Source organism: Sus scrofa, chromosome 14 (genome assembly GCF_000003025.6).
Source record: "Sus scrofa isolate TJ Tabasco breed Duroc chromosome 14, Sscrofa11.1, whole genome shotgun sequence".
Lineage (NCBI taxonomy): Eukaryota > Metazoa > Chordata > Mammalia > Artiodactyla > Suidae > Sus > Sus scrofa.
This window is the reverse complement of record NC_010456.5, coordinates 6,117,369-6,399,772: the sequence shown is the minus strand read 5'-3', so window position 1 is coordinate 6,399,772 and position 282,404 is coordinate 6,117,369. Positions and strand designations below refer to the sequence as shown.

The 282,404-nt window shown below is 49.0% G+C and overlaps 10 protein-coding genes across 31 annotated transcripts in view; 3 read left to right on the top strand and 7 right to left on the bottom strand.

Moving 5' to 3' along the window:
• Positions 1 to 12,873, top strand: part of HR (HR, lysine demethylase and nuclear receptor corepressor) — a gene marked incomplete at its 5' end in the record, with an annotated part of 18,069 nt that extends 5,196 nt beyond the window's left edge. The window contains 17 exon segments of the mRNA NM_001083930.1: positions 1,050 to 1,200; positions 1,282 to 1,463; positions 2,839 to 3,006; positions 3,892 to 3,981; positions 4,159 to 4,274; positions 6,434 to 6,515; positions 6,882 to 7,045; positions 7,153 to 7,389; positions 7,567 to 7,732; positions 7,927 to 7,996; positions 8,166 to 8,296; positions 8,414 to 8,533; positions 8,631 to 8,746; positions 11,370 to 11,486; positions 11,489 to 11,533; positions 11,913 to 12,041; positions 12,175 to 12,873. Of these exon segments, the coding sequence (NP_001077399.1) occupies positions 1,050 to 1,200; positions 1,282 to 1,463; positions 2,839 to 3,006; positions 3,892 to 3,981; positions 4,159 to 4,274; positions 6,434 to 6,515; positions 6,882 to 7,045; positions 7,153 to 7,389; positions 7,567 to 7,732; positions 7,927 to 7,996; positions 8,166 to 8,296; positions 8,414 to 8,533; positions 8,631 to 8,746; positions 11,370 to 11,486; positions 11,489 to 11,533; positions 11,913 to 12,041; positions 12,175 to 12,237 (2,147 nt within the window). The 3' untranslated portion in view covers positions 12,238 to 12,873.
• On the top strand, positions 18,061 to 20,786 carry NUDT18 (nudix hydrolase 18). The gene is made up of 3 exons (XM_001927480.4): positions 18,061 to 18,377; positions 19,299 to 19,512; positions 19,766 to 20,786. The coding sequence occupies exons 1-3, from the start codon at positions 18,216 to 18,218 to the stop codon at positions 20,356 to 20,358; spliced, it is 969 nt and encodes a 322-aa protein (XP_001927515.2). The 5' UTR covers positions 18,061 to 18,215; the 3' UTR covers positions 20,359 to 20,786.
• On the bottom strand, positions 22,832 to 39,440 carry FAM160B2 (family with sequence similarity 160 member B2). Of its 3 annotated transcripts, XM_003359029.5 has the most exons (17): positions 39,284 to 39,440; positions 33,482 to 33,560; positions 30,069 to 30,238; positions 29,409 to 29,513; positions 29,043 to 29,165; positions 28,654 to 28,881; positions 28,363 to 28,559; positions 27,944 to 28,052; positions 27,630 to 27,706; positions 27,076 to 27,265; positions 26,358 to 26,503; positions 26,112 to 26,240; positions 25,851 to 25,941; positions 25,526 to 25,669; positions 25,040 to 25,180; positions 24,714 to 24,814; positions 22,832 to 24,497 (listed from the first exon to the last, which is right to left on the bottom strand). In XM_003359029.5, exons 1-17 carry the CDS (start codon positions 39,326 to 39,328, stop codon positions 24,359 to 24,361), a joined length of 2,214 nt encoding a protein of 737 aa, XP_003359077.2. In that variant the 5' UTR covers positions 39,329 to 39,440; the 3' UTR covers positions 22,832 to 24,358. The 3 variants fall into 3 exon arrangements, 2 of the variants coding, with proteins under 2 accessions (XP_003359077.2, XP_020928181.1); XR_002338386.1 differs by having other exon boundaries at positions 22,847 to 24,497; positions 25,851 to 25,915; positions 29,043 to 29,513; positions 39,284 to 39,420; XM_021072522.1 differs by having other exon boundaries at positions 22,847 to 24,497; positions 29,043 to 29,513; positions 39,284 to 39,421.
• Positions 42,150 to 44,003, bottom strand: LOC110256690 (basic salivary proline-rich protein 3-like). Its single transcript, XM_021073004.1, has 3 exons — positions 43,627 to 44,003; positions 42,761 to 43,378; positions 42,150 to 42,178 (listed from the first exon to the last, which is right to left on the bottom strand). The coding sequence occupies exons 1-3, from the start codon at positions 43,676 to 43,678 to the stop codon at positions 42,150 to 42,152; spliced, it is 699 nt and encodes a 232-aa protein (XP_020928663.1). The 5' UTR covers positions 43,679 to 44,003.
• Positions 45,004 to 51,250, bottom strand: LOC110256689 (basic proline-rich protein-like). The gene is made up of 4 exons (XM_021073002.1): positions 50,102 to 51,250; positions 49,457 to 49,655; positions 48,563 to 49,208; positions 45,004 to 45,034 (listed from the first exon to the last, which is right to left on the bottom strand). Exons 1-4 carry the CDS (start codon positions 50,249 to 50,251, stop codon positions 45,004 to 45,006), a joined length of 1,026 nt encoding a protein of 341 aa, XP_020928661.1. The 5' UTR covers positions 50,252 to 51,250.
• DMTN (dematin actin binding protein) lies at positions 53,051 to 84,130 on the bottom strand. 12 transcript variants are annotated; one of them, XM_005657225.3, is made up of 16 exons: positions 83,891 to 84,130; positions 65,045 to 65,248; positions 64,747 to 64,821; positions 64,214 to 64,369; positions 63,301 to 63,345; positions 62,862 to 62,961; positions 62,456 to 62,512; positions 62,076 to 62,228; positions 60,927 to 61,051; positions 59,961 to 60,066; positions 55,393 to 55,457; positions 55,177 to 55,225; positions 54,994 to 55,001; positions 54,746 to 54,811; positions 54,385 to 54,465; positions 53,051 to 54,236 (listed from the first exon to the last, which is right to left on the bottom strand). In XM_005657225.3, exons 2-16 carry the CDS (start codon positions 65,060 to 65,062, stop codon positions 54,123 to 54,125), a joined length of 1,218 nt encoding a protein of 405 aa, XP_005657282.1. In that variant the 5' UTR covers positions 65,063 to 65,248; positions 83,891 to 84,130; the 3' UTR covers positions 53,051 to 54,122. The 12 variants fall into 12 exon arrangements, with proteins under 12 accessions (XP_005657282.1, XP_005657280.1, XP_005657281.1 ...); XM_005657223.3 differs by lacking the exon at positions 83,891 to 84,130 and adding an exon at positions 76,493 to 76,676; XM_005657224.3 differs by lacking the exon at positions 83,891 to 84,130 and adding an exon at positions 74,318 to 74,482.
• Positions 84,308 to 88,933, bottom strand: FGF17 (fibroblast growth factor 17). Its single transcript, XM_021072729.1, has 3 exons — positions 86,485 to 88,933; positions 86,130 to 86,236; positions 84,308 to 85,090 (listed from the first exon to the last, which is right to left on the bottom strand). Exons 1-3 carry the CDS (start codon positions 86,864 to 86,866, stop codon positions 84,797 to 84,799), a joined length of 783 nt encoding a protein of 260 aa, XP_020928388.1. The 5' UTR covers positions 86,867 to 88,933; the 3' UTR covers positions 84,308 to 84,796.
• NPM2 (nucleophosmin/nucleoplasmin 2) lies at positions 96,023 to 111,351 on the bottom strand. Of its 6 annotated transcripts, none has more exons than XM_005657216.3 (9): positions 110,386 to 111,351; positions 110,047 to 110,127; positions 109,831 to 109,916; positions 109,584 to 109,709; positions 99,246 to 99,339; positions 97,559 to 97,740; positions 97,376 to 97,407; positions 96,363 to 96,396; positions 96,023 to 96,251 (listed from the first exon to the last, which is right to left on the bottom strand). In XM_005657216.3, the coding sequence occupies exons 2-9, from the start codon at positions 110,102 to 110,104 to the stop codon at positions 96,207 to 96,209; spliced, it is 657 nt and encodes a 218-aa protein (XP_005657273.2). In that variant the 5' UTR covers positions 110,105 to 110,127; positions 110,386 to 111,351; the 3' UTR covers positions 96,023 to 96,206.
• On the bottom strand, positions 119,739 to 211,733 carry XPO7 (exportin 7). Of its 4 annotated transcripts, none has more exons than XM_021073572.1 (28): positions 211,621 to 211,733; positions 159,775 to 159,921; positions 156,781 to 156,874; positions 156,073 to 156,239; positions 154,213 to 154,278; positions 151,107 to 151,211; positions 149,146 to 149,311; positions 148,189 to 148,262; positions 146,297 to 146,416; positions 144,511 to 144,657; positions 143,637 to 143,809; positions 141,723 to 141,916; positions 141,161 to 141,266; positions 138,541 to 138,676; positions 137,814 to 137,887; positions 136,542 to 136,622; positions 135,588 to 135,651; positions 135,082 to 135,190; positions 134,041 to 134,147; positions 130,833 to 130,921; positions 129,987 to 130,094; positions 127,994 to 128,076; positions 127,585 to 127,799; positions 127,196 to 127,334; positions 125,079 to 125,239; positions 123,475 to 123,573; positions 122,209 to 122,336; positions 119,739 to 121,352 (listed from the first exon to the last, which is right to left on the bottom strand). In XM_021073572.1, the coding sequence occupies exons 1-28, from the start codon at positions 211,636 to 211,638 to the stop codon at positions 121,259 to 121,261; spliced, it is 3,264 nt and encodes a 1,087-aa protein (XP_020929231.1). In that variant the 5' UTR covers positions 211,639 to 211,733; the 3' UTR covers positions 119,739 to 121,258. The 4 variants fall into 4 exon arrangements, with proteins under 4 accessions (XP_020929231.1, XP_013845711.1, XP_013845712.1 ...); XM_013990257.2 differs by lacking the exon at positions 211,621 to 211,733 and adding an exon at positions 160,459 to 161,597 and having other exon boundaries at positions 120,676 to 121,352; positions 154,186 to 154,278; XM_013990258.2 differs by lacking the exon at positions 211,621 to 211,733 and adding an exon at positions 160,459 to 161,596 and having other exon boundaries at positions 120,676 to 121,352.
• Positions 218,878 to 223,286, top strand: DOK2 (docking protein 2). The gene is given in 6 exon segments (NM_001185102.1): positions 218,878 to 219,014; positions 220,009 to 220,290; positions 220,503 to 220,590; positions 221,457 to 221,641; positions 222,145 to 222,306; positions 222,309 to 223,286. Coding segments are annotated over 6 exon segments (1,233 nt in total). The 5' UTR covers positions 218,878 to 218,954; the 3' UTR covers positions 222,765 to 223,286.

Below are 282,404 nucleotides of genomic sequence, written 5' to 3'. Positions count from 1 at the left end.
TTTGTGATTATTTGTGCCACAAATCCCCTGTCTGGGGGAGGGGGGACTGCTTCTCCTGAAGGACCTCAGGAACGAACAGCAATTCGCTGGGCCGACTGGACCATGGAAACTCAGTTTGGACTCTGCCAGTGTTAGGACTTGGGCATGTCCTGGACCTCTGTCACGCTGTGTCCTTCACGGAAGTTTCTGGCACTGCCAGGCCCAGTCTCAGTTCTTCAGGATCATCTCAGTTTCTTGGCCTCCTGGATTGCTGGGCCTGGACCAGGCCCTTGCTGGCCTTGCCCAGGCACCCCTGCACCTGGCGTGGGTCTGTCTCTGCTCTCCCGGGCCTCTGCCTGCACCGGGAAGCTGTGGGTCCCTCCGCCTTCTTGGGTTACTGCACCTGTGGCCTGTGTTGAAACTCTCCGGCCTTCTCACCTTCCAGTGCCCTCCGTCCATGTCGGGATTGTCTCTTCACGCTGTCACTAAGCCAACAGTATCACTGAGCGCAAAGCAGAGCTAGCCCAAGTCTATACCAACTGGATCCTGCGCCCCAGCTGCCCCAACCTGAGGCCCAACATAGCAGAGTCCTCCTCTCGGCCCGTCAGTCCATGTCAGGGCATTCTCAGGCTCCTGTTCAGCCTTTGTGAAGTTTTGGGCTGCCTTTGGCTTGTTCCAAATCAGGCCTCAAAGACTGGGACCTAGGGGCTGGGTTGGCTCTGCCTGGGGACGAACTGGGTACTAAGGCAGGGCCTGGGCTACGCGGAAGCCCAGGAAGCCCAGACTTTTTTTTTTTTTTTTTTTTTTTTGCTTTTTAGGACCGTACCCAAGGCATATGGAGGTTCGCAGGCTAGGGGTCTATCAGAGCTGCAGCTGCCAGCCTACACCACAGCCACAGCCGTGTCTGTGACGTGTGCTACAGCTCGTAGCAACGCCAGATCCTTAACCCACCGAGCAAGGCCAGGGATTGAACCCGCATCTTCATGGATACTAGTTGGATTTGTAGCCCGCTGAGCCACGATGGGAACTCCCAAAGCCCAGACTCCTGACCAGCTGTGTTGTCCCTTCAGGACCCCGAGATGGCAGTGCCAGCCTCCAGGACCCTGGGCTTCAGGACACACCTGGCACAGCTCCCCCAGCAGGCGTCACCCAGTGCCAAAGCTGTGCCCGGGCAGTTGGTGAGGCAGGAGGGCTGTCCTGCCATGCCCAGCCTGTGCCCAGGTGAGCCACTGCCCCTGGATGGCTCCAGCATCATCCCCCCAGTGGGGGTCCCCCCCTCACCTTCCTCTGCCCTGCCTGCAGATTGCCTCCTGGGGGGGAGCCACAGCAGGACGAAGACGCCAGCTCTGCAGAGGGAGGAGGGTCTGGCCTGGAGGCCGGGCTCAGCGTGGGCCTCGCCAAGCACCTGCTCAGTGCTCTGGGAGACCGACTGTGCCGCCTGCTGCGGAGGGAGCGGGAGGCCCTGGCCTGGGCCCAGCGGGAAGGTGAGCAGGAGCCACCGGGCCTTCAGGACCCCAGAAGGGCCAGGCCTGTGTCCGTGCTTTCACAAGGAGCACGGGCCCTCCCACCGCCCTTAGTCCTGCCTCAGGCTTGCCAGCTCAGGAGAGCTGCTGCCCTGCTTTGTGCTTGTTCCCAGCTCAGGCTCTGAGTCAACTTGTATTCCGAAGTTTCTGGCCTGGGCGGGGGATGTTGTGAAGGTGTAAAACCTGGTCTGGCCCAACTCTCTAAGAGCTTTGGGCTTGTTAGGGAAACAAGACTGAGTGCCAGTGTGTCTGCAAGAGCAGCTGGAGGTGGGGGAGCTCCCGCCGGCTTTTGGAAGGCTTCTGGGGTGGCTGGCTCTCGGGCCCTGGGGGGCTGTTAGGATTGGGGCTGAGGTTAGAGGCCGATGGAGGCCAGGTGATCGGCTAGTCCATCTAGCTCCAGGCTCTCCCTCCTGTGTCCCTTCCTGAAAATGGTGGAAAACACACACCTGCGGTCCTATCCCTCCCTAGGTAGAGCCTGCTGGTGGCTCGCTCTTGTCCCAGAAAGTCCACCCCTTCCCTCTTCACAGCCAGCCCCTGTCCACTCTGCCACTCCCTCCGCCTGGATTCCCGGCGCACCGCATCACTGGCTCACTCGAGCTGCTCCACCCTCTTGGGCCTTGGCACCCTCTGTTCCCTCTGTCTGGAATGCCCTTCCCCTCCCTTCCTACCTGATGAATGAAAACTTACTCATCACTCAGGGCCCATTTGTGTGGCTGTCCCCACCCTCATCCTTCCATCCCACTCCAGCATCCACCCCGGGGATGCCCTGATCACCGCCATGCTTATGGGTCCATCTCCCCCCTTGCGATGTGAGTGCTGGGAGGGAAAGCATCAGGTCTTGAGCAGCTCTGAATCCTCAGCACCCAGCTTGGGAGGGACAAGTGTTTGTTGAATGAGTAAATGAGCGTGCGCTCACTGGCGTCCTCCCACTTACCAACCAGGCTTAGGGTGAGACTCGGGGAGGGAGCAGCCTGTTGAGGCTTCCACTTCTGAGATCCAGGGTTCCCTGAGGAAACACCACTTGGGAGGGAGGAAGGAAGGGAGGGAGTGGAAGGGAGGGAGTGGGTGAAGGGCTGTGTTGAGAGTGGATTGGGAAACCCTGGGGCAGGCTCTGGGGAGGTGCAGCCTGCATGGTCTTGGGAGGGTTGGCCAGAGATGAGGGCGCTGCAGGGCGGCTGACCAGGAAGTGGGGTGGCTATGAGGGGCCTGTCTCTTTTCTGGGGCAGCGCCCCCCTCAGTGGAAACCTCTCCTATTTCTGTCCATCCCAGCCTAGAGCCCTCCCACATGAGGCCACTGGCCTGAGGTCCCTCTGACCCTGTTCTCTCCCACGGTCAGCAGGCCAAGGGCCAGCCGGGACAGAGGACAACCCAGGTATCCTGCGCTGCTGCAGCCGCTGCCACCATGGACTCTTCAACACCCACTGGCGATGTCCCCGCTGCAGCCACCGTCTCTGTGTGGCCTGTGGTCGCGTGGCGGGTGCTGGGAAGGCCAGGGAGAAAGCAGGTAGGGAGAGAGCTGGGGCCCTCGGAAGGGCTGCTCTGAAGTTTATGGCCATTTCTTGGCTGCCTCTCCCCAAGAAAGCCTCCCTCCCCAGCCCTGGGTCAGCCACCACTGCTCACTGCCCCTTAGAGCAGGCCTTTCCCTCTCCCAGATCAGGGAGCCATGCCCTGTCTTGTCCACCCTTAGAAGAAGTCAGGTGCCTCCTCTCTGCTTCTCACTTTGCTCAGCTTGCACCTTTTTAAACCTTACAACATGGTGAGGTGGGTATTATTGCCTCCAATTGCTAAATACGGAAAACTCAGAGAAGTTAAGTGACTTGTCCAAGGTCATGCAGCCGGTAAATGTTGGGTCCGGGTTTAAAGTCAGGTCTGCTGGCTCATGATGCTATGGAACATCGTGAGTGTAATTAATGCCCCTGAATTATATATAAGATTAAAATGGCAAATTTGATGTTATGTTTATTTTACTACAACTTTTCAACATTAATAAAGTTATATATCAAAACCCCAAATAAATAAATAAATAAATAAAGTCAGGTCTTCCGATTCCAAGTCCTGCTCTTTTCATGGTTCTCAGCTTTCTCTCCCTTGGCTCAACTGCCATCTCAACACTTGAAATTTCCCGGTGTTCCCTGGTCAGAAACCTTTCGGAACACCGTATTCTGCATGATCATCTTGCATCTTGCAATGCACATCTGCAGATTAAAGGCTCCCTGTTCTATAAGCAAAGGATCCTGTGTCACTACTGAACCTGTTTCCTGGAAAGCCTGTGTTTTATAGATTGTCAAGGCCCCCGATTTAGATATCATGCCCTTGCTCTTCTTCCCTGACCTTAACCTTGGTTTACCTTGATTTCCTAACCTGCAGCTTCTCCCTTCCTATCCCACAGGCTCTCAGGAGCAGTCCACAGAGAAGTGTGCCCAGGAGGCTGGGCACAGTTCCTGCTCCCTGATGCTTACCCAGTTTGTCTCCAGCCAGGGTGAGCCCTCTTGCGGGGTGGGATGGACAGAGGGCAGGTCCCAGGGGAGACCAGCTTCCTATGTGGATGTCCCTCAGCCTGGTCCTATGCTGTCCTGGGCGGTGAGGCCAAGCAGCATAGGTGTGGCCTCCTGTCTGCTCTTACTGGCAAATTCCATCTCCCCTTCCCCCCTCACAGCTTTGGCAGAACTGAGCACGGCAATGCACCAGGTCTGGGTCAAGTTTGACATTCGAGGGCACTGTCCCTGCAAAGCTGAGGCCCGGGTATGGACCCCTGTGGATGGGGGCCAGCAGGTAAGAAGTGGGGCACGGGAGGGCTCACTAGCCAGTGGGCCCCAGGAGAGGGCAGTGTGACTGCAAATGACTGACCTTAGCAGGGTTTGGTCCTCTGCTTTGGTTTTTGTTTCTTTTGGGGGGCTGCCCGAGGCATATGGAGTTCCCAGGTCAGGGATCAGATCTGAGCTGTAGTTGCAACCTAAGCTGTAGGTGTGGCATCACTGGATACTTAGCCTATTGTGCCCAGCCGGGGATTGAACCTGCACCCCAGCTCTTCCAAGATGCCACTGATCTCATTGTACCATAGCGGGAACTTCTGTTCCTTTGCCTTTGATGGGAATGAAGAGGGACATGGAAGTTGGGTGAAACCAGGCTACTTTTTGCCTTCCCCTGGGGCTGAGGGTCCATGGAGTGAGCTCTAGCGTCTGCCCCACCTCTCCTCATCCTGCCCAGCAGAAGTTCTCACTCTGCCTGCCCAGAGCTCCCACCCTTTTTGTGCACATTCCAGCATCTTTTTTTTTTTTTTTTCTATTTTAGGGCCATACATGAGGCATATGGAAGTTCTTAGGCTAGGAGTCGAATCAGAGCGACAGCTGCTGACCTATGCCACAGCCACAGCAATGTGGGATCTGAGCCACGTCTTCGACCTACACAGCTCACCACAACGCTGGATCCTTAACCCACTGAGTGAGGCCAGAGATAGAACTCGCAACCTTATAGATCTTAGTCGGGTTTGTTAACTGCTGACCCACGGAGGGAGCTCCCATTCCAGCATCTTGCTAGAGCTGCTGGCTGGAAGTCATATCTCTCTACTCACCAGGCACTGATTCCTGCCCGCAAATTGTTGGCCCACATTCTCAGTATTCCCGCACCTGACGCAGAGCATGTGCTCAGTATGCATCTTACTAAGTTTTTTTTTTTTAATGAAGTTCATGCTTTTATGATAAAAAGCTTTTATTCAAGAAATTGTTTATTGACTGCCTTTCAAGTGTCAGACACTGTGAACTGTCCCACTGTGGAAAATTTGGAAAATACAGACAAGAATAAGGAAGAAAAGTGCTCCCTCATGGTGCAGTGGTTAAGGATCTAGTGTGGTCACTGCTGTGGCTCTGGTTATAGCTATGGCGAGGGTTCGAGCCCTGGCCCAGGAACTTCCACATGCCATGGGTGCTGCCAAAAAAATAATAAAAGAGTAAGGAAGAAAAACAGCAATGGCCTATAATGCCACCATTATCATTTTGACATATTTCTTTTATTTTTTACCTTTTCTAGGGCTGCACCCATGGCACATGGAGGTTCCCAGGCTAGGGGTCTAATCAGAGCTGTAGCTGCTGGCCTACGCCACAGCCGCAGCAATGCCAGATCCGAGCTGTTTCTTCAACCTACACCACAGTTCATGGTAATGCCGGATCCTTAACCCACTGAGTGAGGCCAGGGATCGAACCTACAACCTCATGGTTCCTGGTCGGATTTGTTAACCACTGAGCCACGATGGGAACTCCACATTTTGGCATATTTCTTTCCAGTCTTTTGCCTATATATTTATTGCAGTCCCCCCCCCTTTTTTTTTTTTTGTCTTTTTTTTTTTTGCTATTTCTTGGGCCACTCCGGCGGCATATGGAGGTTCCCAGGCTAGGGGTCTAATCAGAGCTGTAGCTGCTGGCCTAGGCCACAGCCGCAGCAATGCCATATCCAGCTGTTTCTTCAATCTACACCACAGCTCACAGCAATGCCGGATCGTTAACCCACTGAGCAAGGCAGGGACCGAACCCGCAACCTCGTGGTTCCTAGTCGGATTCGTTAACCACTGTGCCACGATGGGAACTCCTGCAGTCCCTTTTAAGTATACTTTATTTATTTATTTATTTGCCTTTTTAGAGCTGCAGCCGTGGCATATGGAGTTTCTCAGGCTAGGGGTCGAATCGGAGCTGTAGCCACTGGTTCCTAGTCAGATTTGTTTCCGTTGCACCACAACGGAAACTCCTAAGTATACTTCAGATCGTACTCTGTACATAAGGTCCATGGCCAATGTTTTTCCACGTAATGTGACATTTTGCTCCTTATAAACATGATTTTGGGACTTGCAAGAGTTCACTGTTAATACTTGTGGTTGAATTGTACTGAGTTGCACCTGCCATTTTTAAATTTCTGGTTGGATTGGGGGGTGTATTTAACAGAAGGAGCCGACAGAGAAAACTCCCCCAACTCCACAACCTTCCTGCAACGGGGATACCAACAGGACCAAGGACATCAAAGAAGGTGAGCAGCTCCCTGCCCCTCGCTCAGACTATGCGGGAGAGGCTGGGCCAGGTTGGGGTCCCCAGGAGAGACTGGAATTGCTTTAGCCACCCCCCAACTCATTCCAAAGAAAATAAATCTAAATAAAATCTAGGCCAAGCCTCCTAACCCTTCTCCAGGCAGCCCCCCGTTCTGAGCCCCTCCTTTGGAGATGTCCTGGAGAAGCTGGCAGCAAAGCCGATGGGAGGCGAGCATACCCAGAGCAGAGCTGAGATGGGCTATGCCAGTGAGGACAGAGCAGACTCAGCCAGGAGATGAGGGACGAGCACGTGGGCAACGGAGCCTCAGGAGAAAGGTGAAGCTCCTCACCGCTCTCCTCCCTAACAGAGACCCCGGACTCCACAGAGACCCCGGCAGAGGACCGTGCCGGCCGAGGGCCCTTGCCTTGTCCCTCTCTATGTGAACTGCTGGCCTCCACTGCTGTCAAACTCTGCTTGGGGCATGAACGGATACACATGGCCTTTGCCCCTGTCACTCCGGCCCTGCCCAGCGTGAGCAAAGGGAGGGTTGGGGTCTGGAGCGGAGGCTGGGCCAGCCTTCCCTGCAGGGTCAGATGGGTCCTGAGCCCTCCTGCCCCTCCCTCGCTCCCTCCCTGCAGGACGACCGCATCACCAACATCCTGGACAGCATCATCGCGCAGGTAGTGGAACGGAAGATACAGGAGAAAGCCCTGGGGCCGGGGCTGCGAGGGGGGCCGGGCCTGCGCAAGGGCCTGGGCCTGCCTCTCTCACCAGTGCGGCTCCGGCTGCCTCCTCCCGGGCCTTTGCTGTGGCTGCAGGAACCCAGGCCTCAGAGAGGCTTCCATCTCTTCCAGGAGCACTGGAGGCAGGGCCAGGTGAGACTCTTCTCCTCCGCGCTCCCGGGTCCCGTAGCCCAGGCAGACATGGTCTGTCCCTCAGAGGAAAAAACACGGCCTGTCCCTGCGCTGTCCTGGTGCCCCTACAACATGCTCCAGTCTGGCGGTGTTGGGTACCCCATCCATTCTCCTTGTGTCCCCCTTTCTCCATGACAGCCCGTGTTGGTGTCAGGGATTCAGAAGACACTGCAAAGCCACCTGTGGGAGACAGAAGCTCTTGGGGCACTTGGAGGCCAAGTGCACGCCCTCACTCCCCTCGGGCCTCCCCAGTCCACGAGCCTGGGCAGCACAGCATTCTGGGAGGGATTCTCCCGGCCTGAGAGTAAGCATCCCTGACGTGGATAGAGGAGGAGCTGGGAGCTGGAGCCGGGGGCAGTGGAGTCCCAGGGTGGCCCTGGGGCAGCTGGAAGCAGAGCCCAATGCAGAAGCTGGACTGGGTCACTGACAGAGGAGTAGGGGCCTCTGGACCAAGGTGGTTCCTCCCTGGGCCAATGGCCTTTCTGTCTCCTCCCCTAGCTCGCCCAAAGTCAGACGAGGGCTCGGTCTTGTTGCTGCACAGAGCTCTTGGGGACGAGGACGCCAGCAGGTGTGTGGTACCAAGGACAGTCCGGGCCCCCCTTCCTTGCCTCCTTGGTGCTGTGAGCCTCAATGCTCTGTGCTTGCCCGGGGGAGTTACCATAGTCTCAGGGGCTTTGACGGGGTCTCTGGTACCTGGGTTGAGCCTGCTGGGCTTGCCCCCTCCCCCACATACACAGGGTGGAGAACCTGGCTGCCAGCCTGCCACTCCCGGAGTACTGTGCCCACCATGGGAAACTCAACCTGGCTTCCTACCTCCCACCGGGCCCTGGCCTGCGCCCACTGGTGCCCCAGCTATGGGCAGCCTATGGTAAGTGTCCATTCTACTCTTACCCAGTGTCCACTCCCTCCCTGGCATCAGTATGTGTGCATCTGTGCCAAGGTCATGGGGCCCCTTCCCAGCTGTTCTTTCTCTACCTCCATGCAGGTGTGAGCCCACACTGTGGGCATCTGGGGACCAAGAACCTCTGTGTGGAGGTGACTGACCTGGTCAGTGTCCTGGTACGTGCTGAAGCCCCACTGCCCACCTGGCACCGGGCACAGAAAGGTGCGTCCTTGGCTGTAAGCAGGGGTGGGCATGAGCTCCAGACGCGAGGTGCTCTCTGTGGGCCCCCGGCCCTCCTGAGCCGTCTTTCTCCCTCCAGACTTCCTCTCAGGCCTGGATGGGGAGGGACTCTGGTCTCCAGGCAGCCAGGTCAGCACCGTGTGGCATGTGTTCCGGGCACAGGACACCCAGCGCATCCGCCGCTTTCTCCAGATGGTGAGGAGGGAGCTGGGAGCCCTCCCCTTCCCCTCCCAGCCCCAGAAGCTCTCCCTCTGTATGTGTGCCCCGTGTGCTCGCTCCCCGCCTCAGGTGAGCTGGACTCAACAGGTGCAGGGAAGGTCGACTGGGCCCTTGTGAGAAGCATGTGGTGGGGTGCATAGAAAGAGCAGAGTGTGGAGTTCCCATTGTGGCTCAGCAGGTTAAGAACCCGACTGGTATCCATGAGGATAAGTGTTTGATTCCTGGCCTCGCTCAGTGCATTAAAGATCTGGTGTTGCTGTGAGCTGTGGTGTAGGTCGCAGATGCAGCTCCGATTTGACCCCTAGTCTGGAAACTTCCATATGCTGCAGGTACGGCCCTGAAAAAAAAAAAAAAGAAGAAGAAGAAGAAGGGGAAAAAAAAGGAAAGAGCAGGGGGCCTAGGCAGACCTAGAGATGAAATAAGAATTGCCATAGGCTGGGCACTGTGCTGAGGGCCTTGGGTCCATTGTCCATGTTAATTGTCACAACTAGGCTGTGCAGTTGGTACTGCTGCTTTCCCATTTTGCAGATAAAAACACTGAGGCTGGGTGTTAAAGTTGGGACCTGAGCTTGTGGCTGTTCCCAGCCCGTGTGGCTTTACGTCTCCTGGGGGCAGGCAGCCTTCCCTTCATGGGCTCCTGTGGAGGGGGGGGGCGGGGGGGCGGGGGCTGGCAGGGGGCAACCAGAAGCTCACCTGAGAACCTCCTCTGGGCATCTGCACCTCACCTGGAGGTTCTCTTTGAGGTCCTAGCAAGTAAAAGCTGAGGGGGGCATCATGGTAGGTAGAGGGAGAGACAGCACAAGGAGGGGGCAGAGAAGGAGAAGAGGAGGGGTGAGCAGGAGTCAGGAAGCTCTGGAGCGGGGGAGGCGCCATGGTTCAAAGTCCAGCTGAGCCCTGGCTGTTCTTGGGGAGAGATGTCCACCAGGAGTCACCCCTGCTCAGGCACAGGAATGTGTGGGTGCCCAGGAGAGATGCAGATATGTGGACAGACTCACCCAGCTCTGCAGATGCCCACAGGTGCTGGGATGCTGACATACACAGATGGCCTTGTCTGGTCTGGGTGTGGTTGGCTGTGAGCAGTCCCAGATGGCCAAACCCAGTGATTCATGGGGAAACTCTGGGGGGCATATTCTTCTCCCTGGGTGGCCTGGGAAATACTGCTCCAGTTCCAGGTTGGGCATCCTTGGCACCTGCCTGAGGTTACCTAGGGTCCAACCTGATTCACTCGCCTCCTCTCTCCCCGTGGCACAATCTTGAGGCCTGAGCCCTAACACCAGGGGTAACCTGCTGAAAGGGTAGGTGGAGCTGGGAGCCAGCTGGAGCACAATGCAGGTGTCATCTGGGCCCTGGCCTCCACAAGTCCCCCATCTGCCCAAAGAGCTCCCTGTTCTGGGTGGGTTGGTAAAGGCTCCCAAAGCTGTGCCTGCTTTCGAGGCCTTGGCCTGGACTGTCAAGCCCATCCACCCCCCCAAATCAGAACTTCTGTGTGGCCGTGCCTTTCTTGGATCTGGGGTCTTTGAAGAATCTGTTGAATGCTTCGGATGTCTTCCCAGAGACACAAAGCTACCTACTCACCTACCATTTAGCACATAGTTCAGGGCATTCACAGGACTCCACAGGTTAAGAGCTCCTGGTGGGGAGTTCCCATCACGACTCAGCGGGTTAAGAACTAGTATCCATGAGGACACGGGTTCAGTCCCTGGCCTCACTCAGTGAGTTAAGGATCCAGCATTGCCATGAGCTGTGGTGTAGGTTGCAGATGCAGCTCGGATCACACGTTGCTGTGGCTGTGGTATAGGCCAGTAGCTACAGCTCTGATTTGACCCCTAGCCTGGAAACTTCCATATGCCACGGGTGCAGCCCTAAAAAAAAAAAAAAAAAAAAAAAAAAAAAATTAAAAAAGCTCCTGGTGGAGATGGTTTATGAGTTGGAATTATACAGACCTTGGACAAAGGGGTAGCTTTGAAGGAGGGAACAGAGGGCTCAGGTCGAGGGACACAGAAGCTATCAAGGCATCCAGCCCAGGGAGTTCCCACTGTGGCTCAGCGGAAACGAATCTGACTAGTATCCATGAGGATGCGGGTTTGATCCCTGGCCTCACTCAGTGGGTTAGGTATCCGGCATTGCCATGAGCTGTGGTATAGGTTGTAGACGCAGCTCAGATCTGGTGTTGGTGTGGCTGTGGTGTAGGCCAGCGGCTGTAACCCCGACCAGACCCTTAGCCTGGGAACTTCCATATGTCCCAGGTGCAGCCCTAAAAAGAAAAAAGAAAAAAAAAAAAAAAAGACCCCCCTCGCCCCCCCGCACCGTGGCATCCGGCCCAGAAAGAGCAGGGATTTAGACCCCCAGTCAGAGCCCTTAATCCTTTCCTCTAAGCTCCTTTCAGCCAAATCTCTGTTCTGCCAACCTGAGCAGCCCCCAGCCCCTTGCCACCCTGCCCCTTTCTCTCCCTATGGCCTCCCAGCCTGCCTGCCCTTGAGACTCGACCGCCCACCTCAGCTCTTTCCTGTGCTCTGGCCTTGGGGCAGCCGAGGCCACACCTTCCTGTACCCCTGCCCTAGCCCTCCCCCTTTGCTCATTCCCCCTTCTCTTCTTAAAGGTGTGCCCGGCTGGGGCAGGAAACTTGGAGCCTGGCACCCCGGGCAGCTGCTACCTGGATGCCAGGCTGCGGCGGCGCCTGCGGGAAGAGTGGGGCGTGAGCTGCTGGACTCTGCTGCAGCTCCTGGAGAGGCCGTGCTGGTGCCTGCCGGGGCTCCCCATCAGGTGCTTCCCCAGCGTGGGGCGGGGATCTGCAGAGCTCAGAATCTCAGAAGCCTTCCCGGGCCTGTTGTACTGCTGGGGAGGGCAGGCAGTCACATCTCCATTGTAGTGAAGAGAAACGGAGTGATCTTGAAGTCGTCAAGCCAGTTGGGCTTTGGGCTTTGTGCTGGTTCTGCCTGTATCTCTGGCATCCCCTGGGCTGGGTTTTGGCCACACACTTTGGGGTGCCTGGTGCTGGAATCAGGGCCTCTGCTCTCTGAGAGCTGGGCGGGGGTCATTATGGGAAACAGATCTCAGCGATGAGAGGGGCAGGCCATGTCATCCTGGGTCTCTGCTGACACAGAGACACCCCCCCCCACCCCGCGCCCCATCTCTGGCACAGGTGCAGGGCCTGGTAAGCACAGTGAGCATCACTCAGCACTTCCTGTCCCCCGAGACCTCTGCCCTCTCCACTCAGCTCTGCCACCAGGGTCCCAGCCTGCCCCCTGACTGCCGCCTGCTTTATGCCCAGGTGAGTGTGACCCTGGCTGGGAACCTGGATGTACTGCCTGAGTCCCCCCACAGGCCCAGGAAGGGTGTTCTTGGTGGGTGGGGGGAGACCAGGGATGTGACTGTAAACTCCTTGTTCTCTCTCTTTCTCCTAGATGGACTGGGCTGTGTTCCAAGCAGTGAAGGTGGCTGTGGGGACATTGCAGAACGCTAAATAGGGGGACCCCAGGTGTCCGGGGTAGGGGTGGGAGGCAGGCAGACCAGTGCACAGCTTCAGCAGAGAACGGCAACTAGGATCTTGGGGACTTTGGGTCAATGCCCCAAGTACCACTCTGGGCACAAGCAGGGCACCCCGTTCCCTGTCCCTGACCTAGGCCCTAATGCCAACGACCACAGTGCCACCGAAGCTTCACTGGCCCTTGCAGGCTGGCACCTGCTCTGCCCTAGAGTCCCTCTCCATGGTACCAGACCCGCACTGGGGGTAGTTGTCTCCCTCCAACCCCTGCCCCCCAACCCAGGAGACAAACAGACTTTCCTTGGGGGACCTCGGAAATCACTCTGGCTTAAGCAACACCTTCTTTTGCTGCCTCATCTCCTGCTGTCTCACCTGTGCCCGAGCTCTGCTTACACCATCCACATCCTCCCGGGCTCCGGGGCGGCCCTGCGCACTGCAGGCATGCTGGATGAGGGGCCACTGACATCTGGCCCTCTTGTCAGAGAGCTGTGAAGTATGCAGAGGGGGTGTCATCAGGACACTGCCCAGGCTTGGCTTGGGGGGATGACACAGGCAAGACCCTGTCCTGCTCCTTCCTCTCACCTCCTCTCAATTTCCATTAAAGTTTCTTGTTTTGTGATTGCTGCCATGATGCTGTGTGGTGGGCCCTGCTCCCACAGACCAAATAGATCGGGGAAGGTGGGACAGCGGGAGGGGGCTGAGGAGGTGGTGACAGGGACGTCAAACACCACTGCCTGCTCTTCTTAGGGGGGGAAGCTGAGTCCTCCCTCTCACTGAGGGCACTGTGCCCTTGAGGACTCTCCTGACAGTGACCACGGGCCAGGCAGAGGCTGGGTCACAGCAGCAAGGCGATCTCCCTGTGGGTGTGGCACCAAAGGCTCCCCGCAAACTCCAGGCTACCCCATCTCTTGTCTGACCTGACCTGGAACGCCGCGAGGCTGGCCTAGGCGAGCCCCTGCCCAGCCTTCTGCTCTCAGGCCCGTGGTGGCCCCAGATCCACTGCTTGGGACTGGCTGGTTGCCAGAGATAGTTGTTGGCCCCTCCCCACCCCCCAGGGCCCTCTGGTGTGGCTCTGCCCATGCCCCTGCCCTTGTCTCAGCCCCAACATGCTCCAACTCTTATACCTAATTGTTCCTGTGGTGATTTGGGAAGCATTGTTTTTTTTTATGAAATAAAAATTTTTATTATAAACAATATACTCAGAACATTTAGAAAATAAGAAGAAGAAACCTGTAAACCCACCTCCACTCACCTCCGATCCAGCCACAATTAGTATTTGGATGTATTTCTTCTAGTCTTTTCTCCAGGGATCTGTTTTACACATGGTTGAACTGGGGAGGTACTGCGATCATTTTCTGTGTCGCCATCTAACCTTTATTTATTTTTATTTATTTTGCTTTGTAAGGCCACACCCATGGCATGTGGAGGTTCCCAGGCAAGGGGTCAATCGGAGCTACAGCTGCCAGCCTCCCCCACAGCCACAGCAACGCAGGATCTGAGCCGTGTCTGCGACCCACACCACAGCTCGCAGCAAGGCCAGATCCTTAACCCACTGAGTGAGGCCAGGGATCAACCCACAACCTCATGATTCCTAGTCGGACTCGGTTCTGCTGCTCCACGATGGGAACTTGGTCATCTAACCTTTATTTTAAACGTTGCTCATATTCCCTTAAGTGGCTTTGCAGTGATTGATATAATCACCCCTCGTTCTTAAAACAATTAGGTTTCTTCATTGTTTGTGAAGCTAGGTTATTTTCATTTCTTTGCAGGATAGGAAAAAAAAGAAAAAAATTATGGAATTACTGCACTTTATGTGCCAGTATTTTCTTTTTTTCCTTTTTTCTTTTTTTGGCCGCCCCTTGGCCTATGGAAGTTCCCGGGCCAGGGATCAGATCCGAGCCACAGCTGTGACCTACACCGAAGCTGAGGCAACACTGGATCCTTAACCCACTGTGCTGGGCAGAGATTAAACCTGCATCCTGGCACTGCAGAGACACCACTCACTGATCCTGATTCCGTTTCGCCATATCGGGAACACCCAGTGTTTTGACGGATCTCACTTAATCCCTTATCATGACTTTGAGGTATATATTATTTCCACTTTACAGAAGAGGAAGCAGTCAGGCTGGGGTTAAGTGAGTTGCCCAAGGTCACACGGCAATATTCATGGCAGACTTGGGACTGGAACCAAACTTCCTGCCTCATTTACATTACAGCCTTAGTGCTTAATGGACTTTGCAGATGGGCTAGCTGTCCCCTCTGTCCTCTTCCTTCCAGCACAGGCACGTTGCAGCTGATCACATTCCAAGTGGCACAGAGCGACCCATCCTTACCTTTGCTTCACCATGTATAGCCGTGTCCTGACGTCACCCCAGATCCCCAAACACACACAGGGTCCTTGCTATGGAAAGATGGCAATGGCCTAGCCCCAGGGCCTCTCTCCCCTCAAGACATCTCCCCTCTCCATCCTTTTACGGCAGGTCACAGTCCCCTCCAGGGCATACTGGTTCTGCTCCTAGGGAACAGCAGGTGGACCAAATGTTCTAAAACTAGACATGGGAATGAAGCCAGTCCAGGTCGGGACTGACCTTGAGACAGCTTGAGGCACTCAGTGGCCCTCTTCCTCACAGTGGCTCAGCGGGCTCACCTGCCATCCAGCCCTGCCCTTTGGGCCTCTGCTTCCCCCAGCCTCCCACTGTCCATCGTCTACCCCAGCCCTGCTCACTGGCCCCGATATCAGAGGCGCAGCCCGCAGAACTGGAAGTGACCTTGGAGGGTGTACATCCAGTGCTGCCTTTTTTTTTTCTTATCCAGCACAATTTTTAGACTTTTTATTTTGAAATGATTTGAGGTTTCCAGGTGAGCCAGAGAGATGCAACAGGAAGTTCCCAATTACACAGGAGTTCCTGCTGTGGCTCAGCAGGTTGAGGACTCCACATTGTCTCCGTAAGGATGTAGGTTCAATCCCTGGCCTCACTCAGTGGTTGGGGATCCAGAATAGCCACAAGTTGTGGCATAGATTGGGGATGCGGCTTGGATCTGGTGTTGCTGTGGCTGTGGCATAGGCCCCAGCTGTGGCTCCAATTTGACCCCTGGCCCAGGAATTTCCATATGCCATGCAGCTGTAAAAAGAAAAAGAAAAGAAAGTTCCCAATTACTCTTCATCCACCTTCCTCTCATGTTAACATATACTCATGGCACAGTGATCAAAACTTAAGAAACTGACATTGATGCAAAACTATTAACTCAGCAACAGACTTTATTGAGATTTCACCAGTTTTCCACAGACGTTCCTTTTCTGTTTCGGGATCCACCCAGCCACCTTACAGATGTCTTAGAGGGTAATATGGCTCCCCCGAGGTCAGTCAGCAAGCGAGTGGCAGAGCACAGGCTGGAGCCAGACCTACTCCTCCCTGAACCCCGGGGCTACTGCCCCTCTCACCCTGCCTTTTGTCCAGGGCCAGGGTTGCTGCTCCCTAAACAGCTCTAGCTTCCAGACACCCTTGCCCCACCCTGCCTCCGTTTCCGAGGCTGCCTTCCTGCACACATGCTCACACACACACATGCGTGCCCACAGGCCCTGAAATGGCTGGTTCAGGCTTGGCTGCCGTGGGTGCTGGGAGCCCACAGGCCCAGCCACTTTTGTCCACCACTCTGTGAGGACAACAGCAGTCTTCCTTACGTGAGAATGGAGGACACAGAGCAAATCTGAAAGAGACCTACCTTTGTTTCAGGTTCTGGATGTTGCTATCTCAGCCCACCTCCCTCCCTTTGATTTTCCAGTTCTGTCTCTGGGTCTGTGCTCTCTGCCTCCCCACACCTTGAGAGAATCTGCTTTCTGTTGTCCCCTTCAGCACTATGTGAAGGCCTAGGTACACCCACCGCAAGAGTCCTCTGCCTGGGGGGCCCTTTCACAGTTTGCTACTGGCTTTCAAGTTCCTCCTGTGCTCCTCATTACTTCACAGGAGAGGGGTGCTCTTCCCACTGATGATGGGGGAGTGGAGCTTCGGCGTGCTGCGGCTTTACTCTTGCAGGCTGTTAGGCTGTCTGGTGTTTATCTTAGGCTGCCTGTGAGGCTCTCAGAGTCCTGCCCAGACATGACCTCACTCTCTCTCAAATCATCCCTGGGAGGCGGAGAAGAGTCAGGGACCCGTGCTCTCCCCACTTCACAGATGGGAAAACCAATATCTAAACACACATGTGCACACACACACACACACACACACACACACACACACACAAAGCTTGATAGAGCAAATTTGTTGACAATTTGCCCTGCAGTCCCAGGACTTTTCAGCCCTGTGAGTTCAGTTGATTGGATGTGAGAGTCTTGGATGCGGGTGGGGGCAGCAGTGTTCACCAAATGCCTCAAAAGACTGTGGGCCCCCCAGGGATATCCCACAGCCCAATCCAGCACTCCGCCTCCGGGGAATTTACAATCAGTTCAGTATGTGAGAAGGGGCTAAGGATTTGGTGTGGCTGGAATTCCTGAGAGTAACATCTAGTTCATGGCAGCTCTCTAGGCACATCTTGTGAAAGTGGGTCTTTGTGTGGTAGCAACAAGTGCTGTGGCCAGAAGGTTGGTGGGCTGCCTGTTGATGGTGACCCACACTTCGCAGTCTACCGGGCTCCTCTCACGACGTCTCACCTTCCCGACAGCCCTGGGAAGGAAGAGCTGTCAGGAGCTTACTGTACAGATGAGGGAACAGGCCCACAACTTACTCAGGGCACAGATCAGCCAGGGAGCAGTGGCTGGGCATCCAGCTCCAAGTCCAATGCTTTGTCTGCTCCACCAAGCAACTGTCACCCCAAAAGGGATGTGCCCAAAGCCAGCAGAAGGGAAATGGGAGATCTCACTGGGGCTGAGCAGCTCAGAAATGGCTGGTTTCAGTTTCATGCCAGCTGGCCCTGCCTCCCTGTCCTGAGAGGAGGTTAAAGACGCTCTGAGGAGGCAAGGTCAGGCCAGGGGAGAGGCAGGAGCTCCCCAAAAAACAACCCGCACCTGGCTGTCAATGGACCAGGCCCTGTGAAAGTGTTAGGGGTGTGTGTGTGCAACAATGACAAAAGGCAGAACCCCGCCCCTGGCGGGAGAGGGCCCTGAAACTGATGATTGGGAAATGTGGCCGCCGGAGGCGAGGGACCAGGGACACTGCTGAGGGCTGATCCCAGGCCCTTTCTCTGCATCAAATCCTCGCCTCCCAGCCTCCCACCGCCAGGCACACCTTGACCTTCCCAGCTCTGCTCCCTCCCTCCTCTGAGCGCCTGTAGCAATTCCTGCCCAAACCAGTCATTTAGCACTTGGCTTATTAAGTCCATTGACTTTCCATTATATAGCTATGGCCACCTCTCCAGCTGGATCGGAATCTCCTCCAAGGCAGGAGCTCTCGTCCTCCTTGCCCCGTGACATTCTAAGCGAAGAAAGGTTATTTGGGCAGTGTCATTTCAGGTAATGCAGTGGTATGTTTATGACAAAAGCTAGCCAGTGGGTCCAAGCCGTGGGCGGACCCGGTGACAGCATCGGGCTTGTGACGTCACCGTCGCTGGCGGCTGCGGCGCTCCGCAGCCTGCGGGCAGGGTGACGTCACCGTCGGAACCCGTTCAGACAAGTGCGCGCGGGAGGAATTAGCGAGGCTGGCGGCGGGAGACGCCGGGGAGAAAGGAGGGAGCCACCGAGCGTCAGAAGCCTGCCGGGGGCCGCAGAGCGGGGGCGCGGCGCCCAGCCCCTTATGGACTGGCTCCGCCTCACAGTGACGAACACGCTCTAGCCAATCCTAGCCGGCCGCGGTGACGCGTAGCCTATCAGCGGCCAGGGCCTGCCGGGTGCTTCCGCGTTCGCGAGCGCTCTCCGCCCGAGCCCGCAGGGGGAGGGGTTGGGGGCGACGAGTCCCTTGGTCACCCACGTCCACCCTACCCTTCTCGGCGGGTCTTCGGGGCCCTCCCCATCGCCTTTTAGGGGACCCGATGGCCTCGGAAGGCCTTGCGGGGGCGCTGGCGGCCGTTCTGGGGGGCCGGGGTCTGCGGGTACAGAGCTGCGATTCGAAACCGGCCGGGGAGCCGCTGGCGCCCGTGCGGCTGCGGAAGAATGTCTGCTACGTGGTGCTGGCCGTGTTCCTCAACGAGCAGGTGAGCGTCCGCCGGTCGGGCCCACCGCCCGGACCTCCGGAGCGCGCAGCCAGCCCCGGTGGGGACCGAGGACCTACCGGCAGCAGCCACCGCTTCCTGGTGTGTGGCTCTTCCCAGTTTTGCAAAGCACTCTTACACTTATATCTGAGCCTGGTGCGGCCGAGCCCTGCAATTGTCACGAAGTACAGAGGAGGAAACTGAGGCCCAGGAGCCGTCTGTCTCATCCCACTAGGCCTCAGTTTCTTGAGGAGAGGGCTGTCTCTTCCTCCTCTTTTCCCCAGAATCTAGCAAAGTGCCCGCCGCGACGTGGTTTTTTTTTTAAAAGATCTGTCCAGTTCTTCAGAGATTCCCCCCTTGGGTCCCATGGGCAGTAACTGCACAACCTGCGCTTACACTCTGACCTTCTGACTTCCTGTGTGATGCTCATTTTGGTGTAGATCCCTGCATAAGTGGCTTGTAAAAAGAGCTAGAAGGCGTCAGGGCCATAGGTAGGAGTTCAATGGGGCCATGGTTTGGGGTGTGTTTCAAAGCTGACAGCCCAGTGTGAAGACTGGCCACAAGCAGTTTATAAACCACGAGGGAGGTGGGAGAGATCATTGACTGGTGCAGACAGAAATCATGGCGGGGCACATGGTAACAACCCTCGCTGTGAGGCCTGTTCTCTGGCCCCTGAAGCAGCTCACAGGAATCTCAGCCCCCTTCTGAAATGGAAACTTGAATACAAAGTGGGATGAATTGCAGAGACAGCTGCAATCTACCAACACACAAGGGCCAGGCCCCTGGGGAGCTCAGCAATTTCAGGGTGTCCACTAGCAGCTGTACCTGAGCTTTGATCTCGGCAAGTGAAGGTTGCTGGCTGTCCCACTCCCCTGGAGCTCCCAGCCCAGCTGTGGTGGCTAAGAATCCTCTCTCTCCCCTCAGGATGAGGTGCTACTCGTCCAGGAAGCCAAGAAAGAGTGCCGTGGGTCGTGGTACCTACCCGCGGGGAGGATGGAGCCTGGGGAGACCATCGTGGAGGCGCTGCAGCGGGAGGTGAAGGAGGAGGCTGGGCTGCACTGTGAGCCTCTGACACTGCTGTCCTTGGAGGAGCGGGGCCCCTCCTGGATCCGCTTCGTGTTCCTTGCTCGCCCTACAGGTATGGCCCAGTGGGTGGCAGTGTGGGCAGGGGCAGTTGACACCATTTCCCCAGCTTGTTCTCAGGTGAGCTGAACCCCTGTTCTGGCTGGTTCAAGCCTGGCATCGCCAGATTCCAGTTTGAGACTTGACTCAGGGCCTCCTGTGCACCTGCTGGGTCAGAGCTCGATTCCTGGGTGGGCCTTTATTCTGCCAGGTCCAGCACTTCCCTCAACAGACTTTTTCCACGTCCTTTTCCCCCACATCTATCCCAGGTGGAATTCTTAAGACTTCCAAGGAAGCAGATGCAGAGTCCTTGCAGGCTGGCTGGTACCCACGAACCTCTCTGCCCACTCCACTTCGAGCCCATGACATTCTGCACTTGGTAGAGCTAGCCGTGCAGTATCGCCAGCAAGCCAGGCACCCTCTCATTCTGCCCCAAGAGCTTCCCTGCAGTTTGATCTGCCAGCGGCTTGTGGCCACCTTTACCAGTGTCCAGACAGTGTGGGTGCTGGTTGGCACTGTGGGGATGCCTCACTTGCCCATCACCGCCTGTGGCTTTGCTCCCATGGACCAGAGGGGTGGCATCAAGATGGCTGTCCTGAGGCTGCTACAGGAGTGCCTGACCCTGCACCATTTGGCAGTGGAGACCAAGGGGTTGCTTGGACTGCAGCACCTGGGCAGAGACCAAACGGATGGCATCTGCTTAAACGTGCTGGTGACGGTGGCTTTCCGGAATCCAGGTATCCAAAATGAGCCCCCAAAGGTTCGGGGTGAGAACTTCTTTTGGTGGAAGGTGGAGGAAGACCTACAAAGCCAGCTCTTACAGAGGCTTCAGGAATCATCTGTGGTCCCAATCAATAGATAGGAGGCTGCTGTCTGTGGGCCAGGACATGGGCATCTCTGCTTTAGAGGAGGCTTTGCCTCCTCTAAGGGGGACAGGGTTGGCAGTCAGGGATCTTGTCACATCAGAACCAGGACAGTTCTCCTGGCTCCGAGGGAGACTTCTGTCTCTCATCACCATGGACCAGGTTTCTGCATTGCACCAAAAGAGACAGTGCCTTCAATCAAGCAGAGCTCATAGACCCAGTTGCCCAAGGGGACAATGATGGCATGACTCCCTAAGGGGATGTGAGGACTTTCTGAACCAGGGGTGGCATCGCCTCATCATTTTCCAGGCCTGCCTCAGTGAAGGCTTCATCCGGATCCTTGGGCACTTGGAACAGGGAGGGGGCACTGAGGAAGGTCATTCCAAGGGAGTGGGTCCCTGGCTGAGTAAAGAGGTGTTGCTCACTTTGCCTTCTCACCTCATTGTCTCTGCGGGGAGGGAATGAGCAGGAAGGTGGTGGTGGGGCATTCCCACTGTGGCTCAGTGGTAACAAACTCAACTAGCATCTATCCATGAGGATGCAGGTTCAATCCCTGGCCTCGCTCAGTGGGTTTAGGATCCCTTGTTGCCGTGGCTGTGGTGTAGGCCAGCAGCTACAGCTCCGATTCGACTCCTAGCCTGGGAACTTCCATGTGCTGCAGGTGTGGCCCTAAAAAGACAGGAGGGGAAAAAAAAAAAAAAAGGAAAGGGAGGGTGTGTGCCATCAGGAGAAGCTCCTCCCCTGGTTCCACTGACATCAGCCAGACCTTCCCAGACAGCAGGCACACTGCAGGTGACCGGCTAGCAGACTTCCTTTGTCCACCACAGCCTGTCTCAGGCACAATGGGGCTCCTTCATCTGCCTGCTAGGCGGGATGTGACCACTTCCCCTCCAAGGTTCGAGCCGTGAGAAGGCCAGGAGAAGCTTCAGGTGGGTGAGGAGCCCGAGCACGGCCCCTCCTCTCTCTCTCCCCCCGAGTCTCTTCCTCCTCTGGCTTTTCCAGAGGATCCTCCCTTCCCCCCGTGTCGCTCTGCCCACCCCAGGCTCCTGGTCTGACTCCTGCCCAAACTTGACCAAAACCTTTTCTTCATTTCCCCTCAGCATGGCTGAATCAAGGCAGGAATTATTTTTTAAAAGATCTTGACCAAGGGAAAACTACAGGAAATGGGAACACGTCATGCTACTCACTGCTGTATGCGCATCACTAATGTGCAAATTTTTTTTTTTTTTCTCTTTCAGCTGCCCTGTGGCATATGGAGTTCCCAGGCCAGAGACTGACTTTGAGCCAGAGTTGTGACCTACACCGAAGCTTCGGCAACGCCAGATCCTTTAACCCACGGCTCCAGGCCGGAAATCAAATCGAAGTCCCTGCTGCTGTGGAGACACCCTTGATCCCGCTGTGCTATAGATGTGGTTTTGACAAGAGAGATCCTTGCCTGGGCTTCCCCTCTGAGGTAACTCTGCTCGGACACCAAAGGACCAGGGCCGCCTCAAAGACCCCCCTCCCTGCCTCTCTCGGCTCCCATCTGGTGTTCCTGGCCTCTGGGGCTGTGGTGGGAATCATCTTGTTCCCTCTAAAGACAAACATATTCCAAAGGATGGAACCAAACCCTTTCATTCTGGTTCATTTCTGTCAGTGTCTGAGGGACCAACCCGTCCGTATCCACAGCAAAGGACAGTGATCTTGACGTCCATGATTTAGCACATGGTAGCTCTCAACCCTGCGTGCACCTGGAGAGCTTTCAAAACAACCGTGGGCCTGCCCCCCAGAAATCTGATTAACTGCAGCTTGCCCTGGAGTGCTCTTGGTGTCCCCCTCTTCCCCCACTTAGAGGATCTCCACACATAGGTTTAGGGACAAGATCTTAAAAACCTCAGACCTACTGTTCACCACTAAAGCAGTCACATAACTCGCAACACAAACACTAAAAAACAGAAGCGCACCCACACCCCAGGTGGCCTGTTCCCTTGCTGCGTCTCCGGGGCTGCTGGCTCCCAGCTGTAGGCAGCCGAGCAGAAATAGTGCTACTTGGCCAAGAGAGGCTGGTTCCTGGTTCCTGGCAAGCGCCGGGAACATCAGATGTGCACTGTCAGCGCCTCCCCCAAACACATGCACATACTGCCTTTTTTTTTTTTTTTTTGTCTTTTTAGGGCTGCACTCGAAGCATATGGAGAGTCCCAGGCTAGGGGTCAAATTGGAGCTGTAGGTGCCAGCCTACACCACAGACATAGCCCACATGGGATCCGAGCCACGTCTGTGACCTACACCACAGCTCCCGGCAACGCCGGGTCCCAGACTCATTGAGCAAGACTGGGGACCGAACCCGAATCCTCATGGATACTCGTCAGATTCATTTCCGCTGCGCCTCAAAGGGAACTCCTGGGGAAGGAATTTAATTCGTCTTCTTTAGGGAGGAAGATGGACCCAAATTAGCAGTGGAGCCCTGGACAGAAGGATGCAAAGGGGGAGAAAAACAGGGCAGCGGTGTCCACGCAAACACCCCATTTATTTCGCTATTGTCTTGGGGGACCACGGGAGACCACCCCAGGGCATCAAGGAGGGAGTGCCTGTGACTCCCAGATGCTCCAACATTTTCTGAATTGAAAAGTCCAGGCCCAATTCACTGCTGAGCTCTGCTCTGCTGTCCCACAGCAAGGCCCCCAAGCGCGCAGGCGTGGAGGCACCTGCACGCCACCCTCTGGAGCAGCACTTAGATCCTCCCCAGCTTGGAGGAATGCAGGAGAGGTAGAGGTCAATGAGTTTGCTCCTCTTTCATGTCACCTCTTGGCAACCTGCGGCCAGCTTCTAGAAGCGGCATGGGCAGGAAAAGGAAGCGAAAGGGGCTCTGGCCTGCTCCTCCTTGCCCAGAAGCGAAGCCAGCAACTGCAGTTTGCTCTGAGGTAATGCCTGGCGCCGCCTGTGTGTTCCTGCAGGTCGAGACAGATTCAGGCCGGGTGGGGTGGCAGCCCCAGCCACAGAGGGCATGCAGGGAGAACAGCACCGCGACTAGCTGCCTGGGCCCCACCCCCTCCCGCCAGGACTTGGGGGCCAGCTGTCAGGTGGGCATCCAGGCCTCATCTGGACCCAGGGCGTCCAGCACCCCTGGGAGAGCAATCCCTTGAGAACACAGGCAGAATGCTGAGGGAGAGGCCTGGCCTCCCCTGGGCTCTGAGCCCCTCTGCCCAGGTGTTGTAGACCTGCCGAGACGGGTTCAGAAGGCGCCAGAGAGAAACCAGCTGGGGCTGGAGCCTGGCACCCCTCCCCCCAGCTCCCCAGGCCCTCTCCCGCCCTGGCTGCAGTTGCATCAAGCGTCTCATTAGCAGCTGCCCCCGCTTGGGCGCGGAGCATGCTTTGGGCATTTGCCATGAGGCGGCTGGGAATTTTGCAACAGTTTCCAGGAGGGCTGTGCGGGAACAGGGGCTTCCCCTGCTGACCACTGCCCCTTCCGCAGGGATGAAGCCAAGAAGGCAGGAGGAAAAAATGTCAAGTCTCTGCAGTGTCTATTACACGAGTGTGACAGAGACAGGGCCACACCCTCCTCTCTCCGGCCTGTGGTCCTGACCAGCCTGGGAGCTATCAGCTCCCTCCCACCAGTACCCCTGGAATTGAGTCTCAGGTCTTGGCTCTGGCCACAGAAGGTGACAGGTGATAGGCACAGAACGCATGAGGGTCTGAGTCTGGGGGCTCACCGCTATCACCCAGCTCCCCAGAGAAGGCCCTGAGGACACCACGCTGTCCAGGAAGCCATCTCTTTTGCTCCTTGGCTTCTGGTACCTCGGGGACCCACTCCTTGAAATCCAGTCTGGTGTGGCCAACGGGCCAAGGTCAACCTGGAAGTGGAGGCCCAGGCCTCCACACAGGGCAGGGGTCTCTGCGATGTCCAGGAGCTGGAGCCAAGCTCCCCACCCCAGAAGGAGAGTAGTGGTGGCAGTGCCAGGCAGGAGGCAGCTCTTGGGTGGAGGTCCAGACAGGAGTCTCCCTTCCCGTCGTGCTCCTGGCTCAGGCGTGCCCTTCTGGGGGTTCGGCGAGGTGCAGGTGAGGACCACGTGGGGGGAACTTGACAAAGGCAATGGCAGCCAGCTCCTTGCAGAACTCCTCAAGGACTACCACACCCTGGAGGAGGGTCTGGTGGTCCAGCCTGCGGAGACAGCCCAGGGGTCAGGGCTGGGAGGTGTGGGAAGCATGACATCCCAGTGTCTGCGAGCGATCACCCAGTGGCAGACACCTCTGAGTGAGGACAGGCCTCGGCAACGGGCCCTCTTCTGCTCCCAGCCTCACGCCTCCTCTACCCGGAAGCCCTCGCCTTCCCACCCCAGGGCTCTTCCTTGGGCACCCGCTTCCCTCGGTTACTTACTGCTCCCCGGGGACCTGGCCCATCAGCTGCCTGCGCACCAGGAGCAGCTTGCCTGGGAACTGGGGCACCCTCTGAATTCTCTGCATCAAGTCCCCAATCACCTACAGTGGGAATAGGAGGGGAATGAGGAGGAGACCTGTGCCATGGCTCAGGGTCCCTGCAGGGACCCTAACTCTGCTGCCCTGAGGGAGGAGTGTGGTATCTGTGCTTTCCCCTGGTACTGGCAAGGGTGCCCACTCCTGCCACCCCCAGCCCCCCATCCTATCCCTCTCCCTTCCTGCCACCCCCCGCCCCCGGCACGCTCCCACTGGCCCGGGCATCCTTACCCTGACGAGCACAGAGAACAGGCTCCTGCAGCCGGGGGCCAGGTTGATGTAGGGATCCAGGAGGTACTCATGGATAAGGGGGTGGGGGAAGAGGGCGAGCCGGGACAGGACTGAGGTCACTTGCAGGTTCAGGCTGTACGGCTGTGGAGAGCACAGTGGACCAGCGAGGGTTGGCAGGGGTGGAGAGCATTTTTGCACCCCCACCCCCACCCCCCGCAAGGCGCTTGGCCAGTGTGAACGTGTGCGGGGGTGGGAGATGCACGTGATGTGTGTGTGTCATGGACTCCCTGGGGCTGAGGGCTGGGATGTGTTAGGGCGTGTGGAGCAGAGGCAAGACGGGGCTTCCCGCCTGGGGAAAGGTGGGGGTTGAGGGGGGTCGTGGAGCCGGAAAATGGAAGACCACTAGACCCCTACAGCTGGGCCCTGCTCTCTTGGAGGTCACCAGAGGCCCTTGCCCTGTGGCTGGGGCCCAGCCCTGTCAGCTACCTGTTCTAAAATCCGGGACATGCGGTCAAACAGCATTCGGAGGAAGTGACCCTCGAAGAAAGGCCGTTCGGGCTCATGGGGGTCCAGTGGTGGGGGACCCAGGGGCCAGCCCCAGGGTGCCACTCGGGAGCTGCACTCCTGGAACTGAAACAGGCAGGAGAGTTGAGGCGGAGGGCCCAGTGGTCCGGGAGCTGCACAGGTGGGTGCGACTCGGGCGCCTGGCCAGTGCCAGGAGCACCTGGGCCAGGAGACCACCCAGGCGGAGTGTATTCGCCCCATGCTCCGAGGGGCGAGAACTGGGCACTGGCAGAGGCTGGACACTCACCAGTCCGTAAGCATCGTGGACGTATGTGTCGTATCCAGTCTCCTCCAGGAAAGCCGAGGTCTTGGCTTCCTCAGGAACGAGGCAGAGGAAACTGAGAGACAGGACCTGGGTTTGGGGCGCCCGCCAGGGCCGCCCTGCTCTCCCCTGGCTCTGTCTCCAGCCCTGAAGGAGCACTCCCTCTTGGGCTGGGCCCCCTCAGGGCTGTGGCCAGAGACAGAACAAAACTCAGGTGGCCCGGGCTTTCCCCTGACCCGCTCCTACCTGCTGACGATCTCGGTCACTGCTGTTTTGCCATCGGGGTTGGCGGCAGGGGCAGGGGGAGGCTTTGTGGGGCGTTGAAAGCCCGAGTCGAGGAAGCCGTCTGTGAAGTAGGGGTCTTCCTCCAGATCTCTGTGCCAAGGGGCACACAAGTGGGGCACTGGTCAACGCAGGAACCAGCGTCGGGGTGCTGGGGGCCAGGCTGGGTCTGGTGGCCTGAGGCCTCCCGAGGGGTTGTGTTTCACTTACAGGGTGTCCTCGTAGCTCTCCGGCTCCGGCGAGCCCCGAGCCACGTAAGGGCGGCCCTCGAGGTGGCACAGGACCAGGCTGTGGATGATTTGCTCGTGGGGCTTCTGGAGCAGCTCCTCAAACAGCCGCAGCGTGGCGATGCTGATCTGGGGCAAGAAGGGGTCAGCAGGACACTCCTTCCCCACCCTGGCTCCTAGAGGTGCCTGGGAACCGCTCACCCAGATAAGAAGAGTCCCCTCAGGAGAACCTCCTTGGACCTGGGGCTAGGGCAGCAGGTTTTGTGGGGAGCAGATGGGTGTTGGCTTGGGAACCGAGGTCTGGCTGGTCCCGGTTCCATTACTAATTTGAGGTGCGGCATCAGGCAAGCCAACTGGCTTCTCTGTGCCTCAGTTTCCATGTCTGAAAAATGGCATACCGGCCTCACCTACCTCACAGAGTGGCTGGCAGCCTCAAACAAGCCAAATACATATAAAAGCAGTTTGCAAAATAAAAAGTGCTCTCACGAGTACGTGATCACAGAAAATTACTGTGTGACAAAGGCAGTTTAGCTACCAATCACTGGGTCACTGCCTGTGGTTTTTTTTTGGGGGGGGGGCTGGGTTTCAATGCCTCAAAAAGAACCATCTAGTAAGCTAATGAAAATGGGAAAAAGCGCTCAGGAACTTGCTTGGGCAGGGGCAGGGTGGTACGAGTGGAGAAGAGGGCCCTCCCCCCTCACCTCATCTGAGAGGTGGTCACAGTGCTTGATGAGGTGGGCGCACAGGGTGTGGGGGCTGTCCTCGGGGGCTGCAGGCTGCTGGTCCTTGCCCAGGAGGAAGGCCACGGCCTCTCGCAGCAGGGCAGGGGAGCAGAGCTGGTGCAGCATGGCCGTGAACAGGGCGGTGGAGGTCAGGACACTCTGTTCAGACCTACAGGGAGAGCGCGCTGAGCCAGGCGGGGCAGGGGACACCAGAGTAGGAGCCGGGAGTGAAGGGAACGGGGTAGGGCAGAACCCTCTTCTCGTTTCCTTACATCTTCAGCTGGCATTTCTCTGATCACTCCCCATCCCTCCAGAGGTCCTGGAGTCCAAGGGCGGGAGGCCTTTGTTAGCCCACATGGCTCTGAGCCATGAGTATGTCAGGGGGAAGGCGTGGCAGACTTCAACCATAGGGCCCAGTGACTCCCAGGACTCTGGCCAAGGAGGCCGCTGGCCTCAGGCACAGGAAGGGGCTTGGTGGGGTAGGCGGATCGCCCAGCCCACAGCCACGCCCGAGAGAACTGGACAGAACTTACACGTGTAGGAGCTGGGGCTGCAGAATCTCCGCAAATAACTTCTCAGCCACAGCCTTTGCCAAGGCATCTGAAACCACCTGGGTGCCAAAGAGCATGTCTTATACACGTTTTACCTCCACTGACAATTTTCCACAGAGAAACAGCTATGTCCTTGCACAGCGCCTAACACAACAGGCAGAGGGTCCTTGCTGACCCGGGGCCCCACCCAGCTCCCAAGAGACCCCTTGGGTCCTCGAAGTAGAGACACAAACAGAGCAGCGTGAAACCTCGGACAAGCACAGAAAGAACCCTGTGGCTGCCCAGCCCTGGCTCACCGTGTGTGCCTCTCTGATGAGGTGGTCACAGTAATCGAACCAGCCCAAAAATGCAGCCAAGGCCTCCTTGCCAGGGAAGGAAGCCTCATCAGATGGGGCACTGGGTAACCTGAGAGAGGGTGAGGGAGTTTTGTGAGGCCGCCTTCAGGTATGTTTAGGAAGCTGGGCCCTTTTGCCCTCTGCCCTGGAAACTCTGTTGCTGGGGATCAGTTCTACCATGGACTCTGAGGGCAGAAGCCAAAGTGATGCTTTCCTGGAGGGCAAGAAGGCCCTGGGTCATGGGCTGTATTCAGGAAGAAGGTGGCCAGCAGGGGGCCCCAGCCCCCCTGGAAAACTAGAAGAGTCACTATCAGAAAGACGACAGGTAGGGCTTCTTGCCACTGAAGAGGCCACCCAGCCATCGCTGGCCCAGCGCCTACCTCCAGCTGATGCCCTCTAAAGCAGCAATGTCTGCAGGGTCCAGGAAGGTGGGCAGGGACTGGTACAGCTGGCAGAGGTGCTCGACGATGGCAGGGCAACAAGGGCTGCTCTGCACCAGGAAGGTGGCAGCTGCCTGGGAAGCCACACTCACTAGGAGCAGCAGGTTCTCCTGGGCCTTCAGGGCCACCCGCCCTTTCTAGAGGATAAGGGTACGACTTCAGAGACATGCCCCTGACCCCCCAAGTGCCCTCCCATCAACTCACCCTGCCCCATGTCTCAGCAGCCAGCACCTTGCTCTTGCACAAGCCAATCAGGGAGGTGATCAAGTTGCTCTCCCCAACCCCTCCGCCTGGCTCATCCATCTCAGCAGGCAGCTGGGTGTTCAAGGCCCGGGCCCCACAGGGACCCCTGTCGAGAGCCTTGTTGTGGGGGTGGTCCTTGTCCTTGCTGCTCGCCGCCTCTTTCGGCAGGACGGTGGCTTCTCTGGATGCCTTCTTCCTACTGACAGTCTTTTTACCCTGCAAGGGAGGTTGGGGGAGGCCAGGCCATGATGCAAACCACTCCCCATGACGCTCCCTGGGAATACAGGATGTGCTGGCTGCCAGGGCCTCAGCGTGGAGCCAGAGAGGCTTGCCCTGAGCTCTGGGCCCTCCTGCTCCTATTCCCCAGAGGCACTCACTTCCAGGATGTAGGTGAGCAGGGCTGGATCCTGCTGGATCTTGGAGCAGAGGACAGTGGTGAACTGCACCTCCTCCTTTTCTGTGAGGGATCCAGGAACTGTCCCACCAAGTCGGAGAAGTTTCTGGAAGGAAAAAAAAGAAGCCCCCCCCCGTCCCGCCAACCATGGGTTTAGACTCAAACCCACTGCACAGTGCCAAGGTCCCGACGGAGAAGATGGTTCTCTGGATCCCCTCCGAGGGATACAGGGTGCAGTGTCCTTGTAAAGAAACTTTTGGTGCTTTGAAACTGGTCTTGAGCACCACCTGGTTTTTCTTGAAAGCATAGCTGTCACCCCCAGACACCCCTTGGCTTGTGGGCCCCTCACCTGCACAGGTCTGTGGACGTTGAGGTAATGCAGGAGGGGATGCTGCACCTGGGCCAGAACCTTGCTGAAAAATTGGAGCACCTGCTGCCGCATGCCTGGTGGGTACTGCGGGTTGGGGACAAGGGGCTGTCAGTTAGGGGGCGAGGCCACGCCCCCGCCAGGACTGCCCCTCCCCTCCCCTCCCCGTGGGCCTCCCATCCCTGCGAGGCCCCCTTCTCCGCAGCTCCCTTCCCTCTTTGAAACTGCCTATCCCCCTTCCTGCTTAATTTTTTTCCATAACCTTATCTTTTTGAACATACTATACGGGGGCTCCTTTGATTATTCTGCCCCTCCCGGTCTAGAACATTCGTCCATTTTAATCACTGGCAGATGCTCCAAGCCTGGGATACAGCCTGGCATGTGGCTCGTTCAGTACGAGAATGAAGGCAGACTGAACCAAAGGGAGCACGTCCTCAACCGGGCGACACCCAGAACGTGCCACCAAAGCAAATAAGGGAGGGCCAGAAGCCTGGGGAGGTGGCGGGGTGTTCTAAGCGAGACAGCCGCCGTGCCCTGGCCCTCAGCTCATCCCTTTCTCCAGGGCAGGGGCTGGGAGGAGCACTGGTAGAAGGGCCAGCATCCAGGCGGAAGGTTCCAGAAGCATCCTGTGGTCCTGCCCACCTCGGCCTTGCCCAGCGTGCACAGGGTCTCCAGGATCTTGTGCTGCAGCAGGTACTCCAGACATGGCCCCGCCTCGCCGGCTGCCTGCTGCCGCTCCTCGTAGACTAGGATGTCCAGCATCTGCTTCAGCCGCCAGGGAATATCTGTCTTCTTCGCTGGGGTGTTTTCATCTAATTAGGATTCAGGAAACAAGGTGAATGAGATGAAGAGGGCACTCTGGCTTAATGGGGTCAAGCCCACAGGACCTGGGGGGCTGGGGGAGATGGAGAGCAACCTGGAAGGGACCTGGTTAAGTTTTCTTTAAAGACCAGAGGAGGAGTTCCCTGGTGGCTGGCAGTTAAAGATCTAGCAGTTGTCACTGCTGTGATGCAGGTTTCATCCCTGGCCCAGGAACTTCCACGTCATGGGCACAGCAAAAGAAAAAAAAAAAAAAAGAGCAGAGGAAATTGAAGTTTACTGCTGATGCCTCTCTAGCTAAAAATTCAGAAGGCCTGCCACATGAGGCCCAGGATACAGCCCTCTGATGGAGAATGTGGGCACACTCTAGCACCCTAGCAGAGGAAAGCAGCATCATTTTTTCTCTGAATCCTGGGGCCTACAGAAGGGCACCTGCCAGGGGCACAGGCCAGCTATGGGGTCAGGGATTTGTCATGTAATTTAGAGGCTGTCTTCCAGCAGCTTCCCAGCAGATAACCTCCTGGGGCCTGGTTATGTCTCTTACACTCGCCTACACCTTCAGAAAGCAATACTCTGGGTTTTTTTTTTTTTCCCCACACCCATGGCATATGGAAGTTCCAGGGCCAGGGATCAAACCCCATGCCACAACAGCGACCCAAGCTACTGCAGTGACAACACCAGATCCTTAACCCGCTGTACCACAGGAGAACGCCCAACACTCTATTTTTTTGCAAAGCAAAAAAACCCAACCAGGAGTTCCCATCGTGGCAAAGCAGAGATGAATCCGACTACAAACCATGAGGTTGTGGGTTCCATCTCTGGCCTCGCTCAGTGGGTTAAGGATCCGGTGTTGCCGTAAACTGTGGCGTAGGTCGCAGATGAGGCTCAGATCTGGCATTGCTGTGGCTGTGGCTGGCAACTACAGCTCTGACTGGACCACTAGCCTGGTAGCTTCCATATGCTGCAGGTACAGCCCTAAAAAGACAAAACAAAACAAAAAACAACAACAACACTGTATATATGTGTGTGGTGTGTGTGTGTGTGTGTGTGTGTGTGTATATATGTACATACTGTACTGTATTCGAAAGTTACTAACAATTTTAAAAGTTCTCATCATAAGAAAAAAAATTGTAGCTATGTGTGGTGACAGATGTTAACTAGATTTATTATGGTAATCATTTCGTAATATATTCTTATGTTAAATCAATATGTTGCACACCTGAAACTAACATGTTATCTGTCAATTATATCTCAGGTTAAAAAGAGATCTTCAGAAGTTCCTATGGTGGCTCAGCAGTAACGAACCTGACTAGTATCCATGAGGAGGCAGGTTCCATCCCTGACCTTGTTCATGGGGTTAAGGACGAACCTGGCATTGCTGTGTGCTGTGGTGTAGGCCAGCAGCCACAGCTCTGATTTGACCCCTAGCCTGGGAATCTCCATGTGCCGTGGGTGTAGCCCTAAAAAAGACACAACACACACACATGCACACACACAAAAAGACCTTCAGGAGTTCCTGCTGTGGCACAGTGGGCTAAGAATTCAACTGCAATGGCTTGGGTCGCTGCAGAGGTATAGGGCCAATCCCCGGCCCAGCGCAGTGGGTTAAAGGATCTGTGCAGCTGTTCTGTAGGTTTCATCTGTGGTTCAGATTCAATCCCTGGCCTGGGAACTTCCATATGCCACAAGTGCGGCTATAAAGTTTAAAAAGAGAGAGAGAGAGAGAGCTTCAGTCTAAAGCCAGTCATTCTCGACAAAATAAATAAATAAATAAATAAAAGGAGTTCCCGTCGTGGTGCAGTGGTTAACGAATCCGACTAGGAACCATGAGGTTGTGGGTTCGGCCCCTGCTCAGTGGGTTAAGGATCCGGCGTTGCCGTGAGCTGTGGTGTAGGTTGCAGACGCGGCTCGGATCCCGCGTTGCTGTGGCTCTGGCGTAGGCCAGTGGCTACAGCTCTGATTAGACCCCTAGCCTGGGAACCTCCATATGCCGCGGAAGCGGCCCGAAGAAATAGCAAAAAGACAAAAAAAAAAAAAAAAAAAAAAAAAGCCAGTCATTCTCGACAGGGGGTGATTTTGGCACTCCCACCTAGGATATTTGGCAATGGGTAACACAATGGGGGGTGCTACTAGCATCTAGTGGGGAGAAGCCAGAGTTGCTGCTAAACATACTACATGTACTCCCCAACAAAGAATGATACTGTCCAAATGTCACCAGTGCCAAGATTGAGGAACCTGATCTAACAAAATGCTCAGAGTCCCTCAGAGTATCCAAAGGACACCTTTTTAACTTCTTGGGCTGGCTCAGGCTGGAAATTACAGTCTTTAGGAAAGGTTAGGCTGGAACTGAACCCCAGTTTGAACCCAGGAGGTGGAGAGCTAGGGATGCAGGAAAGGTTACTTGGCAACCAGTGTGTCTCTGCCAATTCTAGCATACTGACTACAAAGCAGCCAATGAGATTCTTCCCCTCCCGAGGTGAGCGATCCTGAGGAGGCCAGGTGACCTAAGTCCTTGGCTTTCTAGAGTATAGGCTTGGGGAGAAGGACCAGGCACGTTATATGCTTTTTTGTCTGTCTGTTTGTTTGTTTAGGGCCACACCTGCAGCATACGAAAGTTCCCAGGCTAGGAGTAGAAATCAGAGCTGCAGCTGCTGCCTACACTACAACCACAGCAGCGCCAGATCCGAGCCACGTCTGCAACCCACACTGCAGCTCATGGCAACACTAGATCCTTAACCCACCGAGCAGGGCCAGGGATCAAACCCATGTCCTTATGGATACTAGTCGGGTTCTTAATCTGCTAAGCTACGATGGGAACACCTATGCTTTGGTTTTTGTTCTGCTCTTACTCCAGGTCTCTACAAGGGAAATGCCCTCTGAGTTGGCTCAGGGCAAAGAAGAATTTATTCCATTTCTCTTCTTTAATCAGTGAGCCGGGGGCACAGGCACTTGGGGACTTAAGGCCTGGATACCCTGCCCACCTTCCAGCTGGAAACAAAGTAGCATTCAACCTCTGTGTTATGGAGTCAGCGAGATGCCAGCCTCCTTGTCCCCACTCCTGCCCCAAACAGGTCCCCTCCCAGAAGGTCAGGGTAGGGCAGCCCCAATGTGAACTCCTGGGCCGCAAATGTCACTTCCCTAGGACACTTGCATCTCTGAGCTGCAAGGTGACCCTGCCCACATGTCCCTCCCTTCTCCATTCAGGGATCCTCAGGCCAGGGGAGACCAGGCCCCACCTGTGCTTTCGATGTAGTAGTTTGTGATGCCCTTCCAGTGCTCCACGAAGGCCTCCAGCAGGTCTATGCTTGGCTCCCGCTGTGGAGAAAGCAGACACAGACTAAGTGGCCACCATAGTCATCACCGGCTCTGTCGCGACGAGCATTCGTCAGAATGGACATTCCATGAGTTCCCATCGTGGAGGAGCGGAAATGAATCCGACTAGGAACCATGAGGTTGCAGGTTCGATCCCTGGCCTTGCTCAGTGGGTTAAGGATCTGGCATTGCCGTGACCTTGGTGTAGGTTGCAGATGCAGCTCGGATCTGGCATTGCTGTGGCTGTGGCTGGCAGCTACAGCTCCAATTAGACCCCTAGTCTGGGAACCTGCATATGCCGCGGGTGTGGCCCTAAAAAGACAAAAAAAAAAAAAAAAAAAAAAAAAAAAGGACATTCCACATCTACTAAGTGTTGGAAGGGTGCTGGGCCCTGGAGGAAGCACTGTGACCCTGGGTTCTCAAAGGGAAGAGTGACACATTTTCTCTAGGACACTTGGGCATTGTGTCCATATCTGCCAACCATCTCCTGGCACCTCTCCCAGACTCCCCTTCCTCCTGGAATTGCTCTGCTCCTGCTACGTGTCATGATTCCATAGTCCCTGTCCCAGAGCCACTAAGAATGTTGGTAGGGGAAAGAGACACAGATACAGATCATTTCCATTCAACATGGTTATGCTACAATAGAGGTACATAGAGAAGACAGGCGGGCACCCCAAAACAATAAAACCAAAAGGATACAGACAGAAAATGTGGCACAGACAAAGCTTTCAGGTTCCTCTCAGTCTGAGAGTCTGGAAAATCCATGTTGAAGTGGTTCTGCCAGATGGGTAATGTCAGTGACATACTAAGAAAGTGCCTGGGACGTCCTGTCATGGCTCAGCGGAAACAAATCTGACTTGTATCCATGAGGATGTAGGTTAGATCCCAGGCCTCACTCAGTGGGTTAAGGATCCGGTGTTGCCGTGAGCTGTGGTGTAGTTTGCAGACGCGGCTCGGATCCCATGTTGCCCTGGTTGTGGTGTAGGCCGCCAGCAGCTACAGCTCAGATTAGGCCCCTAGCCTGGGAACTTCCATATGCCATGTATGCAGCCCCAAAAAGAAAAAAAAAACCAACAGTTCCTTATTTATAATGTGCTCACAGCTTTTGTCCAAGGCCACAGGCCGTGCACCCTTAGCTCTGCTCCTGTCCATGTCTTTTCTGGCTCCTTCTATGGCCCAAGCCCAGTAAATCCTGATCAGCTGTGAGCAAGCCTGAACCTCCTCCTTTTCCTGAAGTGCTCTCTCCATTTCCATGCCTGGCTGGAACTAACCTTGAACTGGTAACAAGCACTTCTCCAAAAAAGGGCATTTCTTGTCTTTTCTTGCAGAGTAAATGTTGCAAGAGAAAAACACATAATTTAATAGTCCTTACCTTCAGGGCTCATTCCTACCTCTTGGCCTTTGCTCTGGCCGCTCCTCTGCCCAGGAGACCCCTTATCCCCTTATTGCTGGGTCCTAGCTGTCCCCTGTGAGGGCCAGCTCAGGGCTACCCCCTCCACAAAGCCATTTCCAGGGACCCTGGATGCACCTCTCTAGCCTCGTGCTAGAGAAGGCTGAATGCTGCCTCCTTCTTCCATAATGCCCTCGGGAGTTATCTGTTGAGGGCCTACCAGGGACAAGACACCAGGCTGGATGCTACAAGACTTATAAGACTAAGAGCCTGTCCTCCAGAAAGGTGCCGTGAAGAAGAGAGTTTAAAACCGCTCTGAGGAGTTCCCATCGTGGCTCAGCAGAAACGAATCTGACTAGCATCCATGAGGACACAGGTTCGATCCCTGGCCTCGCTCAGCGGGTTAAGGATCTGGCTTGACTGTGGGCTGTGGTGTAGGTGCAAACGCAGCTTGGATCTGGCATTGCTGTGGCTCTGGTGTAGGCCGGCAGCTGTAGCTCTGATTGGACCCCTAGCCTGGGAACCTCCATATGCCACGGGTGCGGCTCTGAAAAGACAGAAAAAAAAAAAAAGAAAAAAAACCTGCTCTGAGTAACTCAACTGTGAGAAGCAGTGTAAGAATACAGGAGAGGTGGAGAGTGACCTCCAGGCGAAGACAGGTCACTTTTAACAGGCTGGAAGGGAAAGGCTTTACCGAGGTCATGCCAGAACTAAAACCCAAAGAGCTGGGTCTGATTTCAACAGTGAGAGAGCGTTCCTGCTCAAGGAACTCTGCAAAGTGTGTCCAGGACGAGGATGTATTGATGGGGGGTGGGGGTGGGGGACGACTTGGACTTCTTGGCCAAATCAAGAAGTCAGATTTTTTTCCTTTTTTTGCAGGCAGTTGGATGACAGTGACATCTGAGCAGTGCTAGGAGTCTTCTCTTAGTTGTGTGGAGGAGACAAAGGCAGGATGAATGTCTAGAAGGCTATTATGATAAGAGGAGGAAGCAACAACAAGGAATCAGAGACCATGAAACATTCCCCCCCCCCGCCCCCCGCCTTGGCTGCCCAGGCAGTCTTGTCTTCTTTCAAAGCTGGCTGTGGGGGTCACGACCCTTATGGGACTGGCCCCTCCCACAGTTGTTCTAGACACACCATCCATATGGAGTGACTGCATCTTATTGTGTTCTACATGGTGCTATTATTGTCGGGTGAAGAGTCAGCTCTGCAGAAGACTGTGAGATCTCTGAGGGGCAGGGTTCTGGGTTTTATCTCTGCCTGCCCCTAAAGGGCTCTACATGGAGTGACTACTCTTTTTTTTTTTTTTTTTTTTTTTTTGGTCTTTTTAGGGCCACACCCACGGCATATGGAGGTGCCCAAGTGATGGCTTGAATTGGAGCTATAGCTGCTGGCCTATACCACAGCCATAGCAACTTGGGATCTGAGCCATATCTGTGACCTACAACATAGCACACAGCAACGCCAGATCGTTAACCCACTGGGTGAGGCCAGGAATCAAGCCTGCATCCTCATGGATACCAGTCAGATTTGTTTTTGCTAAGCCACAATGGGAACTCCCTGAAGTGACTACTCATTGATGTTTACTAAATATCTCAGCAAACTCCTTAAGCCCTTTCCATAGTGCCTTGTTTCTGGGAAAGCCCTCTGGCTCTTGATCACACTGCAGTTATCTCACAACCTTAAATGTAAATGGACTAAATGCTCCAACCAAAAGACACAGACTGGCTGAAAGGATACAAAAAGAAGACCCATATATATGCTGTCTACAAGAGACCCACCTCAGCTCTAAGGACACACACAAACTGAAAATGAGAGGATGGAAGAAAATACTCCATGCAAATGGAAATCAAAAGAAAGCCAGAGTAGCAATACTCATATCAGACAACATAGACCTTAAAATAAAGAATGTTATAAGAGGAGTTCCCATCGTGGCACAATGGAAAGGAACCACGAGGTTGCAGTTTCGATCCCTGGCCTTGCTCAGTGGGTTAAGGATCTGGCGTTGCCGTGAGCTGTGGTGTGGGTCATAGACACGGCTCAGATCCCATGTTGCTATGGCTGTGGCATAGGCCGGCGGCTGTAGCTCTGATTGGACCCCTAGCCTGGGAACCTCCATATGCCATGGGTGTGGCCCTAGAAAAGGCAAAAAGACAAAAAAAAAAAAAAAAAAGGGATAAATACAATCATTTCACAAGTCTTTGATGTGGTCTCACCTAGCATTAAAATTAATTTATAGTATCTGGGAGCTTTAAGCTGGAATTAAATTAAAAATATCCAGGAAGAAAAGAATAAACAGGAGAATAAAGGTTAGCCAAAACAGACCATGAAAGGAAAGAAAACAGGGGATGAGCTTTACCTGAATCTATTAGCTACTGAGACTCCAGACCAAAGACACTGCACTAAATGATTTTTTTTTCAAAGATAATATTACTTAAAAAAAAAATGTAGGAGTTCCCTTCATGGCTCAGCAGTTAACGAATCTGACTAGTATCCATGAGGACACGAGTTTGATCCCTGGCCTCACTCAGCGGGTTAAGGATCTTGTGTTGCTGTGAGCTATGGTGTAGGTTGCAGACACAGCTTGGATCCCAAGCTGCTGTAGCTGGGATGTAGACCAGAGGCTACATCTCCAATTTGACCCCTAGCCTGGGAACCTCCATATGCCTCAGGTGCAGCCCTAAAAAAACAAAAAAAATAAAAATAAAAATGAAATAAATAAAATAAAATAAATGTAGATTGCTATTTTATTTTGTCAGAAGACGGCAGGGGGAGCAGTCTTTCTCCTCAAGGAGTTAAACAACTTTGGTGCTTGGTGGTGGGGGCCAGGGTGGCGGTGGTTTAACTTGGTGGCCCAGCCCTGGGAAGACCTATGCCCAAGATGGGAGTGGGGTGGGAGAAGAGGGGTCCCCATCTCTCCTGATGGTTACACAGGGCCCACATTTTTAGGGCATCTTCTATATGTTGTATACTGAGGGGCCTAAGATCACCTGCCTAAAAATATCTCCCTTGACCACCAATACCTCCTCCAGCCACTGACTCGGAAATTCCCACACCGCCAGGGTCGTCTGTCCCATCAACCCACCTTGTGTACTGTGTACAGGAGCTTTCCCTAAAGGGTATGAAATGGCGTCAGATTACTTTCTAAGATGACAGCTATTTAGACTGGGGACAGGGAGGATGGGAGGAGAGGTCATTTGGGAACTGCCTCCTGAGGCAGGCTGGCCTGAGGCCCCTGGACATTAATTAGTAAGGGCAGGGCTGGGGCAGGTGGGAGCATAGAAAGAGCAGAAGCTTTTCACTTTCTTCACAGGTTTCCTTAAGGCTGAGACGGTTCTCCTTCATAACAAGCTCTGATTTGGGGTGTGCGTTGGGGAGGAAGAGGATGGAACCCAAGGTTGTTTCTCCTGAGAACATCTGATACACTAAACTGATCAATGAAGGGAGGATTTATACTATGGGCCAAAAGAATCATTAACTTTTAAGGCAGATTCCTGGCAGGGTTACTTTAACTGGAGGGCAACCTGGCTTGCCTATCAAAACCACCGCACTTTTATCTTGCTGAAGGCAGGGAACAGCCGTGGGCGCCTCTGACCTGCCTTCAACCCCTACAGAAAATGGCAGAAACACAGACTCCTCTTCCTCGGTGGCCGCCCCAGGCCCCACCACCGCTGGCCCCTCCTGACTCAAGGTCAGTCCCACTCCTGCTGTTGAGAAAACTGCGCAAATACCCTGCAGAAGGCTTTGCCTGGGTATGGGCGCCCCCCACCCCAGAACTGTCATCTGTACTCTCCCAGGGGACACGGCCAGCCGGGGCCCTGCACTACCCAGGTGCTGGGTGAGAGGGTAGACTGCGGCCGAACAAAATCATGAAGTCGTGGGGGGCTCAGAACCATGGGAAGGGGCTGCAATTTTTAAGGCCTGCTGACCAGGAAGGGAGGGGCGTAGGGGAGGAGGAAGGCATACCAGCTGGGGGAGGGGACTTTGGGGGAATTTTGGGAAGAAACTATTGGGTGCCAAGGGAGCACTCGGCCCAGAGGAGTTTGGGAATAGGGAGAGACTCGCGGAAAATAAACAGGAAGCAATCAGGGAGAGCGGTTCGGGGCTGGGGCGACCTGGAGGGGAGCTGGGAACTGGCGCGATCGGGAAAGAAGCCACTGGAAGCAGGGAGTGCTGCGCGGCTCGGGAGCAAGGAGGCCCCGGAAGGGACGCCACGGCCCGGGGTGCGGGTCCCTTCCCTGAGGCGGGAACGCGCCCTCCGCCCGCCAGGCCGCCAGCTCCTCCCCCGGCCCCGCGCCCGCTCTTCCGGCCCCGGCCCGGCGCGCCCCGGCCTCACCGCCCCCACGGCCTCCTGTAGCAGCGCCCCGAGCCGGCTCAGCATGACTGCGGCCCGACTCCCGGCTCCCTGTCCCCTGGCGGCAGCGGCGGCGGCGGCGGCGGCGGCGGCGGAGCTCCCGGGCTCAGGCTGCGACCAGGAGGCGCGGCGAGGGGGCGGGGCCCAGGCCGCCCCGCCCCGCAGCCCCCGCCAGGCCCAGCCCCGGGTCGGGCTAGAGGGCCGGCGCCGACGTGGCCGGGCGGAGCAGCGAGCGGGGGCTCCGGGGCAGGAGTCGCGGGCCACGGAGGGGCACGGTCAAATTCACAGGGAACCCTTTGGGGAGCCGGGAGTCCGCGAACGAACGACCCTTAGAGAAGAGCGAATGGAGACAGGCAGGTTTTTCCCATGAGGGATGAGAAGATTTACGGATTCTGGAAGTCTCTAGACTTCCTTCGCGGGACCCCTAAGGCCTTACCCTCCCATCATATGATGTTAGGGGTGAGCAGGAGTACATTCTGACAGCCCTGTGATCCGGGAAATGTCTTTCCATTCCTGAGGGGGGAGTGGAGAGAGATGGGGGGCGGGCTTTGAACTGCAGAGCTGGCTGCCCCAAGGCCCAAGCTTTGAACATTGTAGGAAACTCAACTCTGGTTGAGGATTCTGCCTGTGTGATTGGACACAATTTTCCCAGGTGTACCCCCCATGCCGGCCTTGGGACACCCACCTTCTGTGTCTTTCCTTGGTGCACCTTGGCCAGTTGTGACTTCCTCATCCCAGCACAGGAGGTCCTGGCCACTTGTGCTGATACCTGCTACTCTTAATTGAGATGTGCTGAAGACATTATGAAGGAAACAGTGTAAAATAGTCACTGATGATGTTTTATGTTGACTATGTGTTGAAATGTAATCTATTAGATAAATTGGGTTAACCAAAGTATATTATAAAAATTAAGTTCAGGAGTTCCTGTCGTGGCGCAGTGGTTAACAAATCCGACTAGGAACCATGAGGTTGCGGGTTCGGTCCCTGCCCTTGCTCAGCGGGTTAATGATCTGGTGTTGCCGTGAGCTGTAGTGTAGGTCGAAGATGCGGCTCGGATCCCGCGTTGCTGTGGTTCTAGCGTAGGCCAGCGGCTACAGCTCCGATTAGACCCCTAGCCTGGAAACCTCCATATGCCGCAGAAGCGGCCCAAAGAAATAACAAAAAGACAAAAAAAAAAAAAAATTAATTTCACTTGTTGCTTATTACTTTAAGTGGATACAGTGCTGGTCCAGAGATCCTGCACAGGAAGTCACACTGGCCCTTTTGTGCCCTTCTAGCCACACCAAGGAAAGAAATGGGTGACCTGTGCTGGGGGGAGCCCATGGGAAAATTACACCCAAGAATTACACAGGCAGAACCCTCAACTGGAGCAAGGTTCCCTGGAGTGTCCAAAACTGGGGCCTGAGGGAGGGCGCCTAAGAAGGCAACTGGCTCTGCCGGTTCAAAGCCCATTCCCCATCTCCCACCTCCACACCCCGCCCCCCGCCCACCCCAGGAGTGGAAAGATATTCTTCCTGAGGACACTGCTGATGTCAAAATGTGTTGTTGCTGACCTCTGACACCATATCGTGAGCAGGTTAGGCATTAGGGTTCCCTCGAGGGCAGGGGGTAGCCCTTGTTGCAGAACTGAGGACCTGGAGCTGTGGGATCACCAGGCGTCACTGCACCGGCCCTGCATTTTGGACCCCATTCACCAGTGGGACTGAGGCTCAGGAAGCAACGCCTGCCCGAGCTGGCCTTGTGCCTTAGAGCCTGCAGTCCACACGGAGTCCCCAGGAGGCCAGGGTTCGGCTGAGCCCTGGCTGAGCTAGTATTTGGATCTCAATTCTCTGGCAGCTGCTTGGGAAAAATAGATGTTTTCAAACAGTTCATCTGCAATGGAGCCCGAGTGAGTAGGCTTTTAAGCCAAAGACAAGGCTGTTTTGTGTGTCCAGAAACAATCTGGAGGCTAAACTAACAATGTTCTTCTCTGGACCTCATTCTGCATAGGTAAAGGAAGCAGTGTGGGTGGAAAAATCCACATTTATCCCCTCAACATGTGTCAGGGAAATGAAGGGTATAAGAGAAGTGTATAAAGAATTCATAAATGTTTATTTGGTTTAACATTTTTTTCTTTCATAACCACACCTGCAGAACATGGAAGTGCCAGGCAGGGGTTGAATCTAAGCTATAGATGCCAGCTAATGCCACAGCCACAGCAACCCAGGATCCCAGCTGCCTTTGCAACCTCCACCACAGCTCACGGCAACGCCACATCCTTAACCCACTGAGCAGGCTAGGGATGGAACTTGCATCCTCATGGATACCCAGTGGCTTCATTTCGGATGAGCCGCAACAGGAAAATCTTATTTGTTTTAAACTTCAAAACTTGACTTTAAATGCTCTAGTAAAAGCCAGTGCCCAAGCGTGTGTGTGTGTTCGAGTGCACGGATGGCTTGAACTTCTGCTGCCGGTTTTGCTCCCTGGGGAGGTGGATGAAGCGACCTCTCCTCCTGTCCGCATGAGGGCAGGTACGAGAGGGCTGCGGAAGAAACAGGTGGAGAGAGCAAGTCCCTCAGCCCCGAGGCTGAGAGCCGGGACGTCGATGGGGCCCCTCAGGCCGCGGAATGTGCCCGTTTGCTTTGGCGGGCTTTTTTAAACTGTGGCAATCTTGTCACCCCTCAGCTCTGCGAATCAGGAGGTTCTTGGCACTGTGCAGCCACATCCAAGAGTGAATGCGACCCTGCGCTTGGTGAAAGGGCAGCTGCTGTGCCCAAGTGCACAACCCCCCGCCCCCGCCGTCAATTCAGCTGACTTTGGACGGTCCTCCAATGGTCTCCTGGCTCTCGGAGTTCCCGTCGTGCGTGGCTCAGCGGTTCACGTGCCTGACGCACATCCCTGAGGAAGTGGGTTCGATCCCTGGCCTCACTCCGAGGGGAAAGGATCCGGCGGGGCCGTGAGCTGTGGTGTGGGCCCCAGACACGGCTTGGATCCCCTGTCGCTGTGGCTGTGCTGGAGGCCGGCAGCTCGGGCTCCGATGGACGACCACCCCCCCACCCCACCCACCGCCGCCCAGCCTGGGAACGTCCATGTGCTGCGGGGGGCGACCCTCAAAAGACAGAAGACAAAAGACAAAAAAAAAAAATCGTTTCTCTCTTCTCAGTGATCGGTGGATAATAATTCACTTTATTTATTAATTTTTGCTTTTTCTTATTTCCCTATCAATAACTACCTTATCTTTTCATTTTTACTTAGTTTCAACTTTCTAAACTTTCTAGGCTCTCAACATGAATTAAACTATGCCATAGATGATATGGAAGAGGAAGAGAAATTGGACACACATCCAAAGAGAAATCAGGAGAGGGGAAGGAGAGCCCATGTCAGGAGGGGGAGCAGGGGGATGGGGTTTGGGGGGAGCTGATGGGGAGGGCACTGGCAGGGGCGGAGGGGACCTTGGGGAAGGTGGTTTTGGAAACGGGCCGAGGGTTCCTGAAAGAGCCAGGCCAGGACCTGGTACAGGGGGTGCGGGAGCAGTCAGGGCAGGCGCTCCCAGAAGGGCTGCTGAATGCTCCTCGGGCCCTTTGTCCCCGGCGGAGGCCGGGGCAACGTTGCCATCCAGCACAGGGAAAGGCACATCAGTGTGTGGGGATGCGGCCGGAGCCGCGTTTTCATCCTGCCCGGCTGGTGAGTCCACCTGAGAGCCTCGTCCTCCTGTAGGAGGAGCAGGATTTTCATCACCTCCCTGCCCGGGAGGTGAGGTCTCCTGAGGCTCTGGTCCTCCATCCGGAGGAGCAGTAGGTTGAGCCTGCCCGTGGGCTGAGTCTTCCTGGGGGCCTGGTCCTCCTGCAGGAGGCGCCATGGTTCCACCCTGCCCGGGTGGTGACTCCTCAAGAGGAGCTGGGCCTCTTGGGAGAGGAGCAGAGGGTTCATCCTCCCCGGGGGGCGAGTCCCCACGAGGACGTGAGTGTCCCTCTGAAAGAGCTACATTTCCTCCCTGCCCGGGTGCTGAGTCCTCCTGTGGTTCTGGACCTCCTCTGGGGGCTGCTCCAGGGTCTTTCCGCTCGGCTGGCGTCTTGGCCTCTGGCTCCAGGTCTCCTGCTGGAGGTGTGAGAGAGGAAGAGCTTTGGTGCCTGCCCGCCTTGCCATGTGCTCTTCCAAGGAGAGCAGTCTTCCCAGAGCCTTCCCGACCGGTCCCGGCCAGCACCTTCTGGCTCTGCTGTCCTCCAGGCGGGTCGTGTGCCTTCGTCTTGGCTCCTGGCCCAACACCATCCTCTGGGGACTCCCCGCTGTGCGGCCCAGACCTCAGCTCCCCCCACACGCCCCGAGCCCTGGCCCCATCTTCTCACCTTCAGGCTGGGCCTCAGGGGGGGCCAGGCCTTCCAGGGTTGTCAGGCTCATGTGGACGGTGTCTTCATGGCCACAGCTGGCGGTGCCGCGCTCGCCACCAGCCCGGCAGAGGACCCCGGGGAGCGGCCTGCGAGGAGGTTCCTCGGGAGGCCTTCTGCCTTCCTCACCCAGCTCCTGGCGGGTCTCAGGTGGGGGACTCTGCAATGACAGTGAGCGTCAGAGGGCCCGGCCCCGAGGCGTCAGAGCCCTGCGGGGCTGTTGTCTTCTCGCTGCTTCTTCTGCCCCCTTGACCTTCTGCTCCCAGATCAGGGGAGGCCTTGCCTGCTCAGACACCGCACCCCCGCCACACGCCAGCGGCCCCCCGTGACCCGGGAGGAACGAGAGCCCCCTGGAGGGCTGGGGGTACCGCTTGCACACAGGGCTCGGCCCTGACTCCAACCACCCCCCGCCTCGGCCCCCCGCTTCTCCCCAGCCAGCTGTGTCCTGGGGTGTGGACAGGCCCTGCCCAGCAGGCCTCCAAGCCCGCGTCAGCCCGCTCTTGCTTGAGGCGGACCCACCCCTCACCACCCGCCTCTGCACACGGTCGTCCAGGGAGGGGACATGGGGCTACCGTGTGGGCTCAGAGAGGTCCCTGCCCTTGGCTGGAGCTCCCTCTCCCGGTGTTACCTCTGGGTCCCTGCGGGCAACGGCCCATAGGCGTCCGCCTCGCGTTCTCATCCAGGTTCTGCAGGCTTGGCAGAGGCCATCTCTGCCGTGACGACGCCTGCGGCCTCGGCCTCGGGCTCGGCCTCGGGAGAGCGGGATGCAGCAGAGCCAGTCCATCCCTCCTCCGTCCTCTCCTGGACTGGACCAGTAGGTGCCCGGCTCCCCAGGTTCCAAGTTCCGTTGGCCTCTGTCGCCGGGGAAGTGAGGTCACTTCCTGGGGTCCCCCCAACGGGCCTTCCTCCTTCCCCGTGTCTCCCCCAGGGTCCCTCTGGGCTGCTCCAGCTCCCCTCCCCCACCAACCCCATGGTCTCGTGCTGTGAACAGCGGTCTTGGGCATTTGACAGGGATGGCGGTGACTCTGCGGACTGCCTTGGGGAGCATGGTCCTTGGGATACTATAGGCTCTTGCAATCCAAGAGCAAGGTGTGTCTTGCCATCAGTTTGTGTCCTCTTGGATTGCTTGCATCAGCGTCTTGGGGGGTTCCCAGGACGGGCCTTGCGTCTCTCTAGGGAGGTCTCTTCCTCAGCCGTCTCTTCTTTGGGAGGTGACGGCAAATGGGATCGTTTCCCCGAGGTCTGTCTCCGAGCTCTCGTTCTCAGGGTGTAGAAAGGCAGTCGGTTTCTGTGCGTTCATGGTGCCTCCTGGGACTTGGCCCCATTCACTGAGGCGCTCTACCCGTTTTCTGGGAGCGTCTTGAGGGGTCTGCGGGGATAGGATCATGTCGTGTGCGGATAGGGATCCCTTGACTTCTTCCTTTCCCATGTGGACTCCTTTTGTGTCTTGTGCTTCTCTGAGGGCCCTGGCTAGCTAGGACTTCCAAAACTATGTCAACCAGCAATAGGACCCCTAGCACAGGACTCTCCACATGCCGAGGAAACATGGCCCTGAAACGTCAGACGACAAAAGACACACACACACACACACACACACACACGCGCACACACACGGAAAGTTTCGTTGTTCTCCATGATGGATTTCATAAGCATTAGCTTTCTTTATTTCTGTTTGCCTTTTAGCGCCACACCTGTGGCATAGGGGAAGCTCCCAGGCCGGGGTGGCGTCGGAGCTGCAGCTGCCGGCCTCCATCGCAGCCACAGCAACGCAGGATCCGAGCCTCGTCTGCGACCTACACCACAGCTCACGGCAATGCCGGATCCTTCACCCACAGAGCGAGGCCAGCCATCACACCTGTGTCCTCATGGCTACTAGGCAGGGTCCTTCCCACTGAGCCCCAACGGGAACCCCTCATAGCAATGAACTTTCCACCTCGACGTATGCACACATTCTCCTTCCTAATAGGAAGACCTACTTTCCAAAGAGATTGGCTGGACTTCCCACTGGGGCTCAGTGGGTTCGTGCTCCAGTCGTGTCTGTGGAGGCACCCGTTGGATCTCCAGCCCTGTGCGGTGGGGAAAGGATCGGGCATTTCGGCACCGGTGCTGTGGGTCGTAGGCGCGGCTCAGGTTCCATCCCTGGTCGGGAACTTCCATGTGCCACAGGTACCACTGAGAAAGAAGACAGTATATATACGTAGAAGAAACTAGGCAAAGATTGGTGGCGTGCCCGTGGTGGTGGGACGAGGCAAATGGGACGAGGCTGCGTGAGGATGCCCGCTGGATCCCTGGCCTCACTTCAGTGGGGGTCAGGGATCGGGCATTGCCGCGAGCTGTGGTGTGGGTCGCAGACGTGGCTCGGATCTCGCGTGGCTGTGGCTGTGGCTGTGGCTGTGGCTGTGGGGCAGGCCAGCAGCTGCAGCTCCAATTCCACCCCTTGCCTGGGACCCTCCCTGTGCCACGGGTGCGGCCCTCAACACACAAGCATCCGGTCAAATCCCATCCACATCATCCTTCCCTTCGGAGGGACTCGGACCCGCTTTGCTTTTGTTTCAATGCAAGGGGCGAGCCACCCTGGGGGCAGAAGCCAGGTCCAGCCTTGGGTTCCCGCTCGGGCCCCGCTCCAGCTCACCGGGTCCTTGGGATGACGGCAGCCCTCTTCGGGGGCCCAAACCCAGATGTGGGGCAGGCCAGAGGAGCCCGGCCCACCCCCAGCAGCACGCACCCCCAAAGGTCTCCTTCTGCCCTTCCGGGCCTGCCGGCACCCTCGCCACCCGCCTCAGCAGGCCTCTTCCAGGGCTGCTCCCCCCGGGGGGTCCTGCCAAGCTGCCCCCGCCCCCTCGGCCTCCATGGGACCCTGGCTCCTGCGGGATCTCGTCGAGCCCTTCTCCCTGCCTTCGTTGCCCCTGCCTGACCCTCCACACTCGGCTCAGCACCCGCTCGTCCGCTGGGGGCCTTGCCTGGCTGTTTGGCCTCCTCCCGGAGCCGTGAGTGTCACAGGCCCGGAAGGGTCCATCCTGTCAGCCGTGGATGAGCTGGACTGCCAAGGGGGAGCCCTGGGTCCTGGCTGGAGGACAGAGCCTGTATCAGGGTCCGGAAAGCCTCGCTGTCCCTCAGCCGTGCCACCACCCCACAGCCCCTGCCGGGGAGGAGGCACACAGGACCTGTTAGAGTGGCCCCGCTTTCCGGCCCAAGGTTTGGGGAGGGAGCGATCTGGGCCATCTCTCTCCCTCCTCCCATTTGGTTTTGGCGGCCTCGCTTGCTTGCTTGCTTGCTTGCTTGCTTGCTTGCTTGCTTGCTTGCTTTTTTGTCCGGTGTCACTTTCTGTCTTGCTGTCTGTCTTTTTAGGGCCACAGTGCAAGGCACGTAGAAGTTCCCAGGCTCGGGGGCTAATCAGCACTGGATCGTTTAGCCAGTGAGCAAGGCCAGGGTTGGAACGTGCATCCTCATGGATACCGGGTGGGTTCACTGCTGCCGAGCCGCAACAGGCTCTCCTTATCTTTCTTCTATTTCCCTCACTGTTTTGTATCTTTTCTCACTTTCGTTCGTTCTTTCTTTTTCTGTTTTGCTTTGGAGGGCCGCACCCGGGGCATATGGCGGTTCCCAGGCGAGGGGTCCAGTCGGAGCTACAGCTGCGGGCCAGAGCCAGAGCCAGAGCCAGAGCCACACAGGATCCAAACCTCCTCTGCAACCTCCACCACAGCTCACGGCAACGCCACATCCTTAACCCACTGAGCAGGCTAGGGATGGAACTTGCATCCTCATGGATACCCAGTGGCTTCATTTCGGATGAGCCGCAACAGGAAAATCTTATTTGTTTTAAACTTCAAAACTTGACTTTAAATGCTCTAGTAAAAGCCAGTGCCCAAGCGTGTGTGTGTGTTCGAGTGCACGGATGGCTTGAACTTCTGCTGCCGGTTTTGCTCCCTGGGGAGGTGGATGAAGCGACCTCTCCTCCTGTCCGCATGAGGGCAGGTACGAGAGGGCTGCGGAAGAAACAGGTGGAGAGAGCAAGTCCCTCAGCCCCGAGGCTGAGAGCCGGGACGTCGATGGGGCCCCTCAGGCCGGGGAATGTGCCCGTTTGCTTTGGCGGGCTTTTTTAAACTGTGGCAATCTTGTCACCCCTCAGCTCTGCGAATCGGGAGGTTCTTGACACTGTGCAACCACATCCAAGAATGAATGCGACCCTGCGCTTGGTGAAAGGGCAGCTGCTGTGCCCAAGTGCACAACCCCCCGCCCCCGCCGTCAATTCAGCTGACTTTGGACGGTCCTCCAATGGTCTCCTGGCTCTCGGAGTTCCCGTCGTGCGTGGCTCAGCGGTTCACGTGCCTGACGCACATCCCTGAGGAAGTGGGTTCGATCCCTGGCCTCACTCCGAGGGGAAAGGATCCGGCGGGGCCGTGAGCTGTGGTGTGGGCCCCAGACACGGCTTGGATCCCCTGTCGCTGTGGCTGTGCTGGAGGCCGGCAGCTCGGGCTCCGATGGACGACCACCCCCCCCCACCCCACCCACCGCCGCCCAGCCTGGGAACGTCCGTGTGCTGCGGGGGGCGGCCCTCAAAAGACAGAAGACAAAAGACAAAAAAAAAAATCGTTTCTCTCTTCTCAGTGATCGATGGATAATAATTCACTTTATTTATTAATTTTTGCTTTTTCTTATTTCCCTATCAATAACTACCTTATCTTTGCATTTTTACTTAGTTTCAACTTTCTAAACTTTCTAGGCTCTCAACATGAATTAAACTATGCCATAGATGATATGGAAGAGGAAGAGAAATTGGACACACATCCAAAGAGAAATCAGGAGAGGGGAAGGAGAGCCCATGTCAGGAGGGGGAGCAGGGGGATGGGGTTTGGGGGGAGCTGATGGGGAGGGCACTGGCAGGGGCAGAGGGGACCTTGGGGAAGGTGGTTTTGGAACTGGGCCCAGGGTTCCTGAAAGAGCCAGGCCAGGACCTGGTACAGGGGGTGCGGGAGCAGTCAGGGCAGGCGCTCCCAGAAGGGCTGCTGAGTGCTCCTCGGGCCCTTTGTCCCCGGCGGAGGCCGGGGCAACGTTGCCATCCAGCACAGGGAAAGGCACATCAGTGTGTGGGGATGCGGCCGGAGCCGCGTTTTCATCCTGCCCGGCTGGTGAGTCCACCTGAGAGCCTCGTCCTCCTGTAGGAGGAGCAGGATTTTCATCACCTCCCTGCCCGGGAGGTGAGGTCTCCTGAGGCTCTGGTCCTCCATCCGGAGGAGCAGCAGGTTGAGCCTGCCCGTGGGCTGAGTCTTCCTGGGGGCCTGGTCCTCCTGCAGGAGGCGCCATGGTTCCACCCTGCCCGGGTGGTGGCTCCTCAAGAGGAGCTGGGCCTCTTGGGAGAGGAGCAGAGGGTTCATCCTCCCCGGGGGGTGAGTCCCCATGAGGATGTGAGTGTCCCTCTGAAAGAGCCAGAGGTCCTCCCTGCCCGGGTGCTGAGTCCTCCTGTGGTTCTGGACCTCCTCTGGGGGCTGCTCCAGGGTCTTTCCGCTCGGCTGGCGTCTTGGCCTCTGGCTCCAGGTCTCCTGCTGGAGGTGTGAGAGAGGAAGAGCTTTGGTGCCTGCCCGCCTTGCCATGTGCTCTTCCAAGGAGAGCAGTCTTCCCAGAGCCTTCCCGACCGGTCCCGGCCAGCACCTGCTGGCTCTGCTCTCCTGCAGGTGGGGCGTGTGCCTTCGTCTTGGCTCCTGGCCCAACACCATCCTCTGGGGACTCCCCGCTGTGCGGCCCACACCTCAGCTCCCCCCACACGCCCCGAGCCCCGGCCCCCTCTTCTCACCTTCAGGCTGGGCCTCAGGGGGGGCCAGGCCTTCCAGGGTTGTCAGGCTCATGTGGACGGTGTCTTCATGGCCACAGCTGGCGGTGCCGCGCTCGCCACCAGCCCGGCAGAGGACCCCGGGGAGCGGCCTGCGAGGAGGTTCCTCGGGAGGCCTTCTGCCTTCCTCACCCAGCTCCTGGCGGGTCTCAGGTGGGGGACTCTGCAATGACAGTGAGCGTCAGAGGGCCCGGCCCCGAGGCGTCAGAGCCCTGCGGGGCTGTTGTCTTCTCGCTGCTTCTTCTGCCCCCTTGACCTTCTGCTCCCAGATCAGGGGAGGCCTTGCCTGCTCAGACACCGCACCCCCGCTACCGGGAGGAACGAGAGCCCCCTGGAGGGCCGGGGGTACCGCTTGCACACAGGGCTCAGCCCTGACTCCAACCACCCCCCGCCTCGGCCCCCCGCTTCTCCCCAGCCAGCTGTGTCCTGGGGTGTGGACAGGCCCTGCCCAGCAGGCCTCCAAGCCCGCGTCAGCCCGCTCTTGCTTGAGGCGGACCCACCCCTCACCACCGGCCTCTGCACACGGTCGTCCAGGGAGGGGACATGGGGCTCCCGTGTGGGCTCAGAGAGGTCCCTGCCCTTGGCTGGAGCTCCCTCTCCCTGTGTTACCTCTGGGTCCCTGCGGGCAACGGCCCATAGGCGTCCGCCTCGCGTTCTCATCCAGGTTCTGCAGGCCTGGCAGAGGCCATCTCTGCCGTGACGACGCCTGCGGCCTCGGCCTCGGCCTCGGGAGAGCGGGATGCAGCAGAGCCAGTCCATCCCTCCTCCGTCCTCTCCTGGACTGGACCAGTAGGTGCCCGGCTCCCCAGGTTCCAAGTTCCGTTGGCCTCTGTCGCCAGGGAAGTGAGGTCACTTCCTGGGGTCCCCCCAACGGGCCTTCCTCCTTCCCCATGTCTCCCCCAGGGTCCCTCTGGGCTGCTCCAGCTCCCCTCCCCCACCAACCCCATGGTCTCGTGCTGTGAACAGAGGTCTTGGGCATTTGACAGGGATGGCGGTGACTCTGCGGACTGCCTTGGGGAGCATGGTCCTTGGGATACTATGGGCTCTTGCAATCCAAGAGCAAGGTGTGTCTTGCCATCTGTTTGCGGCCTCTTGGATTGCTTGCATCAGCGTCTTGGGGGGTTCCCAGGACGGGCCTTGCGTCTCTCTAGGGAGGTCTCTTCCTCAGTCGTCTATTCTTTGGGAGGTGCCGGCAAATGGGATTGTTTTCCCGATGTCTCTCTGGGAACTCTCGTTCCCAGGGTATAGAAAGGCAGTTGATTTCTGTGCGTTCATGGTGCCTCCTGCGACTTGGCCCCATTCACTGAGGCGCTCTACCCGTTTTCTGGGAGCGTCTTGAGGGGTCTGCGGGGATAGGATCATGTCGTGTGCAGATAGGGATCCCTTGACTTCTTCCTTTCCCATGTGGACTCCTTTTGTGTCTTGTGCTTCTCTGAGGGCCCTGGCTAGCTAGGACTTCCAAAACTATGTCAACCAGCAATAGGACCCCTAGCACAGGACTCTCCACATGCCGAGGAAACATGGCCCTGAAACGTCAGACGACAAAAGACACACACACACACACACACACACACACGCGCGCGCACACACACGGAAAGTTTCGTTGTTCTCCATGATGGATTTCATAAGCATTAGCTTTCTTTATTTCTGTTTGCCTTTTAGCGCCACACCTGTGGCATAGGGGAAGCTCCCAGGCCGGGGTGGCGTCGGAGCTGCAGCTGCCGGCCTCCATCGCAGCCACAGCAACGCAGGATCCGAGCCTCCTCTGCGACCTACACCACAGCTCACGGCAATGCCGGATCCTTCACCCACGGAGCGAGGCCAGCCATCACACCTGTGTCCTCATGGCTACTAGGCAGGGTCCTTCCCACTGAGCCCCAACGGGAACCCCTCATAGCAATGAACTTTCCACCTCGACGTATGCACACATTCTCCTTCCTAATAGGAAGACCTACTTTCCAAAGAGATTGGCTGGACTTCCCACTGGGGCTCAGTGGGTTCGTGCTCCAGTCGTGTCTGTGGAGGCACCCGTTGGATCTCCAGCCCTGTGCGGTGGGGAAAGGATCGGGCATTTCGGCAACGGTGCTGTGGGTCGTAGGCGCGGCTCAGGTTCCATCCCTGGTCGGGAACTTCCATGTGCCACAGGTACCGCTGAGAAAGAAGACAGTATATATACGTAGAAGAAACTAGGCAAAGATTGGTGGCGTGCCCGTGGTGGTGGGACGAGGCAAATGGGACGAGGCTGCGTGAGGATGCCTGATCGATTTATCCCTGGCCTCACTTCAGTGGGGGTCGGGGATCGGGCATTGCCGCGAGCTGTGGTGTGGGTCGCAGACGTGGCTCGGATCCCGCGTGGCTGTGGCTGTGGCTGTGGCTGTGGCTGTGGCTGTGGCTGTGACTGTGGGCAGGCCAGCAGCTGCAGCTCCAATTCCACCCCTTGCCTGGGACCCTCCCTGTGCCACGGGTGCGGCCCTCAACACACAAGCATCCGGTCAAATCCCATCCACATCATCCTTCCCTTCGGAGGGACTCGGACCCGCTTTGCTTTTGTTTCAATGCAAGGGGCGAGCCACCCTGGGGGCAGAAGCCAGGTCCAGCCTTGGGTTCCCCTCGGGCCCCGCTCCAGCTCTCCGGGTCCTTGGGATGACGGCAGCCCTCTTCGGGGGCCCAAACCCAGATGTGGGGCAGACCAGAGGAGCCCGGCCCACCCCCAGCAGCACGCGCCCCCAAAGGTCTCCTTCTGCCCTTCCGGGCCTGCCGGCACCCTCGCCACCCGCCTCAGCAGGCCTCTTCCAGGGCTGCTCCCCCCGGGGGGTCCTGCCAAGCTGCCCCCGCCCCCTCGGCCTCCATGGGACCCTGGCTCCTGCGGGATCTCGTCAAGCCCTTCTCCATGCCTTCGTTGCCCCTGCCTGACCCTCCACACTCGGCTCAGCACCCGCTCGTCCGCTGGGGGCCTTGCCTGGCTGTTTGGCCTCCTCCCGGAGCCGTGAGTGTCACAGGCCCGGAAGGGTCCATCCTGTCAGCCGTGGATGAGCTGGACTGCCAAGGGGGAGCCCTGGGTCCTGGCTGGAGGACAGAGGCTGTATCAGGGTCCGGAAAGCCTCGCTGTCCCTCAGCGGTGCCACCACCCCACAGCCCCTGCCGGGGAGGAGGCACACAGGACCTAGTAGAGTGGCCCCGCTTTCGGGCCCAAGGTTTGGGGAGGGAGCGATCTGGGCCATCTCTCTCCCTCCTCCCATTTGGTTTTGGCGGCCTCGCTTGCTTGCTTGCTTTTTCTTTCGTTCTCATTTTGTCTTACTGTCTGTCTTTTTAGGGCCACAGTGCAAGGCACGTAGAAGTTCCCAGGCTCGGGGTCAAATTAACGGTGTATCGTTATCCCAGTGAGTGAGGCAAGGGATGGAACTTGCATCTTCATAAATATTAGTCGTGTTTTTCACCTACTGAGTCACAATGGGAATTCCCCTCTCCTCACATTGGAAACCTCACTCCTTGGCTTTTCTCAGCCTGGTATCTCCTGTTCCTCTGCCCGCATCTGGTGCCTCATAAAGAACAAATAGATTTGGGGCCCCAGTGCAACCTTTAATTTCAAGCGTAGTTCCCCCTTCCCCAGTATTATCACGTACCCACCCTGGAAAGGGACATCAGGGTCTGGGCAGGAACGAAACCCTGACCCTGGCAAAAATATATATAATTATATACACGTATGTATTTGCAGAGAAGAAAAGCTGAGAGCGTGGTAAAGGTAGGGTAGAGAGTGAGGTGGGGGAAGCAGCTGGGGTGCCCCAAGAAATTACATTCTTTCAAGAGCGTGGTGGGAGATGCACGGGCCTGGGCAAGACCCGGGGTCAGAACACAGCCCAGCTGTTGATCCCATTCAAGGGAGCCCAAAGGCCTGGGTTCTGTGCAGGGCCCGGGTCCTTAGAAGGTAGCATTCTCGATGACTTGGCCTGGAGGCTGCTGGTGGGCTGGGGTTCTGTATAGGCGACATCTCCACTCTAAGCCAAGGCTTCTGGGGAAGCCACGGGGCTGGAGCAAGAGGCTTCAAGGCTTGGGGGGTCGCAAGGAAGAGGAAAGGGTGGCCTCCCTGCTGGAGGCTGAGCGCTGCTCCTGCTGGAGTCAGAGGGGCGGGAGGCCCAGGTGCAGGGGACCTGTCTGAGGTCAGCTGCTGAGGAGTGCTTGGGTGCACACAGGGTCCTGGGGCTTCTCTGCCTTCCTGCCAGGCCCGAGGATCCCCCCATCCATTGGTCAGGATAGCACACAGGCCTGACCACTAAGTGCAGGTTCATTTCTCATCACTCTCTTCGGGGGACCTGGAGGTGGTGGGGGGGGGTGGGGGTGGGGCACGGAGAGGGTGCTGACATTAACTCTGTGTGTGCTGGAGTCCAGACTGGGTTTGTCCAGTGCAATGAGGACCTGGGATGTGAGAAGGGGAACCCCCCCAGAGCATTATGGGGAAGAGAGTCCCAACACTGCAGAGGTCTTGCTCCCCCTCAACCTGGGCATCAGAGCCAACCCCACCCTCACCCCACCTCCCTGCTGCCCAGAGCTGATGCTTTGGGGTCTAGGGACCCCAGCTGCAGAACCCTGATGCAGCAGGGGTGAGGGTCAGTTCCAGAGTGGGTGGGGGTCGTCAGAAGAGAGAGGCTTTTTTCTTGAGTTCATTTCGCTTCCACAGAGCCAGCTTGCCAAACTCTTCGGGAGACATGGAAAATACCCTGGAGAAGTCCTCTGCTGACAGATGCCTCTGTAAGGGGGACACACGGATGCAGTTCAGAGAGAGGAGGCACGGGGTGGAGCAGCAGAGGGAACTGGCTGAGGCTTCCCCCACCAGGCTGGGAGGCTGCCCACCGCCGGGTAGCCCCTCACTCACCCAGCACATTCTCCCTGCCTACCTCCAGCCTCATCCGATCCACACCCGGAGGCAGCTTGGTTCGCCCCTTGTTGGTCACCACCAGCATTTCATAAGGATAGATCTGGGTGGGTGGGCGGGCGGGACACAGCATTAGGTTTATAGAGGTCCCTGGCAGCCTAAACCCCTCAATACCCCAGGCCTCCTTGTCAGCCTCATGGGCCATGGGGGGTCATGCCATCTCGCCATCCAACTCCCCCCCTTCCCCGCTGCCCCTCCCATCATCAACAGGGAGGACCCCTTAGTGCATTCGCTTCTCTGGCTTCTCCCCAAGCTGACCCGCCCCCACTGGAGATGGTTCTGTCCCCTGCCCACCGCCCCCTGCCTCGGCCCCTGCCCCTCACCTTCTGCTCCAGCACACAGGGCAGGGAGGTCCCCCGGTCCATCCTCCCCCTCTGACCCTCTCCGTTCTGGGGAGACCAAAGCCGCAGTGAGCCAGAGTGGGGCAGGGAGACCTCCCCCGTCTTACCCTGGGCTTCTCATGTCTTCACCAGGCAACTCCACAGCCCCACCCCACCCCCCTCCCCAAACCCTGCTTGTCACCGGGTCGGGTCTTCTGGGCTCCATCTGTTCCCCTCCGGGAGGCACTCACCTGCAGGCCTGCGGGAGAGAAGAGTCATTGCTCAGGGGCAGCTCTAGGTCAGCAGCCCTCCAGACCTACCAGTTCAGGCTCCCCAACCTCCAGCCATGGAGGCCTGCCGGCATTGCAGACACGGGCTGCCCCAGGGGCCTGCTCGAGCCTCTTTCCCAGCATCAGGTCAGCCCTGCCTCTCACCTGGGCTTTCCGTCTCACTGCCAGATGGACTGAAGTCTGTGGACTGTAGCTGGCAAGGACAAGGAGGGGTCAGAGGAAGTCGGAGCATTCCGTGTCACCCCCATTCCCTGTAAGAAGGGTCAGCCCGCTCCCCCGGGTGCCCAAGGCACCCAGTCCCTCATAGGCCCCACATGCTCCCTCTTCCCACCCTCTGCAACCTCTGTCCTAGGACCTTACCCGACTCAGGGTGGTCCTGCCGTAGGCGGGGAGGGAAGAAGACTTAGATGTTCCTGCCTGCAGGGCTGCAAGGGAGCAGGGGACCCCGGTTCAGTGCCTCTGACCTCACAGTCATTCCTGAGAGTCCCACCCCCCAGCCTCCGCTGCCAGGGCCAGGGCAGTGGAGTTGGGGCTTGGGGGAACCCTGAGGGCCTCTGTCGGCTTCCAGCTCCTGCCCACTACCTTCAGCAGGTGACATGGTGCTGGCGGCTCTGAACTGTCTCTCACGCCTTCCCTCTAACAGAAGTGCATGAAATAGACATTTGAGCCCAATGCCCGAGTGTTCACACCGATAGTCGGCCAGCGAGAGTCAGGAGGTGAGGCTCCCCATCATAAAATGAGCCTCTGGAATACAGAAATACATCTAAAATTTAGGGAAAAGAATCGAATTACTACAGTTTCTTTTCTTTCTTTTTTTTGTTTAGTGTGCCCTCATGGCAAAGGAGACTCCCAGACTAGGGGTCGAATCGGAGCTACAGCTGCCGGCCTACACCACAGCCACAGCAACGCGAGATCCGATCCACGTCTGCAACCTAAAAAGCAAAAACAAACAAACAAACAAACAAATGCTCGATATGATGAAACAGAATCAGTAGTTTTCCCAGCACTGTCAGCTGCTGGATGGCCCTGCAGCCACTGGACTTCCCATTCGCAGGACTGGATGTCACTTTCAATGTGACACTTCATAATCTCACTAAACCTTGAAGCACTGCAGATGATAATCCAAGAGAGGTGGCTTTCTTTTTTTTCTTTTTTTTGCTTTCTTTTTTTTTGTCTTTTTGCTATTTCTTGGGCCGCTCCTGCGGCATATGGAGGTTCCCAGGCTAGGGGTCCAATCGGAGCTGTAGCCACCGGCCTACACCAGAGCCACAGCAACGCGGGATCCGAGCCGCGTCTGCAACCTACACCACAGCTCATGGCAACGCCGGATCGTTAACCCACTGAGCAAGGGCAGGGACCGAACCCGCAACCTCATGGTTCCTAGTCGGATTCGTTAACCACTGCGCCACGACGGGAACTCCAGAGGTGGCTTTCAATTACAGGTCTCAGTTTGGGCTCAGCTCAAAATTCCCTCATCTCCAATGATTGGAAATTGCTGGCATTCTAGAGCAATTGTTTGTTTGTATGTTTTTCTCCTGTACCCACAACATATAGAAGTTTTCCCAGGCCAGGGATCAAATCCCAGCTGTAGCTGCCACCTACACCACAGCTGCGGCAATGCTGGATCCTTAATCCTCTACACCACAGCCAGAACGCCCCCGCCAGCAATTGTTTGGACCAGTATTTTTCTTTTTTCTTTTTGGTTTTAAACATTTGTCTTTTTAGGGCCGTACACATGGCATATGAAAGTTCCCAGACCCTGGGTCAGATTGGAGCTGCAGCTGCCAGGCTGCACCACAGCCACAGCCACAGCAGATCCAAGCCACATCTTCAACCTGCAGCTTGCCACAACGCCGGATCCCTAACCCCCTGAGCCAGGCCAGGGAGTGAACTCCCATCCTCATGGATACTAGTTGGGTTCTTCACTGGCTGAGCCACAATAGGAACTCCCCAGACAACCTTGACTTCTTATGTGGCCTTCCCCGAGATCCAAGTCCCGGACCCTTTCAAGGCCAGCCTCCCACATGCTGAGGCACAGACTGGAGCTGGCTCTCCTTCCTGACCTCCTCCCAGCCTACCCTCCAAGGGGATGGCAGGGGGAGTGTGCATGCTTTCCAAGGCACAGCCTCGGCCCCCTGCCCTGCCCTGTCCTCTTCTGTCTCTACCCAATAGCGTTATTCTCATGGTCACACCACCCCATACAAGCTGAAGATTCTACCTGAGCCCTGACGCAGCCCTCAGGCTTGCAACACAGTCAGACTTGGCTCCTACCTCGAAACATATAAAACCCAACAGCCCCAAAAGGGGCTCTTCCTCTTTCCCCCAAAGCTGCCTCTTTCATGATCTCAGCTCAGGTTTGGCATCATCCAGCACCCAAGACAGCAATTCCAACTCCTCTTTCCCTCGCCTCCCAGGTCCAGTCAGCCACTAAGTCCAGTTGATTCCATGTCCTGTAACAGATCTTTTCTTTCTTTTTCTTTTTTCTTTCTTTCTTTTTTTTTTTTTTTTTTTTTTTTTTTTGCTTTTTAGGGCTGCACCCTCGGCATATGGAGGTTCCCAGGATAGGGGTATGATCAGAGCTGTTGCTGCTGGCCTACACCACAGCCACAGCAATGCCAGATCTGAGCTGCATCTGTGACCTACATGACAGCTCTTGGCAATGCCAGATCCTTAACCCACTGAGCGAGGCCAGGGATCGAACCCAAAACCTCATGGTTCCTAGTCAGATTCGTTTCTGCTGCGTCACCACAGGAACTCCAGATCTTCTCATGAGGCGGTCACGCACCGATAAACCCATTGTAAGTCAAAAAACATGTATTTAATACACTGAACCCTACCAGCCAGCAGAGCTCAGCCCAGCCTACCTTAAACACTGACATGAGCCTCTGGGTGGGCAAAGTCATCTAATACAAAGCCTGTTTTACAATAAAGTGTTGAATCCCCGGTGCAATTTATTTCCTACTCTACTGAAAGTGAACAACAGAATGGCTGTTGGCGCACAGGATGGTTGTTAAGTGTATGGGTTGTTTCCTGTCATGGTGGTGTGGCTGACTGGGAGCTGCAGGTCGCTGCCACTGCCCAGCATCTCAAGACAGCTTCATAGAGCATCGCAAGCCTGGGCAAAGGGCAAAATTCAAAACTGGGGGAGTTCCCTAGGGGCCAAGTGGGTTTAGGATCTGGTGTTGTCACTACTGTGGCTCGGGTGGCTGCTGTGCTGCAGGTTTGATCCCTGGCTCAGAAACTTTCTCGAGCCATGTCTGTGGTCCAAAAAAAAAAAAAAAAGAAAGAGAAAGAAAGAGGCGTTCCCATTGGGCTGCAGCAGAAAGGATTCTGACTAGGAGCCACGAGGATGCTGGTTTAATCCCTAGCCTCACTCAGTGGGTTAAGGATCCGGCATTGCCATGAGCTGTGGTGTAGGTAGCAGTCGCAGCTCAGATCCTCATTGCTGTGGCTGTGGTATAGGCCAGCAGCTGTAGCTTGGATTAGACCCCTAGCCTAGGAACCTCCATATGTCACCGATGTGGCCCTAAAAAGGCAAAAAAAAAGGAAAAAAAAGAGCAAAAAGAAAGAAAGAAATTAAAATTGGATGTACAACTTTACCGAATGCATATCAATTTTGCAACATCATGAAATAGAAAAATTCTAAATCCGGATCTATTTCTGTACAGAATTCGTCTATATATTTCTCAAACTCATTCCCTCTTCTATGAGTGTGTGTGTGTGTGTGTGTGTGTGTGTGTGGTTTTTTTTCCCCAAACTATTGGAAAACGTGGTCGATTATCTCCAAAGATGGCCCACAGCATCATCTCCCAGTCTGTGTGCCCTTGGGCCATTCCTCTCAGCAAGAAGCAGAATTTTTTTCCTCTCCCTTGTGTCTGGGTACCTGGAGAGCTGTTTTAACCAGTAGAAGGCAGTAGAAGGATGTCCCGTGGCCTTGGAGGCCAGGCTGGTAGCTTCCAGCGTGGTTCTCAGATCTGCCCCCTTCCCTCCAGCTGCCATGCTCCAAGCAGGCCAAGCTAGCCTCAGTGACCAGCAGCATGGCATCAAAGCCCCGGCCACCCCTGGACTTTCTCTCTGTGCTGGAACTGCAGCTCCTGGAGGCCCCTGCGCTGGCCAGGATGTTTGCTACTCCTTGCTTTGCTCCCACACTGCTCCAGAGGTCTGTGGTGCCCTTTTTCCCCATTCACTGTCTCATTCTTTTTCTTTTTTCTTTTCTTTTTTTTTTTTTTTTTGTCTTTTTAGGGCCACCCCCACAGCATATGGAGGTTCCCAGGCTATGGGTTGAATCCAAGCTGTAGGTGACGGCCAAAGACACAGCCACAGCAATGCGGGATCTGAGCCGCATCTGTGACCTACACCACAGCTCACGGCAATGCTGGATCCTTAACCCACTGAGTGAGGCCAGGGATAGAACCTGCACCCTCATGGTTCCTAGTCAGATTCGTTTCCACTGAGGCACGACAGGAACTCCCACTGTCTCATTTTTGAAGACTTAGTTTAATGCCTCCACACCTTGGATGCAGGCCCTGTCACCATCCTCTCTAAGCCCTTGAAGGGCACCTCTCATCCCTTGGCACCTGCTATGCTGTTATGAAACCCCAGTTTCCACGCCAGTTGTCCAGAGACTACTGGAAGACAGGACTATAGTGTTTTCCCCTTTATATCCCTGGGGCCCAGCATGTATGTTGAGATAAATGAAATGTGCTCATTCTGCTTTAGCTCATGCCATCTTTTGTCACCTTGTCTTGCTCTATGGCAGGTACGCTAGCCCTAAGGAGAGCATGAGCGCCTTTGAGCCAGCAGCCGAAACTTCTAGTCTCTTACACCCACAGTAGCACAGTGCTTGGCACATGACAAACTCAGCAGACTGTCTAATCCTGGCCTCAGGGTCTGGCCAGGGGATTCCGACGGCCCTTGGTGACACTCACAGGTATGGAAGGGTGTCCGGTCAGGCAGCGAGCGGGTTTTCCTCCGGATAGGCAATGACTTTTCCATCTCTTCTTTCAAGATCATCTTTCCCAAGTTGGAAGTAACCTGGGGAGAGAGAAAGGAAGACGGATCCAAGGCAATTTTCATCTCCAAAAAGGCTGGAGTCAGGTTTACTCCAAAAAGTAAATAAAAGGTAGAAAAAAAGTGGGGGGAGGAGGAGTGGGGACAGAGCTCCTGAGGGGCTGGAGCCCATGGAGCCTGTTTTTCTGGCCGGAAGCTCTGCCATCTTGGGTCTGGCCACTCTCAAGAGCCAGGCATCAGAGCTGCTCAGTGTAACTCTGCCCCAGGGGCCTCTGTAACCCAGGCCACAATGCCCAGGGCATAAGCCCATGTTGCCATCAGTCACCTTTTTCCATGACCCCTGCACCCTCCCTCCTCCCCTGCAGGCCAGCAGCCTGCTCCCTCCTTTCTCCTCCTCCCATGAACCACTCTGCTGCTGAAGCCTGGCACTGGCCGGGCCACCTTTTCCTGTGCTTTTGATTCTACTACTAAGTGGTGCTAAGCAGCATGAAACCCTGGTGTCCCTTCAAAAGCAGAAGCTTCACATCCTGGCAAAGAAGGGGCACTCTTAGAGTTCCCGCTGTGATGCAATGGGATTGACGGCATCTTTGCAGCCCCGGGACACAGGTTTGATCCCCAGCCTGGCACAGGGGGTTAAAAGGAAAGAGCATTGCTGTAGCTGCAGCTGCAGCCTAGGTCGCAATTGCGGCTGGGATCTGATCCCTGGCCGGGGAACTCCATATGCCACCAGGTGGCCAAAAAGGAAATGGGGAGGGGCGGGGGGGGTGGGCATTTTTCACATATTCTGACCAGGATGCTCCTCGGCTACAAACCCATTTAGATCAGAATGAAACTTTGGTCCCCAGGATGACGCAGGGAGGTGGGTGGGGGCAATAAGCCGCTACCTTACTGAGTTCCTCTCTCTGACGTTCCCTGAGCGCCTTCATCTCCTCCCCCGAGTCGTCATCCTCTTCCTCCTCCTCCTCCTCTGCCCCCCTCCTCGACGCCTTCCGCTTCCTCCACTCTGTCTCTGGAAGACACGGGCAAAAGCAGAAGCATTTGTCAATCAACCACGGCTCAACCAGCATCTGTCAGGGGCTGCTTTGTGCACTGCCCAGGGCTGCACCTTGAAGGGAACACTGCAAACGATTAAAATAAAATAAAAGCTGAGTTCCCCTTGTGGCGCAGTGGAAACAGATCCGACTAGTAACCATGAGGAAGCGGGTTCGATCCCTGGCCTCAATCAGTGGGTTAAGGATCTGGCGTTGCTGTGAGCTGTAGTGTAGGTCTCACACACTGCTGGGATCCCGAGTTGCTGTGGCTGTGGTGTAGGCCCGAAGCTGTAACTCTGATTCAGCCCCTAGCCTGAGAACTTCCATATGTTGCAGGTGCGGCCCTACAAAGCAAAATTAATTAATTAATTAATAGCAACATTTTCTAGCCTTGCAGTGAAGCTGGGTGGGCAACATGACGCTCACATGACTTAAAGTCATTGGAGATCTAGACCTTGTCTCATTTTCTCTTTCCAGAGCCTGGGACACAGCAGAAAATAAACAAATGTCTGCTGAGTCAGGAAGTGAATGAAAATCGGATGAATGACTGACAAGTAGGGCCAATGACACCAAGAGTGACGGGAGGAGTTCCCATTGCGGCTCAGCGGTAACAAACCCGACTAGTATCCATGAGGTTGCGGGTTCAATCCCTGGCCTCACTCAGTGGGTTAAGGATCCAGCATTGCCACAAGCTGTGGTGTAGGTCATAGTCGTGGCTCGGATCCATGTTGCTGTGGCTGTGGCACAGGTGGGAAGCTGCAGCTCCAATTGGACCCCTAGCCTGGGAACTTCCATATGCTACAGGTGCGGCCCTAAAAAGCAAAAAAAGAAAAAAAAGAAAAAGAAAAAGAAATCGATGGGAATGCAGGGGTAGGGGAGCGGGATGCGCAGGGTTCGTGAAGGTGGTAGGAGGGGTAAGGGCTCAACAGGCCCTGGGACTTCAGCAGGGCCTATGAGGTGGTGTCTGGGCCTCCCTCTCCCGTCTCCAGCAGCTTCTCCTACCCACAACGGCCAGCGACGGGGGGCACGGCCAGTAGTCGGTTTCAATCTTGGCTGGCTGGTTGGGATCAGGAGGCTGGGCGGCAGGGAACTTGGACGACTCGATGATGAGGTCCTCAATGAGGTGCTTGCTCTGAGGGCTGCCTCCCGTGGGCTCTGGGGGGGGTAGGTCAGGGTCAGCCCAGGCACATCCCCACCCGGAGTCACCTCCCACCCGGCCCCGACTGCCTCGCCTCTGCCCCTTCACACCTGTGAGATCATGGATGTAAAAGCAAAGCACTCAGGGGAAGAGCACAGCCTGCACACCATTACGAAGTCTTTTCTCCTATCGACCCCCTGCCCTCGGCACAGCCTCCCAGCACGCGGCGGGAAGGGACCCTCACCTCTCTGCTTGTAGATGGGTGGCTTCTTGTAGATGTTGGAATCTGGGCGGGTGGTCTCTGTGGCGAGGGAGCAAGAATGTCGGAGAAGGAGGCTATGATAATGGCTATGATGGAGAGGCTGGATCAGCGAAGGGACGGGAGACGAATGACAGAACTGGAGATCCTGCAACTGTCCCTCCGGGGTTGGGGACTTTTTTACCCTTTTCTGTTTGGGTGGAAGGGAAAAAGAAGCAGGGCCACCAGCCCCGGGAGCTCTGCCTGGAGTCCTAGCATCAGGGGGTCTGGTCAGTTCTGTGGTGAGGCTTTACCCCAGAGATGGGAGGCACTGAGAGTAAGGGGCTCGGGTTCCTGAAGGAAAAAAGAGGGCCTCGGGAAATGATGGGGTGATGCTGACAGTAAAACCTACCAGGATGGTGGAAATGGGGTAGGCTGGTCCGGGGGGTTCCAGTGGTTCTTGGGGCTGAAGCCTGAGGGAAGGTTCCAGGGGACCGGCTCTCCGCCCACACCTGCCAGCAGAAGTGCGGTTCACTGCAGCTCCCAGATCCCCCACCACAGCCCCTACACCATCTCCATCCTCCCACCCTGGCAGCCCACATGCTCCCAACCCCAGGGCAGACGAAGGCTCTCCAAGGACTCGACCTGCTGGTGGTGACTGACCCAGGAGAAAGGATTAAATGAGATCCTGGCTCAGACACAGATGGACCAGAGCTGGCTAGTGATGAGACAAGGTCCACTGATTCCATCACCCCCTGGGCTCTGCCAAGCCCAGTCTGGACATGTGTGGGCAGGGGGCTGAGCCCCATCAGAACAGAGCTGGGCAAGTATCAGGTGCTGGGCAGACTCACCTCTGGGGATGGTGGGGGGGATGTGGATTTGGGTGACAGCGAGCGCTGTGAATGGAGAGGAGGCTGGTCAGAGCCATAAGGGTGGGATTCAACCCACCGTCCCGAGGACCCCAGATGGGCCACTTCACCCCCCACCCAACTCTGCAATTGCCCAGCCAATTTCTGGGCCACCTCTTCTCTCTCCGTCCTTGCCAGCTCCCGGGGCTGGCCTTCCATCCTCTCTCTCCTGGGTAGGGTCCCAAGTCTTTCCGTAGGGCCCACAAAGAAGCCGTGGATCTTGGAGTGGTGTGTGTGTGCTCGGAGGGGACAGGACAAGACCCCCAGCATCCGGGACGGTGTCCAGTCTCCTTGCCGGGCATTTAATCCCCCCACGGCCTGTCCCCATCTCACTGTTCAGCTGTGAGACTGCTCCTTTTTCCAGTACAGCTTACAGAGCACCTGTCCTGCTTTATCTCATGCGCTTGACTACCTGGTGAGGTGAACGAATGAGAAGAGGTACTACCTCGATTTTACAGGAGGGGAAACAGATCACATCATTACACTGGTCACACTTAGTTAGGACTTGCAGCCTCTGAGTTCAGTGCTCCTGAGAGCTTTCCACAAATTTGCTCACTTTCTGCCTACTCCCCTCCTGTTCCTTCATGACCCCTCTGTGTGCTGCTACCATTCAAACATGACCTCCCCTGCTCTCCTCCTGGAGCTGGCCTTGGGCCTTCAGCTGCCAGCCCATCTCTGCCTGCTTGCCACACTCGGTTCATCCATTAACTGGTGATTCCCGTGCACAGTCCCTTTTCTGGTTTTGGAGTCTGGCCTCCAGGAAAGAAAGCATGAGATGGATTCTACCTCCCACCCGGTGTAGGCTGGCAGAGCCCTTTGCCCAAGTCCTGTCCCAGAGGAACCTCCCACCCTTTACCTCCCGGCTTCTGGGCAGCTCCACATGTTCCAGGAGAGAATAGGTAAAGTGGGGCTCGTAGATCATGAGGTCGGGCCTCTCGATGTCCAGGATGGCCTTGTCCTTGGGGATGGCGGCCAAGTCCTTGTAGCCCAGTACCTGATTGTCCATCTTCGCCTGGAGGAAAATGGTACAAGTGGAACAGAGGTGCCTAAGGCCTCATCTAGAACACTGGCCTTACAAGACAGACTTGCAATGTGTTAGGAAGAAAATGGGCAGCTGTTTTAGATGTCAGGTCTTATAAGCTAATATTTCTGTTATTTTCATTTTAAGGGTTTACAGTCCTTCACCTAGCTCTTCGGGTACAAGGAGACAGGACCAGACCAGCACAAGGGGGTGTGCACAACCTTCTCCGGATTTGAGGTTCTTTCTGCCAGCCAGCCCTGGCAGGACCATCATCAAGGAGGCTCTGAGGGAAGCTGCCCAGCAACCAGCCGGTCCCCCACCCCTCCCTCTTCCCAGCCTGAGGGGGCTGGCGGCCAAGAGGTACTCACCACGATGCTGGAGGGAGAGCCGGGAACACTGGAGCCTCGGGAGGAGCTGACGCTCCCAGGGGAGGTAAGTGGTTGCTGGGGAGAGCGAGAAGGCGGGCCGGTGGGCATGTGCGTGGGTGCCAGGGCCGGGCTGGAGGGAGGTGGCTGGGGCAGGGGAGGGCTTCCCTAGGCCTCTGGGCCCCAGGATGCGATGCCGCAGGTAACCACCAGGTGGCACCCTCGACTCCCAACCTGACCCTCTGCGGGGAGCCTGGCCCCCCGCACCCCACTGCCCCGGCGTGGGTGCAGCCCAGCGCACCTTCTGCAGCCGCTCCATGCAGCAGGGAGCTGGCCTGCTGGATCACTGGCAGAGTCCTGTGCGCAAGGGAGATGACAGGGCGTCAGGCTCTGCCTGGCTCCTGGGCGCTGCGCGCTGGGGACGCGAGAGCAGAAAAGGCGCTCCCCCGGGCTGTGGCGTCCTCATCCCTCGGTGACTCTCCAGGCTGCTGGCCGAGTGCAGGGCCTGAAACGGGAGGGAGAACGTGCCAGCGGGGGCCATCGGGCCTGCGATCTGGGAGGGCAGAGTGGGGGCAGACCCCTCTGATCTCGGGTGGCTCCAGGGAGCCGACATCAGGATCAGCTGCAGGGACAGAGAGCATGTGGCCAGTGAGGTGGGAAAGTGGACCGGCTGCACTTGTTTTTGAGCCATTGTTCTCTGGCTGGAAAGGAAATGACGGCAGGGGTCAGCCATTCTGGGGCAGCCTCCACATCCCTGCTTTGTCACACCTGCCCTGCCTGGGCCCCGGTCAGTTTCAGACCCAGGTTCTCACTCCCCTCAACCTCTGCTGTGCTCTTTCCCTGGCTCTGGTCTGGTGCCCTTGCCTCCCTTCTCCTCAATCGACTGTCACACTGCCCCTCCTGGCTCATAGCCCAGGAAGGTTTGACACAAAGGAACTTAGCAATACTATGAGGTGGCCAGATGGGAGGGGAGAAGAGAGCGAAGGCTTCTTGGTGGTCATTGGCTGGGGGCTGCCGCTCTGCCCTGGGTGGGACCCATCCCCAGTGGGGAGGGGAGAGAAGGCTGGAAGGAGCCCATTCCTGTATGCCTGTCCCCCTATAGCAGTCAACCTCCCGTGCAGGCATTTGGTAAAGCACCTCTGGGGCCATGGCCACATCCCAGCTCCCCACTGTCTTCTCAAAATGCCCTTGCTGAGGCTGCCCTCTGAAGAACTGCTTTGCTGCAAGTCAGGGCCCCCTGGTTCTGCACTAAGGCCTCTGAGCTGGCACTGCTCTGTCTTTGCTCCCAGGGAGGTGAGTCCTGTCTGCTGCAGTAGATTAGGAGTTCCCTGGGGCCACAGCCCAGATCTCCTTCCCCAGTGACTCCCTCAGCAATCCTCCCATCCTCCCTACACACCCATGGACTGGGCACATCGTAACCATTCAATAAATGCCTGGCTGAGTTTCCAATGTGATGGCGGCAGTGCAACTGTCTCCTCTCTGCTGGCAATAAGCCATAGAGGGAAGAGAGCTGATGGCTACAGACAGTCCAGGGAAGAGGCAGCAGTAACGTAGTGCTTAATAGCATGGACTGTGCACTGGAGTGCCTGGGGGAGAATAGACTCTGCTACTCAGAAGCGGTGTGGCCTTGGGCAAGTGACTTACCCTCTGTGGGCCTCATGTTTCTCATCTGTAAAATGGAGGCTAGTAATAGTACCTGCGTCATAGGGTTGCTCTGATTATTAGGTAAGTTTTAACTTGTGAAATGTTTAAAAATTCTATGTAGATTCTATGTAGACTGTGAACTATTATTATTTCTATCTCCCCAAAGACTGATGGATTTAGATGACTCTTCTCTTGCCATTCTTTGCTACAGAGGGTCATGAAAGGCAGAAGTCATTGGTATTCCCAATCTTATCACCTGCTACTTTGTATCAGGCTCTTCTGCCTACTGTCTCTTCACCAGCAAAACCACCTTCTAGCCCCAAGGGCAGCTCTCACTCCCACTCCCCCCTTTTGCACATGCCCTTGCCCTATTCTGTCATCTCCCAGATCCCACTCATCCCTTTATTTTATTTTTGCTTTTTAGGGCCACACCTGCAGCACATGGATGTTTCCAGGCTAGGGGTCGTATCGGAGCTGCAGCTGCCGGCCTCCTATGCCAGAGCCACAGCAACACGTGATCCAAGCCTCGTCTGTGAGCTACACCACAGCTCATGGCAATGCTGGATCCTTAGCCCACTAAGCAAGGCAAGGGGTCGAGCCGACATCCTCCTGGATACTACTCAGGTTCATAACCCTCTGAGCCACAACTCATCCTTTTGGGGCTGTCCTAAATCCTCCTCTTCTTGGAAGCCTCCCCTATTATTCTAGCCCTCACTGATAAACGCTTCTCTAAATTCCAGTGGGAATTAAAAAAGAGGATCATGTGGAGTTCCTGCTGTGGTGCAGTGGATTAAGAATCTGACTTTGCCACCAAGGCACTCCATAGTTATCATTTTTTTGAATGCTCATTCTGGGTACTTTGATAAGCACTTTACAAGGATTACTTTGTTGCATCCCCCCAATAACCCTACCAGGTAGACCCATTTTACAGACAAGAAAACCAAGGCTCAGAGAGGTTCAAAACTTGTCCAGAGTTGAGGAGGTAAAAATGACTGCCTTCCGCATTGGTATGATTCACAGTGCCTGCCAGGTACTGTCAGGACTATGAAGAGGGATTAGCATTTGCCACATTTCTCAAGTCTTTTTGGAGTTCTAGGGCAGAGGATTTTCCAAGACAAGACTCTGGCCATTAGAACCACACTACGTATTTGGTGTCCCTGAAAAGGCTCCATTCCAGAGCTTCATCCTTTCATTCTTCTCTTGCTTTATTTTTATTTTTATTTATTTATTTATTTTTGCTTTTTAGGGCAGCACCTGCAGCAAATAGAATTTCCCAGGCTAGGGGGTCAAATAGGAGCTACAGCTGCAGGCCTACACCACACCAACAGCAATGCAGGGATCTGAGCTGCGTCTGTGACCTATACCACAGCTCATGGCCATGCCAGATCCCCAACCCACTGGGCGAGGCCAGGGATTGAACCCCCACCCTCACGGATGCTAGTTGGATTGTTTCTGCTGTGCCACAACAGAAACTCCTCTTCTCTTGCTTTCTTAACACTCACTTTGTAGCCAGGTGTTTCAGGATCTGTAATCATATTCAAAGAGCTGTCAGCTCCTTCTTACTCCTCTTTCATCTTTACTTTGTTAACAGACATTGTCAAACTAGCTACTCACGTGGCTTAGCCCTGGGGGCAAACACTTATCCACCCATCCATCCATCCACCTATCCACCCACCTACCAACCCATTCATCCATATGTACATACATCTACCCACCCATCCAATCCCCAACAACTTCCTAAGCAGTGCAATGACCAGAGAACATCACTCTGTCCTAAGTCTTATGGAGAAAGAAAGCTGAGTCAAAAGAGCTAAGCTGCCCCTCCAGAAATAAGGCCATGTGTAGAGATAATGCTCATGCAAAGCAGAAAATTACATGTGCCAGATAAGATAGGATAAGGGCCCGTGAGAAGTCACGGGAGAGAGGGACCACTCTTGCTTGGGTAGCAAAAGGGGAAAACGTTTAAAAAACTTTTCTTAGAGGAGGAAGTATTTGGGGTAGGCCTTGAAAGATGCCCAGTTTGAGATCATGCAAACACTGAAAAAGGGATCCTTGAAAGAGACAGTGACAGAAGGGAGAGTAGAGACATGGGAAGGCCTGAGTCTGTCCAGGACGGCAAATACCGCTGAATTGGGGAGCGCATGAGGTTGAGACAAGTTGGGAGCAGGAGGTTGGAGGCCAGATTGTAGACACCTTGGACTCAGACTAAGGGGTTCTGAATGTATTCTATGGGCAACTAGGGCTATGGAATGCTTAAAAAGTTTTTTTTTTCCCTTTTCTTTTTAGGGCCACACCCACAGCATATGGAAGTTCCCAGGGTAGGGGTTGAATCAGAGCTATAGTTGCCAGCCACAGCCAGAGCAACGCCAGATCCAAGCCGTGTCTGCAATCTACACCACAGTTCATGGCAACACGGGATCCTTAACCCACTGAGTGAGGCCAGGGATTGAACCTGCGTCCTCATGGATACTAGTCAGGTTCATTTTCATTGAGCCACAATGGGAACTCCTTCTAGAAACTTTTTTAAAACGAAGAAGTGATGGAACCAAGCAGTGCTTTTGGAGAATGAACCTGGCCGCTGCCTGAGAGATGGACTGGACAGGAAGAAGCGGTCCACAGAGAGACCAGCCAGGAAATTACAGCAGTAGTTCAGGTAAGGGACTGTGAGGGCCTAGACTTGGGCATGGGGCTGAATGGAAAGCACCAAGTGGGAGAAATCCTAGAGGCATAATGTGCAAAAGAGGACTTGATCTGGAGACACCCTCCCCCCCGGGGGGGGTGTGTGTGTGTGAAATGACAGAAGGCAAAGCAATGGGTTCATTTTTTGCCAGGTTGAGGTTGAGGTGGGTGCAGCAGGTGACCAGGAGGCAGGCTGGAAATTGAAATATGGGAGCCATTTGAACAAGAGGTGGTAGTCTGCCCATGAGATTGTCAACAGAGAAAGAAAGGCAAAAATAGCATCCTGGGAAACACCTAGGGGGCTAGGAGAAAAAAATAGCTAGAGATGGCAATGAAAGGGAGGAGATGGCCAGCTCCATGGGGGCATAGGCAGCTGGGAGTGTATCTAGTGATTCTTTCTATTTTCAGCAAAGGACCTAATACATACTAAGTGTACAATAATATTTTTTTTGTCTTTTTAGGGCTGCACCTGCAGCATATAGAAGTTCCCAGGCTCGGGGTCGAATCGGAGCTACAGCTGCCGGCCTACACCACAGCCACCCCAACATGTGAGCCGAGCCAGGGATCATAGCTTGACAGCTTACAGCTTAACCCACTGAGCAAGGCCAGGGATCCTAGACATGTTCTTTACCACTAAACCACATTGGAACTCCCAGTGTACAATAAATATTGAGGAAATGATTGAGTGGAGGGAAAGGGGAGCTGAGAAAGAATGTTGAAAAGCCAAAAGTCCACTGCCCAGAGAAGGCCAGATGCGCCAAAATGAGTGACAGCTCTCCGGTTTGACTGTCAAGGCCTCGTGGCTTCTGAGAGCATCTGCAGAGGAATACTGAGGCCTCCTTGCTAAGGACTGGGGACCCCAGAGAGTTGGCGGGGGGGATGCAAGGCAGGGGGGATAGGGCACTTCTTGATAAGGGAAGCGTGATAGCAGGGCAGGAAGGGGCCGGGAAGGACCTTTGGAGGAGGTGAGCTTGGCTGAAAGTTTTTCAGGAAAGGGAAGACTTGAACAAGTTTGTAGGCAATGGGGAGGGAAGAGCAGGAAGGGAGGGATTGGGGGAGGGCAGGGGTGAGAGGCAAGGTCCCAGCAGGGAAGAGGGGATGGGTGCAGGCCCACGTGGAGACTGCCTTTGGAAAGAAAGCACGCACTTCTCTGAAAGGAGAGAAAAGGGAAGAGTTGGGAAACTGCCCTCGGGGCATTGAGAGGCTTCTATTTTCGCAGGCAAAGTGAGAGATAAGGTCGCACAGAGATCCTACAGGGGGGTTAGGCAGAGGCTGAAGAGCGTAGAAAGTCTGGAAGGGTTCCAGTGAGGAGCGTGGACAGCTGAGCGGATGGGGAGAATGGAGAGTGGCCACCTGTCCTGGAGCCTCGGACCGAAGCTGGAGGTGGCCCAGGCGCCCTCACCTTGAACACAGTTGTGCGTGGATAGCAAGTGAGGCAATGACTGCCTGTCGGAGCGGTCACTGCCCAGGGAGCCAGGCGAAGGGGGCCAAGATGAGCGGGATCACAGATTTCGAGGTCCTGGCCTGAGACCCCCTACTCACACGCGCAGGCACACTGTCCCTCAGGTGCAGCCACTCAGAAGGACGATTCAGAATAACCATGTCTCCTTTCTGTCCCCAGGCCCCTCTTTCTCTGCTGTCCAGAGCCCCCTGCCCATCCCCGGGGGCTGAGTCTCCTCGCCTTCTGCCCTGAGCCGCATTCCTTCAGAAACTGGCCCACCAGTGCCTGGTGTATTAGAAGGCTCGCTGAGGAAGTCGTTAATGTCTTACCTTTCGGGGACATGGCGTTTTAATTTGGGGCAAACCTTAAGCAGGGAAGGTCTTACTGGTGAAATATTAAGCCAGGAAGGAAAACGTTTGGGGGTGGAGTAGGGGTGTGTGTGTGAGAGAGAGAGAGAGACAGACGGGCAGAGGAGGGGAGGAGGCGAGGGGGGGGAGGCGAGGAGGGAGGGGGGAGGCGTGGAGGGAGGGGAGGAGGCGAGGAGGGAGGGAGGGGTTTTTTTTGGCTTCTCCCAAATCACATCACGCCCACCTCAGCTTACTCCACCCACGCGTGGCCCCTCCCCCAGAGCCAATTTCCTCGCCAGTCTGCACCCACTCCCCTGCTCACACCGCGCCCACTCGAGCCCTGACCCCACTCCCACCCGTGCACAACGCTGGTCTGCGCACGTGCGCTCCCAGGTCCCGGCCGCCTCCACGGACAGACCGAGAGGGCAGGCTGCAGCAGGAAGGGAGGGCGCAATGAGAGGAAAGGGAAAGAGCCGCGGAGGAAGGCCAGCCCAGGTGGCGGAAGGGCCGTCTTGGCTGCCCGACGCGGCTCGGGGTCCTACCATCTCCGCCCCACCCTCCCCCAGCTGTGCAGCCTCGCCTTATCAGAGCCCCCAGCCCGGCCCCGCCTCACCCCGCCCGCCCCGAATCCATGGCAACCAGAGCCGCTGGGCCCCGCCCGGGGCCGGGTGATAAGGCCCGCCCACCCTTCCCCACCAGCGCCTGCTCCAGGTAGGGGCTGAGCCGGCTGCGTCGCCCTGGGCTGGTAGCGCTGAAGACTCCACCGGCAACACCGCAGGTTGGGGTTCTCTAGTCCAGCTTCCTCTCCCAATCTAGCTAACCACCATTTGCCCTGGGCCAGGGACTTTGACGCATCCTCTCCAGCTTGACACAAGCCCATGTCTTCCCCTTTTAGAGATGGGAAAAATGTGGCTGAGAGATTGACTTGCCAGAGCCGTCCCCCCCGCCCCCACCCCCACCAAGCTGGAGTTCCTACCCAGACCTGTCGCAGGTCAAAGCCAATGAATGCTCTTTTCAATAGATTCCCCAAAGACCCCACTTTAATCTGAATTTAGGACTTGGGGGTCCCACGTGCTAACCTTCTATGGTGAAGCCGCCAGAATCCTGCTCGCTGGCCTGGCCTGTGGACTAGGAGCAGAGAGGCTGGGGGACATGGGCTCTGTGCCCCAGGGCAGGGTCAAGGCAGGCTGGACGCCAGTGGTGCCGACGTAAACTAGTTACGAAATGGGCGAGCTGTCCCCATGGGCAGAGATTCGGCCCCTCTTCCTTTCCTAGTTTTATAAAATGTGCCTGCCTGCCTTGCCCCCCTGGGGATCCCATCTCGCTCTTTCTGCCTTCTAGTCCCCTTTTCTTTCCTTTCTTCATCTTTCTTCCCTTGGCTATATTTCCCTTTCACCCTCTCCCCCTCCCGGCCCCACCCCCGCAGTTACTGTGGCAACAACTCAATGCCAGAAATAAAGGCAGGATCCAGCTAGGTCAACAGTTCCCAAAACAGCATCCCAGGGTGGAGAGGGGAAGGGCAGGTGGGAGCGGACCAGCCCAACAGGGGAGGCCCTGAGGGTGGGGTCTGTGTCTGAGTGTGCTAGGGAGGGGCACCCACAATCGTCCCCCAAAGTACCCTGCTCTTTGCCTGTGGCTCCTCTGAGCATCCCTTACCTCTGCCAAGCCTGTGCGCCTACGCCTTTTCTAAGACCGGTGAAGCCCCCACTCTCCTCTCATTTTGTCCTTCTCCCCCACCTCCATCTTTAAGCCCTGCTCTGCTAGGACTGGGGCTGAGGTTCCTCTAATGCCAGCCCCAAGCAGTACCCTCTCACACTCCAGTGAAACATTCAGGCAGGGGCAGGTGGCCCAGATTCTGGGTCCTTCCTGCTTGGGAACCCACCTGCTCAAAGCCCTTCTCCCCTTTGCTTCTGATGACAGCAGACCTGGTACAGGCACACGCCCCCTTCCTCCCCACCCCTCACAAATATGCATCTCTTCATCTGGTTTCTCTAGATGTCTTGCTTATTCTCGCTCAACATCCCATGACCACCATAAGAGGCCCCCGCCTTTCTGTGTCCTCCCCCCACCCCGCCCCCAGCCAGCCCCCCAGGCTTTCGTGGTCCTCAGCTTGTTCCTACTCTGGCCTCTATTTATAGCTGATCCTTTTGGCGGCTGGTGGTGTCACTTGTACAAGCTGGACTGATAGGGCTGGGGCAGATGCGAGAAAGTCTGCCTCTCAAATTTGGCTTTCTGAGTCCTGGGGGCATCCCTAGTCTGGTCTTTACACACACACACATACACACGCACACGCACATGCACACGCACAGCATGAGCTCTGAACAAGGAGTTCCTCAGACCTGCACCCCCAAGTGGACAGCCTGGCCAGGTGTTGGACTCGTGGCCGTGGCAGAGCCAGGGGCACTGAGACAAGACTCACCGGTGGCACAGGCACTTCACCCACACAGGCAGCCCCTGCTGAAACACAGTTGCAGTACGCATGCACCCTGCTTGCAAGATCACGCCCCCACTCTCCCAGCGAGGCCCCCACACGCTGACGCGCTGTGCCTTTGACACCTACTCACACCATCCACCGATCTTCCCCTTGGATCCTGTTCTCCAGGCTCACAGCCACCGGCCCCACGTGCTGACACCCCCTCCCCAAGCAGTACACGTGTAAGGCAACATGCACACAGAGCCCCCGTTTACCCAGCCCGCGGGGGCTTTCCGTAGCCCCCACTTCTCAAAGCCAGTCTGCCTGCCTTCTCCTACACCTGTCCCTGCTCCCTTGATTCTTGCACCCTGGCAACCCAGTCCCCTGGGAGGGCAATATCAGATGCGTCTACTCTGCCCGGAAAGAGCCCTTGGCCTGTCAGGTCCCCAGAGGGGCAGGGCTAGCAAGGGGGCGCCTCTGTTCCTTGGGGGCCTGTGTGTCTTCTCAGCCCCCAGCCTCTTCAAGCAGTCCAACCACCAGCACCAGGACAGCACCATGGTCAGGCCTGCGGCCACGCCCTGCCATACCACCCAGCCTCATTCTGCATTTGGTTCCCACACCAGCCTGGCCAGCTGAGGGCTAGAAGGGGGCTCCTCAGGCCCCTCCCCCAAACGAGCAGACCCCACACCAACAGCATTCAGGCCTCTGAATGAACCGCTCCCCACTCCAAAGCATCTGTGTCCTGGTGGCCGCGGGAGACCCTCCCCTTCCCCTCTTGTCATTCAGCCAAGAGAGAAAACAGCTCCCCAGCCTACCCAGCGGAACAGCTGGGGAAGGGGATACTAAGCATCACCACAGAGCGCCCCAGCCCCTCTTCCCAAATCAAAAGGAAGTTGGAGCAAATCAAACCCAGCTAGTCCCAGGGTCTGGCCCTTTCTCCCACTGAACAAGGGGCCATAGCTAACCCCTTCCCTGAGGATCCCTGCCAGGCAGGTGCGGTGGTCAAGGTGCCCACAGAGGGGAAGAAAGGCTGGAGACCCTGCCACCTACCTCTTCCCAGACAGTGTGGCCCAGATGCTCTGAGGCCTCAGCGCCAGGACAGGGGCAGACGCAGATCCCTGGGCTGTGGCTTTTCCTCAGAGCCCAGGTAATAGGCGGCTCTTCCAGGAACCCAGCATGCTTTCCCAGAGCATAAATAAAAGGAAAAAAGCCGGCTTGGGGTGGGTGAGTGGGTGGGTGGGTGGGGAGCCGACGAAGGAGGGGACTTACCCTTCTGGGCCCCCACTCCCTCGCCCCCACCCTGCTTCTCTGTAAGCCTGGCGCTGGATCCCGGGCTGGGCCGGGGCGTGTGCGCTGGTGGGCAGGCCAGGCGGAAGGCGGGCGGGCGGGCCGCCGGCTCCCCCCCCTGCGCCCTCCCCACCTCCAGCTGATAGCGTGTGGCCGCTGGCCTGCGGGTGTGTGTTTGTGTGTCTGCTCTTCCATCTCGCTCACTGCAGCTCAATCCATTCCAAACAAGAGGAGCATTAACCAGGCATCATGACGAAGCAGAATCGGAAGCAGACTCAGCCAGCCGCTGGCCTTTTTCCCTTTCCCACACCCACCCCCAACCCCGCAACATTTGTGCTCACACACACAGCTCCTCCAGCTTCCTAAATAGCCAGAGTTTGAGTTGGGGGGAGGGGGCTCTAGAGATAACAGAGGGGTGACAACATCTGGTTTCTCCAAGCACCTGTATCTCCCACTCATCACCTACCAGCAGCCACAGAGGCCTCTGGGGTCCCTGCCTCCCTGGGGAGCTAAAGCACATAGACGGTGAGGGGCAGGCCTGTGGGCTGGATGCCAGAATTGGTTACCCAAGGATTAACCCTCTCCTAGGGCAGACGGAATGGGAAGATTCGAGAAACCAGGTCCTCAGCACAAGAGACTGGGGACTGGCTCTTTGGGAACCCAAGACCTGGGGAACAGAGCACAGCAATGGAAGGTGGCAAGGGAGGAAGACCTCATCTCTCTTCAAAGGAGAACTTCCTGCCAGCTGATGCCCAGGTCTCAGCACAGAAGTACAAAGTAGGGGGGTGTGCCTCCCCATCTCTGAGAAAACCTCCACCACCCCAGGCCCCTTTCATTGGCCTTTTGGTTCCCTCTGGGCTCAGAGCAGGGCCTGATTCATTTGTGATGCCTGCCCAGGAGCAGGAGAGGGAGCCCAGCCAGCTGACCCTGGCCCCAGCCTGGCCTCCTCACCACCTCCATGCAGACTTGCCTACCTAGGCAGCTCTTGCTGTTGCCCTGGTAACTGCTGCCCACAGCCTGCCCCTGTCGGCTGATGGTATCAGCTGTCCTTGGGGCAATCTAGAATCTGGGGAGGGGGCTCTGGGGTCTCTGAACTGAAAAACCACAAGAGGGAGGGTCTTGAGGGGACAGGTGAGAGTATGCTCTGCGACCTCTTTCTCAAAGAGAAGAGGACAAGGAGGGGACGTAGAGACAGGAAGGAAGGGATGAATCAGGATTAGTGGACAACAGATAAGAATGAATCCGGAAAGATGGACTCCAGAAAAAAAAAGGAGAAATGAAGAAGGCAGGTAGCTGGGTGCTGAGGAAGAGTGGAGGCTTGGCTGCAGGATGTGAGCGGCAGGAGGAAAGGGCCCTGTGGAAAGGTACTGGAAAGCATGGGCAGGGGAGACACAGGAGCCACTGGCCCATGAAAAAGAGGCCAGGACATGATGTAGGAGCGGGTGCACCTCTGAGGTGGCAGGAGTGGGCCACAGCCCGAGGGAGGGGAACCAGGCCTTTCTGGACTGCCAGCCTGGCCTCTCAGCTTTCGGTCCCTTCCTCCCCAGCCCTGGTGTCCTGGCCTCGCCCTGGTTCTGCACAGCCTCCCTCCCCCACTGCAAGAGACCCAGTGCCAGGTAGCCCTTCAGAATTCCTGAGGTCTCCCACCACCTGACCTGCCCCCCCCTACCTGCCGCTTTCCTGTGCCCCTCCCCCACAGACCCCTCCCAGGAGATTTGCCTTCCTGTGCAAGGGTCCCCAGAGGTAGGGCTGGAATGAGCTGGTGCCAGAAAAGACAGCTGTGTTCAGGGGCCTGGACCGAGGTGGCTCAGGAGGAATGGGTGGGAGTCACGACGCCGGAAGGAGGGGAGCTTTCTCCTCAGGGAAGCAAGCACAGTGGAGAGAGGGGGGAGCTGGGGGAAAGGGCAGGGGAAGGAGGAGAGGTGGGGTCTCCAGTACCTTCAAGGGCCCGGGGCGTGGGGCAGGAGCTCAGCCGCTTCCTCGGTGACACACACCTCCATCCCTCGGCGCATCTCCTCTCCGCCTCCCGTTGCCAAGACAACCTGCCGGCTCAGCCGAGGAGGCAGCAGCAGCAGCAGGGAGGGGGGAGGAGGCGGCTATAACTCCTACTGCCTCTTCTTCAGTGATGGAGGGAGGGGGCCTCAGTGCTGGGGTTGGGGCTGGGGAGCCTCAGGATCTGGGGGCCCCCACTGAGCCCCACCACACTCCTCTCTCCTTCCTTAAGGCTCTGGGATTGGCTCCTGGGGTGACCTCAGGAGAACCCTCATTCAGGGCCAGATAGCAGGCTGCTCTTGGGGAGGGAGGCGGCACTGGGCAATATCCCCCATTCCAGAAAGGTCAGCATGGAGCTGGGAAGAGCTGGGAGGGGTGCCTTATGTTGAGGGGTCACAGGGTGGTTTCTGGAAGGAAGGATAGGCCCTGGGTGTGGCTGGGGTTGGCACGAAGTCTCCCCACCCCCCACCTCTGTTGTCTCTGAGCACCTCCTCCAGTGCCAAACCCTCTCATTCCCTGACCCAGAGGAAGGTCAGAGCCTGGGACAGTGTTCTTCCAGTTCCCCAAGGCCCTTTCCCACTGCCCCTCATTCCAGGGGCAGCCAGCACCTTGGGCAGAAGGTCTCCTGCGAGCCAGCCCTAGGACTAGGGGACTGCAGAGTTAGGGCTCCCTCTGTCGACCTGAGGCTTTGTAGCTGTCAAGGTCATACCTTGCTGAGGGATCCTGGTGTGTGTGTGTGTGTGTGTGTGTGTGTGTGTGTGTGTGTGTGTGTGTGTGTGTGTGTGTGTGTGTGTGTGTGTGTGTGTGTGTGTGTGTGTGTGTGTGTGTGTGTGTGTGTGTGTGTGTGTGTGTGTGTGTGTGTGTGTGTGTGTGTGTGTGTGTGTGTGTGTGTGTGTGTGTGTGTGTGTGTGTGTGTGTGTGGTACAGCCAGGCCAGAAGACCCTTCCCTCGCCTGCCAGGCTCCCCCTCATCTCTAGCCTGCCCTCCCTATAGGGAGCCTTGCTCTGCCACCAGCTCCCTCCTCCTGGAAGGCCCCAGACTTCTCAAGATAGGCTGAATGGTCTCTCTTCCCTCACTGCTTGCTTGCCTCCCCATCAGGCCAGGAGGAGAGGGGAGGTAAAAACTAAGTCCTCCACCCCCCCAAAAAGGAGTTCCCACTGTGGCACATTGGGTGAAGAATCAGACTGCAGCAGCTTGCCGCGCTGTGGAGGTTCAGGTTTGATCCCCGGTCCAGCGCAGTAGGTTAAAGGATCTGGCGTTGCTGTAGCTGTGGCACAGGTCACAGCTGTGACTCACATTTAGTCCCTGGCCCAGGAACTTCCATATGCCAAGGGTGTGGGCATTAAAAAAAAAAAAAGCGCCCCCCCCTTCCCCCGACCAAGAAGCAGGCAACACTGAACACTGGTGTTTGGTGCCTGTGAGCCCAGGTGGGCTTCCCAGCAGGCTGCTCTCAGGACTAGCGTACCTTTAGGCCCAGGCGTGCCCTGGGGCTTTGAGGGTGGGCACTTGCTTCCACAACAGAGGGCTGGGGCTCCTTCCCCTCTGACGTAGGTGGTCCCAGGCCCAGGGCACCTAGTTCTTGGCTCCTTTCCCAGCAAGGTCACTTGTGCCAGGTGTCCTGACCAGATGCTGGCCCTGCCACCCGCCCCCTCCCCAGGGCCTGTGCAGCAGGTTTTTCTGTCCGCGCTCCAGTGCCCCTTGCTCCGCCCCCTGCACCGACCTGCCCAGAGAGGTCTAAACATTAACTCCTGGAGAGGCTGGGGGGCACCGAAAAAGGACAGTGGTGGAGAACTGGGCCAGCGGGTCAAGAGGAAGGATAAGGGCCTCCAAGTGACCCTTTCTCATCAGCTTGGAAGACACATCCACGTGCCTCCAAGCACTGGACTCTCTGACCCCGGGCCCTGGAGCCTCAGCCCCCGGAAGCTGCACTGGACCAGCCTCTCCTCCAGACCCAGATCTGATCCCACGATTGCATTTGGTCCCTCCCCTTCCTGAAGCCCCTCACTGTCTCCTCCCTGCCACAGCAGAGACCCAAGTCTCCATAATGTGACCCAATCATTTCCTGACACTTTTCCACGCAAACTTTCAGTGCCAGCCAGACACCTCCACTGCTTACCACCCCTGCCCCAACAAACCTCATGCTTTCCTTTTTTTCTTTTTTCTTTCTTTCCTTTTTTTTTTTTTTTTTTTTTTTTTTTTTTTTTTTTTTTTGCTTTTTAGAGCCGCATCTGCAGCATGTGGAGGTTCCCAGGCTAGGGGTCTAATCAGACGTACAGCTGCCAGCCTACACCAGAGCCACAGCAATGCCAGATCCGAGCCATGTCTGCGAACTACACCACTGTTCATGGCAACACCGGATCCTTGACCCACTGAGCAAGGCCAGGGATCAAACCTGCAACCTCATCGTTCCTAGTTGGATTCATTTCCGCTGTGCTACGACGGGAACTCCATCTTTTTTTTCTTTTTTTTTTTGCTTCTTAGGGTTGCAGCCATGGCATAGGGAAGTTCCCAGGCTAGGGGTCAAATCAGAGCTGCCACTGCCCACCTACACCACAGCTTGTGTCAACTCTAGATCCTTAATGCACTGAGCAAGGCCAGGGATCGAACCTGCGTCCTTGTGGATACTAGTTGGGTTCATAACTCACGGAGCCACAATGAGAACTACAAACCTTACACTTTCTTGGCTCAAAGCCCTTCTTCCCATGTTTTTACTTTCAGTATCTGCTCCCCCCGCCCTGGGTTTTTGTAGACAGAAATCCTACTCATTCTTCAAGATCATGCCAATGCCAACCCTCCCCAGGGCCCCTGCCCCATGTCCATCCTGGAACCCACCATGGCCAAGGCATGGAGAACATCCCACTCGAGGTGCTGAAGACAATCTGGGCTGTGGTAACATCGGAGTCTGAGCCTGCCCACACATGACACGGGAATAATCCCACCCCCTCATTCAGGGGTTCCATGTGAACACGCCTTGCAGGCTGCCTGGCACAGCTCTGGAGCTCAGTACACACCAGTGTCCTCATTTAAATAGCTCTTATCTCCTCTTTCACTCTTTGGGGATGAACCAGATGCTGCTTTGCTATCTTAGGGGTAAGAGAGAGATTTCCAAAAGTCCACAAAAGAACTGTCTTTTTTTTTTTTTTTTTTTTTTTGCTTTTCAGGGCCACACATGAGGCAAATGGAAGTTCCCAGGCTGGGGTTGAATTGGAGCTGCAGTCGCTGGCCTACACCACAGCTACAGCAATACCAGATCTGAGCCGCATCTGCAGCCTACGCCACTGAGTGTGGCCAGGGATCGAACCCAAGTCCTCATGGATCCTGGTTGGGTTTGTTACTACCGAGTCACAGTGGGAACTCCCCAAAGAACTATCTTTTTATGGGTGTACTCCCCTGATTAAATTTCAAGTGTCTTGAGAGTTTGATAGAGGGCGCCTTACTATCTTGTCCATCTTATTATTATTACTATTATTATTTATTTATTTTTTTTTTTTTTTGTCTTTTTGCCATTTCTTGGGCCGCTCCCGCGGCATATGGAGGTTCCCAGGCTAGGGGTGGAATCGGAGCTGTAGCTGCCGGCCTACACCACAGCCACAACAATGCGGGATCTGAGTGGCGTCTGCAATCTGCGCCACAGCTCAAGGCAACGCTGGATCCTTAACCCACTGAGCAAGGTCAGGGATCGAATCTGCAACCTCATGGTTCCTAGTCGGATTCATTAGCCCCTGAGCCATGACGGGAACTCCTTTTCTTTTTCTTTCTTTTTTTTTTTTTTTGCCTCCACCTGCAGCATGTAGAAGTTCCTGGGCCAGGGACAGAATGTGAATGACAACTGTGAGACTTACATCACAGCTGCAGCAAAACTGGATCCTTAACTCACTGCGTCAGGCCAGCGATTGAACAGCACTGCCGCAGAGACAAACTGGATCATTAACCCACTGAACCACAGTGGCAGCTCTTTGTCCATCTTTTTTATTAACTGAAGGGCTAGCACAGTGGTCATATATTGTAGAGAATACAGAAATATTTGAATTAACTGTTTAGGACTCCTCCTGCCTAAGTCCATCTAAGGATGGAGCATGAGAGGATTCTGGCTTCTCATTCTTTTTTTTTTTTTTTTTTGTCTTTTCTAGGGCCGCTCCCGCGGCATATAGAGGTTCCCAGGCTAGGGGTCGAATCGGAACTTTAGCCACCGGCCTACACCAGAGGCGCAGCAACACTGGATCCGAGCCTCGCCTGCGACCCACACACAGCTCATGGCAACACCAGATCCTTAACCCACTGAGTGAGGCTAGGGATCAAACCCACAACCTCATGGTTCCTAGTCGGATTCGTTAACCACTGCACCACGACAGGAACTCCCAGGCTTCTCATTCTTGCCTCCACCTTAAGGGACCATAAGCTGCTGGGCCAATGGCCAATGACTTCTTTCTGGGTCTTCAATTGGTTTATTTCCTCAAGAAATTCTTCCTCTATGGGTACTCTGGGGGAGGCAAAGACTGACAGGCACTTGCAGTCCAGCAGAACCATGACAAGGGCATAAAGAAGTACAGTTCTGCCCAAGCTGTGATACATGCCCTAAGGCAAGAGCAAGTCAATGGCTGGAGAGACTGGAGGTAGCAGAGATGGCCACTGGCCCTGGGAGAGTGAGGAGCATCTTTGGAGCAGATGGGGCAGCTGCAGTCTGGACGTGCCAGCGTCCTGGAGGAGGGCATGCTAGGCAGTGGGAACTCCTTGAACAAACATGGGCGAAGCGTACGTACTTGGATGACAAGGGTTGCAGTTTTGCCAGTGTTCAGCTGGAGGGATAGGGCTGAGATGTGGGCCTGAGCAGGATTGGGCAGAGCCTTGAAAGCCATGCTGAGTCTGCTCGTGATAGGGTGACACAGGGCCAAGCTGCGGTTTCCAGTAAGGTAAGGTGAACTGAACAGACTCTGTGTGTGTGTGTGTGTGTGTGTGTGTGTAGGCAGAGACCATTTAGAAAGCTACTGCAGTCACTGAGACGGATCCCGGTGAAGTCTGGCCACGGTGCAGGAGTCCAGAGTTTGGAGGAGAAAGCCATCATGTGCAACGGGATGATAGCTGAGATGTTGCTTTGCTTAGAAAGAAACAGCACAAAGGACAGGGAGAGAAGAGAGTGGCAGAAATTTCAGGAAAGAGAAGCATCTAAGTGGGAAAGAAGGAAAGAACAGCCTAGGGGAAGGTGAGAAGGGACAGAGCTTCAAGGACAGGTGGATCTCCGAGGTGTCCAGGGCTGCCAGGCTGAAGCTGGGGACTGGGAAGTCACTGGCAGCAGGGTCCGAGGGACAGGGTTGAATGGAGTGAAGGCAGCTCTCGAGAGTTAAGGTGTGAGTGGGTTCCCCCCAGCCCAGCTTCCTGCTTTGGCTCCCCTCTGCCTCATGGGGCTGCTTGGAGGACAGGACAAAGAAGGGGAGATCGATGCGCAGGCTATTCTTAGCTAGTGCTCTTGGTAATCCTAAACAGACGTAGGATTTGAGGCACCTGCTGCCACTGCCCTCCACTGGTCCCCGAGATGGGTGTGTTCGCCTCAGCCCGAGTCTTCTCCCACTGTGTCTAGCCCCACCCACACACTTGCTTAGAGCCCCAGGGCACCCAGGAGCCACCAGGGTTGCCGCAGCAGCTGCCGCCAGCATCTTGAGGTCCACAGGAAGCGTCATTCCCACCACAGGCAGGGATACTTTAAATCCCTCTGCGGTCCCATTAGGATAGACCCATTCCTTTGCCTTCTGCCTTTTAGCATCTTGGAAATCACCACCAGGTAGGAGGGAATGAGACTTGCCCAGAGCGAGAAGAGGCGCCTGGGTATGGAGGCACTAGAAACTGGGGTGAGACAGCTCAGCTCGGAGGGCCAAGCCAGGGACCCAAGGCCACAAGCAGGCGGCAGACCCGCCAGGCTCAGGCTGGCTTGGGCTGGCTCTGGCTCAGGCTGGGGGCAAGGGCGCTCTCTTAGGTGGCACAGGCCTCCAGCACTGCCTTCCTCCCTCACCCTGTCCTGTTCTCTGCCCCTCCCTGCCAGGTCTCACCTCCAAAAGCAAGAAAGGAAACAGTGAGGGCTTTCTGGAGCCGGCCCCCAGAGGCCTGTCTGTGCTGGGGAGGTCACAGAGCCGGAGGGAGGGGCTGGAGAAAGGCCGAGAAGAAAGCAGAGGCCAGACAAAGGGCCCCCGTCCACCTTTGAAGCTGTCTCTAACCCGAGCCAGGGAGGGGTGGGGGTGGGCCCGAGAGCCTGGCTGAGGGGGAAGCGGTCTAGAGTTTTAAAGCATGTCTCAAATTCCTGCGGAAATCAGAGGGATTGTAAGAGCTCCCCTCCCCGGTGCGCCTCCTCCCCAGCCCCCCGAGTCCAGTCCTCCACACCTGGGGGCCCCAACCCTTTGTCCTCAGGTAATTGCTGGGCGTTGCCCCTGTGTGGAAAATCCCATTGAACTCGCCAGTTATCAGCTGTGGCTCCAGACCACCCTCCCTAACCCCCCCCCCAGAAAACGACCCCCAACACATTTTCCCCAGTCTTCACCAGGATTAAGACTCTTTGTGACCGGGGAGGGGCGGGGTGGGGGGTGGCGGTGGCGAGGAAAAAGCAACCTGATGAAAAGCAATTATGACAAGCCGGAGGGAGAATGGCCGGGGGCCGGGGACCTCCCTCTTGGCTGCTGGCGTCTAAATTGCCCTGAGTTGGGGGTGTCAGACTGGGCTCCAGGGCTCCCCCAAGGAGCGGTGAGTGCCCCCCCAACCCCAGCTCCATCAGCTTGGACTCGCTTCACTGTGGACTAAACCAGGCTTCTGCCTTGCAACTTCCTGCCCTTTCCTTCCTTTTAGGTCACCGTTGGAAGAAATGGAGAAAAGGGATGTCTTTCCTCCTTTTGCTTCTCTCTAGACTCCTCCTCCCCAATATTTTCTCAGAAAGGGGAGGGAGGGGAAACTGAAGTTGGGGGTCCCTCCGAGGAAGAGAGGCTCAGTGACGTGTTCCCGGGAGGAGCCGAGGAGGCGGCGCTGCTAGGAAGGGCCTCCCGCCTTGACAAGATTAAAAGCCGTAGCAAAGGAGGAAGAGGCCGGCGGGTTTTATGGCCTTAGTTCCACTCCCCAAATGCACACCTGGAGGCGTCTGGGAAGCCCACCCGAGGAGCTCCGGGCGGGGAAAGCGGGGGGACGAGGACCGCCCCTCGCCCCCCTCCCGTCCCCCGCCCCCGGGGCCGCCGCCTTTAGTCGCCATCCCCCCCCCTCCAGGTGTAGCCCCCGCCCCGCCCCCCGCGGGGATCAGGGCGCGAGGGACGCGGTCTTGCCCTCCCTCCCCTTCCGCCCGTCCGCGCCTCCTCCCCCACCCGACCTTCTCACCGGAAAGAAGCAATCTGGCTCCCGGCGAGGAGGCTGCAGCGCCCGCGGCCTGCCCACCGGCCCGAGGGTTGCGATTTCTGCAGCCGGACAGGTAGCACGGGACGCGCGGTGCCAGCCAGGAAACCCGAGCCCCGAGGAGGAGGGGCGCGCCCTGGGCCGCCAGCCTCCCGCGGGGCGGAGGTGCGGGGCCCAGCGGGGCCACCCCTCCCCTGGCTGCCCCGTCCCTTGTCCCCTGCCCCTGCGGGGACGTTGTGGCCCGGCCCGGCCTGGATTCCACCTGCCGCGCCACGCTCGGGCCTGCGCGCTGGTCTCCTCTCAGAGGACCAAGGTTGTCCCCAGCTCGGTTTTGCGCTTGGCACCCGCCCCCTCCAGCTTCAGATAACCCGTTTGCAGGAAAATGGTTTTATTCTGGGGCTGGGAGTTGGGGGTGGGGGTGCAGGCCTAGTGGAATGTGAGGAATGGCCAGCCCTCTTTTTCTCCCTCTTTCTTTTTTCCTGAAACCCAAACAAAAGTCCCTTCCCGTGGTCTGGCCAGGAGGAATTTGGAGGCTGGGGGCAGACTGAGGGAGACTTGGGGAGCAGAAGTGAAGGAGAGCTACCTCCAGACCCTGTCTGCAGAGCCTTGAATCCGCTGACTTTCCCACCTGTTTCCGGAAGCCTGGGTCCCCTCCAGGGGGCCTGCCCCATCCCAGGGGGGCCACTCCAGGGTGGGGCCCTGAGCACCATCCTGATTAATGGCCCCCCCTGCCCCTTTCCAGCCCGGGGGTGGGGGCTCTGATGCTCCGTGGTCCTCAGCATCCTCCTTGGGGGCTCTGGCTCCCCTGCCTCCACCCCAGCCCAGTCTTTGGATTAGGAAGGGAAGGGAGTGGGAAGGCCAGTGAGGGGCGACTGCCCCCGGGGTCCCTGACTACGTCAGGGGCTGAGGCCTCCGAGTGCGCTTGGTCCGGCGGGTGGGGGCTGAGCCCACAAACTCGAACTGCTTCTGCCTCTCCGCGTGGTTGGGGAAGGGCAGCTGGCCCTGGTAGAGGCGCTTGATGAAGTGAGCCTCTCGCTGGTTCTGGCGGCTACGGGAGGCCTGGCGGGGCCGGCCCTGACGCGTGAACGCCATGAACCAGCCCTCGTGCCGGGCATTCTGGAAGGCCGTGTAGTTGTTCTCCAGGACGATCTCTGTGAACACGCAGTCTTTGCTCTTCCCACTGGGCTGAGGGGGAAGGAAGGAGAGGAGGGGAGTTTGTCTGCCCACCTTCGCTGGCTTGTCTGCCCCATGAGCCTGCGTTGCAGGACCGAGGAGGGGAGCCCAAGGATGTCTGCCTGGTGAGGTGGGGGCCCTTGCTTGCTGGAGAGGCAGAGGTGGGAAGAAGGAGCGAGCATTGTTGGAATCAGATCTGAACTTAAATACAGCCTTGTGTGGAAGCTGTACACCTTGAGCAAGGTATTTAGTCAGGCTGAGCCTCAGTTTACCCAGATGTGGCATAAAGATCAAGGTAACCATGCAGTTCAGTGCATATGCAGAACATTCCTCAGTCTGGGTGAATGGTGTTGCTGGGTGGAGGGAAAGGAGGCAACAGTCTGATGGAAAGAAGGGGCAAATATTTATAGGACACCGGCTGTGTCAAGAGCCAGGCAGCCACCCATCTGGCTCTGTAGATAACCCTGATATGATGCCCATTTTACAGACGAGGAGGCTGAGGCTTGACAAAAAAATCAGCAAATATTTGGTGAGCACGGCCAGAATCGGAAGCCAGGGTTGGCCGATGACAAAGGAGATAGAATTCTTCCTGTACAACAGCTCTGGACCCACCGCTGCAGAGAGTGGAACCAGTGGGTTACACTAGTAGGTGGTTAGCTTGCATCATGCTCCTTGGAGCCCGTGGATCCCACTGACCTGGGGTGGGGTGTTCTGGCCTTGTATGAATGTCCCACTCTCAACCCTAATCAGCCCTTAGCCCTCAGTGCAGAGGCTGAGACATGATGTAGGAGCTAAAATTCTTCCTCATTGATCCTGGAAAAATACCCCATAAAGCAGAGCCAAAGATCCTTATGGATTGGCCAGTGTCATCAGAGGACTTCTAGACCCCCAGGGACTGGAGAGACCAGAGAGGGGCTGAGTGGTGGGGTGAGAGTAGAAGAAGTCCTGGTCCTGGGGGCAGCAGGGGGCAGTGGGGTGCTGCTGGGGCCCTGTAGGGCCCCTACCCTGGGAATGCTGCTCCTTTCATTGCTCCCTGCCCCCCAGGCCTCACCTTGCCGATGAGCTTGCCCCTCTTGTTCATGCAGATGTATTTCTCGCTCTCGGCCCCCTTGATGCGCACCCGGCTTCCAAACGTGTCCGTCTCCACTATGAGCTTGGCTGTGGGGGAGGGGGAGAAAGACCTCCGTCTGTCCGGGCTGCCGGTCCAGGGGTGTGGCAAGGAACCACCACAAGCCTGACCTCTGAATTCCAGTGGAGGGTGCATTGGGAAGTCCTGGGGGGCTCTCCCCCTAAAGGCTTCTCCCTGCTCTCCCATGGCAGGTCTCCACCCTGCCCTATCTGGGGATGGACCAGGTGAGGAGGCCCAGCAGCGGTGTGGGTGGCCTCCGCTGAGGGCTGGGTCTCACCAAACTTGTTGCCGTCCTCTGCGGTGGCGGAGATGCGACGCCCGGTGACCTGCACGTGCTTGCCGCTGGTCCTGCTGTAGAGCTGGTACTCGCGGATCTGCCGTCGGCTCAGCTGGTCGGTCATGGCGCCCTGGTCCCTCACGTACTGGTTAAAATTAGGAGACGGGTGATTCTCCCCCTTTGCGGTTACCAAGGGAAAAATAGTGTCAATTTGCTTTGGGTGACACCACTGCAGGTCCATCCAGGGGAGGGGTGCGGAAGCGAGTGTGGTCGGGCAGGTCATTTGCCCTGTGAAGTAGAGGTGCAGGGGGCAGGGGGCGTCTGGCCGTGACCTTCCCAGGCCACTGGCTGAGCCAGTCATCATGAATTCTTGGATCCTCATCTGCCCTGGAGCAGAGGGCTAGTAGCTGCCCAGGCTCGGGAGCCACTTGGTGATATGGCTCAGGCCAGGGATCATGACTCTGGGAGCTGGAAAGAACCTTCAGGGTGCTGGTAGCCCATCCCCCATGGTCTACGGAGGAGGTGCACAGGCCCCTACAGCTAATTAGTGACAGACCCCTGTCCTGCTGCTAGGATGGGAGCTTGTCCCCTGTCCAAAACTCCAGGGCCTTGGCTCCATTAACCAGGGTGACCAGATGTCTTCCCCATCCTCTGCACCCAGCATGTGTGCACATACACATGTGCATGCACACTCGTGCACACACAGCAGCTGGACTGTTCGAGTCCCTGGAGACCGTTCTGGGGGCTCTCAGACACTTCTCTTTAGGCTCTTGCTAAGCCCCTGTAAGCATCTCCTTCTAACGCTAAGCAAGGACTCCTGAGCTCACGCCCACCTCCCCTGCCCCTCCCCCTGGGTGCTCAGGGCCCTCCAAGAAGCCAGCTTCCCTGTGGTGTTCCTCCCTTTTCTAGGGGTGAGGCACCTCCTTAGCAGAGGTGCCATGAGCAGCGGCCCAGTGGCTCTCCTGTGAAGCCACCTGCTTGTGCCACAGTGCCACAGTGTAGCAGAGATGCTAGTGCCCGGTGCTTCCCCGGGAGGGGAGAGGGGCTGTTTCTACCCCGTGCACCGTACAAAGCCAGGCACCTTCTCCAGGCCTCATCTTGCCCTACCCACCTGCATCGCTGAGTGGGAGAGAAGCAGACCACTTCCTGCCCCCTCTCTCCAGCAAGGTGCAAAGTGGGATGACATTTCCCAGCTGCTGGTGACAGCCTCAGCTCCAGCACTGAGATGTTTCTCTCTCCACCTGGATCCTGTTGGCCTGTGCTGGGAGAGCCTCGCCCTGCCCCAAATCCCTAAGTCCACCTTTATCCCAGGCCCCATCGAAACCATCTGGACAGCGCTAGACCCAGACCAGCATCTGTGGGGGGGTCTCTGTCTCCCCGAGGGAGGGGTGGGAAGCGGCAGCTTCGGGAAGGGGGAGGTGAAGGAGCAGCTCTTGGCGACAGTGTTAACCCTTCACACATGTCACTCTTCCTTTCCAACGCCAGCTCGCCCACCAGCCAGGAGTGTCACCAGGCCCAGCCTATGAGAGCGGGGTCTGCCCCCCCTACACCCTGCCCTGGGAAAACCCCAACCCTGAGGCCAGCATTTGGGGTGGGGGACATGCCTCCCTGCAGGGGGAGGGGTGGGGCCTGGCTGGCCCAGGACCCAGGACCAGGATGGAGTGCGGCCTGTCCCCAGCCCCGAGCCTCCTGGCCCAGGTTCAGGCCCTCCGCCCCTCTTGGCGGGCAGCCTCCTTCTGGCTGTCTCTTCCAGGTCAGGAGCCCCCCGAAGCCCCCTCCTCTCCTTGTCCCCCTTCAAGCCCTGCACAAAAGCAGCCCCACGCCCCCCCACAGCCCACAGCCCACAAGTCGCTCTCCCCGCGGGACCTGGCCTGTCCCTTTCATGTCCCCGCTGCGGGGGCACCTCCCCTTCCACCGCCGCAGACAGCTGCTTGTCAGACGGCCCCTCAAGCATGGCTGTGGTCCGGCCTGCTGGCCCCCCCTCCAAGGGGGGCAAGGGGGCACTTCAAGGGGGAAAGGACAGCTTTGCCACCTTCCCTGAGTCCTGAATGGGGCCTCAGCCAGGCCATAAACGCCCGGCCGGCGCAGCATTGTGCTAATTCCCCTCCAGAACAGGTCGGCCCACCCCCAGCCCCCTCCCGGCTGGCCTGGGGGCTTTCTTCTTGCTTTCCCTGGATGTGTGAAGCAAAAGGCCTGGAACGGAGGCTAGAGGAAAAGGGGGGGGGGTTGTCTCTCTCTCTCTCCCACCCCCCCACTGCTTCAAAGGCAGCCCCTTTCCCTCTCCCAGAGAAAAGGCATTTACCTTCAAAAAAAGTCCCCACTGGATATGAAGAGAAGCGGCCTCTGGCCTGGGAAAGCCAAGCGATCTCTCCCCAGAGCGGTTCTGGACCAGTGCATTTTAATAGCTGCACTTTTATGGAGGATCACAAAAAGGGACCAAGCCCCGCTCAGGGGGCTGAGGCTGGGGGGGTGGGGAGGTGTGCATTGGGGGGTGGGCTGCCTTGGGGTGGGGGGCTGTGGAGAAACCAACCCTGAATCTTGTCCCATACAAACCTCTTTGGGCTTGACCTCCCTGTCCTGTAGGTAGAGTTGGCCGCCCTGGCTGGGCCTTCTGACTGCCCACGCCACCCCGCAGGGCAGCGGCCCGCAGGACGTCCGTGTTGGTGGGAGTGGGCTTGTGCATAGAACACACAGGTGGTTTTGCATGGAGATCCGTCCTTTCAGGGACTTGCAAGTACAAGCTTCACCTGAGCCCATCACCTCCACCCTCTTCCGACCCCTCCTGGGCTCCATCCCCCGGGGATGGAGTGTGCTTAGCCTTGGGGGGCACCCAGTAGAGGGGTGGAGTGACAGTCCGAGGCCCCAGGGGAACTCGGGAGGGGCATCCGAGGGAGGGCTGAAATAAACCCTCTCTCAGCCCCCAAATCTGCCACGGCCCCTTCTTCCACCCCATCCCACCCCCTCCAAACCTCAGTCTTCCGGACTCAAGGAGAGGCGGGCATCTGCCCCAAAAGGAGACTGCCCCCCCCACAGTGGTAAGGTGGGAGAGGTGCGGAGAAGATAATGGGGGTGCCCGCCTACCTGAGTTTGACAGCAGAGAATCAGCAGCTGCAGACACCTGTGTGGGAGACAAGGTGGACCCGGGTGTGGGTGCCAGCAGCCAGCCCAGGGGCACACCGGGCACCCAGCCCTGCCCCCCCCACCCCCTCCCAGCTCTGGCCCATCCCGCTGGTCCGTGTGGGAGCCCCTGAGAAGATTAGGTCTGCTCCCGAGGCTGGAAATGGCAAGGAGACGGCAGGCAGTCAGAGAGGCAGCGCACTTACAGAGTGAGGGTGGACAGACGGGCGGCTCCCATCGCCGGAGAGATTTCTTGGGGCCGTTGCCCTCCTGCCCCCAGAGTCAGGAGCAGATGTGGGCAGTCCCCGGGGGCAGAGAATCAAGGTCTCTTCAAGCCACAGGTTTTCAGTGGGGAGAGGAGGAGAGAGAGGGGAGGAGGAGGAGAGAGAGAAGAGGGGGAGGAGGAGGAGGGGGAGGAGGGCGTAATTGGGAGACTGAGGTGTGAGGAGTCCACCTTCCTGACCAGTAAGACTGCAAAGCAGCCACTGGTGGGGGCTGCCAGCCTCTGGCAGGGCTACCCAAGCACAGAGGATGGAGCTGCTGGAGCCTTCTGGACCGGGAGGCTGGCTCCCGCGTTATTCCTGACCCTCGGGGACCCCGACAGCAGGGCCCTCCTGCGGTCCCAGGGCCAGCTTCTCCCACCCCACCTCCCTAAGGGTGAGCCGCAGGTATCAATCCCAGCCTGGGGTCACTGGGTCTGGCTCCAGGAGTGGAAATGCCCAGAAGCAGCCTTTAAAGGAGGAGCCTCCCTCCAGGGGGCAGGAGGTGGGCTTGGCTGGGAGCGGTTGCTTCCACTGCCTCTGTCACCCCTTCCTCCCCCATCTGCTGTCTGGCCACTGGGAAGGAGGGGTTAAGGCTGTCCTGACCGGCAGCCAACAGTGGGTACCACAGCTTGGGGGCCAGGAGTGGGAAGGAAGATGCAGCTGGGGCTGTGGAAGGACCCCAAGGAGTCTTGAAAACTGGCGAGAGGTGGAGTCAAGGAGAGCCAGGGCCCTGATGGTCTGCTCTGAGAGATGGGCACAGCAATGCCTCAGGATGTTGGGGGACCGAATGAGACAGGGGCACTTAAGCAGAAGTCAGAGGTCTCACTTGTCACCCCTGCAGGGCAGCAGCCATGCTTAGAGCTGGGGGGAGCTCAGCATCTCTTCCCCCGTTCCCTGGGTCCCCTAGCAGCTGCCTGGAATCAAGTGCCCAGCAGCCTCTTCATCTGACCTCTGGCCCTGCACTGCCCTGCACCGTGCCAGGTAGCACCCCATTCTGCAGACAGGAAACTGAGGCCCACTGTTTAGGTCATTTGCTCAGGGTCACCGAGCTAGTGAATGGCGTAGTGGCCAGGTTTCCAAAGTCCATGCTCTTTCTCTCCACACCCTCTGGGCCAGCACAGTGCCCACCTGCGACATCCCACTATCCCAGGTCCCCAAGCTATGGTTCCTGCCCTGCAGAAGGGGACTAGTATGGGGGGGGGGTGTTGTCTCTGAGGGAAGCTCACACCTCAGCTCTGCCTCCCTGGGGGTCTCAGTGCCCCCAGGATGGGAAGAGAAGGGGAAATGCTGGATGTGGATTTATTTACCTAAAGAGATGAGTGGGAGGTCGAGAAACTCTCACCTCCAGACCTGCTTCTCACCTTCCTGAGCCGGATCAATCCACAAAGGTGTCTGCCACCCCTGCCCACACACAGTGGAGCACCTCCCACACCCTGTCCAGCTCAGCCCTGGACTCCCAGCTCCACCCAGGCGTCCTGCTGGGGGCTTGAGGGTGAGCTGGGCCTGAGCTGGCCTGGGGAGGGCACTGTTGGCCCTGGCCCCGACCTTCAGGGGCTTCGTAACGAGGGGTGTCCGGAGTTGAACCCAACGGGAAAGAATGTCAAAACTGGAGGGACCTTGGAGTTTCTTCATCTGGTCCAGCCTCCTCACTCACCAGTGAGGCCCAGAAAGGGCCGCACAGCTAGTTAGCAGCACAGCTGGGACAAGGCGCCGGGTGCCCAGACTCTGACTTCAGTGCTCGCTTGTCTCCAACCCCTCCTCCCAGCTGTCCCTCCTCCGCTTTGACCCGGGCCCATCCTCCTGATCATTTCCGTTTTCCACATCTGTGCCCACATTTGGGGTCCAATTTATGTATTTATTTTAATTATTATTATTATTATTTTTGCTTTTTCTAGGGCCGCTCCCGTGGCATATGGAGATTCCCAGGCTAGGGGTCCAGTCGGAGCTGTAGCCGCTGGCCACAGCCACAGCCACAGCAACGCGGGATCCCAGCCGCGTCTGCGACCTCCACCACAGTTCACGGCAACGCCAGAGCCTTAACCCCTGAGCAAGGCCAGGGATCGAACCCGCAACCTCATAGTTCCTAGTCAGATTCGTTAACCACTGAGCCATGACGGGAACTCCTTCTCTTTTTAAGGCTGCACCTGCAGCATATGGAGGTTCCCAGACTAGGGGTCAAATTGGAGCTGCAGCTGCCTGCCTACGCCACAGCCACAGCAACTTGGGATCTGAGTGGCATCTGTGACCTACACCACAGCTCACAGCAACGCCAGATCCTTAACCCACTGAGCAAGGCCGGGGATTGAACTCGAATCCTCATGGATCCTAGGTGGGTTTGTAACAACAGAAACTACTGGGGCCCAATTTAAACCTCCTCGAATTTACCTCTCCACTTCGACTGGCCCTAGCCTGTCTCTGTGCTCTGGGAAGCCTTTGCCCTCAGGCCTGCATCCTCACCAGCTCCCCTGCCAGGGATTAAAGGGTATCTCCTCCCAACCTCGATTAAGGAGAGGCAGGTACAAGCAGAGAGGCATGGAAGAGACAGCTCAGGCTCAGGGTTCGGGACTGGCGGGCTCAGTTGGGGGACGGAAGGCAGTGAGGGGAGGCAGGTGTGGGGAGTTCCACCTAGTGCCATCTGGGCCCAAGGTCTCTGAGCCCAAGGGCCTGGTCCCTATCAGTGGGGGAAGGGCTGCTGTCACTGGCCAGCCCCCAGCCCAGCCTGGGTCTCCATGGTAACAGATGCCTGCAGTCAAGCTTGGCCTTGGGGCTCAGCCAGAGGGCTGGTGCCAGGGGACACCCTGTTGCACGGTGCCACATCTTCCACTCCTTATCCCTTCCCACTCCAGACCCGTGGGCCTGGCTTTCGGACTCTGTCTGCTCCTTTACCCCCATGGGAAGGCTGGTGATGGGCCCCAAGTGGAAAATCCCAAGCCTGGGAATCTTGTCCCCATTCCCTGGCCCAGGCCCGTAGAGGCTGTGTGACCTGTGGCAAGTCCCTTCACCTCTCTGGTCCCAGCTTCCTAATTTATCAGCACTACTGATGCTGTCAAAACTGCCATCATGTCGACTGAAAGGAAGGACCCTTTCTGAAAAGTGTCGAGTGCCATAAGAATGAGGGAGAGGGGCAGAGACCCTCTTAGGTGGTCCAGCCTCAGTTTACCTGGACAGTGACTTTCTCTCTGGACTAGAGGGAGCTGGGAGCAGGGTAGGTTTCATGAACATTTATTGAGGGGGGGCGGTGGCAGGAGGTGATAAGGGAAGTGAGAAGTAGCCTGGACCCTGGTGGTTAATCCCACCCCCTAGTGCCAAGTTCAACACCCCCCAACTGGGGCGTCTCACGCCTGTTCCTGGCAACCAGGCTTGTGCAGACACAGAGCCCACCTGCAGCCCTGCCACTTGTCACCACCTGCCTTGACCCAAGCACATCCTTTTCCTGTTGAAAAACAGAAGGGCTGGGGCTGGGGAAGGGTTAAGGGCAGAGGGCACTGGAGCAGTGCAGGCAGACGCCACACCCCCACCGCCCCATCTGGGCTGTTTGATCCCCACCGCCTGCCGGCACGTGGAAATCACATTGTCAGCAGTCTAGGTATTGAGCTCCCTTCTGTGGAGACCCGCCCTGAGCCAGAGAACTGGGGCGCTCGCCTGGGTCTGGTGAGGATGGAAGTAGCTGTGGGAACTGCCATCATGTCGACTGAGAGGAAGGACCCTTTGCTGTAACCGGGCTCTGGAGCTGCCTCTCCTGAGCTCCTTAGAAGCTGGGCTCAATTCTAACTCCCTCTCTCAGTTTCTGAGGCTTCCTAGCGCTCTGGCTGTGGTCTCTCGCTCTCAGTCACAGAGTGGTTAAAAACAAGGGCTCGGGGGCCAAGCTACCTGGCCACAAAACCTGGCTGTGTGACCTTGTGGGAAAACTGTTTAACTTCTTTGTGCCTCACTTTCCACATCTGAGAAATGGGGCTAATAACACCCACCTCAAGGCATGGTTGAGAGGATTAAAGGAGTGAGGCCACAAAGGCCTGGAACAGCGCCCAGTCCCGTTATCACTGTGATTCTATCAGTCTTCTTTCCGCCCAAACCTCCACGCTTGTTCTTCCTCAGGCCCTCCGCATTCTCTGATCCTGCTCCTAGGAGGGTCCTTCCACCAGCTCCACACCACTCTCTCTCCCCTAAGGGACCTTCTCACATCTAACTGAACAGCACTTCCCCACTGTGGAAATTAGCCTGTTTTACTTCTTCCAAAGCTCTTGACAGCAATTGAAATGATGTTGTTGGCTCTTGCGTTCCTTTCTACTAGTCTACAGGCGACTTGAAGGGAGGGAATTTATCTTGCCCTGTATCGTGGTGGCATGAAGCCATGGTAAGTGCCAGCTGCCTTCCTGGAGCCAGACCTGAACTGATGGCCCTTGTCACTCTGGGTGATTGAAGTCAGTAGCTTGTTCTCATTTGTTAGAAGGTGAGACAAAGCCCACATCTGTCTCATGAGGTGTAGGCAGCAGCAGCAAGAAGGCTAGCTCTGGAGTTCCCTGGTGGCACAGTGGGTTAAGGATCCAGAGTTGTCACTGCTATTGTTCAGTTTTGGTTTTTGGTTTTTTGTTTTTTTGTCTTTTTGCCATTTCTTGGGCCGCTGCCGTGGCATATGGAGGTTTCCAGGCTAGGGGTCAAATCGGAGCTGTAGCCGCTGGCCTACGCCACAGCCACAGCAACGCGGGATCCCAACCACATCTGCGACCTATACCACAGTTCACGGCAACGCTGGATCCTTAACCCACTGAGCAAGGCCAGGGATTGAACCTGCAACCTCATCGCTCCTAGTCGGATTCATTAACCACTGAGCCACGACGGGAACTCCTGGCCCAGGGACTTCTGCATGTCATGAGCACAGTCGAAAAAAAAAAAAAAAGAATGCCGGCTCTGTCTTCCTCTGCCTCTTCTGGTATCAAGAGAAGCTGAGCGGGGAGACTCAGGCCTGCTTGACCTTTCCACATAGGTGTTCAGAGACCTCCAACCTCTGGGACCCATATCTGGGGTCAGGACCAGTTTCCCATTGGCCCACTTCTGACCTGGACTGTGGTGGTGCTGGGGAGGCCTAGGGAGAAACCTCCCCAGAGTCCTTGCAAGTAAACCCCGAGGGGCTGGCCATCTGTGTGTTACCATGGGTGAATCCATCTTTAGAGTGGGTCTGCAGGCTGGGAGGGGACAGAAGTCCAGAGCCATGCAATGGGCTGCTCACCCCCACTTCCAATCCTCCGTTGACCTTCCCCTAACAATTTACAGAGCCCTCTTCCTGTGGCTCTGACTATTGCGCTGGGGGAATGCTAGCCCAGGGGGCTAAAAGTGTTCACCCACCCAGCTCCTGGAAGAGATATTTTTTTTTGTCTTCTTAGGGCCGCACCTGCAGCACATGGAGGTTCCCAGGCCAGGAGCTGAATCAGAGCTACAGCTGCCGGCCTATGCCACAGCCACGCAGGATCCGAGCTGCATCTATACCACAGCTCATGGCAACATGGGATCCTTAAATCGCTGAGCGAGGCCAGGGATCAAAACTGCATCCTCATGGATTCCTTTCTGCTGAGCCACGATGGGAACTCCCCTGAGAGAGATCTTTAGAGCCTCCACGAAGCCTGCCTATCTCTCCTCTCAGGAGGTTTCCTTGAAGGTGCAGGCCTCTGCGCTCCTGCCCGAAACACATCTTCACACCAGTGAGGCCCCTGTGAGCAAGAGCTCATCCTGAACAGGATGTGTGAGGCTAGGAGAGCAGGACTAGGCTGGGCTCTTGAGAGGCAGACCTTTAGGCTGGTCCCTTCCTGGTAGGGGCTGTGGGCAGCTGTCACCCTTTATTTTAGGTCTGTATCTGGAAGCCCAGTCCCTGCTAGAAGGGAGTATGGACACAGGAGGACTCACAGCAGCTCTGGCCCCCTCCCTCAGCCCCGAGGGCAAAGGTTGAAGCTGGGAAAGGGGCTGAGACACTTGGTTCTTCCCCTAAAGCTGGTCGCTGGGGTTGGGGAGTTGTGTGTGTGTTGGGGGTGGGGGTGCCAGGGGAAGAGAGGGAGATTAAGACAGACAACAGCTGGGAGGCTGGCACATGGCCGCCCTCTGCCGGGCGCACAGGCTCACTGCAGCCGGCCAGGACAGCTGGGGAGAGACAGACAGCTGAGACAAAGTCGCAGCAAAGCAAACTTTATTGTGCTCTTGAGGTTGGGGCTCTTCCCTTCAGGTCCTGATGAAACCGAGAGTTGGGGTTAGGGTCTCTTGTATTGCCTCCCAACACATCCATCACATTCGGACTCAGCATGGTGGTCTCACGGGCCCTCCCTCGGTCACTGTGGCCAGGCCACTCTTGGCTCCTCATTTCTTGGATCCCAGCTTTTTCGGTTTGAGTGTGACTCTGGCCTATGAGAGAAGTGGGGGAGGGCTCCAGTGTCCCACCCCTCCCCATCCTAGCACCTTCCCAGGGTCTACCCCCTCCCCCCGAAGGAACCAGCCCCTTCTATCAGTACTTACCTTTTCCACAGGGCTCTTGCCTTTAAGACTGTGTCTAGAATTGGGGGCGGGGTGGGGGGAGGTTGGCAAGCAGTGGGGGCGTGGGTGGAAGAGAGCGAGTTCAGCCTGCGGCCAGTGCCCCGGGCCCTCCTAGCACCCCCCCCTCTACACACACACACACACACACACTTCCAGTTTCCAGGAAGCAGGGGACTGTGACCTGGAGAGTTTTGCTTCTCCACCTGTCACCTGCCAAGGACCACCCTCCCTCTCTTTTCAAACAAAATGTTTTTTCTTCTTAAGCTTCCATCTGCTTTCCTTTATTTGTATATAAGCCACAAAATGCCTTTCTCATTATAAAAGTAATGTTAACCACATTGCACAAAATATAGCAAATAAATTGCCTCTAATTTTCTTAGCCTCCTACCAATATCAACATTTCGTTTGTTCTAAAAATACATGAAATAAAATGAAAAAAAATAATATCCTGCTCTTCAAATTCTGGAAATACTTCCCAGGTTGCTATATAATACTTGGTGGGCATTATGTCACATTCCATTGAGAAGATGTGACATAGTTTAAGCAACTATCAATGGACATTAATGCTTCCATTTTAGACTATTACTTGAATAATGCAGTGACACATTTCTTAGTGTATGTAAGTTCCCCCATATTTTGGATGGGATTCTTTGGAAGGAACTACCATAAGTGGAATGAAGTCAGAAGATAAGAACTGTTAAACACTTTTGAAAAGGGCTGTGCCAGGGGAGTTCCCTGTGGGCTAGTGGTCAGGACTCAGTGCTTTCACTGCCGTGGCCCAGGTTCAATCCCTGGTCTGGGAACTGAGATTCCCCCATTAAGCTGCTGCATGCAGCGCCAAAAGAAAAAAAGGTTCAAAAAGGCTGTGCCACCGACAGTGGCAGCATACCTGGGCACCTGGGCACCACGCCTGCACACGCACACCAGTGCATCACTCTCTTTCAAGTGCTAAGTACCTCCACCAGCTTAAAGGTTTTGGCTAAGTTAACAGTTACCTCACTGCCTCTTCTTTTTCCACCTTTTTCTTCTAGAAACCAAACACAAGCATTATGGGGCGTGTGGGTGAGGCTCGGGGCCAGAGCGGGCTCCCGCTGGGCACCCGGCAGGTCTGGCCCTGGTCTCAGGGCACTCAACTCGGGAGGCCTGGCCCAGGGTGGGGGGTGGTGCTCCTCCCTCACCTTAGCTGCACTTGTCTGCTTCTGGGGCGCCAGCCTCTTGACCTGTTTGACAGGGGTCTCCTTCTCCAGGGACACATCTATATCATCGTCGTCGTCGTCGTCGTCATCATCTTCCTCCTCCTCTTCTTCCTCCGGGCCTTCCTCCTCCTCTTCGTCCTCCTCCCAGGAGAGGTCTGAAGGGTCTGCGATGGCACAGGAGGGGCAGAGCCCTGAGCCATGGGGTCTCTGCCCCAAGGGGGAGCGGGGAGGACTCTTCACCCGAAGAAGTGAGGGAGTGGGGCTTGGGTGGGGGAGGGTGCTGGGACAGCTCCAGGGGGCTGAGGTGGTGGAGGGCAGGTGGAGGCAGGGCTGAGGTGGTGGTAGGAGGGCAGGGGAAAGGCAGCTCTGGGGGTGGGTAGGGGGGAGTCACCCTGGGAAGGAGAGTGTGAGGGGAGGGGGGGGAAACGGCAGCTAAGGAATTCAGACCTTAACCTGTGGGAAGTGGAACCTGCCAGATTGGAGCAGGAGAGAACCTCATAAGAGGCACCACTGGACAGAGCAGAGGGCAGTTAAAGGCACGTCAACAGAGTCAACAGCTCAGTGACTTGCCAAGGTCCATGTTACTACCACAGCTATGAGCGTCATAGCAGGTAATGCCTTTTTTTTTTTTTTAGGCCCAGGCTAGGGGTCAAATCAGGAATCAGAACTACAGCTGCCAGCCTACACCACAGCCATAGCCACGCCAGATCCCAGCCGTATCTGTGACCTACACCACCGCTCATGGCAACACCAGATTCCCGACCCACTGATCAAGGCCAGGGATCGAACATGCATCTTCATGGATACTAGACGGCTTCATAACTGATGAGCCACCAGGGGAAATCCAGCAGGTAAGTTTTTTTTTTTTTTTTTTTTTTTTTTGTCTTTTTGTATTTTCTAGGACCGCACCTGCAGCATGTGGAGGTTCCCAGGCCAGGGGTCTAATCAGAGCTGTAGCTGCCAGCCTTCTCCAGAGCCACAGCAACACAGGATCCGAGCCATGTCTGTGACCCACACCACAGCTCACGGCCATGCCGGATCCTTAACCCACGGAACGAGGCCAGGGATCCAACCTGCAACCTCAAGGTTCCTAGTCAGATTCGTTAACCACTGAGCCACGATGGGAACTCCTTTTTTTTTTTTTTTTTTTCCTTTTTAGAGCCACACCTGCGGCATATGGAAGTTCCCGGCTAGGGGTCGAATTGGAGCTACAGCTGCCAGGCTACGCCACAGGCATGGCAATGCAGGATCTGAGCCCTGTCTGCAACCTACACCACAGTTCATGGCAATGCCAGATGCCCGACCCACTAAATGAGACCAGGGATCAAACCCACATCCTCATGGATACTAGACAGATTCATTTCCATGGCACCACAATGGGAACTCCCATAACTAGTCTCTTAAGATGAAACCAAGTATACCTCCACCCTTGCGTTACAGCTGAGGGGGCTGTGGCCCATCGAGGATGGGGGAGAAGTAAAGGAGAACTGGGTTAGGACCCATGCCCATGGCCTTCCGGTCCAGGCTGCTGGTGATTCTGTTGCCTTTGGGAATCTTCTATAATAAGTTTAGACTCCCTTGGGTGTTTGAGTACCTGCTACATCTTGGCCCTGTACCCTGAGTGGGCACTGTACCATCAGACCTTTCTCGGGTCCGAACGCAGACTTACCATAATATTCCTGGCCACTGAGGAACACAGGTCCAGAGCCAGCCCGGAGCTGGAACGTGACAGGAGGAGAAAGCTCCAGTCCCACCAGGACAACCTGTAGGGGGAGGTGAGTTGGGAGCAAAGTCGGGCTTGGCACCTGGTGGGGGGCTGGTCTCAGGCAGAAATACTTTGTTTATTCCCTCCTCTCAACCACACATGCTTTCTGGGTTCCCTGGCCCTCTCTGCACTCTCAGCCCCCTGGACCTTCCTGCTGAGGTGGCCTGTGTCAGGGAAGAATGTGGATCTGATCACCTCCTTCTTGCCAAGATCACAGATGGGCTTGCAAGCTGAGGGGCAGCTGTTAAATAGAGATGTCTGATAGCCATGGACCGACTGAACTGTGTCCCCGCCGTCCCAGATTCTTACATCGAAGCCCTGGCCCCCAGCGTGATGGTATCTGGGAAGGAGGCCTTTGGGAGGTAATTAGGGTTAGAGGAGGGCATGAGAGTGGGGCCCTCAGGATGGGGTTAGTGCCCTTAGAAGACCAGTCCGGAGAGCCTGCTCTCTCCAGACCACGTGAGGACACAAAAAGAAGGCAGCCACCTGCAAGCCAGGAGGAGGGTCCTTACCAAAACCCGACCATGCTGGCACCATAATCTCAGACCTCTAGCTTCTAGAACTGTGAGAAACAAATATCTGTGTAAAACAATCACTCCATGGTATTTTGTTATGGCAGCCTGAGCCGACTGAGGCACCAATCAATCAAATGAGAAAAGCAGGCACAAAGTTGCATGACAGTCTTACTTTTTTTTTTGCTTTTTTTTTTTTTTTTTTTGCTTTTTAGGGCTGAACCCTCGGCATATGGAGGTTCCCAGGCTAGGGGTCGAGTGTGAGCTGCAGCTGCCGGCCTACACCACAGCCACAGCAATGCCAGATCCGAGCTGCACAGAGAGAGATGAACCACAGCTCATGGCAATGCTGGATCCTTTAACCCACTGAGCAGGGCCAGGGATCAAACCCGTGTCCTCCTGGATACCAGTCAGGCTCGTTTCTGCTGAGCCACAATAGGAACTCCCCCAGCCTTACTATTGACTTGTAAGTACTGTGTGACTATTCATAGGAATCAAGGTTAGAAGTAGTGCTAACCAAAATTTTCAGAGGAGAGTAGAGCATTTATTTTCTTTCTACTTTTCCAAACTTTGCAAACTTTTGGAATGATGATGATGCTTATGCTTCTTGAGTTCCTACATGTGCCAGGCCCCATGCTAAACATCTTACTTGCTTTATCTCATTTAAATCTTCATAAGAAGCTCACATAGGGGGGTATTATTTTACAGAAGAGGAAAACTGAGGCTTAGAGAGATTAATTTAGAGCTTCTGGTTCAGACAGGAGGCAGAAAAGCCAATTGAAACTCTGCAGCCACAAACACTTGGAAATGCTGGATAAAATGTAGTCCAGTGTTTTTACCTCATGGCTGGATAGTAAGAAAGGGGACTCCCTGTGCTGCCTCAGAAAGACGAGCAGCCTGTACAGGGGCTTATTTCGCAGCAGCTGAAAGGAGGACATCCTTGAAAATGTCCTTAGGTTGTAACACTCACATGGACAGGCCTGGGGCTCGAAAGGGGAGCCATAACAGAGCCCACCCTGTGAAGGCTGGGACCCTCAAAGGGCTACCTCTCAGTAAAAAGCCCCAGGGTGAGGGTTGAGGAGAGGGGATTGAAGGATCCTAAACCATCCAACTAGAAGCAACCCACCATCAAAGGAAGGAAACGAGGACCCACGGGTGAATAACACAGTCTCCTATGAGAAGCTAAAAGCCGTGGTCATACCTCTCACTTATACCAAGTCCGAATTCACTCAGAGGGGCCTGCCAAGCCAAGAGATCTGTATAAAATCCCAGGCTTGTGATACTCCTGGGCAAACAGCAGACACAAAGACAAAACCAGTCTCTAGGGACACTCTGAATTCTTTGCACACAGAATTCTTTCAGACAACAGAACCAAACCCAACCGGAAGATGAGCTCACCATCTAAAATTACAAAACCCAAGAAACAACCCCGTTAGAGACAGCAGAAGGAACACAGTGATGCGGCCCAGTACAACCAAGAACCTGAGACACGAGAGTGACAACCTAAACAGCATGAAATAAGTTTGATGAAAACCTCGTAAACATAAAATAGGAATCTGAAGCATAAGAACAAGATATTACGAAAAATAAAGAGAACCAAAGGCAGCTTCTCGACATCAGAAACAGAAACACTGAAGTAAAATGAACAAATGGTTAAAAAGCAGAGTGAATCAGCTGAGGGGAGAATCAGTACATTGGAGAAATGCTGGGAAGAAACGACCCAGCATGCAACACATAGAGAGAGGAACAAAATATGAGAGAGGAGCTGGATGTGGAGACAGGTGAGAGATCCCGCATGCATCCAGTCAGAGTTAGGGACCGGAAAGGATGGAGTCAGTGCTCAAAGTGATAACCACCAAGAGTTCTCCAGACACCATCCAAGACACAGATCCTCACGTGAATAAAAATAAATCTACACCTGAACATAACCACGGCGCAATGGCAGCTAGCCAGAACAAAGACATGATCTTAAAGTTAACTAGAGAGGACAGAGTTTCAAAAAAGGGGCAATAACCACGCAGACTGAGGATTTCAACAGCAACATCAGAACCCAGAACAGAATAACGTGATCAACATTTTGAGGGAAACAACCTCTTACCTACACGTTGATAAACAGCTAAACTATCGTGAAGGAATGAGGGCAAAATAAACATATTTCTGAGCAAAGTCCAAGTGAGTTTACTACTCTCAGACCTACTAAAGGATTTTTCAAAAAGATGGTGATTAAACTGAGAAGGAAGATGTGGGCACAAGAAGCGGTACTGAGCAAACAAACTGGTAAACAAAGGAAAACCTAAGTAAGCATCGCGGTAAAATAGCATTTGTCATGACTAGTGTTAAGGGGGTTTAAAACAAGTTGGAGCTAAAATGTGACATGATAACAATATTAAAAGTTAAGAAGAGGGTAATTAGAATTTGGCAGAAATAAAACTTTTTTTTTTTTTTTTTTTTTTTTTTGCTTTTTAGGGCTGCACTTATGGTATATGCAGGTTCCCAGGCTAGGGGTCAAATCAGAACTGTGGCTGCCAGCCAACTATGCCACAGCCACAGCAATGTGGGATCTGAGCCACGTCTGCGACCTACACCACAGCTCATGGCAGCCTCAGATCCCCAACCCACTGAGCGGGGCCAGGGATTGAACTCACATCCTCATGGATCCTAGTCGGGCTTGTTAACCGCTGAGCCACGAAGGGAACTCCCGCAATAAAACATTTAATTTTAAACTCTGATCATGCGTAATTGTTAAAAAATTAAGGGGACCCAATAAAAATTAGAATGAGATTCTATAGCCTTCAAACCAGGAAAAGAGAAAAGGGGAAAAGAAATTTTCCTCAGTCTAATAAAAGACAGAAAAAGGAGACAAAAGAAACAAACAAACAAAAAATTTAAAGGCAAGGAAAGGAGAAGCACAAGGTACATGCTACAAGTAAATCCAAGTATATTAGCAAATCATTAATAAATATAAACAGACTATACTAGCCAAAGTCTAGCTACAGTATTATAAGATACAAAGTTAAGGAGTTCTGGTTGTGGCTCAGCAGTTAAGGAATCAGACTAGCATCGATGAAGATGCAGCTTCAATCCCTGGCCTCATTCGGGGGTTAAGGATCCGGCATTGCCTTGAGCTGTGGTTCAGGTTGGAGACACAACTCGGATTTGGCACTGCTTGGATTCGACCCCTACCTGGGAACCTCCATATGTCGTGGGTATTGCCCTAAAAAGCCAAAAAAAAAAAAAAAAAAAAAAGATACGAACCTAAAACAAAAGGACAGAGAAATGCTGAAGTAAAGAAATGGAAACATAAATACCAGACGTGCGGTGCCCTGATATTATTCAAATATCGTACCTGCCAAAGATTACATTCCCCATTTTCCTTTGCAGTTAGTTTGACGATGTTACTAATTTCTGGACCAAAGAGTTGTAAGCAGAATTTGGTAGGTGGTACTTGTGTGAGTACTTCTTTTTCTTCTTCTTCTTCTTTTTTATCCCCCCATATGGAAGTTTGGACCAGGGATAGAATTTGAACCACATTTGTGACCCACACCACAGCCGTGGCAACACCGGATCCTTGGATCCTTAATCTACTGTGCTAGGCTAGAGATTGAACTGGCAACACCACAGAGACAAGCTGGATCATAAATCCACTGTGACATAGCGGGAATTCCTTTTTTAAAAATAAATGGTGGTTTGATGTGATAAATTCATTTGAGTGATTAAAGAAATAAATAAAGAGTTGGTGCTTTTGAAAAAATAAATAAATAAAAATAAAATAAAATAAATGATGGTTTTTGGCCACATGCACGGCATGTGGAAATTCCTGGGCCAGGGATTAAACCTGAGCCATAGCAGTGACCCAAGCTGTTGCAGTGACAGTGCTAGATCCTTAACCTGCTGCACCAAATGGGAAATCCAGTATGAAGCCTTGTTAAAGGTGGACTGGGAACCAATACATACGTTAATCTCACTTTCAGTAGCACCTCAAATCATGAAATGTGTACGGGTGAATTTTACGAAGTACCCTGAAAACTACAAAACATTACTGGGAAAAGCTAAAGACTTCAACAAATGGAGAAATACATCATGTTCAATTTTTTTTTTTTTTTTCTTTTTAGGGCTGCAACTGCGGCATATGGAAGTTCCCAGGCTAGGAGTCAAACTGGAGCTATAGCTGCCGACCTATGTCGCAGCCACAGCAACTCAGGATCCAAGCCATGTCTGTAACCACAGCTCATGGCAATGCCAGATCCATAACCCACTAACTGAGGCCAGGGATTGAACCCGCATCCTCATGGATCTTGGATTCATTAACTGCTGAGCCATGAAGGGAACTCCATCAAGTTCAATTATTGACGACTCAAAATTTTTAAGATGGCAATTCCCCAAAGTAACCTACAGATTCAATACGATCTCAGTCAAAATCCCAGCAGACTGAATTTTTTTTTTTTTTTTTTGTGCCAAACCCATGGCATGTGAAAGCTCCTGGGCCAGGGATTGAACCCATGCCACAGCAGTGACCCAAGCTACTGCAGTGATAATATCAGATCCTTAACCTACCATGCCACAAGAGAACTCTCCAGTAGACTGCTTTTTAAAGAAGGCTGATTCTGGAGTTCTCGTTGTGACTCAGCAGAAACGAATTGGACTAGGAACCATGAGGTTGCAGGTTCGATCCCTGGCCTCGCTCAGTGGGTTAAGGTTAAGGATCTGGCGTTGCCATGGCTACAGGCTGGCGGCTACAGTTCTGATTAGACCCCTAGCCTGGGAACCTCCATATGCTGTGGGTGTGGCCCTAAAAAGCAAGCCAAAAAAAAAGGGTTGATTCTGAAATTTATATGGAAATGCTAATGACTTAGACTTGTCAATTCGGTTTGGGAAGAGAATAACAAAATTGGAGGACTCACAATAATTTTTTTCTTTTTTTGATTTTTAGGGGGGCACCGGCAGCATATGGAGTTTCCCAGGCTAGGGGGAACCCGCAACCTCATGGTTACTGGTTGGATTCATTTCCACTGCACCACAACGGGAACTCCTACAATAATTTTTAAGACTTACTGGAGTTTCCCTTGTGGCTCAGTGGAAACAAACCCAACTAGTATTCATGAAGATACGGGTTTGATCCCCGGCCCCACTTAGTGGGTTAAGGATCTGGCATTGCCGTGAGCTGTATTATAGGTCTCAGATGCAGCTCAGATCTGGCGTTGCTGTGGCTGTGGCATAAGCCAGCAGTTACAGCTCCAATTCGACCCCTAGCCTGGTACCATATGTCACACCTGTGGCCCTTAAAAAAAAAAAAAAAGAAAGACTTTTATAATAATAAAAGTACAACGATCAAGTCAGCCTGGTATTAGAATATGGGTAAAAATAAATCAGTGAAACAGAATATTATAGAAATACACACATATATGATCAGCTGATTTCTGGCAAATGCCAAAGTAATTGTATTAGTGAACGGTCTTTTCAAAAAATGGTACTGGAGAACTGAATATCAATTTGGAAAAAAATGTTCCTCAGAGTTCCCTGGTGACCCAGGGGTTAAGGACTTGGCCTTGTCACTCCTGTGGTTCAGGAACTTAAGCATGCCACAGGTGCTGTATATATGTGTGTGTGTGTGTGTGTGTATTCCTACAAGTCAGTAAAAATAACTCAATTATTTTAAAATGGACAAAACATCCAACTGGGCATTTAGCAAAAGAAAATATACAAAAGAACAAAAACCAAATCAGAAGATAGTCAACATCACCAGCCATCAAGGAAGAATAAAAAACCACAATGAGATGCCACTATATATGTAGTAGATTGGCTACAATTAAGAAGACTGACAATGCCAAGTGTTGGTGAGGATGTGGAGCAACTGGAAGTCTCATACATTGCTGGTAGAAATGCAGACTGGTACATTAATTTGGAAAATAGCAGTTTGGTATAAAGTTTAACATATCCTTACTATATGACCCAGCAATTTCACTGCTAGCTATTGACCCAAAAGAAAACACATCTATAGAAATACATCCACTCATAAACAAATTACATACATATAGTGAGAGAGGGTGGCATGTTATTCAGATATAAAAAAGGAACATATATTACTATTTCATCAACTGTATGGATAAACCTCAAAAGCATTATTCTAAGTGAAAAAAGCCAGTACAAGACACTACATATTGTATCATTCCATTTAAATTAAATTATTAAAAAGGCAAAACTGTAGCGACAGAAGGCAAATTGATGGTTGCCAGAGGCAGTGGTAGGCGGAAGGTAACGACTGCAAGGAGGCAGGAGAAAATATTGAGGCAGGTGATGGATATTCTCTGCCTTGATTTTGGTGGCTGCTGCATAATTTGTCAAATGCATGGAGTTGTAACTTAACACTAGGGAATCCTATTGTATATAAATTATATCTCCATAGAGCTGATTTAAAAAAAAACTGACTCAAAGACATAGAAACATCTGAGTAGATCTAAAACTATTAAATAAATTGCAGTAGTCCAAAAACCAAACCTGCCTCACATAGTTTGGTTATTTACTTGCTTGTTCATTATATATTGAGTTCCTACAATATACCAGACACTAGTAAATGGGCAGTATGGATAATGCAGCAAGCCAGGCAAAATCATTGCTCTCTTGAAGATTATATTCTGGTTGGGAGGAAAGACAGAGCATAAGTGCAAACTGATGTCAGTGATGGGTCCTAGAGGAAAAAGCGATTAGGGGTGGGGTCGAAATTGGGGATTCTGTTTGTTGTCAGGGGAGACCTCTTCAACAAGACAGGATTTGAACAAAGACCAGATTGAAGAACGGGGGAGGGGTGTGTGTGTCCCCAGCATGAGGAAGAGTAAATGTGAAGACTTCTAAGGAAGGGGTAAGTCTGGAATTTAGAGGGTGCAATCAAGGAAGCCATTGTGGTTTGAGCCCAATGCGGGGACTAGCAAAGGATGAGCTCAGAGAGGTTGCTGAGGATCAGCATATAGAACATAAAGGATCCTGAATCTCATTTTAATGAGGTGGGAAGCCATGGATCTAAGTGTTCTAGCAGATAATCAACAGGAGCTGACCTTGGCTTAAAAGGATCTTTCCAGGGGCTGTGTATAGAATCGACCAGAGGTCTGAGGGAAATTTTTTGGTAAAGGGTTCGATGGCAGATATTTTAGGCTTGTAAAACATATGGTCTCTGTGGAGACCGACCACTGAACTCTGCTGTGAAAGCAACCACGGATAATTTGTAAATGAAGGAGTGTGTCTGAGTTTCAATAAAACTGATCATGACAACAGGCAGTGGGCTGGACTTAATCCTGTAGTTTGCCACCCCCTGGAATCAACTAGAGGGGACCAAGGATGAAGGCGGGGAGACCAGTTAGGAGGCCTTGCAATAAAACTGAGCAAGAGGTGCTGGTCACCTGGACCAAGGTGCTGGTCGGGGATGTGGTGAGATGTGGCCAGGCTGGGGTATAAGTAGAGCCAACAGGATTTGCTGATGGATCAGATATAGGGTGTTCAGAGAAAGAGGGTTTGTCCTAACTAATTTGGAGAAATAGCTATTTACTGGGAGATGGGTTTGGGAAGGGGGAAGAGATTATAGATAAAAATCAAAAATTTGGATTTAGACATGCTAAGGTTGGAATATCTATTAGGCATCTGTTAAATGTATTGAATTGGACAGAGGATCTGGAGCACAAGAGAGAGGCTGGGTTTACAGAATGAATTTCAGAGTCTTCAAATTATAGGTGGTCCTTAAAACTAGGGGAATGGATGAGATCTAGGGAGATCTCGTAGAGTGAGAGGAAAAAAAAAAAATAGGTTTGAGGGCAGAGAAGAAAATAGATTTGATGGAGTTCCTGTCATGGCGCAGTGGTTAACGAATCTGACTAGGAACCATGAGGTCCAGGTTCGGTCCCTGCCCTTGCTCAGTGGGTTAACGATCTGGCGTTGCCGTGAGCTGTGGTGTAGGTTGCAGACGTGGCTCAGATCCTGCGTTGCTGCGGCTCTGGCGTAGGCTGGTTCGACCCCTAGCCTGGGAACCTCCATATGCCGTGGGAGCTGCCCAAGAAATAGCAAAAAAAAAAAAAAAAAAGAAAATAGATTTGAGGGCAGTTTTACAGACCAGCCTCCCAGCTCTTTAAGGGCAGATAATCCTGGTCTTACGACATTAACTCTGCCCCCACCGCCTGCACAGGAGCAAACACTCTGCATCTCAGTTCTCAGGCTGGTTGCCTTGACATCCAAATAAGGACTTTAGAGGCCAACCTCACTTATGAATATATACTTTTTAAAAGAGCCTTATTGACTGATTCACTTTGCTGGACACCTGAAACTAATACAGCATTGTAAAGCAACTATACTCCAATAAAATTAAATGTCTTACTAACAAAGCCGATTTAGAAATTTATAACACAGGCAAGTAACAATTATCTCAGGAATGCAAACTTGGTTACTATTCTATTACTATCACATAGGACATGAATAGATTAAAGAAGAGAGAGCCCATGATCAAATGAACAGAAACACATTTGATAACCAATTGTGATGAAGAAGAAGAAAATTCAATTTTTCAAAGAGTGGATTTGACAGGGACTTTCTTAACCTGATGAAGGGTATCTACCAAACACTTCATACTTAAAGGAGAAACATTAGAAGCATTCCTTCTTAAAAAAGAAAAAAAAAATCAGGACTGAAACAAGAACACCTACCATTACCATTTTATCCAGTATTATACTAGAGGTCCTAGCCAGTGTACTAAGATTTAAAAGAGAAAAAAACAAAAAACGAAAAACACACAAGACAGGAGTTCCCCGTCATGCCTCAGTGGTTAACGAATCCGACTAGGAACCATGAGGATGTAGGTTTGATCCCTGGCCTCGCTCAGTGGGTTAAGGATCCGGCATTGCCATGAGCTGTGGTGTAGGTTGCAGACGCAGCTTGGATCTGGCATTGCTGTGCTTGTGGTGTAGGCCTGAGGCTACAGCTTCAATTAGACCCCTAGCCTGGGAACCTACATATGCTGAGGGAGCGGCCCTAGAAAAGGCAAAAAGACAAAACAAAAACAAAAAAACCCAAACCCACAAGACAAAAACTGCCCTAGAAAACTCGGAAAGAGAATAAGAATTGAGGTTTGCATTAAAACTCAGAATAAATTATTAGCAGTGAGAGTTTCTGGATACACAAACAGTATGTTAATCATCACCACTGCCACTGCCTGGTTCCATAAACAGTTGAAAATGTGATTGGAAGAGAGGTTATTTAGCTTGCCCAGAGTCGCACAGCTACTAAAGAGTGGACTAGGATGGAAGGGGGCTCATTGCCTACTGTGGCCAGGCTTTTGGTCGTGTACTAGATGCCTTCTCAAACAGGGTTGTATTTTTTTTTTTTTTTTTTTTCTTTTTATAGCTGCACCCAGAGGCACATGGATGTTCCCAGGCTATGGGTCAGATTGGAGTTAGAGCTGCTGCCTACACCCCAGCCACAGCAATGCGAGATCCAAGCCCCAGTCTGCTACCTACACCAAGCTCACAGCAATGCCTGATCCCCAGCCCACTAAGTGAGGCTAGGGATGGAACCCGAAACCTCATGGATACCAGGCCGATTCGTTTTGGCTGAGCCACAAGGGGAACTCCATAGCCGGCTGTACTTCTGCAGGATGCCTCTACCCCATTTGGCGTCCATGCCCACGCAGAGAGTGAAGCCTGAGTAGGGCCTCTGCGGGCGGGAGCCCGGGATTCCTCGGCCTGCTGGGACTCACCATGGGGAGGACGGAGGCCCTAAGCGAGGCCAGCGTGATGGCCTTTCTCTTCCTGTTGTCCTGGCCTGCAGGGGGCAGGATCTCCACGAGGTTCATCTCCTCTCTGGCTTTCTCCCCCAGGCAAATCTGCGAGGGGTGGAAAACAAGCAAGGCACCTCCTCAAGCCCAGGGCTCCCACCTGCTCCTCTGTAGCCCTCTAAGTCCCTCCCCGCTCCAGCCTACCCCCCCTCCTGGGAGGGGCACCCACCGTGCTAAGCAAGAGCTTACAGTCCTGCTTCCCCTCCTTCTGGGGTCTGAAGGTGCAGGTCGGCTTCTCCTGGTTTAGCTCACAGCCTGCAAGGGAGACAGAAGGCAGGGAGGCTCTCGGGCAACGCTCCCTCCAGACCTAAGCCCCAGGGTGACGCACCCCCCTCCCCGCCCCATGACCCCGGGTGCTCTGAGAACAGCCTGGGGCCTCACTCACCCCAGAGCAAGGCTACCGTGGCCTTTTCCGAGGTGCTGCTGGTGCGGCTGCGATTCATGATGCGGGGTTGGGGCCGAGCAGCTGCGAGGAAGGGCCTGTTACCACCCCAGGCCGGTGGGAGACAAGAGCCCTCCCACACCCCGAGGTGCAGCCCCGGGCAGCCGGGGGAAAGGCGGGTGCGGCCCGGTCCCAGGTTCAGCTGGCTCGGGGGTCCCGGCCCTCTCGCACCCCCTCCTCCACCTCACCGTCCCTACTCCGCGGGCGCGGCTCTCGCCATCCGCTCCTGCTCGGATTACTTCCCTCCCGGGCTCCCTCACTCCAGGCTCACGCCGGCCTCACCTGGGGGCCGGCCGCCCACAGCGGACCGTTATGAAGCCCGGGAAGGGGCAGTGGGAGGTGTCTAATCAGCCCCACTCCGTTCTTCCCCCTTTCCTCCTCTTTGCGCCCCAGAAACACCTGGAGAACTTGTTCAACAGGAAGCGCTTAGTCCCACCTCCGCCGTTTCCCTTAGAGGAAGTCTGGGTGAGACCCAGAGAATTTGCATTTCTAACGGGTTCCCAGGTGAAGTGGATGGTGCTGGTCCAGGACCACGCCCTCAGAGCCGCGGTCCTGACCAGTGCGGATTGACTGAAGGCCTGCGGTAGTTGGCCCGCCCAGCGCGGGGACGCCTCCCCACCTGGTAGGAAGCGGCGGCGTTATTGCCTTTCCCGTTCGTTGCCTTCCCCTAAGTGTGGGCCTTTTCCCTGACCCAGAGAGCCTGACCTCCAGGACTGTGGTCCCCAGAAAGGAGGAGACCTGTTTCCAAAAGGATGACTTTCCCAAGGCCGGGAAGGGGTGGGGAGAGGCAGCTGCAGCAGCTGGTAAGGACTCCGCCAATGACTTTACCAGGGCCAGTCATTTAACAAACAGCAGTTCACAGGGTACAATGATGCACTTAAATGTTTGGGTGGGGTGGTGAAGAGGAGGTGGGTTTTCAGTTGATGATCCCCACCTAGTCCTCCTTCAAGTGACACCTCTGTTTGGGAGCCACAAATAACCAGGAATTTCTCTCATGCTTTCTCCCCCAACCCCAGAACTGGGGTGCAGTGGCTTGATTCGGGATCTCATCTCCCAGACCAGGGACTGAACCTTGGCCACAGTGGTGAAAGCCCCGAATCCTAACCACTAGACTACCAGGTAACTGCGTTTCATTCTTACCCGTCACTCCCATCCCAGAAATTTCTCACCTACATATAATGTTCATTGATTTTCAACAAAGGTGTCTTTTTGGAGTTCCCGTTGTGGCTCAGCGATAACAAACCTGACTAGTATTCATGAGGATGTGGGTTTGATCCCTAGCCTCACTCAGTGGGTTAAGGATCCGTCATTGCCAAGAGAGCAGCAGTATAGGTCACAGATGCGGCTTGGATTTGGCGTGGCTGTGGCTGTGGCCTAGACTGGTAGCTGCAGCTCCACTTGACCCCTAGTCTTGGAATCTAGTCTGTAGTGTGCCCACTAAAAAAAAAAAGTTGTCTTCTAAATGACAGGATAGTCTTTTATTGCTCTGGAATCCTGACTGGAGCTTTGGTTGTGCAGGAATTAGCTTTTTTCTTTTTTTTTTTAAATGTCAACTTTGAGAAATAATTTTTATACAAAGATACACTCATTTAAAGAGTATACTTTGAATTTTGACAGATTTTATACTTCCATGTAACCATCACTACAGTCAAGTTATAATTTCTGTCACTCCCCCAAATTTTGTTTCCCTTTGCAGTCAATATCCTCTCCTTACTGTCTAATTGGCATTAGACAAACACTCGGTCTGCTTTCTGACACTGTAGATAAGTATTGCCTGTTGAAACATTTAAGAATGATCATACAGGGTCTTTACCATATTTTGCTGAACAGAACGTGTTTGCGGTTCATTTGTTGTTGCTGTATCAGTAGTTTGTTTATTGTTGAGTAGTACTCTGCAATTTGTATATCCAGACACCTGCTGGTCAGTTTTATGTGTGAATTTGGCTAAGCTATTGCATCCAAATCAAACTGAGGGTGTAGCTGACACCTTCTATTTGGCAGTTTCTTTGAAGGTATTTTGTAGATGTGTAAATTGCTGTTTCTGTCAAGATTTCCTTCAAGGAGTTCCCTTTGTGGCTCAGTGATTAACAAATCCGACCAGGATCCATGAGGATGTGGGTTCCATCCCTGGCCTCGTTTAGTGGGTTGGGCATATGGCGTTGCCGTGAGCTGTGAGGTAAGTCGCAGACACAACTCAGATCCCATGTTACTGTGGCTGTGGTGTAGGCTGGCAGCTGCAGCTCTTATTAGACCCCTAGCCTGGGAACTTCCACATGCCAAAGGTGCGGCCCTAAAAAGCAAAGCAAAAAACAAACAAAAAAATATTACCCTCAAAACTATGGTACTATGGATGGGCCTGATCCAATCAGTTGAAAGGCTTACGAGCAGAACTGAGACTTCCCTGAAGATGTTTTGCCTGTGGACTGCAGCTTCAGTTCCTGCCTGAGAGCTTCCAGCCTGCTCTTCCTGACAACTTGCCCTATGGATTTCAGCCTTGCCTAGCTGACCTTGTGATTGCATTAGCCAATTCTGTGTGATATATCCCTGAGTGAAACACCCATTGATGATTTGGGTAGTTTCCAGTTTTACACTCTTATGAGTAAAAATGCTATGAACATTTGAGAGCAAGTCTTTACATGGATATGTTTTAGTTTTTCTAGGATAAATACCTAGGAGCAGAATTGCTGGGTCATTTACTATGCTTATATTAGACTTTATGTAAAATAATTTCCAAAATTTCTGCACCATTTTGCATTTCTCTCAGAAATGAAAATTCCAATTGCTCATCTTAGTCAGCACTTGGCATCGTCACTCCTCTTAATTGTATCCATTCCAGTGATTGTATCTAGTGACATCCCTTGTGTTTTTGTTTTCTTTCCTTTTTTCTTTTTTTTTTTTGGTAATTCTTTGATGACAAATGATGCTGAGTATTTTTCAATTGTTTATTGGTCACTCGTGTATCTTTTCCAAAATACCTGTTTACATATTTTGTTCATTTTAAAATTGGGTTATTTTGGGTTGTTCTTATTTGTGTCAAGTATATGTATTTCAAGGATTTTTCATTCCTGTCTATGGCTTGTGTTTTCATTTTTTAAAATGGTATCCTTTGAAGAGCAGAAATTTAAAAATTTGATGAAGGATCATGTTTTTGATATTTTAAGAGATCTTTAAACCAAGCGTGTGAAAAATGTCTCCTGTTTCCTTCTAGAACTCTTGTAGTATAGATTTTACATCTGCGAGGCATTTGAAGTTGAATTTTGCGCATAGTGTTAGGTAAGGATAGAGGTTCATTACCCCCCACCCCAAGTGGATATTTAATTCCTCTAGGACCATTTTTGGAAAAGGCTATTCTTTTTCTCTATTGAATTACCTTGGCATTTCTGTCAAAAGTCAGTTAACCATATATATTGGTCTGTTTCTGCATTTTATTTTTATTATTATTTTTTTGTCTTTTTGCCTTTTCTAGCGCCACATCTGCAGCATATGGAGGTTCCCAGGCTAGGGGTCTAATTGGAGCTGTAGCCACTGCCCTACGCCAGAGCCACAGCAACTCGGGATCCGAGCCGCGTCTGCAACCTACACCACATCTCACTGCAACGCCAGATCCTTAACCCACTGAGCAAGGCCACGGATCAAACCTGCAACCTCATGGTTCCTAGTCGGATTCGTTAACCACTGCGCCACGACGGGAACTCCGGTGGTAGGGTTTTCATAGATGTCCTTTAATGGGCTAGGCCCATTTCTTTCTAATCCTAGAATGCTGAAAATCTTTTTTTTTTTTTTTTTTTTTTTTTGCCATTTTTTGGGCCGCTCCTGCAGCATATGGAGATTCCCAGGCTAGGGGCCTACGCCAGAGCCACAGCAACGTGGGATCCGAGCCTCATCTGCGACCTACACCACAGTTCACGGCGACGCCGGATCGTTAACCACTGAGCAAGGGCAGGGACCGAACCTGCAACCTCATGGTTCCTAGTTGGATTTGTAAACCACTGCGCCACGACGGGAACTCCTGCCTTTTTTTTTTGTTTTTCCTAGAATGCTGAAAATCTTAATCTTGAATTATATTTTGTCACATGCTTTTTCTTTATCCATTGAGATGACCAGCTTTTTCGCCTTTGTTTATATGGTGAATTACATTTATTGATTTTTGTTGTTGTTGTTGTTGTTGTTGTTGCTATTTCTTGGACCGCTTCCGCGGCATATGGAGGTTCCCAGGCTAGGGGTCGAATCGGAGCTGTAGCCACTGGCCTACGCCAGAGCCACAGCAACACAGGATCCGAGCCGAGTCTGCAACCTACACCACAGCTCACGGCAATGCCGGATCGTTAACCCACTGAGCAAGGGCAGGGACCGAACCCGCAACCTCATGGTTCCTAGTCGATTCGTTAACCACTGCGCCACGACGGGAACTCCTGATTTTTTTTTTAATGTTTTAAATCAACGTTGCATTTCCATGAACAGTCCCATTTGGTCATGACATTTTATGCTTTCTTATATATTCCTGGATTTGATTTGTTCATATTTTATTAAGTATTTTTGCATTCATGTTTGTGAGGGCTATGTCCAAAGGTTTTCTGTCTTCTTTAATGTCTTTGGTTTTGGTATCAGGAAAGGCTTGTTTCATAAAATTATCTGGACATGTTCCCTCCGCTTCTATTTTCCGATTGTTTCGTGCAATTCCAGGGCTCTGCTTGCAAGAGCATGGAAGTCGCCTTGGATCACAGTTCCATTCAGGCTCACCAAGTACTCTGACCTCTTCCCCATGATTCCTCCACTTTGACTCAGTTGCTACTCTATTCTGGATCCCACGAATGGTACTAAAATCCACTTTCCTTTACCCTTACACAGAGTCCTGTTGATTCCACCCCTCATTCCCAGTATTGCTCAACTCTTTCCCCACAGCCCTTGCCTTCGTTCAAATCCTTATTAATCACTAGTTGGTAAATTAAATAATTAGGATTGGTCACTAGGCTACCTTGAGACTTAATGGTTTTTAGGATCAAATCCCAGCCTCCTGTGCTCCACAGACACATAGGGGACTGCACTCCCTCTTTGGTCATGCTATATTTGCAGCTCCTGGGAAGGTACAAGACGTTTCCCCCTCAGTGCTTCGCGCTGAGTGTTCTTCCCCGCCTTCTTCCAACCCGGTTAGGTCAGTTTGGGCTCCTCTGGGAGGCTCCTCCTTCGTATCTCGAACAGAGCTCCCAAAAGCCTTCTTTTTCGGTCTGTTTTGCCCACTCCACTGGTTTTCTTCCCAGCCAGAGGCCAAGTCCTTGAACAGTGCCACTGTGAATACCTCCACCGGGCGCATGGTTCAACTCTGACCTTCCCCCAAATGAAAGCTCCCGAAACTACAACCCGCACAGACCCCACTTGAATCTGCCATCGCAGCGCACGTAGCGGAGGAAGGAGTCGTGACTGCGCCTGCGCAGTGCGGCAGCGGTGGGGGCGCGGCGAAGCTGAGAGGACACGCCTCGGACGCGGGGCTGTCTGCGCAGGTGCGGCGGGGACGGAAGCACCGCGCTGAACCTTCTCCGGTGCGCGGAGGCTTGTTGGGGAAGCCCTGCCGGGTCAGGGGTGAATCCTTTCCCGATTTCCTTGGCAGGGCTGGGAGGCTACTGTCAGAGGCCTCTGCAAACAGTGTGAGTTTTAACGCGCTCAACGCAGGCAGTCGAGGTCTCTTTCTGTAGGGCCTTCACCCAAATGAGGTCCAACTACTCTCCACCTACCATCTCCTGCAGCTCCTCCCACGTCCCATATACACATCCTTTACATTCATCTTTTTCTTCGGTCCTAGCTCGCAGGAGCACGTTTTGGTTGCTGGGACAGGGAGCTAGTGAGGTTAGAAATAGCTCAGTTAAACGGGTGAGTACGCCCTAAGACTTAGGGACAGGACGGGGAGTCTGCAGATACGAAGGCTCTCTCCATTCTGATCATCTGGTGTCCCACCCTCTGGCAGCTTGTTTAGTGACTCCTCGATCCCGAAATACACCCTCTCTCAGTTTGAAAAGATGGGCAAAGGGCACAAGGTAGGGTGTAGAGGCAGAGATGGAAGTGCCAACAGTCTAATTGAATGGAAGGGTTCTCTTGCAGTTTGTAGCTTGGTTGGTAGTTTATGACTTGGTTTGCCTTGTGACACGTCTCAAACTCCAAGGTGTTAAAAGGTGGGGAAATGGTTTCCAGATAAATAGAAATGATAATGGCTGGTTATATTCTTTAACTGAAAAGTGGTTTCATTTCCATTAGTTTTCCAATTGAACTAATTTAGCCTTGAGAGGATGGTTTACCAATGCAGTGTTGTCATCAGTCTATAAGAGCTGAGGGTGGATGGCTTGGGTCTGATTTCAAAGATACTGATCTTAGGTTTGTCCACCCTTCTATTAAATGCTGAAGAGTGGCTCCTCTGAGCTTTACATAAGACCAAACTTACTATCCACTTAATCGGTTCTTATCCTGAGTTTGTTCTCTAGAGCTTGAATCCAGATATGCATCTACTTTCTTAATTTGTTATCCAACAGCAGGGGTTAGGAGATTCCTCACTTGTCATCATTTTTTTTTTTTTCCTTTTCCACACCCACGGCATGTGGGGGTTCCCAGGCTAGGGGTCCAGAGGTACAGCTGCCAGCCTACACCACAGCCACAGCCACGTCAGATCCAAGCTATGTCTGCGGCCTATACTACAGCTCACGGCAACGCCAGATCCTTTAACCCACTGAGCAGGGCCAGGAATTGAACTTGAAACCTCATGGTTCCTAGTTGGATTTGTTTCCATTGCGCCACGAGGGGAACTCTTTTCTTTGTGACCCATTAATGGGATGGTTTGGGCCATTTAGGTGATGCTGTTGTGCTTATGTTTTATAAGTCGTCTGTCGTCGTGGTTCTCAAACAGAATTAAAATATAACTGTGTATGACGCTTGTGTAAGTATTGTTCACTACCCTATTCTGGAGTCACTTTGTACTGTTGGGGGATTTTACAGAGAAGAGTGACAGTGCATTTCCCTTGTAAATTATGTTTTTTGCTCTTCTTTTTAGTTTCCTTCTGTTGTTGACTCTAAAAAGTATATGGCTTATAGTGGATGCTGACGAATGAATAGACAGCAGTCAGGCAATCCTAGGAACCAAAACCAAGCTTAATTTCATCCTCATCCCTTTTTTTTCTTTTCTTTTTTTGCTGTGCCTGTGCCATGCAGATGTTCTGGGGCCAGGGATTGAACCTGCACCACATCAGCAACAATGTCAGATCCCCAATTTCCTGGGCTACTGGGGAACTCCTCACCCTCTATTCAGATCATCTGATGTCCCATTGTCTGGCAGCAGATTTGTTCAATGAAACTCATTGATCCTGAAACACACCAAAGTGGCTGAGCAGTGAATTCCAGAGTATTTAAGAAACATAAGATATAATACTCAGGAGACCAGCTACAGAGGCAAGAACCCTTAGACATTATCTAGCACCTAACTTTGGTTGCTGTAGTAATTATGACTGGTGAGTAAATTCTCATCTTTTTGGAGTTCCTGTCTTGGCTCAGTGGTTAATGAACCCAACTAGCATCCATGAGGATGTGGGTTTGATCCCTGACATTGGGTTAAGGATCTGGTGTTGCCTTGAGCTGTGGCATAGGTCGCAGACGGCTCAGATCCCACATTGCGTGGCTCTGGCATAGGCTGGTGGCAATGACCTCTAGCCTGGGAACCTCCACATGCCATGGGCATGGCCCTAAAAAGACCAAAAAAAAAAAAAAAAAAAACAAAACCAAAAAAACAAGTTTTAAGAACTAGGACTTTTAAAATAGTTATTATTTACATTTTCCCAGGTCTTGTTATCAGAGCTATGGCTTTTGCAGGTACCTTGTAATTATCTTTGTAGATCTAGGTTTATTTGTAGATGTAGCTTAAAATTTTGGGTGGAAAGAGGACTGGCCAGTGGTAGTAGACAGGATGCAGAGAGGTGTTTTGGCACTCTAGTCAGTTCATCTTACCCTATGACCACAGGTGTTTTGAAAAGTGGCCTGTTTCCACACTTGGTTGAAACTTCACACGGAATTAGAACATTTTCCCACTTGGGGGAAGAAAATAAGTTTTTAATAAGTTTGTGTTTGCAGAATATAAAACTATTATTTCTTAGTAGGTTGTTACTTGTCATTAGAAAATTGGTATGTGGCTGAAAGCCCTTACTTCTTAAAATCTAGAAACCTAAAATTTAATCCTTGGCCAAATCTCTTCTTCCTTTGTCTGATTTATACTTTAGAGGGAATAGATAACCCTATTTATTGGTCAACAAAACAAATACATACATATACACATAATACAGTTTAGTAATCTGCAATAAAGACTCAAGGTGTTTTATTAACGTCAGGGTAGTTTGTGTCAGGAAACACTGTCCAAAGATGCCTGACTTGATGCCCAGGATAGCTTAGAAAGTAATAACCTCATGCTTCAACTAAATAAAGCCGCCATGAGATTTCTTGAGGAACCAAAGTTTAAAGATAAACATTGTTAGGCTGAAGCGTGTGAAACTGCTTATACTTGATCACAAAAAAAGAGGCTATTTTGGGGGTGTTCAAGAAAGCAGCTTTACTGTTTAAAAGTTTGATATGTTTGGTAAGATTTTAACTGTGTCGTGATGGACAGTGCTTAGGGCTGCACTGAGGAGATAGCATCTCTGCTAAATTTTTTGCCTTTGAAATTGCTTTTGTGGAAGGAAAGGTGGGGTTTGGGATTTTGCTGATAAAACTGTAGCTCAGGATAGTTGGGGACAGGGAGGATTTCTCTTTCAGGTACCTGTGAGAAAGTTGTATTTTATCTTATTTACTACAAAATTAGAATTCCAGGTCACTGGAGCATGTGACTGCAGCATTCTGCATATGAATGAAGCCTGGCTGTGTTCAATTTTTGTTAGGCTTAGATAGAGACTTGGCTAAGATGAATCAATTCTATTTGTCTTCTAGCTATTAGAATATACTTTTTTTTGGGGGGGGGTGTCACTGAAATAACTTTGGACCAGAGACCAAATAGACAAAAAGTAGCTAAATCTAGTGGACAGGAGTGGCCCTCTACAGCTGTGATTACTGAATATAAATCTGCATTAAGGTACAGGTAGGTATTGTAGTACCTTAATACTTTTCAATGTTCCTGGCAACCAAGTTCTTTTATACCTAAGTACTTCATAGCATGGGCATGAGAAATACTCTGTTAACTATAGTGTTCTTCACTTGGTAATTATGGCTCATGAGGTCTGTGCAGTGTTTTAAGGGATAACATTTATCTTTAAACATGTCAGGGTCTAATGAGTGAAGCCCAGTCCACATTAGAGGAGCAGACATCTGAACATTAACTTAACTGGGTTTCTGCAATTCTTACCTCTCTCCTGGTTACCATGTTATGCCTGGAAGCTCATAAAGAGGTAGAGTGGCTTCACTTTTATAGCTATGGACCCAGCATATTTTCTATATACAGATAGATAAAAGACACTGAGTCAGACTTAGTCAAAGGAGCAACAAGCTAATGTCAGAAGGTTAGCTTGAACGGTCCCTGTCACCCACTGGCTTTTAGGAATGCACGTTTCAAACACCGTCATGTGTTCAGAGTGAGACATGTCCCTGTAGACACACTAGACTTGATTGCTGAAACCATGTCAGTAGAAACCATTGAAGTTTATTGGCGGTCACAATGCTTACACTGTATGCAGCAAACACCCTTACAAGTCTATCCGCAACCTGATCACGCAAGAAAGGATTCACCACACAGTCGCCAGAGGAGAAGGAAAAAAAAAAAAAAAAAAAAAATCAACAGGCTTGTTTCTGGGGGTAGAGGAGAGAAATAAAAATAAAACCTAATTGATGAGTGTCCCATGGGCAAGAGCTGAACTAGAGATGCGTACAACTAGCAGCAACAATTGTGGAAAAAGTACAAGGCAAATAGCTTTCTCCATTAATTTTCCTCTGTAGGTTAATTTTTTTTAATATTCAAAACATTTATTATGGTTTTCATTTTATAAAAATGTATATTTTTAAAGGAGTGGGAGAATGTTAAATACTTCATGCTAGGCAGACCTTGTTATTAAGAACCCCTCCACTGTAGTAACTTCCTCCAGTTCATACATTCACGAGTGCAGGGTACATATATAAATATCCACACGCACACATCCACACACACTGCCTCGACGGCTGGGGAAGACTGAAAGTTATTGGCCACACGCCACTGGGCCTCTGGTGGACTCATCCAGACTGCTCAAAGGGAGAGCAGCTGGCTCAGTTCCTTCTCTCTGGTCTCCACCTTTGCAGAGACTAGGAACCCTAAAACACAGGGTCGCATCTGACTTTTAAAAGCAAGAGGCATCTGTCTGAGGATGAGGGTAAGCAGAGTGGGAAAGAGGATGAAGCTAAGAACACCGAACACTTTTAGCTGGAGTTGTCTTTCACTGCAAGAGGCCAAGGGACCCAGGGCAGCGTTTCTGGCTGAGGGGGAGGGATGGTGCTCTGCATGGCTTAGAGTTCCTAATAACAAGGGTAATATAGTAACAGGAAGTGAGAATTTGGGGGCAGGGAAAGGGCGATAAGAAAAAATATACATTTGGAATTTTTACTTTTTTTTTTTTTTGCCTCTCTACACTGTGTCACTAAATATATCTCTGCACGTTCACACATCCTCGTCCAGTAAAGCTTCAGGCCACCAGAATACACATTTTTTTTTCCTCACTCGCATACACAACCCCTCACATCAGCATTGGTGCACTAGACTCTGTAAAAATTTTTCAGTCACACTTTGTTTTTAAACTTGAGTCAATATAAACCTTGTTCAAAATGTTATGAAAAAATGTACATGTTTATACAAGGCAGGTTGTGGCAGGACACTGGGGGTTCTTTCCCCTTGGGTGGCCCCAGGAGGAGGAGGCTGGAGTCTCACACATTTGTGTCTCTGTCTCCTCCCACCACCCTTCCCACCCAGTCCCCCAGGAACCAGCAGCGCCCTGCCCCCCAGTGAGTGCACTCACACCCCTATTCCCTGGGGAAGAAGCTAGTTGACCTTTGCCATTTTCCCCACACCCCTGGAGGAGGGGGCCAGGATCAGCCAGGCCCTCTCCTTTGTAATTGTTTGCCCCTCTGGGCCAGACCAAAGGGACGCTGCTCTGTACACGTAGAGTCCAAGGAGGTGTCAGCTCATCATATCATTGCTATTCACGCCATAAGTGGAATTCTTCATCGAATCGTTGACTTCTCGACGGAATGCTGACAGGTTCTGGGTGAACCTACAGAGAGGATGCATGTAGGTTGGGGGAGTGGGGTGGAAGCGGAAAGTCTGCCTAGAATGTCTTGAGCAGACTAGTGGCTACCAAGAGCAGAACTGCATGAATCAATGGATTCTATTTCTAAGGTCAGTTTACCTCCGTCTTAAGACCTCAAGGGAAAGTTGAGCTAGTTTAAGGCCCTCTTCTACCTGACAGCTTCAGGGCAGGCTTGAGATCTGGTCAAATCTAGGGCTTGGAGGATCACCTTGGGCTCATGGCAGCACAAAAGGAATCTCACTGACAGAGATGGAAGGTTACTCTCACAAAGTGAGGGCTGGAAGAGAATGAAGCTGTCTCATTTCTGAATGCCAACAGAGCTGTGTTGTCCAGTATGGTAGCCATCCGCCACATGTGGCTGTTGAGCATGTGAAATGTGCTCAGTGTAACTAAGGAACTGAATCTAATTAAAAGACATTTAAAATCCAGGTGTTCAACTGCACCTTAATGAACTTTAAATACCATATTTTAAATTAATTAAAATTAAAGACAATTTAAGTGTAAAATACAAAGGATCCTGATGACTTAGTACAATAAAAAGAATGTTAAAATTCTCCATTTAAAAATACCAATTACAAAATGATACGGTAATATTTTGACTACATGAGTTAAAAATATATTAAATTGAATGCTGCTTTTTTTTTTTAAACAACCCCTTTTAGATGTGGCAACTAGAAAATTTAAAATTACTTGTATGGCTTGATATTCTATTGGGCAGTACTGCTTGAGATGGCTCTAAGACTTTTAAGGGGTCTCCCTCATTTCAATGATTTGAAAAACGAGTTGCCTAGGATTTCTTGGCAGAGCCCTCTACACTCACCTGTCCCTGTTTTTCGTTAGAAGATTTCGCTCAATGCCTTCCATCAGGTTTTCAAAACACAGATGCATAGCCTGCTGTTTCTCTGGTGGCTGGCTGTTCACGATACTGTTCCTTAGGTCAGAAAAATACTATAGGAGAAAAAAATGGGGAAGGCTGATGAGCTTTCCATCACCTGCAGAAATGGAAGGTGTGTTCTCCAAGAAGAAACATACTTTTTTTTTTTTTTTTTTTTAAGTTCAAGCAAGTTTAAGCAAGTACCTGTAGGACAATATATTTTTATCCTACTTAAAAATCAAGACTTTAAAATTTATAAGTGCTGTGAGGGTCATATGATCCAGATTCTTCTTCTTTTTTTTTTGTCTTTTTTTTTTTTTTTTTTTTTAATTATTATTTTCCCACTGTACAGCAAGGGGGTCAGGTTTTTTTTTTGTCTTTTTGTCTTTTTGTTGTTGTTGTTGTTGCTATTTCTTGGGCCGCTCCCGCGGCATATGGAGGTTCCCAGGCTAGGGGTTGAATCGGAGCTGTAGCCGCCGGCCTACGCCACAGCCACAGCAACGCAGGATCCGAGCCGCGTCTGCAACCTACACCACAGCTCACGGCAACGCCGGATCGTTAACCCACTGAGCAAGGGCAGGGACCGAACCCGCAACCTCATGGTTCCTCGTCGGATTCGTTAACCACTGCGCCACGACGGGAACTCCCCAGATTCTTCTTTTATAGGAATCTCTAGACTTAATTTTTTGTCTTTTTAGGACCACACCCATGGCATATAGGTGGAATTGGAGCTGCAGCTGCCAGCCTACGCCACAGCCTATGCCACAGCAACATGGGATCCGAGCATCGTCTGCGACCTATAGTGCAGCTCATGGCAACTCAGGATTCTTAACCCACTGAGCGAGGCCAGAGAGCGAACCCACGTCCTCATGGATACTAATCAGGTTTGTTACCACTGAGCCACAATGGAGCTCCATCTCTAGACTTACTTATGTTTATAGCAGAGCTGAAACTAGAATGTAGGTCTTAGGTGCTCTGGTCTCCAGGTAATTCTCTTCTAACACTTCCTCATCCTTGACCTTTTGTCTGTACTACCAGTTGCTGACTTCTAACCATTAAGTGACTATGTGTTGTTGAGAGCGTGAATAGGACATGCTCAGAAAGTAGGCCATTTTCCCTCTTTCACCACAAAAACCAGGGTGTTTCTGTTTCTCACGGTGCCCTGGACAGTGACAGCCAGATGCGTGCCTACCCCGGCTCTGGCTCTCTTACCTTTTCATTGAGTAGTATCAAGCCAAGCAGGGGTCGGGACATAGACCACTGGTTCCTACAGTCTTCAAAGATGATGATGTTCAGCACCGTTGACAGCATCTGGGAATGGAGAGTCAGAGGCAGTGACCTCGTGTGTGGCTACCCAAGGCAGAATTATGGATTCTAAATATAGGAGTTCATTAGGATGAAGGACTTTTCTGTCTAGAGTAGACCAGATAAATATTTCATGAAGAATCACTTTCATCTTCTGTTATAAGGTAAGTTTTGTTTCTAAGGTATTTCCTTCCCTGCTCTTTAAATTGCTTTGGTAATTCATTTAAAAATGGACCTTCCGGAGTTCCCGTCGTGGCGCAGTGGTTAACGAATCCGACGAGGAACCACGAGGTTGTGGGTTCGATCCGTGGCCTTGCTCAGTGGGTTAAGGATCTGGCGCTGCCGTGAGCTGTGGTGTAGGTGGCAGACGCGGCTTGGATCCCGCGTTGCTGTGGCTGTGGTGTAGGCCGGCGGCTACAGCTCTGATTTGACTCCTAGCCTGGGAACCTGCATATGCCACGGGAGCGGCCCAAGAAATGACAAAAAGACACACAAAAAAGGACCTTCCCAGTTAACCCTGATTTTTCTGGGAATGGGATGGGTCAAGTAAATGATTCTAACAAGGCAAAACCACCTTGCACTCTAGTTCCCAGTATAGCTCCCAAGAACTTTTCTTAGAAGAGCTTTATAACATTTTGGGGATGTTCACTACTTCTCTTTTTTTTTTTTCCTTTCTTTCTGGTCTTTTTAGGGCCATACCCATGGCATATGGAAGTTCCCAGGCAAGTGGTGGAATCAGCTATAGTTGCCAGACTACACCACAGCCACAGCAACGTGGGATTTGAGCTGCAACCTACACCACAGCTCACAGCAACTCCGGATCCTTAACCCACTAAGTGATGCCAGGGATCAAACCCGCATCCTCATGGATATTAATCAGATTCGTTACCACTGAGTCACGAGGGGAACTCCCCACTACTCATTTTGAAGACAAAATGAGATTGGTTAAACTACCGTTGGCTAAAAATCTAAATAATTCCATTGATTCCTTTTCCTTATCTATTTTTTTCTGGTATATTTCTACATATCTTATTTTTGAAACAATGTTGCAAACAAATAAAATAATGGCAGGCATATGGTTTGATCTCCTTGTCTTCAGTTATCTCCTTTTGTCCTGCATTCTTGTTTCTATTTTGCAAGTGGCAGTATACATTTTACAGCTAAGTACTGCCAAGTCATGCTCCATTTATGGCAATGGAAGAGCAAAGTCATTGTCAGGGAAGGAGGATAGTGCTCATAGGACAGGCCCAAGGCATGGAGGTTAGTGTGACACTGAGAACAACTCAGAACCTGATTTTTTTTTTTTTTCTGATTTTCTATATCCATATCCAGTGATTACTCAGCAAACTCAAACTCTATTGCAATTTAAGACTTAAACTTCGCCTTGGCAGCATCAACCAGGTAAGATGTTAGTCAGACACCGCATCTTGCTTGGCCTCCCCTCCCTCTCGCAGAGAGGTTCTTCCACTGTGGAACACCCCACACTGCCTCCCGCCCCTCACGTTCCTCACCTGCTGGATCATCTCTGGATGCTGCTGCATGATATGCAGAAAGCGGTCACTTTCCTGGTTCAGGGGCGTCGTCCTCTTCTTGGTGCTGCGTGACAGCTGCTTGAAGAGGTATGTCACGATGTGGTCCAGGCAGGAGCAGCAGCCTGTGCATACCATGGTGTCTGGAAGAAAGGGCAGAGGTGGAAGAGAGCTGCTCGTGGTGATTTGGGCAAATGTCAGATGCCCTTAGCTGAGATCCCAAAGAGGTACCCAGGCCAACTGGGAACTGTGGCCAGTTCAGCCAAGACCATGGCTTAGGATGCTGCCTATTAACCTCTCACCCTCGCCGTCCACCAAGGTCCCATTCTAAGTTTGAAAGCAAGTGTGTCATAAAAGCTACCAATATAAAGAAATAATACTGAAATTACTGACTCAGTGTGATGTGGATTTATGTCTTCTGCTTCATAAAAAAAATAACAAAAAGCTTGTACTATATATAGCAAGTACGTTTATTGCCACATATTGTGCTATTGTTGTGCATAAAAGAAGTTAGTATCTCTATTCTTTTGAGAACTCCAGGAGGCAGGTATTCCATTTTATAAATGAGAAAAACTAAGTTTGGAGAGGTAGTTGTCTTCCCTCCAGATCACACTGCTAGTGGTTAGAATCTAAGTCTGAGATGTGAGCCTGTACTACTCACATCTGTTCTCTGGGTCACTAAACGCAGCTTCACAAAGCCTGTCAGTATCTATAGTTTGTTAGAGTGGGGCACTCTATTATTTACCTATGGCATCTCCGGGGGAAGGTGTGGCAGGAAGCTGCAGACACTACAGCCCAGGCTGCAGACAGAGCTAGCTGGGTGAGACGAGGCCAGGGGACTAAGGGATGAATCCCTTCAAGAGTAAACTGTCCCGTTTCCACTCATGCAGAAGTTCCTCTATTTTTTTATTTTTTTGCTTTTTAGGGTCGCACTCATGGCATGCTACTGGCCTACGCCACAGCCACGGCAACATGGGATCCAAGCCACATCTGCAACTTACATCACAGCTCACGGCAACACTGGATCCTTAAACCCACTGAGTGACGCCAGGGATCGAACCTGCAGCCTCACGGTTACTAGTCGGATTCATTTCTACTGTACCACAGTGGTTCCTCTATTTTTTAAGAAGCTGTAAAGCAGCCTTCAAAGCAGGGTCTGATACCCTGGCTAGACTGTTCTAGATATGGCTCTGCACCCTGCTGGAAGTTAAATGCCTATCAAAGAAGTGACAAAGAAGTATGGCTGACTCACCACAGTAGACAATCCAAGTCATTCTCTGTGCATTTGCTCAGCCTAATATAACAATGTATTTTATTCTCTCAACACATACACACCTACTAAGATTGCTGGAAGGCAGCGTGGTCGACAAGATGGTTGACTAGACCCAGGTGGAGTAGGACGGACAAACATATAGAGCTGGCTGTGTAAACCCTTCCACTGCTTCCACTGCCCTAAGGATAGACTCCAAGCACCTGACCTGACTGAAGAGCACCCTTGGTGATCTCTAGATCTGCCCCTCCAGCTTCTCTTGCTTCCTCTCTCCTCCTGTGCAAAGGTGCCAGCCATGTGGATTTCCTGGCTCTCGCTGGCCTCTAGGGGCTGGTACTGGCTGTTCCTGATACTAGGAAGCATCCTCCCCGACTAGCGTGAAAACGCCTGCTGCTCAGCCTTTAGCTTTATGTATGCTTTGACACCCATCCTTTAGGCCAGCCTTGCAGGACCCTAGCTCCTTAAACCCAGGAGGTTAAGGATTCTTCTCCAGCTCTCCCACAGCACCTGGTACTCACCCCTACTACTGTGTGCAAGTAGGTTAAATGTGGTAAACAGGCAGTTGTCTTTTTACATGTCTGTTTTATCTTCCAGATAAAAAGCCCCTAAAGCCTAGCTCCTAAAGCTCCTGCCTCGCATGCACAGTGCCTGGTCCTTAGGAGGGGATCAGTGAGTTTTTGCTGGATGAGAATGTGCCCATGAGTTATATACTCTGTTTAGGCCAACTCCCCGAAGCAGTAATCCTTTGGGATACTGGGGCAAGATTCTCTCCTTTCTGCTTAGTTAAATGGTAAAAACCAACCAGCCAACCAACCAACCCAGTGCTTACCAAGTGCAGTAAGTCCTTCGGAAATGGAAGAGAGAATATACATGATGACATGAGGTTCCAGGCTTGCAATAAAGTTCATGTGGTCCTGGGTCAGGACTTCCAGTAGTGAGTAGTAAGACTGGCTGAGCTTGGGGTAATCCTGTGGGAGAAGGACGACGAAAATCAGCCTAGGTGCTGTGTAGCTCAGCACACATGAAGCAAGATCTTTAAATCAAATAGTTCCCTTCAGACAGGAAGACAGAAGACCTAGCTGGAACTGGCTTCTAGTTCAACAGTCACTCATGGTCTCAGGGGAAAAAAAAAAAGGAAAAACAAACGAACAAAAAAACCAGACTAAACATGACACATGATGAGGGGCTCAGATCCCGTCAATGAGGCTTTGGGCTTACCAGGAGGTCGCTGTGGGGAATAGAGAGGAGCAGCTTGATGAAGGTCTGTAGAGCATTGTCCAGGGCATCGTCCCCATAGAGACGGAAGACTCCAAAATTGACGTAACTCCCACTGAGAGCAGCCTTCAGCATGGAGAAGCAGATGGAGATGCCCTTGAGCTTCAGTGCATAGACCTGGTCCTTTGGGACCTCTCCTAGTGTCAGGATGCGATTGCCTGAGGAGACGCAAGATACATGCTGATTCAACCACATGGTAACCGACAGTTTGCTGCCCACTCAGCCCTCTTAACTCTGGCCACCGAAGGTGCTGTCGCACAAGGGTATGAGCAGCACAGCCCGAGACCCACCCTGCAGTGTGGCGACTGAGCTGGAATTCACTCCCAGGGGTCTGCTCCTCTGAAGCACTTACCATACATTGTTATCATCTTGCTGGTTTCTCTGAAGAGCAAGATGCCATTGGGGGAAGAGACATCAAACTGCAGCCTCTGGGATCTGAGCAAAGAACAGAGGGAAGTCAGAGGCATGCTGCTGGAAGACATGCTCCTGGCTCTCACCTGAGTACTTAGGTGATTCTTTTTGCATGAAAGATGCAGGCTACCTGTACTAATGTGAAATAATCAAATTAATCCAAGAACTTAACCAGTCATTACAGCCTCTCTCTTGAAGACAAGCTCTACTGCTCCGATTGAAAAGATTTTTAAGAAACAAAGAAAATGAGGCAGTATGCAAATTTGTTCTCTTCAACTTCTCAATGTGGTTTAAGTATAGCTTCTACCACAGTCACTTCTTGGTATTACTAACTCACAGCCCTTCAGATATTAATCCACATTTATCCTATAGTTTAGTGGCAACTGAGGGGGGGGGTACAAGCCTCTTTATAAGAAAAGATGTAAAGGGACTGGGAATGCTACAGGGCAGTGAGGCAGGGAGGGCAAACGATGTCAGCACCCTGAGTGCTGGGTTCCTCACTGTCCCCCGAACCAGCATCCTCCTCCTTGCTTTGCTCCCCTAGACTTAATGAGCGCCACCGACCCTCCCTGCGAGGTCTCAAATCCAGAAGTCCCCTTGATTCTCGTCGAGGTCCAGCTCTACAACATGCTCTGAACCCATCTGCCCATATGGTCCTTCTGCTTCCACTCTTGTCCCTACAGTCTCATTCTCCTAGTAGAGCTGGAATGACACTTTAAATGACGTCAGTGAGACCATTTTAATCCCTTGGTTGAAACACTCCAGCAGCTCCCCATGTAATGAGGCTACATGCCGTTCTTCAGCCACCGATTAACTAAGTGGCCACCCACCACAGCCTGCCCTCACTCAGCAGGCTCTGGCCAGTGGCACTCTGCTGTCTCAAGTCCCAGCAAGCCTGCCCATCTCAGGACCTCTGCACTTGTTTCCTCTGCTTAGAATGCCCTTCCTGTCGTCTTTGCAGGGCTACCAGAATCTTTCTGGCCGTTACTCACATGACCTTCTCTGAGGGGCTTTCTCTGACTCCTCTCCATCAATTAACTCCCTTCTGTTTTATTACCTTATTTTATTTTTTCATAGCATATACCACTGTCTGAAATGATCTTCCACACTTGCTTTACTGTCTGTTGTACCCCTACAACCTAACATCTAAGTGGGCAGAGATTTTATCTGGCACAATAGATACTCTTTTTATTTATTTTTTTAGGGCCGCACCACGGCATATGGAGGTTCCCAGGCTAGGGGTCAAATCACAGCTACAGCTGCCGGCCTACGCCACAGCCACAGCCACACCAGATCCGAGCCGCATTTTCGACCTATACCACAGCTCACTGCAACACTGGATCCTTAACCCACTGAGGCAGGCCAGGGATGAAACCCACGTCCTCATGGATCCTAGTCAGGTTCATTTACTGCTGAGCTGCGATAGGAACTCCCTCTTTAGACTTTTTCATCTTTTGTCTTTTTAGGGCCACACCCGTGGCATGTGGAGGTTCCCAGGCTAGGGGTCCAATCAGAGCTGTAGCCGCTGGCCTACGCCACAGCCACAGCAACACGGGATCTGAGCCGTGTCTGTGACCTACACCACAGCTCTCGGCAATGCTGTCCCTAACCCACTGAGGGAGGCCAGGGATCGAACCCGAAACTTCATGGTTCCTAATCGGATTCGTTTCCGCTGCACCACGACAGGAACTCCCCTCTTGAGACTCTTTTTAAAAGTGACTTATTTCCTGCAAGCAGCTATGGCTTTGTGTGGCTGGGGATGCTGTTCTCTCAAACAAATAAAAAATATATAATATTTTAGAGGTTTTCAAGTTTTGACAGTAGTGAACTCAATTATCTTCTATAATCTGCTGAAAATGCTAGGTAAAGGTAAATTATCTCAGGGATTTCTTGGATAAAAGGGCATCGTGCCCTTTGAAAATCTCTCCACTTACCTATTATGAACCAATTCAGCCATCAGCTTGAGCACAGGTGTGGTACAGGCTGGATCATGGTACCACAGCTCAATTGCCCGCTGGAGAATTGGCATGTAGGATGGATAGCTGCAGATGAAAAGCTAAGGAGGAATTCTGCATCCAGAAGGTACAGATTTGAAAGTAATTTCTCACTACTGGTCAAGCACAAATTGCCAAATTACAGTTCTCTAGTTTCCTGTCTCTTGCTTGCTAATCTTAGAGTTTTTCTAACCAGAAGGTGCTAAAGTGAATATGTATCCAATATGTATCCTTTAACTGTAAGAGGCATCTAATGACACACTGTAATTGACATAATGTCTTTCTCCTAAGAAGCACAATGTATTCTATAGTTATTTTTCCTCTTACCACTTATGAGAGGCTATCAGCTCTTTCCTTTACGCCACTATTTGAGAAACAGAGGTGCTTAGATTGGAAGTGATTTGTTCAAGATTATGAAGTTTTAAGGTTAGTTCTAATTCCTAGTGAGCTGCCTTTTTCTTTTTAAAAAAGTAGATTGAAAAGTCTGTTTTTCCTAAGTATGGCAAAATTCACACGTAACATTTATAATGGGACCCTAAAAGAGAAACTGAAAAGCTGCCTCACCCATTTCCCAATCTCAGAGCCCAGAGCAGGCAGCATTACGCCATTGGAGCATCGTAGACCACTATGGAATGACAGCTTACAGGACATACGGCAGGACTTCTGAGCAACCCTTCACCTTCCTTGCCTCACAATTCCTTTCCCCTCCTTCCCTGATGACTCCACCACCCCTACGCACTCCAGTTAAGGCTTGCTGTGGTATGCCCCTAGTATGAGTTAGGATACATCCATTCGAACAGCATCATGAAGCTGGTCTTGGCATTGAAGGCGAAAGCTATCCCTCTCAGGTCTCTCACTAGGCCAACTAGAGTTCTCTGTAGTAGAAGGCAAAAAATAAAGTTAAAAATAGAAGGAAAATCAAACCTATAAACACCTGATGGGGGCTGCACCTATCTGTAATCAAATGCTTCCTCCCCTCAATCAACAAATATGCCTTCTCAAATATTCTGAACTGATTTCTTCCATTAAAATCTTTTCACTTGGATAATTAGTTTTGGAAGCTTATTATGCCAAGAAAAAGAGGTGGTTCCTGGCCCATCACAGCAAAAATAGAGGCTAAAATTTTCAGACATTAATGTGATAAATCATATTTAAAAAGCAGAAAAGCAAAGAAGCTTATTCAAGAGGGGGAGCACAACAACAGCAACAAAAAGGCAAAAAACATCCACACAAGGGGAGGGAGAGAGCCATACTCCTAAAGGTCTGGTACCACATCTCATTACAAAGGTGCCAGCACCAAAGGAACTCAAGTGCAGACCCTGCCAGGAGGAGGCTGAGAGTCTACAAGGTACCTGCCCTCTGGCTGAAGTGTAGCGAAATAAGACTGAAGGGTCCGATCTTGGAAGTGTAAAGTACTAATACCACACTCTTACAGAAAAAGAGCCTGCCGCCCAATGAGCTCAAATAACTTGCCGACACTCGTGCTGGTAGGTAACAAGAGGGCCAGCATTAGGACTTATAATACCAAGACTCCAAATCCAATGCTTTCTTTTTTTTTTGTCTTTTTTTTGCCTTTTCCAGGGCCGCTCCCGTGGCATATGGAGGTTCCCAGGTTAGGGGTCTAATCGGAGCTGTAGCCCTGGCCTACGCCAGAGCCAGAGCAACGGGATCCGAGCCGCATCTGCGACCTACTCCACAGCTCATGGCAACGCCGAATCCTTAACCCACTGAGCAAGGCCAGGGATCAAACCTGCAACCTCATGGTTCCTAGTCAGGTTCATTAACCACTGCGCCACAATGGGAACTCCCAAATCCAATGCTTTCTTAAGTGGGCTCTGAATAGTCAATTTTTAAAGCATTAAGTCACCAGCAGGCTCAAGGAGGTAGCACATTTGAACATTCTGATTCATTTGTCAAAAACTCTACATTTCTGCCACTAGCCAGTTTTAAACAAATAGTTTTATTCCTAAACTCAATTTTAAGTAAGATGTGGGCAATCTAAAAACTTGTTATATGAGGCACGACAAAGATATGGTAACACTGTTGTTCATGGCCAAGCTGGTTCTTGTCATTAACTTTACTTGCTTTGTATGGAAGTAACGTGATGGGGGAAATTCACTGAGAGCCCTCAGCAATCCTCCATAGTGGTTGATACTCCAGCCTGTTACTGATGTTCCACATTAACCTTAGCTTTGAGTGGTACTCATCTCAGATTGCAGAACACTGGGGTAGAGAGAAGAGAGTTGTGGGAGTTCCCTTGTCTAGTGGTTAGGTTATTGGGCACTTCCACTGCTGTGGCCAAAAAAAAAAGAGGGGGGAGAGTTGGACAAATGGTGTTGCTTTCTAACTTCTTTGCTAATTTGGAGAGAAAACTAGAAGCTTTTTAAGGATGAAAAAGAACTTCAGAATGTCAGGTAAAGCCTGGCATTGGGGTGGGGGAGGGGCAATACCCCAGGCTATTTGGTGGCTCTAAAATTCAGTGTCAGTGTCATTTATGAACACTGTAAAAAAGTCCTATAAATATTAATAGCCTAGTGTTTTCTGGTTTTGGTTCAGAGATATATAGAGATAAGGAGAGCAGGTGTGCATAAAGTAAAAAGATGAGGAAAGCAAAAACAAAGCAATGATAATTCTGAGCCAGAAATCAATAACTAAAGGTAACTTAAAAATTCCATATATATGGAAATTCATAAACCCATTAAATGACTCAAAGGTCAAAGAAGAAATCTTAATGGAAATTAGAAAATACAAAATCTGAACGATAACGAAAATGTTACATAATAAACGTGTGGATTCTGGAGATTTGTTTCACAACAATGTGAATATACTTAATGCTGCTAAACTGCTCACTTAACAATGCCTAAGACTGGGGGTTTGGGGTTAGCAGATGCATCTGTTATACACGAGATGAATAACAAGGTCTTACTGTCTAACACAGGGATGTATATTCAGTATCCTGTGATAAACCATATGGGAAAAAAAATGAAAAACTGAATCATAGCAACATAATTTTTGAATGGAATCAACTACAATACATTCTGAATCAACTACAAAAAATTTTTTAAAAATGGCTAAGATGGTTAAGTTCTATTTTATTTATTTATTTTTGCCTTTTTGCCTTTTCTAGGGCCGCTCCCGTGGTATATGGAGGTTCCCAGGCTAGGGGTCTAATTGAAGCTGTAGCTGCCAAGCCTATGTCACAGCCACAGCAACGCAGGATCCGAGCTGCGTCTGCAACCTACACCACAGCTCACAGCAATGCTGGATCCTTAACCTGCTGAGCAAGGCTAGGGATCAAACCTGCAACCTCATGGTTCCTAGTCGGACTTATTAACCACTGTGCCACGACGGGGACTCCTGTTTTTTACCCTAATTTAAACAAACCAACCACCGCTCGTGGAATAATACACTTGAGGAACACTGTTAAATGATTACATATTAGAAAAGAAAGGCTGAAAAGTTAAGTTACAACAACAGAATAACCCCAAGGAGAATGTATGACAATAAAGATTAAGAGAAGAAATGAATCAAACAGAAAATACAGATAAAAAATGAGCCCAAGACAAAAGAGGAAAAAAAAAAAAAGAGAGAAAAAAAATTTTTTGGTGGGGCAAAGATTATTACGAGAAAACAGGTCTGATCTAGAAAAAAAAGAGAGCACTAAAAGCAGTATTAAAAATGAAAAAGGGACATAAGTAAATGTACCATAGTGATTAAAAAGCAATGAGAAAACAAAAAACTTTATGTTAATACATTTGAAAACTTAAGACAAAAAATCCTCAAGGCTGTTTAAGAACATACTTTAACATAAAAATAGTTTGTAAACCTACATTGGTTCTTCTCCTTCAAAATCCCTGGAGTCCAAGAGATTGAATAAAAAGCTAAATCACTGGAAACTTACGGCCAAGTGCTATTTTCTGCAGTGACACCCAGTTTAGTCTCTCAGGGACCGCCCTCAACCAGAAACTGATAGGTCAGTGGGTAAAGGACTCACCTTTGCCTCTTGCTCGTTGAAACTATTAGTGCTGAACATCTGGGCCACAGCCTCAAACGCTGCTGTGAGTGGCAGCATGAACTGCTCATACTGGTCTTCATCCTCTCCTGTAAAGAAAACAACCCAGGGTGTGACCCCAATATAAAAAAACGCAAGGTTACGTATGCATGGAAAACAAGATGGTATGAAAGATGTGCAGACCTGAGGATAATTCAGAAGGGTCCCTTCATTATCCCAATAGGTATTAATTGTAATTTCAGAATAAAATGGGCATATAGAAACAACTTTTAAATTAGAAAAATCACAACAGAAATTATCTAGTCAGGGATGCCCTTATTTTTTCTGACATTGAGCTTCAACATCAGAGATTCTCATGTGTACAAGGTACTCTGTTACTTATTTATTTTTCCTTAGTGAGAATTGTAGTCAGTTGAGAAAGGACTGAGTCTGGTGAGACTGGATGAGACTCATACTTGAATCAGGTGCTTGTGGAGGCTTTTCTTTTTTCCTTTTGGTAATCTTCCATAAATATAGGTTTTATAATATAATTTTAGTGGGGTTAAATTTAAATAGCTAAAAATTATGACACTATTAAGCTTCAGGTTATAAACTGATCCCAAACTGCTAACATCACAGCCACAGCTAGAACGGTGCTAAGCTCTCCTGGTTCACATGTGCCAGTGCTGGCCATCTGTCTCTGGTGGGTTGCACCTCAATGCAGGAGGAGGGGTTACCTGGCCAACAAGAGGCATTTAGGAATCTTACTCTTCAATTCCTTTATTTTACAGATGAGATTTATGAATAGAATTTCAAAACCACTACACATCAGATGAAAACTTCAGATGCATACTGTTACTCTCTTCCAGCAACAGGGACCCCGAAAACATGATGTGTGCTTGGTGAAAGCAGACTGCTATTTCAGAGTTTTGTTACTGTTGATACAACATCAAAGACCTCCCCCACATCTAGTTTTCTATCCTCAAGTAAAAATTTAGAACAGTGCCAGATTACTTTAGAAGCCTCTAGGATTTGTTGCAGTACCTAAATCCACCATGAGGAGACGCCCAAGTGCTGTGTAGAAGGTAGTTCGACAACGCATGTCTGTCAGGTTGGACTGATTGTTAATACCCAAAAATGAAAAGTGCTCGCTCTATTGAAAAAAAGAAAACAAGTTTAAACGATAAAAACATGGTTAAAGGCAGAATGCAAGCCAGTAATTTTAGAATTTCCGAGCCCTTTCAAGCTAATGGCTATATCATCATTCTTTAAGGGTATGAGGGATATTAAAAAAAAATTTTTTTTTAATTATCGTTATTGTTACCTAATAATTTATCTTAGTATGAATAATAGTAGGCGACTTTACCATAATTCAGTGATTTATCTGGATCCCAAAGAACAGCTCTGACAGAGAGTGTAACCTGGCAGTGATGGGAGTCTTGGGTGGCAACAGCACCAAGGAACTCAATGTAAACATCTCCTTTATGTGCTGAGGTGGCATGTGGGGCTGTCTGGGGAGCAGAGCCAGGACGAGGGGCTCAATCACTCACCGTGTGATTGTTCAGCATGAACTGCACTGCACTCAGCTTCACTAGTTTCCTTACACTACTGTATGTAAAGGCAAAGGAAGAAGGTCAAGGAAAATGTGATGCCAACTAGGGATCTTTACTGCAGGATGAGAATCTTCTAGGACAAAGGACAATTCCTTTATCTACTGAGTTCCATACCCCAATAATGTATTTTTCTTAACCATTTGAGGACGGCACTGCCAAATGGGAAAAAACTGTGTTCTCTTCTAAACAGTATTTAACTGATCAATGAGATACCCATACCAAACTCCCATGTGTAAGAAAATAGATAATACTCAGCAGTTCCCAAGAATCATGATGATGCTAGAAGAGCTTTTCTCAATGAGGCTTCGAAGAGAAAATTCGGCCCCAAAGCCTGCCTAAGGCTCCACCGTGTGGGGAATTAACCTCTCTCCTATGCATTTAGATGGAATGAGCTATGTACCTTTGGGAGAGTTAAGAAAAAAGTCACTTGAATAATCTTTATAGGGCTTATTTCTCTTGCAGACTTCTGGTTGCCAAAGGCTGTCTTAGAACAACTCAACCTTTACAGCAGATCAACTCGAAAGGAAGTGTAGTGACTACTTTTATTGCAAAGCTTGTAATCAGGCTGTTTCTACCAAAAGGCTGATAGACAATCCAGATGGACTTTGGTGCCACCTATGCTATCAGACGGACCTACTGGGTATTTCTGGATCTTAAGAGACTGCCAGGAATAAATCTGTGGTAGACTATTAGACTATTAGCTATTGGCTCATTTTTAGGGTCTGGAATTCTATGTGGGTATTGCCTTTGGTTCCCTAGGAGAACAGGAGATACTTAAGTGTACATAAAGCTAAATTAAAGTGGAAACGGCAGGAGGCCATGATTTCTGTGGCACCCCAGGTCCACTCCCCAGTTCCTGCTCTGCCCAGAAGCCGGCTTGGAAAAGGATATCCAATGGAGAGGTCATTAAGAAGCTGTAGTGTCTTGGAGGTGATTGGTTCACAGCGGCCCCAGTACTTCAGGTTGGTGATGCTGGAGAACAAAAAGAAAAAAAAAAAGCAGGAGACGCTTTTGATATGCCTGGTGTCCTTGAGGGTTGGGAGAAGAAGAAAATCATCCATCAAGAATCACCACACATCTGCATCACCAATTCACAGACATCACAACCACAAAAAATGGGTATAAAATCTCTGTACTTACATTTGGTTGACTAGAAAAATTATCCTTCAGATAATCTTCACTACTTGGTTCCAAAGCTACACTGGCCCATACCCAGGCCCTTGGAATTCTGGGGCACTCCAGGGCTGATTTCTGCAGCAAGGGTAAGAGATTTCTGCGGCAGTGATAACATGCAGACGTATGCAATTCTGCACCTGCACCATCCACTGTCAGCTGCAGAATTCTAGTAGCCCTTGCTTCTGGATTCTTGGCTGGCAGAGTCCTTTAGACCCCCTTTGCTTTTGTCATCTTAAATTATTAACCAGCTCATGAGTGTTTAGGTTTGGGACGGTTGGATGAGGGCAAAACGTCACACTGCACATAGCCCTGGGTAATATATCGGGCTTCTTGGGTGTGCTTTGATAAAGTGAGCTCCTAAAAAGGGGGACATGTAAACAAAGGGGTATAACTTTTTTTAAAAAAAAAAGAAAGAAAGAAAAGAAAAGAAAAGAAAAAAAAAAAAAAAAAAAAGAACCAAAAAAGGGCCAATGAGGAGCTCCAACTTTGATGACAATTCAAATAATAGCACCAGATTTTGGAAATTCAAGACTCTCCAAGGGTGTGATGCTGTTGGAGAGGCGTAAGCTCATGTTCAAGTGGGGCTTTCCTCCTGGGGGGCACACCTAGCGGACATCAGCACCAGAAAGTGAATGCCCCCTCTGGGCATCCTGGCAGCAGGGTGATCTGGTGGGAGCCTGAGCACTGATCACTGGGGAGGAAGGTCCGTTGTGCTAATGCCACCACAGGGCTTCACCTGTGATTCCAAAGGCTGCAGATGAGATTCCGCAGGAACAAAATCAAATCCTTGCCTGTACAAGCCTGGAATGCTCTGGGGCCGGGCCATATCTCTAAGCACAGCTTGTCACACACTCAAATGCACAATTTTCTGACGCAAACGATCAATGCTGGAATACCAAGGCACTGGTAGCACAATGCCAAGATCACATTTTACAGTTGCAACAGGACTGCAAGGGACTCTTGCTGATGGCAAGCCCAAACACTTACATTTTTCCGATGAAGACGCTGAGGACCATGGTCTCGTCATTCAGGCCAAGAACTTCTGAGAGGCGCCGGTACAGCTGGTGGTGTGTTTAGGGAAGAGAAAGTAACCAGAAAATATGGATTAGAAAAATCACATCCCAACACTGTCTTTGTCCTCATTCAGGAGGGCAGACGCAAGAAGAAAATGGACAAGATGCCGGGGCAAGTTGTTACAGAAGGAATGAACTAGAGCTAGTTTCTAAGTATCACTAAACACTTGAGAGATGCTGAGCTATCTTACTGGTCCCCCTTCAACCCTGAAATTACAAAAAGACTGTCAAAACCTGCCATTCTGCATATCAATTCATGTAGAGAGACTGAGAATTGCCGATTTGGGGGAGATCAACAGACGTTTTTATTTTTTATTTTTTTGGCTATGCCTGTGGCACACAAAATTTCCCAGGCCAGGGACTGAACCTGAGCCACTGCCGTGACGAGGCCGCTAGGTTACCAGGGAACTCCAAGCAACAAATATTTTGACTGGCTGTTTATTAAGCACATAAAGTCCTATAAAAATGGACCCAATTCTTTGACATGTCTCCCCTGATTCTACAGACTAAGAGGAAACATTTGGATTATCCTGATACATAAAGTCTGGAGATTGTATCCAAACTGTTATCAGCCATTTCTCTTAATTAGAAACTCCACAAGCAGGAATAAGAACTAAATGGAGCAGTGGAGAGTCTATTACCTTAGAGGATTTCTGCACCTGGTCCCCAATGTAGATCTTACGAAACTGTTCAAAGAAGCTCAGCATAGCCAGTTCTAGTTTCTCATTACCCGCCTGAGCCAAGCGCGAGTCTGTTAGGTTCATCAGCTGGAGCACCCTAGAGGAAGAAGAGCAACGATTCTCTCAACAGCAAGATATCCCGGTCGGTACAGAAAATCAATCTACCCTGAAACAGTCCCATGGTGCCCTCCTCACCCACCCCGTTGGAAAAGCGGGCTCTGCTCTGCTGAGAAAACAAATTCTCCATTTCTGCCCCACAGGAGTCACAGAATATGAGTGACTAGCTGGATGTCTAAAACGTCCAGTCTCCTGAGACTGTAGATGAAGGCAGAACCTGTAACTGCTTTAAAATAGTGGAAAAAACACTAGTACAGGCAATAACCGTCATCTTTGAAACTTCTGTGAGAACTTGAGTAAAGCAATTTATTTATTTCCTCAGCCCCAGTTCCTCATCTGTAGAATGAGGGAGACTGACTAAGCCAGTGGTTCTCAATCTTTTTTTCCTCATGGAACCAGAAGAGGAAAGGAGACACGTGAAGGATGATGTTCCCAGGCAGGTAACACTTCCAGGGACCAAGAGCAGATATGCTACCTGTGACTTCATCCCCTTTCCTTGCGCCCATCCCCCCAAAAGAAAGCACACTGGAATGCAAGTGAGTGAATGCTGAATGAACAAGAGTGACATTACTAAAGTGAGTCATGTGAGATTCTGACAGTGTGAAAGTATTTAACAAACTATTTGTGACATCTTGATTGAATTAGACTCAGTCTCTGTGTTGTAACACACAAGCTGAGAACCAGTACACAAGACACTGTCTAAATTCAAGTTACATTACGACACACACAGTATCACACCAGACTACAGAATCAGAAAGGTAATAGACTTCATCCTTATCAAACCTTTGTTCAACTCTTCAAGACGTCTGTCAATATTAAAGCACCTAAGTGCAGATGGGCATCAGATAAATAAAGTGGGGGTAGAAACAGACAAATAGGGACTTTCAGAATTAGAATAAAAATTCTGGACCGAAATGTCTGGGGACCAATACATTCTAAGGCATCACGTTAAAATGTGTTTATCTCTAAAGAGAGCATCTAAAAGTTTAGAACCCTTTAGGGTAGCAGTGCTCTGCAAGGTCACAAAACCATTTTCATAAAAATACTAAAACATTATTTGCTCTTTCATCTGAATTCTCCCATAATGGGGCAGTGGGGTTTTTCAGAGGATACAAGGAGTATATCATCACAGACTGACTCAGAAGCAGAGAAGAGAATAATCCAGCTGACTACTACTACGGCAGATATGAAAACAAAGCCATTTTTCTCATTAATTTCTTCTGAAAAAATAGTTATTAAAAACAACATCATATAAGTTGACATGGAATGGGCTTATTGTTTTTGTTTTTTGCTTTTTAGGGCTGTCCCTGTGGCATATGGAAATGCCCAGGCTAAGAGTCAAATCGGATATGCAGCTGCCGGCCTACACCACAGACATAGCAACACAGGATCTGTGACCTATGCTGCAGCTTTCAGCAATGCCCCATCTTTAACCCACCGAGAGAGGCCAGAGATCACACCTGTATCATCATGGATACCAGTCGGGGTCATAACCTGCTGAGTCACAACGGGAACTCCCGGGCTTATTGTTATTTTTAAATGAATTAGCAAATATTTTAAAACGTCTCAGTTTTACATTTTAACAAAAAATATCAATAGATACTCATATAAACAGAAGCTCTTTGAGGGCCTCAATTTTATTTATTTATTTATTTATGCTTTTAAGGGCTGCACCTGAGGCATATGGAAGTTCCCAGGGTAGGGGCTGAATTGGAGCTGTAGCTGTCAGCTTACAGCACAGCTTACAGCAACAGCAACACTGGATCCTTAACCCACTGAGCGAGGCCAGGGATTGAACCCACATCCTCATGGATACTAGTCAGATTTGTTTCCGCTGCGCCACGACAGGAACTCCTGGCCTCAATCCTTTTAAAGAAAGTAAAGAGTCCTGAAGAAAAGGTTTGAGAACCTCTGTGCCAGGCTATTAAAAAAATCCTGCCTTTTTATTTTTCTGTTAGGTAAAGTTTTAGAAATCACAGATTTTTAGTAAGATGAGAATCACACAGACACAAAATAACCTGAAATCCTGTAGGTAGAAAAGTGTATGGTTAAGAGCTTTGAAAGGCTGAAGAAATTCTGTAATTTCATCTTGGGGATACTTGAAGACCCACAATTTCCTTTAGACTTACTCTAGTAAGGCAAAAGCAGTCCATATTTCATTAACTTTGAGATACTGCACTTAAAGAGAACTAAAAGCTACTCTCCACTCTGTATCCTAATACTCCTAATTCTGTATCCATCATTTCCTTGCTGAATTACTGCAAATGGTCTTCTAGGAAGGATTGCAGGCAAAGTCCTTGCTGCTCAGCCCCTTATTTTCACAGGCCATCAGCTTCGTAAGACTATATTCCATAAATGGGGAGAAAAGCACTAACAGAAGCATGCCCTGTTCCCATGGTCTCAGAACCCCAAAGTGGGTGGAGGGTTGAAGCGGTGAAACAGGAAGCCTCTGTGGGGCACTTACCGACAGACAAGCTCGCCATCCATGGCATCTTGCTCATCAGTGCTGGCAAAAGAGACCCGGCCCCCGATTACTGCCCCGATGATGTACACCAGCCACGTCAGCCTTCCTGCAACAGGAAGAAGACCCCTCAGTGTCACCTCCAGCAATCATTTCATCAAGAAATTCTTCACCGTGAAGTTCATTTCTTACTATGAACTTCCTTAATCTAAGAACACTGAAAAAGCCATGAAGTCTGACTGCTGTCCCAGAGTACGGCTACTCCTCTGCTCTGTTGAGGGTGACGCCAAGGGGAAACTTCATTAGACAACCAAGGTGCCCCTCTGAGACGGGGTCATCATTTTTAGTGCAGCACTTTCTGAAAGTTAAACACACCCACTGCAGATATGATTTCAGCTGCTCTTCCCTAGTTCTCTGTGGCTTGTGTTATCAAAGTCTCTATGTATGTGGCACTAACTGATGATGGCAGAAATCTTCTTGTGGGGGGAAGGGGAAAAAGAGAGGTGGCAACAAGTGAAAGGGTGCTTCGAGTACCCTCTTCCAGGCGGCATCCGTGTCCACTCACCCTCCTGCACCGCGATGTCCATGGGGCTCGCGCTGGCGCTCTGGAGCAGCTCCTGATAGGACTGGGCAGACTGGTCAAACAGCTGCACAAGCAGCGCACACGTCTTCTCGTACTCACAGCGCCCGATTGTGGACAGCTGGTCCAACTGCTGCTGGACCAGCCCTGTATCCTCCAGGGGGTCTTCCAGTCCATCTCTACTCCCAAGAGAAGAGGGAAGAAGCACTCTCAAAATACGCCTCCTGACTCCCCATCACAGTGGCTCCCCTTCTCCATTTAGCCACCCCATCTAATCGTGGAGGCCCACATACCAGCATGTCTTCTTACCAAGGGAGGGAGGTAAAAGCAGCTGGAAGGCAGAGGTCTCGACCCAGCATGAGCATCCCGCAGGTGTGCTCTACCTGCTGGTGTCCGATCTTTCCAGTCCCAGTCCCTTAATATTCGTCTACTGTGATCCTCTCAGGCCTATGCTGCTCACCCCTAAAAGCTCTTGGTCTCAGCCTTCCATTTGTTCCTGACTACAGTAAACTTTGGGGCTACAAGTATCCCATCCCCTGTGTGAGGCCATTTTGACCAGATATGTTTTAGAATTCAGAAATCTTCAGATTTTAGGGAGGCGCTATGTAATGTGAACACTCTATGGGCTGTAGCATGTCAAATACAGTATTCCTGCAGCAAAATGTACAAATATTATGAGTAGTCATACTAAATAAAATTAAAAAAAAACCAACTATCAATGGTCTAACATCAGCACATCAAGTTTTACCACCAAATGAGTTTTGTGTCAAGCTCATGAGAAAATTTAAGATTCGTGTCTTAGATTTCAGAACTACAAATGGATCTAACCAGGTCTTGCCTCATCTATTGGCTCCTAGACTTAAAATCACCATATTGTAAGCTCTCTAACTACTGTAACATTATAGTATGACAACCCAACTGCAGCATAACCACTACAACCAAGAGAACTGTTGTATGTTTACCATGGTCCACACACTAGGCCAAGACATAGTAACTCAATCCTCATTATAACCTTTCCCAAGGGTACACAGCTGTTAACTGGCTATCTGGGTCCGGAGCCCACACATGTAACCACTGCCCAACATGGCCTCATGGAAGCCAGTTATTAACCTTCCTAAGCCAGGAATAGAAACTATGCCACTAACACAGTAATGCCTTCCAGTGGGCTTCACTCTGATTTTGAAATGATCCAAGCCATAAACAGTTGAGACTATAACTCTTCTGACAATTAAATGTACTTCACTCTAAACAAATTAAGAAACTCCAGATTTTCAGAGTCCAAGTAAACTCCCTTGAGAAATAGTCAATGAAAAAATATACAAGAAAGGTCCTTATACAAAGCATTACTTCATTTTACATAGGCCATTTCTGAAAAGGTCTGACATTTCTTTAGTTACAGTAGGTTTCTGGTCCAGTTAGCAGTCAAGGAAGATAGAAACCATGTGTCAATGTAATGCAGTCAGTGATCAGCTGCCTGGACTTCTCATATCTTTAGCAAGCTCTTGATTGCATAGCTTATTTATCCATTTTTTTCTTTAGAAGTTCACATTAAGCACCTATATTTTATACATTATAAAACTGTGGTCAGCTATAGCTTATAATGTTCCTTTCCTCTTTAAAGGAAATCAGTGGCAAGGATAAACACTATCCTGATGTAGTTTGTATTCAAAGATGCTGCTGTGGCTGGAGAAGAAGGGGCACAAACAGGATGTCAAACAGAAAGACTCTGACCTCATGCTCTCATCAGCTACCGTGCTGGCATGAAAAAAAGGCCATTACGGTATAAGCTCCAATAAGACTCATATCTAGAACTCCTTCGCCAACTGGGTGTCTGACCTCTGGCAAGTCAGACTCTAGGTCACTTGTGGCGACAGACGGAGGCTGCCCCAGTTTCCTTACCTCAGTATGATGTGCACAGATTCCAAACGGGATGTGATGTAGGCTTTGGTGACCTCAGGAGTATAAGTTTCCAGCATGTGGGGCTCTGTGGCTTTCACGTATGGCACAGAGGCTGCCAGCCGCTGCCACAAGCTCAGGAGATAGTGCACACTGTTTGGGGCAAATTCCCAGTGCTACAGAAAACCAAAAGAGCAGGAAACATAGTTCTCATTTTTGTACACAATACACTAGTCCCACACCACTTGACACAAAGGACAGAGACTTTAAAAAAAAAAAAAAAAAGGATAAACTTTGTTCTGTACATGGCAACTACTCTAATGTGTTCACTGGTATTTCAGAGATTAGACACCCAATGAGTGTCTGAGCTGGATGCATAAGCAGCTTTCAAACATTAGTATGCATTTGAAACCTTGTGGAAAGCTCATTAGAAATAGAGACGCTGAGGCTTCACCTTGGACCAAGTGACCCAGAATTTATGGGGGTAGGACAAAGCTCCCCAGAAGATTTTATGTAAGCCATAAACTTTGAGAACCACTGCCCTACACATGACTAAGAAAAAGAGGACTCTGACTCTTCATTCTTCTGTCTAGTTCCCTGTTCCAATCTTGCCTTTTTCGGGGACTATGAGGGAATCCTCCCTGCCTTGAATCTAAATATTACTCTAACAATTCCCTCACGTTCCTCTAAACATACTCCTTGAATTTTTGTAAGGCAAATGAGCAGGCTGCAATGGTAACCATTCTTGCAAAGTTACCCTATACTTATATTCACTTTTGCCAAGGGAAAAAAATTCTTAGACAGTTAAATAAAACCAGTGAGCAAGAGAAGAGGGGCCAATGTTTAGGAAGAAAGAGACAAGCAACCAAAGACAAACCTGTAGGCTGGTCACTGTGAAGTTAGCTATCAATCGGATGACCTCAGGGTAGTTTTCCACCTTTACTAATTCTCCCAGTTGATAGTTACTCTTCAATCGGGCCAGTAGTCTGCAAAACTCATGGTAATTGTTTGGGTCTAATAAACTCTGGTGACAACACAGGGAGGAAAATAAAATGTAAAATGTGACTCGCTATACTTCTTCCTGAATGACATCTGGAATGGCGTGAGAGGGGGATCTGCTTGAACTTCTGAGCTGCAGGACATCATTCAGAACCACACGTTTGTACAAAAGTTGCTTTTAAAAGGAAAGGTCACGTCTACAATCTCATCTGCCTATAACATCATCCTGGGAGATGGGATTATTAGCTGAAACCGCAAGAGTCTGAAACAAGGCCAGAAGGATCACACTGCTTTGCCAGGGTTGTAAAGTTGATCAATGGCAGAAAAGGAGCACGATCTAAGATGTGACTGGTCTGTGTGCTTCCCACTGATCAAATGAAAAGCAAAGAAATTTTCATTCTCACATCTGTCCGATTTACCATTGTAGTGGCAAAGTCACACAAGTATTTCACATATTTTATTAAATATAATAACTTTATTCTTATATTAGCATAGGTATTTTATTATATACTTCTATCAAACACTTCTGAACTGTTTGCATGACACCAGCACATTTGTTTCCTTACACATGTCCTCTTCTATCAGAGAAGGAGGGCAGATTTAGTTTTGGCCACCATTGAATCCCTGGCACATGGTAGGTGGCTCCACATAATTTGTTGACAGAACAAACAAATTTTCAGAAAGAGGGACAGAACTGAGTATATTAAGTGAACTGCTTTTATGACATTTCCTAGTATGGAGAAGTAACACTTTAAAAAAGCAGGTAGTAACTAAATCTTTGGGCCTGAAAAAGACAAAAAGGGCAACTGAGTTATGGAATTAATATCTGATGAGAAATACCTCCCTTCCCACCTAAAATTAGCCTTATACACTTAGGTAAATAATGTATAGTCAAAAAATGAAAACAAAAACCAAACTTCAGATTCTTTTTTTTTTCGTTTGCTTTTTAGGGCTGCAACCTTGGCATATGTTCCCAGGCTAGGGGTCTTATCGGAGCTGTAGCCACTGGCCTACGCCACAGCCACAGACACGCAGGATCCGAGGCTACACTACACTACAGCTACACCGATGGGATCATATCAGAGCTGTAGCCACTGGCCTACGCCACAGCCACAGCCACAAAGGATCTGAGGCAACCTACACTACAGCTCACGGCAACACCGGATCCTTAACCCACTGAGTGAGGCCAGGGATCAAACCTTTGTCCTCTTGGATGCTAGTCAGATTCGTTAACCGCTGCATCATGACGGGAACTCCAAACTTCACATTCTTAATTTATTTGGGAAAAATAACTAGCTCTCTCCTGATTTTCCTTCAAAGTGTTTCCTTCCCACAACTCCTATATTCCTGAAACTAGAGACACAGGCTCCTCTTTTGGGTGACCACTATCTAGTAATATAGATTCACTTTAATCTTTTTGGTTTTTAATTTTAAATTATAGTTGATTCATAATGTTCCATCAATTTCTGCTGTATAAATCTTCTGAAAGATGGCATGATGACCTGTTTTCTAGGATTTCTGCTGAGTACGATCCCTAGATGGATTTTCTTCTGAATCGTAACAGATAGGCATACACTAATCTCATTCTCTCTCTCTCTCTCTCTCTCTCTCTCTCTCTCTGACACACACACAAACACACACAAATAAATTCTCAAAAACCTCACCTGTGGATTTTCCAGTATTCGTTTAACACCATCAACAAGGTGAGAGAGAAACTTGGCCCTCTCTGCATTGTTGAACAAGGATCTTCTAACTGAGGCAATCTGTACTAAGCAGGATAATACCTAAAGCAGGGCACCACCCAAACACAAATGATTAAAAAGATAGTACAGCTCTTTTCATTACCCTTTCCCCTGCTACAAATATTCTTTACGTATGACACTAATTCTGTTCTTTCAAACCCTGCTACTGTTATTATGATGTAAAAAAGATTAAGGAGGGTTGTAACTTAGGATATCTGAAACAGCTAAAAGAAAAATAAAAGAGCATTAGCTCCAGGTTGATGATAACAACTAGTTAACTGTGCCCTGAAGAAAACAGGCTTTATAATGAAGATATTTCCCCCCTTCCCCACTGTGCTAGATATTTATATCCTGCTTCCCCCTTCAGATCTATTTTCTGCCCATCTTCACTCTGATGTTCCCTAGGAACCTAACCTCTGTTGACTAACAGCCACGATCCCTTGCCTTCTTGCCTCCTGTTGGCTCTGCCCACTGGAAAATACCAGCAGGAGACCAAGCGCAGGGGTACCCCCGGCAGAGCCATGGCTGGCAGCTTCTCTATCTCGTTGGATAGCCCTCCCTAAAGCCATAGCTGTGCCTCCCTCTAGGGTGTCCCTCCCTTGTTCCCTGAGCTCCCCATGACTGCCAGCCCAAGGGGTGTATGTCACCACCCCTTGTTGGAGTCCATTCATTTTGCCTACCCCTTTGCAAATCATCCTTTCACTGATACCCCTCTTGAGTGTGCTACCTTTTCCTGAGGTAAACTTAATGATGCAAACAACACGAATTCATTTTTCTGCTAAAGTGATGGTCTACATTAATTTGGAAAAGTACTACAATGACCAGGAAAGTAGTCTACTCCAGAAACACCATGCAGAGCATCCATTTATTTCACTGCATTTTCTTTGTTTTTTAAATTTTTAAAAATTTTTGCTTTTAGGGCCCATAGGTGTGGCATATGGAAATTCCCGGCTAGGGGTTGAATTGGAGCTGCAGCTGCCAGCCTACACCACAGCCACAGCATAATATGTTTTGTACAACAGTATTTTACACCAAAATCTGAAATACCAGATCAATGTCTTTTAGGACCTGAATGAATGTTGAGATTTAAGGAGGTTAATTATTGCTTTAAGGAGAAATGCAGCATTCCTGAGAGCTTTCAAAAGCTATCCAGATAAAAAAGTATGCAAATTTGCCTTCCCAATGTAGCTTCCATTTATCACTTATGTAACATATGCCTGAGGAATTTTCAGAAATTTTCTTAGTTTTGACAGACTTCAACTAGATCATATAGGGTGAATTCCCCACACTGTAGCTTGTGGTAATCTGAGATAGAGAATAAAGTCAGATACAAGAGGAGACCAAAAGAGCTTGACATCTGCAGCAATTTGTCATTAGATAGGAACAATTTAAAAGGAACTAAGACTCACTGTGAGTACCTTTAGGCAACAAGCTTTACCTCAAAAAACTAGATAACCTACCCTCGTATTTCTTTTTTCTGGCGGGGGTGGGGGTTTTAAGGCCACACCCGTGGCATATGGAGGTTCCCAGGCCTGGGGTTGAATCAAAGCTGCAGCTGCTAGCCTACGCCACAGCCACAGCAAGTTACAATCTGAGATGCATCTGTGATCTTCACCACAGGTCACGGCAATGCCAGATCCCTAACCCACTGAGTGAGGCCAGGGACCAAACCAGCATCCTCATGAATACTGGTCGGATTCGTTTCCACTGCACACAACAGAAACTCCTCTTCTATGATTTTGTGCAACAAAATGAATATAAGACTCATTCACCATTGCTACCGTCTAGAAATAGAAACTGTAGTCCTGACTTACCAGAGGTGAAAATGAAGGAGGGATGGAATGATACAGGTCAAAAAACAGCTGCAGAGTTGAAGAATCTAAGAATGCTGGAAAGACAAAAGAGCACTTTACTGAGTATGTCTGCACCACGCAACTGGCATATCTCAGTGCTGTGCATTCATCAAGGAGCGTTATCTTCCTACTTTCTTATCTTTTTTTTTTCTCTTTTTGCCATTTCTTGGGCCGCTCCCATGGCATATGGAGGTTCCCAGGCTAGGGGTCTAATTGGAGCTGTAGCTTCCAGCCTACGCCAGAGCCACAGCAACAGCAACGTGGGATCTGATCAGCGTCTGCGACCTACACCACAGCTCACGGCAACGCCGGATTGTCAACCCACTGAGCAAGGCCAGGGATCGAACCAGCAACCTCATGGTTCCTAGTAGGATTCGTTAACCACTGCGCCATGACGGGAACTCCCCTACTTTCTTATCTTATAGAATGTTTATTTCCTTTGAAGTGATAAGCTAATATGGGCTTTTTACTTTCCTTTTTTTTTAATTAGAAAAGCACTAGTTTTTAGCTCCAACAAACATTTGCATTCTTCTGATTCTCAAACAATTTAAGGCAATCAGGACTCTTTTCACAGTAAGAATTTTTATCCTTAGGAACACAAAAGCAAGTACAAGTTTCTTTTATTTGATTTTGTTTTTTTAAAGCTAGAAATTCCCTCAAATGAGTAAGATATCAGAGGTCTCTAGGTGATCAATGCAAGGTCAAACTCACATTTGTCAGAAGCCCAGAGTTCTACCCATAAGGGGATCTGTAAGATTCCTCCCAGTTTCTCCCTGACTTTGTAAAGACCCATAGCGACATTCTAAGTTTTCTCTAAGGGCAACCAAGGGAATTGCTAGAGGTTCCTTGGACCGCCTGCAGATGCCAAGTAGAGTGGAGCAATGGTCTGGTCTGCTTCAGACGGTGCCACCGCATTACCTGATCTCCAGCTGGTGGGAATCTGTACCGTGCACAGGTCATCCGAGGACTCATCAGTAGAAGTGCCGATGAAATCAAAGTTTAGGCAGTTATGAGTGAGTTTAAGCAGTTGCATCAGCAAGCCATGCTGACTTTCATCATTCAAGTTCAGATTCTTTCCTGAAGCCTGTAAAAAATGACCACATAATGAACGCCAACCACTCCTCTCTTCCAAGCTTGCTACTGGACTCACAGGAAAGCTGCTCAGCCAGAAAAGGAAGACGATATTTCAACATAGTCAAGAGATGATTCTCTCCTGAAAGACGCTGCACTTCCACCATCTTAATGTCATGATGAAAATCCTAGCTCCTTTTTTACTATTAAAACATTTCTACTATAAAAACAGGAAGCTGGTATTTAAAGAAATGCCCCTTTGACACTTACTCTTCACACACTGTCGACATTGTGGCCATATATGGTTACTTCATTTGCATGGAGATCCTTTTTTAACTTTTTAAAGGGCTGCACCAGTGGCACATGGAGGTTTCCAGGTTAGGGGTTGAATCAGAGCTACAGCTGCCAGCCTACACCACAGCCACAGCCACACTGTATTGGAGCTACATCTGAGACCTACACCACGGCTCACAGCAAGGCTGGATCCTGACCCACTGAGCGAGGCCAGGGATAGAACCCACATCCCCACGGATACGGATCAGATTCATTTCCACTGCGCCACAATGGGAACTCCTGGAGACCCTTGTTGTTTCTAGACAGGGACAGGACTAAACTCTGGAGGGAGTTCTAGTATACCCTGCCCTATCTTCCTTCCTCTTTTTAACATTACTATTTCCAGCATCAACAAAAATTTTTCAAACTAAAATTAAAACAAAATCACCACTGAATTGTACTTATTCATCAGCAGTATCTCTGCCTATAGCTCAATGGTAGTCTAGAGCTATGGTGTCTATCAAAGTCAAATTTATACCAGCGGTGACCTCAGTGACTGGCTGGTTAATTGTTTTTGATAGAATCACAGAATTCAATCCTGTTTTCTCAAAAGCTTTTTCCCTCTAGGGGGTACAACAGCTTTTGCGAGGCAGCTTGCCAAAACTGAGGACTTTTGGGGAATTCTGAAGTAAAACTACATAGCTGAGGGAAAAGATGGACATCATTAACCAGGACAAAAGAAAAATCCAAACTTGCTTCTAACACTAAAATTGAGACATACTGGAAAATGAGAACAAGAACAAGAAAACAACAATTAAAAAACCCCAAATGAACAAAAAGCCAGAGGCTAATTCCATTTGCCTTTCTATAGGGACAAAGCATCCAAACATTCTTATAAATGTGTCAAACTCACTGGTTAACATGTCTCAGTTCAGGTCTATCCATAAATGAATCAAAACACCAACTTTCTATTTTAAAACAGGCAATTTCCTTATGCGATAGTGTCTCCTCCTTCAGGTTATGAAATCTAAACGGATGTTAAAAACTCAAAATCTACTTATCCTTACAGATGTTGCTTGTTTATTTGCTGCCTGTAACTCAGCAGGGGACAGGGAAGCCGGCCTAGTTTTAGTACACTAACAATGCAGTCTCAGCCTGCTTTCAGAGCACTGAGAATCCAAACACCGTAAAACTAAGATGCTTTTACTCCATATAGGAAGATTTTATGTGAATATAAAAAAAGTCAACAACAAAAATCTCAAACTTTGTTCCTTTAAGACAAGAGCATGAGCTAAGTGTTCACTTACTGCTCTTTACGTAGGGGAACAGAAGTGAAATGGGGAAATCTCAATTCTTTCTCTTTGTTGGCAAGTTTCTTCAACATCTTGGACAGAGGTATTACTTGATGATGAGGATTAAGGAGGTGGTGCATAACTTCTCATGGGGGTCAGTGAAGAGCTGACAGCTAACAGGTCCCCACTTATTCTCATCCTTTCACAAGGAACTTGGAGGGAGAACCCAACTTACAATCTCACCTGTTTTAGTAAATTGCAGGAAAGTGTGAAGATATCAAATAATGATGAATCTCGGAAAGAAGAGGCTATTTTTCTGTGCTTGGTTAAAGGATGGGTGGTGTCTGCCTGTGCAGAAAAAGAAACCAGTGCAAGTTTTAGAATTAATTGCAAAGAAAAATTTTTTTCATGTAGAATGCAAATAAACAAGATTTTCAATAAAACTAACACAAATACCAAAATACATTTTATTTATTTATTTATTTATTTTAGTCTTTTTGTCTTTTAGGGCCTCACACACGGCATACAGAGGTTCCAGGCTAGGGGTCCAATCAGAGCTATAGTTGCCAGCCAATGGCAGAACCACAGCAACTCAGGATCTGAGCCGCGTCTGCGACCTACACCACAGCTCACGGCAACGCCAGATCCTTAACCCACTGAGTGAGGCCAGGGGCCAAACCCGCTTCCTCACGATAGGAACTCTCCCAAAATAGATGTTAAAAATTTATATTATATAATAATATTTAGTGAGAGAATGCAAGTGATAATAAGTTGCAAACAGCTAGCCAGGATATCATGTTTTTTCAATACACAGAGGGAAGACAGAAGGAGGGGTGAGTACTTCCACCGGCAAGTTTTAATTTTCCCTGCACTTAGGAAGGTAAAATGGAACGAATTGTTGGAAAACACTGCTAATAATTACTATCATGTTGTACTGTGGCTTAGTCTCAAAACCAGACAGTAGCAAGGCCGCAGTTTTGGAAAACAACCCAGTCAGAGCTGAAGTTACCACCAATCTTCTACCAAAACAGTCATTAACTAAATGGCAACGGCCGGTAATACTCTCTTCCTTCTCTAACCTATTTCGACATGTACTCCATGCTACAGAAGTGAGCACGTCAACTGAGTGGTGGTGACTGAAAGCTTAAATCTCTTCTACACACTGGTCAATTCAACCAGGAGGGAGTTCATTTGGCTTTCGGTACAGTAACAAAAAATGCAGCAAGGTTTCTGATAGACAACTAAGTTATGGGACCCATCCCACCACCACCCTGCTGATTTTATTTCCTAAGTTCAAATAGAAATTGGTAACAGAAACATGCTTTCTTTTTTTTTTTTTGCTTTTTAGGGCTGCATATGGAGGTTCCCAGGCCAGGGGTCAAATTGGAGCTGTAGATGGCAGCCTACGCCAGAACCACAGCAATGAGGGATCCAAGCCGTGTCTGCAACCTACACCACAGCTCACAGCAACGCTGGATCCTTAACCCACTGATCGAGGCCAGGGATTGAACCTGCAACCTCATGGTTCCTAGTCGGATTTGTTTCTGCTGAGCCACGACGGGAACTCCAGAAACATGCTTTCTGATTTGAATCTGATAGGCCAACACAAAACAATGGAAAATTAAGTTATACAGAAGTTCAAAATATTCTGATTTTAGCTTCAGTGTCACTGTGTTATCATAAATATCTTAGATAATAAAGTAATACTAGATTATATACCAGATGCTATATATAATCCGTTATGCTGATCATAATACAGAGACTAATTACATCTTAAATATGTCGGACACATTTCTACTATTCCTTAAGACTATTCCTTAAGACAAATAAAATTTTGAAAAGATTTTAAAAAATACCAATATTGATGGATTCTGTAGAGCCAAGTTTCAAAGAGGAGAGTATTAACTCCGTAATTTCTGTACTTAGTTAATTTGTGCTCTCCTACTACAAAGGTAATAGTGGTTAAATAATAAATTAGTTATTAAGTGCATAGGCTCTGGGATAAGACTGCGTGGGTTTGAATTCATATACTGTTGTCTGGTAACTGTGATATTGCAGGCAAATTATTTCACCTTTATCTGCCTCAGTTTCCTTGACTAGAAAATGGAATAACCACAGTTCCTACCTCACAGGACTATTGTGAGGCTAAAATTAGTTAATCTAAGTAAAATGCTTAGAATGGTGCCTGTCATACAGAAATATCTCAAAACTGTAGGCTATTATTATTCTGATAATTACCAACCACAATGGGGACTGCATGTGACAGAACAAAATATAGACTCCAGACTTTAAAAGGCTATAAGCTAATGCATTTAAGATAGTATCAAGTCATGGTTAAAAATTTTCAGAGTTAATAAAAATGTCTGCATAAATATGAGCCATAGCAACAGTGATGCCATGTAATTAATAGCTGACAACTGAAGGGCGAGGTGTTACAATTAGTGTTAATAGTGGCCTGTTTAATAATCATAACATTTTAGCTGGATACAAAAGTAAACGACTAAAAAATAATAGCCAGAGCAAAAGAAAGCCACTGGTGTTTCCTCTGTAGTAATCTGTGACATCAATTTTTGGTTTAAAAAACTATTTGGTATTTAGCAGAATATTACATGCATTCTGAAAAGATTATCAACAAAATCTTTAATAATGGCACACAGGAATTGATTTCTAAATGATTATAAAAACACATTAAATTACAATAAGAAAGAAGGGGTGGTTCCTGTTGTGGCTCAGCAGTTAACGAACCTGATTAGCATCCATGAGGACGCAGGTTCAATCCCTGGCCTCGCTCAGTGGGTTAAGGATCCGGCATTACCGTGGGCTGTGATGCAGGTCGCAGATGCGGCTCGGATCCCATGTTGCTGTGGCCGTGGCGTAGGCCGGTGGCTTCAGCTCCGATTCGACCCCTAGCCTGGGAACCTACATATGTCTTGGGTGCGGCCCTAAAATAGACAAAAAGAAAAAAAGAAAAAAGGGGGAGAGAAGGGGCACACCAATGATGCTGGTTTCATGTCGCCTTACTCTTCCATCAACAAAGTTACCTGTTTCATTAAAGTTCTGACTTAGGACCACTGCTCTCATTGCTAACAATGAACATTAATACCACTGAGGAAAGCTGAAATGAGAGGATAAAATATTCTGAAGACAGGAGTGGATCAGGACAAAAAGAGTGAGGTAGACTGCACTTACAGAGGAAAAATCAATGGAACTATTTTGTCTCAAAAGTGCATTAATGACTTACCGCAGAAGCACACAACTGCCAAAAAAGATCATCCCACACACAGCAGAAAACACCAATACTAAGAAAAAATATGGCACTTACTTCAATGAGGAAGGCTGTAGCACTTACTTGATTAATTTCATTGGTTAGCTGAGATAAAATTGTGACGCCAATGATGCAGTATTCAACACTATCCTGGTTCAAACAAAACAAAGCAAAACAAAACATAAGGCAAAAAGAGTTGGCCTGTGCAGCTTGATTTCAGCATTCAGAATGTAAGTTATACTTTTGAAATAACAGAGTCCTGTGTTGCTATTAAAACCGCCTAGGAATTCCCGTCGTGGCTCAGTGGTTAACGAATCCGACTAGGAACCATGAGGTTGCGGGTTCGGTCCCTGCCCTTGCTCAGTGGGTTAAGGATCCGGCGTTGCCATGAGCTGTTAGGTCGCAGATGCGGCTCGGATCCTGCGTTGCTGTGGCTCTGGCAGAGGCCGGTGGCTACAGCTCTGATTGGACCCCTAGCCTGGGAACTTCCATATGCCGCAGGAGCGGCCCTAGAAAAGGCAAAAAAAAAAAAAAAAAAGGCAAAACAAAACCAAAAAACAAAAAAACCTGCCTAAGCAAGGTAGCAAGAAATCATAGTTTAAAATTGTTGCTTTGCAGGATATAAAACCTAACTGCTGTCAAAGAAGACTCCTAAAGCTGACTTCATCAAAATTGAGACCTTTTGTACTTTAAAAAATACCCGCAAGTTAGAGTTCAAGGTTGCGGTTCAGTGGTAACAAAACTGACTAGCATCCATGAGGATTCGGGATTGATCCCTGGCCTCACTCAGTGGGTTAAGGATCTGGTGTTGCTGTGAGCTGAAGTATAGGTCACAGACGCAGCTCAGATCCCACCTTGCTGTGGCTGTGGTGTAGGCTGGTGGATACAGCTGATTTGACCCCTAGCCTGGGAACTTGCATATGCTGCAGGTAAGGCCCTAAAAAGACCAAATAAATAAATAAATAAAACCAAAACCCAAAACCCCCATAAGCATTATACCATACATATTGCAGAAAGAGAAACTGGCAAATCACATTTAAGATAAGGGACAAATGAACATGTAACATAATTTACAGAGAGACTGTATACAAGAAAAAGGCAGAGAATCTGATAAATGCACCAAAGACATAAATAGAAAGTTCACACAAAAACAAGAAGTAAATTAGCATATGAAAATTTGTTCCATCTCATTCATAACTCAAATGCTAGGATACTAATTTTTTTAAACTATGAAATTGGAAAAATAAAAAAGCTGAGCTCCCAGGGTATAGGTACAGGGAAATGGACATTCTTTTAATTGTTGAGGGGAGCCACTTTTTTTAGGGTAACTTGGAAATATCCTTGTAAACCAAAAATACACACATCCCCCTGACTGAATAATTCAAAGGCTAAGAGGAGTTCCCATTGTGGCTCAGTGGGTTAAGAACCTGACGCAGTTGTCATGAGGATGCTATAAGCCTTACTCAGTGGGTTTAGGGTCCACTGTTGCCTTGGCTGTGGTGTAGGCCTGCAGCTACAGCTCCAATTCGACACCTAGCCTGGGAACTTCCACACACTGCAGGCACAACCCTAAAAAGAAAAACAAAACAAAACAACCCCCCCACATGCAAAAAACCAAAAGCTAGGAATTTACCTCACAGACACATTTAACTCAAAGTAGGACAAGATGTATACACACAGACACAGACAAGGATATTCATTGTGGTATTTAGCTAACAGTCAAAATATAGAAACTAACTACATTCCACCTATAAGAGTTAAACTGGAATAGTATGTAAGCATTAGAAAGAACGAAGTAGGGTTTGTGCTGACCTGTAAAGCCAAGACATGTTAAGAATTTGGTACATAAGAGAATAAAATGTACCAAATAATTCCACATATTAAAATGTAAGTAAACATATATTGCTTCACCTATTTTTATTCCATTAAGTGTATACATCATACCTGTAAAAACCTTGTGACATCTGTGATTGCATTTCTGAAGACATAGTCATCCTTCTGACAGTCAAACCAGCCCAGTTTTGTGATTCTGGCATATAACTGAATAAGGGCTTGTGTCACAAAAGTAGCCAACTTTGGCCGAGTGGCAAGGTAGTTGAGCACATAGTTCCCTATAAAACAGAAATAATCTACATCATGGAAGGTTCTGCCGCAGAACGGTGTACATCTCTAAAGGTGCGACATGTCCAAGAAGTGGTAAAGTTGAACTATTTACCTTATACTCCCTTAAATCTTCATACTACTGAGAAATGGGACTTTCAATTTAAGATCTGTAGGCTTTCCAACTCAGCATTTTATACTTGTCACAATGAAGAATCTGAAGTAAGGCAGCCTTGAATCTACCCCCAGATAGTTAAATAACATGGTCTGCAGAGAACTCAAAATCCTTAACAGTGTTCCTCTGAGTTATTAGTGACAGTAAAGACTGAAGGAAAGAAACCTTCTGACAACAAAAGGGATGACTCAGGCTTTACCTAGAAGCAATTATACCTCTTTACAAGTCCCAAATCTGGATAGAAACTGGATTCTAGATATTTTGTATGCTTAGCAATTTCAGAACATTATCAAACAAGCAACCTAAGTTTAATGATTACTAGCACACCCCTAAACAAACTAATTTCTCTATGAGAGAAAAGACAACTCTCTACTTACGAATATCTATTCGTTGTTCCAATGGTAGAGGGTTATTTGTGCGCGATACAAGCTTTGTAAGGCATGTAGCTGCCAGTAACTGGGAGTAAGATGACTGTGAAAAGAGGGGGGGAAAGGGATTCAATTTCATTGAGTTACTCAGTCATTAAGTTTTGAACTTGGTGATATGTGCTCAGATTCAAGCAAAATTAATCGGTTTTGTTATATTTGATCCTCTGGATTTTAAAGGGTCTATCACACCAAAGAACAATGAACCCCATGTAGCATCTATGCTCATTTAGCTGATTTCAATCATGAACAAGGGGCAGGTAAAGTGAATGCCTGATCAACCTGAATCTAACACAGGGATCTGTTATCACTTTGAGGGGTAAGAAATTAGAGGGGGTCTTTTCAGAAAGATATTAAGGTCTTTAGAAGAAAAAGCTTTCATTTAACCCAAGAAATCGTCTCCCTCCAATAGCCTTGTTATAACGATGTTTCAAAAAGTTTCACCTCATCATATTCTTATAGTATGGCATTAGAAAGAGGGGGAAAAAAAAAGAAAGTATTAGAAGGAACCACAACATTATGCTGTATAGTTAATCTCCAAATTGCATCTTCTCATCAGCACAATTATCAATCAGCTATAGCTTTGGGGAATATATGTGCTAGTTTTAAAGTAAATTCCTAACAGTTATTTATGAGAAAGAAAAATTATGCCCACAGCAATGGAATAGCATTATCATATTCTCAGTGTGAATTTAAAATTTAATGAATTTTCCTTATGGAGAATCAGAGTATTCTATCTGATAGAAGGAGCCATGTGCAAATTCCTCCATGTGGCTATACTATATAATATCATATAACAGGGACAGACTCTGAATCATCAAAATATTACTATTATTTTTTCTTTTTGCTGTACTCACGGCACATGAAGTTCCCAGGGTGAAAGATCAAACCCTCAAGTCACAGCAGTGATAACACCAGATCTTCAACCTGCTGTGCCTCAAGGGAACCCCATCATCCGAATAATTTAATCAGGAGTTACTGTTGTGGCTCAACAGTTAATGAACCTGACTAGTATCCATGAGGTCACAGGTTCGATCCCTGGCCTTGCTCAGTGGGTTAATGACCTGGTGTTGCTGTGAACTGTGGCGTAGGTCACAGACGCAGCTCAGATCCCATTTGCTGTGGCTGTGGCTATGGCTGTGGCCAGTGACTTCAGCTCCGCTTGGACCCCTAGCCTGGGAACCTCCATATGCCTCAGGTGTGGCCTTAAAAAGACAAAATAATAATAAAAACAACAATAGTGATAATTTAATCAAGGGCCAGACATAATTTTCCATGAAACTAAAATTCCTTAAGACACTAGGCTATCCATAGGCATTACCTAATGCCATCAGTTATAAAAATAACTTAAGCTTATAGAAAAAAAAAATCTATGAAAGTGACTTTGATATATGATTTTTATTCAACACCCCTGAACATGGTGTTTAGAACACAGTGATTAGAGTGGGAGTATCAAATCACTAATAATGCCAAGAGGCTACTACAACTATAGAAATAGTGCATAAAACTACACACTATATATAACATGTAACTGGTTTCTGCACATAATTCCAATAAATCTCCTAAATCACTAAGAAGTCAACAGAGATTAAAAATGGAAGAATCCACTATAACCGTTTCTAGTACTATGCCAACCCTGTTTTATTCCAGTCTGTTGACTGTCAACATGAGAAACTGGAGTTAATAGTGTCAGGGATGATGCCATGGGGTTCTAGCAGGAGTCAAATGGAAGCTAGCTGTGTATATCCCACAGTACAAATATAAGTTGATCAATCCTAGAATCAAGTGACTGAAAAGAAAATACAAAATATAGGAGATCCCATTGTGGCTCAGTGGGTTAAGAAACCTTCTGTGAGGAGGTGAATACAGTGTTGCCGTGAGCTGTGGTGTAGGTCACCAGTGCGGCTCGGATTCAGTATTCTGTGGCTGTGGCATAGGATGGGAGCTGCAGCCCGATTTGACCCCTAGCCTAGGAACTTTCATATGTCACAGGTGCAGCCATAAAAAAGAAGAGGAAGAAGAAAAAAAAAAAAAAAAAAAAAAAAACCTACATGTGGAACAGAATGGATTATGATACAATCTCTAACTGTGACTCTGTAACCTTTAGACACTTGCAAAGAGCTAGCTCCCTCGGCTACTAAAGGATGTTGTTTAGCCAACTGTAATTTGTTCTATTTACTGCATAGACTCTCTAATACTACCATTACAAATTAAAAAATGAAGTCATCTGGAATTGCACGCTCTCAACAAATTCACTGCTTTCACTCTCTTCACACTTCCTTCCCATCTCCAGTAAAGTGCTGCCGGTCTAAACAGGTTCTAACTCTCTTGATGCCCCTTAAGGACACACTGGCTGGATTCCTACCCTTCCTAAAACTTCCATTTTGCCCAAATATATTAACTTAATCAAATCGCTGCTCACTGAAAAGGATTACTTTGATCACTGCATGCCATTTTTACCCTGGAAGAGGTGCTAATTCCATTCTAAACTATAACTTCCTATAATTTTCACTGTCAAGATCATTCTTGCCCTTTACTTTTAAGACATTAAGAAGCAGCTGTGGTACAGGGGAGTACAAACTTAGAAGACGAAGTATCATATAAGGCAACACGGACTTCATGGATAAGAAAGGTCATTTATATATAGCCGTGTCTTCTTTGTAGTGGTACTTAAGTGTAAAAAACAGTAAAGGAGTTCCAGAAATTTGATTCAAGATGAAAAATCACAGGACAAAAATAAACACTCAATGAGATTTTTCTGATGTGGCTGTAAAGCCTTTCCCCCCCAACCTGGTAGGTATGATGCACTTTAAAAGTGAAATTAAGAAGGCAGAGGTATGGAGGAAAACTGAGGAACAGAAGTTATGTCAATCCACCTCTAAACTTAGAACCAGAACGTATTTTCCTGAACCTTACACCCTTGAGGATTTTTCAAATCTTACGTACACTTCCTCTTTCGAGGAGTAGCTGGCACTTGCTCAGGCAATCAGGGCTGTTGGTGAATTCAACCAAGGCTTTCTCTGCCTGGAGTCGAGTGGTTGTATCTGTAGTTTCATACAACTGTTTGCACAGATTCTCTAGTTGGGCCAGGCTCTGGAAAAGATCAGTCAAAAAAGAAATCAGTCTAGCCTACTATATATATACAAAGTACTGTGCTTAAAATTACTGCATAAAGATAAATAATAATGAAAGAAGAGAGATTTGCTTCTTGACTTGGAGGAGAATCTGGGTGACCTTTACCTACTAATAACCATTTACAGCTCTCTTTATTTGATGCTTTAGAGATGCATCAAAATGATAACATGCCTGAAGTATCTATATACTTTTTTCGGTCATCCCCTTAAAGATCAATCACAAATGATACACTTTTCTCTGCAAATACCCATCCTAAGCTCTTCCAAAAGGCCTTCAAATAAAAATTCAGAATTTACTTGTTCTGCCATCAATCTCAAAATTATAAATACGAGAGTCATCGCCATAAAATTAAGCACATAAACACACAATATAAAATCACACAGACCTTCATAGGTTTAAATATTCTCCCTTTGCTAGTAGTTACCAGCTTACAATTATGTGTTCGCACAAAGATGGCCAATCTCTATGAGAAAGCTTCAAAACGCAAGTACGCACCTTCCTCCCCGGATCCCTCATGTCTAAAGCTCAGCAGACTCTCTTCTGCTATACTTTAAACTCTTGCTTTGGTTCTAAATTTAAAAGGCAAGGTCAAAATAAATTCAACCCTAGCATGTGCTCAGACAGAGATAAGAGATGGGGAACGCCTCCAAACAAACCCTTCTCACCAAATCTTGAACCAGTTCCAGGGAGGCAGGAAGGGGATGGGCGTGTGCTTCAGTCAAAACCCCAAAGGGATGCAAATCTACTTCCACTTAATGGGGTGGCATTTAAAAGCAGAGGAAAGGAATGAGTAACTGTTGCCTTTCACTGACTGGAGAGGAGGGCAAACATCTGTTAGTTTTTAAAGGAGCAGTTTGGATTTCTAAGAAGAAATTCTGAGCCTATTTCCTACAGTAGCAAGCAAGATCTGGCTTAAATAGTTTGAGGGATCCTATTACTAGAAACAACAGTCTGGACAAGAACAAAAAATAATAATTAGACAAACCAACCTATATAGCCTAAAATATATTATACAGCCAGTCTGCCCAAGGCTTTTCATTATCACTTTATTTCATTATGCTGTGACTTTATAAATCACAGCTTTTCCACTAAGCAGGAAAGCCCTTAGGCCAGGATACATTATTTTACTCATTTTGATTAATAAATTTCGAACACTAACCTAAAGGCAACAAGAAAGACAAATATTGACACTCTAAGATCAGTCCCACTTCAGAGAGCTCACCAAAGAACAAACCAACCCACCTCCGCTCCAAAACAAAACCAAAAAACCATCCTTCAAAATATCTTGGGACTCTGATTAGGCTCATGTTCAATCTGTTCCCCTCTGACTTCCAGGGGTCCTACTTAACACCTTCTTCAATTCAAAAGCATGGAGAAAACTGTACTTGCAAAGCCCTCTCTCAAGGAATGAAAGTTCTAGAAGCAAGATTTGATTTTTTTCATATAGCTTACAAACACAAGGAATAGAGGATAAGGCTAATTAATTACATATAGTCCATAAAATACATATGAAAGTCGGTGTCATGACTGACGGCACTGGCCTTAACACCCTACTGATAAATAAATCAGTTTAATTATAAATCCCCACATTCCCAAGCAAGGATTAAATCTTCACAAGGTTTTGTTTCAACCCAGCAGGCTGTTTACCCCCTTCCTATGAAATGATTAACTTAAAAGGGAACAAATTTAAAAAAAAAAAAGGTAACACAGAGGAGAGCGATAGAAAGACACCCTAACTAAAACTAAAAGACAGCTGTAAAATCTGGTCTATCAGGCAGCTGCAGCAGCAGCCTCATAACCTCCACAGTTAGCGAGCTATGAGCTTTCCAATACCTTTGACAATCCTTAAATAGGCTGCTTAAGGTATAATGACTCTCCTTAAAGTCTGATCAATCAGTTCCCGGCAGTTCCCCCAGTGCAACTCTTGTTTACGTCTATTACAGCAAGTTGGGATGACAATGGCTAAGCATCTGTCACTGTGAGTTCCTTACTGCTCAAAACCTACATGCAGGTTACAGCGGCCTTTTGGCTGTTTGTTTTGATTTGCTTTAATTTAGCAGACAACATCATACCGCGGGGTAAGTCAGGAAACGAGATGGTTTAAAAAACAAAAAAGTAATCTGATCATAGTTTGAAGAACTATAGCTCTATTTCTTGGTTTCCAGAAGAACAAAATGGAAACAATTTCATTTTCCCAAACAATTAGCAGAAACATCTACAAAGCACAGGGTTAATAGTCATTTTATTTGGGTTGCCCATACTACCCATGGAAGGAGAGGGAATGAGACACTTACTCTCTTGGATCCTAATGTTTTGAAAGCAAACCTAATAGATTATTTTGTTGTGAGCCACACGGGAAGTCCTCTAATAGATTATTTTGAATCACCTTTTTGGGAGAACCCAGAATAAAACGAGCTATCCTACAATTAACTGATTAGCTATTAAAACTAGTTATTTCCCATTTAGCAGCAAACACAGCGCCCCATTCCCCCCACCTTGGCATATTCCCTTCTCCTACTCAACTGGTTCTTATTAAGGACATCTATTACACTATGCCAGTCCAGTCACAGAAAAGCCTCCAGAGAAGAATGACTATTTTCTATTCCTGAGACTGCCAAACCCATAATCCACAGAGAAACTTCCATCTGGTCTCATTGGAACGTAAAAGGATGTTTGGGTGAAATACTGCACAAAACTGGAAGGCAATCTTCTACTAGCAAAGCTACTTTAGCCCGAGATATTCAAGACAGTCAAACTCCCAAACCTAAACCATACCATTATCACCAACAACAGTTACAATAAAGGTATTTTAAAAAAATGTATTTCCTTTAATATGAAAGGTTATTTTATACAGTCTTTTAAACCTGGATTGAGAAAAATGTAGCTCAATTATTCTCATTTTAGTATAAAGTGCAACCAGTTGAGACTACAGATCTCAGAATTTAATGATTTATCTGAAGAGCTACCTGTAGGTTACAGGAAAATGAAGATTCTGTTTGTGCATTAGATGCTGTACTAATCCACAAAGCAGAATACCTTGGAATTTATTTCAACTTGTAATATATTGCTTTTTAAAAAGCCTAACTGTATATACTTTTTAATTAGCCTCTGCTTAAAAACAAAAAACAAACCAAAAAACCCTCTTGGAGATTTCCAATCAGAAACCAGGATACTCGCTCTTAGGAAGGATTTGATGACATCCCCAGTAATGCTGAACAGTGAGCTAGAAAACAAGCATAACTCTTAGATGACTGGTCAGATCTGTAGGCTCTCTACAAAGCACATCCTTGGTCTGAGTCAGCTGCCCAAACCACTTGAATGACTAGAAGCATCACCCTACTGCAAAGTGCGAAGTACAGGCTCAATCCAGAGACGTTCTCATGAAGACTATATAGTTAGAATGACCACATTTGGTAGCTGAGTTTTCATGATTAGAATGCCTGAAATATAAAAAGCCACTTTCAACCTGTTCATAAGCTCCATTAATTTAGATCTTCCTTAGTTGGAATTTTTCTATCTATTAGGAAAACACTGTGCTGGGTAAATTAAAAGATGCAGACTGAACCTGCCTCAAAATGAAAGATTTTAAAGGTATAAAAGTAAGGCTAAAAAAATTAATACTAACTACATTTTAATTTTTATGTATTCAATAAGACATTCTATTGTCAATGAGTATACAGTTATCATACATATTTTTAACATCTAAAAATTCAAGAATTACTGTTAGTATAAAAAAGCAAGTGCCAAAACAGTACAGAACAGTGTATGGTGATATACATTAGCAAATTCATAGAAGAAAATCTGGATGAAGACATACCAACAATTACCTCTGGAAGGTGAGACTATGGGAGACTTTTAATTTCCGTTACTTATTTCCATAGCTTCTGAATTTCTGACCACAACCAGATACTACTTGTAAACAGGGGAAAAAACCCCAACAACTGTACAGATAAACTTTTTTTTGGTCTCTTTTTTTAGGGCTGTACGGCAGGCATGTGCAAGTTCCAGTCTAGGGGTTGAATCGGAACGATAGCTGCCGGCCTACACCACAGCCACGCAGGATCTGAGCCACGTGTGCTACCTACACCACAGCTTACGGCAACGCCAGATTCTTAACCCACTGAGTGAAGGCCAGGGATCGAACCTGCGTCCTCACGGATACTAGTCCTGTTTGTTACCAATGAGCCATGATGGGAACTCTGATAAAAGAAAAATTTAAGCTACCTTCTTTTTCTAAATTAATTCCTCTAAATAGGAACATGTTACTAATTAATAGCTGATCCCATTTCCAATCAGAATTCATAAAGCAAATTCACAAAACCAAAAAGGCAAAAAGCTACTCCCAAGACTGAAGTTTTAAAAAGTGTATCTGTTTGGGAGTTCCTGTTGTTGCGCAGTGGAAACAAATTAGACTAGGATCCATGAGGATGCGGGTTCGATCTTTGGCCTTGCTCAGTGGGTTAAAGATCTGGTGTTACTGTGAGCTGTGGTGTAGGTCACAGACACAGCTTGTATCTGGTGTTGCTGTGGCTGTGGTGTAGGCCAGCAGCTACAGCTCAGACTGGACCCCCTAGCCTGGGAAGCTCCATATGCTGTGGGTGCAAAAAAAAAAAAAAAGCAAAAAACAAACAAAAAAAGGCAAAAAAAAAAGCAGAACAAAAACAAAAACAAAACCAAACATAAAAAAAAAGCACGTCTGTTTATTACTACTTCTATTTTGTTGTTTCTTACCAATAATAGATATTTACAGTTTAAATGGGCTGAAAAGAACATTCTATGCTAGGTTTCCTCTTGTTTATAAGAACTAGAAGGCAATCTTGTGGATCAAAGCCATTTTGGTTTTATATACGTATCAGCAGATCTATTATTAAGTGCGGTGGAGTTAATTGGGGGCAGGAGGGAGAAAGTAGCTAGTTCTTTGAATGAAATGTTTTTATATGCAAATTGTCTATTTTTGAAAATTTCAAAGTTTAAAAGCCAGTGCAAAAGAATTAAATCTGTACTTTACAAGAGAAAATCCAAAGGACTAATGGCAAGTGAGAGGTCCCCAATCTCAGTGTCATCAGGAAACATAAATCCAAACCACAACGAGATACCCATTGGAATGACTAAAATGACAAAGCGAAGGTCCAACACTGGTTAGGATGCTGAAACTGACAAATGTTGCTAGCAGAGTCTCAACTGGTGCAAACTCATTTTAAAACTGGCAGGATCGATTAAAGCTAAACATATGAATATACCTTACAACCCAGCTATTCCATACCCAACAGAGATACATGCTAATAAGTTCACCAAAACACTTGCACAAGAATGTTCATGGCAGCACTAAAAGTAATAGTTCCCTAATGTGAAAGCCAAATGTTCGTAGCAGTAGTATGGATACATATTTCATTCCTTAACCTGGGTGCTGATTACAAAGGCACACTCATTTGAGAAAACCCATTGAGTTGTACATTTATAACGCGTATTCTTCTGTATGTATGTTATACTTCAATAAGAAGCTTTAACAAAAGACGGATTGAGTAATTCCCTTGTGACACAGTGCGTTAAGGATCCGGAGTTGACACTGCTGTGGCACAGGTTCGATTCCTGGACCGGGAACTTCCACATGCTGCGGGCTGAGGCAAAAAAAAAGGGGGCGGGGGGAGAAAAGACAAAAAGAATGAATCACACAGTTCTCCCGAAATTCTTCAGTTATTTACACTCTTCTATTACTTTCAGATACTAATGGAAAAGAAGTTCATCAATAACTAACAAGCACACATTAGATTGAGAATGCTTTAGTTTTACTTCAATTCCTGCTTTTAGAATGGAAACTCCATTATTTGCTCAGGAAATAAATAAGATTTTTGGATGCATGTGGAGACATTCTATTTCTGAGAGTACTGAGAAGGTGAGTAAAGCTTTTTGGTTGCAGATGCTGTGTAATGTCCACTGCCATAAAACAAGATAAAATACATATTTCCAGTAGGTGATAATGCAGCGCCAGAGCCTTGCATGCATTAGATAAGGGCAGCAAGTCTGCTAACATATGAGTCTGCAAAATTCTACACTGAACTTCAAAGTATGAATCAATCCTAACTTGTAATAAACACGTATGATGTTTGCACACAGCCAGAACACATATAAACAAATTATTTCATGAGGTAAACAGCCAGACTCACTGTGCCCGGCTTATTGACTTATACATTTAACTCAAGAGTTTTCACTTAACTTGTCGCTACAAAGTGGTTTTGGTTCCTTCTTATAGTCACTGACAGTGCAGAGGAATGAAAGCTGCAGTGTAAGCAGAATCCTCCTGAGTATGGGTTTCAAAGTGGTAGCCTCAAACTGGACCACAGACATTTTTGGTTTTTATCTTACAGTGTAGCTTTCAAGTTGGACGCAGCTGCCATGATAATATCTGGTTTTTTAGCCTTCCATGAAAAATTGGAAGATATAATTACACTAGACCGGCATTTTCAAGTGTCAACTAATCAAAGGACAGTAGTGTCTCGTGGGGGCAGGCTATTAGGTTCACTACAGTTCCTAAGAGCCTGGCCCCTGCAGGACAACTGAGTTTTCTCCACCTGCTTTAATGTCATTTTGTCTCATGTCAGTGGTTTACTCCCAGATGTCAGAGTTAAAAAGTAGTAAACATATAGCATAACAATAGACTCTGACCTGACTTTGGGTGCTAATTCTGCCAAATTTGACTAAAACAATCTTTTGAGTACAAGCAGCTACACAAAACTTAGAAAAAGGAATCAGGAGTTCCCGTCATGGCTCAGTGGTTAACGAATCTGACTAGGAACCATGAGGTTGTGGGTTTGATCCCTGGCCTCACTCAGTGGGTTAAGGATCTGGCATTGCTGTGAGCTGAGGTGTAGGTCGCAGACTCGGCTCGGATCACATATTGCTGTGGCTGTGGCGTCAGCCAGTGGCTACAGCTCCGATTAAACCCCCAGCCTGGGAACCTCCATATGCCGCTGGTGTGGCCCTAGAAAAGACCAAAAAAAAAAAAAAAAGAAAAAGGAGTCAGATTGAGAGTTAAGCAATTTGGATATTGGTCTTGGTAACAGTGTAATTTTGGGCCAGTTTTATTTCCTGGAGCTTCAGTTTTCTCAAGTGTAAAATAAGTGGATTTTACTATATTATTTAACAAAGATAATCCTAGTTCTAAAGTTTGATGCTTTTAATTATAAGTAAATCAGATTTAAAAATAAGCAAATATTAACATTAAAAAGATCACTAAAATAAAAGGGCAAATTTTTTAAAAGAGAGAACTATAGACACACACAAAAACCCAGGTTAACTTTTCCAACTCACAAACATCTGCTGATCCAGCAGCAGGACCACGAGTCTTTTGGAGCTGGAGGTTCAGTGTGATGTAGTAAAGACATCAGATGTCAAGCAAATCCCCACTCCCCTACTTACTAGCTGCAAGAGTGTGAATAAGTTACTCAAATCTTTCAAACTAGTTTTCATCTCTTTTAAGTTGAAATGTCTATTTCAAAAGATGGTAAAAGTCAATGAGGTAACTATGTAAATGGTTAATTACTGAGTTTATCACTTGCTATTAATGGAGTACATTGGCTACAAAAAAAAACTGGAGAACAACAGCTTTTTTAAACATATGCATAAATGCACAGAAAATGTGCAGTTTTTCTTACAGTGGTTTATAAATGCCTGTTCCTGCAGGGCTAGGGGGCAGGATATACAATTGAGCCTCATTGTTCCTGGGTCCCCTATTTGCAAATTTACTTACTTGTTAAAATTTATTTGTAACGCCAAAATAAAAACTTGCAGCGATTTTGCAGTCATTTCTGGACATGCACAGAATGGTGAACATTTTGAGTGGCTGACACACAGGTTCCTAGCTGAGGTTGAACAAGATAAGGATGCCATGTGCTCTTGCTTCAGCTCTCACACTGTAAACAAGTATCATTTCTGCAGTTTATTGAATGCCATGTTTTTAGCAGTTATGTGCTTTTTGTTGCTGATTTTACTATTTAAAATGGCCCCATAGCATAATGCTGAAGTGCTGTCTAATGTTCCTAAGCTTAAGAAGGCTGTGTGAAAAAAACATGTGTTAGATAAAGCTTCACTCAGGTGTGTTAAGAACATGCCTTTAAACAGAAATACAAACAGAACAAGGTTACAGGTTGGCTGATTGGTGAAAATGTGACCAGAGGTCGGCAGGAACCTAATCCTATTTATCCTACAGGAGAAATGGCTCAGTGTTCGCTAACTCAGTGTTCTCAGAGACTTTAAAGAACAATCTACCATAAAGAATGAGGATCAGTTGTATTTCTACCCATTTCCAGTACCGGGTGGGTATTCAGCACATATTTCCCCGTAGCAACAGAACTATATTGCCATTCTTGAAAGGATTTCTTCAAAGAGGGGTGTTTATTAACTTACATAACTGTAACACTCAAATTCTTGCACAGTGGACTCAAATGTCTGTTTAAATGGCCATTTGTACTAATTATTTATGTACTGTGACTTCAGTAAATGAACTAATATACACACTGTCCAGAAAGAACAAGCGCATGCCTCAGTGTCTGGCACACAATAGGAGTTTTATAAAAATGTCTTGCATAAGTGGATGTCTAATTCTTAAAAAGCTTCTAAAGGATTCTGGGTTAAAAGGCAGACTGACCACATATCTAAATCTTGTTCTTTCCCCAAACCCAATTAAAACAACACTAAAGGGATTTTTTAAAAAAATCATAATCCCACAAGAATTATGACAGAAGACAAGGGTAGGGGACAAGAGCTGCAAAATTGTAGAATGCAGAAAAATCAGCAGACACTGGCTTAACTGACTCAACAAAGCCAAATGTCTCACCAGCCAGAAATGATTTACACTTTTTTACTTATTTTGTGTCTTTGTAGGGCCACACCTGAGGCACATGCAGGTTCCCAGGCTAGGGGTTGAATCAGAGCTGCCGGCATATACCACAGCCACACCAACGCTGGATCCAAGCCGTGTCTGCAACCTACACCACAGCTCATTGCAATGCTGGATCCTTAACCCACTGATCGAGGCCAGGGATCAAACCTGCAACCTCATGGATGCTAATCAGATTTGTTTCCGCTAAGCCACAATGGGGAACTCCAATTTACAGTCTTGAAAGCCAACCTGATTTACACTCCATGCTCAGATGTTAAGGCAAAGTGGGGTGGCCAAAGCAAGGAGGAACAGGTAAAAGTATATTTGAGAAGACAGATTCCCTTGCTCCATGCCTCTGAATGACCCCCTCCTCTCTCCTGGGAGTCACCACGCCAGTCCAAACACTGCTCTGAGGGTAAGGGCCCCAGAGAGCTAACAGGCCAGCTGAGTGGCTACACTTACAGCAAATGCTGCTGAGCCTTCCCTCGCTGGGCACCTTCTACCCAGAAATGCCAGCGTCCTGACTGCACTCTCTCCGCAGGAGTTTAGAAGATTCCCCCTGAGAATCACAAAGGAAATCCCTGAGATACACAGATATGGGAGTTACCCAACAAATGGCACAGCTGGACTCCTGAACTGTGGTGCCTCAAGCATGGGAGCCTCACCTCACACTTAGAGCTAACCATCAGCTCTGCTATCTCTCAATTGATTATTTCTCAAGGAAATATTCAAGGATTACCAGAACTCTGAAGAAAACCCTTTAACATTGAAGATAGTTGTTAAAAAGCTGGAAATTAATTATAGTTTCGGCTCTCCCAGAAATGGAATCTTAAACTAGTCAATCAGGAATTGCCTGATTAGCACCAGTGAGGCAATCTGCCTGACAGACCCTTGCCATCCCCTAAAGCAAACTGCAGTAACTAAGCTACTTTCTTGCTTGGTATGACTTTCTTGTTCCCGCTCCCTTCCCACCTGAAGTCTTTCATTGTGTACAGCATCTCAGAGCACCTTTCTATCTGCTAGACTGGATGTTGCCTGATTGGAATTGATTTTTGCTCAAATAACGCTTAAAATTTTTAATATGCCTCAGTTTATCTTTTAACAATCACAATCCAAACAGACACACAAAGAGCAACCTGGAACAAACAGAAACTGTACAAGGGGAAGGAAAGTTGAAAAAAGAAAAAAAAAAAAAAAAAAAAAAAAAAGCGGTAAAGGGTGGGGGGATAATATTATTAAGCTCACCAAAGAGATTAAGAAAAATATATTGCAACTGTGGAGTAAGAACAGGATGCTCTAAAAAAGAAACATTCAAGGAACATTAAAAAAGAGACTTTAGAAATTAAAAATATGATAGCAGAGACAAAATAATCTATCAGAGGGGTGGAAAATAAAGTCTCCCAGAAACTAGAGCAAAAGGACTGAGATGGGAAATAAGAGAGCAAAGATAAAATCAGAGGCCTGGTTCTAGAGGTCCAATGTGTAATTAACAGGAGTTCCAGAGAGAGAGAACAGAGAATAAAGGAGAGGAAATTATCAACAAAATAATTCAAGAAAAATTCCCAGAGCTGAAGAACATCAGTTGCTACAAGAAAAAGGTGTCTACCAAAGCCAAGCATAATAAACAAAATTCAAACCATACCTAAGGTACATCACTGTGAAACCTGAAAAACCTGAGGACAAAACAAAAAAACAAGATTCTCTAAGTTGCTCAGGGAGTAGGGAGGTGGGAACAAAACCCCAAAACAACACCCAAGCCTGGTAACACATAAATGATCAGGAATCAGATGGCTGTGGGGATCTCCAAAGCAACACTGGTGATAAGACAAGAACAGTGTCTACAAGATTCTTAAGGGAAATGATCAACACAGAATGCTATATCCAGGTAAACGAGTAATCAAGGGCCAGGGTGGAACAAAGCTATTTTAGGCAAGCAAGGCCTCGAGAATTTATCACCCATGCCACTATTTAAGAAAGTGCTTCACTTCAAGATATGAGTAATTCCATAAAAAGGTTAAGCATAAACTGCAGGAAATGGGAATCCAACACAGGAGAGTGGCATCAAGGAAATTCTGGAAAGATGGTGAGGGGAGATCCTGGGATGACAACTGTGGGCTAGCGCAGGAGGGCAAGTTGTTACCAAGATCCTTGCTGCCATCAAGGACAGAACTCTCATGCAAACAAGGGTTCACCTAAATCCATGCTAAAGTTTAGTTCACAGAAGAGCCCTTAACTGATAATGTAATCCCTCTCCATTAAACTTTGGAAAGTTTTTCGACAGAGCTGTGTAATCATTTTAAACTAACATTCCAAGGACAAAGGCAGTTGTGCAACATAGAAGATAGCTTTGAAATTAATACTGCATGATATGGTTACTTACAGTATTTAAAGCTTTAGGGGAGTTCCCGTTGTGGCTCAGTGGGACCCCTCACTGCTGTGGCTGTGGCGTAGGTCATACGTCGGCAGCTACAGCTCTGATTCAACCCCTAGCCTGGGAACCTCCATATGCGGTTCCTAAATAGTCAAAAGACCAAAAACAAAAAAAAAACAAAAAAAACACAAAACAAAACAAGAAACCTTTAGGCATAAAAAATTTGCACACTAAGATTTATCAATGGAGTTCCAATAAGGAAAAAAGTACACTTGGTTTTTGCCACCTTCACTTCCTTAAAAAAGATTGTTTCAAATGCCTTTTATGGAACTTGATTCTGCCTTACCAACAGTGTTAAGACCAAAACAATGTATGCTGCTATGACAATGGCTGAGTAAGCGAGGAGATTATGAACCAAGCAGATCATCTTAGGAAAGGAAGCCCACACCAGCCATTTAGGAACCCAAATTTGTAGTCTGAAAATCACACTGGTAAATAAAATTTTCTGCTACATTATCATCTCCCTAAAACCTCATTTTTAAAAGCAGGTTTACGCAGGGAGAAAGATCCTAAAATAGTTCAATACTCTTATTAAGAGTGTTAAACCACATCTCTAACAACTTAAAATTGGAATGATAAACTGTTCGCTGACATTATCATACTTTTCCTTACAAATTCAATGTTTTTTGTACTACATAGCAAGTATGGTCAAACAAGTGACTTCCAAAGGTCAGAAAGTGATAGCCTATTGGTTAAGTGTTAAAAGGAGGTGAAATGTGAAAGCTGTATAGCCTTTCACTTCACTTAGTCCTCATTTCCAAGAGCTACTGAATTACCATTTAAGCCACCCTGTAGAGGGATACCATACCAGTGTACATTTATTATTTGATGTTATTAATACCAATATGGTACAAGATCCAACCTTTATAGAGGTACTGGGTTGCAGAACCAAACTGAAATATTAAAAGTGTACATAACAGAACAAAGGAAGTGATCAGACACAAAATCATCAATTATCTGAAGCCACCAATCATCAAGCTTCATTACTGTTTTACAATGACTAAATAAAAAGAATTTCAGGTTCAAGCACTCTACTTGTTTTATTAAGAGGTCAGTCAAATAAACGCAGCTGGCTTGGTGAGTATTCAAGCAACTTCAGGAATCTCAGGGTTTCCCGCCCCCCTTCTTATAATGTTACTAGTTCCTTCCATTTCCATGGCTGGTAGGAACTGCAGTTACAAAGACAATCTAATTTGCTTCAGAGAATGAAAAGACCAGCCACAGACTGGGAGAAAATCTTTGCAAAACATGTATCTGAGAAAAGACTGGTATCCAAAATATACAAAGAACTCTTAAAACTCTACAGTAACAATCCAATTAAAAATCTGGCAAGAGGTATGAACAGACACCTCACCAAAGAAGATACACAGATGGCAAATAAGCATATGAAAAGATGTTTAACAGTGTGAGTTATGGGGGAAATGCAAATTAAGACAAAAGTGAGATACTACACACCTATTCCAATGGCTAAAAAACAAAACACTGTAAACACTAATTGCTGGCAAGGATGTGGAGCAAAAGGAACTCTCAACTCACTGCTGATGGGAATGCAAAATGGCAGAGCCATTTTGGTTGACAGTTTGGCAATTTCTTACAGACAAAACTAAACATACTCTTACCATACTGTCCAGCAACTGTGCTGCTTGGTATTTACCCAAATGAGTTGAAAACGTCTACACAAAAACCTGCTCATGTGTCTTCAAAGCAATTTTATTCGGAACTGCCAACACTAGGAAGCAACCAAGATGTCCTTCAATAGGTGCGTGGGAAAACAAACTGTGGTACATCCAGAAAAAGGGCTATTTATTATTCACTGCTAAAAAGAAATAAGCTATCAAGCCACAAAAAAAAACATGAAGGAAGCTTACATGCATATTACTAAGTGAAAGAAGCCAATCTGAAAAGGCCACATTCCCACTGTGTGACATTCTGGAAAAGGCAAAACTATAGAAACAATAAAAAGAACAGTGGTTGCCAAGAGTTTGGGGGTGGGGGTGGGGGAGGAATGGATAAAGAATAGACAGAGCCCAGGGAATGTTTAGGGCAGTGAAACTGTTCTGTATGACAGATACATGTAATGATAGATACATGGCATCAGATATTTGTCAAAACCCAAAGAACAAAGAACACAGAGTGTATTTAACAGTAAAGTATCAATACTGGCTCATCAACTGTGATACAGCACAGATGTTAGTAATAGCGGAAACTGTATGTGAGGATAAGGAGGTACATGGGGACTCTGTACTTTTCACTCACATTTTCCGTCAACTTAAAACTGCTCTAAAAAATAAGAGATATTAGAGGAGTTCCTGTTGGGGTTTGGTGGCAATGAACCTGACTAGTATCCATGAGGATGTGGGTTTGATCCCTGGCCTCACTCAGTGGGTTAAGGATCCGATGTTGCCATGAGCTGTGGTGTAGGCCCGCAGCTACAGCTCCAATTTAGCCCTAGCCTGGCAACTTCCTATTTATTTATTTATTTTTCTTTTAGGGCCACACCTGTGGTATAGGGAAGTTCAGAGGCTAGGGGACAAATCAGAGTTGCAGCTGCTGGCCTATACCACCATTCACAGCAATGCTGGATCCTTAACGCACTGAGTGAGGCCAAGGATCAAATCCTGTCCTCATGGATACCAGCTGGGTTCTTAACCAGCTGAGCCACAATGGGAACTCTCAAAAGTCCTACTCTTCTTCCCAAAATCTTATCTTAATATTGTCTAGATTCCTAACCAGTGTTCTATGATAAAACATGCCACTTCATATTCTAGTTTTCACCCCAATGGTCTACTTGGCAGGGCAAAAAATGGGTAAAATTCTGTAGTTTAATATAGACATTATAACAGTCAGTCATATTTAAAGATGATGTTAATTGACATCGAAACTGGAAACCATACTGTATCTATCTGGTATAAAATATTCTTCTAATAGAGGATGTATATGGGAAAAATCTTTGTTAGATTTATAAGGTCATTTCAAAGTAATGCTCATGTTTAAATAACTCACTGTTACTCTTCTAAATCATCTCTTACCACCCAAATACAAGTCTGAATGGAAAAGGTCATCAATATATAACTTGGTTTGCTTTATGGGTCTTCTATATTTTTATATAGCTTCTCTCTGGTGTTGTGCTCCCCTTTTAAAAACTTTGAATGCAATTCTGGCACATGCTGACAATCGAAAATATCTTCTCTGTAAGTTCCTGCAGCTTAATCATGCATTTGTCTCCATTTTAAAAAAAAGCACAACACCCACTTCACCTGAAGAACACAGTTTATAGCAAATTTTAGCAGTTTGGTTGCCACATACGCAACTAAGAAAATGTGTAACAACAACAACACAACAATGTAGGGTGTGCAATGTACCCAAAAAAACCCTATTTTTAAACAGCCCTTTCTTCATTCACAAACTTGTAGGAAATGACTACAGTATTTTACCATGTCTCACATCCTAAACTGCTATTTTTTTGAGCTAAATTCTTAAAAAAGAAATAGGCCAAATGCACTTGATATTCTAGAGGAGAAGTGACAGCTGCTAAACAGGTCGCTAATACCAAGGAGGAACTTTCTAACAATGTGGGCGTGGTACTGGATGATCTTCATTTAAATCTGTTGAGACTGGGTTGGGTTACGGATAATCATTCTTATCTTGATGAACCAGCAGGGCTCCATTTCCCCTAGGGATACCCACTGTTTAAACAGCACAAGGATCTGCCCTTTCACAATCAATATAACCATAGGACTCATATTTTTTTTTTTTTTCCTTCTTTTTGTCTTTTTTTTTGTTGTTGTTGTTGCTATTCCTTGGGCCTCCCGCGGCATATGGAGGTTCCCAGGCTAGGGGTCAAATCGGAGCTGTAGCCACCGGCCTACGCCAGAGCCACAGCAACGCGGGATCCGAGCCGCGTCTGCGACCTACACCACAGCTCACGGCAACGCCGGATCGTTAACCCACTGAGCAACGCCAGGGACCGAACCCGCAACCTCATGGTTCCTAGTCGGATTCGTTAACCACTGCGCCACGACGGGAACTCCAGGACTCATATTTAACCACATACTTTTACATACTCATCGTTAACACACAACTTTACTAGTACTATAAATACCATACTCTTTAAAATGTAATTTCCCCAAAAATACAAGGCTCTGAAAAAACACTAGTAGTAGTTGGAGACCCTCAATAAAAAACAGCTGACAACATACTGTGAACCGGAGTTTGGCATTTGTCATCAGCCTCTACAAGGAGTAAAACACGAGCCACTGTGGCTGCCAATCTGCAGCATCACCTGAGCAGAGCTCAGGGTGGAGACCAGGAGTGAGGCACTCTGCTCTGGGAAAACGGGAAGTACAGGTCTTCAGATAGTTAGATATTTTTAGGAGATATGATGAGCCCAGTTCTTGCACCTCCTCATAGCTAGAAAAACACTAAAATCCTTCAGTGATGACTGGTGTTCGCGACTAGCAGTAACCTTCCCAAGACCAGCAGCAGACTCCTCCTGTAAAACGTGTTTCTGGCTGCGTGCACCTCCCCCTTCACCTTTAGGACTTAGAGCTTGATACTCGCCCTTTCCTCTTTCCTCTGTCAGAAATACTGCCTCCTGGGCTGTACTTAGTGGACAGAACAGAAGATGTCGAGGTCATCTGTGAGAACAGCCACTCTCAAGGGTGGCCAGTGAGTCCTGAGGGAACTCAGGAAAGAAACAAAGACTGGCCCACAGCTGAGGAGAACACCAAAGGAGTGATTCCAGTAAGCCCAGACCTTTACATCTTCCTATAGAAACAGGTTCTCTGTAAATCCAGTTATCTGTAAACCTTTTGTTCCTACAACTACCTTCCCTTTGTTGCAAAACCCCATATATCCTAGCTTCCCCTCTCACCTCCTGGGTGCAGTTTCTCAGGGTTACATGAGATGCTGTCTCCTGGGCTTAAGTCCTAATTTCGCCTCAAATAAAACCTAACTTTCAGGTTGTGCATTTTTTTAGTCGACAATACCTATATGGCTGTTTTCTCCAAGTATGACCAAAAACTGACAGGCAATATTTCAACTAAATAGACAGAACAGCAGACTAATGAAAAGAACATCAGGAAAGGAAGCTCCTAACTGGTGAGTACGTGTGCGCACGTCTGCATGCACCTTGGCATATTAAGATATGAATAATTGCATTTCTATTTTCTTTTTAAATTTTATTTATTTACTTAGGCTGCCTCTCGGCATATGGAGTTCCCAGGCCAGGCATCAGACCCAAGGGCATTTGCAACATGTGGGCAGCTGCGGCAATGTCAGATCCTTAACCCACTGTGCTGGGCCAAGATGCCTCGGATCTCATTGCACCACAGTAGGAACTCCAATAACTGGGTTTTCTTGGATTAGTTTCCACCCATCATTGTATAGTTGATTCCTTTTACTCATTTTGCCATTCCCAACCCATCTTCCCCTCTAGTAACCACTATTCTGTTCACTGTATCTACACTGACCTGATGGCTTTATGTGCAGCTCTGCTTTAGACTATTTATGTGACACTGGAAGTTCGCTAACACTTGAATGTCTCTATTCCATCATACAGGAAACAGGGGCATTCATTTACCAACAAATATTTCAACGTCTATTATATGCCGTACAGCATTCTAAATGTTTGAGAAGTATCAATGAACAAAAAAAATGACACAAGCCTGTTTGGAATGCTATAACGTCTATCAAGAGGAAGGACAAATCATAATAAACAGAATGAATGAATTATAGGGTGTTAGAAGGTGATAAATACTATGGGAAAAAATAGAGCAAAGAGAGCAGTAAGAGTATATGTGGGGGAGTTCCCGTTGTGGCTCAGTGGTTAATGAATCTGACTAGGAACCAGGAGGTTGTGGGTTCGATCCCTGGCTTTGCTTAGCGGGTTAAGGATCTGGTGTTGCCGTGAGCCGTGGTGTAGGTTGCAGACGCGGCTCAGATCCTGTGTTGCTGTGGCTCTGGCATAGGCCGGCGGCTACAGCTCCGATTTGACCCCTAGCCTGGGAACCTCTATATGTGGTGGGTGCGGCCCAAGAAATAGCAAAAAGACAAAAAAAAAAAAAAAAAAGAGTGTATGTGGGGATCAGGGGTAGGAAGAAGCGCAGGACGCAGCATTCAATAGGGTAGTTAAGGCAGGCCTCATGGGGAGGTGAAAAAACGAATCAACATACTTATAAAGTGAGGGAGTTAACCAGTGGGGTAAACACATCTACTTATGACTCCTAACAAGGACTCTCTATGAATAAGACAATATATGTGAAGTCCTCAAAAGGGAAAGACAATACCATTTTGCTGGGTACCAACTGTATTAATCCCTGTACTATACACTAATACATGTGTCATTTTCTATACAAATGTAAGACAGAATATTAAAATCGCATTGGAAGCCAATCTCATTTTTAAGAAAGTAAAAGAGTTCCTTTGTGGCACAGTGCTTAGGTTAAGGATCCAGCCTTGTCACTACAGTGGTCTGGGTCACTGCTGTGGCTCAGGTTTGATTCTTGGCGCGGGAATTTTTGTATGCCACATGTGCAGGCCACAAAGAAAAAAAGGTAATCTGTATACAAGTTAAAGAAAACTACTGGAAAATAGGGATAAATGTGTATGTACTATATGTAATATATTTAACTCATCATTCTAATGCTGCTTTTGAAATTAACAAGTCTATTTGCAAGATATTTAAATGAGAATTCAGCCAAATTTCTTTGCAACATTTGCGAACTCATAAAAATAACATGAACTAAACTGACAATCTAGCGGCTGAAATGAAAACAATAGTAATAATCCCAGAAATAGATATGATGTAACCTAAACTTCTCAACATGACTTCACTAACAAATTTTACTTATTCGATTAGGAGGACAGTTTACTCTTCTCTTTAGGAGAACAAAAATCAGTTCCTATAGTTGCTGACTGCCTTCAACAAATGCTACTAATGCTAATGAAATCTTCAGGCAAGTGTTTCTTTGAAAATGTCCTAAAAGCCTGTGAAATGAATAATATTAAAGAAACTATTTCTAAGGAAATGAAATAATTTTAGACCCATTCGGCCTTGGATTCTGAAATACCAAACTTACCTACCTAATGTTTGCTTTAAAAAAAAAAAAAAAAAAAAAAAACCTCAAACCAAACCTATACCCGAGTAAGAATGACCTTAAAAATATATCCTAGGAGTTCCTGTCGTGGCGCAGCAGAAATGAATCCAACTAGGAACCATGAGGTTGCAGGTTCCATCCCTGGCCTCGCTCAGTGGGTTAAGGATCTGGCATTGTCGTGAGCTGTGGCATAGGTCAGGGGCAACAGCTCCGACTGGACCCCTAGCCTGGGAACCTCCATATGCTTCGGGTTCGGCCCTAAAAAGACAAAAGACACTAAATAAATAAATATACATATGTGTGTGTGTGTATATGTGCATATATATTCTAGAACTTAAATCTCTGTTGCTACTTTGGTAATTAGGTTAAAAGCAAAGTGCTCATAACTATGTTTCTTCAGAAATTTAAGACTTTCCATACTGTAATAAACATGTTCTATCTGCATTTCTTTACCAAAAATAATCAACAGTGCTCAGTAAAATTTAGAACTGAACAATAAACGAGAGTAAGACTTGAAGACGCCAAGGTAAAATTGTTTTTAAAAAGGCTGCCCTTTGCATGGCTAAACTTTACCTGACCCCAGTTAAAGCAGCAGCTGGAGCACCTCGGTTGTTGCAAGGCTGAAAGAAAAGTCTGGAAGCATTTAGTCTTCAGAACTACAGGGAACACTACCTTTTCATCACTCTGCTCCTCCCCCCTCTTCACCACCCTCATCACACTGCATTGGAACAATTGTGGCACAATTAGTGCATATAAATAACTTTCATTTGAGTGATGATGATAGGAGAAATATCGCCACACAGTAAGAACCTAAGTTACTTGGTATTCATGTTATTCAATAATGTATGTAGGCTTGGGAGAAAGGCAGCTATGCTAGCTATGCCTCTGGGCAGGCAAGGAGCCTTTGATGGCTGCTGGAGCAACACTCAAATCCCAAAGAGTAAATGTTGATTAAGCTGGGAAGATTTGTGCTACAAAAAGAACAAAAGTCACTTAATGATAAAAATATGGAAATTAAACCTTGCAGGGTGAGAATAAGAAACCAATTTTGTCTATAACATTAACTTTTGGAACTACTGTGTCAGGCTATAAGACGTTCTGAAAAGTGTAATTCAACAGTGAAATAGAATTCAGAAAGAGGGCACAGGGATTTTGGAAGAGAGATTAACAAACCTTTAGGAAATTATTTAGAGTTAGGGAACTTTCATCTGTTTTTATCTCAGGACCTCTTATTTGCTATAGAAAGCCCCCAGACCCAGACAAGTATTTTTCCTGGTGATGACTCAAACTACGGATAAAATCACAATTCAGAAAGAAAAAAAAAAAAAATCACAATTCAGTACCTATATGCTTTAGGGTACTAACTGGCTTTTTTTTTTGTCCTTTTTATGGCCACACCTGCGGCACATGAAGTTCCTGGGCTAGGGGTTAAATCTGAGCCGGCCTATACAGCAAAGCAGGATCCGAGCTGCAGCTGGAACCCATGCTGATGCTTGCAGCAATGCTGGTTTCTCAACCCACTGAACAAGGCCAGGGATTGAACCCGGATCTCCACGGACACTATGTCGGGTTCTTAACTGCTGAGCCATGATGGGAACTCCCTAAAAGTTTTCTCAAAGGATCCTTGGAGGAGCCAAACAGTTTCTTTGAAATAACCCTCCATCTACATCTGTCTGAGAATGTGCCATCACCAAAGCCTATGACATCTTCTGGTGTGTAAAATACCAAATCTAGTTAGATTTTTGGCAGTTGTTTTTGATAGGATGTTGAATTCTGGCCTACTTGTCTTTCTGGAGGAGGTGAATAAATTAAAAAACAAAACCACAAAAGCTAAATTCCTCCTTTTGTGTTCTGTTGGGCCATATGAAAATGCCAAAATAACTAAACATTCCTGTCCTACAAAAATAAGGCAATAATTAAATAAGGCAAACTCTTTTAAAGTATTTTGGAATTTCTGTTCTGCTTCTAATTAAGGGTAAGATTTCATTTTTAGACCAATATATTAGGGTGAGACCTATTACAAAGTTGGCCAACTATCTGAATTCAAACCCACCTATTATAAATCTACTTCCCATTACTCTTCAATGCAAACCTTTTGGTCTCCAGCTTTCGATCCTTCACTATTCCTGCTTCTGAGCTTACAGCACCTGCTTAACCACTTCAGTTTTTTGTCCATTTCTGTAGTTGTCCCATGGGTGCTTGAGAAGAATGTACTGTCCATCAAATCCAAACTGTTAACTTGCATTCAAATCTTCTATGGTTTTATTCTTTTTGGCTCCTTGTGCAAATCAATGACTGATTCTTCTAACAATTTTATGGAAGTATAGTTGACTTACAATGTTCTAAATCAAATTTCTGCTGCACAGCAAAGTGGTTCAGTTATACACGTGTATTCTTTTCCATTTTGATTTATCACATGATACTGAATATAGTTCCCCATGCTATACAGTAGGTCCCTGTTGTTTACCCATCCTATATATTCTAGTTTGCACCTGCTAATCCCACACTCCTAATCCCTCCCTCCCCCATGCAACCAGTTGTTTCTGTTCCATAGATAAATTCGTTTGTGTCTTATTTTAGATTCCACATATAAGTAATTTCATATGGTATTTGTCTTCCTCTTGCTGGCTTCACTTAGTATGATAATCTCTAGGTCCATTCATGTTGCTACAATTGGCATTATTTCATTCTTTTTTATGGTTGAGTATTCCATTGTGAATATATACCACATCTCGATCCATTCATCTGTTGATGGTCATTTAGGTGGCTTCCATGTTCTGGCTACTGTAAATAGCACAGCTATGAACGTAGGGGTGGACATATCTTTTCAAATTATGCGTTTGTCTGAGCATATGCCCATGACTGGGATTGCTGGATCATATGGAAACTCTATTTTTAGTTTTTTGAGGACCCTCCATACTGCTTCTCATAATGGCTGCACCAATTTACATTCCCATGTTAAGAGGGTTCCCTTTTCTCCACATCCTCTCCAACATTTCTATCTGTAGACTTTTTTTTTTTTTTTGGTCTTTTCAGGTCTGCACCTGAGGCATATATTTAAGTTCCCAGGCTAGGGGTCAAGTTGGAGCTACAGCTGCCGGCCTACACCTCAGCCACAGCAACACCGGATCCTTAACCCACTGAGCCAGGCCAGGGATGGAACCCGCAACCTCATGGTTCCTAGTCGGATTCGTTAACCACTGCGCCACGACGGGAACTCCTATGTTAGTTATTTTTGAGAGCATGTTGGAATATATAACTCACAGGAGATTATTCAATAAGTGCATAGTGAATAAATATACTTATCGATGTTGCTGATAACAATATTGAATAGTAGCTCATGGTCAGAACTCTGAAACATTATAGAGACTCTGTTCCTGTCAGTGATTCATTGATTAACACACTTGGGCATGGCCAGTCAACTAGTTATTCAATGATGCAACAAACTTGAGATTACCATTAAATTTTACATTTCATTATGACACTGTGTTAATCCAGCCTATTGAGTTTTTACAGAAAAATGGAGCATGCGATATTCACGTACAAGAACTGCTTATCACCCAAACCTTAGTTACCTGAATTGTTCTGGGATTATTTGTAAAAGATAAAACTCAGAGATTAAGGAGAAGTGAGAATTCTAATAAATAAATAAATAAAAACTTACATTTCAGCCAATTACCTAATGTCTATGAGGAAATTCTGAAAGACTTTATCCCATGCTTCACTGAAAGACAGGTATATTCTGTCTACAGCATTTCCCTTTTGTACTAGCCTTACTGACTCATCTAAAATCTTTCATGAAGACATTCTAAATATTCAGATAATCCTGATCTCTTGAACACAACTTTGAACTCAGCAACACACATTTTTACACTTTAAGTGTATGCTGCCTATTGGACTGTTCAATGAGTTAACTTATATTCCTATATTTAACACAGTGTTGAACATACAGCAAATTATCAATACATAACTGCTTTATTATAGCAGAATGCCTTTTAAATGTGATATGTGGGGAGAAATGAGAACGCTCATCTCTAGTTCCACCCTTACTGGAGGAAAAAAGGAAGGAAAGAAACAGGATTTTGTACTGCATGACCCTGAAGTGAAGGAAATAAAGACTGCTATATGTGTTTAATAAAATTATCCTTTAATACTATCAAAATATACTTTTTTATCCTTAAAATCTTATTTCTTCAAATAGCAGAGCAATAAACACTTCCCAAAGAATGAAGGGGCCTATACATTTTGCAGATGATGTGAAACAGAGTATTTTGAAACATACTGTCAATCACTGCAGCATACTAACACTCCAGTCCTAAATATTTTATTCAACTGATGACACCCACAAGGAACTTCCATAAATCATCAAGTACTTAATTCTTGACAAGCCTGGGAAAGCCACATTATGTGCCAATTCTTGAAAGACACAAATTATTTTCATTCTTTTTAAAAAAATAACAAAGACAAGTGCTGAATTTAATAGCCAGTGAAAATCCACAAAGTTTTCTAGTTCAGTAGTTCTCAAACTATGACTCATGGACCTCTGGGGGTTACTGAGACCCTCAGGAGTACTCTAAGATCCAAGTTATTCTCATAATAATAATAGGACATTATTCACCTTTTCCACTGTATTGACATTTGCACAAATGGTACACAAAGACAATGATGGATAAAACTGCTGGTGCCTTAGTACAAACTAAGGCAGTGGCATCGGATTTTGCTAGCAGTCATTGTATTCTTCACAGCGACAGAATTATTTAAAAAAAAAGTTTCACTTAAGAACGTCTTTGATGGAGGAAGCAGAAAAATTATAATTTTTATGAAACCTCAACATTGAGAGCACTTTAAAAAATATTCTATGTGACAAATGGGAAGTATGCATAAAACATTTCTGCTGTATAACAATGGGTTTTCATTTAGAAGTAAGGAAAAGTTCAGACATGGTTTCATATTCCACACTGCAACTAATCGTCATGAAACTACTACTTGTCAAAGAAGTATCCAAAAAGGATATCCATAATTATCTGAAATGGTTATTAAATTTTCATCCCCTTTCCAACTACTTATATGTGTGAGGCTGGATTTTGTTTATATATTTCAAACAAAACAATGTATGGTAACAGATTGAATGCATAAGTAAAATAAGAGAATCCAGCTGCACTCTATTAGCCAAAACATTAAGGAGATTTATTTTTTAAAAATACAGAACAATGCTACTTTACTAAATTTCTGCGTTTTGGGACATTTTTTCATAAAAATGTTTATAGCACACAACTCAATAGCAACAAACCAAACAACCCAATTTTAAAACGGGCAAGGATCTGAATGGACATTTTTCCAAAGACATACAGGTGGCCAACAGATATGCGAAAAGATGCTCAGTATCACTATTCATCAGGGTAATGGAAAACAAAACCACACCTATTAGAATGGCTTTATAAAAAAGAGAAGAAAATAGCAAGTGAGGTTGTGGAGTGGATGAGAAAGGGGAATCCTTGCACACCATTGATAAGGATGTAAATTGGTACAACCACTGTGGATAACAGTATGGAAGCTCCTTAAAAAATTAAAAACAAAACTACCATATGATCCAGCAATGTCACTTCTGGGTATTTATCTGAAGAGAACAAAAACACTAATCTGAAAAAATACATGCACCCACCCTCATGTTCACTGTAGCACCATTTACAAAGTGTTATACAAACACACATGCAGGAATACTACTCAACTATAAAAAAAGAATGAAATCTTGCCATTTGTGATGACATGGATGGACCCTGAGGACACTATGTTGGGTGAAAACAAGTCAGACAGAGAAAGACAAATACCTTATGATCTCAGTTTATGTGAAATCTAAAACAAAGAAAGAAAAACCAAAAAATGTGAAGCCCACAGATGCAGAGAACATGTTGGTGGTTGCCAGAGGCATGGATGGATGAAATGGGTTGGAAGGAGTCAAAATGTACAAACTTCAGTTATAAAATAACAAAGTCATTAGTTCCCGTTGTGGCGCAGTGGTTAACGAATCCGACAAGGAACCATGATGTTGTGGGTTCGGTCCCTGCCCTTGCTCAGTGGGTTAAGAATCCAGCATTGCTGTGAGCTGTGGTGTAGGTTGCAGACGCGGCTCGGATCCCGCGTTGCTGTGGCTCTGGTGTAGGCCGGCGGCTACAGCTCCGATTCGACCCCTAGCCTGGGAACCTCCATATGCTGTGGGAGTGGCCCAAAGAAATAGCAAAAAGACAATAAATAAATAAATAAATAAAATAAAATAACAAAGTCAGGAGAATGTAATGTATGCCATGATGACTACAGTTAATAATTACTGCATACTTTAAAGTTGCTAAGAAAAATCTTAAAAGTTCTCATCACGAGAAAAAAAATTCTGTAGCTGGATATGGTGACAGACGTTAATCACACGTATTGTGGTTAACATTTCACAATATAAGACAATATTATCATTATGTTGTGTACATGAAACTAATACATGTCAATTAAACCTTAAAAAATTAAATGTTTATAAGAAGTTTATTAAAATAAATGAATTAAATGCACATTATAAAAATTTCGCTTTAATTTCTAATCTGGTAAAAACTATAGCTATAAGTCACACAAATAAAAGCTCGTCATAATCCTCAGTAATCTTAGTGTAAAGGGGTCCTCAGATGAAAATGTTTGGCAACTGCTCCTACAGTTGAAAAGCATCGCTTTAGGGAGAAGGCCCATTCCTCTTTACACACAAGACGTGCAAACTCCCTCATTTATCTTATTATCAAGAAATACTTAGGACATATATTGCAATGTTGGAGAAGATGTACAAGTAGCAAATAACAGTCCTACTGACTACTACTGAGTATCAGTCAAGTTCAGAAGAGAGCTTTGCCAACCATCCAGAAGCCCCATCCTGATCAACTTCCTTCTCCTGCTGTATGTAACCATTATCCTGCTTCTGTTTTAATCATTCCTTTGCCATTTTCCTTTTATTGTGTGTTTCCCTAGACACTACAGTTACTTTTGTCTGTTTAAAAAAAACTGGTGTCTTTTAGGTCTCTTTTAATCTGCAGGGTTCTTTAGCATTCCTTTAACATATAATCTGTCTATGGAAGAACCCCAGGCTGTTCTATGGAACAGGAACCTATAGAGTTGCCCAGGTTTGGGTTTTGCCGACTGCATATTGTTGGTGCAATTCGGCATACTCCTGTTCCTTGGTATTGCCTAAAAATCGATGGATGGATCCAGAGATTGGGTTGGATTCAGGTTCTTTCTCCCTCTGGCAAGATGATAGGAGGCAAAGAACGCCTTAACTGTCTCTCTTTTGTGATGCTGGGAGCCACGGGTACTTACTGCCACTGTCAGTGGGGACTGTAAAATAGCAATAATTTAATTCTATAATTTTTTATTAGTTGGAACACATTTATAAAGCAATTCTACCCCTCATCTACTATTTGGCTATTAGTTCAGTTCACTTAGAAAAGGCAGGGATAATACTTGATTCTTTTCGTTTTCAAGGATTGGTTTCTTATCACCCCCCCCCCGGAAGGCGATCATTGTTTTTATTATTACTTTTAAAATATCATAAGAATTAATATATTTAAACATATTTGATTAACTTCGCTGCTGAATTTTCAAACATCATATTTTGGTCACCAGACTAGATTTTTTTTTTTTTGACGGGGGGTGGGGGGAGGCTCTGCTTGAAGGCCCCACACATGCAGCATATGGAGGTTCCCAGGCTAGGGGTTGAATTAGAGCTGTAGCTGCTGGCCTACACCACAGCTACAGGAACACCAAATCCGAGCTTCATCTTCCGCCTACACCACAGCTCATGGCAACACCAGATCCTTAACCCACTGAGCAAGGCCAGGGATAGAACCTACATCTTTATGGATACTAGTCGGGTTTGTTACCGCTAGCCACAACAGGAATTCCCACCAGGCTAGATTTAATTATAGATTTAGCTGTGTAAAGTCAGTTTCATGCCCAAAAAGGTCCATCTCCATAAGCAAAGACATTTTAGTTATGGAAAAGGCTGATAACTAATTAGCCTACAAATATATGACAAATCGGGGTGAATTTAAAAATATTTTTCTTAACCCATATGCTGAAATAATAAGTTGTGATAAAAATTAAAAGACTAGGAAATGTTTTCTAATTATATACATATGTTTTTTTTTTCGGCTGAGCTAGTGGCATGCGGAAGTACTGAGGCCAGGGATCGAACCTGTGCCATAGTAACGACCTGAGCCATTGCAGTGACAATGCTGGATACTTAACCCACTGTGCCACCAGGAGAACCCTGCTAATTGTATTTTTAAAAATTCTTCAATGACTCCTTGGTTTTCAAAATGAAATTAAATCTCATTGGCTCGGTTCATAAGGCACATCATGATTTAGTCTCTTTGGTCTCATCTTTTGCCACCTTGTCACACTTACCCTCCTAACATTTTTGGGTAGCATAAATTAAAACAAACAACAAAAAACAAAACTTGTCTGTTTTGGTGATGTTGTTTTCCTGATACAATATTAAAAAAACTGGAGTTCCCATCATGGCTCAGTGGTTAATGAATCCGACTAGGAACCATGAAGTTGAGGGTTCGATCCCTGGCCTTGCTCAGTGGGTTAAGGATTCGGTGTTGCGGTGAGCTGTGGTGTAGGTTGCAGATGCGGCTTGGATCTTGTGTTGCTATGGCTCTGGCATAGGCCAGCAGCTATATCTCTGATTAGACCCTAGCCTGGGAATCTCCATATACTTTGGGTGCGGCCCTAGAAAAGACAAACAAACAAAAAACTCCCACTTATTCATAACTATCTAGAGACAGTTCGTGTTATAATTATTTTATGGGAATCTGACCCAATTAACTCTGGCATAAAAATATAACTCGAGTTTTGGAAGTAATTTCTCTTTTGTCTTTCTGTCTTTTCTAGGGCCACACCCACGGCATGTGGAGGTTCCCAGGCTAGGGGTCTAACTGGAGCTGCAGCTACTGGCCTAGGCCACAGCCACAGCAATGCCAGATCTGACCCGAGTCTGCGACCTATGCCAAAGCTCAGGGCAACACCGGGTCCTTAACCCACCGAGTAAGGCCAGGGATCGAACCTGCAACCTCATGGTTCCTAGTCAGATTCGTTAACCACTGAGCCATTACGGCAACTCCTTTTTTTTTCTTTCTTTTTTTTTGGGGAAGTAATTTCTCTAAAGCAGCCCTAAAAAGACAAGGAAAAAAAAAAAAGAGAGAGAGAGAAGGATTTAAAGCATAGGCCATCGGTATTAGAGACATCATTACCTAGCGTGATAGATATATGTTGACAATTTGAATGTAACTGGTTTTAAGGTTTGTTTTAAATGAAAATTGGAGAGTTCCCCTCCTGGTACCGGAAACAAATCTGACCATTATCCATGAGGATGCGGGTTCGATACCTGGCCTCGCTAGATCTGGGGATCTAGAATTGCTGTTGCTGTGGTATAGGGTGGTAGCTACAGTTCTGATTCGACCCCTAGCCTGGAACCTCCATATGCCACAGGCGCGGGCCTAAAAAGGTAAATAAATAAATAATTGTAAAATTGTTCAGAGTTGCCTAAGAATGACAACCTATGAAAGTTATGTCTAATTTAATGCTTATTAATCTCATATTAAAACTAAAATATTCTAAATCAATACTGGGAATCTGTGAGACAACATTTGCTTTTTTAAAAAGGGTTTTAAGAAAGTTTTAGAAAAACTGACATGTACGACTCATAAATATTATCCATACCTTATTTCTCTAAAGCTTTAGTAATAAAACAGTTTAATAAAATGGGAATACAAACTTTCTATCTTTATAATGCAAATTTTCTACTTCTTTAGTAAGTTACTCCAAACTCCTTTCAAAATTCTCATTTATCCAGGTAAAATTTCTACTTGTAAAAACTGAATACTAATTTGAACATAGTACCTGCTCAACAAATAATATTGCTTTAAAAAAGTAGGAACAGGAGTTCCCGTCATGGCGCGGTGGTTAACGAATCCGACTAGGAACCATGAGGTTGCGGGTTCAGTCCCTGCCCTTACTCAGTGGGTTAATGATCCGGCGTTGCCGTGAGCTGTGGTGTAGGTCGCGGATGCGGCTCGGATCCCGCGTTGCTGTGGCTCTGGCGAAGGCCAGTGGCTACAGCTCTGATTAGACCCCGAGCCCGGGAACCTCCATATGCTGCGGGGAGCGGCCCAAAGAAATAGCAAAAAGACAAAAAAAAAAAAAGTAGGAACAAAGACACCAACAATCAGGCACTGAGAAACAGAAATGCAGGTGGTCCATGTTGGTCCAGGTAATATCAGTTTTGCTCGATCCTCTACAATTAAACAGAGTTACTAGTCAATAACTTTCAGTGATTTTAGTGAGCCTTTTAGTAATTAGTAAATTCAAAAAAGAAGTACCTTCCCTGTTCTGACAACTGGTAGGTTATTTTAGATAGGGACCCTGCAGTGAAAGAATAGTGATGGGAACAGGAAGGAAACAGCTAAGAGCTACTTCAGAACTCTAAGGAACTAGATCAGCACAGCTTGAAAATATACTAAGCTCAGCTCCTGCGGAGTCAGGCAGCAAAACAGCAGTACAAGTCTTTCCTATCATATGAGTACTAAGAGGTTTAATCACGGTAGTAGAGAGATCAAAAGTACTTTTGCCTGAAACAGCAGATCAAGATGTTTTAAAAAGCAAATACCAAAAAAAAAGAAAGAAAGAAAAGAAAGAGCAAATACTTTAATGACTAAAGTATATTCAGGAAATACATTTAATAAACCCAAATAATATTCATTCATTCATTCAACCAATATGAATTAGCATAAGCTTTATGGTGGTAACTTATATATAGATTGAAATTTGTCTAACTATATGTTTGAAATTTTTTGAGCCCTTATTGTGCTAGGCATTTAAAAACAGAGCACATGGAGTTCCTGTCGTGGCACAGTGGTTAACCAATCTGACTAGGAACCATGAAGTTGCAGGTTCGATCCCTGGCCTTACTCAGTGGATTAAGGATCTGGCGTTGCTGTGAGCTGTGGTGTAGGTCGCAGATGTGGCTCGGATCCCGTGTTGCTGTGGCTCTGGCGTAGGCCGGTGGCTACAGCTCTGATTAGACCCTAGCCTGGGAACCTCCATATGCCATGGGAGTGGCCCTAGAAAAGACAAAATAAATAAATAAATAAAAACAGAGCACAATTTTTAAACTCATGGATTTTTTTTTTAAGAAGAGTCCCCCTTTTTTAAAATTTTTATTTATTTATTTATTTATTTTTGTCTTTTTGCTATTTCTTGGGCCGCTCCCACAGCATATGGAGGTTCCCAGGCTAGGGGTTCATTCGGAGCTGTAGCTGCCGGCCTACGCCAGAGCCACAGCAACACGGAATCCGAGCCACATCTGCAACCTACACCACAGCTCACGGCAACACTGGATTGTTAACCCACTGAGCAAGGGCAGGGATCGAACCCGCAACCTCATGGTTCCTAGTCGGATTCGTTAACCACTGCGCCACGACGGGAACTCCATGGATTGTTTTAAAATAGGAAAATACATTTTGTTTTTTAACCTTCCTTTCTTTTCTTTGCTTTTGCTTTTTAGGGCCCCACCCATGGCATATGGAGGTTCCCAGGCTAGGGGTCAAGTCAGAGCTACAACTGCTGGCCTACTGCACAGCCACAGCAATGCAGGATCCGAGCCACCTCTGCGACCTACACCACAGCTCAAGGCAATGCCAGATCCTTAACCCTCTGAGCAAGGTCAGGGATCGAACCTGCAACCTCATGGTTCCTAGGCGGATTTGTTTCTGCTCACCACGATGGGCACTCTGGAAAATACATTTTAAATGCTACATTGATTCTAATTTTATGTATTAAAAAAACGAAAAAAAGTACAATAAATTGTTAACAGTGTTTATATCTAGATTGTGGGACTATAGATAACCTAAAATTTTTCTTTTTTATACTTTTTTGGCTTTTCACATTACCTCAAAATTAGAAAATTTATTTTTTTCTTAAAAAAATTCCTTTGCTTTTAAAAAATATTATTTAAAAAACGGAAGTATATTAACTTATAAGATTATGTTAATTTTTGGTGTACAGTATAGTGATTCAGTATGTTTGCAGATTATATTCCACTACAGGCTATTCTAAGTTAAAGGCTAGAATTCCCTGTGCTATACAGTACACCTTTATTGCTTTTCTGTTTGACATAGAGTAGTTTGTATCTGTTAACCCCATACCCATGATTGTCTCTCCTCCCTCCCCTCTGGTAACCACAAGTTTGTTTTCTGTATCTGTAAGTCTCTTTCTGTTTTACATATACATTTATTTGTATTATATTTTAGATTCCACATATAAGTGATATCATACGGTATTTGCATTTCTCTGACTTACTTCTCTAAGCAAAATAATCTCTAGGTCTACCCATGTTGCTACAAGTGGCAATATATCATTCTTTTTTATGGGTGGAAAATCACAGATTTTATTATTCAAAGCCTGAGTCTACTAAGAGTGACCGAAAGGTTAATGACAGAGTAAGTTTTCTGTTTTGCTGAGGCTGGTATTTAGTAGCAAGACACTGACACAGGTAGTGAGTAGCCTAGTTAACCACAGGACATTTATCTCTTAAATCTCATTTCATCCTCAAAACCACCCAGTATGAAGTGGATATTATTCCCCCCTTTCAAAGGAAAAACAGAAAATTGTACCTATAGAGCAGTGAGTGTTTCACACTGGCTACTAAAAGAATTACACGAATAAAAGACATTCCAGTTCGTAAGCTGTCAATTAAAGCAAAAAAAAAAAAAAATTAACTGAATAACTTATAAGAGTCCTTCAGTATGGAAATGCACACCATGAATTTCTAAGAGAAAAATATAATATGTAAGTTTCCCAACTTCTAAGACTACATAATCTTTGTGTGTGTAAGCAGGTGATAGACCAGTAAGCCATGAAATATTTAAGAAATGCTGCTACTCTGGTCTCAAAAAATTGAAGATTCATGGAAGTTTGGGAATTACTCTTTTGAGAACTATCACAGAATATGTATGATTCAACTGTTATAGTATCATTGGTTTGGACAGGCATCACTCATAATCATTCTGTACAGAGCAGAATCTAGTGACCTGGATGTTATGAAGGACTGTAGGTTCTGAGATTCAAATTGCCTCTGTGAAACAAAGGGGCAAAAATTATTCTGTTGATTATATTCTGGGCACAGAGAGTCATGGTGGAAGAAATAATTACTAGTAATCCCTAAATGACTGCTAATCAGAATCACTGGGGACACTATTAAAGAAACGAAGCTGCCACAATTAAGATTTTGATTCAATAGGTTGGGTTGGGGTCCCAGACGATTCTGATAAAGGTAGGGTTAGCAGACAAGAGGGAAGAGACTGAAGAGCTTGGCTTTCAAGAAGATAAGACAGAAGGATAGATGCCTCCAGCTGCCATCTAGGAAGGAGATGAGGGAACATTAGGACATGGACCATGACCATTAGACCTTGGTAACCTTTGAGCTTTAGAGTGCAGTGGATACTGCAGGATTGTATATTGGAATAGTTGAGATTTGGATTTAAATTCCAACTCCATAACCTAATAATTGTGTGAAACTGGGCAAGTTATTTAACCTCTCTGTGCCTGTTTCCTCATCTATAAAATGAAAATAACAACATATACCTGACTGTGCTGTTGTGAGCTTTGAAAGAGATAACATATAAAAGCACTTAGCAAAGTACCTGATGTGTGATAAGAGCTCAATACATACTACTATGATTGTCCATAAAAATGTTTGGGAAAAGAAAGCCGCAATGGACAGAAAAGATAGAGACAACAAGCAAACAAACATGAAAATGAAATAACAAAAATGAAAGCAGACCGAGTTCCTGGAGTTTGCAGAAATTAGAGAAAGAAAGATGCTGTCATCCATACTCCTCATAGGGACTGCAAGGCCATGAGAGGGGCCCCAAATTCAACTTGGAGGAAGTACCAATACCCCAGACAGCAGCTACATATAAGAAAACTAAAGCTCTGACATGAGAGTTATTTACCCAAGGTTACACTGCCATTAAATAAATTAAGGTGTTACTTCAACTCCACTGCTCTTTCCACTAAACCATATTGCCTGAAAAAGTAAATCCCTTTTAAAATTCTATCTATGAGAAAGAAGCAGAAGGCCAAGTCTTAACCCTAGTGAAAACAAATGTACATACCAATAAATACATGAGTTTCCACTATCTGAATTTATGGAATTTATGGCAGGAGACCTAGACTTGGAGTTTAATACTAAGAGTTTGTTTTAATCCTGACTCTCACTGATTGTGATTTAGGGCAAAAAGCTCAATTTCCAATTATTTTGTTTGCCCGGAGGAAACTCACATCTTGATATAAATATCAAAAGAAACAGTGCATTTGAAAATACTTTGTAAATGAGGTTCCCACTTCTAGTTCTGGCAATATAGCAGCAAACTAGTTAGCTTTAAACCTTCCTGACACAAATATCTAGAGTTGCTATTTAAATAAGACAAAAATCTTTTTAAATGCATGGCTATGGTAACTAAACAGCAAGGGGAATCAACTGGCGCCAAAAACTAAGAGAACTAAACGCCAGTGAAATAAGCATGAAAGAGAACCTGTGACTGCCCTGGTGCAGATGGGAGAGTGTTGGTTTTTGGTCTTGGTAATCTAGGGGCTTACATTTTGACATCTTGTGCAGGGACAAGAGTTGCTTTGGGCCTGCACTGGGTGGGGGCTGGGGGGGAGCTCCCAAGGAGTCTTGATTCATACTAGTAAATAAAATATCTCAAAAAGAAGGTAAACTAAAAAAAAATAATAATAACATTACAAAATATAAGCTTAAAATTGCCCCACCATATAGGGAGACCATAAGGAAGCGCATAAAGGTAAAAAAACCTCCCAAGAATTTGCAACCAAGGACTGGTCAAACTCTGGTTCAGGAAATTGCAGGTCAAGAAACTAACATATAAATCGCCCAAAAGTGAATGACACTTCCGTGCTAAGTGGAATTAAATGCAAAACCTGTCCAGTAGAGGGCACCTCCAATCCAGACCACACAAGATTTCCAGACAAATTTCTATTCTGGTTTATTTATAATCTAAGGCTGAAAACACAAGAAGAGAGCAAGAATCAGCAGACCAACAGAATTAAACCTCTAAGAAATTCACATAAGATAATAAGACAGAGATGAGTACAGATGTTGAAATAATCAAAACCTTAAGAGAACAAGACACTGAATGAAAAGAATAGGCAGATTTGAATAAAGATAAAATAAAACTTTGTAAAGTGGAAAATATAAGCCAATTAAATCAAGAGCTTTAGCAGATGAGTTAAACGGCCAAATAATCACAGTTGAAGAATGAGTTAGTAAACTAAAAGAGTATCTGTGGAAATTACACAGACTAGAAAAGAAATAAAGACAAGATATATGAGTGGTTAAAACATACAGGAAAAAACAAGATCCAACCTATGTCTAAAAAGGTTTCCAGGAGTTCCCGTAGTGGCTCAGTGGTTAACGAACCGGACTAGTAACCATGAGGTTTCGGGTTCAATCCCTTGCCTCACTCGGTCGGTTAAGGATCCAGTGGCAGCGCTGCCATGAGCTGTAGTTGTAGGTCGAAGACGTGGCTTGGATCCCACATTGCTGTGGCTGTGGCTGTAGCCGTGGCCGGCAGCAACAGCTCCAATTAGAGCCCTAGCCTGGGAACCTCCATATGCTGCGGGTGCGGCCCTAAAAAGACAAAAGACAAAAAACAAAAACAAAACTACCAAAGGTTTCCAGAAAGGAAGAAAAAGAATGCAAAAGGAAACAACCAAAGGTTTCCAGAAAGGAAGAAAGAGAATGCAAAAGGCAATTTAGAGGATTTTCCAGAACTGATAATAAATCCCTAACTCTTCAGGAACCATGACAAACAGAATCAATCAAAATCAACCCACCCCTGTGAGTAGTAAAACAAAGAGAAGATCTTAGAGTGACAACATAACTTATTTTCCAAACCGGGACACTTTTTTTCTGAGAGAAATGTTAAACTAGATGGGGCCCCAAGACAACAGGAGTAAAAAATTCCGACTGTTTCAGACTATATGTCCCAGTCAAGACATATAGTAATTTTACTAAAGAAATGATAACAAGACAGAGTAGAATTCCTGACAATTAAAAAAAAGACAACGGAATAACCTGTCCAATGGGTGAGAAAGTGACAGTATTATATATGTTCCTATATTCAACTACACTATCTTTCAAAAGTGAAGCTAAATAAAAATATTCTCAGACAAAAGCAGAGTGAGTTTTTCTTTCTTTCTTTCTTTTTCTTTTTGGTCTTTTTGCATTTTCTAGGGCCCCTCCCATGGTACATGGAGGTTCCCAGGCTAGGGGTCTAAATGGAGCTGTAGCCACTGGCCTACACCAGAGCCACAGCCACACCAGATCCGAGCCGCATCTGCGACCTACACCACAGCTCAGGGCAACTAGGGATCCTTACCCCACTGAGCAAGGCTGGGGCTCCAACCCACAACCCCATGGTTCTTAGTCGGATTCGTTAACCACTGAGCCACAAGAGGAACTCCCAGAGTGAGTTTCTTATTCAAACTCCTGAAACAATTCCTAAAGGATGCACATATCAGAAAAAAAGGAAATTCATTTAGCACAGAATTTAAAGAAATCACAATTCTAAGGATACTGTGTCAATTAATTAGAAAACTTTGATAAAATGAAAAAATTTAGAAGATTATAACCAACCACACGACTTAATAAAGAAAACAAAAAACAAAAAACCTGCAAAGATCTACTGCCCCACTTCTGAAAACATACTAGATGGTTTTATGGTAAATGCTACCAAACACTTAAGTGCTAAGACCGATCTTATTTAAATTGCTTAACAAAAGAAAGAAAGGGAGGGAGGGAGGGAGAGAGGGAGGAAAGGAGAATAGGAAAGCTCCTTATGGACTCTAAGGTTAATACAATCTTGATTTACCAAAACCAGACAAGGGGAGAGTGAAGTATGACGCAAGAAAATTACAGGCCAATTTTCATTTATGAACAGTTACAAAAATCCTAAATATTAGCAAACCAAATACAATATAACATATTTGACCAGCTGATCCTAAAAATCACATGGAAGAGAAAAAGGGTCAAGAATAATGAAGATCATTGAGAACTATGTCTAGATACTCATGTCGCAACAGAAGAAAGGGTGGGGGAAAAACTGTAACTGCAATGTATACATCTAAGGATGACCTGACCCCCTTGCTGTACAGTGGGAAAATAAAAAAAAAAAAAAAAAAAAAAAAAAAGAATAATGAAGATCATTTTGAATAAGAACAAGTTTGGGAGCACTCACCTTACCAAAAGCCCAAATTTATCATAAAGCTACACTGATTAGGACAGTATGGTAACAGACAGAGGGACAGAGAAATAGGCCAAAGGAACAGACTGAGAACCCAAAAGAAACTTGTTACACCACAGCCATGGCAATACAGATCACTGGAAAAAGGCTGAGTGGACTACACAATAAACAAGGTTGAAAAAATGCACCTGGGAAAAAGTGAAATTAGGTTTCTACCCCAAAATGAATTTCAAAAGACAAAATGGGAAGTATGATAAAAATGTAAGTTTTTACCTTTCTTATGTAAAATCACAATATATTCAGAACAGAATGATTTAACCAAAGGACAATTAAATATTGGCGAAAACAGTATGATTTTTGATTATCTTACATATTTATTTACATAATAAATGTAATTCCAGTTAGTTGGAACTAAATTTACAAGGTTATGTATGTATAACACAATAAGGCATACATACATACATACACCCGACACAGCAAAACACAACTTTAAATGTATATACAGCTATTATGGTCTTTAGAGATAAATTATCTTGGGGAAAAGGGTATTTTATTCAAAACAGAGTCCCCATTTACTAATGCACATGTCCTTATTTTAGTCATATCATTTCTCTTAACTCTAACAAACAGCCAAACTGAAAACATAAGGAAAAAAAAAAAAAATCACACAGATAATCATTATTTCCTCTGTGGTGTGCTTCCTTCTTCTTGCTATTAGAACCTCCACCTGTGCAACTGAAAATTAGAATCATATCACACAGTTTCACTCTTTGCCTTTTCCATTTAATTTATGGGATGAGCATTTTTAATAAATCATTGAAATCTCTGAAAATCTGGTTTGAATGCCTGTAAAGCAATCCATCATATGCTAGGGTTTGCTAATCTGCATAGCCTCATCTCCCTTGGTTCACTAAGCCTCTGCCAGGAGGGTCTCTTCAGCTCTGGGAGGGGAGGTCTTCCTGACCTCAAGGCCTTTAGACATGCCATTTCCTTTTGTCTGATACACTGTCCTATTCCTTTCCTTAATACCCACCCAATAATAAAAATAAGAACTCACATTCTTAAAAGATTTCAATACACTCCTTTTTCCCATCACAAACTGTAAATATATACTAATTAGCACAATTTCTGTATCTCTGAGCAAGTACCACACCTATTTTCTTCTGTTTTATCTCTAGTGGTTAGTACAATGTCTGCCCCACTGAAATGAAATACACAATTAAAAAACCCATTTCCGGAGTTCCCGTCGTGGCGCAGTGGTTAACGAATCCGACTAGGAACCATGAGGTCGCGGGTTCGATCCCTGCCCTTGCTCAGTGGGTTAACGATCCGGCGTTGCCGTGAGCTGTGGTGTAGGTTGCAGACGCGGCTCGGATCCTGCCTTGCTGTGGCTCTGGCGTAGGCCGGTGGCTATAGCTCCGATTCAACCCCTAGCCTGGGAACCTCCATATGCCGCGGGAGCGGCCCAAGAAATAGCAACAACAACAACAACAACAACAAAAGACAAAAAAAAAAGACAAAAAGACAAAAAAAAAAAAAAAACCCATTTCCTTGTCTAAACATATTCTTGTCTAATAAACCTTCCTTAAGCATATTTATTTGCAATTCTTCTTTAATTGTGCCAATTGTATAACCAAATTAAAATTTTAATGGTGGGAATAGTTAAAATTCTTACATTATCTCTAAAAACCAATAATATACAGCTAGCCATCCTCTGAAAAGAGGGTATATGAATTAAAAAAATTTTTTATAATGATTTTTATTTTTCCATTATAGCTGATTAATTTTAAAAAATTTTATCATCACACTCTAAGATTCTTTTTAATTAAAAATTATGTGATTCTAATCCCATTTCATTAACCTGGTTCCAGTATTATTCTGATTACCATGGACATGCAATATAATTATTGCATTAAAAAATGAAACATTATAAATACTCAGTTGGTAAACAAAAAGAGTACACTGACGGAGACATGTTAATTGGCTTTAAAACACTTTCTTAAAAATACAGCCACATAAATAAAATGTAACATTAACTAGGAAGCAAACTAGTGTTATATATCATTAAAATAGCTGTCTATTTAGGAGTTCCCCATGTGGTGCAGCAGAAACGAATCTGACCAGTATCCAGGTTCCATCCCTGGCCTTACTCAGTGGATTTGGAATTGGCATTGTGAACTGTGGTGTAGGTCACAGACACGGCTCAGATCTGGTGTTGTCGTGGCTGTGGTGTAGGCTGTAGCTCCATTCAACCCCTAGCCTGGGAACTTCCACGTGCGTGAATGCGGCCCTAAAAAGCAAAAAAAAAAAAAAAAAAAAAAAAAAAGTTGTCTATTTAAAAACAGGAGTCAGGATGACATTCCAATCTTCAACAAACTTGGGGAACTCATGATTTCCATAGCCCTGAACCCCTGAATTAGAAGAATTTTCAAACGGTATCACATCATCTATTAAACAACAGTAGCAATCATTCATAAGACATCTCGATAGTTTTCTAAAACCTCAGAATGTCATGCTCTATAACCAGAGCAGTAAAGTAGTACAGCACATCATAATGCCAATTAATACTTTCTTGCCCTATCGAAATGCATCTCTGGTTCTCTAAAAGAACTGTATTAAATACACATTACAGCCAACTTTCCCTGAATGTCCCCGTTTTGTATGCTATTTCTTTATACTTGTATATCACAGGTATCAAGAAGGAACAGCCTGTAATTTCTGAGACTTGCTGAGATTTAATATTTTGAAATATTAAGACAGCATCTACTCTGGCCTATTGACTAGCAGTCTAACTATTATTAATAAACACTGAAAAGATTGTTAGTAAGAATGAAAGAAGATTTAAGAAATAAAGGCATAAAGCGAACAGAGTTTTTATTGGCCTAAAAATTCAGAAGAAAGCTCTCCTTATCGCTCTTTGCAGAAGAAAACCCCAAACACTGTATGTACTTCTTTAAAAGACTCAACAAAAAGGCCTAAGAAGCTCAAAACAGAACATTAAAGGAAAAAAGATAAAGGTAATCACAAATACTTAATCTTGGAACTCTGAACTTTGATTCAGAGAAGCAAGAATTTAGAGTTCCAGATTTACCCTCTGACAAAAAAGTAAAGAAGAGTTTTAAGTAAATGTTTCTTAAGAAGTTTTAGCATACATGCCCTAGACATGCCAGTCTTCGGATTCTCTGAAATTCTAAATAATTTTCCCCCTAATAGTCTGTAAAATATCCATTTGCCTTTTAAATTCATACTGTTACATGATCTATGAAAAATATTTCCTAAGAATTCATCAAAGTCAACAAATAAGGAAGACAAGGCAGTTGTGAAACAGAAGATTTAGAAAAATCCTCCAATAGAAGAAATAGGAGTTTTTAACAAGAAGACTTTTCTGGATACCCCTCAAACACCAGTTATGATGGGGGATAAAGAAAAACTAATCTGGTTTTCCAAAAGTTAAAAATGGGATGGGGAGACAAGACAGACCGAGGGCTGTAGATTGAGTTTAAGATAAAGCAGATTTAGTTTTGGGTTTTTTTTTTTTGGTCTTTTTAGGGCCACACCCACAGCATACGGAAGTTCCCAGGCTAGGGGCCAAATAGAAGCTATAGCCTCTGGCCTATGTCACAGCCACAGCCACGCCAGATCCAAGCCGTGTCTGTGACCTACACCAGAGCTCATGGCATCGCCGGATCCTTAACCTACTGAGCGAGGCCAGGAATCGAACCTGCATCCCCATGGATACTAGTCAGATTTGTTTTCCGCTGAGCCACGACAGGAACTTCAGATTTAGTTTTAACTGCCTTAACAATAAAGAAGCCTTTAAGAGGTATTGATGGCCAGAGCTGTCAACATTATAAGGATGACTCAAACTTCTTTGACTATGACCTCTTTTTTTTATTTACATGCATGCCGATTTCATTGCTGATTGTCAAAAATGTTTCACTTCTGCAGCTGCAGTTTGTTTCAGCAAACAAACTAGAATAAAATATCAAAGTTTCACTCAAGTTTTACAGTTGTGATAAGACTTAATAAGAAATCGATAGGTGTACATTGTGAGCAGCTAACATTTTACATATTTAAAACATCTGAAAGCTACTGAAACAGGCTTTCGCTATGAAAATGTGAGTTCCAACCCAAGTTGATAACAGGCAAACAAATGCCTACCTGGTATCTCCACTCAAGTGTTTACCAGAACCTCAAAATCTGTATGTTCAAGACTGACCTTACATCTTTTTCAACATCCTGTTCATTCACTCACTCTCAACTTAGCTGCCCAGAAATATGGGAGCCTGTCTTCTCACTGTACACCTCCAACTGCCAACCAAACTCCACAGTGTAACCTCCTTAACATCGATCTCCTATTCTCTATCCTCACAGCTAAATTACCTTAGCTCAAGTCTCAATTATTTCTTGCATACAATTCTGCTTCATCTCCTACTTTGTCTACATCCAATCAATTTTCTATACCATTACCACAGTGACGTAATTATTCTGTCACTTCTAAGAACCACACATCTACCATACAAATTCCTTATTAAAACATAAGAGTCTCATTTCTCATCTTGCTCCTCTTCATTTCCTACACAGCAGCAATATTCACTGCTTTCACTTTCCTGGAATGTTCCATGAACATATACAGCTTTGCTTATGCTATTCTCTCTGCCTGCTATGCTCTTATTAACCTGGAGAACACCGTGACTTTTTGGGACCAGACTTAAGCATTCACCACTTTAAGAAGCCTTTCCTGGCTCTCCAAGGGAGGATGGACATCTACTACATCTCCTTATGTTCTATGTTATGTTCTATGCATACATGTGTCACATCACCTGTATCACTCTATAGTTCTTTTGGTATTCATTTCTAGCTCTTCAGGTCCTCGGGCATTGATGCTGCACTCACTCGTTATACATTTCTTTATCTCTACATACAAGAACATCACGAGAACGCCCACATGCTACTTTCTCAGTGTTAGCTGGTGCATTTGTTTTCTTACTTCAGCCAAACATTTATTTCTAGGATGGATTATACTGACATGACTAATCAGTCACTGAAAACTTATAAACACTTCTATTTAAGAACAAGATAATTCATCCATGATAATAATTACATATATATGTATATATATATATATTTTTTTTTTTGCCAAAGAAGAGGATGACTATTTAACAATATATTTATCGACCACCACTTTATTATTTAGAATTGGTCTGCCTGCCCCCAAGAGTTGAATCGCAGAAGAAGTTTCCACTGATGTGCAGGAAAGCCTTTAAATACTATCAAAAATAGGCCATCTCAACCATTTTAATTTAGAATATTTCTGGGTTATTTTTTAAAGCTAATGCTACAGTTACAAAAAACTTTAAGGTCAATAACATTTTAAAATTAGCAGCCAAAGGAAACCAGAATTGTTAGCATATTAAGACTTAGCACCTTGAATAATTGTGTAATGGCTTAATACCTTCCTCAATATTCTCCCTCTACCTTATCTGGAAGATGGTTACAAACACATGGGAATTTTAGGAGGTTTGGTTTTGCAAAGTGCTTTGGTAGAGAATACATTTAGGGTACTTGAAAAAAAAGCCCCTAAAACACTACTTTCTATCAGTAAAACTCTGAATTTCTTTTAGGTTGTTTCCTCTCACTCAATTGGCTAATAGAACAAACACATCACAGGCTCAAAGCATGAACAGTAAGTAATCTTAAATAAATTATTGAATATATCCATTTGCATTTACAGACCTGGAAGAATGAGGATTTAAGCTTATTTTTATAGGCACCCAGGAAAGCAATCCTATAACCTATGTTCCACTGCTGCATCCAATTCCTTTGGTCCTGCGGCTAGTTTTTCTCAGAGTAGCACTGTCCAAGAGAAATTTCCATGATAATGAAAAGATATTATATCTGCATTGCGCAATACGGTGGTCACTGTATTGACTGAAGAACTTAAATTTTAATTTAATTATTATTATTATGTTTTGCTTTTTAGGGCCGCACCCATGGCATATGGAGGTTCCCAGGCTAGGGGGTCAAGTTGGAGCAACAGCTGCCAGCCACAGTCATGCAGGATCCGAGCCACATCTGCAACCTACACCACAGCTCACGCCAATACCAGATCCTTAATGCACTGAGCGAGGCCAGGGATCTCGAGTCCAGGGATCGAACCCGCAACCTCATGGTTCCTAGTTGGATTTGTTTCTGCTGTGCCACAACAAGAACTCCTAATTTAAATTAATTTTAAATAGCAACATGTGGCTGGTGGTTACCATTTTGGACAGTGTAATAGAAATGCCGCAGTCAACAAAATGTATTAAGTCTGATCTGTTTCCTGTCAAATTGGGCTTGGGTTAGAATCATACTGGGCTGGCTCTCTCCCCACCCAGAATTCAGGCAATAGATTTGAGGGGACTTGCCTCCAGGAGTCTGCAAACTTTTTCTGCAGAAAGTCAGATAGGAAATATGTTAGGCTTTGTGGGCCAGTAGGCCAGGCAGTCTCTGCTGCAGCTATTCAACTCTGCCATTGCAGAACAGAAACAGCCATACACAGATGTAAAGGCGCTCCTGTGGCTGTGGTCCAATAAAACTTTTATTCATGAACACTGAAATTAGAATTCCATATAATTATCATGTGCCATGGAACATTATTCTCTTTTAGATTTTTTCCCTATTATTTTAAAATACACTCTGTTCTTAGTTTCCAGGCCACACCAAACAGGTTGTGGGGCCAAACCCCAGCCTGGACTGCAAACCTCTGAGATACAAAAAAGGTCAGTGAACACAGGAAGAGATACTCAACAGTTATCGTCAAGGAAATGCCACCTAAAATCACACTAAGATCCCACAAAAATGGCAATACCAAAGATTGAAGATATGGAGCCCTTGGAACTATTAGACATTGTTGGTGAGAAAGTAAAATGGTAGTCACTTTGGAAAAATGAGTTTCTTTGAAAAGTTAGACATACCATAGGACCTATCCATTCTACTCCCAAGTGCTTAACTGAAGAGAAAAGAAAGTATCTGCCCAAAGACTTCCATGAACATTTATAATTCCTTATTTACAGGGGCTAAAAGCTGGAAACAACCCAAGTATCCCCCAAGGGGTAAATGAATGCATGTTATATTCACACCATGGAGTATTAGTCAGTAGTAAAAAGTAACCAACTGCTGACACCATGCAACAACCTGAATAAATCCCAATACTTTTTTCACTGTGCTGAGTGAAAGAAGTCCATGACAAGAGTACACAGTAATTGCGTAAAATTCCAGGAAACAGAAACTAATTTATAGCAAGAGAAAGCACATCAGGGTTGTCTGGGGCTGAGGGTTGAGGGAGGAGTAGACAGAAGTAAGGAGGAAACGTTCTGTATTTGGATTGTGGTGAAGAAATCATGGGTATATATCTGTCGAATTGCACACTTTAAAATGGATGCTGTTTATTATACACATAAAGATTTAAAGAAAGTCTTGATCTCACTGGCATCAGACTTATACTAATCTCTGTAAACTGATATATTTTTGTAAGTGCTGTTTCAATCTGAGGAGATAGGTAAGGGAGGGATAGATAAATTGATCTGAAGCCTCAAGTCACTGCTGACAGGACCTGTAGGGCACATTAATAGTAATCCATATCAAAGAGCTTCGAATGGATGGGTTTTAGGAATTCTGTGAATTGAAAACTTTTCCTGTTCACAACGTTCTTAATCTCCCTGTTCGGAACATGTATTTTAAATTAGACTAAAAAGTAGGATTCCAGGAATTAGTAAATACAAGTTTCCATTTGTATCAACTTTGGGATACTGTCCTTATTTAAAAAACAAAAAATTCCTACCACTCAGATTCAATTTGTTTTAAAAACATTTGCTATAGGCCCTATGAAGGCCTGAAGAAATATGCTCAACTCTGGAACATTATCAACTCAAAATATTGAGAGGAAAGAAAACAAGGTCCCATTTTCTAGTAAGTTTTATTTGTTCTTTTAAATTCTAGACTAGTTTTTGACAAGACTTTATAGGGACTTCTCAGATGGGTCAATGACAAGTTAATGATTAAAAAATCACATACTAACACAAAATACATAATATTTAAAACAATTTGCGTTTATATATTGGGAAAAATTGGGATGATTTTTGTTTTCTTCTGAGTACTGATATGTGGAATACACACATGGTTTCCCAGGTTCTTTTCAGAGCAAACGATGTTACAGGTTTTGAGAGTAAAATTAAATGTCATGCTTGACTTTAGACCATGTCCTTTAGGAGGACAGAAATAAAATACCAAAATTCAGGAGTCAGTAGAGGTGTTGGAGGTGACTCGGTTAAAAAAAAAAACAAATTTTGAAATGATTTGCCAAACTTATGACATATGCTTTCAAAACTCTGCAAACAATACTAGATAGACTTGGATAATCTTTTAAAAAAACCCCGTTTTTTCCATTTCTGGCCTTAAATATCCCCCTTTTAATTATATAACTGATTCGAATTTTAGGGCACATGTCTAGCATGACTCTCAATTCTTTCTGAGTCTATACACTTCCAATATTATAATTTTTTATCATACAAAACAGAAATGAGATCAGCATTGTGTCTAACATAATACACTTAAAAGGCTACCATAGCTATAGGATCACAACTTCTTGATGTACTATAAGGACTATTTTATTGTTTTCAGAGGTATTTGCTGGAAAGCATTGATTGCTTTTCATCTGTTTTTCTGAGAGCCTTAAACCCAGGGACTTTTAAGTAAGAATCATTTTTCATTCTACAAGCATCAACATCTGACTAATAATGTCAATTTCTTGTCTCATAGAAAATGTTTCTCACTGCCTACTGTCCAACTCTGTACTTAGCTCTTTTCTTATTATTTGGGGTACAACAGAGCTTACTGTGAGAAGTGCTACAGACTATTACTTTCTAAAAACAAAATAAAACAAAACTAAAACAAACCCCCCGAAAAAACAAAAAAACTCTGGGAGTTAAGAAATTGGGAGAAGGCTAGAGGAAGCCATATTTAAATAGATGAAATGGAAATATTAGTATGAACATAAATATTTTAGGAAAACTTATAAGGTACATATAAATTGAGAACATGATGGTTTACGTGGGAGAGAATGGTAAGGATGACATGTGGAAGTCCTAGCCAGAATGGCTTTTTTTGTTTGTTTTTTTAGGGCCACACCCACAGCATATGGAGGTTCCCAGGCTAGGGGTCTAATCAGAGCTGTAGCTGCTGGCCTATGCCAGAGCCACAGCAAGGAGGGATCCAAGCCGAGTCTGTGACCCACACCACAGCTCACGGCAAAGCTAGATCCTTAATCCACTGAGTGAGGCCAGGGATCGAACCCACAACCTCATGGTTCCTAGTCAGGTTTGTTAACCACTGTGCCATGACGGGAACTCCCAGAATGTTGAAAGTGTAAGAGACTTAACAGATCACCTAATCCAGGTTCAAGGAGACTAAATGAGCTGCCCAATTAAATGGCTCAGCATGGTACTTGGCACCTAACAGATGTCCCATAAATACTGGTATCTTCCTCTTGCCTATCCCTAGCCAAAGTCTTACACCAGGAAGGTGTACAATAACTATCACCACCATCGTCACCTCTTCCAACAGCCTTCTAGTCTTCCAGAGACACAGGTCCCTTCATAAGCCTATTTCATAACTATTATCTCCCTAACACCTACCTTACAGAGTTGGTGAGAGCATTAATTGAGGTCATGTAAAATGGCCAGCAGCTAAAAGTCTAATAAATGCTAGCGTCAAGTTTCAATGCTGCCCTCTCTCAAACAGATCCTTGCCATTTATGGTAGTAGGAGCATGTGCGTGTTCATGTGCACAAACGTGTATGACGAGTGAAGATACAGGGATGCAAATATCAGACATGCTTCAGACTCAATTTTTGACAATTCCCCTCCTTTTCCCAAGATTCTGATGTGACTCCTGGGTACCAATTTCATTCCACTGAGAATTCCCTTCCATGGTGAGTCACTATGAGGTGTGAATTCAGATGTACTGGAATGGGGGAAAAGGTAATGGGAGCAATAGCTCCTACATTCAGGGACATGCTGACAAAACCAGTGTCTCATTACAAACTCACAACTCAACCCAGACTCATTATTTCTCCAATTGACATGCAAGACCCCTGAAAAAAAGACATCATATCTTGTACTTTCCTTCTATGTGCCTGAGAACAGGATATTAGATACCCCAGTAGTCATTAATTGTTTTTAAATCATCCTTCAGAATTCAGAATTTTAAAATTCAGCCTGCATGTAACGCTCCAGGAACACATATTACGGACTCTGAGCTAGCCTTTCACTTAGGTCAAAAGAGAAAGACCTGTAAATCAGTTTCTCAATAAAATGTGGTAAGCATTTCACCTAAAAAGGAATACATCTTTAAACTCTTAAGTTCATGAATGGCTTGAAACTGTAGTCAAGTTTCTATGCAGGTATGCTGTTCCTCCCTAGAGAGCACACGGCTTCCATTACATTCTAAAAAAATTAAAAAACAAACCAACTCCTCCAAAAGCTGAAGAACCACTGCTTCTACTGCTCTTCCCTCTCTGGCTCTGAAGTCAAGATCTCATGGATAGGCTTTACTCAGCTCCTAAAAGTGTGTTTAGAAATCAAATGACAGGATAGTAGTTACCTTTAGGAGGAAGGATGTATGGGTACTTGTTGAGGGGGGCATCAGAGGGACTTTTGAGGCACTGAAAATATTATGGATTTTGTGTTCTGGTTACAAGAGTGTTTCACTTTATGAAAATTCATCAAGCTAAAGTTATGATTTTTGTACCTGTCTAAAGATATTTTTCAAAAGGGGTTTTAAAAAAACAACCACTAATACATAGCAGACATCACTACATAATGTAAAAAAGAAATCCTTAAAAAACAATTATGTACTAGGAAGGGTCCTTGTGGTGAAGAGTGGATTTCTCCAGACAATGGCCAGTGGGGCACTGTGGCCCCTAGCCCAACTGCCCACAAGTAACTAACTAACGCCTGCCAATGAGCATGAGGCTGAGCCTGGAAACAGGTTCTCCATCCTCACTCAAGCCTTGAGATGCACCACTGTCCCAGCTGACAGTTTGGCGGCAAACAAAGACCCTGAACTAGAATCATCCAGTTAAGCCACTCTCAGATTCCTGACACTGAGAAAATCTGTGAGATAATGTTCAGTGATTTTTTAAAAAACTGATGCAATATCTAAACTATCTCCTTTACATATATTAAAGTCAGCAAAGTAGCCTTGGTGGTTGTACCTACAGAGACAGCAGCTTATCGGTTTAAACTGGGCCTTACACACAATCTTAGAGTATTATTTACTGGGCTCTTCACTATGACTTTGTAATAATAGAAAATACATTTTTCAAGTAGTCATATTTGTTTAAATATTGACCACCAGTGTAACTCTAGGGAGTCATGAAGGGCAACTTGCCCTTCTCAAAAGGCTGTGTGGTACAATATTGCTTTAGAAACCCAAACAAAAAAAAAAGAAAACACAGCTGGTGGTTATGAACATCAATTTCATAAGTTAATTTATCTGTAAGATACAGAACAGGGATCTTCTTAATGCTCCTTTCTCCTACCTCCATCTAAATTAGAGATTCCATTATAGTAATAAATTTTGTTTTCTTGCCTAATTCTTTGAATGATACCGTATATGTGTATATAACTTAATTTTTCTGAAGGCTTTTCTCAGAAAAGTAAATAACTAAATCAGAATTACCAACTTTAAGACACATGCATCCGCATGTTCATTGCAGCACTATTCACAATAGCCAGGACATGGAAACAACCCAAATGTCCATCAACATAGGATTGGATTCGAAAGAGGTGGTATATATACACAATGGAATACTACTCAGCCATAAAAAAGAATGACATCATGCCATTTGCAGCAACATGGATGGAACTAGAGAATCTCATCCTGAGGGAAATGAGCCAGAAAGACAAAGACAAATACCATATGATATCACTTATAACTGGAATCTAATATCCAGCACAAATGAACATCTCCTCAGAAAAGAAAATCATGGACTTGGAGAAAAGACTTGTGGCTGCCTGATGGGAGGGGGAGGGAGTGGGAGGGATCTGGGAGCTTGGGCTTATCAGACACAACTTACAATAGATTTACAAGGAGATCCTGCTGAGTAGCATTGAGAACTTTGTCTAGATACTCTTGTTGCAACAGAACAAAGGGTGGGGAAAAAAAAAGTAATTGTAATGTATACATGTAAGGATAACTTGATCCCCTTGCTGTACAGTGGGAAAATAAAAAAAAAAAAAAAGAAAGAAAGAAATTAAAAAAAAAAAGAATTACCAACTTTACATAAATAAGCTCTTTTTTTTTTTTTAAATAATCTTTTAAAATACAGACATATTATTTGTAGAAGAGGGAGCTGGGGGGCGTGAGGGGATGCAGCTATTCTGATATCATCCAACACAAATATCACATGTTTTGAAATCAGTGTATTAGTTCTTGTATCTGTTTGTACTTCTGAAGCCTGCCTGAGAGCTTCAGAATTTGACACTTCAGCAGCCTGGCTCCAGTACCTTGCTCAGCGCTGAATCCTCTTCAGTGCCCAGCAGAGCAAAGGGCCTCACACACATTAAGCATTATGGTATTAGCTTAACTGAAAAAAAAAATTTACAAAAAGTAACTTTTTTTCCATTTAAAATTCTCAAAAGTTGTACCAAATACTCTTCTCAAAATGAACTACCAGTAGGTAGGTCCTCTCATGTTTCCCCGTATATTTTTAAAAACTAAATGACAACAATCTTTTGCTATAATCAGGCTAAACTTTTGCACTCTGTTAAAATTTAACCTACCAGTTTTTAATGATTCTTCATGACTCCCTAGAGTTACACTGGTGGTCAATATTTAAACAAATACGACTACTTGAAAAGAGTATTTTCTGTTATTACAAAGTCATAGTGAAGAACCCAGTAAATAATACTGTAAGACTGTGTATAAGGCTGAGCCTAACAACATAATAAAGCCAACAAAATGCTAGAATTATCCTTCATTTAATATATTTACATATATTTTAAATAACATACATTGTATAATTATATTATGTGTTTTTTCCTTTCTCTCTCAAGATCCTGAATATCAGCTAGCACTATTAAAGCTAACATCTGATCTTTCAGAATTTTTTATTACCACTGTACACCAAGTCATCTTGTTTCTTTGCAATAACTAGCCAGCAAGTGAAAATACTGATTATTCTCATCTAACTTAGATTTTTTTTTAAAAAAAGGACAGCATTTATTTTTATGAAGATAAATACAAATGAGTTTGATTTTTTTTTTCCTAAGTCAATCACTGCCTCCATGGTGGGCGATAGATAACGTCGTCTAAGACCAAGAAAAAGAAACTCACCACAAGGGGTTTCTTATAAGCCTCTCTTCTGAAGGTTTGACTATGACATCAACAGAGCTAAAGGACACATCAAATATTATAATTTTTCCATTTTATGACATCAATTAAACACTTATCAGAAGAGATGCTCAAGACTCCAGCCTGAGAATCATATGACACTTGCTTAGTGTCAAAAGGAAAAAAAAAAAAAAACCAACAACAAAACTGCTCACCCTGGTGGTTCAGAAAAGTACTAGATATATAATGACTCAACTATTTAGTATCACAACTTTCAAATAATCACTATCTTGAATCTGTGGTAGCCTCCTTTTCAAGCTTCATGTCTAACAGTATTTTCAGAAAAAAATCCTTCCTCAACATACTTCAGTTTTGTCTTTAATCCTTTCATTTATTTACTTATGCTGCACAGGGCGGGGAGGTGTCTTATCTTTTTCTTGGGCAGTTTTTCTGCTACAATAAAGTACCACGTTGAAGTCTCTGAGTATACAATACTAGAAGTAATTTAGCGGTCTAAAAAGAAAAGCAGTATGCTCCATTCTATTTAAAGAGAAAAAATTCTCTCACAAACTTATCCTGCTGTTATAAAGACCACTAATTTAGAGAGTAATACACTACAATTCTCAAGTCAAGTAAGACACTGGACTGGATTGTCTTTTGTTTGGAAATGTTAACAAATTCTCACTTTGGTAGATTTTTATTTTGGGGTGGGTGGGAGAAAAACATCACCTTCTGAAAAGTAAGGCAGACCCTCCTTTGAGACAAAAATGCTCTGAAGATTGCTTTAGCCCATCTTGACTTTCCTCTGGTAAGGAATGACCTTTCCATTCAAAATGTGGGAGAGATCATATTAAGAGAGACTTGTTTGCAAGAGATAAAACAGAAGTATATTCATAAAAGTACATGGACTTCCTCTTGCCTTCCAAAGCATCATGCAGAACATGGTTCTGAAATGCTTATGGAGACTAATTTTTTCCCCCAGTAGATAAGAGCATGGAACCCAAAGTCAAAAGCCCTTGATCCACTTTAGTCTTACCCTAAGCAAATCTCATATCAGCTCTGTACTTTGGTTTGTTTCTTCAAAATGACAAATGTAATTCTCGCCTATCTACTCTTTTAGGACAGAAGAATTAAAGAAAAAAAAATCACATAAGACTCTTTCATGCTTCTTAGAAATGGCTGCTATAAAACTCAAGGTGCTATTATTATTATCAGCTTGTAACAACTGTTAATGCTGCTTCTGAATTAGGCCACGATTCTGGCTTTAAAACACAAATCTTGTGGTTTTCCATCTGTGGTTACAATTTTTTGATATAATTCCCGTCCTGATAACTTGTACCCCTTGCTCCAAAGATTTACTCTCCTGATCCCTGGCCCGAGAATTTATTTAGCCCCTTCCCAACCAAAGAAACTGATACAAGTCACTCCACTACAGGTTCTTATAGACATAATGTTGGGAATAAGATCATCCTTTTCACGTGAGGAATGTTAACTACATAGTATGCAAAATAAGGCGACACTTGTTATTCTACTTTTTACTTCCCCCAACAGAAAACATGTACGATTACCTTGAAAATCCGAAGGTTTCAGACAATATCTGTAATAATAACTGTCATAAAAATATCAGAGGAAAAACTTTATCGAGTTTGCAAGAAATAACCCTGACCCCTCCAGCTACTATTCGGTTCAGTATGGGCTGTCTCTTCCTAAGGCCTGTGCCATATCTTTGAAGAAAAGTGGCCTGGGCCCAAAGCACGCCCGGGGCAGCTCCGGAGTCAAATCAGGACCCTCCGGAGCAACGTCGGCACCCAACGTTGCATCTCTCGCTTCAGACACACCCCCTCCACCCCGCGTTTCGGAGGAGGTGTGGGCACTCAACTCCTTCACCGGGGATAGGGGGACCGGAGGGAGGGCGGGCCCGGGCCTGAGCACCCATTTTGGAGGATTGGGGCGCTCGGCCCTGTAGGCTTATACGATCAGGAGTGGGGTGAAGGGCGCATCTGTGGGAGGAGGAAGGAGGCCGCAGGGGGGGGTCTCCAGTATTTGGGGGCGTGAAGAGGAAGGCGGCGGGAAAGACTCGGTAGGTTTATCAGCGTGAGGTATTCTTTTTGTTATTTGTTTAGGGCTGGCGGGTGTGACGGGGAAGTCCCCCTCCGGAAAGAGTGGGCAAAGGGTCTCCCTCCCTTCCCGGTCTTGGGGGGTACTGAGGACTTGCGGGAGGCCTCCCTCCAACAGAAAGACAGTCGCTGATAAGCGATGTAGGCTGTGCCCGCCGGGGCGCCGATTCCTACACCTCCAGCCCCGCGCAAGAAGCATGGGACCGGGTGGGAGGGGATGGAGGAGGCCCCCGGCCCGGGAGGCGGGAAAGGCCCCAGAGCTCCGGGACGGGCGGCGGCTCCAGAGCCCCGAGTGGCGGCGGCGCGGGTCGGGCGAGTCCCGAGCCTTCCCGAGCCCCTTGGGCCCCGTGCGCTCCCACTCCCCACTCTCCGCGGCCGCCCCCTCCCCCGTGGCTCCTCTCACCTGCACATGATCCGCCATTTTGCTCCATTCATGCTCCTCTCCGGCCCCCCTCCCCCCCAGCGCGCACCTCGGCCGGGCCGCCGCCGCCGCCGCCGTCGCCGCTGCGCCTGCGCGCTGGGGGCTTGTCGCGCTGCGCTCGCGGCGTAGCGCCGCCCGGCTGCGCAGGCCCGGGCGGCCGGGGCCGCGGTTGGAGAATGCGCAGCGCCGTTGGGACGGCGTAAAGGCGCCGCAACGTCAGCGGCCCGGAGACGCGGGGGGCGGGTAGAGGAAGGAGCGGACCCGGGGGCGCGAGGGGAGGGGGCCGGGGGGAACAAAGCTTTGTTTACATGGTTTTTAAAGGGGCCGTGCTCGCTCCGGCTGGCGGGCAAGCGCTGCCCCGGGAGTTGGAGATGCCTTCGCTCATCAGCTTGGAGAGGGCTCCTCAAGGGGCTGGGACCTGTCCCCGCCCAGACCCCTGCACCTGGCGGATTCCTGTCTTCCCGAGTGTCCTCGAACGTGCCCCCGAACGCCCCTCTCCCTCTGCCGCCGCGCCTCTGCTGTAACACCACACACCGGGGGGGTCTTCCGGTGCGCTCGCCACCTAACCCCCCACTATTTAGGACGCCTGCGTTATTCTTCGCTTTTCACTGCCTTCGGCGGCCGAAATTGTGTCTTTCTAGCTTTCCGCTCCAGTGGACAGGGGCCATTGCTCTCTGATCCTGGGTTTTACCAGCAACCCGAATCGTGATCTCCTTGTTTTCATTTCTGTCCTTTTTTTGCGGTAAACATTCATGGAAATAGCCACCAAATAGTGGCGATGTTCATGGAAACATGCAGAAGACATGGTTCTAATCTTCCCTAATAGATTGTTATCTTAACCAGTAGGCTGCCTGCTGAGAGGGGTCGGAAGCTGGGGGAGGTGATAGGGGGAGACCTAAAGGGGTTTTAGGACCCTTGGGCTCAGTCTGAGTGTGAAAGCCATCCCCTTGGGTCAGATCAGGTCAGGCCCTGCCTGCTGAGGCTAATTCCAGTCTTCCCACTAGGAATGATCTGTATCAGATAATGCCGGTTCCTGTTTTCCACTGGATTCCCCTCCGACTTCCAGTCAAGGCCCCCAATTAGATTTTAGCTGGATTCTGAAAAGTATTGGCTGTTTGAAGTTTGTATGGACTAGGAGCCACCACGGGCGACGGAAATGATGATAGTAGTGAATGACATACACTTTCCGTTGTGGATCGAGGGGACGGGTACTCAGCATTCACTTCAATCTTCCTCCTCCTCCGAGTGTGTCTTCCTGATTTAGAGGTAGAACACCTAAAAACTACATTACCCAGATTTCCTTGCAGCTAGGGTTCTGTATGCAAGTTAGGCTCTGCCAATAGAAGACTTGAGGCAGAGCTTTTTTGACTGTTGTTCCTGGCAAGCCTAGACCCTGAGATGTAGGATTTTTCTGGTTTTGTTTTCCAGCAACTTTTGAGTGTCCTGTTCTTAGCTCCCTGAGGGTAGAGGGCAGGGGAAGGTGGGTCAGGGTCAGGTTCTTCTTTGGTATCTTCTTGGAGTGGAGTTGCAATGGCAGTCTTCCTATCCCCTACTTTCCTGATTGGGTAGAAATAACAGCTCCCAGGTGGGGGAAAAAATGTAATTGTAATGTATACATGTAAGGATAACCTGACCCCCTTGCTGTACAGTGGGAAAAAATTTAAAAAAATTATAAAAGTTAAAAAAAAAAAAAGAAATAACAGCTCCCTGTGGCCCAGGTCCAAATCCAACCCTCCCCCACACCTGTTTCCCCCATCTCCCCCTTCTCTGTAAATGATACCATCATTTACCCAGTTGCGCAAACTAAAAACCCAGGAGTTAACCTTGATTACCCAGTGTTTCAACAGTCCCCCATATCCAATCCACTGGCAAGTCCTGTAGAATCTCTATCCAGTACATACCCCAGTCTGGCCACACCTCTTCATTGCTGCTGCCAACACCCTCATCCAGATCATCATCACATTTCTCTTCGGCTCAAATCATAGATTCCTGATTAGTTTCCCTGTTTCCTGTCTTGCTCTTTGAGAATCCATTTTCCATATAGCTGCAGAACATCCTTTTAAAATCATAAATCAGATCATTTGTGTCCTTGCTGAAAAATCCTCCAGTGGCCTCCCACTGCATTTAGGATACATTCCAAATCTTGGTGACAGCCCAAGAGCCCACGTGAGGAGCCACTCTGGCTCCCAATGCGCTGGTCCTTCTGCCCTTCTTGCAGCTCTGCACATCCAGTGATTCCTGCCTCAGGGCCTTTGCCCTTGAAGGAACTTCTGCCTGGAATGTTTTTCCCTCAGGTCCTTAAGTGGCTGGTGTCCTCTTATCATTGATGTCTTAGTTCAGGTATTATCTCCTCAAAGAAGCTTTTCTCACGGCTCTATTGAAAGTTGTCCCCTGACCCCATCAGTGTCATACTTAGAGTGCTGATCACTGTATGTCCTTAAGTATTTAGTTACATACTTTTTCCTTTCCTTGTCTGGGTCTCCAACAGGAAGGGAATCACAGTGAAAACAGGGCTTCAATGTGTCTTTTTCTTTTTTTTTTTTTGCAATTTACTATATGCCACATTAGTCTACTTTATTTTGATTTCAGTTAGTAAATTTCTTAACTCTAGGGTTTCCTTTTTTTTTTTTTGTCTCTTTAGGGCCGCACCCATGGTGCAGCATATAGAGATTCCCAGGCTAGGAGTCTAATTGGAGCTGTAGCCACTGGCCTACACCACAGCCACTGCAACACCAGATCCCAGCTGTGTCTGCAACCTACACTATAGCTCATGGCAACGCCGGATCCTTAACCCACTGAGCAAAGCCAGGGATCAAACCTGCCACCTCATGGTTCCTAATCAGATTTGTTTCCACGTGCCACTATGGGAACTCCTTCAATATGTCTTGTTTCCGCTCTGTCCCCCCCACCTCTGCTCAGAGAAGTGCTCAGAAAAAGACTGAGTTAATTAACTTTTCCCCATCTCAGTCTCATTCTAGGGTGCGTTTGGGGCTCTTAGAACATAAAGTGTTTGAAGTGTTATGCCAGTGCTAAGTAACATAATTACCATGCTAATAATTGGGTTCCCTCTTTCCTTAGTACTGGGAGAGGTGATATATAAATGGTGAGGACTAGGAATGAAACTCTGGAGACTGGTGGTGTCCTTCCTCCCCCACAGTCAGGCAACAACTTGGGTGGGAGGAGGCCGGGATGGAATCCTTCACGAACACCATTCACTTGCTTCTGTGCCTGGGAGTTCCCGATGCGGCTCAGCGGTAACAAACCCGACTAGTCCAGGAGGACACAGGTTGGATCCCTGGCCTCGCTCAGTGGGTTAAGGATCCGGCATTGCCATAAGCTGTGGTGTAGGTCGCAGATGCAGCTCAGATCTGGCATGGCTGTGGCTGTGGCTGGCAGCTGTAGCTCCGATTCGACCCTTAACCTGGGAACTTCCAGATACCACGGGTGCCGCCCTAAAAAAAAACAAAAAACAAACAGAAAACATTTATTTCTGTGCCTGGTCCTCCATCCCTCTCAGATCCACACCAGCTCCCAGCCCGGTCAATGCCTGCCTACCAGTGGTGTGCCCAGAGCTACCCCTAGGGCAGCTGTCCCCACCTAGTCATTGGGGGGGTGGGTACCTCATGGCCAGGGAATCACAATTGCTTCAGCTCCTTCTTTTCTTGCCCCCAAACACTAGCTCAGAAACCCTTTTGTATTAAGAATTTAGTTGTTAATCTCTGGTGAGACTAGTAACAAAAAGTTGCAAAATTCCCAGAGTCTCCTGATCCGTGTTCTCAGCTCCTGCTGTGAGAAACCATTGTAAAGGAAAGGACCCTAATGGCTCATACTGATGCACAAATGAGAAGCCACGGGGCACCTCCTCCCCCACCTGTGCCTCCATGTAAACCCCTGAGACCTTTTCCTTTATGCTGCTTTCTCTTGCTATTATTGGTACCTGGGTAACCTACTGGCCTCTGGTTCTCTGCCCCTCTGGTGTGTCTTGGAGCTATGTCTTCTGGGTTTGCCTGGCTCACAGGGTTTGCTTGCAGCCAAGCAGAACGTCCTGGGGTCAGTACTTCCACTGTAGGATTCCCACAAATCCTGCCAGGAAAAGTGGGTGTTGCTCCGAGTTCGCTCCTGTTGCGGACCCCAGCCACAGGAAGAGAACATTTCTGGCTACCACAGGCAAGGGATGGCTAGCGGGTGTCTGAAACACCTGGGGCTCAGCCCTCCAGGTTTATTAACAGTTCCCAAGTGATCTGGCATGCTCGGGTGCCCCCCTGTGGTTCTGAGTGGAAAGTGTCCAGTTTACCATCTGGGAAGGCGACCAGAGTGGTAGGGAGGAGCATCCTGTTTTCTTGCTACTCAGAGACAGGTCTGGTCCACACCAGCAACATCAGCATCACAGGTCGCAGTCTAGACCTGCTGCATCAGAATCTGCACTTTTAACAATAGCTTCACATTAAAGTTTGAAAGGCACTTCTCTGGCAGTCCCCAGGATGGCCCAGAACGCCCTTTTCTTCTCTTTTGTTGCTGCTCCTGCAGCAATATGGAAGGGATTGAATCTAAGCTACAGCTATGACCTACACCACAGCTGTGGCAACACCAGATCCTTAACCAACTGTGCCATGCTGGGGATAAAACCCACACTGCCGGAGACAATGGTGAGCCTTAACCCGCTTTGCCACAGTGGGAACTCCAAAGCCCTTTTCATCTTCCTCTGTAAGGAGATGCTGAGTCGGCCCGCAAACCATGCAGCTCCCATGTGATGTTGTCTCTCCTTCAGGACGAGAAAAATGAAATAGGCCATCCATTTCCATACTCCTAACCACTTCCCAAGGAGTTTTTCCCACACCAGCATCCCTGGCTACCCATTGGTCTCTGAATCCACCTGATCAAATCCAGGCAGCAGTGCTGAGTGCCGAGAGCTTTACGTGACTCTGCCCTCTGCTCCCAGAGCTCATGACATTGGTCTCTTAGAGCTGTTTTGGTAAAGCGCATGGCATGTACGGCAGAGGCCTGAGCAGTGCACTCCTCTGGTTTCCTTCCCAAGGCAACTGAACCCCCACGGTAAAGGAAACAGCTTGTTTACATAAGCACCCATTATGGGGTTACCCCAGAGTGCTGGTCTAATTCTCTGGTTCCCCCAACATTTCGGCACCATGCCTCCATCATTGCTTCTCTAAACCATCTGGCTCTAAGTTAAATATTCTTTGGGGAGCTTAGATTTCTCCAAAGCAATGTATCTCCTTGCATGAAATGTGGATTCCACTTAGGGGTGAGCAATAAGAAGATCGCCGAATTCAAGATCAGATACCCTGCTACTTCCTCCTCTGCCTCTGTGACCTCAGGAGGGTCTCAAACAGGTGTGTTTATACCTGCCCTTCCTTCTTCCAGGGATAGTGTGCCTGGTGCCCGAAACCTTTAGTAAGTATAAGGCACTTTTGATAACTATGGAGCTTTTTTTTTTTTTTTTTTTTTTTGTCTTTTTGCTATTTCCTGGGCCGCTCCCACAGCATATGGAGGTTCCCAGGCTAGGGGTCAAATCAGAGCTGTAGCCACCGGCCTACACCAGAGCCACAGCAAAACGCGGGATCCGAGCCACGTCTGCAACCTACACCACAGCTCATGGTAACGCCGGATCCTTAACCCACTGAGCAAGGGCAGGGACTGAACCCGCAACCTCATGGTTCCTAGTTGGATTCGTTAACCACTGCGCCACGATGGGAAGTTCTTTTTTTTTTTTTTTTTTTTTTTTTAAATATAAGTATAAGAGGTTACTGTTTTAACCTAGAAAGATAATCTCCAACTGACTGGAACTCAGTTGTCTTTTTTTTTTTGTCTTTTTAGGGCCGTACCCACAACATATGGAAGTTCCCAGGCTAGGGGTCGAATTGGAGCTGCAACTGCCAGCCTACACCACAGCTACAGTGACATGGGATCCAAGCTGTGTCTGTGACCTACACTGCAGCCGGAGATAACTCCGGATCCTTACCACACTGAGTGAGGCCAGGGATCGAATCCAAATCCTCATAGATATTAGTTGGGTTCTAAACCTGCTGAGCCACAACGGGAACTCTGGAACTCAGTTGTCTTTATAATGCTCACAAAAGCTGGAAAGATGGTGAACTCCAGCAGTTGAGATATGCTTGGGGAGCATAGCGTGTGGGAACGTTCATGTTTCTATAATCTCATGGAGGTGGTGTACGTGTGTGTCACCATGGTGGGGGCAGGGAGTGCTCCCCACAGAGTGAAACCATTGCAGCAGAGTGTGTGAAAGTGGTGAGGTGATTTCGTCCACGGTGCTGGGCGTGTGTGTGCTCAGCTCCTCCTGGGTTGAGAGACCTGGGTTCCGGTTTGGTGGCCTTGGATCTGTCCCTCAGACCTTCCTGAACCTCAGTGTCCTCATTTTTATTTATTTATTTATTTATTTATTTATTGGCCATGTCCCTGGCATGTGGAAGTTCCTGGGGCCAGGGTCTGAACTCATACCACGGCAGTGACAATGACAGGTCCTTAACCCACTGAGCCACCAGGGAACTTCACGTTTCCTCATTTTTTTTTTTTTTCTTTTTGTTGTTGTTGTTGCTATTTCTTGGGCCGCTCCCGCGGCATATGGAGGTTCCCAGGCTAGGGGTTGAATCAGAGCTGTAGCCACTGGCCTACGCCAGAGCCACAGCAACGCGGGATCCGAGCCGCGTCTGCAACCTACACCACAGCTCACGGCAACGCCGGATCGTTAGCCCACTGAGCAAGGGCAGGGACCGAACCCGCAACCTCATGGTTCCTAGTCGGATTCGTTAACCACTGCGCCACGACGGGAACTCCACGTTTCCTCATTTTTAAATGAGGGAGTTGGACTGGTTGATTTCTATGGTTCTGACCTTGTTTTGTCATGCTAAGCATTCAGCTTGGGGCGAGGGGGCCTTGGTGACTGGTTTTACTGTCAAATTTCTTCTGGGTCTCTGTTCCAGTGGGTCTCTGTTCCAGTGGGTCAGCCACTCTGTGGTGGTGACTCTCCATGCCAGGTTCTGTACCTGAGTTGTTGCTCACTGAAGCAATGGAATTTGGCTTTTTGGAAATGCTGTCTTACTCACTGAAAAATGCAGGAAGCTTGAGTGTGAAACTCACTCATCAAAAAGAAAACACACACACACACAGCAAGAAACCACAGGGCCTATCAGCTTGTCGTCATCAAGCAGACTAGAATAGTGCAGAATACTCTAGGCAGAGAGGAAATGAACTTGAGAGAAGGGGGAACATAGGGCAGTGAGGAGAGAAAGAGGGCGGGAGTGGAAGGAGCGCTGAGGCTCAGGGCCGGGGATGGTGGGAGGATGGAGGACGTGGTGAAGCAGGGCTTCCTGTACCTTCAGCAGCAGCAGACTTTCGGGAAGGTAGGAAGAGCTGGACTGGGCTGGGCTGGGGCTGGGCCGAGAGGCTGGGGCTTCGCTAGACTCTCCCGGGGAGGAGAGGAGACCCTGGAATGTTCCAGAACCCTTAGGAGATGCCAGGGACTGTGCCATCAACCGCCTCAGGCCCAGAGCACAAGCTTGAGAGGGCTCTTTCCTCAGCAGCTGCTGACCTCCCTGACCAGGCCCCAGACTCTGCTCTTGCTGACGGCTGCTGACCCGGGGTGGGGGTGGGGAGGAGTGGGGGGAGGGGCTCTGGCTCTGTTTCTTGCCTTTCTTGCCCTGTGGCAACTTCTCACCAGGGCACCTTGGGAGGGGATGGAGGGAATGGCAGAGGGGATCATTTGGGATTGCAGTGGGAGTTCCTTCCTTTTTTCCTGCCCCAGTGGGGTGCGTTTGGCCTGTGAGCTTGAGCTTGGTCTCTGGGAGCCAGGGCCCCGTGGTGTCCTGATTCCTTTCCCCTCCTTGGCCTCCTTGAATGAGGAAGTGCTCCTTCCTTCAGCTGACCCACCCCAGGGCTCCTCTCCGTCCGTCTGTCTCTCTCATGGCCTGACTTGTCAGGGGATGGGGCGGGAGGGTTCAGGAGGGTCAGCTGACGTTCCTGGGGACAGGTGCCTTCCATGAGGCCTCACACAGAACCAGAATGATGGGCCCCAGTCTGGGCCATCCTTCTGGGCCTCAAGACGCACAGGCTTTCTGCCTGGTGACTCGGATCCCCTGGGTTGGGCCTGCCGGGCCTCCCTGCAGTCTGCCTCCACGGGGCTCTCCACTGTGCCTTTTCTACCTTTAGCATCTTCTCCGCTGTCCTCACAGGCCTCCTTCTGGGTTGCTTGGGGGTGGATCTCCAATGCTTCCTAATTCCCAAGGCCTCCGTTAGGCTCCCTGCCTCCTTGGGTCTCCTGTGATCCTCACCTCCGTCTCCCTTGGGCCCTCCTCTCCCCTCTGGTCACCGTCTCTCCGTCTCCCCATCTGGGGGCAGAAATGGCGCCGGTTCGGGGCTGTGCTGTACGGAGGGTCGGGCTGTGCCCTGGCCCGGCTGGAGCTCCAGGAGGGCCCGGAGAAGCCTCGCCGGGGAGAGCCCCCCCGGAGGGTCATCCGTCTCAGTGACTGCCTGCGGGTGGCCGAGGCTGGTGGGGAGGCCAGCAGCCCCCGGGACACCAGCGCCTTCTTCCTGGAGACCACAGAGCGCCTGTACCTGCTGGCGGCCCCAACCACAGAGCGTGGCGACTGGATACAGGCCATCTGCCTCCTGGCCTTCCCGGTGAGTCGTCCAGGGCTGCGGAAAGGCGTGGGGGCACTTGATGCTTGCTCTGGGCCAGTGTTGGAAGGGCCAAGGTCAAGATGCTGGGGTGGGGGAGGAAGCATCCCGAGTCAGAATAGGGGGTAGCTGGTTGAGTGTGTTTTGAAAGAAAGCTGGGCCAGAGGTAGGGCTTGGGGTTGGTGATGGTGGTGAGCCTTGGGTTTCCTCCCCAGGGCCCGAGGAAGGAGCTGTTAGGCCAGGAGGGAAAGGGCAGCCGGCCCCGCATGGAGGAGAATGAACTGTACAGCAGCACGACCACAGGTGAGGTGGGGGGCTGCCTCTTTTCCGTGGGTGCTCTCCCCAGGGCGTACTGGGGAGGCAGTGCAGGCTGGCTGACTGCCAGCGGAGTCTTCCTGCCTTGTGGTTGCCCCTGGCCCTGGCCAGCCCCTTATCAGCATCGCTTCCGGCCTGGCCTGTGGTGGGGGAGGCTGGCCAGCATGCATGTCAGCTCTTCACCTGCAGTCCGCTCCCTCTTGTCCAGGCCCTGCTGCTGGGAAAGGCCCAGCCGGAGGGTCTGGGTGAAGGTGCTGCTCTTGAACTCTCTCTTGTGGGCACTGAGCAATTGACTGTAAAAAGAATGGTTTTCTTCCCGTGGATTAAGGTGTCCTGGGACAAGGGAGCTTTTGGCTGACAAGGCAGTCCCCCTCCTGCCCTCTGGATGGGTGTGTGTGGAGAGCAGGTGGACTGGGGGCTGGGGAGACATCCGGGCTCCTAGCCTCGGAGGGCACCTGATGGCATCGGTAGGAGGAGGGTGGGCCGAGGGCTGGGCGGGCAGGGTTGGCTGCACCTGCAGCCGTGACTGCAGGGATTGGGGAGGCGGCTGGGTGGGGGCAGAGATGAGATGGAGGAGACAAGGCTTTGGCTCTGGCGACAGGGGCCGGAAGGAAGTGGCACGAGGTCAGGGTGCATGTGGCTAGGGTGTGATGTCTCCTGGGGGGGAGGGGTGGAGGTACCTGGTATTTTGGGGAGTATGACCTGGCACAGAGCAGCACAGCTTTTGGGACCTTGGCTGCAGGGTCCTGGGGATATGGGTCATACCTTTTCTGGAAAGCTGGCGCGCTATTTAGAGCAGGGCAGAGGTGAGACAGGCCAGCCGTTTCCCATTAACTGCTCCCCCTCCTCCCCAGCGGTCCCCTGCAAGGAGTTTGCTGTGACCATGAGGCCTACAGAAGCCAGTGAGAGGTGCCGGCTCTGGGGATCCTATACCCTGCGGACTGGGGAGAGCGCCCTGGAGCTGTGGGGTGGTCCTGAGCCAGGCACCCAGCTGTATGAATGGCCCTACAGGTTCCTGCGGCGCTTTGGGCGGGACAAGGTGAGCCGGGGCTGTGAGGGGCAGGTTTAAGACGTACTGAGCTCTGAGAGCAAGGAAACTATCAAGGAAGGGGCGAAGGGGCCCACAAGGGAGGAGAGAATGGGAGGAGGAAGAGAAGATAGAGGCCGGCAGAGGAAAAGCAGCCCAGCTCTGGGGGCTGGAGGACAGAAGCAGGGGAGGGGAGATGGTGGTGGAGGAGGGTGAGAAGGAAAGCAGAGGTTACAGGGTGGGCAGTGGCTGGCCTCGTGCAGCACAAACTGGATGCCAAGCTTCCTGCTCGGATGGATGGGAGGGGAAAGGAGGGAAGATGAGAGAGGCTTCACTTGTAAGAAAAACATGGAGGGAAAGGGGAGGGGGAGCAGCTGGAGGCGGGGGTGGGGCAGGGGGGTAGGCAGTTCCTGGGGAGGGGGTAGTTGGAGGTGATAGGTTTGTGGCTGGGAGCTTGGTCCGGGAGCAGCGGCCCTGCCGTGGCCAGGCAGTCATCTTCTTTCTCCTCCACCCAGGTAACGTTTTCCTTTGAGGCTGGCCGCCGCTGTGTCTCAGGGGAGGGCAGCTTTGAATTTGAAACTCGGCAAGGCAATGAGATCTTCCTAGCCCTGGAAGAGGCCATCTCTGCCCAGAAAAACGCCGCCCCTCCTGGGCCCCAAAGCCAGCCCGTCCCGGTCCCACAGTGTTGCCCCGGCCAGAGAGCCCCTACTCCCGACCCGCCGACTCACTGCCACCACCCTCGCCCACCATCCCGGTGCCCACCCCGCGGCAACGGGGCCCAGAGGGGGAGTACGCGGTACCCTTCGATGCAGTGGCACGTAACCTGGGCAAGAGCTTGAGAGGCATCCTGCCCGGCCCCCGGCAGCTCCCGGTTGACCCTCTGTATGACAGCATCGAGGAGCACCCGCCCCTGAGACCCGACCACATATACGATGAACCCGAGGGCGTGGCCTCCCTGTCCTTGTATGACAGCCCGAAGGAGCCCCGGGGTGAGGCCTGGAAGAGGCAGGCCACAGCTGACAGGGACCGCAGCGGCCTCCAGCATGTCTACGAGTCAGGGCAGGACTTTTCTGCCTCTGGCTGGCCACAGGGAACGGAGTATGACAATGTCGTACTTAAGAAAGGCCCAAAGTGATGGGAGGGCCGGCGAGTTGTGGACCCTATGGGATGCCAGCGCTGAAGCCGCCCTGTGCACACAGGCCAGGGTTAGAGCTGGGGAGAAGGAGCCGGAGGAGTAAGCGGGCATCCCCTTCCAGCTTCTGCTGGTGACCCCTGCTGGCCGCCGCCTCCCAGGACCCTCTCGCTGCTCCTTCCAGAACCCTAGGCTTGGCTGCCTTCGTCTCTTCTGAGGAGTTGCCCCTCGCAGGGCCTGCCTCGTGAGTCACCATCCCAAAGCAGGAAGAGTGCCCTGAAGAGACCGACTCTCCTACTCCTTTCTACTTCCTCTTCTCCACTCCCCACCCCCCGAGCCTAAATGGAACCTCCAGCATTTAGGGCCGAGGACAAAAAGATGTGAGCAGATCGCCCTGGTTCCTTGGCTTGTGCAGGCTGCCTGTCTGCTGACGTCCCCTTCAGAGGACAGCCGTGGCTCCAGGCACTCAGGAGGATGGCTGCAGCTTTCGGACTTGTTTGTGGCATTAAACGTTTCTGAAACATTTCTATGTGGCATGAGTGTGTGAGGCAGGGCTGGGACAGGCACAGGCCTGCGGGGGGCGGGGGGGTGACTGTTCCGATTGGCCACCACTGACACCCCCTCTCCCAGCAGCAAGGCCATCTCTGAGCCTAGGCTGGGTCCCCAGATCTGTCCAGCGAGGTGGAGGTCTGCAGAAGCCGGGGCACCCTGGGACAGATGTTCAAGCATCTTCAACCCTTTGCTAGGGAAGGGTCAGCCCCAGAAGAGTAGCACGGGAGCCGTGTGTCTGTGTGTCTGCGTGTACCTGGACTGGAAGATAAGCAAGAGTTGCCTGTTATTGAGCCTTGTGTGCTAGAAATGGGACTAACCCCACTCAAACGCCTGCCTTCCGGAGACTTGCCCTCTTGATCTGTAAGAGGAGGAGGTTCTTCCATGAAGGCACTGAGAACCCTTCCTGCTCTGAACCTTCCTTGTTTCCCATTTTCCCACAGGTCAGGCTCTGCGCTTCCTCCTCTCAGCAAAACCTGCTTCCACGGGAAGGGATGTCAGTGCGTTTCTGCTACTGGCCAACTCAGCCAGTATTATGGGGCACTGTTGGGAAGGCTCTAGTCTGCCCTGGCCTCACGCTGCTTCAAGGCCAGAGCAGGTGAGATGAGGCACAGATGTCAGTCACAAAAGGGGGCCATAACAGCTATGGGAGGAAATGGCTGTTCATCGGGGGACTGAGAAAGGCTTCCTATCAAAGGTGGCATGTAAGGTGGACCTTCCTGGGTGAGAAGGGATGTATGAAGAGCATCCCGGGTAGAAGGACGTGAGTGGAGGTGGGGAGGGAGGTGCCTGCCCATACACTCAGGAAAGAGTTCTACATTCAGAGCGGAGGGAGCTCAGGGCAGTCTAGTTGGCAAGGCTGATTCCAACCGCGTGGAAGGATTGGTACCTAATTAAAGGGGAAGAAGAAATGCAGGATTTTGAGCAGAGAGTCCCACAAGAGCTGTGCGCTAGAGCAATAACCACAACATCCCTTGCAAAATGGACTGGGGGCAAAGTGCGCTGAATTGGGAGGGGAAATTGAGAAAGACTGGCGAGTCACATGCCCTTGATAGGGCCTGCAGATCGTGGAGTCCTGTTGGATGGGGAACACAGAGAAACAGGGTTTCAAGAGAGATACAGGTTTGGGGAAGACAGTGAGTTTGTTTCTGACGAAGGAGGCTAAGATGGCTTCACTCTTCCCAACTAGAGGAGCCCCAGAAGCAGCAGCTGGAAAGAGGCTCCAGGGCTTGGGAAGGAAACAAGCTAGAGACCTAAGGGCCACCTGGCCTCCTTGTGGGTTGTGATGGAGTTTTATCACACTCCATGTCTTTACCCCTTGTTAAAGGAATTTGAGGCAGTGGGCTAGACAATCAGGCTGGAGACAGAGGGAGAAGCCTTCCAGGAACCCTGAAACCTTGTCTGTGCCAAAGGTTATCCCCGCTGCCCTGATCCAATCCCAGCCTCAGCATACATCAGAGGCAGCCAGTCCTAAGGTCTCAAACGGGGTCAGTGGTTGCCCTCTGCAGACTCCTAGTGGGAGTTGAGGGTGGGGCTCTCCGGCAGCAATGCGCTTTCCCATTTCCCCAAAGCACTTGAGGTGGCCATCCCAGCTCAGCCCAGCAGGGGGCAGTATTAGCCTGTGGAAAGGGCCACTGGGGGCTTAGCCACTGCCAGGGTGGGGGCTTGGTCAAAGGAAACTTCAAGATGGATTGTCCAAAAGAATGGGGGGAAATTTGAGGAATCTGCAGGTTAGAGCTTGCCCTTCAGATCCTCAGAGCCCTGCTTGGAGACCTGCAAACCCTGCCTCTGAGAAGTGTGGGACCCTAAGCTGAAAACTGCCTTTTCCTTGGCCTCTCTCCTCCCCACTGAGATCTGGGGACTTTGCAGTTCTGCTGAAGCTTGATTTGCTCGAAAGAGGAAGTGGTAAATCGGGCTCTGGGGAAAGGTGGGGTGAGGGCCGGTTGGGGCAGAGGAGGGGAGCGTTTTTTTTGGGGGGGGAGTGGGCGGGGCCATGGCAGTCCTGAGGATGCTGACCAAGCCGGCAAGGTCTGTCTCAGAAGATGTGACCGGGTGGGTGGATCTTCCTGCCGAGAGCATCCTCAACTACAAGGTCCCTGGCAGACATGTGCATTTCTTAGTTTCAGGCCAAGGACCAGCCCCACCTGGAGCTGGGGGGCCAGGGAAGGGCTGCGTGGAACCTGCAGGCAGAGCAGTGAGGCAGGGAAGGGTTCATGCAGGCATGAGCCTGGGATGAATCTCCACAAACAGAAACACGGAGGTGAAGCCCTTCTCAAAGTGGTTTTTTGGCAGCCTGTTATCAAGGGGCAAATCCATAGATGAGGAAATACAGCTGATCTTGAAGAGGACAGGGGAGTGTAAGCAAGAGACAGCTCTACCAAGAAAGGGTCTCTTGGAGTTCCCATTGTGGCTCATTGGGTTAGGAATCCAACTAGTATCCATGGGGACGCACTTTCGTTCCCTAGCCTCACTCAGTGGGTTAAGGATCCAGCGTTGCCATGAGCTGTGGTGTAGGTCGCAGACGAATCTCTGATCTGGCGTTGCTGTGGCTGTGGTGTAGGCCGGCAGTTGCAGCTCCGATGTGACCCCTGGCCTGGGGTCTACTACCTGGCAGCTGTCATACCACAAGATGCTCTGCTGTGACAAGGGCACTTAGAATTGCTTTTATCTGCTAATTACTATGCAGAGGTGACATCAGGGCAGGTAAGAACAGCATCATGACTGGTGCCCAGCATAGAGATGTGCACACAGATGGGTGTAACTGTGTGTGCACGCACACAAGCATGCTTATCATGCTTCCTCTTTCCTCTCTTGCCTCCCTTTGTATTTTCTTTTTTCCAGAGCGTAGGAGTGGTATGTGTGTGTGTGTGTGTGTGTGTGTGTTGGGCTGTGGTCCAGCCCACCAGTCTGCTCTCAGGCTGTGGAGGGAGCAGCCAGGGCCCCCTTGTGGGTTCCTGCCTTGGACCTTCAGAATAAACCAAGACCCAGATTGCCTGGGCCTCTCTGCTCGCTCAGGCTCCTCCCTGAAGGCTGCACTCAAGCTGTTGCTGCCACCACCTTTCAGCCGTGATGCTAACCAGCCTCCTGCCTCCTGCCTCGTGGGCGCTGATTCAATTAGCCAAGGTGCCCACCTCCTGCCAGGGCCATTTATAAAATCAGCAGGGGCAGCTGGCGATCTCAGGGAGGGTGGAGCTGGGAAGCAAGGCAGGAAGGGGAAGGCAGAGGAATGAGAGGGTCTGAGAGGGGGTGTCTCATCTGATTAGGCATCAGGCTGGTGGGCGGGGCTGGACATCACTTCCCTGCTTCTCTCCTCAGCTCCCAGGCCCATCTGATCCTGGCCAGAGAGGAGCAGGGCCCTCCCTCTCCAGGCTTTGGCCAGGCCTGCCTCTCTCCTGCTTGCTCCCTCCCATTTCCAGAACCCTTTTTTTTTGTTTGTTTTTTGCCTTTTAGGGCCATATGGAAGTTCCCAGGCTAGGGGTCTAATCAGAGCCATAGCGGTCGGCCTACACCACAGCCACAGCAATGCCGGATCCAAGCCGCGTCTGCAACCCACACCACAGCTCTCGGCGACGCCGGATCCTTAACCCACTGAATGAGGCCAGGGATCGAACCTACGTTCTCATAGATCCTAGTCAGGTTCATTAACTGCCGAGCCATGACGGGAACTCCCAGAGCCTTCCTCTTGACACCAGCTCTAACATCTCTGGGCCAGAGGTGGCTGGTGGATTCAGGAGGGAACACTGGGTTCTGAAGGATTTGTTGGGGAGCCAGAGTCCCAGAACTGGGTTAAGCAATTCTGGGACCTGTACCCCAGGACCTGACCAGCCTTGGGCTTTCAGGTATCTGATCAGAGAGGGCTGGGGGGTATCTGAGGTTTTCCTGAAGGGGGCAACAGTGTTTGGGTAATAATAATATTTTTGAGTTTACACTTTGTTCCCTGGTTTATAAACTGCCCCAGGGCCAGCTGTGTAGAGTTGATTAGGCACATTGACTAGGCCTATCTGCCTTCAAATTCCCGCTGGACTACTTGCTAGCTGTGTGTCTTTCGGCGTCTGCTCTGTGCATCTGTTTCCACATCTGTAAAATGGAGATAATGATAATATGTGTCTCAGAGGCTTGTTGTGAAAACTGAGTGAATCAACGCACAGCTCCTAAAACCATGCGAGGACCAGAGAGCTCTGTGTTACCCGCGACCTCATTTTACTTCCCATGGGCTCTGCCAGGCGGGCAGAGAGAGACATCCATTTCACAAGGCAGAGAATAAAGACACAAAGAGAGTCCCTTAGCTTTGGGGTGCACCTAGGCTTGGTGGACGTGGGAGGACCTGGTTGGAACTTTGATAGGAAGGAAGAAAACCGGAAGAGCCTTTGAGGGGAAGGGAGCAGCATCAAAGGCTTTGCAGCCCCTGGCTGGGTGGCTCCTGGTCGGGGACACCTGGGCAGAGCAGGGCTTGCCTTCATATTACACCCAGAAATGGGAGAGCTTGGGAGGGAAGCTGCTTCTAGACTAGAAGGCCTTTGGCTTGAGGCAGAGCCAGGGAGCAGAAGCCACAGGGGGGATTCCTTCCTTTCATCTGAGCTGCTGCACCCCCTCGTGGCCCTGCAGCTGGCACGTCTTGGAGGGCTTCTGCCCAATAGAGCACCTGGTGGTTCACTTGGCACAGCCTGCCATCAACACACACTCTGGGGGACTTCGCCCTGCAGCAGCAGGAGGAGGCTGGGCTGGAGGTGGGCAAGATGGAGGTTCAGTATCCTTCCTGCTAGACTGAAATGTGCCCAGGGCAAGATTCATTCTCTTTTTTTCTCTCTTGTCTTTTTAGGGCCACACCCACGGCATATGGAGGTTCCCAGGCCAGGGGTCCAATCAGAGCTGCAGCTGCCAGCCTACGTAACAGCCACAGCAACGCCGGATCCGAGCTGTGTCTGCGACCTACTCCACAGCTCACAGCAACGCCAGATTCTTAACCCACGAGCAAGGCCAGGGATCAAACCTGCATCCTCATGGATGCCAATTGGGTTTGCTAACTGCTGAGCCACGACAGGAACGCCCCAAGATTCAGTCTTAACCTAATTCATCCTTGTGCCCCCAGCATTGAAGCACTGCCCGGCACAAGGTCAGCGCAGGTAGCTAGTTCAGGATGGAAAGAATAAATGAATCCTGCTTTACTTGGGGGTGGGATGGACACAGGTGCACCCTAGCTGGAATGATTTGTGGAGCCCTGGGGGCGGGGGAGTCTTCCCATCCAGAGATATGTCCCCCATGGACATACTCCAGGAATCCCATTTTTGGCATTTTGGATCCAATGTCCCCCCTCCCCAAGCCAGCCTTTCTAAAATGCAAATGTCCTGGGGCGGTCCTCACCAGAACCACTAACTATCCTGGGAGAGGGTGAGTGTGAAAGGGCTGGCCTGGGGCTGGAGGCAGAGGTCCCTGTGGGGGCTGGCAGAAGGGCTGAAGGTAAGAGGGCCTGACTTGAGTCTGAAGTCAAGGTTGGTCGGTGCCACGCGGAAACCTGGCAGCCAAGCCTGCAGGTGCGGGAGACGCAGGCAGGGCCTTGTTGTGGGGCCACGTCTCGGCAGACCCAGCTCTGAATGGAACCATGGGTTGGCAAGTTTCCCCCTATTGATGGCTGCCTGTCTTCCCGTTCCCCCCCCACCCCACCCCAACCCTGCACTGCAGCCCTACTCCTCTACAACCAGGGCCCTTGGGTGCCCGGCCCCGGGGGTGGTGGGATGGCTGCTGAGAAACCCCTCCCCGCCAACATTTCGAGGAGCAGAAAGAGCCCAAAGGGGGCCTTGGACAGACTCTCTCCTTGAGTCCTTATCCTCCACTTAAAGAAACAGAGGCCAAGTTAATTTTTTAATCCCTCTCAGATGTATTTACATTTTATTAGAATTTGTTTACGGTGGCTGTGTGCTTAATCCGCAGGAACAAATCATTAATGTTGACACTCGCAACATCCACAGGGGGATCAATTTTTAGCCTTTTAGGTGGATGGGGAGGGACAAAGGAGGAGGGGACACCTGATTCCCCTCCTCTACTATCTCTGAGCAAGGCTTGCTTCCCTTCTCCAATGTCACCATGGCAAGTCCCCCAGCAAATGCCCAGGGGTATGAGCCAGCGGCCCAGGTTAATTAAGGGCAGCTTAGACGGAGGCTGTTCATTTCCTGCTGGTTACCTCCCTGATCCACATGGGGAGGGAGGTGATGTGGTCCTAACTCCTTCCCTGCTTTCCTCTAATAACTAGCCCTCCCCCCCAAGTCCCTGCCCAGGTTATCCTTGACCGTGATCTCCTGGGGCAGCTTTCTTGCCCAGACAACTCCAAAGCAAGGTGCAGCAGCCGGCTCCTGTTTCTACCTATACACGAGAATGATTGGTCCATGAGCGTGTATGAGGTAGGGCAGGGGAGAGCACAATGGCAAGGGGAGGGGTGGAGAGGCAAGTGGGCTGACTGGGAAGCTGTGGACACAAGAAAGAATGAACTGAGGTGGTGACTGGGTGAGCAACCAGAGGTTCCAGTGGGATTGGGGGAGCTTCAGGGAAAGCAGCTGTGATAAGGCCATCTGCCAGGTCACAGAGGAGGGAGATGCCTCAGGAAGGTGCAGCTCTGGACAAGCCTAGCGATTGCCAGGTTCCAGTGCTGCCAGGTGGCCTGGGTAGTTGGTGTGTTCAAACCTGGGGTTATGCCTGAGGAGCAGTGAGAAAAAGCCTGGTTTTCTCAAAGACTGTTGGATGAGAGGGAGAGGGGACCTGGCTGGCTCTGGGGTGGGAGGTGGTGCTGGGTGGGAAGTTTCAGGGGTCAGAGGAGCACGGTGGGTCAGGGTAGGCTCGGCTGGAGAGTGGAGGCATGGAGCATGCCGCAGGCTTGGGTGGGCAAAGGCCCGGGAGAAGAGGGATGAACCTGCAGGAAGTAAGCACAGGTACTCAGGGCCAGGCATCCAGTGTCTGGGGCCTGCAGAGCCAGGGGGAAGAACTGAGCTGCCAAGTCCAGTCTGAGCCCAAGGCAGAGACTGGGCCACCTTCCTGTGGGGCATTCAGACCTTCGGGCTTTGTCGACTCTGACAGCCAACGACCTGTGCCCTCCTGGTCCTGCCTTGAGTTCAGCTGGCCCAGCACAGGATCCCTCTCTCCAGTAGACGAAATAGAGCTGCCTCCTAAAAAAAAAAAAAAAAAAAAGAAAAGAAAGAAAGGAAGGAAGGAAGGAAGAGGGTTCAATCCCTGGCCTCACTCAGTGGGTTAAGGATCTGGTATTGTTGTGAGCTGTGGTGTAGGCCAGTGGCTGCAACTCCGATTGGACCCCTAGCGTGGGAACCTCCATATGCTGAGAGTGCAGCGCAAAAAAAAAAAAAAAAAAAAAAAAAAAAAAAGCAAAAGAAAGAAAAAGTCTTTTTGATTCCTCTGATGGTGAAGGCAACAAGGCCAGCAGTGGTGTGGAGGGCTGTGTTTGTTCGGCAGTGTTGTGCCCTTAACCTCCATATGGCCATGGAGAAGGACAATATGGGACACCAGATAGAGCACTGAGCTAGGAGCTCTAATCCCTGCTCTGCCATTAAGTGGCTGTGGGCTGTAGGGTGCTGGGCAAGTCTCTTCTCCTCTCTGGGTTTATTCTGCCATCTGCAAAATGATACCACTGGGTTAGAAGGCCTTCAAATTCCCCTTAACTCTACAGTCCTTTGTTTTGGGGAAATTGCCAGGACAGCAAAGAAAGTAGAAATGACTTTAGTGAAAGGAAGTGTGGAAAATATGGCTTCAAACTCTTTTCTATTTTGCTTTTTAGGGCTGAACCCGTGGCATATGGAAGTTCCCAGGCTAGGGGTTGAATCAAAGCTACAGCTGTTGGTCTATACCACAGCCACAGCAACGCAGGAGCTGAGCCACATCTGTGACCTACACCACAGCTCACAGCAACACCGGATCCTTAACCCACTGAGTGAGGCCAGGGATTGATTTGTTTCCGCTGCGCCACAATGGGAACTCCTTCAGAGTCTTAATTTAAACATTTATTGGCGCCCACTGCTGGGATTCAGCAATGTCCAGAGAACCAGTGGGATGGGTCCCATGCCAGGAAGGATGGAGGAGCTTCCTGAGAGAGGACGCACCCCATAGAAGGACAGGCATTGCAGGATCTCTGCGTATGGTTGTGCAGGTTGAGAAATGAACAACTCTAGGGGGCACCATTCATAATGAGGGCTTGGGTGAGCCTGACATGCTTGTCCAAGGAATAAAGCACAAGTTGTTGGAGAGCTAGGGTGTTTTGAGGACTGTACAATATCTAACACGCCATCATGTACAACGGCACAGGTTGTGAACTGCACAAGTACAGGGAGCACTGTGCACAAGACCACGGTGGAGCCATGTCTGGGTATCTATCTCTAGGACTTGTCTCTTAGCATCCCCTCTTTCACTTGGAGCACTGACTGCACATTTGGGCATTCCTGTAGAGAAGGCTGAGGCAGAGAAGAAGGGAAGGGGAGAATTTCCTTGTTTTGCTGCAGGTTGCCAAGCACTGTTAGCATATCCAAGGGCTCAGCCTTTTTTTTTTTTTTTTTCCATTTACATCATGGTTGGACCTGGAGGGTACTGTGTTTAGTAAAATAAGTCAGACGGGAAAGACAAATACTGTATGTTATCAGTTATACATGAAGTCTAAAAAAAATGAAACAAATGAATATAACACATCAGACTTATAGATGTAGAGAAAAACTAGTGGTACCAGTTGGGAGAGGGAAGAGAAGAGAGGCAAGAAGAGGGAAAAGAGGTACAAACTCCTATGTATAAAATAGATCATGTAGAGTCCTGTTGTGGCTCAGGGGTAAGAACCCAACATAGTATCAACAGGATACAACATATCCATAGTATCCTGGCCTTACTCAGTGGGTTAAGGATCCAGCATTGCTCCAAGCTGTGGTGTATGTTGTAGACGAGGCTCAGATCTGGCGTTGCTGTGGCTGTGGCGTAGGCTGGCAGCTATAGCTCAGATTCAACCCCTACCTAGCGTGGAAACTTCTATATGCTGCAGGTGCAGCCCCCCCCCGCCAAAAAAAAAAAAAAAAAGATAAGCTGCAAGGATGCAGGATTTCTTGTGTACAGCACAGGGAATACAGCCAACATCTTATAACTTTAAATGGAGTATAATGTATAAAAGTATTGAATTACTGTGTTGTACACCTGAAACTAATACAATGTTGTAAATCAACCATACTTCAATTGTTAAAAAGCACGGAAGCAGAAGACATAGGCATGGTGGTCTCAGGGGAGTGGCATCAGTGTGGGAAGAGAGAGCTGGCATCTGGAGACAGCCAAAAACACCTGGACTGGGGTCCTTCATTAGCAAATGCCTGCAAGCGGCTGTAAAATCCCACTTCCCCTTCCCTGGAAGCTGGTCACAGAGCTGTCCCTCAGTCCAGCCACCTCCTCTTCCCATGCTCCCAGCTGGACGGACCCTCATTCAGATACCAGGAACACCTGTCTCCAAGTTCAAACCATCCCTGAATGGACCCCTTCCCTGCTCCTTGTAGCTGTCTTCCCAGCTTCTTCTTTTTTTTTTGTCTTTTTAGTGTTGCACCCACAGCATATGGAGGTTCCAAAGCTAGGGGTCGAATTGGAGCTACTGCTTCAGGCCTACGCCACAGCCACAGCAATGCCACATCTGCAACCTACACCACAGCTCACGGCAACGCTGGATCTTAACCCACTGAGTGAGGCCAGGGATTGAACCCGAAACCTCATGGTTCCTAGTCAGGGGATTCGTTTCTGCTGCGCCTTGACAGGAACTCCCCAGCTTCTTTTAGGCACAGGCCTGGTCCTCTTCATTCCTTTCACAAAGAAAATCATGAGAGGAAGGCCACAGGTTTTGTTTAGGGAAGTCACAATCCCAGCTGTGGATACCTCTTTGTCACTGTAGATCACGTTGTCTCTCACATGTGGGTTTAGGTGCTGCCTGGGGGGTGTGGTGACCATGGCCCCTCTCCTGGGCACAGGGCATCCTACATTCTCTGTTCCTCTCCAGGCAGTGGGTGTTGTTTGTATTTGACAGATGAAGGAACTGAAGTTCAGACCTGACACTTGATCACTTGTTCCAGGTCACTGGGCTCCTATGTGGCCGCACTGGACCCAGCCAAGCCCTCTGTAACGTGCCAGAGCACCCTGCATGGCGGGGTGGCTCCAGGCACCTGCTGCCAATGCTACTCACTATAGTCCCTGCAGGAAAGTCACCCCTTTGTGGCATGAAGATTTCCAAGAGGCAGAGTGCAAAGTGAACTAGGTCTTGGACTTGCCCCTGAAAACTGTGCTACCTTGGGCAAGTCACTTCACTTCTCTTGGCCTCGGTTCTCTAGTCTGTAAGACGGGTTAATGAGGAGTTCCCCTTTGTGGCTCAGTGGGATAAAAAGCTGACTAGTATCCACAAGGACCTGGGTTCGATCCCTGGCCTCGCACAGTGGGTTAAGGATCTGCCATTGCCGTGAGCTGTGGTGTAGGTGGCAGACGTGGCTCAGCTGCTGTAGCTCTGATTCGACCCCTGGCCTGAGAACTTTCATATGTCACAGGTGCGGCCCTAAAAAGAAAAAAAAAAGATAGGTTAATAATACCCATCAACTTCATGGATCAGGGTGTTGGGCAGCTTAAATAAGATCACCAGGAGGTGAGTGGGAATTGTGTGCCTCTGGTCAGTTCCTAAATCATTATCATCTTCCAGGTCCCCTATGGCAGGTGGGGTTGAGAGGGTGTACTTCTACTTCTTCTTTTTTTTTTTTTTTTAATTTGAGCCATTTGGATGTTCCCAGGCTAGGGGTCAAATTGGAGCTGCAGCTGCCAGCCATAGCCACAGCCACATCAGACCTGTGGCCCACACCACAGCTTGCAGCAATGCTGGATCCTGAACCCACTGAACGAGGCCAGGGATCAAACCCACAACCTCAGGGATACTAGTTGGGTTCTTAACCCACTGAGCCACAATGGGGGTATTGCTCTGTCTGGACGTTGTCACATTCTGAATGTCCCTGGCTTGTCACTGCTGACATCTCTGGGCACCCTTAGGTCACTGCTGGTTTGGTCTTCAGGGCCTCCTTCTGCCCCCCGAAAGCAGGGCTGTAGGAGGGGCAGCCCTGTTAAACCATCAGCTTCTCCTCCAGGAGGTCTGGACCTGGGATGGGTCCCTATTCAGAGCACCCCGGGAGAGGTGATCAGATTGGCTCAGCTGGCTGGGGTTCCCGGATGGGGAAGTTCAGGCTCCAGCTAGCAGGAAACTTCCTAAGTGAAGCCACATCCTGAAGGACTCCTTCTGTTTTCAGGGGTCCTCCCAGGCTCTGAATTGTCTTCTCTAAAGCAGCCCTAGCCTGGCCAGATCAGAGCTGATGGGAGCTCTGATGGGGCAGGTGACAGTGAGCCGAGACATGGGATGTTCTTCTCCATGGGGCCCAAGCACATGCTTTGCACACTTGAGATGCTCAGTAGAGAGGGCTTCCTTGATCAGCTCACTGACCCTGCTCTCTGTGGGGGCTCCTGCTTCAGCCATAATCATCTGGCCTTTGCTGCAGGGGCTGTGCCCACAGTGCCAGCTGCTAGCTCTTCTGGGCACTGAGGGTCCTGGCCTAGTAACACTTAGCTGAAGTGCCAAGGAGTCTGGCCTGGTTGGAAATCGCTGCTCTAGACAGCCATGCTCCCCTGCGCTCCAACCCAAGGCCCTGGAAGGAGGGACAAAGCCAAAAATGAGGTCTGATGCTTGCTCTCCACTATCTCCCCCTAGTAATTCACCCATTATTGTTTCATTGCATTTGCTCATGAAAGATTTTCTCATTTCTAAAGACCTCCCTTATAAAATGCAACTACCTCTATAAAGTGGTCATGCCCTGTTCATTATCAAGGAAAACTTTATTATTTTAGCAGGAAATTGATGAGAGCCAGAAATTTGGTCTGAATAGAGGCATCCCTCTCTGTGTGTGTGTGTGTGTGTGTGTGTGTGTGTTTGGGGTTGAGGGTAGTAGATGTATTTTTTCTAATTACTTTTTTATTTTATTTAATGATTTTTATTTTTTCCTTTATAGTTGGTTTACAGTGTTCTGTCAATTTTCTACTGTACAGCAAAGTGACCCAGTCTCACACACACACACACACCACACACACACACACACACATTCTTTTTCTCACATTATCCTCCATCACAAGGACCAGACATAGTTCCTGGTGCTATATAGCAGGATCTCATTGTCTATCCATTCCAAAGGCAATAGTTTGCATCTATTAACCCCAGATTCCCAGTCCATCCCACTCCCTCCCCTCCCCCTTGACAACTACAAGTCTATTCTCCAGGTCATGATTTTCTTTTCTGTGGAAAGGTTCATTTGTGCTGTATATTAGATTTCAGATATAAGTAATATCATATGGTATATGTCTTTCTCTTCCTGACTTATTTCACTTAGTATGAGAGTCTCTAGTTCCATCCATGTTGCTGCAAATGGCATTATTTTGTTATTTTTTACGGCTGAGTAGTATTCCACACCACATCTTCTTAATCCATTCATCTGTCGATGGACACTTAGGTTGTTATTTTTTCTATTCACTCAAATACTGATTAAGCACTGGTGAAGGGCCAGTGTTCTTGGTCCCTGGGGATGCAGAGTGACCGAAAGAAGAAAATATTTGCCCTTGTGGAGTTGACATTCTTTAGGGGGAAGAGGGACAATAAACAAAAATAAAGAAAATTTATGAGGTATCAGATGCTCTGGGGAAGAATAAAACAGGGGAGGAAGGAGGAGCACGGACGGAGGAGGAACAAACCTCCTTGTGGGGGGCGTGGCTGTGAGGGAAGGACTAGCTTCTCTGCCTCTGCCTGTGCAGGGTCTAGAAGGAGGCTCGTGCTCTCAGGGAGGTGCAAGGGCCCTGGGAACTGCCTCTGTTAGTGCCCATCTCCTCCTCCACCCAACGCCCCAAGAGCCCCAGAGCTCTTGGGTCCCAGTAGGGGGATGGTGGGGAGCCAGCCTCCTGACTGAACAACAGCTGGAAATGTTCCCTGAGCTGGAAGGAGGGAGCATATAGAGCTGGGAAACTCTGGACCAGCCAAGATTAGTGAGGAATATGATGCTTGTTCACCCGCCATGGCTCATTACCCAGCCCTAATCTGGGCCATTTCTCTCTTTTTTCACACCAAGATTTGGAGGGAGCAGTGCAGCCGTATGGAGTTGATAGCGATCACTCTGCTGTGGAAAGTCCAAGGCTTGGGATGGTGTTGTGGGGGGAGGAGAGGGTGTGTGTCGCGGGAGAGGTGGTCGAGTGTCCCTTCCTCCCGCATTCCATCACTTCCCCATAGAGTTTCCTCTTCAGTTAAGAGGGTAGAGAAGAAAACGACAAATTCTTGTCTCAAGGAGGCCAGTGGGGATGGGCAGATACTCATGACTAATTGCTCAGGGGGCCTACAGACACAGTACTGGAGTGCAGGAACCCGAGGAAGAGGGCATCAGGGAAAGCTTCCCGGGGGAGGTGATGCAGCGGGAGCGCCCTATACTGGGGAGGAGAAAAGAGCGTTCCAGGCCGAGAGCAGGAGAGTTTGGCCACTGGATAGAAGGCACCACGAGTGCAGTGAATGAAGGAAGACGTGACTTAGAACCGAAAGGACCACCTCTCAAGAAAGGACCCTGAAGAAGTCACCCTGGGTCCGAGAGGCAGGGCTGGGAGAAGGCCCTGAGCGGGCAGCTCGGTTCAACACCGGCAGACGCAAAGGGATCAAGGGACATGCCATAGCGTCGGGGAGAGACCATCAAATGAGGCCTAGAGGGGTGAGAAGGCTTCCCAAGGCCCCACAGCTATTTGCGGGGGGCGGGGTGGAGGGGTTCCTTTCCTGGGACGCTCCTCCAGCGCACTGGCCCCGCAGCTGCAGTAAAAGAGCAACAGCAGCCCTCGCTAACGGAGGCTCTGTGCCAGGCGTCGTTTTAAGGTTTCCTATGGCTTAACTCACCCTTCTGCACAAAGCCCCTTGAGGCAGGGGCCATGGTTGCTGCAGATGAGGAGCCAGAGCCCGAGTGGTTACTCACGGTCACACCGCTAGCATTGGGGGAGCAGAGATCTGAGCACCAAGGTCCGCCGAGGATCCACACTCCTGGCGCCAGAGGTGCCTTGGAGGGTGTGAGTCAGTTGCCCCAGTCTGCGCAGGTGCAAGTACTGCGCATGCTCATCTCAATGCGGGACCCCTCCAAACGACCGGCACGTCTGAATTCACCAGTTTTCTTGTCGCTTGTGATTTTCTGCAGACCCTCCAGGAGCGGTGAGGTGGTGGAGACAGCTGTCTCTGTGGGCGGGAGATGGGGATGCTCTCATTTGCTGATTTCCGTGGTGGAAATATTCCCACTCTGGTTGCTTTCACCCTATCACTTTGACATCAGTGGGCCTGCGAAACTCCTGAAAAGCTCACCATCAGCTCTCAGTACCGGCCACCTCCGGCGCTCCGGTGCAACAGCCCCCTCTTCGCTCCGCCGCTTTCCAGCACTGCCTGAAGTCCCCTCCGCCACCTCCCACCGCCTCTCATTAGACTAGGTTCACATAAACGGTAGGCTTTGAAAGTTCTCATCTTGGGAGGTTTGAAAACTGTTTTATTTCCTCCACTCAAAAAGAAATAATAAAAGATTCATGGAGAGCTTCCCACTATAATTGTTTCCTGGAAGGAACCTTGGTAATTTAGTTCAAATCTTGGTTTTAGAGATATGGAAAGTCCACGGAAGAAGTGGTGGTTCAGGCCCAAAGTCACCACGAAAAGCCAGGTCTCCGGACCCTTGTCCCCTGGCTCTTTGTGACCCATCTCGCACTGTCCTGGGTTCACTGAGGGTGACGCAAAGCAGAAGAAAGAAAAATGCAAGATGGGTTTGGCTTTGCCACGGACCAGCCTGTGGCATTGAGCCAGTGTCTTAGCTTTATCATTTTAAAATGTAGATCTTATTAATACTTGCCGTCGGTATCTCACGGGGGTTATGAAGACCAAAGGAGATAAATGGGTAGCAAAGTACATCTAAGGGAAGGAAATACAAATGGATCTTAAACGTGTACAACGATGTTTGATCTCACTCAAAATAAAAGAAATGTAAATTAAAATTACACCGATAAATAATTTTTTCCTATCAGACTGGCGAGGGTCCAGAAATTTGATAATGTGCTCTAATGGTGACACTGTAAGGAGATAGGCACTCTGGTATTTCTCATGGGAAGGTAAATGTGTATAACCTCCACGAGGTCAGTTTGGCAGGAGTTATCAACATTATAAATACATATATCTTCTGGCCCAGCAATTCTACTTTGGGGAATTTACCCTACAAATATATTTGTGTAAGTGCAAGGAGTCTATGTTTATGGTTGTTGTTGCAGCGTTGTTTGGATGGGAAAAGATTTGAAGCAACGTAAATGTCCATCAGGAGGAATCTTTTTAAGAGGTGATGATTTGCTCGCATAATGGAGTATTATGCAGCTGTAAAAAGGAAAAAGAAAAAAGGCTTTGTCCTGGTGAATAAGGCATATTGTTAAGTGCAGAAAACCAAGGTATAGAACTGTATGTACAGTGTGCTACATTTTGTGTTTAAAAGAGGAGAAATAGGAGTGTTTGTCTGTGCCTAAATAGTGACCTTCTAGAAGGATCTCTGGGGGACTAAGAACAGTGGTCACCTATTGGAGGTGAGGCTAGGTTCTGGAAGGGCAGGAGATGGGTCACAGGGAGAGTCTTCACTGTTTACCATTTAATCTATATTTTTAATTTTTTTTTTTTTTGTTTTTTTAGAGTTGCACCTATGGCATATGGAGGTTCCCAGGCTAGGGGTCAAATCAGAGCTGTAGCTGCCGGCCCACACCACAGCCACAGCAACGCCAGATCCAAGCTGTGTCTATAACCTACACCACAGCTCACAGCAACACTGATCCTTAACCCACTGAGCGAGGCCAAGGATTGAACCTGTGTCATTGTGGTTACTAGTCAGATTCATTAATCGCTGAGCCACGACGGGAACTCCCATTTTTAATTTTTTGAGCCATGTGAGTATATTACCAATGCATGCATGCAAATTAAAGGTGGCTTTGTGAAGTGTAAAGCGCTATGTAGATGCTGCTTATTTGGGTTGTTACTAACATAAAAATGACTAAAGTTGCATGGCTAGGACTGGCGTCTGCAGGAAGCGAGGGGAAAACAGTTGGGAGTTTTGGAGAGGGCAGGAGTAGTTGGAGTGGGGGGTCTTAAGGGTAGGATTATATCCGTTTTACAGATGGCAAAACTGAGGCACAGAAAAGCCAAGCAGTGTGGCAGTGGTGGAGCTGGGCCCTGATTGCAGGCAGTCCGCTGTGGAGTGGTTCTCCTGACTGCTGTGAGACAGGGCCTCTCCAGGTTGCCTCCTCCTAGTACTGTCCACTAGCCCCTTTTTGTCCCTTCTCCCACTGTACCTGGATTAGAACACCATCCCTGTTTTGGGAAGGCGCCCCTGATTTTCTGGAAGGTGGGGATAAACATCACCAAACGGCAGGGCTCCTGTGTTTCTGCTGGATCACATTTAAGGCCAGCACAGCGTGAGCACCGTCCTGAAGCTGCCCAGCCCCATGGCTGTCTCTTCTCTGGGAAGGGGGGCATTGGAGCACCCGCCCCCAGCCCCACCCCCAAGCCCTTTGTATCTCTGACATCCCAGAAACAAATCTTAGCAGACAGAGGCCTCCTGTCAATTAGAGCAGGCAAGGGCCTTGCTATCTGTGGAGGGATCTGGGTCAGAGGCGGGGCTGCCTGGCAAAGTGAGACCATCATGTCTCCAATTAAAGTTGTGAGGATTCATCTTCTAACTCAGCCCCCCTTAGAAATTGACATTTATTAGGTTGTCAAAGCTGATTTTTCTCCCTGGCCCTTTCCTGCCCTCAATTCTGTGTGTGTGTGTGTGTGTGTGTGTGTGTGTGTGTATACGAACATGTACATGTATGCATGTAAATAAATATATTTTGCTTTTAAGAATTAAAAATGCCCTGTTGGACATTTGGCTCCTTCATTCCTGATAGAGTAGAAGGCTGAGACCAGGGAGGGTGGGGATGCCCCCTAGGGGAGGAGGAGGGGTCTGAGATGATGGTAGGCCCACAATCTGGGGGGGAGGCCAGCCTCCTGTAGAGACAGAGGTTGCCTGCTTTGTGATTTTAGAAGCGTCTTGGAATACCTGTTGTGGCTCAGTGGTTAACAAATCTGACTAGCATCCATGAGGACGCAGGTTCGATCCCTGGCCTCACTCAGCAGGTTAAGGATCCGGCATTGCCGTGAGCTGTGGTGTGGGTTGCAGACGTGGCTCGGATTGGGCATTGCCGTGCCTCTGGTGTAGTCTGGCGGCAGAGGCTCCAATTCGACCCCTAGCCTGGGAACCTCCATATGCCGTGAGTGTGGCCCTAAAAGACAAAAAACAAACAAACAAAGGGCCTCATCCCACCACCCTGAAACTCTCTCCTCCATGTGCCACTGAACTTGGAATTCCTCCACTGGGAAATCATTCCTATGAATTTAAAGTGAAATAGGAGTCCCTAAGAGGGGAAAGCATTAAATCACTAACATCTCAGAAGCAGAGAATTCAGAGCTGGGAGAAATCCCCAAAGATAGTCTTATCTTTTCTTGGAGAGAGGAAGCTGGGGAGACTGAGGGATTTGCCCAAGTCTGGGGCGACAGGGATGTGACTGTCACCCACATCCTCTGACTCCACGTTCAGTGGGATCTAGTTTATCAGATCACTTTGCTTTGGTGACAAGAGGGAGCCTGGCCATATGGGGGCCCTGGTCCCCAGATGAGGGAAGGCCGAGGAGGCAGGTGGGATGGGGTGTGATGGAGAAAAGGTGTAGAAAAGCAAGACCAGGACTTCCTGCTGTGGCTCAGTGGGTTAAGAAGCCAACATAGTGTCTGTGAGGATGTGGGTTCGATCCCTGGCCTCACTCAGTGGGTTAAGGTTCTGGTGTTGCCGCAAGCTGCAATGCAGGTCACAGATGTGGCTCGGACCTGGCATTGCTGTGGCTGTGGTGTAGACTGGCAGCTGCAGCTCCAATTTGACCCCTAGCCTGGGAACTTCCATATGTCGTAAGTGTGGCCATAAAAAGACTAAAAAAGAGAGAAGAAAAGCAAAACTAAAGTGATGACAGTTTTGCTACGTCATTCTTTCCAACCCCGTGTTTGTCATTTCCATTTGATCCGTTTTGCATTTATGATTCTCGGCATCACAGGCAGCGGGGCCTGGCTTTCCTTGAGACCATCTTCAGTTCCCACCTTTGCTATTTATGCTGTAATTTTATTCCACTTTTATTAAGAGGACATACTCTTTTTCTTTAAATGAACTCATTTAAAAAATGTTATTTATTTGAAAATGAAACTCTTTTACTATTGTGCAAGGAAAGCCAGTCATCACTTGCCAGAAATAGATGGTAATCACCAAAATAAATACAACGAGATCAAAACAAGGTTATTAAAATTTAGTTAGCTGCCTTTCCTGCCAGAAGCTCTTAGCCTGAGGACTGTGTTTCCTTTGTAAAAAGGAAAATTAGCAAGTGTTGGAAAGGCATTAAAAACCTGCTAGCCCCCAGATGAGACTTTCTGGAGGTAATCAGGAGCTGTGTTAGTTTCATGGGGCTGACACACACTGGGTGGCTTAAAGCAACAGAAATTTGTCTTATAGTTTTGGCGTCTAGAAGTTCAAAATCGAGATGTCAGCAGGGCCATGCTCTCTCGGATTCTTCTTGGCCTTTTACAGCTTCTGGTGGTTGACTGGCAAGTCCAGCCCTTCCTGGGTCCTAGCCACCTCCCTCCAGTCTCTGCCCTTGGCCTCCTCCCTGTGTCTCTTTCTCTCACTCGGCCATCTTCTTAGAAGGACCACAGTCACGTTGCACCAGGGGCCCACCCTACTCCAGGATGACCTGACTTTAGCTAATCACCTCTGCAATGGCCCTCCTTCCAAGGCCACAGGCTGAGGTCCTGAGGCTCAGGACTTCAGTTCATCTTTTTTGGGAGGCGCGATTCTTCCCATAATGGGGTCTTTGAAAGAGAATCAAAAAAGGAGAACCTTTTCATTGTGCCATCAGTGCTTGAATGGCTGTCCAAGGGTCGGCAGCGGGACTTGACCCACACGTGGGGAAATAGTGCATGAAGCGGGGGTGAGGAGGCTGTGAGATGCCCCCTGCCTCTCCTTCTGGGCCGAGGAGCATGGGACCCCCTTTGCTCTCAGGAGCAGGTGGCGCTCTTGAGGCCTCAGTGGGCCTTTGAGAAGTCAGCTCTGGGGCCAGTAGACACCCGCCCCCCCCCACCCCAACGGGCATATTTACTGAGGACACTCAGTCACCCCTGCCCCCAGTCCTGCGGATCCCAAATCAGCATCCTAGAAACCTCCCTGCATGCAGCCGTGCATACTGAGATCCCATCCGAGTGCAAAGCCCTCCAGGTGCCTGGGTGTCGCCCTGGAGTGTCTGGTCTCTCTCTGGTCTGGCGCCGGCAGCCCTGGGCAGAAGGACAAGCAGGGGGGTGGAAGGTGTGGTAGATGCTGTGGCTTTGAGGATGGAGAGGCAGCTGCCGGTTAGGGTTAGTCCAGGGGGAGTTTCCCAGAGGCTTGGGTGGGAGGCGCTGCGAAAGGCGGTGGAGAAAGTCCCAGCTCTCCTGAAGCTCTGCCTGCTGGGGGAGGGGGGAGAGACAGCTGCTCCGCCAGGTGGTGACAGCGCTAAGGAGAAAAATAAGCAGGCGAAGAGGACAGGGAAGAAGATTCCTGGCAGAGGGAGCAGCAGGCATGGAGGTGGGAGTGCAATAGCAGAGGCCAGTGGGGCTGGAGCAGAGCGAGTGGGAAGAAAGAACAGGAAAGGAAGGTACGGGGCGGGGGGTGGGGGACGGTGCCAGGTCTGGAATGGGGGGTGGTGATTCCAAGTGGAGGATGCTGTGTTTTATCCTAAGTGTCAAGGCAGGATTTTGAGCAGAGAAGTCAGTAATCTGACTTAATTTTAAACAGATCATTCTGCTGCTGTGCTGAGAATAGACTTTGAGAGGAAGCATGGAAGCAGAGAGAAGCTCGTGCAGAAAGTAACCCAGACGAGGTGATGCCGGTTTAGAGCAGGGCGACGGTAGGAAGGTGGTGGTGAGTGGTGAGAAATGACCGGATTCTGGATAGTTTTTCAAAGCAGAGCCAGTGAGATTTCCTGATGGGATGAGGGATGAGAGTGGCATCAAGGGGGACTCCACGGTGTTTGGCCTGAGCTGCTGGCAGGATGGAGTTGCCATTGACGGAGATGGAGAAGGCTGCAACACTTGCAGGTCTGGAGGGAAGATCAGGGCAGGGGTTCCCAGTTGGGAAGGTTAAAGTGAAGATGGGACTTTCAGATGAGGGCGGTGGATGGGCCGATGGCAGGACAAGCTGGGGATGTAGGGGAGAGTCTGGACTGGAGCTGGAAATTTATGGGTTAGTTATTAGAGGTTAGATGGTATTTAAAGCCACAGAGTTTCTGTTGTGGCTTAGCGCTTAATGAACCTGACTAGTGTCCATGAGGATGCAGGTTCAATCCCTGGCCTTGCTCAGTGGGTTAAGGATCCGGCATTGCCATGAGCTGTGGTATAGGTTGCAGATGCAGCTTGGATCCAGCGCATGTAGGCCAGCAGCTACAGCTCCCATTTGACCCCAGCAGCTACAGCTCCCTGGCCTGGGAACTTCCATATGCCGTGGGTACAGCCCTAAAAAGACAATAGACCAAAAAAAAAAAAAAAAAAAGTCATGTGACAGAATGAGTTCACTGTGATAGTGTTTTTTAAAAAAAAAAAAGGTGAGAAGGCAAAGGATTGATTTCCGGGCACTGCAATCAGTAAATCTGAGGGACAGATGGGCAAAGACAACAGAGAGGCGGTGGCTGGCGACGGAAGAGAAGCATCAGCAGGGGAGCCATCCCCCTGAAAGCAGTGGGAAGAAAGCATGAGGACGAGGGGCTGGTCCTTCCTGTTGATGAAGTGCTGCTGGTTGGGAGGGGAGGCGGGGGAGGCGGGATGGCACATCCCGTGGGGCAGAGCCACGGGGTTCTCTCCTGGTTGCTTCTCTTTTCTCAGCGAGGTAAGAATCATGGCTGAGGGTAAGGGGTAGGGACCGAGGGGGTGTTGGAAGTTTGAGGAGAGAAGAGAGGGACGAGCGTCTCTAACCGAGCAGGGCCCTATGGGGTCTTTTCCCAAACAGACCCCATTCCACATGTTCTCTGCCTGCCTCCTGTTTGTAGAAAACCTTGAGCCTCCTAGGCCTTCCCTGAGTTCCAAAGAGTACATCTAACCAGGAAAGTGAGAAAATGAAGAAAGAAAGGAAAAGAGTCAAGCAAGCCATTAAACAAAGTCAAGGACCTTTAGTTCCCCCTCAAGGGCTATAGGTAATATTCTAAACTGTGTCCTTTTAGCTGTGTTGCCGATACTAAAATCCCCACCAGGTGGAAGGAGTTAGCCAGATGCCGTCTATGAACAGGCAGACCCCAGACCAGTTGGAGCCAGAAGATTGATGATGCTGACTCGCAGTTATTTGACCATCCCGCAATCACAAGAATGTCCACGAGCTGATCATGTACCGCACAACCCCGTTCCTTCCCCCTATCTTTAAATTCCTTTCCCTAAAAACCTTCTGGGAATTTGGCACCAGCCGCCTGGACCCCTTGCCTGGCGCCCTGCTGTAAACGCTGCACTTGCCTAACCACAACTCAGTGTCAGGAGATTGACTTAACTTTGTTCCATGGATGGGACCTAAGTTTGGTTTGGTAACGAGTGGGCTAAGCAGCATAAGGGCCCACTTGACCCGTGGCAACTCCAGAATTTCTCTATTTGAAGGACAAGGGGATGTAGAGCTGGTCACAAGGGGAGCTTGACCGTGAACCTCCAAAACACCCACATAAAGCTGAGACACTTCAGTCATCCAGATCAAAGAGGATGGGACCTGATGGGGAGAAAAACAAGGCCAACCCCTTAGAACCCCCAGGTAAGTCACACATAAGTAGGAGAAGGGGAGGGTGAGGCTTCCAGGCCAGTGACCCGTGCAACTGTGAATCAAGGCCTCCCCTCTGTCACTAGCTGTTTGCAGCCACCAGAAATGCAGTGATGGTAAGAGGGTACCAGGGGATGCAGTGGCCACGCCCCTCATGTGTCAGGACAGGAAAGTCCTAGGACCCCTTCTTCTTGCTCCCTCTCCTCTCAAAGGGCCAGGTCAGATCTGCTGGGTCTTGCTAAGAGTACAGCCTGCGTCTCTAAGGTTCCCTTAAAGTACCTTGGCTAACTACACACACACACACACACACACACACACACACACACACACACACACGTTCAAACATGAAAGTAGTCATCTTGGGCCGTGAACTTAGTTCAAAGATGTTGCTGTGACACAACACATTCCTGGAACTCCTTTTTTGGGAAATCCAGCTGAGCTTGTGACACACACTCTCTTGACTGTTCTCTGTGGGGGTCTTCACATTTCAAGGATCAATTTGATTTCCAGAAACAGCCTAAAAGTGTTTTAGACCAAATGGGATGACTAAAATTGGGGATTAGAGCTTTTGTGACACCAGTGAGGTTTGGTATGGATGGAAGAAAACTGGCTAGGTCTTGTTCAAAAGGGGACAGTCCTTCTTTTCCAGGATTTAATAAAGCATAGTGTGTAAAGTGCCTGGTGTCATTTTTGATCCATAACAGGCATTACATAATTGGTAATTATTAATATTCCTAAAACAGAGATCTTGAAATGAATTGTTGAAATAAACAGTTCACCCCAAGGTGACGGCTTTGAAGGGACAGACTCTTGAGAATGATAAATTTTGCTAAGTCATTTAGAAAAGCACATCCTAACTCTGTAATCTTATCTGTTAATTTCTTTATCAACCTTGCAAATAGGAGGATAGAGGGCTCTTATCAGAGCAAAGGGCAGTGGGGGGAGATCATGGGGAGATGAATAATGCTGACCCCTTAGGGTCACTCTTGGGGCCACCCAAGCCTACAGGTGGTTCCTGGTTAACCAGCACTAGACAGTGGGTCATCGGGTACCAGAGAATTCACATGTGTCCTCCCCTCCCCCACCGATGCCCTCAGTGTTTTTCTGATGCCATGGAAAACCTCCAGGGTGAGAAATTCTTGTCTTGGGCTTAAATTTTCAATTCTTCGGTACATAAGCTAATATCGGGAAGTGGATAACAAGGGAGTAACTTACAGTTTTTTGTGCAGGACACAGACTCCTTTCCTGAGACCCGGTGTTGATACTGCGTGAGGAGAGGCAGCAGAAGGGCCATGAGTGTTTTTGCAAAGCGGGTAGGGAAGGAGGAGGTGTCACCGGGCAGCCAGAAGTGCAGCTGCCTAATGCCCTGTTTGGGGCAGAGCCAGACTTGCTCTGTGCTCCCCTCTCCTAGGAGTACTTGAGGAAGCCTCCCAGCCCCGGGCTGTGCACAGTCAAGGCCCCTAGTGTCATCGTGCTGTCACAGAGAGCGGCCGAAAGTCCCAGCTCTGGACTCCACTCTAGCCAGGCAACTTTGGTTGCTCCCTCTCTTGACTTCAGTTTCCCATGAAAGAAAATGGGGGCTTGGAACTATATCAGTGTTTCCTGGCCTTTTTGTAAAAAAGAAAAAAAATGTAATATTAAAAAATACATAATATATTAAAATATATATATATTTTTTCTTTTTTTTCGGCTGCCCCGTGGCGTATGAAGATCCTAGGCCAAGGATCAGATCGGGACTGAAGCCAGATCCTTAACCCATTGTGCTAGTGCAGGGATGAACCTGTGTCCCAGTGCTCCCAAGATCCCGCCGAGCCTGTTGCGCCACACTAGGGAACTTTAAAAAATATATTTTACATTGAGATTTAGTATAGGTATTCGTATCATGTGTGCATATGGGGATAGGGATATATTTAGCATCTGTTTATCCATCTGTCCTCTGCTATCTGTCACTATTATCTGTTGATCATCTATTATTTATTGATCATCTGTTACCTATGATCATCTGTTACCTATTGATCATCTATCTTCTAGTATCTATTATCTATCAGTCTGTCATCCATCTATCTCTGTCTCCTATAGCTCTGTTTCTCTGGAGAATCCAAATATAGATATGCACACACACATACATTTGTGTATATATTATTTGCATCTTTTCCCCCCTCTTTATCATCTATGTATCTATCTACCTAATTTGACAAAAAATTCAAAACTTGTAGTCTGATGCAAGCATGAGTCTGTGGTCGATAATACTTTTTCCAGTTTTGCTATTGAAGCTTGTTTCTGAGCTGGTCGTTGGTTGGTTGGTTGACTACGCAGTGGAAGGTCACAGGAACGTATGTACAGAGCCCTTAGCACAAAGGGCGCCTCCTGCTAAGTGTCCTGTGACTGCCAGTTGTTACTTTCACCCTTGTTAGCTGGATTGGCATCAGCACCTTGAAGCCCACCTCACTTCTACCCCTTTGGCTTTTTCCTGTAGGTAGTTCTCATTTCCTTCTGTATCCTGTAATATTTATTTATTTAGTCTTTTTAGGGTTGCACCCATGGCATATGGAAATTCCCAGTCTAGGGGTCAAATTGGCACTGTGGCCTTCGGCCTAGCCACAGCCACAGCGATGTGGGATCGGAGCCAATTCTGTGACCTCCATGCTGGATCCTTAACACACTGAGCAAGACTAGGGATCGAACCTTGTCCTCATGGATACTAGTCATGTTCATTTCTGCTGAGCCACCACAGGAACTCCTGTATCCTATAATTTTTAAAGAAAAAAAATTTTTTTTTGGTCTTTTGTCTTTTTCGGGCCGCACCTGCAGTATATGGAAGTTCCCAGGCTAGGGGTCGAATCGGAGTTGCAGCTGCCGGCCCACATCACAGCCATGCCAGATCCAAGCCACATCTGCAACCTATACCACAGCTCACGGCAATGCTGTATCCTTAACCCACTGAGCAAGGCCAGGGATCAAACCCACGTCCTCATGGATGCTAGTTGGGTTCGTTAACTGCTGGGAAAATTTTTCCTAAAAATTTTCCTAAAATTTTTAACTCCAAAGAAAATTTTTTATTAAAGTATAGTTGGTTTGGAGTTCCCATAATGGCTCAGCAGGTAACGAACCCGACTAGCATCCATGAGGATGCGGGTTTGATCCCTGGCCTTTCTCAGTGGGTTAAGGATCTGGTGTTGCCACGAGCTGTGGTGTAGGTCGCAGAGGTGGCTCGGATCCTGCATTGCTGTGGCTGTGGCATAGGCTGGCAGCTACAGCTCCGATTCGACCCTGAGCCTGGGAACCTCCATATGCTGCGGGTGTGGCCCTAAAAGGACAAAAATAAATAAATAAATAAATAAATACACTGTGGTTGGTTTATGATGTTGTTCCAATTTCTGCTGTACAGCAAAGTGACCCAGTCCTACATATATATACATTCCCTTTCTTATCTTCCCTTATGGTCTATCCCAAGAGACTGTATCCTATAATTTTTGGTTGTGAGATCATTTCTTTTCCCCTCAAGCCTTCTTGAGGTATAGTTTACAGATAAAATTGTAATATATTTATTTATTTATTTATTTATTTTTTTGTCTTTTGTCTTTTGTTGTTGTTGTTGCTATTTCTTGGGCCGATCCCGCGGCATATGGAGGTTCCAGGCTAGGGGTTGAATCGGAGCTGTAGCCACCGGCCTACGCCAGAGCCACAGCAACGCAGGATCCGAGCCGCGTCTGCAACCTACACCACAGCTCACGGCAACACCGGATCGTTAACCCACTGAGCAAGGGCAGGGACCGAACCCGCAACCTCATGGTTCCTAGTCGGATTCGTTAACCACTGCGCCACGACGGGAACTCCCAAAATTGTAATATATTTAAAGCGTACAGTGCGATGGTCTGGTACACGTACACATTGTGAAATGATTCCCATGTTCATCAGCTCAGTGGTTACATGTTTGTTTGTTTGCTTGTTTGTTTTGGTGTGAGAATACTTGAGATCTACTCTTTTAGTGAATTTCAAGTATATAATATAGTATTATTAACCATAATTGCCACACTTTCCATTAGATCCTAGAACTTATTCACCTTATTACTGAAAGTTTGTACTTTTTACAAACCTTTTCCTATCTCCTGACTCTCCACCAGCTCCTGGCAACCACTATTCTATTCTGTTTCTAGGAGTTCTGTCTTTTTTATTTTTTATTTTTTTGTTTTTTTGTCTTTTTAGGGCTGCACCCGCGGTTTATGGAGGTTGCCAGGCTTGGGGTCGAATCAGAGCTGTAGCCGCTGGCTTATACCACAGTCACAACACAGGATCCAAGCCGCGTCTGTGACCTACACTCCAGCTCATGGCAATGCTGGATCCTTAACCCACTGAGTGAGGCCAGGGATCAAACCTGCATCCTCATGGATACTAGTCAGGTTTGTTAACCACTGAGCCACGGCAGGAATGCCTCTGACTTAGTCCCACATATAAGTGACACCATGCAGTCTTTGTTTTTCTCTGTCTGCTTATGTCACTTAGCATAATACCCTCCAGGTTCATCTGTGTTGTTGCAGATGAACTTATGTTTTGCAAGATGCCTTATTTTTTTTTTTTTCTTTTTAGGACCGAACCTGCAGCATAGGGAAGTTCTCAGGCTAGGGGTCGAGTCGGAGATGCAGCTGAGGCCTATGCCACAGCTACAGCAACGTGGGATCTGAGCTGCCTCAGCAAATTTCGCCACGCCTCATGGCAACACTGGATCCTTACTCCATTGAACAAGGTCAGGGATCGAACCCATATCCTCATGGATACTAGTTGGGTTCTTAACCTGCTGAGCCACGATGGGAACTCCAGGACACCTTATTTTTTTTTAAGGCTGAATAATATTCCATTAAGGCTGAATGTTTATATATATATGTACACTACATTTTTATCCATTCATGTGTCAACAGAGACTTAGGTTGTTTCGATATCTTGGCTACTGTAAAATAATTCTGCAGTGAACTTTGGAGTACAGATGCCTGAGATCATTTCTTCAGCACTTTATTGCAGGAGTCTTTGATGTCTAAGCTTGCATTGTGTTCCTCCAGAGAGGGTCTCTGTGTTTGCTTTCTTCAAGCAAAACCGCTTTAAAATCATTTTTTGTCGTGATGCTTCACTGCTGGTGCAAATCTCACTCTTGATCCATGTAAGGGCCATTTTTGCCTTAGGAGTTATCAGGGGAGTCTCCAGAGCAGAGACAGACATGTACCCCCACCATATCCAGGTGAGGGGAAGGGTAGGTTTATTTAGGGGGTAGAGGCGTCTGGCTTTGTGACAGGACCTCTCACCTGCCTCCCAGTCTTCTTGAGCCCACGTTTTGTCTCCTGATCTTTCCCCTCATGTTGAGCCCTTAAACTCAAGCTCCAGGGCAACAGGGGTCATACAGTCTCCCCTTACCCACCCTGGGCTTTAGTGGGCTTTTAGTCCCTCCTGAGATTCAGCTTTTTTTTTTTTTTTTTCTGTCTGTTTAGGGCTACACCCACGGCATATGGAGGTTCCCAGGCTAGAGGTTGAATTGGAGCTGTAGCCACTGGCCTACATCATAGCTCACAGCAACGCTGGATCCTTAACCCACTGAGCGAGGCCAGGGATCAAACCTGCGTCCTCACGGATACTAGTCAGATTTGTTTCCACTGAGCCATGAGCCATGACGGGAACTCCCTGCGATTGGGCTTTCTGATGATTTTTTTTTTTTTTTTGGTCTTTGGGGATTTTTCTTTTCCTGCAGATCAGCTATGTACTTATGAAATCAATTGGTTTTTAGTTACTATATTTTTAGTGCTTACTGGGAGAATTTCCTGGACATCTAGGCTGTCGTGTTACCTGAAATGAAAGGTCCTCTTGGTATTTCTCAACCCAGAAATCCTGCCTCTCTCTTACAAGAGGGACAGAAGGAGGCAGGTTTGGGGCTTGTGAAGGATGCCTCCATCAGATGGCTGGGGTGTGGCAGGGCGGCAGGGTAAACTGGGCCACTTGAAGGAGCACCTTGATAAAGAGCATGGCTTCTTGAGTCCTTGGTGACTTATTATCTATGACACTCTACTCTGACACTTAGGCACTGGCTGACAGCTTAACCTCTGAAGTCCCGCCATGTAGTGGAGAAAATATTTGGTACCACATGCTAGGGCTTTTGGAAGATTAGCTCTTGAGCCCTAGCATGATGCCTGGCACGTCAGATATTCCATGAAGGTCGACTGTTATTGTTTTACTTCTTTTCTTCCTCGGCTGCCTGGTGGCCATGGTATTTCTCATCACCAGAAAGGCTGTCGTCTCTGTGCTGGGAGCCTGGGGACCCGGGTCGCTCTCCGGCTATGTGAATTGGGGCACGTCACCCCATTTCGCTATTCTCTCACATGTAAATGTTTTTTTTCCTCATCTGTGAAATGAGGGGTGGACTAAGTGATTTCTAAGGATCTTCTCACCCTCACAGTCCGTGATTCGAGTAAGAAAGGTGTGAAAAGCCAAATGTGCCCCTCAAAACATTTTCCCAGGCAGCCCTCAGCATGTTAACAGACTGTACTTCCCAGAGCTGATCTGTAAAAGTTGGATCTTTGGAGTTTGGCAAGTATTTTCCCATAGGAGTAGTTTTTAAGTGGTGGTTAGCTTCCAGGGCCAGCTCATCAAACCCGGGCATAATTCACAATGAAGCAGAAGCACCGCACATTTGCATTGGAAATGGCAGAAAACAATACTGCCACAATATTAGTAATTAAACAAAACAGAAAAACAGCTCCATTGAATAAGGACTCATTTTTTATTTATCTAGAATCCTAGTGCTTGAGGGAAGCAGGTTCATTTAGAAGAGGGGTCTATGGAAATGTGTTGTGCGGTCTGCAATTGTTCTCCTGGGCTCTCTCAAGGGATTTAGATGGAGGATGCTGGCAGAAGTTCTATAAATGTCTGATTTCAGTTACAAAATTCAAGGATTTCTCCCATGTAGCTTTACCTTCTCCTTGGGATAGCATTGACTTAAGTCCTCGCATGTCTAACAGTCTTTGTAACCATCAGGTCTTGACAAGTGGAGATGGAGAGGGAGAAAGGAGAACAGGAGACAAGAGGCAAGAATTACCCCAGCATCACAGGCTGCTGACCCTCTGGCATGTTTTGTTGAGCCTATGCCATGAATTATTATTACTTTTTTCTTTTTACAGCTACACCCCCAGCATATGGAGGTTCCCAGGCTAGGGGTTGAACAGGAGCTGCAGCTGCTGGCCTATGCCACAGTCACAACAACACAGGGTCTGAGTCACATTTGTGACCTACACCATAGCTCGTGGCAACACCAGATCCGTAACCCACTGAGCAAGGCCAGGGATCAAGCCCGCATCCTCGTAGATGCTATGTCAGGTTCTTAACCCACTGAACCACAGCAGGAACTCTGCCATGAATTATTTTTATATTTAAAAAATTTTTATTTTACTTTCCCACCTTTATTGAGAAGGGAATAATTGACCAAGAAAAGTTGTATATGTTTAAAGTGTATGACTTGATGCTTTGGTATAGGATTCATTGTAAAATAATCACCACAATTGAGCTAATTAACATATTCACCACCTCGAATAGTTATCTCTTTGTGTGGTGAGAACACTTAAGATCTACCCTCTTCGCAAATTTCAGGTATACAGTATCGTAACCCCACACATTTTAAAGCAAAAAAAAAAAAAAAAAAAAATCTGCTGAGATATTAAAATATCATTAAAAAATCCAGATTTCTGGCAATGAGAAGCCCTAGCAACCTGGGCTTGTGGCATGAAACTCCCACAGGGTGACAGTAGGCTGGTGGGTACCCAGCCAGGTGTTCTTCATTTCATGAAGCTATTTTCTGGTTAATCCCTGTAGACATTGATGTACTTTAATAAGAGGAAGGGGATTAAAAAGAATGTGAGTGTATTTGCATGAAGGATGTGATTTGAGAGGGCGTCAACTGACAGAAGGAATAAAGGATAAAAAGAGAAAAGGGAGGTGAGTCATGAATTATCACTGAAAGCCAGGAAATCAGCCAGTTCTTCCTGTGGCCACCAGGTGGCCTCACAGCCCCAGCACAGCTTGGTTGCAGTGTGAGGGGACTCCTGGTTGGCTGGAAGAGGCAGTGTCAAATATTCACGATACTTCTACGTACATGAAATTTCCAAGTTAGGAATCAAGATTCCCATGCTTGGCTGGTTATTACTACCCTCTGAGCCAAATCCTGGGATCCCCAAAGAAAACAGTGTACCCATATGCTCTTTTGATCACTAGGGGGGACTTGGCTGACCTTGATGAATGGGTGGGGCCCACCTCCCTGCTTACTGGTTCCTGTGGAAACCGTAGGTAACCTCTGTGCTGGTCACAGGTGGGGGACTGCCTCCTCCTACCCATGTCAGCATTAGATGCTGCCCCTCCCTGTCCCTGTGTCACTTGGGAGTTTCTGAGTCACCACCACAGACCAGACTTGTCTGGGGCATCACTCTGAAGTTTTGTAGTGGACTGGTTCCCCCTGGGTCCATCTCAGACATTATGAAACAGACTGTCAGGGTGTGGGGCTTGGGAGTCTGTGGCCCATAGGTGCTTCTGGCCTGGGTGTCCTTAGCCTGCTCTTTGAGAAATACCACTCTGGAGACTGGCTGAAAGAGCTTGCATTCAGGAAAGCCAGTAGCACATGGTGTGGAGACCACTTACAGCTAGGGCCAATCCTTTCCTTCAGTTTTCCTTTCTGTAAAATGTGGCTTGGCATGGGCTCATCTCTAGGCCTCCTTCCAGCTGTGCAAGCTGGAGTCTGATAGCTCGAGCTCCCTGTAGGCGATTTCCCAGATGTGGATATTCATTTCTCCTCCGCTCAGACCCACTTTGGGAATTTTCACATTCATCTGGGCTTCGAGCAATCACAACAAGGTCCCTGGGGGTCAAGTTTTCCCCATCTTGGTCCAAACTTCCCCAGAAGCCTCATACCCAGCCCAGAACTTCAGGGCACAGGATGCAGTCCCTTCATCCCTGTTTCAGAACTTTAATGGCTGCCCCCAAATGACCACTCTTTGGCACTGAAAGATAAAAGCCCAAGAGCTTAGGTCCATTCTGGGCTGTGGCTTGGGACGCACCCGAATGTGAAGCTGTACCCGTGTATGGGTTTGTGTATATGGAGACCAAACATTCACCTAGGTGCAAGGGGTCACACTCGGACCCATAGCATGAGGCTGTGGGTGTGCCCATGTGCTCAATGACTGCCTATGTTTGTTTACATAGAAGAGAACAGATTTGGAGTCTGAAATGCTGGATCAGATCTAAGTTTTTGCTCTTTGGCTGTTGTCTTAAGCAAGATGGCTTAATTTCTTTGGGCCTCAGTTTCTTCCTCTGTGAAACAGAGGGAAAGGGAAATATTTCTCAGAGGTGAGCTGTGAGACGTGCAGGCGAGTGAGGGTGGGAAAGCCAGGTAAGCTGCAGCTGCCAACAGGTATGAGAATTGCACACACCCTTCTCCCCCGAGGCCGTGTGGCCTGGTCCTGCTCTCTTGACTGTCCCCTCCCATGGCTTGTTGACCCTAGGATCCCTTAGAGGAGGCATGACCCAGGCTGGGCATCCTTTGCCAGGCCTGGGCTCCTCTGTTTGTTGGTTTACCAGATTTTCTTTTCTTCCCCCATGTGCCTGACCCTGGCCTAGGCTGGGTCCTCAGTTATGATATGTGATATATGAATGAGTTCACTTTGTAGGCGGTCCCAGTTGCTGAACAGAATGAGGTGTCTTGTGGGACCCATTGAAGCATGCTGCCTAGGTTCTTGTCAGCTGGAGTAGAGACAGGAGGATAAAGACAGAAACTAATTGGAGGTCCCACTGTGGCTCAACGGTTAAGAATCTGACTAGCATCCATGAGGATGTGGGTTCTGTCCTTGGCCTCGGGTTCATGTACATGGGTCAAGGATCCGGCAGGTTGCAGATGTGGCTGTGGCCTAGGCGGCAGCTGTAGCTCAGATTCAACCCCTAGCCTGGGAGCTTCCATATGTCATAGGGGTGGCCCTAAAAAGAAAAAAAGGAAAGATAGAAACTAACATTTCTCAAGTGGCTGTCTGCTAATTTACCCATAATGTTTAGAAAGCAGAGAAAAGAAAAGAGAATTCCTGAGAAGGTGTGTGAGCCTAGTGTCCCTCCAGTGTCCCCAGTGACTTCAGGGAGAAAAGCAGATGATCACAGAAATGTCATCTCTCTGCTATGGGGTTCTTAATAGCTTCTCTCTCTCTCTCTCTCTTTTTTTTTGTCTTAATTTTAGGGCCACAGCCTCAGCATATGGAGGTTCCCACGCTAGGGGTCAAATTGGAGCTGTAGCTGCTGGCCTATACCACAGCACAGTAATGCAGGATCTGTGAGCCACATGACAGCGCACGGCAATGCCAGATCCTTAACCCACCTGAGCGAGGCCAGGCATTGAACCTGCATCCTCATGGATACTAGTCAGATTCGTTTCTGTTGAGCCATGACAGGAACTCCCCTGAATAAACAGCTGTTCTGTTTATTGAACAACTACTATGTGCCAGGCACCATGCTGGGTGCTGGGGTCAAAGTCATGACCCCAAATGACCGTGAATTGTCTTGCAAGAGATCACTATCTCATTTAATCTTTAGAACAGCTGTGGGGGACCAGGTGAAATATTGCACAGGAAGAGAGTTTATAAACTGTAGAGGGCTGTAAAATGTCGGGATTGTTGCGACGATGATTTGTCTTCCTCCCTCACCCCTGCAGCTTGCCTAGCAGCCTCCCGGTGCGGCGTGGGCACCCACCTTGCCTGTCTCCTTCCTGGCTAATTGGGGAGGCTCTCCAGGCCTGATTTATGCGGACACTCACACGTTCTCCCACTGAACATTATTCTAATCAGACACCTCATTATTGGAAGCCTGCCTCCTCGGGCTGCCTGGACAGGGTTATTACAGGATATTATACAGACCATTTGCATGGCCACCTTCAGGTCATTTCCATCACTTTAAGCTACTTACAGGCCCATTTTCTTCCCCATAATATTTGCCTAATTCGATTACTCCACGGCCTCAGCCGGCTCCAAAATGGAATCAGAAGTTTCGCGTGGGAGCAAAGTCAACTGGATCCTGACACACCCTCCGTCCTTTAGGGCTTACCTGGTCCCAGGTGACTGATGTCACAGCCAAGCTCTCAGATCCTAGGGGGCACTTCGAGCCTGGTGAGGAGGTGGCTGAGGGGGGAAAGGCCAATATTTTATAGGATCCCGCTCTAGCCCCGGAGTTCATCTTTTGTAAATTCTTTCATGGCCCCCTGGGCATCTCCACATAGCCCTCAACACACTTCACTGTAAATCGATGGTGTGATATGTTTTCCTGCTCGAGAGCAAGATGTGTCAGGGCAAGGACTCTGCTTATCTACTTGATCTCTGTGCCAGCACCCAGGGTATACTAACTGATCTGTACATAGGCACATGTTTGTTGACTGGCTGATTGAATGAAAGAACTTCCTCCCTTCCTCTTCTTTCCTTTCTTCCTTCCTTCCTCCCTCTGTCCCTCCCTCCTTTCCTTCTTCTTTCTTTCTTACTCCCTTAGTCTTTTTAGGGCTGCACCCACAGCATGTAGAAGTTCCCAGCCTATGGATGGAATTGGAGCTGCACCTTCTGGCATACATCACAGCCACAGCAATGCTGGATCCTTAACTCACTGAGCAGGGCCAGGGATTGAACTCGCGTTCTCATGGGTACTAGTTGGATTATTACTGCTGAGCCACACTGGAAACTTCGCCCCAGTGTCTTGTTCTGAAGAACCCAGTCTGAAGCTTCTGCTTGTGGGCTGACACTGTGCTGGGTGAGTCTGGGACACAAAACCCTAGGGCAACCCTTCTGTAGAGCTGGAGGCAGGCTGGCTTCCCAGGTGGCTCTTAGCGATGTCTGGAGACACTTTTGGTTGTTCCGCCTGCAGGGACACCACTGGCATCTGGTGGCAGCCCAGGGAGGCTGCTGAATGTCCTGTAATGCATCAAATAGCCCTCTACAACAGAAGATGCTGTCCAAAATATCAGTAATGTCAAGGCTGAGAAGCTTGCCCTAGAGCTAGCCTAACATGTTCCTCAGAAGGAAGAACACTGGGACCCCTGGGGCAGTGGAACTCGTGCAGCCTTTGAGAGGGTCTTTTTATGACACCCTCTCTTCCCTGCCTAAGTTCTGAATCAGGCAGAAGGGGATCAAGGGACCCCCTTTATGACCGGAAACTTTGGGAGAACAGAGATTTAGTCTGTTATCAAGGGAGAGCCATAATTCTACCCTCTGAATTGAATTTACTCGTGTTGCTGGAAAGCACAGCCTCTGTACAGGGCCTGGCATGGCAGAGGGAGGAAGAGGGCACACCCAGTTTTGAGCCACCGGCGCCTGGCTCCCGTCTCCACTCCAGCAAACGCTTCTTTGCCTAAAATGGCAGCCAGAGCAGCCCAGTCTGAAAACTGGAGTTCCTGGGTGCCTCCGAGCTGGAAGAGAAGGCTGAGGACGGCTGGGAGTACAGATCAGCCCGGAGCTACTGCCCACGGGTGCCAAAAAGTATTAGATCTGCTGAATGATAGCTCAGCCAGGGGTCTGCCCAGTCTGCAGCGCACTGGCCAAAAGCAGGCCCAGCTCATCATGGAACGCGTGGAAGGCACAACCCAGAAGCAGATGGATTTGCTCCTGAAGGTAATGTCCGGGGTTTCGACCTAGGCCAGCACTGCCCCTCCCTTCTGACTGCCAGCTGCCCTCCTCACTTTGCCTTTTCTTTTCTTTTTTGTCTTTTAAGGGCTGCACCCAGGGCACATGCAGGGTCCCAGGCTAGGGATCAAATTGTAGCTGCCGCTGCCAGCCTACACCACAGCCATAGCAACGGTGGATCTGAGCCACATCTGTGACCTACACCGTGCTCATGGATCCTAGTCGGATTCGTTACCACTGAGCCATGATGGGAACTCCTGCCTTTTCTTTTTCTTTTAAAGCCTTGTGTAACTGCTTTTCATGTAAATACAGTTTTCACTCCAAAAGAAAAAAAAAAGGTGGAAATGGACACCCCCCTCCCCTGACAGATGAAGGATCAGCATCTCTCCTCTCAGGGTCTGACCTTGAGACTGTCCGTGGTTAAGCCTTGGGGACCTGGAGTCGGACGGGCCCCCTCTCCAGTCTCCTTCTCCGAGGCTCATGGCCCATCAATCTTTGAGCCTTACTTTCCAAATCTACAAAATAAGGAAGATAATAGATATTGTTAGGTGGTGTCGTAAAAACCAAAAAGAATCACGAATGACCAAGTGTGTAGTTTTTGTGTGGAACAGGGCTGGGCCGAGCTCTGCAGTGACCACGAAGGTGGGCCCTGTTCAGGGGGCGGCGGGGAGGTGGCGGCCGGTTGTGGAGCACAGTCACGCACAGGATAACGTCAGCCCAGAGGGAGGAATCGGGGGAGACGTCTGCCGCCCCCGGGCTTTCAGGGCAGAAACGGCTGTCAGGAAGCAGCACGTGGAGCGGGTGGCTTTGGATCTGGGCCCAGAAGATGGTAGACATTTTCAAAGTTTGTAACTTACTATTTTCACTATTGCCACAGCAATTCGTGTTCATTTAGAAACTCGAGGAAACACTGGTAAGTCGAACAAAGAAAGCACAATCCCTTTATCATCCCATTGCCCAGAGACCATCGCTGGGAACACTTCCCAGCTTGGCTAAAAATACTGTCACGCCCACCTTCCTCCTGCAGTAGGAAACCCAGTATCTCCACCCTGGGCCTCCCCCTCCTCCTGTCCCTGGGGGTTTGCTCAGACCAAAGGGTCAGCCTTGTACAAAAGCCAAGCTGGGTAGGACAGGAAAGCCACTGCACAGGTGAGGAGTGTCCCCTGCCTGGATTCTAGGGTTGCAGCTTTTGGCAAGCACACACGTGTACGCGTGCGCACACACACACACACACACACACATGTGCGTGCTTAACTGTTGTTATTAGTCCGCTAGGCTTTCCATAAATACCACAAACTGGGTGGCTTAGACAACAGAAATCTATTTTTCACTGTTCCGGAGGCTGGAAATTCCAGATCCAGGTGCTGGCAAGGTTGGTTTCTCCCGACGCCCCTATCCTTGGTGGGTAGGTGGCTGCCTTCTTGCTGTGTCCTCACGTGGCCTTTTCTCTGTCTGTGCCCGTCCCTGATAGCGCTTCCTCTTCTTGTAAGGACACCAGTCTTATTGGATTAGGGCCTGACCTTAATGACCTCTTTGAAAGCCCTCTTTTCACAGAAGTCCCATTGAAGGCGTTAGGGCTTCAATATCTGTATTTCGGGAGAAAACAAGTCAGCTTCTAATAGCTGTTTCACCCCCAACCCAGCAGTATGTCAGGAGAGTCATCCGCTGGGTCTTAAACCTCTGGTCTCATGCCGTTTGGGAATTGACGGGGGTTGAGAGGGGTGATCCAAGAGCTGCCCCCTGCCGTGGGGTTGGGGTGACAGATCCCTGTGGGCCCCAGGGACCTTTGCTGGACTCGCCCAAGGCCTTGGGAGGTGGCTGGACCTCTGGTAAGGTAGCTCCTAGATTCCAGGAGATGTAAGGAGACAGAGGTCCCATGTGATCTTGGGACCTCTTTCTAAGACTGGCCTGGAGGGAGTGGAGCTGGTGCCTTTGAAAGTCCCGTGGCAGCTGGGACAACAGGCATCTCAGTGTCCCATGACAGACTGAAGTTCAGTGCCCCTTCCCCCCTTTTTTGAGTGTATAACCATCCCAGGGCTTTAGTATGATCTTCAAGAGGGAGGGAGCCCTCCAAACCATGACTAAGATTGGATTTTTTGGCCAATCCTAGAGAGTGGGGGCTTGTTACCAATTTAGCTGGATTTAGACACATGAGTAATGTGACATTTCTTGCACCAGAGTGTTGCAGAACAAAGTCATACCTGTTATATTGGGCTATATCAGAATTTTTTTTGGGTCTTTTTGTCCTTTTAGGGCCGCATCCACGGCGTATGTAGGTTCTCGGGCTAGGAGTCCAATCGTCCAATCAGCGCTGTGATTGCCAGCCTACACCGCAGCAACAGCAACAGCAACGTGGGATCTGATCCGAATCTGCGACCTGCACCACAGCTCACCGCAACACTGGATCCTTAACCCACTGAGTGAGGCCAGGGATCAAACCTGCATCCTCATGGATGCTGCTCAGGTTCGTTAACCATTGAGCCATGATGGAAACTCCTGCATCAGACATTTTAATCTTTGTCAATTCTGTGGGTGAAAACTGTGTTCCTCTCTGGCACAATCAAGGGGAGAGGAAATTTGTCCAAGTACATATTGTGAGGTGTGGAAGACCAACGGGGACAAGCTCAGCAAAGGCCAGCCTGAGACACAGGAGGGAAAGGAGGATGGGGGAGGGGGATCACATCCCACCTGCCAGCTCCATCCCCAACCAGGTAGAGGCTCAAGCACCATCTTGACCCAGTTGTCAACCTCACCAGGCTTGTAGGGTTGGTGCTTGCCATGCGGAGGGCTTGGGGAAGCTCACCCAAGCTTGCCCCAGCCTGTGGCCTCTTAGTTTGTCACCTTTGCTACCTGACCCTCATGTACCAACTCCTTAATTTTGTAGTTATCCTGAAATATTTCAAGAAGACAAAAGCTGGAGAGGCAAGGATAAAAGGAACACTCTATACTCATCCTTCATTTTGTCAAATTTTAACCTTTGCCATATTCGCTTCACTTTTTTTTTTTTAAGGGCTGCACCGTGGCATATGGAAGTTTCTGGGCTAGGGGTCAAATTAGAGCTGCAGCTAAAACCTACACCACAGTCACAGCAGCAGGATCTGAGCTGTATCTTGTACCTACACTGCAGCTTAGAGCAATGCTGCATCCTTAACACACTGAGAGAGGCCAAGATTGAACTTGGCATCCTCATGGACACTATACCACGTTCTTAACCTGCTGAGTGACACCAGGAACTCCTGCTTCACATTAAAAAAAATAAAATATTACACATCTAATTGAAACCCCTATACAACCCTCCCCAATCCTGTTATCTCGCCTTCTTCCCCAGAGGTAACCACTTTTCTGATTCATAATTTAAAATTTTTGGCTATGTATGTATATTTCCATATATACATGTATATAGTATATATGCATAGAATATATGCACATGTCCATATAAAGTTTTTTGTATTTTATTTTATTTTATTGCTTTTAAGGGCCACACAAGCAGCATATGGAAGTTCATGGCCTAGGGGTCCATTCAGTTGCAGCTCTTGGCCTACACCACAGCCACAGCATTGCAGGATCTGAGCTGCATCTGAGACCTACATCGCAGCTCACGGCAATGCCCGATCCTTAACACACTGAAAGAGGCCAGGGATCTAACACACATCTTCATGGATACTAGTGGGGTTTGTTATTGCTGAGCCACAATGGGACTCCAAGTATTGCATATTCTAAAGTATATATAGGCAGTGTTATACTAGATAACTCTGTTACTTGCTTTTAGCCCCTCATCATTACGGGGGCTCATCCATGTGATTCTTGTAATTCTGGTTCATTCGCTTTTACTGCTGTGCAGTGTTCGCTGGGTGACTCTCCCAAGCTTATTTCTCCATTTGTCTGTGAAAGGACATCTCGATGTTTTCCACTGTCTTCATTGTAATTCTTGGGCACCTGAGCATCCGTTCATACAGGGAGATACCATCTCCTTCTGCCATGGGTGAGAGAATTTTTCTAAGACGTAACCGGAAGAATCGATTTGCTGGGTTGTGGAGCGTGTGCATCGTTTACTTTACAAATAGAGCTAAATGAGTCTTCCAGGGGATCTCTCGTCCAACTGTATGAGAGCCCCTGTTGGTCCACCCACATTTGACATTGTCAGACTTAAACCTTTGTTCATTTTCCCATTTCGTGAGTATGAAACAGCATCTCCTTGCTGTTTGTGTTTCTTTTCAGTGGCGGTTGGTGAGATTGAACATCTTTCATGTTGGCTAGCGTTTGAGTTTCCTCTGTGAGTTGCCTGTCCATTTTCCTTGCCCATTTTCCCATTGGGTGTGGAGGGATTTCTTAGAGAGCGTGACGGCAAATTCCTTCTCAGTTGCACACTCGGCAACCGTCTAGTCTCAGCCCTTGGCATATCTCTTCATTTGCTCCTGGAGTCTCTTGATTTGAACAGGTCTTTTTATTTTTTGAATTTACATGAACCCATTCCCTTTTCCTGGGGAAAACCAAGGATTTCTAAGGGCCGGTGGTGGGAGAGAGAGAGGCTGTGGGTGCTTGTGGGAGGGGAGGTGTCTGCTGGGAATGAGGATGTGCGTGCGTCTGGGCTGGAAAGCTCTCAGGGCGGGTGGGAGCTGCGTGGTCCCAGACCCCCGTTAGAGGACGTGTCAGAGGCATGTGAGGGTGGTAGGTCCTCCCAACTGCGTGACCATGTAGTTTTTCATTTAAACTGGGACACTTTTGGAGTTCCTGTCATAGCTCATCAGTTAACGAAGCTGACTGGTATCCAGAAGGATGTGGGTTTCATCCCTGGCCTCCCTCCATGGGTTAAGGATCCGAAGATGCCTTGAACTGTGGTTGACGTCGCAGGTGGGGCTCAGATGTCACCACCTGGGCAGGACAACCCTGCAGCTGCTCCTGCAGGAGGCCTGGGTCCTCATGAGGAGTCACGAGCCTTGCAAGGAGAACCTGCCACTGCTCTGGCAGAATCCCCAGACACTGATGTGAGATTCCCTCTGCTGGTCGGAAATGTTACCCCAGCCTTTGCAGGAGAACAAGGGCCCGAGGAGAATGCAGCAGCTGTGCAGGTAGAGCCTGCCCTGACTGCTCCCGCACCCCCTGTACCAGGTCCTGGCCTGGCTCTTTCAAGAGCCCCAGGCCCGTTTCCAAAACCACCTTCCCCAAGGTCCCCTCTGCCCCTGCCAGTGCCTCCCCATCAGCTCCCCGAAAACCCCATCCCCTGCTCCCCCTTCTGACATGGACTCTCCTTCCCCTCTCCTGATTTCTCTTTGGAGGTGTGTCCAATTTCTCTTCCTGTTTCATATGGTATTAGTTTACTTTATGTTTTGAGCCTAGAGTTTTTAGAAAGTTGAAAGAAAATAAAAATAAATAAGGTAGTTATTGATATGGAAGTAATAAAAAGCACAAATTAATAAATAAAGCTAATTATTATCAGTCAATCATTGAGAAGAGAGAAATGATTTTTTTGTGTGTCTTTTGTCTTTTGTCTTCTGTCTTTTGAGGGTCGCCCCCGCAGCACATGTTCGTTCCCAGGCTGGGGGTGGGGGTCGATCGGAGCCCGAGCTGCCGGCCTCCAGCACAGCCACAGCAACAGGGGATCCAAGCCAAGCCGTGTCTGGGGCCCACTCCACAGCTCACGGCCACGCCGGATCCTTTCCCCTCGGAGTGAGGCCAGGGATGGAACCTGCTTCCTCAGGGATTTGCGTCAGGTGCGTGAACTGCTGAGCCACAACAGGAAATCCGAGAGCCAGGAAACCATTGGAGGACCGTCCAAAAGTCAGCTGGATTGACAGCGGGGGCGGGGAGGTTGTGCACTTGGGCACAGCAGCTGCCCTTTCACCAAGCGCAGGGTCGCATTCATTCTTGGATGTGGTTGCACAGTATCCAGATCATTCTGATGCACAGAACTGAAATGACAAGGTTGCCATGGTTTAAACATGCCCACCAAAGCAAACGGGCTCATTCCTCGGGTTGAGGGCCCCCATCCAGGTCCCATCTCGTTGCGCTGGGGCGGAGGGGCTTGCTCTCTCAACCTGTTTCTTCTGCAGCCGTCTTGTACCTGCCCTCATGCAGACAGGAGGAGAGGTTGCTTCAGATACCTCCCCAGGGAGCCAAACCGGCAGCAGGAGTTCAAGCCATCCGTGCACTCAAACACACATACAAGTGTGGGCATGGATCTGCATAGAGCATTTCACATCAAACTTGAAAGGTGAAAACAGGAGTTCCCATCGTGGTGCAGTGGCAACGAATCCCACTAGGACCTGTGAGGTTGTGAGCTGGATCCCTGGTCTCGTTCATTGGGTTAAAATCTGGCGTTGCCGTGAGGTGTGGTGTAGGTCACAGTCGAGGTTTGGATCTGGTGTGGCTGTTGTGGCTGTGGCTCTGGCTCTGGCTCTGTCTCTGACAGTGGCTGTGGCCGGCAGATTTGCTAGAACCGGACCCCCAGCCTGGGAACTGATATATGCCCCGGGGGCAGCCCTCCAAAGCAAAACAGATAAAGAAATTATGAAAGAAAGTAGAAAAGAAAAAAAAAAAAAACAAGCAGTGAGAGAAATAGAAAAAAGGTAAGGAGTGCCTGTGGCGGCTCAGCAGAAATCAACCCACCTGGTATCCATGAGGATGCAAGTTGCATCCCCGCCTCACTCACTGGCTAAACGATCCAGTGCTGATTAGCCCCCGAGCCTGGGAATGTCTATGTGCCTGGCCCTGTGGCCCTAAAAGGACAGACAGCAAGACGGAAAGTGACACCAAACAAAAAAGCAAGCAAGCAAGCAAGCGAGACTGCCAATACCAAATGGGAGGAGGGAGAGAGATGGCCCAGATCTCTGCCTCCCCAAACCCTGGGCCCGAAAGCGGGGCCACTCTAGCAGGTCCTGTGTGCCTCCTCCCCGGCAGGGGTTGTGGGGTGGTGGCACGGCTGAGGGACAGCGAGGCTTTCCGGACCCTGATACAGGCTCTGTCCTCCAGCCAGGACCCAGGGCTCCCCCTTGGCAGTCCAGCTCATCCACGGCTGACAGGTTGGACCCTTCCGGGCCTGTGACACTCACGGCTCCCGGAGGAGGCCAAACAGCCAGGCAAGGCCCCCAGCGGACGAGCGGGTGCTGAGCCGAGTGTGGAGGGTCAGGCAGGGGCAACGAAGGCATGGAGAAGGGCTCGACGAGATCCCGCAGGAGCCAGGTTCCCATGGAGGCCGAGGGGGTAGGGGCAACGTGGCAGGGCCGCCCGGGGGGAGCAGCCCTGGAAGAGGCCTGCTGAGGCGGGTGGTGAGGGGGCCGGCAGGGCTGGAAGGGCAGAAGGAGACCTTTGCGGTCTCGCTTGTAGTATACTTGACTTTACGTTTGAAGCCTACAAGTTGACCCTTGAAACTAAAAATCAAACAATAAAGTAGTTCTTGTTAGGAAAGAAAAAAAAGCCACAATAAATCAAGTAAATCACAAGGAATTCAATCATTGAGCAGAAAGAAACGATGTTTTGGTGTGTCTTTTGTCTTTTGAGGGCCAAACCCTGAGCATGTGGATGTGGCCAGGCCAGGGGGTCCATCAGAGCCAGAGCTGCCGGGCTCCACCACAGCCACTGCAACAGGGGAACTGAGCCACGTCTGCGACCTACACCACAGCTCACGGCAGGGCCGGATCCTGAACCACGGAGCGAAGCTGCATCCTCTTGGATCCCAGTCGGGGTTGTTACCACTGAGCCACGACGGCAACTCCCAGTGGATGATGACTTGGTCGGAGTCCTATGACACCCACAGCATCGTTTGATCCCCTCCACAAACCAGTGAGGCCAATAGCACAGGCTGTTTGGGTCCCTTTTGGTAATGAGAAGTTTGCGGACTAGAGCGACGTCCCCGGCAGCTTGAAGCTGCGAGCAACGAGCGGAGGCAGACGAAGCCAGACTCCCAGGACGTCCCGTCCCACCTGGGCCCTTCGCAGGACAGACAGTTGCTTCTCAGGGGCAGCCGAGAGAGTCGGGACCTTCACCCTCGGCCCGGGATTAAAGGAATGGTCGCCAAAGCTTTGGCAGGCTTTTCCCCCTTGCAGGGTGAGGGAGGCCCGTCGACGCCAGCCCCTGGTGTCCACGGAGCCCTCAGGCTGCTGGGCTCCCATGGGGGCCCACGAGCGTCTGCTCACTGTGCACTGGGGAGTGTCCAAGCCAGGGCAGCCCAGGTGGGAGGTCCTACACGGTGGAAGGCCCTGGGAGTTTGGAGTGGAGGTCTGTCCTAAGCCAAAACCTCAGTCGAGAACTGAGCCGCCCGAGTTTTCCAAGTCTTCCTCATGGCCAATAGTTTTTCTATAATCTCCTGAGTTTGGGTGAGGTTTTTTTTTTTTTTTTTTTTTTTTTTTTTTTTTTTTTTTTTGCACTGGAGGGTCCACACCCACCGCATGTGGAAGTTCCTGGGAAGGGGTGGAATTGGAGCTACAGCTGCCAGCCACAGCCACAGCCACAGCCACAGGCCCAGCCCCAGACATGTGGGATCCGAGGCACGACTGTGACCGACACCACAGCTCACGGCAATGCCCAAACCCTGACCCCCACTGAAGTGAGGCCAGGGCTCAAGCGTCCATCCTCACGCATCCTAGTCCCATTTGATTCTGCCCCACCAACAGGGGCATGACACCAGTCTATATTTAAAGTATCATACATGTACATACATACATATATATATATACATACATACACATGGATATATTTATATGTGTGTGTGTGTGTACATTCATATATACCTGTGTGTATATATATATATATATATATATATATATGGAGAGAGAGAGAGAGAGAGAGAGAGAGAGAGAGTTCTCAGCTGCATCTGGGTCATATGGAAGTGCCCGGCCAGGGATGGAATCTGAGCTGAACCTGTGACCTACACCACCATTGCTGAAATGCCAGATCCTGTCCCCACTGCACAGGGATGGAGATCCAATGGGTGCCTCCACAGACACGACGGGATCATGACCCCACTGAGCCCCAGTGGGAATTCCAGCCAATGTTTTTGGAATGAAGCTCTTCCTATTAGGAAGGAGAATATGTGCATATGTCGAGGTGGAAAGTTCATTGCTATGAGGGGTGCCCGTTGGGGCTCAGTGGTAAGGACCCTGCGTAGTAGCCATGAGGACACAGGTGTGATGGCTGGCCTCACTCCGTGGGTGAAGGATCCGGCATTGCCGTGAGCTGTGGTGTAGGTCGCAGAGGAGGCTCGGATCCTGCATTGCTATGGCGGGGGTGGAGCGGGGGAGGCCAGCAGCTGCAGCTCCGATGCCATCTAGGCCTGGGTACTTCCCCTATGCCACAGGGGTGGCCTTCAAATGCAAACCGAATTAAAGAGAGCTAATGCTTAGGACATCCGTCATGGAGAACAATGCAACTGTGGGTGTGTGCGTGTGTCTTGTGTTGTTTGTCTTTTCAGGGCTTCCCCCTCGGCATGTGCAGAGTCCTGTGCTAGAGGTCCTCTTCCTAGTCGACATAGTTTTGGAAGTCCTAGCTAGCCAGGGCCCTCAGAGAAGCACAAGACACAAAAGGAATCCTCATGGGAAAGGAAGAAGTCAAGGGATCCCTATCTGCACACGACATGATCCTATCCCCGCAGACCCCTCAAGACGCTCCCAGAAAACAGTGAAAGCGCCTCAGTGAATGGGGCCAAGTCGCAGGAGGCACCATGAAGGCACAGAAACCGAATGTCTTTCTATACCCTGGGAACGAGAGCTCGGAGACAGACCTCGGGGAAACGATCCCATTTGCCGTCACCTCCCAAAGAATAGACGACTGAGGAAGAGACCTCCCTAGAGAGACGCAAGACCTGTCCTGGGAACCCCCCAAGAGGCTGATGCAAGCAATCCAAGAGGACACAAACCGATGGCAAGACACACCTTGCTCTTGGATTGCAAGAGCCTATAGCATCCCAAGGACCATGCTCCCCAAGGCAATCCGCAGAGTCACCGCCATCCCTGTCAAATGCCTCAAGACCGCTGTTCACAGCACGAGACCATGGGGTTGGTGGGGGAGGGGAGCTGGAGCAGCCCAGAGGGACCCTGGGGGAGACATGGGGAAGGAGGAAGGCCCGTTGGGGGGACCCCAGGAAGTGACCTCACTTCCCTGGCGACAGAGGCCAACGGAACTTGGAAGCTGGGGAGCCGGGCACCTACTGGTCCAGTCCAGGAGAGGACGGAGGAGGGATGGACTGGCTCTGCTGCATCCCGCTCTCCCGAGGCCGAGGCCGAGGCCGCAGGCGTCGTCACGGCAGAGATGGTCTCTGCCAGGCCTGCAGAACCTGGATGAGAACGCGAGGCGGACGCCTATGGGCCGTTGCCCGCAGGGACCCAGAGGTACCACCGGGAGAGGGAGCTCCAGCCAAGGGCAGGGACCTCTCGGAGCCCACACGGGAGCCCCAAGCCCCCTCCCTGGATGACTTTGTGCAGAGGCGGGTGGTGAGGGGTGGGCCCGCCTCAAGCAAGAGCCGGCTGACGCGGGCTTGGAGGCCTGCTGGGCAGGGCCTGTCCACACCCCGGGACCCAGCTGGCTGGGGAGAAGCAGGGGGCTGAGGGGGGTAGGTGTGGAGTCAGGGCCGAGCCCTGCGTGCAAGCGGTACCCCCAGCCCTCCAGGGGGCTCTCGTTCCTCCCGGGTCAGGGGGGAGCCACTGGTGTGTGGCAGGGGTGTGGTGTTTGAGCAGGAAAGGCCTCCCCTGATCTGGGAGCAGAAGGTCAAGGGGGCAGAAGAAGCAGCGAGAAGCTCACAGCCCCACAGGGCTCTGACGCCTCGGGGCCGGGCCCTCTGACGCTCATTGTCATTGCAGGGTCCCCCACCTGAGACCCGCCAGGAACAGGGTGAGGAAGGCAGAAGGCCACCCGAGGAACGTCCACACAGACTGCTCCCCGGGGTCCTCTGCTGGGCTGGTCGGGAGCACAGGAGCGCCAGCTGTTGCCATGAAGACACCGTCCACATGAGCCTGACAACCCAGGAAGGCCTGGCCCCCTCCTGAGGCCCAGCCTGAAGGTGAGAAGAGGGGGCCGGGGCTCTGGGCGCTGAGGTGTGGGCCGCACAGCGGGGAGTCCCCAGACGATGGTGTTGGGCCAGGAGCCAAGACGAAGGCACACGCCCCGCCTGCAGGAGAGCAGAGCCAGCAGGTGCTGGCCGGGACCGGTCGGGAAGGCTCTGGGAAGACTGCTCTCCTTGGAAGAGCACATGGCAAGGCGGGCAGGCACCAAAGCTCTTCCTCCCTCACCCCTCCAGCAGGAGACCTGGCATCAGAGGCCAAGACGCCAGCCGAGCGGAAAGACCCTGGAGCAGCCCCCAGAGGAGGTCCAGAACCACAGGAGGACTCAGCACCCGGGCAGGGAGGACCTGTAGCTCTTTCAGAGGGACACTCACGTCCTCATGGGGACTCACCTCCCGGGGAGGATGAACCCTCTGCTCCTCTCCCAAGAGGCCCAGCTCCTCTTGAGGAGCCACCACCCGGGCAGGGTGGAACCAAGGCGCCTCCTGCAGGAGGGCCAGGCCCCCATGAAGACTCAACTCATGGGCAGGATCAACCTGCTGCTCCTCCTGAAGGAAGACCAGAGCCTCATGAGGTCTCACCTCCCGGGCAGGATGAAAATCCTGCTCTTCCTACAGGAGGACGAGGCTCTCAGGAGGACACAGTAGCTGGGCAGGATGAAAATCAAGCTCCTCCTACAGGAGGACGAGGCTCTCATGAGGACTCACCAGCCGGACCCGATGAAAATCCTGCTCCTCCTCCTGGAGGACAAGGATCTCAGGTGGACCCACCCGCCAGGCAGGATGAAAATCCTGCTCCTCCTCCTGGATTACGAGGCTCTCATGACGCCTCAGCAGCCGTGCAGGATGAAAAACCTGCTCCTCCTCCAGTTGGACGAGGCTCTCAGGAGGACTCACCAGCCGGGCAGGTTGAAAATCTGGATAATCCTTCTGGAGGACGAGGCTCTCCCGAGGACTCACTAGCTGGGCAGGATGAGAATCCTGCTAGTCCTCCAGAAGTCTCCCTTCCACTCGAACACTCACCAGCCCTGCAGGGGGCACTTGGCGCTGCTCTGGCCGAATTCCCGGACACTGATGTGCCTTTCCCTGTGCTAGATGGCAATGGTGCCCCGGCCTCTGCTGGGGACAAAGGGCCGGAGGAGCATTCAGCAGCCCTTTTGGGAGTGCCTGCCTTGACTGCTCCCGCACCCCCTGTACCAGGTCCTGGCCTGGCTCTTTCAAGAACCCTCGGCCCGTTTCCAAAACCACCTTCCCCAAGGTCCCCTCTGCCCCTGCCAGTGCCCTCCCCATCAGCTTCCCCCAAACCCCATCCCCTTGCTCCCCCTCCTGACATGGACTCTCCTTCCCCTCTCCTGATTTCTCTTTGGAGATGTGTCCAATTTCTCTTTCTGACTCATGTCATTTATGCTATAGTTCACTTTGTGTTTTGAGCCTAGAGTTGTTAGAACCTTGAAACAAAATAACAATAAAAAAAGGAAGTAGTTATTGATAGGGAAGTAATAAAAAGCACAAATTATTAAATAAAGCTAATTATTCTCAATCATTTTGAAGCGAGAAGTGATTTGTGTGTGTGTGTCTTTTGTCCTTTGTCTTCTGTCTTTTGAGGGCTGCCCACATGGCATATGGAGGTTCCCAGGCTAGGGGGTGGATCGGGGCCAGAGCTGCCGGCCTCCAGCACAGCCAGAGCAACAGGGGATCCAAGCCGCGTCTGGGACCCACACCACAGATCACGGCCACGCCGGATCCTTTCCCCTGGGAATGAGGCCAGGGATTGAACCCGCTGCCTCAGGGATACACGTCAGGGGCGAGACCTGCTGAGCCACGACGGGAACTCCGAGAGCCAGGAAACCATTGGAGGACCGTCCAAAGTCAGCTGAATTGACGGCGGGGGCGAGGGTTTGTGCACTTGTGCACAGCAGCTGCCCTTTCACCAAGCGCAGGGTTGCATTCATTCTTGGATGTGGTTGCACAGTATCCAGATCATGCTGATTCCCAGAGCTGAGGAATGACAAGGTTGCCATGGTTTAAACATGCCCACCAAAGCAAACGGGCTCATTCCTCGGGTGGAGGGGCCCCATCCAGGTCCCATCTCGTTGCGTTGGGGCGGAGGGACTTGCTCTCTCAACCTGTTTCTTCTGCAGCCGTCTTGTACCTGCCCTCATGCGGACAGGAGGAGAGGTTGCTTCAACCACCTCCCCAGGGAGCCAAACCGGCAGCAGGAGTTCAAGCCATCCGTGCACTCGAACACACATACAAGTTTGGGCACGGATCTGCTTAGAGCGTTTCACATCAAACTTGAAAGGTGAGAAAAGGACGTCCCATCCTGGCACAGCAGAAAGAAATCCCACTAGGACGCATGAGTTTGCATGCTTGATCCCTGGCCTCCCTCAGTGGGTTAAGGATCTGGCATTGCCGTGAGCTGTGGTGGAGCTTGAAGAGGAGGCTTGGATCCAGCGTGGCTGGGGCTGGGGCATGGGCTGTGGCAGGCAGCTGCAGCTCCAACTGGACCCCTTCCCTGGGAACCACCATATGCCCTGGGTGTGGCCCTCCAAAGCAAAACAGAAAAAGGAAGAATGAAAGAGTGTAAGATAAGAAACAAAACAGTGAGAGAAATAGAAAATGCTAAGGAGTGCCTGTGGCGGCTCAGCAGAAATCAACCCACCCGGTATCCATGAGGATGCAAGTTCCATCCCCGCCCTCGCTCACTGGGTAAATAATCCAGGGCTGATCTGTCTCCTAGCCTGGGAACTTGTATGTGCCTTGCCCTGTGGCCCTAAAGAGACAGACAGCAAGACAGAAAGTAACACCAGACGAAAAAGCAAGGAAGCAAGCAAGCAAGACAGCCAATACCAAATGGGATGAGAGAGAGAGATGGCCCAGTTCTCTGCCTCCCCAAACCCTGGGCCCGAAAAGCGGGGCCACTCTAGTAGGTCCTGCGTGTCTCCTCCCCTGTGGGGGCTGTGGGATGGTGGCATGGCTGAGGGACAGCGAGGCTTTCCGGACCCTGATACAGGCTCTGTCCTCCAGCCAGGACCCAGGGATTCCCCTTGGCAGTCCAGCTCATCCATGGCTGACAGAACGGACCCTTCCGGGCCTGTGACCCTCACGGCTCCGGGAGGAGGCCAAACAGCCAGGCAAGGCCCCCAGCGGACGAGCGGGTGCTGAGCCGAGTGTGGAGGGTCAGGCAGGGGCAACGAAGGCATGGAGAAGGGCTCGACGAGATCCCGCAGGAGCCAGGCTCCCATGGAGGCCGAGGGGGCAGGGGCAACGTGGCAGGGCCGCCCGGGGGAGCAGCCCTGGAAGAGGCCTGCTGAGGCAGGTGGCGAGGTGGCCGGCAGGGCTGGAAGCGCAGAAGGAGACCTTTGGGGGCATGTGCTGCCGGGGGTGTGCCAGGCTCCTCTGGCCTGCGCCACATCTGGGTTTGGGCCCCTGAAGAGGGATGCCATCATCCCAAGGACCCGGTGAACTGGAACCCAAGCCTGGACCTGGCTTCTGTCCCCAGAGTGGCTCGCACCTTGTGTTGAAACAAAAGCAAGGAGGGTCAGAGTCACTCCGAAGGAGCGCATGATGTGGATGGGATTTGATTGGATGCTTGTGTATTGAGGGCTGCAACCTTGGCACAGGGAGGGTCCCAGGCAAGGGGTGGAATCGGGGCTACAGCTGCTGGGCTGGGCCACAGCCACAGCCACAGCCATGCAGGATTTGAGCCACATCTGCGATCCATACCACAGCTCACGGCAATGTTTATTACACATTGAATGTACATATGTATATAAAATTTTTTTTGGTTCTTACCTGTACCTGTTGAATATGGAAATTCACAGCCAGGAGGGATGGAATCTGATCTGAACCTGTGACCTACACCACCATTGCTGAAATGCCAGATCCTGTCCCCACTGCACAGGGATGGAGATCCAACGGGTGCCTCCACAGACACGACTGGATCATGACCCCACTGAGCCCCAGGGGGAACTCCAGCCAATCTCTTGGAAAATAGATCTTCCTATTAGGAAAGAGAATATGTGTATACGTCCAGATGGAACGTCCATCCTTATGAGGAGTTCCCGTTGGGGCTCAGTGGGAAGGAAACAGCCCAGGATCCATGAGGACACAGGTTTCATGGCTGGTCTCGCTCCATGGGTGAAGGAACCGGCATGGCCGTGAGCTGTGGTGTAGGTCGCAGACGAGGCTCCAATCCTGGATTGCTATAGCTGTGGTGGCGGCCGGTAGCTGCAGCTGCAATGCCACGCCAACCTGGGAACTTCCATATGCCACAGGTGTGGCCCGAAAACACAAATACAAATGAAGAAAGCGAATTCTTAAGAAATCCATTTTGGAGAAAAATGAAACTTTGTGTTTGTGTGTGTGTGTGTCTCTTTTTTCTTTTGTCTGTTCAGGGCCGCACCCTCAGCATGTGCACCCTCCTTTGCTAGAGGTCCTATGGCTAGTTGACATCGTTTTGGAAATCCTAGCTAGTCAGGGCCCTCCGAGTAGAAAAAGACAGAGAAGGAAGCCACACTGGAATGGAAGAAGACAAGCCATCCCTATTTTGAGATGAGAGAATCCTATACCTAGAGCATCCTCAAGACACTCCCAGGAAACTGGTAGAGCTCATCAGTGAATTTTGTAAGGCCACAGGATACACGAGTACTACCGAGAAATAGACTGCATTTCTATATGCCAACAACGAATGACCGGAGAGAGAAATTACGGGAGAATCCTGTTTACTGTTGCATCCCAAAGAATAAAATACTGAGGAATACACCTACTAGAGAGACAAGAGACCCATGCTCTGAAAACTCAAAGATGCTGATGCAAGAAATCAAGGATGACACATATCGATGGAGAGACTCGCCATGCTCTTGGATTGGAAGATTCCACATGATCATAATTGCTATCCTACCCAAGCGCATCCGCAGACTCAATGCAATCCCTATCCACGGACCAAGGACATTTTTCACAGAACTTGAACAAAATATTGTGAAGTTGGTTCGGTAGCACAAAAGCCCCAGAAGAGCCAAAGACATCCTGAAAAAGAGAAATGGAGCTGCAACAGTCAGGCTCCCTGAACTCAGACTATACCATAAAGCAGCAATCCTCAAAACCGCACGCTGCTTCCACAGAGAAAGACATGTACATCAGTGGAACAGGATGGAAAGCCCAGAAGGAAACCCCCCTCGCACCTACAGCCAACTCATCTGTGTGACAAAGGAGGCCAGACTATGCAGTGGACAAAAGACCGCCTGTTCAAGAAGGGGTGCCGGGAAGACGGGACAGCCCCATGGAAAAGAATGAAATGAGAACACTCCCTAACACCAGACACAAAAACAAGCTCCAAATGCATCAAAGACCTAGAGACACGACCAGGCACTATAAAACGCTTAGAGGAAAACATAGGCCAAACACTCCCCGACATAAACGACAGCAACCTCTTCTCAGACCCACCTCTTAGAGCACTGACGATAAAAACAACAATACACCAATGGGACTCAAGGAGCCTCAAAAGTTTCTGCACAGCCACGGAAACCCCAAACCAAACAAAAAGACTTCCCCCGGAACGGGAGAAAATCTTTGCAAATGAATCGACCCACAAGGGATTCATCTCCAAAATTTATAAACACCGCCCACCACTCCATACCAGAGCAACACGGCAACCCCTTCAAAAAATGGAAAGAAGATCTCAACAGCCAATTTTCCAAAGCAGACATATGGGGGCAAAAAAAAAAAAAAAAAAAAAATCACCTGAGAAGATGTTCAACATCACTCACTGCTAGAGAAACGTGAATCCAAACCACCGTGAACTGGGCAGAACGGGAGAAAAGAGGAGAGTGAGAGAAAGTGAATCCGAGTGGGACAGGCGCTCCTGAAAGGGTACTGCGAAGGAGAAAGTGTTCCCGCACCCTGGAAAGTCACCTACCGGTGGAAAGATCAAAAAAACTGGAGGGTCTCCAGATGCAGAGAAGAGTGTAGCAGCAAGTTGGAGTATGGAAAAGCCGATCAAGAACCCAACGGACCATCTGAACTACGGGCACAGTCACCAAAAATTGAGACGCCTGGGTGGGGGCTGGGCACCGAGACCTCGGCACCGGAGGTTATTCCCCGGGCTGGGGGGCGGGGCAGAGCAGAAACTGCTTGGGAGGTCTAGAAACCATTTGATGGGGCAGAGACTGCCTGGGAGACTAGAAAACAAAGCTGTCGCAGAGGAAGGGAACAATACTCTAGGGGCGGGGAAGTGGAAAGCCGCATCAGAGGGAACCTGGGAGAAGAGCCTGGTCTGCGCCCGTGCTGGGGAGGGGAGAGAAGGAGGGGTGGGTCGCCATAGAATACCCCCCACACCACAGCAAGCTTACAGGTCCGCTAGCTAGCTGAAAGCTGTGCTTCCCAGTGCATCCCCTCCCCCCACCCCCGCCACCCCCTATGCTCTCCCCAAACCTGGGGCTGCCTGCCATCCAGGAGGGCTGGCCTCAACAATTGCCTGAAGCCTACCACTGCAGGGGCTGTCCCTGCACAGGCCTGCTTGCCCTTTGGAGGGGCTACACTTCCACAGAGCAGCACCAAACACCACCAGCTCCTGAGAAAAGGCCTGCAGCCCAGAAAAGCCAGAACAAGCCTAGCCAGGCCGTGAATAGATCGGCCTAATTCTCGGACGGTTTTTCTGAGTCGGGCTGCCCCGGGGAGGAGCCTCTTGGGTCTCCAACGGCCCTGCTACCCGCCCAAGCCCCCAGGGGGTGCTGAGACCTAGTGGACCAGCTGCATAGGACTGCCAGCTCCAGGCAGGACCCCCTGCAGCCCAGAAAAGCTGCAACAAGCCTGGCTGAGTCGGGAAAAGATCTCAGACGGTCTTTCTGAGTCGGGCTGCCCTGGGGAGGAGCCTCTTGGGTTTCCAGTGGCCCTGCTACCCGCCCAAGACCCCAGGGGGTGCCCCACTCCCGCAGAATAGCTGCTCAGCACCACCAGCCCCCTGGAAGAGCCCCTGCAGCCCAGAAAAGCTGCAACAAGCTCGGCCAGACTGTGAAAAGATCCGCCTACATTCTCAGGCTGTCCTTCTGAGTTGGGCTGCCCTAGGGAAGAGCCTCTTAGGTTCTCAGTGACCCAGATAGCTGCTCCAGCCCCCAGGGGGTGATGCACCCCTGAAGAGCAGCTGCCCAACACCGCCAACCCTCTGCAAGAACCCCACAGCCTAAAAACACCAGAGCAAGCTCTGCATGACCAAGTGAAATCTGCTACCATCGTGGAGTGGACCTCCCAGTCCTGTCTGCCCTCAGGAAGCCCTCCTTTGCTTCAAAGAAACACTGTTAGCCCCATCAACACTCCAGAAAAGCCACACTGCCTCAAAAAAGATTGACCAACAACGCCAGCCCTCAGGAAATATTCCACGGCAGTGACAAGGCAAACACTGCCCGATCACGGAGAGTACAACTCCCTCAGGAGAAAGAAAACCACAAGCAAGATGAAGAAGCTGAGAAACCACCCCCAGTCAAACCAACAGGAGAACTCACCTAAAACAGTCAGCAATGAAACAGATCTCTGCAGTCAGACAGACCTGGAGTTCAAAAGAGAAATAGTGAAAATACTGAAGGAATTAAGAGAAGATATGAACAGTAATGCAGATACCCTCAGAAAGGAACTAGAAAAGATAAGGAGGAGCCAAGAAAAACTAGAACATTCATTTGCAGAGATGCAAACTGAACTAGGGGCAGTAAAAACCAGAATGACTAATGCAGAAGAACGAATCAGTGATATGGAAGATAGAATAATGGAAATCACTCTATCCGGTCAACAGACAGAAAACCTAATCAAAAAACTGGAAAGCAATATAGAGACCTATGGGATAATATAAAGCGGGCCAATCTACGCATAATAGGAATTCCTGAAGGAGTAGAGAAAGATAAGGGGATGGAAAATATATTTGAAGAAATTATCGCTGGAAACTTCCCAAATCTAAAGGATACTGGGTTCAAGATACAAGAAGCACAGAGGGCCCCAAACAAACTGAACCCAAACAGACCCACACCAAGACACATCATAATAAAAATGGCAAAAGTTAGTGATAAAGAGAGGATCCTAAAGGTAGCAAGAGAAAAACAGAATGTTACCTACAAGGGAACCCCCATAAGAATATCAGCTGATTTCTCTACAGAAACACTACAGGCCAGGAGGGAATGGCAAGAGATATTTAAAGTGCTAAAAGGAAAAAATATGCAACCTAGAATACTCTATCCAGCAAGAATATCATTTAAAATAGAAGGGGAAATAAAAATTTTTCCCAACAAACAAAAACTTAAAGAATACAGCAACACAAAACCCAGGTTAAAGGAAATATTGAAAGGGCTTCTCTAAACCAAAAAGAAAGGAAGGAAAGGGAAGAAAAAAGAAAAGAAAAAAAAAGAAGAAGAAGAAGAGGAAGAACTAGGACTGAGGAAACTGCAATCAGAGAGCAGTCACTCAAATAAGCCAGCATACAGATTTAATCATGAACGTGCTTCAAACAAAATAAAATTAAAAAGAAAAAAATAAAAAAGAGTCATCAAAACCATAAAATGTGGGCAAGGGATGTTAGGAAGTAAATAACCCTTTTTGTTTGTTTGTATGTTTCTCTTCTTAATTTTAATATAGTAATGAAGTGTTTGAACTTACAGGACCATCAGGCTAAAACACACAATTATGGGAAGGGGTTAGCATATTTAAAAAACACGGCAACCACAAGCCAAAACCAAATATTGCATTTGCAAAAAATGAAAAAAAAATACACTCAAGCAGATAACAACAGGAGACCATCCAACCAAAAAAAAAAAAAAAAAAAAAAAAAGAAAGGAAGAATGGAGAACCATAGAATCAACTGGAACACGAGGTTCAAATGGCAATAAATAATCATCTATCAATTATCACCTTAAATGTCAATGGACTGAATGCCCCAATCAAAAGACACAGAGTGGCTGAGTGGATTAAAAAGGCAAAAACCTTCAATATGCTGCCTACAAGAAACTCACCTTAGGACAAAAGATACATATAGATTGAAAGTGAAAGGCTGGGGAAAAATATTTCATGCCAATAGACAAGACAGAAAAGCAGGAGTCGCAACACTCATATCAGACAAAATAGACTTTAAAACAAAAGACATAAAGAAAGACAAAGAAGGACACTACTTAATGATTAAGGGATCCATCCAAGGAGAGGATGTTACTATCGTCAACATATATGCCCCAAACATAGGAGCACCCAGATACATACAACAAATATTAACAGACATAAAGGGAGATAGTGATGAGAATACAATCGTAGTAGGAGACCTAAATACCCCCCTCACATCAATGGACAGATCCTCTAGACAGAAAACCAATAAAGCAACAGAGATCCTAAAGGAAACAATAGAAAAGTTAAGACTTAATTGATATCTTCAGGACACTACATCCAAAAAAAGCAGAATACACATTCTTCTCAAATGCTCATGGAACCTTCTCAAGAATCGACCACATATTGGGACACAAAGCGAATCTCAATAAATTTAGGAGCATAGAAATTATCTCAAGTATCTTCTCTGACCACAATGCCATGAAATTAGAAATCAACCATGGGAGAAGCAAAGAGAAAAAACCTACTCCATGGAGACTCAACAACATGCTACTAAAAAACCAATGGGTCAATGAGGAAATCAAGAAGGAAATTAAAAACTACCTTGAAACAAATGATAATGAAGACACAACCTCTCAAAATCTATGGGATGCTGCGAAAGCAGTGCTCAGAGGGAAATGTATAGCAATACAGGCCTTTCTCAAAAAAGAAGAAAGATCCCAAATGGACAACTTAACCCTCCACCTAAATGAATTAGAAAAAGAAGAACAAAAAAGTCCTAAAGTCAGCAGAAGGAAGGAAATTATAAAGATCAAAGAAGAAATCAATAAAATAGAGACTCAAAAAACAATAGAGAAAATTAATAAAACCAAGAGCCGGTTCTTTGAAAAGGTGAACAAAATTGACAAACCCCTGGCCAGACTCACTAAAAAGAGGAGAGAAAGAACCCAAATAACCAAAATTATAAATGAAAAAGGAGAAATCACAACGGATACAGCAGAAATACAAAAAACCAGAAGAGAATACTATGAACAACTATACGGCAACAAGTTTGACAATCTGGAAGAAATGGACAATTTTCTAGAATCTTACAGCCTGCCAAAACTGAATCAAGTAGAAACAGACCAACTGAACAGACCAATCACTAGAAATGAAATTGAAGAGGTCATAAAATCACTCCCTACCAATAAAAGTCCAGGACCAGATGGCTTCACAGGTGAATTCTATCAAACATACAAAGAGGAATTGGTGCCCATCCTCCTTAAACTCTTTCAAAAGGTTGAAGAAGAAGGAATACTCCCAAAGACATTCTATGAGGCCACCATCACCCTCATTCCAAAAGCAGACAGAGATACCACCAAAAAAGAAAACTATCGGCCAATATCATTGATGAATATAGATGCAAAAATTCTCAACAAAATCTTAGCCAACCGAATCCAACAACATACCAAAAAAATTATACACCATGACCAGGTTGGGTTCATCCCAGGTTCACAAGGATGGTTCAACATACGCAAATCAATCAGCATCATACACCACATTAACCCAAAAAAAGTCAAAAATCATATGATCATCTCAATAGATGCAGAAAAAGCATTTGACAAAGTCCAACATCCATTCATGATCAAGACTCTCGCCAAAGTGGGTATAGAGGGAACATTCCTGAATATAATCAAAGCCATTTATGATAAACCCACAGCAAATATAATCCTCAATGGGGAAAAACTGAAAGCCTTCTCACTCAAATCTGGAACAAAACAGGGATGCCCACTCTCACCACTGCTCTTCAACATAGTTTTGGAAGTCCTGGCCACAGCAATTAGACAAACAAAAGAAATCAAAGGCATCCATATAGGAAGAGAAGAGATCAAACTGTCACTGTATGCAGATGACATGATACTATACCTAGAAAACCCTAAGGACTCAACCCCAAAACTCCTTGAACTGATTAATAAATTCAGCAAAGTGGCAGGATATAAGATTAACATTCAGAAGTCAGTTGCATTTCTGTATACCAGCAATGAAACATTAGAAAAGGAATACAAAAATACGATACCTTTTAAAATTGTACCTCACAAAATCAAATACCTCGGAATACACCTGACCAAGGAGATAAAGGACCTATATGCCGAGACTATAAAACTTTAATCAAAGAAATCAAAGAAGATGTAAAGAAATGGAAAGATATTCCATGTTCCTGGATTGGGAAAATCAATATTGTAAAAATGGCCATACTACCCAAAGCAATCTACAGATTCAATGCAATCCCTATCAAATGACCCAGGACATTTTTCACAGAACTAGAACAAACAATCCAAACATTTATATGGAACCACAAAAGACCCAGAATCGCCAAAGCAATCCTGTGAAACAAAAACCAAGCAGGAGGCATAACTCTCCCAGACTTCAAGAAATACTACAAAGCCACAGTCATCAAAACAGTGTGGTACTGGTATCAAAACAGACAGACAGACCAATGGAACAGAATAGAGAATCCGGAAATAAACCCTGACACCTATGGTCAATTAATCTTTGACAAGGGAGGCAGGAACATCAAATGGGAAAAGGAAAGTCTATTCAGCAAGCATTGCTGGGAAACCTGGACAGCTGCATGCAAAGCAATGAAACTAGAACACACCCTCACATCATGCACAAAAATAAACTCCAAATGGCTGAAAGACTTAAATATACCACAGGACACCATCAAACTCCTAGAAGAAAACATAGGCAAAACACTCTCTGACATCAACATCATGAATATTTTCTCAGGGCAGTCTCCCAAAGCAATAGAAACTAGAGCAAAAATAAACCCATGGGACCTTATCAAACTGAAAAGCTTTTGCACAGCAAAGGAAACCCAAAAGAAAACAAAAAGACAACTTACAGAATGGGAGAAAATAGTTTCAAATGATGCAACTGACAAGGGCTTAATCTCTAGAATATATAAGCAACTTATACAACCCAACAGCAAAAAAAACAATCAATCAATGGAAAAATGGGCAAAAGACCTGAATAGACATTTCTCCAAAGAAGATAGACAGATGGCCAACAAACACATGAAAAAATGCTCAACATCGCTGATTATAAGAGAAATGCAAATCAAAACTACCATGAGATACCACCTCACACCAGTCAGAATGGCCATCATTAATAAGTCCACAATTAACAAGTGCTGGAGGGGCTGTGGAGAAAAGGGAACCCTCCTGCACTGTTGGTGGGAATGTAAACTGGTACAGCCACTATGGAGAACAGTTTGGAGATACCTCAGAAATCTATACATAGAACTTCCATATGACCCTGCAATCCCACTCTTGGGCATCTATCCGGACAAAACTCTACTTAAAAGAGACACGTGCACCCGCATGGTCATTGCAGCACTATTCACAATAGCCACGACACGGAAACAACCCAAATGCCCATCGACAGATGATTGGATTCGGAAGAGGTGGTATATATACACAATGGAACACTACTCAGCCATAAAAAAGAATGACATCATGCCATCTGCAGCAACATGGATGGAACTAGAGAATCTCATCCTGAGTGAAATGAGCCAGAAAGACAAAGACAAATACCATATGATATCACTTATAACTGGAATCTAATATCCAGCACAAATGAACATCTCCTCAGAAAAGAAAATCATGGACTTGGAGAAGAGACTTGTGGCTGCCTGATGGGAGGAGGAGGGAGTGGGAGGGATCGGGAGCTTGGGCTTATCAGACACAACTTAGAATAGATTTACAAGGAGATCCTGCTGAATAGCATTGAGAACTATGTCTAGATACTCAAGTTGCAACAGAACAAAGGGTGGGGGGAAAAAACGTAATTGTAATGTATACATGTAAGGATAACCTGACCCCCTTGCTGTACAGTGGGAAAAAAAAAACAAACCACCTTGAGGTACCACCTTACACCAGCCAGAATGGCCATCCTCAAAAGGTCTACAAACAATGAGTGTTGGAGAGGGTGTGGAGGAAAAGGAACCCTAGGACACTATTGGGGGGAATGTCAATGGGTGCAACCGCTGTGGAAAACAGGATGCTGATTCCTCAGAAAGCGAAACATAGAGCCACCACCGTTGGATCCAGCAATCCCCCTCCTGGGCCTCTATCCAGAGAAAACCATGCCTCGCAAAGACACAGGTACGCCAGTGTTCATCCCAGCACTCTTTGCAATAGCCAAGACATGGAAACCACCCAAGTGTCCATCGACAGAGGAGTGGATCAAGAAGCTGTGGTACATACACACCATGGAACATTCCTCAGCCATTAAAAGGAAAGAAAGAAGGGCATTGGTAGCAACCTGGATGGACCTGGAAATCATCATGTGACGGGAAGTCATCAGACAATGAGACCCCAACATCAAAAGCTTTCCGTGACATGTGGACTCTAAAACAGGGCAGAATGAACTTCTT

Bases quoted from the DNA above. Each gene is read 5' to 3' on its own strand.
- NUDT18 (XM_001927480.4), top strand. From the start codon at position 18,216: ATGGCCTCGGAAGGCCTTGCGGGGGCGCTGGCGGCCGTTCTGGGGGGC. The intron at 18,378-19,298 runs GTGAGCGTCCGC...CTCTCCCCTCAG, and splicing joins CCGTGTTCCTCAACGAGCAG to GATGAGGTGCTACTCGTCCA. The intron at 19,513-19,765 runs GTATGGCCCAGT...CATCTATCCCAG, and splicing joins GTTCCTTGCTCGCCCTACAG to GTGGAATTCTTAAGACTTCC.
- FAM160B2 (XM_021072522.1), bottom strand. From the start codon at position 39,328: ATGCTGAGCCGGCTCGGGGCGCTGCTACAGGAGGCCGTGGGGGCG. The intron at 28,560-28,653 runs GTGCTGGCTGCT...CTTATCCTCTAG, and splicing joins TTGGCTTGTGCAAGAGCAAG to AAAGGGCGGGTGGCCCTGAA. The intron at 25,942-26,111 runs GTAGGAGCGGGT...CCTGTCTCTCAG, and splicing joins GTGACCGAGATCGTCAGCAG to TTTCCTCTGCCTCGTTCCTG.
- LOC110256690 (XM_021073004.1), bottom strand. From the start codon at position 43,678: ATGAGCCTGACAACCCTGGAAGGCCTGGCCCCCCCTGAGGCCCAGCCT. The intron at 43,379-43,626 runs GTGAGAAGATGG...TCACACCTCCAG, and splicing joins CCCTGAGGCCCAGCCTGAAG to CAGGAGACCTGGAGCCAGAG. The intron at 42,179-42,760 runs GCCCGTTTCCAA...CCACTTCCTCAG, and splicing joins GGCTCTTTCAGGAACCCTCG to GGATGTGCGTCAGGCACGTG.
- LOC110256689 (XM_021073002.1), bottom strand. From the start codon at position 50,251: ATGGACTGGCTCTGCTGCATCCCGCTCTCCCGAGGCCGAGGCCGAGGC. The intron at 49,656-50,101 runs GTAACACAGGGA...CTGTCATTGCAG, and splicing joins TTGCCCGCAGGGACCCAGAG to AGTCCCCCACCTGAGACCCG. The intron at 49,209-49,456 runs GTGAGAAGAGGG...TCACACCTCCAG, and splicing joins CCCTGAGGCCCAGCCTGAAG to CAGGAGACCTGGAGCCAGAG.
- DMTN (XM_005657225.3), bottom strand. The intron at 63,346-64,213 runs GTAAAGGGTGGG...CTCCATTCACAG, and splicing joins AGCTGCCCAGAAGCCGGGAG to CGCTCGCTGTCACCCAAATC. The intron at 55,226-55,392 runs GTAAGGTCCTAG...TGTCCTTGCCAG, and splicing joins GCAGGACCACCCTGAGTCGG to CTACAGTCCACAGACTTCAG.
- FGF17 (XM_021072729.1), bottom strand. From the start codon at position 86,866: ATGAGGATCCAAGAATTCATGATGACTGGCTCAGCCAGTGGCCTGGGA. The intron at 86,237-86,484 runs GTGAGACCCAGC...CCTCCCCCACAG, and splicing joins AGAGGACGGCAACAAGTTTG to CCAAGCTCATAGTGGAGACG. The intron at 85,091-86,129 runs GTGAGGCCTGGG...CTTCCCCCTCAG, and splicing joins GGGGCAAGCTCATCGGCAAG to CCCAGTGGGAAGAGCAAAGA.
- NPM2 (XM_005657216.3), bottom strand. From the start codon at position 110,104: ATGAATCGCAGCCGCACCAGCAGCACCTCGGAAAAGGCCACGGTAGCC. The intron at 97,741-99,245 runs GTAAGTCTGCGT...GTGCCATCGCAG, and splicing joins CAGTGGCCAGGAATATTATG to ACCCTTCAGACCTCTCCTGG. The intron at 96,252-96,362 runs GTAAGTACTGAT...CTTCTCTCATAG, and splicing joins GCAAGAGCCCTGTGGAAAAG to GCCAGAGTCACACTCAAACC.
- XPO7 (XM_013990257.2), bottom strand. From the start codon at position 160,479: ATGAGGGATCCGGGGAGGAAG. The intron at 128,077-129,986 runs GTAAGTGGAGAG...TTCTTTGCTCAG, and splicing joins GCTGAATTGGTTCATAATAG to ATCCCAGAGGCTGCAGTTTG. The intron at 121,353-122,208 runs GTGAGTGTAGAG...TCCTCTCTGTAG, and splicing joins CTAACGAAAAACAGGGACAG to GTTCACCCAGAACCTGTCAG.